This window comes from Pongo pygmaeus, chromosome 20 (genome assembly GCF_028885625.2).
Source record: "Pongo pygmaeus isolate AG05252 chromosome 20, NHGRI_mPonPyg2-v2.0_pri, whole genome shotgun sequence".
In the NCBI taxonomy this organism is placed as follows: domain Eukaryota; kingdom Metazoa; phylum Chordata; class Mammalia; order Primates; family Hominidae; genus Pongo; species Pongo pygmaeus.
In genome coordinates, this window is record NC_072393.2 from 64927844 (window position 1) to 65203460 (window position 275617).

General features: G+C 52.2%; 17 protein-coding genes, 3 long non-coding RNA genes and 1 pseudogene across 47 annotated transcripts in view; 10 read left to right on the top strand and 11 right to left on the bottom strand.

The window, feature by feature from the left end:
• ZNF8 (zinc finger protein 8) overlaps positions 1–20234 on the top strand; it is a 37134-nt gene extending 16900 nt beyond the window's left edge. The window contains exons 5-7 of one of the 3 annotated variants that reach the window (XR_010125035.1): positions 10234–10415; positions 16744–16774; positions 19327–20234. The gene's annotated coding sequence lies outside the window, so the exon portion shown is untranslated. Of the gene's footprint in view, positions 116–10233; positions 10416–16743; positions 16775–19326 lie in introns of those variants that run through there. The other 2 variants (XR_010125034.1, XM_063658611.1) reach the window with 2 other exon arrangements.
• On the top strand, positions 10287–20234 carry ERVK3-1 (endogenous retrovirus group K3 member 1). The gene is made up of 3 exons (XM_054464978.2): positions 10287–10415; positions 16744–17040; positions 19327–20234. Exons 2-3 carry the CDS (start codon positions 16747–16749, stop codon positions 19360–19362), a joined length of 330 nt encoding a protein of 109 aa, XP_054320953.1. The 5' UTR covers positions 10287–10415; positions 16744–16746; the 3' UTR covers positions 19363–20234.
• Positions 19359–33042, bottom strand: LOC134738863 (uncharacterized). The gene is made up of 2 exons (XR_010125036.1): positions 32813–33042; positions 19359–19614 (listed from the first exon to the last, which is right to left on the bottom strand). It is a non-coding gene; the product is annotated as an uncharacterized LOC134738863 (long non-coding RNA).
• On the top strand, positions 33008–47884 carry ZSCAN22 (zinc finger and SCAN domain containing 22). 7 transcript variants are annotated; one of them, XM_063658613.1, is made up of 3 exons: positions 33008–33248; positions 40784–41237; positions 43744–47884. In XM_063658613.1, the coding sequence occupies exons 2-3, from the start codon at positions 40835–40837 to the stop codon at positions 44817–44819; spliced, it is 1479 nt and encodes a 492-aa protein (XP_063514683.1). In that variant the 5' UTR covers positions 33008–33248; positions 40784–40834; the 3' UTR covers positions 44820–47884. The 7 variants fall into 7 exon arrangements, with proteins under 7 accessions (XP_063514683.1, XP_054320946.1, XP_063514684.1 ...); XM_054464971.2 differs by having other exon boundaries at positions 33008–33128; XM_063658614.1 differs by having other exon boundaries at positions 33023–33128; positions 40699–41237.
• A 4393-nt stretch (positions 47885–52277) lies between these two features.
• A1BG (alpha-1-B glycoprotein) lies at positions 52278–58921 on the bottom strand. The gene is made up of 8 exons (XM_054464970.2): positions 58832–58921; positions 58720–58755; positions 58340–58609; positions 57654–57926; positions 56773–57069; positions 55758–56039; positions 52781–53068; positions 52278–52453 (listed from the first exon to the last, which is right to left on the bottom strand). Exons 1-8 carry the CDS (start codon positions 58863–58865, stop codon positions 52446–52448), a joined length of 1488 nt encoding a protein of 495 aa, XP_054320945.1. The 5' UTR covers positions 58866–58921; the 3' UTR covers positions 52278–52445.
• A 2149-nt stretch (positions 58922–61070) lies between these two features.
• Positions 61071–68471, bottom strand: ZNF497 (zinc finger protein 497). The gene is given in 6 exon segments (XM_063658612.1): positions 61071–61791; positions 61794–62537; positions 62540–63052; positions 64146–64242; positions 64860–64986; positions 68339–68471. Coding segments are annotated over 5 exon segments (1647 nt in total). The 5' UTR covers positions 64929–64986; positions 68339–68471; the 3' UTR covers positions 61071–61567.
• LOC129020519 (uncharacterized) lies at positions 67033–73283 on the top strand. Of its 2 annotated transcripts, none has more exons than XR_008495822.2 (2): positions 67033–68414; positions 70201–73283. It is a non-coding gene; the product is annotated as an uncharacterized LOC129020519 (long non-coding RNA). The 2 variants fall into 2 exon arrangements; XR_008495823.2 differs by lacking the exon at positions 67033–68414 and adding an exon at positions 68465–68919.
• Positions 73284–73290: 7 nt separating this feature from the next.
• ZNF837 (zinc finger protein 837) lies at positions 73291–87356 on the bottom strand. 3 transcript variants are annotated; one of them, XM_054464963.2, is made up of 3 exons: positions 87225–87356; positions 75485–75594; positions 73291–75028 (listed from the first exon to the last, which is right to left on the bottom strand). In XM_054464963.2, the coding sequence occupies exon 3, from the start codon at positions 74997–74999 to the stop codon at positions 73404–73406; it is 1596 nt and encodes a 531-aa protein (XP_054320938.1). In that variant the 5' UTR covers positions 75000–75028; positions 75485–75594; positions 87225–87356; the 3' UTR covers positions 73291–73403. The 3 variants fall into 3 exon arrangements, with proteins under 3 accessions (XP_054320938.1, XP_054320939.1, XP_054320937.1); XM_054464964.2 differs by having other exon boundaries at positions 75383–75594; XM_054464962.2 differs by having other exon boundaries at positions 73291–75594; positions 87225–87342.
• A 3693-nt stretch (positions 87357–91049) lies between these two features.
• On the top strand, positions 91050–101223 carry RPS5 (ribosomal protein S5). 4 transcript variants are annotated; one of them, XM_063658617.1, is made up of 7 exons: positions 91050–92899; positions 93536–93634; positions 94440–94548; positions 99370–99579; positions 99753–99881; positions 100913–101011; positions 101103–101223. In XM_063658617.1, the coding sequence occupies exons 3-7, from the start codon at positions 94441–94443 to the stop codon at positions 101169–101171; spliced, it is 615 nt and encodes a 204-aa protein (XP_063514687.1). In that variant the 5' UTR covers positions 91050–92899; positions 93536–93634; position 94440; the 3' UTR covers positions 101172–101223. The 4 variants fall into 4 exon arrangements, with proteins under 4 accessions (XP_063514687.1, XP_054320951.1, XP_054320952.1 ...); XM_054464976.2 differs by lacking the exons at positions 91050–92899; positions 93536–93634 and adding an exon at positions 93043–93219; XM_054464977.2 differs by lacking the exons at positions 91050–92899; positions 93536–93634 and adding an exon at positions 93070–93231.
• Positions 101224–102083: 860 nt separating this feature from the next.
• Positions 102084–104990, top strand: RNF225 (ring finger protein 225). Its single transcript, XM_054464979.1, has 2 exons — positions 102084–102135; positions 102646–104990. The coding sequence occupies exon 2, from the start codon at positions 102656–102658 to the stop codon at positions 103634–103636; it is 981 nt and encodes a 326-aa protein (XP_054320954.1). The 5' UTR covers positions 102084–102135; positions 102646–102655; the 3' UTR covers positions 103637–104990.
• A 4846-nt stretch (positions 104991–109836) lies between these two features.
• On the top strand, positions 109837–123293 carry ZNF584 (zinc finger protein 584). Of its 4 annotated transcripts, none has more exons than XM_054465504.2 (4): positions 109837–113603; positions 114402–114552; positions 120482–120604; positions 121772–123293. In XM_054465504.2, exons 1-4 carry the CDS (start codon positions 113586–113588, stop codon positions 122746–122748), a joined length of 1269 nt encoding a protein of 422 aa, XP_054321479.1. In that variant the 5' UTR covers positions 109837–113585; the 3' UTR covers positions 122749–123293. The 4 variants fall into 4 exon arrangements, with proteins under 4 accessions (XP_054321479.1, XP_063514089.1, XP_054321480.1 ...); XM_063658019.1 differs by having other exon boundaries at positions 114408–114552; XM_054465505.2 differs by having other exon boundaries at positions 114426–114552.
• Positions 123294–137529: 14236 nt separating this feature from the next.
• ZNF132 (zinc finger protein 132) lies at positions 137530–157368 on the bottom strand. The gene is made up of 4 exons (XM_054462953.2): positions 157085–157368; positions 144509–144757; positions 141798–141966; positions 137530–139979 (listed from the first exon to the last, which is right to left on the bottom strand). Exons 2-4 carry the CDS (start codon positions 144569–144571, stop codon positions 138091–138093), a joined length of 2121 nt encoding a protein of 706 aa, XP_054318928.1. The 5' UTR covers positions 144572–144757; positions 157085–157368; the 3' UTR covers positions 137530–138090.
• Positions 157369–157432: 64 nt separating this feature from the next.
• Positions 157433–179046, top strand: ZNF324 (zinc finger protein 324). Of its 6 annotated transcripts, XM_054462957.2 has the most exons (8): positions 157478–157564; positions 157761–157945; positions 159500–159626; positions 160032–160148; positions 160989–162379; positions 174644–174770; positions 175188–175304; positions 176197–179046. In XM_054462957.2, exons 3-8 carry the CDS (start codon positions 159506–159508, stop codon positions 177618–177620), a joined length of 3297 nt encoding a protein of 1098 aa, XP_054318932.2. In that variant the 5' UTR covers positions 157478–157564; positions 157761–157945; positions 159500–159505; the 3' UTR covers positions 177621–179046. The 6 variants fall into 6 exon arrangements, with proteins under 6 accessions (XP_054318935.2, XP_054318932.2, XP_054318933.2 ...); XM_054462960.2 differs by lacking the exon at positions 157761–157945 and having other exon boundaries at positions 157433–157515; XM_054462958.2 differs by lacking the exons at positions 157478–157564; positions 157761–157945; positions 159500–159626; positions 160032–160148; positions 160989–162379 and adding an exon at positions 171316–172640.
• Positions 171999–181458, bottom strand: LOC134738835 (uncharacterized). The gene is made up of 2 exons (XR_010124972.1): positions 181315–181458; positions 171999–173558 (listed from the first exon to the last, which is right to left on the bottom strand). It is a non-coding gene; the product is annotated as an uncharacterized LOC134738835 (long non-coding RNA).
• On the top strand, positions 180839–186722 carry ZNF446 (zinc finger protein 446). Of its 2 annotated transcripts, none has more exons than XM_054462961.2 (7): positions 180839–181662; positions 182672–183053; positions 183130–183319; positions 183580–183674; positions 185138–185222; positions 185425–185514; positions 185671–186722. In XM_054462961.2, the coding sequence occupies exons 2-7, from the start codon at positions 182712–182714 to the stop codon at positions 186219–186221; spliced, it is 1353 nt and encodes a 450-aa protein (XP_054318936.1). In that variant the 5' UTR covers positions 180839–181662; positions 182672–182711; the 3' UTR covers positions 186222–186722. The 2 variants fall into 2 exon arrangements, with proteins under 2 accessions (XP_054318936.1, XP_054318937.1); XM_054462962.2 differs by having other exon boundaries at positions 181660–181970.
• A 2516-nt stretch (positions 186723–189238) lies between these two features.
• On the bottom strand, positions 189239–189337 carry LOC129021281 (U6 spliceosomal RNA; annotated as a pseudogene).
• A 19812-nt stretch (positions 189338–209149) lies between these two features.
• On the bottom strand, positions 209150–227219 carry SLC27A5 (solute carrier family 27 member 5). The gene is made up of 10 exons (XM_054465279.1): positions 226497–227219; positions 225951–226160; positions 225064–225222; positions 212126–212250; positions 211335–211529; positions 211158–211248; positions 210310–210508; positions 209944–210041; positions 209606–209736; positions 209150–209508 (listed from the first exon to the last, which is right to left on the bottom strand). Exons 1-10 carry the CDS (start codon positions 227182–227184, stop codon positions 209332–209334), a joined length of 2073 nt encoding a protein of 690 aa, XP_054321254.1. The 5' UTR covers positions 227185–227219; the 3' UTR covers positions 209150–209331.
• A 1538-nt stretch (positions 227220–228757) lies between these two features.
• On the bottom strand, positions 228758–236687 carry ZBTB45 (zinc finger and BTB domain containing 45). 4 transcript variants are annotated; one of them, XM_054463010.2, is made up of 3 exons: positions 234956–236687; positions 231617–232895; positions 228758–229551 (listed from the first exon to the last, which is right to left on the bottom strand). In XM_054463010.2, exons 2-3 carry the CDS (start codon positions 232893–232895, stop codon positions 229295–229297), a joined length of 1536 nt encoding a protein of 511 aa, XP_054318985.1. In that variant the 5' UTR covers positions 234956–236687; the 3' UTR covers positions 228758–229294. The 4 variants fall into 4 exon arrangements, with proteins under 4 accessions (XP_054318985.1, XP_054318987.1, XP_063514242.1 ...); XM_054463012.2 differs by having other exon boundaries at positions 234831–235153; XM_063658172.1 differs by lacking the exon at positions 234956–236687 and adding an exon at positions 234785–234840.
• Positions 236688–257351: 20664 nt separating this feature from the next.
• TRIM28 (tripartite motif containing 28) lies at positions 257352–264334 on the top strand. The gene is made up of 18 exons (XM_054463009.2): positions 257352–257443; positions 257559–258710; positions 259039–259151; positions 259374–259506; positions 260993–261128; positions 261214–261330; positions 261410–261524; positions 261650–261796; positions 261910–262024; positions 262102–262208; positions 262305–262341; positions 262427–262475; positions 262554–262806; positions 262897–263216; positions 263303–263426; positions 263515–263601; positions 263711–263848; positions 263941–264334. The coding sequence occupies exons 2-18, from the start codon at positions 258368–258370 to the stop codon at positions 264115–264117; spliced, it is 2511 nt and encodes an 836-aa protein (XP_054318984.1). The 5' UTR covers positions 257352–257443; positions 257559–258367; the 3' UTR covers positions 264118–264334.
• A 789-nt stretch (positions 264335–265123) lies between these two features.
• Positions 265124–268786, bottom strand: CHMP2A (charged multivesicular body protein 2A). 2 transcript variants are annotated; one of them, XM_054463211.2, is made up of 6 exons: positions 268513–268786; positions 267583–267774; positions 265830–266009; positions 265627–265757; positions 265478–265539; positions 265124–265335 (listed from the first exon to the last, which is right to left on the bottom strand). In XM_054463211.2, the coding sequence occupies exons 2-6, from the start codon at positions 267748–267750 to the stop codon at positions 265208–265210; spliced, it is 669 nt and encodes a 222-aa protein (XP_054319186.1). In that variant the 5' UTR covers positions 267751–267774; positions 268513–268786; the 3' UTR covers positions 265124–265207. The 2 variants fall into 2 exon arrangements, with proteins under 2 accessions (XP_054319186.1, XP_054319187.1); XM_054463212.2 differs by having other exon boundaries at positions 268390–268645.
• Positions 268787–269234: 448 nt separating this feature from the next.
• Positions 269235–271937, bottom strand: UBE2M (ubiquitin conjugating enzyme E2 M). Its single transcript, XM_054463213.2, has 6 exons — positions 271802–271937; positions 270584–270678; positions 270418–270456; positions 270213–270316; positions 269842–269905; positions 269235–269756 (listed from the first exon to the last, which is right to left on the bottom strand). Exons 1-6 carry the CDS (start codon positions 271908–271910, stop codon positions 269616–269618), a joined length of 552 nt encoding a protein of 183 aa, XP_054319188.1. The 5' UTR covers positions 271911–271937; the 3' UTR covers positions 269235–269615.
• Between the last annotated feature and the right edge of the window lie 3680 nt (positions 271938–275617).

Consider the following 275617-nt stretch of genomic DNA (forward strand, 5'->3'; position numbering starts at 1 on the left):
CACAGTGAGTTTGCAGGTAATATAACCTACCCACGTGTGTAATGTCAAAAAAATCAATATGCGGCCCCATTTTGTAAAGGATCATTAAAATGAAAGTAATTTATGGTAGAGTCAATTGTAGAGTAACGTGTACTGACTTGGTGCAGTATTTCTCCTTGTCACTGTGGGCCCAATTTTGCCAGGAGACCTAGGGCAATAGCCTGTTGCTTGTGGACTGGTGGAGGGTATGATGTTGACCATGGCAATACTGTGAGGGGCCTTCCCATGTGGAACGTGACCTTCCAAAGTAGTGACTAACTCTTGGAAAAGTTTTTAACAACATAATATGCTATTGCATTTCTGGGAAATTCTGGGTAAATTCCAAGCATGCAGCAATTAGCTTGTGCTTATGTATGAAGTCAGGTTAGGTTCTCAGTTCATACCCTGAAAACTGCTTATTCCACATCTGTTGATGTGGTCCACTGGGGGCAGTTCTGTTCCTCACCATCTTTGCAGCATGCACGGCTCCTGCCCACGTTTCAACCACACCCCCAACCCAATTACATGACTAGCCCCCATGAAATTTCACAGCATTCCCTGCAGGGGAGTGTCACAGCTCCTCTTGAAAAACATCTGGTGTTGCTATGAGCCAGAGGTTCTTTTTTTTGTTTTTTGTTTGAGATGGAGTCTCGCTCTGTCACCCAGGCTGGAGTGCAATGGCGCAATCTGCTCACCACAACCTCCGCCTCCCAGGTTAAAGCAATTCTCCTGCCGTAGTCCCCCGAGTAGCTGGGATTACACGCACCTGCCACCACGCCCAGCTAATTTTTGTATTTTTGGTAGAGATGGGGTGTTGCCCAGGCTGATCTCAAACTGCTGACCTTGTGATCCACCCACCTCGGCCTCCCAAAGTGCTGGGTTTACAGGCATGAGCCACCACGCCCAGCTGAGCCAGAGGTTCTTAACTGGTGGTGCTTTTGTCTCCAGGGCACATTTGGTGACATCTAGGGACATTTTTGGTTGCAGTGCCTGGAGGAAGGGTGCCGCTGCCATGTAGTGGGTAGAGGCCTGGGATGCTGCTCACCATCCTACAGTGCCCGGGACAGCTCCTCAACAAAGGATTCTCTAGCTCAAATGTCAACAGTGCCAAGGTGGGGAAGCCACCCGGGTAGAAACCCAGCCCAGAAATGTAGCTGACATTTTTAAAACTTGAAGCCAGGTGTGGTGGCTCACGCTTGTAATCCCAGCATTGTGGGAGGCTGAGGAGGGCGGATCCCTTGAGGTCAGGAGTTTGAGACTAGCCTGGGCCCATGCTGAAACCCCATCTCTACTAAAAATACAAAAATTAGCCAAGTGTGGTGACATGCGCCTGTAATTCTAGCTACCTGGGGGAGGCTGAGGCACGAGAGTCGCTTGAACTTGGGAGGCAGAGGTTTCAGTGAACCGAGATTGCACCACTGCACTCCAGCCTGGGTGACAGAGCAAGACTCTGTCTCAAAAAAAAAAAGAAAGGAAAAAAAACCTTCAAATTGATTGATCAGGGCTAGACTAGACTAGAAATCATATAAGCTTGATTTTAACAAATGGTGTCATTAGCTAGTTTATACATGATGTACTTTTTAGTACATCCTTTACTGTTTCGCAGCATTCATAATTGATGTGAAATAAGGAAGATAATCCTTTTTTTTTTTTTTTTTTTTTTTTGAGACAGGGTCTCACTCTTTTGCCCAGGCTGGAGTCAGTGGTGTAATCACTGCTCACTTGCAGCCTTGACCTCCTGGGCTCAAGTGATCCTCCCACCCCAGCCTCCCAAGTAGCTGGGACCACAGGCATGTGCCACCATTCCTAATTTTTTTTATTTTTTGCAGAGACAGGGTCTCACTGTGTTGCCTAGGCTGGTCTCAAACCTTGGCGTCCCGAAGTGTTGAGATTATAGGCATGAGCCACTGTGCCCAGCCACTTATTTTTCTGAGTAACCTTTAAGGATTTATTGTGGACATTTTCAAACATGAGTCATATATTTTTGCTGGTACTCCCATCTACCTCCCCACCACTCTCCTGCCCTGGATATATATATAAAACCATGTTCATCCACTGGGACAAAACCGTTTTCACAATCATACTAAGCTGTCATTTCGCATTTTTGCTGTGCACTGATAGTGTGAAAGCAATGGCAGGTAAAACTACCGAGCCTGAGTTCAAAGCAGGGCAGTAGCCCTGAGGTTGGTTGTTCATATTCTTCTCCACTGGGCAATGCAGTAAAGAAAAAGAAAAGCTAATTTCACGTAATTTCTTTCTTTTTTTTTTTTTTTTTTTTGAGATGGAGTCTCGCTCTGTTGCCCAGGCTGGAGTGCAGTGGCGCGATCTCGGCTCACTGCAACCTCCACCTCCTGGGTTCACGCCATTCTCCTGCCTCAGCCTCCCAAGTAGCTGGGACTACAGGTGTGCGCCATCTCGCCCAGCTACTTTTTTGTATTTTTAGTAGAGACGGGGTTTCACCATGTTAGACAGGATGGTGTTGATCTTCTGACCTCATAATCCGCCCACCTCAGCCTCCCAAAGTGCTGGGATTACAGGCATGAGCCACCACACCTGGCCCTCTGTTTCTTTTTGAGACAGAGTATTGCTCTGTCGCCCAGGCTGGAGTGTGGTGGCGCAATCTTGGCTCACTGCAACCTCCGCCTCCTGGGTTCAAGCAGTTCTCATGCTTCAGCCCTCTGAGTAGCTGGGATTACAGGTGTGCGCTACCACGCCTGGCTAATTTTTGTATTTTTAGTAGAGATGGGGTTTTACCATGTTGGCCAAGCTGGTCTCAAACTCCTGACCTCAAGTAATCTGCCTGCCTCAGTCTCCCAAAATGCTGGCATTACAGGCATGAGCCACCGTGCCTGGCCTACTTTCACTGAATTTCTGTGATGAAACAGGAAAAACTAATTTTGTTAAATCTCAAGTAGAACCATATTGTCATTATCACATGTAAACAGATATCATCAAATACCTAGTGTTCAGATGTTCTGGGTTGCCTCATACATTTTGTTTTCTATTTGTTTCATAGTAATCATAATCTAAACAAGATCCACACAGTGCATTTGGTTGGAATTTTTCTTCTTTCTTTTTCTTTTTTTCTTTTTTCGTGATGGAGACTTGCTCTGTCACGCGGTTCACTGCAACCTCCCAGGTTCAAGCAATTCTCCTGCCTCAGCCGCCCCTGTCGCTGGGACTGCAGGCATGCACCACCACACTCAGCAGATTTCTTAATTGTTTGTAGAGATGGGGTTTTACTACATTGCCTAGGCCAGTTTCAAACTGGGCTCAAGCAATCCTCCCACCTTGGCCATCGAAAGTGCAAGGATTACGAGTGTGAGCCACTGCACCCTGCCAAACAGCAATTTTTTTTTTTTTTTTTTGTGATGGAGTCTCGCTCTGTTGCTCAGGCTGGAGTGCAGTGGTGCGATCTCGGCTCACTGCAAGCTCCGCCTCCCAGGTTCACGCCATTCTCCTGCCTCAGCCTCCTGAGTAGCTGGGACTACAGGCGCCCGCCACCACGCCCGGCAGATTTTTTGCATTTTTAGTAGAGATGGGGTTTCACCATGTTAGCCAGGATGGTCTCAATCTCCTGACCTCGTGATCCACCTGCCTTGGCCTCCCAAAGTGCTGGGATTACAGGCATGAGCCACCACGCCCGGCCCCAAAACAGCAATTTGAATAACCATGTTGGAATGGTTGAGCATTGGAACTCATTAGCATCAGAACTTCCCATGTCAGGCTGGGCACGGTGGCTCACTCCTGTAATCCCAGCACTTTGGGAGGCCGAGATGGGCGGATCACAAAGTCAGGAGATCGAGACCATCTTGGCTAACACGGTGAAACCCCGTCTCTACTAAAAATACAAAAAATTAGCCTGGCATGGTGGCAGGCACCCGTAGTCCCAGCTACTCGGGAGGCTGAGGCAGGAGAATGGCATGAACCCGGGAGGCAGAGCTTGCAGTGAGCCGAGATTGTGCCACTGCACTCCAGCCTGGGGAACAGAGCTAGACTCCGTCTCGGAAAAAAAAGAACTTCCCGTGTCCATTTTTGCTTTTTGGATGCTGGGAGTGTCACAACTCAGCGATCCAATCAAGGCAGAGCTGGCCTCCAGGATGCCAGAGCCAGAGCTTTGTGGTTCATCTCTAGAGGTTCAACAGGACCCTGTGGATTGCCCAAGTTGGTTTCTCTGTACTTACCTTTTCGGGGTTGTCCTCAAAACGTTGCCCATGTCAACTCTGACTTTTCACAGCAACTCCGGCCTCCTACCTGGGACTGCGCCACTTCTGTCTCCTTAGATAACCTCCATTCGCATAGCTAAATGCTGCATCCTCAGACACTGCCACAATAATAGTTCTGTGAATTAGTACCATTTTATAGATAGGCAAAATTCAGAACAGGACAAAAGTTAGTGGTAACTAGAACAAAAGTAACCAGCCCAAGCTAGGAAGTGGTGGAGTTAGAATTTGATGTCAGCACCCAGCTGACCATGGCTTAAACAGATGAGGCTTTGTTCAAAGGCTGTCTTTTCAGTGGCTCAGCTGTGTCATAGTCAATGTTTTCTGCAATCTCTCAACCTTTCCATTGTGGTCATTAGGAGACTACTATGGATCCAGCCATTGCATCCACAGTGAAGACTGAAAGGAGGAGGAATGGGCAGGCCAACACTTATCTCTAATGATGTTTTAAGGAAAAACATTCCCGGAAGCCTGCAGCACATGCCCCCCTTAGTCTCACTGGCCACAGATGGGTCAGGGGGCCACCCCTAATAACAACGGGGCTTAGAAACCTTGTATTTACCTTTCTAACCTCTGTGGTGGAGACAGGTAGGAGAGAAAAGTCTTGGGAAGTAGATGATGGAGGCAGCTAGCCGTATCTGCTGCTTTTCTCCTTCAAGCTCTTGGGAGAATTGTTTATGCTCCCTATTCCCTTGGTGGCAGCTCACACCTCAGACCCGCTGTCCGCCCCTACTGCTTCACAGAACCCACTGCGACCACTGTCCAAGGTACCACCTCTGGTGTCGTCTCTCTTCATCCCCAGGACTGTGAAGCCTGCTAACCTCTTTGCAGAGCTCCATCTCCTTGCATTGTGGGGTTCCTTCTAACTCTTCAGGGACTTCTCAACCTCCCGTCACCCCTCCTAAATGTTGGGGTCCCTGGGGTCCTAGAGTCCACCTTGTGCTCTACACCCTCCCCAGGTGTCATCTACATCCCTAGCTTTATGCTGCTCACCACCAGATCAGTCTGGTGCTTCTGAGATTTGGGCTTCAGACCCAAACAACTGCTGTGTGCTACTGTGCAACTCACTGAGGTGTGCTGAAAGCTCCCCAAACCCAGCCTACCCCAAACAAAACTCATTTTCCACCCAGACTAGTCTCTGCTTCCCTGATCCCTTTCCTGGAGGCTGTTTCCACTTGCCATCCCATCATGGAAGCCAGAAAATCAGTCTTCTTGACCTCTCCCCTTCTTTACTCCATGGAGTTAGAGGTCCTGTTGATTTTGCCATGTGAACATTTCGGATTTGCTTACTTCATCCCCACTGCCACCAACAGTGCAGGATGGCCCTAAGAGGAGAAGCAATGTGCTACCAAGTGGCCCAGTCAGAGTGTGAACCAAACAGTCTGGTACCAAAACCCTATTCTGGATCATTCCTCCTTTCTGCTCCACCAGCAGTTTGGGGCACAGGCTTGGGAATCCAGACAGGAAAGCTCCTCCCCTCTGAAGCAGTGGGACCAACAGTGACAGCATGGTTCTAGACAGCTCTAGAAGTCAGGCCTGTGATTGCCTCATTCCCTCCACCTTGGCCCCCAAAATGGCCAGTCCTGAAGGGGTCACAGTTGATACTTCTCTGAGGGGGCATGGGGTTGGCTGAGGTTATAGAAGCCCCACTGGGTGGTAAGCTGGGATTAAGCAATCAACTGGAACTCAATGAGCCTTGAGTTCTCAAAGGGGGTGTGGGAAGGTTCTTATACATCTTCTGTGGAGGGCAGTTTATCAGTCACTAAATTACAACTACATAAACCCTTTGTCTCACCAAACCTGCTGGGAATGAATCCTACATATATATTTATATGTGTGCAGGCTACATGGTTTTCATTATGCTATTGATTTTAAAAGTAAAAATTTGGAAAGAACCTCCATGTCCACCATGGGGAACTGGCTAAGTCATTTATGGTGGAATGGTGATCATAAAAATTCATTAAAAATGAAGACTCTTTATATACAGCTTGAATATTCCTTATTGAAATGCTTGGGACCAGAAGTGTTTCAGATCTTTGCATATTTTCTGTTTCTCATTTCAGTTCACATTTTCTAAGCATGATATTCCTACTGATTTCCTTGTAGATATTTTGAAACAGATAAGAAACTCCTCCGTGGAAATTACTGTTAACTAGGGAAAAGACATGGTTTTTTCTGTTCATAAAAGTAATGTGAGTTCTTTGTAGCAAAACTTGGAAAATGCATAAAAGTAAAAAAAAAAAAAAAAAAAAACTTGTGTAAAATTCCTCATACTTTAGCCATCCATAGATGGTCCTTACCATTAGGATTTTACTAATTTTCCTTGCAATTTTTTCTTAAAATATACACGTGTGTCTACACATACATATAGTGTACACTAAATTTTACATACACACAGAGGAATATATATGTGTATAGTTATCTTGTGTTTAGAAATGTGGAATCCCTTCTAGTTGTCTTGTAACGTGCTTACTCTATTTTGAGGATTTTCTCTATGAATTTCATGTAGCTTTTTAAATTAACTTTCAGGAGGATTGTAACAATGTGCTCTCCACCCAGTATTTTACCAGCCTTGAGTTTTCTCAAAGGGGGCATTGGAGGGGTTCTTATACATTTCCAGTGGGAATGTGAATTGATACAACTTCTGTGGAGGGCAGTTTATGAGCCACTATCTAAATTACACATACATAAACCCTTTGTCTAAGCAAACCTGCTGGGAATAAATCCTACACATATATTTGTATGTGTGCAGACTGTTTGTACACGGTTTTCATTATGCTATTGATTTTAAAAGTCAGAATTTGGAAACAACCCTCCATGTCCACCATGGGGAACTGGCTAAGTCATTTACGGTGGAATGGAGATCATAGCCTTAAAAATGAAGACTCTTTATATACAGGTTGAGTATCCCTTATCCAAAATGCTCGGGACCAGAAGTGTTTCAGATTTCAGATTTTTGAATTAGGGATCCTCAAACTATACTAATGTGAGAAAGAGCTCCAAGATAGTTAAGTAGATAAAAGCAAGGTGTCAAACTGTAGAGTATGTTTCCATTTATGTAAAGAAGAAACAGGCTAGGCAAGGTGGCTCACACCTGTAATCCCAGCACTTTGGGAGGCCGAGGCGGGTGGATCACCTGAGGTCCAGAGTCCAAGACCAGCCTGACCAACACGGTGAAACCCCATCTCTACTAAAAATACAAAAGCTGGGTGTGGTGGTGCACACTTGTAATCCCAGCTACTTGGTAGGCTAAGGCAGGAGAATCGCTTGAACCCAGGAAGTGGAGGTTGCAGTGAGCCAATATTGTGCCATTGCACTCGAGCTTGGGCAACGAGCGAAACTCCATCTCAAAAATAAAGAAATAAATAAGAAACATTTGTTTATATGTACACACATAATCTCTGAAAGGGTAAAAGTGGCAAGCATACTGGTTGGCCAGAAGAATTGGTAGGACAGTGAGGAGGAATAATTTTCACTCTTTATCATTTTATATTTTTGGAATTTTGAAACATGTAAAATTATTACCAGTTCAAAAAATAAATTTAAATTAAACAAAAATCTTAACTGTTTCAAATTAAAGTAAGTTTGATAATTTCTTTCATTGTTCACTGTCTGTGTCCCCCATACAATGTTCACATGAGCAGAGAGTGTGTGTCTTTGTCATATTCATACTTGTTCTATATATATTCGTGTGTGTCTGTTTGTGTGTTCAGTTGACAGAAACAGTTGAGTGTAAAACAGCTTTAACTCGATGATACCAAAGATGTAAGATAAAGGTCCCTGGAAGGTGGCTGTAGCACACACATACATTTCCAAGTTACTTTGTTAAATTTCCTGTATCAATGAGCCCCAATTATGAAAGCCCCCTACATACAAGTTTTAGCCAATAGCCAAGTCCCCCATTTCCAGTGTTATCTTCATGTCCTCCAAGGTATTCAAGTTGTTTCTGCAGTGGGTAACTGGGAAGAAATCAGCATCCAGTCTGAAAAGCAGTCTCCCATAGGTCTTTTATAAGGAGATCCAACATGGACATCTTCCAGAATGCACTGTACAACATGGTAGCCACTAGTCATGTATAGCTATTTAGAGGTAAATTTTTTTTATTTAAATAATTTTTCATTTATAGCAACAGGGACTCACTGTGTTGCCCAGGTTGGTCTCGAATTCCTGGGCTTTAGTGGTTCTCCCACTGTGGCCTCCCAAAGTGCTGGGATTACAGGCGTGAGCCACGGTGCTCGGCCGATAGCTGATAGAATTTTTAAAGTCCCCCGTGATGATCTGACTGTGGTAGGGGTAGGGAGGTGTAACCCGAGTCAGTTTGCACATTGGGAGTCTCCTCCACTAGGTCATACAGGCCTTCTGCGTGTAGATGGAATTATCATGTCCCACACTGTACTCGGGCACCTCCCTCGATTAAGGTGATTTGCATCATGCAGGGCCTGCCTATTATTAGGGAGTCTCCTGGACATACAGCAATAGGAATGTACAGGGACTGCATACACCTATTGCTCAATTTCTAGCTAATGGCTGGAGGTGGGGGATAAAGAAATGGCATTCATACGGTGTAATACTAGCCATGTTTCAGAAAGTTTTCAAAAAATGTTCAGCGGAGAAATGTGCAGGGTCAGTGGAAGAAAAATTAGATTATGATTGTTTTATACTCTATACGGACAAGCCTAAATTGGAGGGCATTTTGGAAAACTCGCTTGGATACATGAAAACTGCCAAGATCATTATAAAGAACGGGATCCATTCTAGATTGAAAGCAACTTGAAATGAGACAGTAGAGTGTAATGCGTATTGTTTGTGCTTGAATAAAAGACGAAAACTACGTAAGACATTGGGACAACTGGAGAAATCAGCATATGGACTGGGGATTGGGTACAGGCTTCAATGTCGTTACTTGGGTGAGTTGAAGAATGTACGTGTTCTTAGGGGACATCTGCTTAAGGATATGCAAGGTTCAGGGGGGAAAAACATCTCCAAACGATATACTTTTATATCTATGTGTGTACATGTGTGCGCGTAGAGAAAGAAAAAAGTACATACGCTGTATATTTCAAAGAACATATAAAACCATGGATGTCAATATACTTCCCTTCCGGTGCGCTGTCTGCGCAGAACCGACAGGTTCTGAGGATCCGCAGCTCCCACGCTCCCCTTCTGGTCCCGCAGCGCTGTGAACTCCATTTCCCAGAAGGCCTTGTATCCCGTGCATGGCCGTTTCCAGGCAGGAAGGCGAAGGGCCTTCTGGGAGGTGAGGTCCTGGGCGGCCGCTGGCCACCAGGCGGAAGTGCGTACCGGAAGTGCCGGCTGAAGTGTGTAAGACGCGGCCGGGCGCGCGAAATATCGGGCGGCCAGGCTCTCTGAGGAGGCTGCCACAGTGGTGAGTGGTGTGTGGAGGAGCGGCGAGGGTGATTGTGAGGGATGAAGAGGCGCCCGTGGCCTAAGTGTACTGACGGTGGGAGTGGACGGGTGGGACCTGTGAGGGGAAGGCGACCCCGGGTCGGCGCGGGCAGAGAGGCGCGCGCACGGTCCGTGGAGAGAGGCGCCCGGTGCGTGAGGGCGCGACCTGCCAGGTCCTGCCGGGTGTCACCGCTTATGCGCCAGTGGGAGGGGAGCATCCTGTGTTGGAGGCGGAAGGAATGAGGGTCGTGACCAACTCAGTATACCACTGGAGGCTCTATGAGCAAACCGCAAACTGTTCTCATGAAAGCAGGATGTTGGTAAACTGACAAACTGCGTCTGCCGCCAGAAGGAATGCTGGGGGCAATCACGCCCCAGGTCCCCTGCTCCTTGAGGTTATCTACAGGAACATCTGGAACCTGTTGAACAAAGAAGGCAGTCATGTGGGCCTGTGTTAAATCAAATAGCTGACCGTCAGTTACCCTTTCCTCCCTATTCACTCTACCTAATAAATATGAAGGGCTGTAAAAGCTCAGGGCCCTGTTCTGTAGAATCAAGGAGCCCCCTGACCCCTTCTTTCAAACAGATCCTTTTGTCTTTGACTTCATTTCTGCCTTCGTCCTCCTTCGTTTGATCCAGAAGCAACCGTGACAAGTGGTGCCCGACCAGGGACCTGAACGAGGAAGGTCTGCCAGAGCAGAGAAAGTGAAACTGATCAGACGAACTACGAACCCCTGGACGGGAGAGTCCGCCGGCGGAGAATATAAGGTCAGTTCCCTGAGAAGGTATTGGGAGCGGGAGGTTTCTGAATCAGGGTAACATGGGGCAGAATTTGTCTGTTGAGGAGCAACATTATGTGCAGCTGCTTAAAGTTTTACTTAAACAATCTGGTGCTCAGGTTAGTTCTCAAACATTAAGCTTCTACAGGAGGTTATTACACATAACCCATGGTTTCTGCAGACAGGTACCCTTGCTGTGGAAAATTGCAACTGAGTAGGAGAAGGATTGAAACGAGCTCATCAGAAAACTCTTAAAGTGGATCCTTCTGTTTTCTCTGCTTGGGGTTTGGTCTGTACTGTCCTGCTGCCGTTGTCCTCTTCTTATTCTGCCGGACAGCAGGTGCTATGTTCTGAATCTCAAAAATTGAAAGAATCTTTTGTCTCACCAGCAGCACCCATTGAAAATGATAAACAGGAGAGGGAGGATGAGAACTGGCCTGTACTGTCCCCTCCAGTAGCAGAAATAGAGACCCCAATACAAAAAATTCTGCACGCTGTGGCTATAGCTGGCGAGCCACTAGGCCCTTGCACTTTTCCTATTACCTTAAGGCCCGATCCAAATAATCCACAGCAGTTTATTCATGAACACACTCCAGTAAAATTTAAATTATTGAAAGAATTAAAAGCTAGTGTGGTTAATAATGGAATACAGAGCCCATTTACTTTAGGATTGTTAGAATCTGTATTCAGCGCTATGCGCCTCCCACCCTTGGATATAAAGCATTTAGCTTGCACTTGTTTGTCTGCTAGTACATATTTGACATGGAATTTAAATTGGCAAGAAATGTGTTGCAGACCAGGCTAGACAGAATCTCACCGCTGGACATGGGAACATTACAGAGGAAATGTTATTGGGTAGTGACCCTTATTCAGATCTGGTGCAACAATCGACACTTCCAGATGCTGCTTACCATCAGTGTGCCTGGCCGCTAAGCACTCCTGGGCCACCATTCCTGAGAAAGGGGTCTCAATAAAATCTTTTCCGCATATCATGCAAAAATCACAGGAGCCCTTTGCACAATTTATTGCACGGTTACAACAGGCAGTGAGGCGTCAAATTCCTCATACTGCTCCTGCAAAAATGCTTACTTTGACCCTAGCTTTTGAAAATGCAAATGCAGATTGTAAATGTGCATTGGCACCCATGAGATTTACAAAGAGCTTGGGAAATTTACTCAAAGCCTGTCAGGATGTGGGAACTGAACTCCATCGTTCAACTGTGTTAGCTCAAGTAATGGCTAATTTAGTAGTGAACAAATCTGAAAAGGGCCAAGGGTTGAGCCCTAAAGTGGGAAAATGTTGCAATTGTGGAAAAATTGGACATTTCAAAAAAGAATGCCATCAGATCTCTGGGCAGAAGGGATCTCACAATGCAATACCGCCCCCCCCCGCCCCCCCCCCACAGAAGGGATCTTACAATGCAATACCGCCCCCCCGCCACACACACACACACACACACACACACACACACACACACAGAAGGGATCTTACAATGCAATACCGCCCCCCCGCCACACACACACACACACACACACACACACACACACACACACACACACACACACACACACACACACACACACACACACACACACACACACACACACACACACACACACACCCCGCCAGGACTTTGCCCTCACCGTAATAAAGGAAATCATTGGGCAAAGGGATCTTACAATGCAATACCGCCCCCCCGACACACACACACACACACACACACACACACACACACACACACACACACACACACACACACACACACACCCCCGCCAGGACTTTGCCCTCACCGTAATAAAGGAAATCATTGGGCATTGGGCTAATCAGTGTTGCTCAAAATTTCATCAGAATGGCACCTCACTCTTGGGAAATGAGAATGGGGCCTGGACCTGGGCCCCTCAAACAATGAGGGCATTCCCCATCCAGGCCACAACCCTGCTACAGGGGTGGGTTCCTGGAGAAACATTGACTCCCTCTCCTCTGGAACACCGGGGAGTGCAGGATTAGATCGCCCAGTCAGAGAACGGGTCACGTTAGTTGGAGGAGACAAACCCACCAGAATTCCCGCAGGCATTTGGGAACCTTTGCCAACAGGATATATGGGATTAATTTTAGGCCAAAGCCATCTTAACTTACAGGGCATTACTGTGGGCCCTGGATTGTTGACTCTGATTATGAAGGAGAACTTTAAGTAATTGTAATGTCACAAGATCTTTGGGTTTTTAAACCTGGGGAGTCTATTGCTCAGCTATTGCTTCTTCTTATTATTCTCTGCAAATTACACCCTTCTTCACGAAAGGAGAAAAGAGGAAATCAAGAATTTAGGAGTACAACTACACAGGAAATTTACCTATCCCAACCCATAGCTTCTAATTGACCCACCTGTGCAGTGCAAATTAAAGGAAAGAAGTGTTGTGGGTGTATGGACATGGGAGCAGATGTTTCAGTAATATCCAAAAACAATTGGCCCCTGCTATTAACCTCTACATCCTTAGTGGGAGTAGGAACAGCTCAAAGTGTTCAACATGGTGCTGAAATTTTACTTTGTGTCGGTCCAGATGGACAGCCATGTACTTTTCAACCTTATGTTGCAAATATACCTGTTAATCTCTGGGGCTGAGATTTACTTACAGCATGGGATGTGAGACTTACAAATGAAAAGGTTGATAATCCAGGATTTAAAATATTGAAGGAAATGGGATATCAGAGTGGGAAAGGCTTGGGAAAGTTCCTACAGGGAAACCCCAATCCAGTATTGGTAACTGGGCAAACAGATAGGAAAGGGCTAGGTCATCAGGATTTCTCATAGGGGTCACTGATACTTATCCTCCACCCACTTCCTTGCTGCTAGAGTGGCTGACTGATAAACCTGTGTGGGTGGATCAATGGCCCCTATCACAGGAGAAACTGACTCAACTCCATCAGCTGGTACGAAAGCAGTTGGATGCAGGACGTATAAAAGTATCAGTTAGTGCTTGGAATTCACCAGTATTTGTGACCCCCAAAAAGTCAGGAAAATGGCAACTGCTGCATAATTTGAGAGCTATTAATGCACAAATTAAACCAGTGGGTGCATTACAGCAAGGTCTGCCATCCCCGGCAACCATTCCAAAAGATTAGCCTCTTGTAGTAATAGATCTTAAAGACTGTTTTTTTACTATACTGTTACACAAGGAGGACAAGCCTCAATTTGCCTTGTCTGTGCCTTCTATTAATCAGAGAGAGCCTGTCTGTCGTGATCAATGAAAAGTTTTATTACCCCAGGGCATGCTCAACAGTCCTACGTTATGTCAGCATTTTGTAGGAAAAGCATTGAAGGAGCCTCGGAATATGTTTTCCACCACCTACATCATTCATTATATGGATAATATTGTTTTGGCCGCTCCTACAGATCAAGTATTATACCAATTATTCCGAGAAATAAAATGGGCTTTAACTAAATGGAATCTCAAAATAGCTCCTGAAAAGGTACAAACAACCTCCCCATACCAATACTTAGGTACTACTGTTACTGAAAAAAGTATTCAGCCTCAGAAAGTAGCTCTTCATAAGAACAAATTACAAACTCTGAATAACTTCCAACAGTTATTAGGGGATATTAATTGGCTGTGCCCAATGCTAGGTATTGCTTCTCATCAACTCACTCATCTTTATCAAACCCTCCAAGGAGATTCTTCATTAGATTCCCCTCGGCAACTTACTAAGGAGGCAGAAGCTGAATTACAGCTTGTAGAAAGATGCTTCAGCAACGACATGCCTCCTGGCTACAACCACAAAAGTCTTTGCTTTTGTTTATTCTTCCTACCCCCCATTCTCCACCAGGACTTTTAGGTCAATTCATAGACAAAACTATAATGGTAATAGAATGGCTTTTCTAATCCAGGCAAACAGTAAAATCTTTGCAAGTTTATCTTTCTTTAATCACACAACTTATAACAATAGGCAGGCATAGATCAAAAATGCTTATAGGATATGATCCTGATAAAATTATTGTTACCTTGGATTCCCAACAACAGGCTGCGGCCTGGGAGATGTCAACTGCATGGCAAATCACTTTCGCAGATTTTGTAGAAATAATAGATAACCATTATCCATCAGACAAAATTTTGCAATTTTATAAAATTCACCCTTTTATTCCCCCTGTGATTGCTCATCACAAACCCATTTCAGGTGGACAGACCTATTTTACTGATGGTTCTTCCAAAAGCCACACAGCCATTTATGGACCTAAACATACTTAAATAATAAAGACCCCTACAGTTTCAGTTCAACACTCTGAATTAATGGCAGTTATTCAAGTTTTAAAGCTCACAGCTTTATTTCCTATTAATATTGTCTGTAATTCAGCCTATGTTGTAAATGTAGCTAGTTGCATTAAAACTGCCACTATCAAGAGTGTAGGGACCAGCCCCACAGGGTTGGTGGGTCTCCCTGTGTGCGGCAATGAGAGAGTGTAGAAATAAAGACACAAGACAAAGAGATAAAAAAAAAAAAGGCAGCTGGGCCAGGGGGACCACTACCACCAATGCACGGAGACAGGTAGTGGCCCCGAATGTCTGGCTGCGCTGTTATTTATTGGATACAAAGCAAAAGGGGCAGGGTAAAAAGTGTGAGTCATCTCCAACGATAGGTAAGGTCACGTGGGTCACGTGTCCACTGGTCAGGGGGCCCTTCCCTGCCTGGCAGCCGAGGCAGGGAGAGGAGACAGAGAGAAAGACAGCTTACACCATTATTTCTGCATATCAGGGACTATTAGTACTTTCACTAATTTACTACTGCTATCTAGAAGGCAGAGCCAGGTATACAGGATGGAACATGAAGGTGGACTAGGAGCGTGACCACTGAAGCACAGCATCACAGGGACACGGTTAGGCTTCCGGATAACTGCAGGCAAGCCTGACTGATGTCAGGCTCTCCACAAGAGATGGAGGAGCAGTCTTCTCTAAACTCCCCCGGGGAAAGGGAGACTCCCTTTCCCGGTCTGCTAAGTAGCGGGTGTTGTTTCTTGACACTTTTCGCTACCGCTAGACCACGGCCTGCCTGGCAACGGGCGTCTTCCCAGATGCTGGCGTCACCGCTAGACCAAGGAGCCCTCTGGTGGCCCTGTCTGGGCATAACAGAAGGCTTGCACTCTTGTCTTCTGGTCACACCTCACTATGTCCCCTCAGCTCCTATCTCTGTATGGCCTGGTTTTTCCTAGGCTATGATTATACAGCGAGGATTATTATAATATTGGAATAAAAAGTAATTGCTACAAACTAATGATTAATGATATTCATATATAATCATATCTAAGATCTATATCTGGTATAACTATTGTTGTTTTATATTTTATTATACTGGAACAGCTCGTGTCCTCTGTCTCTTGCCTCGGCGCCTGAGTGGCTTGCTGCCCACACAAGAGCACCTTAAAACCAGAACTGCTTAACCTATTTCTGAGACTCCAAAAAGCTGTTCGCTCTCATGCTGCCCCTTTTCATATTTCTCATATCCGATCTCATACACAACTTCCTGGGGCTGCTCTCTCTAGGTAATGATAGAGCAGATAAATTCATCAGTTCTATATTTCAACAAGCCCAAGCTTCCCATGCTTTACTGCGTCAAAACAACTCTGCCCTTACTCATATGTTTCATCTGCCTCGCAGCCAGGCTTGAGCTATTGTGCAAGCCTGCCCCACTTGCCAGCATGTCCCTGGTGTTGCACCTGTGGAAGGATGCAACCCACAAGGCTTGGCTCCAAATGAAATCTGGCAGATGGATGTTACATATATATAGCAGCCTTTGGCAAACTCCGCTATGTTCATGTAACTATAGACACTTACTCCCATATGTTACATGTCACATGCCAAACTGGGGAAACAGCTGGTCATGTCTGACGATACTGTCTGTCGTCATTCGCCCATATGGGGGTCCCTAAACAATTTAAAACTGACAGTGGACTCGCTTATGTTTGTCATGCTTTCCAAATTTTTTACAATTGTGGGCAATCAATCATAAAACAGGAATTCCATACAATCCCTGAGGGCAAGGCATTATTGAGCGGGCACATCAAACACTACAACGTATGTTGAAAAAACAAAAAGGGAGAATAGGAGACCAATTACCACCTCAAACAAAATTACATTTAGCCTTGTTTACTTTAAATTGTTTGACTCCTGGTACGGATGGCAAGACTCCAGCAGAACGACACTGGCAAGTGCTAGAGGAAAAGAGGCAAGTTTATCCAAAAGTGTTATGGAAATCCCCAGAAGAAGGACAATGGAAAGGTCCGGTGGATTTGCTGATGTGGGGACGAGGGTATGCTTGTGTTTTTACAGGAGATGGACAAACCGTGTGGATGCCCTCCAGGTGTGTGTGACCATGGAACGGGAGACCGGAGGGATCCATGGTATTCAACCGTGGGCCTGTTACCTCCAGTACGAGCCATGAGCCAGCGGAATCTGAATGCAAAGACAGAACAAGGGCCGACCGGAGTCACAATGACATCCAACCCCATAACATGGGGACAGATCAAGAAAACCACACAGGAAGCTGAGAAACTACTGGAGCGCCAGGGTCAGGCAAAAACCCCTGACTCCATGTTCTTGGCCATGCTAGCTGTAGTGTCCTGTGCGGTATGTTTCCCCTGTGTAGAGGCAAAAACATATTGGGCATATGTTCCTAACCCACCGGTAGTATGACTGGTACTCTGGAGTGACACTCCTCCTGAGATATATTATGATCAGGGAGTGTGGGCACCAGGACCCCTAACTCCCTCTGACACAGAGCAATAGCATCAATTACACCGGCCCATTGGAAGGACTCCCTTTATGTGTCACCACGGATATGTCACTCAACTGCAGCTGTCTTGCACTCCAATCTCAGGCATGGTTAAGTCACCATGGAAAAATTGTGTATTTATTAGGCCTCAGCTCCATTAATGTTACTGGTGTGTTCACCAATCACTCCCGGCCCCATCACTCAAATTGTATTGATTATATGGAATGGGCTCCCTTTGATATTTCTCATCCCCCTCCTTGGACCCAGTGTCTTGGCCCCTTGGCCAGACAACAGTCTATGTTAATGGGAAACATTGACTGGGGTCCCCGTGGCCATTTAGAGGGGAGAGACGAAAATCAGACCTCTTGGCACAAATGTCACTGGCACTGGTGGTGGACCTTCAACACCTCTTTGTCACATCACACTGGGATTCAGTCCCCCAGTTGGCTGCACAACTTGCTTGGTACAGGACAGGCTTTAGCCCGCCCTTACCTCAGTGACATCATCTAGGAAAAAGAGGCCCAATTCAGGAATCAATATGGAAGGCAACACTCCCATTTATGAATAACAGCATCTGGGTCAGAACATTATCCAACAATAGTAATATTACTCAACACAGTTTTAATATCACCTTTGTAAAAAATATTACCACTCAATTTACGGTTTGTGGGGTTTTTTTGTTGTTACTGTTTGAGATGGAGTCTCGCTCTGTTGCCCAGGCTGGAGTGCAGTGGCGCAATCTCAGGTCACTGCAACCTCTGCCTCCTGGGTTCAAGCAATTGTCTGCCTCAGCCTCCGGAGTAGCTGGGATGACAGGCGCCTGCCACCATGCCAGGCTATTTTTTTGTTTTGTGTATTTTTAGTAGAAATGGGATTTCACCATCTTGGCCAGGCTGCTCTTGAACTCCTGACCTCATGATCCACCTGCCTTGGCTTCCCAAAGTGCTGGAATTACAGGCGTTAGCCACCACGCCCGGCCGGTTTGTGTTTTTAATCCCTATGTTTTTCTAGCATCTAAGAAGTACCAACTCCATGTAAACATCACCCAATTGACTTGTGACTCTTGTCAACTGTATCACTGCCTCAATCATAGCACAATACAAACACACAACATATCCACTCTAATAATTCTGGGTCGTATCCCTGGATTATGGATCCTTGTCAATTTGTGCAAACCTTGGGCTGCCACCCCTGCTTTACATTTTGTAAAGCTCCTTTTTACCCAGCTCACTCATCGTGCACGTAAAGCCTTAAACATAGTAATTTTTACTGTAATCTCCTTAGTCACACTAATAACCTCGGTTGTAGTGTCCTCAGTAGCACTACATAGTTCTATTCAAACAGCCTAATATGTAGAAAATTGGACATGTACAGCCAACCAGGCATGGATGCTTCAAAATAAAATTAATACCGAATTACAAACAAAGGTAGCAATGTTAAAGACTACTGTTCTGTGGCTGGGAAAGCAGGTACAAAGTTTGCAATTGCAGCAGCAATTGCACTGTCATTTCAATCATACTCATGTATGATTGAACTGTGTGACCAGTTTGGAATAGAACCAAAGTGAATATCCATGGAACCTTGTAAAAGCTCATTTGCAGGGAGCTTTTACATCCAATATTACTTTTGATATCAGTACCTTAACAGAGTAAAATTCTTAACTTGAATAAGCAAACTCAAAAATAAAAGCCCTTTTTAGAAGCTTAAACAGAATTCCAGCAGGGCTTAGAAAGCCTCAACCCTGGCCGGGCACGGTGGCTCACGCCTATAATCCCAGCACTTTGGGAGGCCGAGGCAGGTGGATCACGAGGTCAGGAGATCGAGACCATCCTGGCTAACACGATGAAACCCCATCTCTACTAAAAATACAAAAAAATTAGCCGGGTGTGGTGGCGGGCGCCTGTAGTCCCAGCTAATTGGGAGGCTGAGGTGGGAGAATGACGTGAACTCGGGAGGCGGAGCTTGCAGTGAGCCAAGATGGTGCCACTGCACTCCAGTCTGGGCGACAGAGCGAGACTCTGTCTCAAAAAAAAAAAAAAAAAAGGCCTCAACCCTTGGACCTATCTTAAACATAACTTCTATGTCTCTTTTATAATAATTAAAAGAATAATGTTGTTATATCTCTGTTTTTTTGTTCATAGTCTATAGGATCAGGTGAACCACCAACCGGCAATTGAAAGCTGCACAGCCTGAAATTACCTTTATTCAATTAATGCAAAAACAAAAGGGAGATGTTGGAGGCCGAAGGAATGAGGGTCGTGACCAACTCAGTATACCACTGGAGGCTCTATGAGCAAACAGCAAACTGTTCTCATGAAAGCAGGATGTTGGCAAACTGACAAACTGTGTCTGCCGCCAGAAGGAATGCTGGGGGCAGTCATGTCCCAGGTCCCGTGCTCCTTGAGGTTATCCACAGGAACATCCAGAACCTGTTGAACAAAGAAAGGAATCATGTGGGCCTGTGTTAAATCAAATAGCTGACCGACAGTTATACCTTCCTCCCTATTCACTCTACCTAATAAATACGAAGGGCTGTAAAAGCTCAGGCCTGTTCCCTAGAATCAAGGAGCCCCCTGACCCCTTCTTTCAAATAGATCCTTTTGTCTTTGTCTCATTTCTGCATTCGTCCTCCTTCGTTCTGTCCAGAAGTAACCGTGACAGTCCTGCATGTGTTGATGCCACCTGTATGTGCAGGTGTGACCTCAGGTGTGTGAATATCCGTTATACTCCTTATCATCACTGCCTATTCGCTCTTCCTCCAGCCTCTGGCAACCACTAATCCACGTTATGTGTCTAGATTTACCTCTTCTGGACACTTCATATAAATGGAGTCATATGATATGTGGTTTCTTGTGTCTGGCTTTTTACCACTGAACATGTTTTCAGAGTTCATCCGTGTTGTAGCATGTATCAGTTTTTCATTCCTCTTTATGGCTGAATAATATTGCATTGTATGGATATACCACAGTTTGTTTACTCAATAGTTCATAGACATTGGGGTTGTTTCCAACTCTTCTGATATTATAAATGCTACTGCTGTGAAAATTCATGTACAGGTGTTTGTGTGGATGTATATTTTTAATTTGGGAAGGGGCGGCCATGGGTGGGACCTAGGCTTGTGAAGAGCCTGGCCTGGGTGTTATCTGTCTGTCCGAGGAGCGCCTGTGTGCATGGCCATGACCACACCCGCTCCTTGCTGCCTGTGCTCATTAGCCATACTTCATTTTCCAGAATCCCAGGCCTGGGTCCCTGAAGTCAAAGCCCAGAGCCTAGAGCCACACTGGTGTGTAGGATCAAAGAGAAGGCGGCAGTGGCCCTGGAAACAAACCTGTCTCTGCAAGAGTCACTAACAACCTGGGACCTCTGCCCAGGACTGAGACCTCAGGTGCCTCCTACCCTGTAGCTGCTGAGGCCAAGCAATGTGGAGACAGAGCAGAGGGTGAGGTGATGGAGCCTGAGGTGCCAAGTGAGGTAGATGGTGGGGTGGCAGTCACAATGGTACAGGAGGCAGGTACAGGGCTAGATGTTTTCAGAAACCAGATATCCCTCTAAAACACCCTGCTTCTGCTGCCTTTATTCCACTGCCCTGCCTTCCTCAGCCTGCTCTACGCCACTACCTCCTCATGGTTCTCCTGCCTCCTATTGCCCCCTTCATCACTCTCCACTCAGCATTGGGTAGAGAGGGTCTTTTACCCCTGACTGGTGAGGCCACCCCTCTCTTTAAACCCTCCATCACTGCCCAGGCCATCAGAGTATGGTTGGCAAACTCTTGTAAAACCTGTAATCCCAGCATTTTGGGAGGCTGAGGCAGGCCTGAGGTCAGGAGTATGAGACCAGCCTGGCCAACATGGGGAAACCCTGTCTCTACTAAAAATACAAAAAATTAGCTGGGCGTGGTGGTGCATGCCTGTAATCCCAGCTACTCGGGAGGCTGAGGCAGGTGAATCGCTTGTTCCCAAGAGGTGGAGATTGTGGTGAGCCAAGATCGTGCCATTGCACTCCAGCCTGGGCAACGAGCAAAACTCTGTCTCAAAAACCAAACAACACACAAGCAGCAAATGTCAGCTTTGTAGGCTCAGAGGGAAAACCAAGGATGTTACAAAGGTACCTATCTAACAAGAGAAAAAGACATGTCCATACGTTTTATTAATAAAATCCAAAACTTTGTTAAATGTAATTCATTCCTTAAATTAATGAATGAGCAAAAAGCTTTTTACAGGAGGTTCCATTTTGTAGATAGGAAACAGACCCCAAGGGAGGTGAGCAGCCCAGAATCACAGCAGAGAGTGGTGAATATTTGATCCTAGATCTGACAGCCTGTACCATCATACTTGCCATTCTCAGCTTAGGAATAAGATGGGGAGGAAGGTGTGGGTAATGGGCAAATCAGGGCCCAAATAGTCTGTTCAGTACTCTTGCCTCATGGGAAGGAACAAAAGGCCCCACATCTGCCCTTCTTCCTGGGAGTCTCTGTTAGGACCTGAATTCAGTACAGCAGGAATGATCAATTTTTCTCTCTTTAGAGCACTCACCCACTTGACATCTCCCTTTGTTCTCACATAGTCCTTCTAGAGTTATCCTGTGGCTGCTGTCCTTGAAGCCTGATAGCATGGAGCTGAGGCCTCAGACTATAACAGGGCACGTAATTTTGCATGAAGTTCAAGAAGAGGCTAGGCTGGGCGCGGTGGCTCATGCCTGTAGTCCTAGCACTTTGGGAGGCCAAGGAGGGTAGATCACCTGAGCTCAGGAATTTGAGACCAGCCTGGCCGACATGGCAAAACTCTGTCTCTACTAAAAATACAAAAATTATCCTGGCATGGCAGCAGGTGCCTATAATCCCAGCTACTCGGGAGGCTGAGGCAGGAGAAGCGCTTGAATCCGGGGGGCAGAGCTTCCAATGAGCCAAGATTGCACTATTTCACCCCAGCCTGGACAAAAGAGGGAAACTTCATCTTAAAAAAAAAAAAAAAAAAAAAAAAATTAGGCTGGGACACCTTTCCTGGAAGGGCTACTTACTACGGGGGAGCTGTCTAAGGTGCTGAAATGTCCTAGCCCTGCGCTGTCCAATATGCCAATATGGTAGTTATGATTAAATTTAAATAAAATTACAAGTTCCATTTCCCAATCACACCAGCTATGTTTCTAGTACTCAGGAGCTACATGGGACTGATGGTGCCATATTGGACAGCACAACTCCAGAACTTTTCCATCCTCACAGAACATTCTAGAATTTAATTTGAATGCTAGTTACACAGGGCTATGCATTTACCAAATTCACTAAGCTGAGCACTTGTACTTCTGTAAAACATGTATATGTATTTTTGAAAGCACAAAGTTTCACGTCTCCGCCTGCCAGTCACTTTACCAAACAACCTTTGGTTTAACTTCTCTGTGCCCCAGTTTCCCAACCTGTAAAAGAGGGTAATAATGATACCTCCCCTTTGATTGGTTGAGAGTACCACCAAAGGTGTTTGCTGGGTGGCCTGACCTGCAGGAGGTGCTCAGGAAAGGGGAGCTGCTGCTGTCATTTGGTGGAAGGGGGTCCCCTTATCTGGCTAGCAGATGCCATGAGGTATGATGAGTATGATGGGGACAGACGCCCAGGAGGATGGAATGGCATCACTCTGTGGAAAGACTGTGAAACAGAACACGGACACCTCATGGCATCTTTGCTGCTTAAAGCCATGCCACTTGCACACCTTGCTTCTGATCCTGACTCCAGGAAGGGCAAGGGGGTCACTGGGCTTGGGGCTCCACAGAAAGAGGCTTCCTGATTTGATGCTTAAGAGCTATGCCTCAGACTCCTGCCTCTAAAACAGGAGCCGTCCACACAGACACCCCACCTCATCTGGGTACCTCATCTGGACCTAGGCTAGGTCCCCATAGGCAGCCACAGCCATCTATGCTGCTGCCCCCACACTGCCTCTGGCTGTGGGCTTCTCGAGGGCTTGCTGTGTGATGCTGAGTTCCTTAACGTGGGGACAATGTGTTGGAGTGTGGCAGTGTTCAGGCCCTGCTAGCCAAATAAGGGGACCCACTTCCACCAAATGACAGCAGCAGCTCCCCTTTCCTGAGCACCTCCTGCAGGTCAGGCTGCTCAGCAAACACCTTTGATGGTACTCTCAACCAATCAAAGGGGAACTATCATCATTACCCTCTTTTACAGGTTCGGAAACTGGGGCACAGAAAAGTTAAACCAAAGGTTGTTTGGTAAGTGACTGGCAGGCAGAGATGTGAAACTTTGTGCTTTCAAAAATACATGTATATTTTTTACAGACGTACACATGCTCAGCTTAGTGAGGAAACTAGGAAACAGGCCCAGAGCTGGGATATGGTCAGTCAGTGGCATGCAGTGCAGCCACAGGCCCAGGGCCTTTTGCTCCCAGGTTGCATCCTCCCTGGGTCACCCCTGAGGCTGTCTCAGCCCCTGTCTACTTCTTCAACTGCAGGAGCCCCATCTCAAGACTGCAGATCCATGGCCAGCAGCTCACAGGTGCGCCTTCCCCTGAGGTTCTGTCCATCCCCCGTCATAGGGCAGTGCACATTCAGATTGGGCCTTGAGTATGTTTCTTTGCTGCTTTTTCAGACTCAGAGCCTGGAACCCAAGCTGCACAGCCATCTCCAGGCAAAGGCGCTCTGCCTTGGGGGCAGGTGACAGTGAGACTCCGGAGGCAGGGTTTCTGGCCCAGCAGCTTGAGAGAAGTCTTGGAGCATGGAGGCCAGTCAACAGAAAGATGTTGCCAAGCAGTGACACTCAGCCAGGGGGAGAAGAGCCGAGAGTGGAGCCTGGCAGGAATTTCCAGCTGGCATCCATTTGCTACTGAGTATCAGGGCACTCCCCCAGAGACACAAGCCACCCCTAACCACGTTCTGGAAAACGGTCTCACGTGTGTTTCAGTCCTAGATCGGGGTGCTCCTGCCAAGGAGAGGGTGTATGTGGGGAGGCCTGCAGCTGTTTCCCAGACCTTAATCACCACAGGGAGTCCACGCTGGGGAGGGTGTACTGCCATGTAGTGGGCGGGAAGATACCTTTGGCAAGAACACGTGCCTTGTGAGCTATCAGCAGATTCCAACAAAAAGAGACCCTGTACGTGCAAAGAGTGTGGCAAGGCTTTTGGACAGAGCAGTCACCTTGTTCAGCACACCGGTGAGAAGCCACATGCATGCCAGGAATGTGGGTGTACCTTCAGCAAGAATTCATCTCTAGTCAAGCACTGGCGCGCCCACACGGGCGAGAAGCCCTACATGTGTGGCCACTGTGGCAAGTGCTTCCGAGAGAGCTCCTCCCTTGCCAAGCACCAGCGTGTGCACACAGGCGAGAAGCCATACGTGTGTGGTGAGTGTGGACGCACCTTCAGCCAGAGCACACACCTTATACAGCACCGGTGATTCCACACCGGGGAAAAGCCATTTGCCTGCCAAGAGCAGCAAAGCCTTCACTGGCTTCTCGGCCCTCCTTGCGCGCCACAGAACCCACACAGGTGAGAGGCCCTACGAGTGCCGGGTGTGCTGCAAGGCATTCAGCCCCAGCTTGTCCCTGGCTGAGTACATATGCTGCCACACGGGAGAGAAGCTGTATGCATGTCAGGAATGTGGGAAAGCTTTCAGCCACAGCTCATCCCTCAGCAAGCACCAGCAGGTACACACAGGTGAGTGGCCCTATGTATGTGCAGAATGTGGAAAGGCCTTCAGCCAGGGGTCCTACCTGACCCAGCACCTCAAGATCCACAGCAGTGAGAAGCTGTACATATGTGGTGAGTAAAGGAAGCCATTCGGTGACTCCTCAGCCCTGGTCCTACACCAGCGGGTACACACGGGTGAGCATCCTTATGCATGTGGAAAATGTGGGAAGACTTTCAGCCAGAGCAAGTTTCTCACCCAGCATGAGCAAGTCCACATGGGAGAGAAGCCCTTCGTGTGTGGTGACTGTGGAAGAGCCTTCATGCAAACCTCATCCCTCGCCCTCCATCAGAGGACTCACAATGGGGAGAAGCCCTACAAGTGGAACGAGTGTGGCAAGTCCTACATCCAGATGTCACACCTCACCAAGCATTACCAGGTACACACTGGGGAATGACCCTTTATATGTAACGTGTGCAGCAAGGCTTTCAGCCATTGCACACACCTCACACAGCACCAGCATGTGCATGCATGTACCAAACCATTCATATGCCATACATGTCAGAAAACCTTCCAGGAGGCCACAACTCTTGTACTGCATGAGAGGATTCACTGGAGAGAAGCCCTTTGAGTGTTGTGAGTGTGGCAAAGCCTTCAGCCAGAGCAGATTCCTGGCCCAGCACCAGAGAATTCATTCCCAGGGAAAACCATGTGAATACAGTGGATATCAGAAAGCCCTCAGTGACTCTTTGGTTCTTGTATGTCAGTGAACTGGGCATGTGCCAAATGTGGCAGAGATCTTCCCATCTATCCTTGGTGTGTTGTCCTTTGCACTGGGGTGGCAGGTGAAGAGGGACTGTGAGTGTGAGGAACTCAGGGTCAGTGTGAGCAGCCCCTATTATACATTTCTCCCTTCAGGGTCACCGGGGTGGGTGAGGAAGCTGGGAGTGGGCCTAGGATATGTCTTCCAGATGTCACATGGAGATATTTCTCCATAATCATCAAAGGGCACAATGGCCACTTCCACTTTAATTAGGTTCCCATGGATGCTAACCAAGTGGTAGGAGGCACACAGGTATGAACAGGTTTCCTCTCAGCAGTCCTAGAAGACTTTATTTCAGTTTTTGCCAAGACAAAAATGAAATTTAAAAAATGGTTTTGGGTTTTTTTGTTGTGTTTTTTTTTTGAGACAGAGTCTTGCTCTGTCGCCCAGGCTAGAGTGCAGTGGCGCAATCTCGGCTCACTGCCAACCTCCGCCTCCCGGGTTCAAGTGATTTTCCTGGCTCATCCTCCCGAGTAGCTGGGATTACAGGCCCCTGCCACCGAGCCCAGCTTTTTGTATTTTTAGTAGAGATGGGGTTTCACCATCTTGGCCAGGCTGATCTTGAACTCCTGACCTCATGATCCACCCACCTCGTCCTCCCAAAGTGTTGGGATTACAGGCATGAGCCACCGTGCCCGCCCAAAAAAATACATATTTTTAAAAGATGCTTTTGCAGTTGTTTGTGCCTTGTATTAAGGTGGACCATATGGTTTAGGGTTTTATTCCCCAGAACCAAAAAGGTAAAATATATATGCTGAAGTGTGTGTCACAGAGTCTAGCTCTTTAAAAAGAAAATTTTGTGTGTTCCTCAGCTTCAGCATGAGGACGTCACTAAAACTAGTTGAGACAGTGATGATGTTCGTTAAGACTTTACTGAGCACTTTAGAAGCACTTTAAGTACATTGTCCCATTCCATCCTCTTAGCCGGCCTGGGATGTATTTTTATTCCCACTTCATACATCAGGGAGCTGAGACTTTGAGAGGTTAAATCACTTGCCCAGTGCCCCTAGCTAAAAGGCACTCACTTTTCAGGATGAAAATACTTGAGTTAATGGATAAGGCCAAGGTGGCAGAAGTATTTCCTTCCCTTTTACCAATGCCCAGAGGTATTTACTGGAATTCTAGAACTGAGGAGGCAGTTCTAGAATATAAAGTCCTACTGAGCATGGGAGACAATGGAATGATTGGGTTCCACCTGAAGAAGCAAGTCGACCCATTTGGCTGACTTGAGGCAAAGGCAAAGTAGTAACTGGGAGCCACTGCTCAATCCAGATGTTGATTAAATGCTTCCTGGGAGCCCTGCATGTGTTCCCACTCTCCCCTGTAACATTGCTCAGGGGTTCTCTGGCTGTCAGGCTGAGATCTGGCCTCTAGCTGGCCTCTATGTGGGGGTCCCCAAGATCCTCAGGTGTGATGATTCACTAGAGGAATGTAGAAAACTGATATACTCACATTTACCGTTTATAATCAAAGGATACAGATTAAAATCACAAAGATAAAAGGTGCGTAGGGCACCAGAAGAGAGGAGGTACAGCTGTTGTAAAGACTGCTCAATTCTCCCAGCAATGAGTGACAATATAGAGTAGCACCAACCAAGGAAGCTCACCCAAACCTTGGTGTTCAGGACATTTACTAGGTGATGATCATGTGGGCATGGAGTGCCCACCTGACTGACTTTAGTCACTTAGTCTCCCACCCCTCTAGTGGTCAGACTGTTACAGTGTGGCCTAAGATCCTCACCATAAATCACATTGTTGACAAATACTTGGCATGGCCCAAGGTCTTCAGGTAAACAAAGATACTCTTAGGCAGCATGATCACCACATGCCTTGAACTGAAAGAAACCAGGGTCACAAATGATTTTGTTGGCTTTCTACATGGAAAGAAAAGAAACCAAAAGTATTATTGTAGTGGATTGAATTACTAGCTCAATTCTTCACTGCTCCTTGCATATATACACCCATGGCCATATTTATGGTTCTTCCCAGTAAAGGCAAATTCGATGTCCCCACACATTCCTTAAGTTTGGGTGTGGCCATGTGACTTGGTTTGGCCAACAGAATCTGAGTGGAAGTGATAGCATGCTAGTCCTGAGTCCAGGCCTAAAGCCCATTGTGTCTCTGCCATCAGGATGAGAAGAATTTTTCCTGTGAGGCTTGCAAGACAAATACAGCAGACCTGGACCCAAACTGCAGCCTAGAGCCAAGCCCAGCTGAGCCCAGCCCAGATCAGCCAACCCTCAGACACATGACAAAAATAAGCACTTTTTTTGCTGTGGGCCACAGAGGTGTCGTAGCTGTTTGTTACAGAGCAATAGCTGATACAATTGCCAAATTAAAGTGAATACTCCCTGAAAAAGATAAGGTTTGAAATTTGGGGAGAGGATAAGAAAGAGACAAAGGGAGAGAGGAAAGGAGGAGCATCCACTCAGGAGAGTCCAGAGGCCTGAATGCTGATTGAACAGAGCACAAGCACAAAAGGGGTGGCCAAGGGAAAGGGCCTTCCAAGGTCTGCAGTATGGACTACAGGTGCCATGGTGGGTGCAGGAGATGAATGAGGAGAATCCAGCTATGCAGCTCCAGGCAAGGGAACATTGTTGGTCTGCCAGTCATTCAGTCATTCCTCAGCCAACTCTTAGTACCTAGCCCTGTACAAGGCATCAAGGATACCCTGGCCTCAGCTATGAAAAGGGCAGGACCCCTCTCAGGCCTAACAGCACAGACTCACAATCTAGGCAGAAAAGAAGCCAATGAGGAGAGATTCCATTGGCTTTCCAAGTCACCCTATACCCATTAAATGTCAACCAGGGCTCTTCTTCCTCTCCCTGACACCAGAGTCCCCTCCAGCCGCTGCCCTATCTCTCTCGTTTCCTCCTTAGAATCTCCCTGAAAAGGGGTCTAAGTATCCCCACACTGATGCCACTGCCCGTTCACCCATTATGGACTGAATTGTGTCCCCCCAAAATTTATATGTTGAAGTCCTATCTCCCAGTATACCTCAGAATATGACTGTATTTGAAGATAAGACCTTTAAATAAGTAACTAAGGTTAAAGAAGATATGGATGGGTCCTAATCCAACATGAGTGGTGTCCTTGTAAGGAGAGAGAGACAGCAGGGGCATGTGCAAACAGAGGAAATGCCATGTGAGGACACAGTGAGAAGGCAGCCATCTACAAGCCAAGGAGAGAGGCCTCAAGAGAAACCAAACCTGTTGACACCTTGATTTGGGGACTTCCAGATCTGTCAGAAAATAAATTTTTTTTTTTTTTTTGAGACAGAATCTCGCTCTGTCACCCAGGCTGGAGTGCAGTGGTGTGATCTCGGTTCACTGCAAACTCCGCCTCCCGGGTTCACACCATTCTCCTGCCTCAGCCTCCCTAGTAGCTGGGATTACAGGCACCCGCCACCACGCCCGGCTGATTTTTATTATTTTATTTTATTTTTATTTATTTTATTTATTTTATTTTATTTTATTTATTTTTGTATTTTTAGTAGAGATGGGGTTTCACCTTGTTAGCCAGGATGGTATCGATCTCCTGACCTCATGATCCGCCCCCCTCAGCCTCCCAAAGTGCTGGGATTACAGGCATGAGCCACTGCGCCTGGCCCAGAAAATAAACTTTAAACTATCGTTTAAGCCACCAAATCTGTGGTATTTTGTTATGGCAGTACTAGCAAACTAATACACCCTCCTCCCACCCATAATCAGAGGGCACTATCAGGCACCTGGGTCAGCCTTGCTCACCCCTTGGACACTGTAGTTCAACCCATCAACCCTATCATCTACACCAAACTTGTCCAACCCGCAGCCCACGGGCTGTATGTGGCCCAGGACAGCTTTGAATGCAGCCCAACACAAATTCATAAACTTTCTTAAAACATTATGAGATTTTTTTTTGTGATTTTTAATAAACTCATCCGCCATCGTTAGTATATTTTATGTGTGGCCCAAGACAATTCTTCTTCCAATGTGGCCTAGGGAAGCCAAAAGATTGAACACCCCGATACACCTTCAAAACAGATCCAGATCTGACCACTTGTCAACATCTCTACCACACCACCCTGTTTGACCACCCTGATCTGACCTACCTGCCTCAGGTGCCAGTACTCTCAAAGCAATTGCACCTTTGGTCTCCCTGACTCCAGTCTCATCTTGACAGTCTTCTCCTGCAGCAGCCAGAGAATTCCTATGAAGAGCTAAGTCACAGCACAGCCCTCCTCTGCTCAAAGGCCTCCCATAGCTCCCAGTTCTCTCAAGGTGGAAATCAAAGTCTGTATGTGAGCCAAGTGTGGTGGCTCACGCCTGTAATCCCAGCACTTTGACAGGCTGAGGCAGGAGGATTGCTTGAGGCCAGGAGTTCAAAAGCAGCCTAGGCAACATAGTGAGACATTGTCTCTACAAAAAATAAATAAACAAAGTCGTATGTGGCTCACAAGCCCTTCAAGATCTGCCCCCACAGGCCCGCCTTTTCTGTCCTTGTCCCCTCCCATCTCCTTCCCTTAATCCACCCCAGCCAGTCTTCCTCATCCATGCCTCCTCCTGACGTGGGCATTTGTGTTCCATCTACCTTGAACTTACTCTCCCTGAGTTCTTCCCTCTATTCAGGCCTCAGCTTAAATACCAACTTCTCAGAAAAATGACTTCTTTGTTTACCATCTGCCTCCCCACACAATAACATCACCTCCATAAAGGCAGGCCATGCTTATCAACATTGCAGTATCCAATCTGCAATGGTGCTGGCTGCCTATAGTGGGTGCTCAGTATTTATCTGTGGAAGGAAAAGAATATATGCTCATTCCAGCTGCTAGCAGTCTGCAGGGCAAAGTCTGAGAACAATAGGGGATGTGAGCACAGGCTGGGGCCAACAAACACCACCAGCACCACCAAGCAATCATATACGCCCTGCCTCAAAAAGGCCTCACCTGAACATAGGCTGGGCCACCAACCTCAGGCCCCAAGCCAGAGTCTCCTGCTCAATGTATCTTACACATACACACACAGAGAAGATACATTCTCACACACAGTCCAGGCATCGACTGAATCACACAATCACGCTACCATTCAGTCACCGTAACAACATCGCACACAGTCTAGGGCCTTTATACTGTGTCAGGTCCACCCCATTACCTCTAAGTATCTGTCTCAGTCACAATTACACCTGGTGCAGGCAAACACAGCTGCATGATTATCACATTTGACGATTAAATCACAGGTCACACACATGCAGAGTAAGCACACAGAACAACCCACAAACCTGGTCACAGAGTGATTCATGCAGACAGACACGCAGCTCAAATTCAGTAAAAAATGATACACATTTATAAAAATGATTACATGTGTTCACAGAGAGCCACACATAGCTACACTCAATACACACCCTGACATAGGCAACCACACCCCTCACCTCTCACAAAGGCACCTTCAGTACTCACACAGACACTCACACCCACAACCCCTCAGACAGGCACTCTCTCCCCTCACTCCTAACATGGGCACCCTCACCTCTCACCCAGGTACCCTTGTTACTGGTGGAGGGTGTCCAGGTTCTTGGCATCTTGAACAAATAATTGGACAAAACGCACAAAGAAAAGAATGAAGCAACAAAAGCAGAGATGTATTGAAAGTACACTCCACAGTATGGGAGCAGGCCCGAGCATAGGGGCTCAAGAGACCGGTTACAGAATTTTCTGGGGTTTAAATACCCTTTAGAGGTTTCCACTGGTTACTTGGCATATGCCCTATGTAAATGAAGAGGACGAAGTAAAGTTACAAAGTTATTTACTCCATGTACGCCCTGCATAAATGGAGAGGATATTTCCTACCATAGCTGAAGTTTCCATTTGATTTACTTCTAGGAAGTCCTTAGGTTCCCTGCCTCCAGACCCGATTTTCTTGCCTCACCCTTACCCCTCACCCCTCACACAAACACCCTCAGCCCTCCCAAAGCCACCCTCAGCCCTCACACAGGCACCCTCAGCTCTCACACAGGCACCATCACCCTCAGCCCTCAAACAGGCACCCTCAGCCCTCACACAGCCACCCTCACCCTCAGCCCTCATACAGGCACCCTTAGCTCTCACGCAGCACCATCACCCTCAGCCCTCACACAGCCACCCTCACCCTCAGCCCCACACAGTCACCCTCAGTTCTCACACAGGCACCCTCAGCCCTCACAGAGCCACCCTCAACCCTCAGCCCTCACAGAGCCACCCTCAACCCTCAGCCCTCACACAGGCACCCTCAGCCTCACACAGGCACCGTCAGCCCTCACACAGCCACCCTCACCCTCAGCTCTCACACAGGCACCCTCAGCCTCACACAGGCACCCTCAGCCTCACACAGGCACCCTCAGCCTCACACAGGCACCCTCAGCCCCACACAGGCACCCTCAGTTCTCACACAGGCACCCTCAGCCCTCACAGAGCCACCCTCAACCCTCAGCCCTCACACAGCCACCCTCACCCTCAGCCTCACACAGGCACCCTCAACCCTCAGCCTCACACAGGCACCCTCACCCTCAGCCCTCATACAGGCACCCTCAGCCTCACACAGGCACCGTCAGCCCTCACACAGCCACCCTCACCCTCAGCTCTCACACAGGCACCCTCAGCCTCACACAGGCACCCTCAGCCTCACACAGGCACCGTCAGCCCTCACACAGCCACCCTCACCCTCAGCTCTCACACAGGCACCGTCAGCCCTCACACAGGCACCGTCAGCCCTCACACAGCCACCCTCACCCTCAGCTCTCACACAGGCACCGTCAGCCCTCACACAGGCACCCTCAGCCTCACACAGGCACCCTCACCCTCACACAGGCACCCTCAACCCTCAGCCTCACACAGCCACCCTCACCCTCAGCCCTCATACAGGCACCCTTAGCTCTCATGCAGCACCATCACCCTCAGCCTCACACAGCCACCCTCAGCCCTCAGCCCCACACAGGCACCCTCAGCCCTCACAGAGCCACCCTCACCCTCAGCTCTCACACAGCCACCCTCACCCTCAGCCCCACACAGGCACCCTCAGCCCTCACACAGCCACCCTCACCCTCAGCCCCACACAGGCACCCTCAGCCCTCAGCCCTCAGCCCTCACACAGCCACCCTCACCCTCACCCTCACACAGCCACCCTCACCCTCACCCTCATACAGGCACCCTCAGCCTCACATAGGTACTCTCACCCTCAGCCTTCACATTTCCCTCAACTCCACGTCCCGCCTTTCGCGCATCGCCTGCTGCTCTCCCACTCAGCGCCACCTCAGTCCCACGAAGGCCGGGCTAGGATCCCGTGGCCTGCGTGCTGACCAACGTCAACTACAATTCCCAGCAGGCACCGCGCCTGTGTACACTTGAGCTTCCGGAGGACGCCGGGAATTGTAGTCCTGGCGGGCGTGGGCCCGTGAGGTGTGCTGAGAGCCGTAGTCCGGGTCGGCGGGCGCGCAAGTTGGCTAGTCTCTGCGGCCACCTCCGGAAGGGTCCGCCGACTGTGCTGGTGAGGTGGGTTTCAGGGGTGTTCTCCGTCCTGGTCCAGGCTGGAGAGGAGCACAGCAGGTCCAGAAGCCGCGAACCTCTGGGGTGGCCAGAGCAAGATGCGGGGTACCGCCCAGCGGATAGAGAGTGAGAGGCTGACTAGGGGCCGTGAGTAGACGGACTGCGAGTGCCGGACACACGCGCAGAGGATGTGACGGACTGACGGACCAGGTGTGGACGGACCGTGTGTGCACGGACTGACGGACCCGGTGTGGACGGACTCACAGACCGAATGTGGTGCGGACTGACACACTGAGTGCCGGACGGACCGACGGAGAATGTGTCGGACGGACCGACGGAGAATGTGTCGGACTGAAGGAGTGTGTGTCGGATGGACTGATTGACCGGGTGTGGGGCGGACAAAGTGTGGAGTGGGCGGACCGATAACAGATAAAATGTAGGACCAGTGGCCTGGGAGGGTGTGGGGCGGACCAGTTTATGTGTCTGATAGGCGGTTCTGTGTCTGACACCTCTTGGGTATGTGTATCTGACGGGTTAGAGTGTGTGATTCTGATAGGTTGAGTGTAACACTAACCATGGAGTGTGTGACTGACAGAGATGGTTGCCGTTTGAGACTTTCTAGGTGGGTTGTGAGATACTGTGAGAGGGTGAGCATGTGACGATGTTATTTCAAGTGTGACTGATATTCTTTGTGTGTCCTTGAGGTGGTGACTAAGATTATGAATGACTGTGATCAGAATCATAATGTGTAATGGAAATGCTGCGAGGGCCTGTGTTTATTTTTGAGACGAAGTCTTGCTCTGTTGCCCAGGCTGGAGCGCAGTGGTGCAATCTCGGCTCACTGCAACCTCCACCTCCCGGGTTCAAGCGATTATCCTGCCTCAGCCTCCCGAGTAGCTGGGATTACAGGCACCTGCCACCACACTTGGCTAATTTTTGTATTTTTGGTAGAGACGGGGTTTCACCATGTTGATCAGGCTGGTCCGGAACTCCTGACCTTAGGTGATCCACCTGCCTAGGCTTCCCAAAGTGCTGGGATTATAGGCATGAGCCACCATGCCTGGCCAGGCCTGTGTTTATTTGACTGATTATAGGTGACATTGAGATATTTCCTGTGTCTGGGTATTTTGAAGGCTATGGCTGACAGACTGTACCTGAGATAATATGTGTTAATATATGATTGACTGAGATTTTTATCAGGGAGACTAAAACTTGGGTGATCCACAAACAGTTTACCAAGCATATGAGAGAGGATTTGTGCTTTGCCATGTCTGCAGCTGAAACTGGGTGACTAGTGGTCATTCAGCTGGGCTTATGGATATGTCCCCCAGTGTTTGCTTACGTGTAGCAGGGGGCTATGGAATCCATACATCTACTGCATGTTTACTGTGCACCAGGCCTGTGCTGGACACTTATAATAAATCACCTCAGATAATCTCATAGCAACCCTCTGAGGTAGGTACCATTATCAGGCTTGGTATAAGCCATGTGTGAGAAATGAGAAGAATCACCCTCCTTGGTTGGTAAAGCAGCTGTGGATGGGGAACCTACACCTGATAGGAGTTGAGGTTGGCTGAGGAGGCTGAGGAAATTTCACATACATGTATTTCAGAGACTGTCATGAGGGATTTCTCCAGAACAGGTCTTCCAGGGGTGCAAAAGAGAACTTGGAAGCTGTTGCTGCATCTATTGTCATCCCTGCCACGCTTGCTCCTCCTTCCCCTCATGATTCCCTACATTTGTGGGTAACCATGCTCAGCCTTTCCTGGTCATTCCATTTGCTTAATGCCTGTTTATTGTGAACCGGTTATAGGGCAAGTCCTGTGTACTGTGTCTTCAGGACAGCCCAGCCTCTCTGAGGAAACAGTACAGAGCTAGCAAAGAGTTACCCAGGGCACTCTGGGAAGAGGACTTAGACTAGTACCAGGTATCTGGGATGACACCTGAAGAAAGTGGCAGCTAAGATGAGGCCTAGAGAGCCCAGAGGAATCAGTCAGAGAGGGATTTCAGAACTAAAGAACAGCAGGGGCAACAAGGGGTTTAGGAAGGCCACAAGAGACCCAAGAGAACTTTACAGTGCAGTGAAGGGGCTTAAACACAGCTTTACCAGAGGTCACCAGCTGTCACCAAAAGGTTTCAGGATTGGGGTCTTGTTTTAGAGTAACGTTCTCTTCTTCCTGTGCCCAAGGCCATTGCTCTTTCTCAGGCCTCCTGCATCTCTGTCCAGGGTGACTTCCTTGAGCAGAGACTCCAAGCACACTGAGTGTCCTGGCTGACATTGAAGGAAAGGAAAAAGAAGAACTCCAAATACTTAAAACTGTGGGAGTCGTGGATGGGAGAGGGAGAGGCTAAGTCTTTGAGTAAGGAGTAGTATGTGGCCAAAGCAAAGTGTTGAGGTCTCCTAGGAAAGGTTACACTTAATTTAGGGTATTCTTCCTGACTGTAAGAGAAAACAAGTTCACTGTGGGAAGTAGAGAATGTCAAGAAAAGTAATACAGTAGTCACCCCTTGTCTTCAGTTTTGGTGAGTATAGTACAATAAAATATTTTGAGAGAGAAAGACCACATTAATATAGCTTTTATTACAGTGTATTGTTATAATTGTTCTATTTTATTAGTCATTGTTGTTAATTTCTTACTATGCCTAACTTATGAGCTTTATCAAGGGTATATATGTATAAGAAAAAATACAGAATATATAAGGTTCAGTAATATCCATGGTTTCAGGCATCCACTGGAGGGTCTTGGAACACATCCCCTGCAGATAAGGGGGAACTACCATAGTATAAAATACCTTGGTAAGGATGTAGAGAAATTGGAACCCTCATCCACAGCTGGTGGGAATGCAAAATGGTATAGCCAATTTGCAAAACAGCCTGGCAGTTTCTTAAAAAGTTAAGCATTGGCTACACGCGGCCAGGCGCAGTGGCTCATGCCTGTAATCCCAGCAATTTGGGAGGCTGAGGTGGGCGGAACATGAGGTCAGGAGATCGAGACCATCGTGGCTAATACGGTGAAACCCCATCTCTACTAAAAATACAAAAAAAAAAAGCTGGGCGTGGTGGTGGGTGCCTGTAGTCCCAGCTACTCGGGAGGCTGAGGCAGGAGAATGGCATGAACCCAGGAGGCAGAGCTTGCAGTGAGCTGAGATTGCGCCACTGCACTCCAGCCTGGGCGACAAAGCAAGACTCCGTCTGAAAAAAAAATTTTTCAAAAAGAAAGTATTATCTCCCTCTGAATGTCGGTAGCACTCCCATCTAGAAATGGGGCTAGATTCTGAGAAGTAGAATTAATATTGAGGCAGAGAGCACAGTCATTTTAAAGCTCTTACAACATACTGCCAAATTATTTGCCAAAGATATTCTAATTGATTGCCCTCACCAATAGTACATGAAAATAGTTTTTTGCTGGCCCTGACCAGCATTCAGTGCTCACAGTTCTAGAATTTGGAAAGGCTTTGAGTGTGGAGGAAAGACCGCAGATAGCCTGAGCTCAAACACTAGCTTTGTTCCTACTGACCAGATGACTCTAGCAGCTGACTTTCCCCAACTTTGAAAATGGGAGTGGTAATACTGACTCACAGGGTGGTGCCAAGGCTTGAATGGGACAACAGATGCAAAAGGCTAGTGTGGCCTGGTAGCCGGTAGGTTCCCATTGACTGTCTGTTCCCATTTTCTTTTATTCCTGTTTCACACTATACCCATATCCATCATAATGATTATCTTATCATGTGTTGGTCACTGTCCTTCCATTGAGGTCATTGAGCACAGGACCCATGCCTTCCCCATATTTGCATTCCTAGTACAGTGCTGGGCACAGAGTAGGCACCTAATGGGGGTGTGTTGAACAAAAGTATTATTATTGATGTATGTGCCCAGCAATGCTGTAGACACTGGGGATAAAGCAAAGACCTAAACAAAAACCCCTGCCCTTAATGTGCTGACACTCCAACAGGGGCAAGTAAATAATAAACAAGTAATCACATAAGTGTATCACACATCAGGTGGTAAAGAGCAAATAAAGCAGTGTAGAAGCACAGAGACTTACTGATAAGATGTCTTTTGTGTAGAGGCCTGACTTAAATAAGGGAGAGAACACCCAACAATTACCAAATGCACTTTTTGTTGTTTTTTTTTTTGAGACAGAATCTCACTCTGTCGGCCAGGCTGGAGTGCAGTGGCACAATCTCTGCTCACTGCAACCTCCACCTCCCGTGTTCAAGCAATTCTCCTGCCTCAGCCTCCCAAGTAGCTGGGATTACAGGCCCCTGCCAACCACGCCTGGCTAGTTTTCGTATTTTTAGTAGAGATGGGGTTTCGCCATGCTGGCCAGGCTGGTCTCAAATTCCTGACCTTGTGATCCACCTGCCTCAGCCTCCCAAAGTGCTGGGATTGCAGGTGTGAGCCACCGCGTCCAGCTGACATTATTATTATTATTATTATTATTATTATTATTATTATTTTGAGATGGAGTCTCCGTTGCCAGGCTGGAGTGCAGTGGTGTGATCTCAGCTCACTGCAATCTCCGCCTCCCGGGTTCAAGAGATTCTCCTGCCTCAGCCTCCCAAGTGGCTGGGACTACAGGCACACGCCACCACGCCCAGCTAATTTTTTTGTATTTTTAGTAGAGACGGGGTTTAATCATGTTGGCCAGGATGGTCTCGATCTGTTGACCTCGTGATCGGCCCAGCTTGGCCTCCCAAAGTGTTGGGATTACAGGCATGAGCCACCGTGCCTGGCCAACATTATTTTTTTTAAAGCTTTATTTTTATTTTATTTTATTTTTTGAGATGGAGTTTCACTCTTTTTGCCCAGGCTGGAGTGCAATGGCACAATCTCGGCTCACTGCAACCTCCACCTTCCAGGTTAAAGGGATTCTTCTGCCTCAGCCACCCAAGTAGCTGGGATTACAGGCGTGCACCACCATGCCTGGCTGATTTTGTATTTTTAGTAGAGATGGGGTTTCTCCATGTTGGTCAGGCTGGTCTTGAACTCCTGACCTCGTGATCTACTCGCCTCGGTCTCCCAGAGTGCTGGGATTACAGGCGTGAGCCACCGAGCCTGGCCCCAAGAACATTTTTATCATCCCCAAAAGAAATTCCCAAACCCATTAGCAAGCACTCTCATTTTTGTCTCTCTTCAGCCTCTGACAAACACTAATATGCTTTCTTTTTTTTTTTTTTTTTTTTGAGACAGAGACTACCTCTGTCACCAAGGCTGGAGTGCAGTGGTGCACTCTCGGCTCACTGCAACCTCCGCCTCCCAGGTTCAAGAGATTCTCCTGCCTCAGCCTCCCGAGTAGTTGGGATTACAGGTGCCTGCCACCACACCCAGCTAATTTTTGTATTTTTTAGTAGAGACGGGGTTTCACTGTGTTGGCCAGGCTGGTCTTGAACTCCTGACCTCAGGTGATCCACCCACCTCAGCCTCCCAAAGTGCAGGAATCACAGGTGTGAGCCACTGCGCCCTGCCGTTTCTTTCTTCTTTTACTTAGCATCATGTTTTCAAGGTTCATCCATGTTGTAGCATTAATCAGTACTTCATTTCTATTTATGGTGAATAGTGTTCCATTGTATGTATATACAGCATTTTATCCATTCATCAGGTGATGGACATTTGGATTGTTTCTCCTTTTTTGCTGTTATGAGTAATGCTGTTATGCACATTTGCGTATGTTTTGTGAGGACATGTTCTCATTTCTCTTGGGTCTATACGTAGAAGTAGAATTGCTAGGTCATGGGGTAACTCTGCTTAAGCTTCTGAGGAACTCCCAGACTGTATTTCCCACAGTGGCTATCCCATCTTATATTCCCAGCAGCAGCATATGAGGATTACAGTTTCTCCATATCCTTGCCTACACATGTTATCTGATTATAGGCATCCCAGCAGGTGTGAAGTGCTATCTCATTGTGGTTTTCATTTGCAATTCCCTGGTAGCTAGTGATGTTAAACATCTTTTCATGTATTTATTGCCCATTTGTATATCTTCCTTGGAGAAATGTCTAGTCACATTGTTTGCTCATTTTTAAATTGTATTATTCATCTTTTTACTATGGAGTTGTTCTAGATACAGGTCCCTTATCAGATAATATGATTTGCAAATATTTTCTCCCACTCTGTGGGCTGCTTTTTCACTCTCTTGATGTGGTCCTTCAAATCACAAAAGCTTTTAATTTTGATGAAGTCCAGTTTATTTATTTTTTCTTTTGTTACTTATGCTTTTGGTGTCATAGCTAAGAAGGCTTTGCATTATTTTCAAGTATTCATGGAACATTAACCAAAATTAACCATACACTGGGTCACAAACCAAGTTTCAGCAAATTTTAAATGATCTAAATCCATCGTAGCATGTTTTCTGACCACAACAGACTTAATCTAGACATCAGTAATAAAAAGACAACTAGAAAACCCCCAGTTGTTTGGCAATGAAGCAGGAGAGTTTTAAATAACCAATGGGACTGGGCGCGGTGACTCATGCTTGTAATCCCAGCACTCTGCGGGGCCGAGGCAGGCAGATCGCTTGAGGTCAGGAGTTCGAGACCAGCCCCGCCAACATGGCGAAACCCCGTCTCCACTAAAAATACAAAAATTAGTCTCACATGGTGGTGCACACCTGTACTTCCAGCTACTTGGGAGGCTGAGGCAGGAAGATTGCTTGAACCCGGGAGGCGGCGTTGCAGTGAGCCGAGATAGTGCCACTGCCCGCCAGCCTGGGCGACAGAGGGAGACGCCATCTCAAAAAAATAAAATAAATTTTAAAAAATAATTAATGAGTAAGGTAGAAATTGTAACAGAAATTAGAAAATATTTTAACTAAATGATAATGAAGATACAACATATCAAACTTGTGATGTACAGCTAAAGCTGTGTTTAGAGAGAAATTTATAGCCTTAAATATGTGCATTAGAAAAGAGGAAAGGCGAAAGTCAATTATGTATCAGTCTCAAACACTACAAAATAATTAGCAAATAAAATGAGAGAATGACCATGTGGATACCTGGGGAATGTGAGACAGAGGGAGAAAGACTTGGCTCTGTGGGGGAGGAGCACTCCTTAAACAGGCTGGCTGTAGGTTTGCCTGGGTTTATAGCTTAGCTCTCTGTTAACCCTTCACTAGCTGAGAGACTTTGGGCAAATCTTTTCCTCCTGTGTGTCTGTTTTTCCATCCATAAAATAGGTAGAAAGTCCCACCTCCTGAGTTTGTTGTGAGTTGTTTTTGTTTTTTTTTTTTTTGTTTTTTTTTTTTGAGACAGAGTCTTGCTCTGTCGCCCAGGCTGGAGTGCAGTGGCGCGATCTCGGCTCACTGCAAGCACCGCCTCCCGGGTTCATGCCATTCTCCTGCCTCAGCCTCCTGAGTAGCTGGAACCACAGGTGCCCGCCACCACGCCTGGCTAATTTTTTTTGTATTTTTAGTAGAGACGGGGTTTCACCGTGTTAGCCAGGATGGTGTTTGTTGTAAGTTTTAAATGAGTCTACATGCAAGCAGTACTAGCTTAGAACAGTGCTCAGCACCAAGTGGGTGCTGTCCTAATTATTAGGATTGTCTATGTCTTTGTGACAGTCTTTCACATCTCACAGGCCACAAGCCTGTGTTTTCCCTGCTCTGTAGGCATGAGGCAGGGCCCAGGTTCCATGTGATGCTGAAGCGCTGACATTCCTGCAGGCCCAGTTCCAAGGCTCCGGCATCCTGTGTCTCACTGAGCACTGCTGCCCGATGGCCATCCCCAAGCACTCCCTGAGCCCAGTGCCGTGGGAAGAGGACAGCTTCCTTCAAGTGAAGGTGGAGGAGGAAGAGGAAGCCAGCCTCTCCCAGGGCGGAGAATCCAGCCGTGACCACGTTGCTTACCCTGAGGCTGCACGCCTGCGCTTCCGGCACTTCCGCTATGAGGAGGCATCTGGTCCACACCAGGCCCTGGCCCACCTCCGAGCGCTGTGCTGTCAGTGGCTGCAGCCCGAGGCGCGCTCCAAGGAGCAGATACTGGAGCTGCTGGTGCTGGAGCAGTTCCTGGGTGCACTGCCCCCAGAGATCCAAGCCTGGGTGGGAGCCCAGAGTCCCCAGAGCGGAGAGGAAGCCGCTGTGCTGGTGGAGGATCTGACTCAGGTGCTGGACAAGAGAGGTAAAGGGGCGCTGTGGGCAGCTTCACGGCACACCAGGGGTACACCCTGGACAGGAACATGGGAGCACAGGGCTCTGGTTTGGGGTTACTCATGCACCCATTCTCACATTTGCACTTTACCGTAACTCTCACACACTGTTGTAGACAGGTGTGTTTTGGTTGCAGGTGACCAAAAACGAGCTGAAATGGGCTGAAGCAAAGAAGGGTAAGGAGGCAGCAGATACGGCTATATCCAGAAGATCTGTTGACAGCATCAGAACTCTCTTCTTCGTCTCTTGTTCTGTTTCTCAGTTGGTTTTTTCTGTGTTAGCTTCATTCTTATTTTAGGTTCTCTTTCCAAAGGGGTTAAAGATAGCCAGGAACCCCAGGCTTATATCTTACCAATGTAGAAACCCCAGGGTAATAACAATAAGAGGTCCCTGGTCTGAGCCCCCACTGGCCTGGTTGGGATCTTAGGTTTGTGTTTGGCCAACCAAATCCCAGGGACTAACAGTGAGCAACTGGCTGTTTCTCAGAGGAAATCAGACGAGGGCCTGGGTGCTTGGGGTGGCTGTTGGGGGAAACGGAAATACCAGATGTCCCTGTGCACCTTCTCTATGCCCACCCTGGGCTGGCCTCCAGGATTTGGGTGAGTCAGACCTGCCCCAGGCTCAGCTGGGCACTGTTACTCAGAGAGACCCACACAAACATCCCAACCCAGGGAGGTCCAGTGGGATGCAGGGAAGACCCAGCCTTGGGACAGTGCAGAGCAGGGAGTGGTGGCTTGTCTCAGATGGGCTTGGCCTGGCCTATTGGCAACAGATAGGAGGTGGGCGTACCACACACTGGGAGGAAACGTGCAGTGCACAGGAGGAATGTGGAGTCTGGATACAGCTGAATCATCAAGGCTCAGTAGATCCAACCGCTGCTTCTCTTCCTGGCCATGTGACTCCCTTGTGCCTCAGTTTACTCATGGGTAAAATGGGTATTGTAATAAAAACGCCCACCTTAGTGGTGTTGAGAGATACAAGGCAATACCCGTGCAGCACCTGAAATGGTGCCTGGCATAGGTTAAATAAATGGTAACTGCAACTGTTAGGATAATTTGTTCAGCTCTGGGAGAAACAGGCCTCTCTGGAACAGAGGTTGGTCTATGCCCAAGCAGATGTCACAGAGACAGGGAGGGGAAGGAGGGAGTGGCCCCATCCTCCCACAGGGTTGGCCAAAGCTCAGAGAAAGGGCAAAATGCAGAGGGAATGGTGAGGTCAAAGGCCTGGCAGTGTGATTTGCACTGGTGTATTCTGGTAAAAGCAGGTGGTGTGATGTTTCTGGAATACAGGAAGGAAGGGGGAGGCAGGGCCAAGCAGATGGCTGGGGGAGCAGGGGAGACTGCCTGTGGACCTGGAGGAGAAGATTCTGGAGCTGAAATCCCAACTGGGCCACTAGCTAACTGTGAGCCTGTACCAGTTACTCAATACCTTCCCTCAGCTGGATTTCAGTTTCCCCATCTGCAACAGAATCACAGCAATACCTCCTTCTGAGAGCAGGTCGAAGCTGAAATGAGGCAATGGAAGTCACCCACTGTGCTTGGGGCCCAGCACATGACAAGAGCCTGATAATGGTTAGTGGCCCTGGAAGGCCAGCGGCACAGCGTCCATGGCTTACAGATGGGGAGACTGAGTCCCAGATGAGGGCAGGACTGCTTAAGGTGGTAGAGCTGGGGTTTGAGTCCAGTTTCTGCACTGCTGAGCCCCACTGTGGACTTGAGCAGTGGGTATTCCACCTGTCTCTGCCTCCTCCCTGGAATCCATCCAGTAGATGTGCCAGATTATGTGTCCTTTGCACCCACACAGGGCAGGTCAGTGCGAGCATTCCTCTACCTCATGCACACTCTGATCTCCAACAGCACCTCCGCCACACTCTGCCTTCATAGTACTTTATAATGTAGGGGCTTGAGAGGCCAGGTGGGTACCTCACGTACTCACCCCCAGCAGCCATATTCTACCTGGGGTTCTACTTGCAGAAATTTTCACCATCATGGGCTTCTGGATTGATTCCCTCATTCAGCCAGAATTCACTGAGCACCTGTGGACACATCCAGGCCTAGAGGCAAGGTGTTGAGTGTGAGGGACAGAACTGCAACCTCACAGAGATCAGAGCCTGCAGGGGTGCATGTGCTCAGGGTCCTGAAGAGGACAGACCCTCCCTTTCTCTCTGTCTTTCAGATCAGTTCCACATCAGGGTTTCTCCTCTTGACTCTTGAGCCAAAATTGGGAGCCTTGAAAGATGGAGAGTTTGGTGGGAGGAGGAGAAATCAGAACCCATGATGTAGTTTTGGATGGTGTGGGAGGACAGCCCTGCACCCTTTGTCATCCAAGACACCAAATGAGAAACTTCCCCTTGGAACTGGGGCCAGATGTTAGGAACGGGCCACATTTCCCCTTACAAAGTGTGACCGGGGCCCTCAGCAGAGTAGGGGAGGCTTGGTGTGGTAGGAGGAGTGACACTGTGGTTCGGACTGTTTCAGGATGGGATCCAGGAGCCGAGCCCACAGAGGCAAGCTGCAAGCAGAGTGACCTGGGAGAGTCAGAGCCATCAAATGTGGTCACTGAGACCCTCATGGGAGGTGTTTCCCTTGGACCCGCCTTTGTGAAGGCATGTGAACCTGAGGGCAGCTCAGAGAGGTCTGGATTATCAGGGGAGATCTGGACAAAGTCTATCACCCAGCAGATCCATTTCAAGAAAACTTCAGGGCCTTACAAGGATGTCCCCACAGACCAGTGTGGCCGTGAATCTGGTGCCTCAAGGAACAGTTCTAGTGCGTGGCCAAACCTCACCTCCCAAGAGAAGGCTCCTTCAGAAGACAAATTTGATCTGGTGGATGCTTATGGGACAGAGCCTCCATACACCTACTCAGGGAAGAGGTCCTCCAAGTGTCACGAGTGTAGGAAGATGTTCCAGAGTGCTTCGGCGCTCGAGGCACACCAGAAGACCCATTCTCGGAAGACACCATATGCCTGCAGCGAGTGTGGGAAAGCCTTCAGCCGGAGCACTCACCTCGCCCAGCACCAGGTTGTCCACACAGGGGCGAAGCCCCATGAGTGTAAGGAATGTGGGAAGGCCTTCAGCCGAGTCACCCACCTGACTCAGCACCAAAGGATTCATACTGGAGAGAAACCCTACAAATGTGGAGAATGTGGTAAAACCTTCAGCCGCAGCACTCACCTCACCCAGCACCAGCGGGTGCACACAGGGGAGCGGCCCTACGAGTGTGACGAGTGCGGGAAGGCCTTCAGCCAGAGCACGCACCTGACTCAGCACCAGCGCATCCACACAGGGGAGAAGCCCTACAAGTGTGACGCGTGTGGCAGAGCCTTCAGCGACTGCTCAGCCCTGATCCGACATCTGAGAATCCATTCTGGAGAGAAGCCATATCAGTGTAAGGTTTGTCCGAAGGCCTTTGCGCAGAGCTCCTCCCTCATTGAGCACCAGAGGATCCACACAGGAGAGAAGCCTTATAAGTGCAGCGACTGTGGGAAGGCCTTCAGCCGTAGCTCAGCCCTGATGGTTCACTTGCGGATCCACATCACGGTACTGCAGTGACCTGATGGTTCACTTACGGATCCACATCACGGTACTGCAATGATCGGAAATCGCCCCTCGGGGCATAGCACAGCGTCTTCTTGGAGGCTCAACATCTGAGAGAAACCCTGAGTTCCTAAAGAGCCACAAACAGCATGGGTGGTTGATGAGTTGTCAAAATGATAGGTGCCTGAGGGCAGACTCGGGCTGTCTAGGAACAACTCTGCATTTGAGGAACCCTGATGAGCACAAGGTGATTCAGGCCAGCTGGAGAAGCTTCCAGAAGGGCCCTGCACTGCTACCCTCTATTTCCCACTCAGGGCTGTCCCAGAGAGAAGGCAGCTGAGCTGAGGATTTAGACTGATTCTGAGGGCCAGGGCAAATGAAGGCACATGTCTCTCAGAACTCAGCGTCCCAAGATGCTCTGGGCAGACAGACTATATAGCTTGTTCTCATGTGGTTCTTCTTGCCTGCTTTTCTGCTGCTTAACCCAGAAGGGACACCTGCCATGCCCACCTCTGTGCCTTGGCACCTACTATTTCCACTCCAGCCTATTTTGTGCCTAACTGCAAGGCTGACTTTTGAGACTGCCTCTTCCATGATGCCTTTTCCACACTCTGCCTCTCTCATGGTTTCCTGTCGTAATCAGTGGTGCTGCTTGACACCTGCCCAACATGTTCCTGTCTCTCCTTTTCCTTCCACATCCCACCAGTCACCAGCGCTATTGTTTTAACCTAAAGCTTATCTCTAATTCACCTCCTTTTCCACCACTGCTACCTTATGTGAGCCCTCATTGCCTCTTGCCTGGATTATAGCCGAGGTCTCCTTCCTGACCCCTTCTTGCCTTTATTCTCTTCCCCTGTATCACTCTCCAGGGGACTCTTGATATTACTTAGATCTGACTGTATCACTCCAAGGTGGAAAGCTCTCCAACCCATCTCCTTCTACAGCACAGCTTCCTGAACAGGGTATAAGCATGCTGAGATGCAAGCTGCTCTGGGCCCCGAGCAACCTCTCCAGTTATCCTCATATGCGTGTATGAATATCGTCATTTTTCTGTGCATGCAGTGATGTGAAAATGGCCTCATCTCATACCATGGCTCCACCTTCCATACACCAGCCACACGGAACTACTGTGGTTCCCGAAGGAGCCATACATTTTCCCACTTATGTGCCTTTGTACCTGTGCCTGGAACCCTCCTCTCCTTTTTCTTTTTTTTTTTTTTTTTTTGAGACAGAGTCTTGCTCTGTCACCCAGGCTGGAGTGCAGTGGCGCGATCTCGGCTTACTGCAAGCTCTGCCTCCCGGATTCACGCCATTCTCCTGCGTCAGCCTCCCGAGTAGCTGGGACTACAGGCACCTGCCACCACGCCCAGTTAATTTTTTTTTTTTTTTTTTTTTGTATTTTTAGTAGAGATGGGGTTTCACCGTGTTAGCCAGGATGGTCTTGATCTCCTGACCTCACGATCCACCCGCCTCGGCCTCCCAAAGTGTTGGGATTACAGGCGTGAGCCACCGCGCCTGGCGCTCCTTTTTCATCTAAGGTGTTTCAAATGTCACCCAAAGAAGCCTCCCTGCTCTCCAGGAGCAGACTTCAGCTTGCCCTCTCTGCTTCCAGAGCACCTCCTAGATACCTCTCTTACAAATCCTACCACCTTGTTATACTTATTTGCTCCTTGTAGAGCTTATAGTCAGCGTTTTCCAAGGATACTATAAGCTCCTGATAGCAGGGGCCATGTCTTACTCTCAGTATCTACAACACACAAGACTCAGTAGGCCTTGACTGATGTCTCTTACATGAATGTGACTGGTGCCCCCAGGAGGCAGTCACCATGCTGTCTCTGCCCCACATTGTCCTTATGTATGTTTACATGGATGTCTCCCCAGCCGCTTGAACCCTGGAGAGCAAGAACAATCTGATTTTCCTGGGGGCCAGCACCCAGATAAGCCTGGCATGCAGTGGCCTCAATAAAATGTGACTGTATTGAGTCTTTTTTCTAGGGCCCCAGATCCCCTGGTGTCACGGACTTAGTCTTTGCCAGCATTCTGTCCATGTGTTCTCTGGTCTTCTCTCACAATGCTGCATCCCTGTCCCATTTTTAGGGTCCATGTCTATCACTGGATGCTGCAGCTTCTGTTCATTACTGTTAGGGTATCATTCTTCATGCCTCTGTTTCTGTGATGGTCTCATCATATGTGAACCATTGGACCTGGCGTATTGTGTACTAGTCACCGTCACCATCTCTCCGTATGTATCTCCCTGTATTTCGGGCCCATTCCCTCTATGTCAAGAGTAAACAGAGGCACAAAGACTGATGAGAAAGGTTCATAACATGAAGGTAAGACTCAGGGAGACAGAGACTTTGTGGAAGTATCTCTGAGGGAGTCCCAGACACAGGCAGAGAGGGCCACATATCGTGTGGCAGAGGTTGAGAGACAGACAGGGATGACAGGCTTAGGGGAAAACTCAGAGAGGAGAGATGCACATTCCCAGTGAAATGATTGCACAGGCTTCCAGCAGGCTGGAGGGAACAGAAAAGGCATGGGCCTGAATTCAGGCTGCAGAGCCTGACTCCTCCCTGTGGCTACTTTTGGGACCTAAGATAAGTGACTTTCCTGAACCTCCATGACCTCCTCATATGTAAACCAGGGACAGGACCCACCTTGTATAGTGCCTGACCCAAAGCCTGGCCCTGCACACTGTCTCACTCACAGCAATCATCAGCACCTCTCTTTGCCTCCTACTTGCTCAGTCTCTGTCACAAGAACTGGATCTACATCCCCTTGATGCTCTGAGCATCTTCACCCATTTGGTCGTTGAGATGTGTCTGTCCATGTCTGTCTAAAAGGGGAGGAGATGAGGGAGAAAAAAGGGAATCTACTCAGAGCCTGTGTGTGCTGCCCAGTGTACCAAATAATTTATATACATCTCAATCCTCACACAACCATCCCTGTTTTATAGAGGAGGAAGTGGCTTAGAGAATGTAACTGACCAAAGTCACACTGCCAGAAACTGGAAGCACTAGGATTTCACAGCACATCCAAATATGTCAGCAATTTCAATAAACATGACTGTACTCAACAAACCAAGTATAAAGACAAATTCTAACAGATTCAATTTCTTTTTGGACCAGCCATATGTTCTTTAGAAAAGATACACCTAAAACAAGGATATGGGAAGTTGAGGGCAAAGGGACAGAAAAGGATATACAAGGTAGGCATGAAACTGAAGAAAGCTGATGGAGCTGTATTAATTGTGCAAAACAGACATTAAGGTATAAAAGCATTTTAAGAATCACAGGGTCACTATGTTTTCATAAAAGAAACAATCTATTAGGAAGATGTAATAGTTCAAAACCAGGCACATAATATGAGTCTTGTAGAACAGAATCACAGTGAGAAACTGACGAAACCTTAAGTGTACTTCGAAGTGCTAACACGTTCTTTATGATAGAAAAAATATTTGAAGAGGCCGGGTGCGGTGGCTCACGCCTGTAATCCCAGCACTTTGGGAGGCCAAGGCAGGCAGATCACGAGGTCAGGAGTTTGAGACCAGCCTGACCAGCGTGGTGACACCCCGTCTCTACTAAAAATACAAAAAATTAGCTGGGCGCGGTGGCTCACACCTGTAATCCCAGCACTTTGGGAAGCCGAGGTGGGCGGATCACGAGGTCAGGAAATCGAGACCATCCTGGCTAACACGGTGAAACCCCGTCTCCACTAAAAGTACAAAAAATTAGCTGGGCGTGGTGGCGGGGGCCTGTAGTCCCAGCTACTCGGGAGGCTGAGGCAGGAGAATGGCGTGAACCCGGGAGGCAGAGGTTGCAGTGAGCCAAGATCGTGCCATTGCACTCCAGCCTGGGCAACAGAGCGAGACTCTGTCTCAAAAAAAAAAAAAGAAAATTAGCCGGGCATGGTGGCACATGCCTGTAAATCCAGCTAATCAGGAGGCTGAGGCAGGAGAATTGCTTGAACCCGAAAGGCAGAGGTTGCAGTGAGCCAAGATTGGGTGACTACACTCCAGCCTCGATAACAGAGTGAGACTCCATCTCAAAAAAAAAAAAAAAAAGGCTGGGCACAGTGGCTCACACCTGTAATCCCAGCACTTTGGGACGCTGAGGTGGGTGGATCACCTGAGTTCACGAGTTTGCGACCAGCCAGGCCAACATGGTGAAACCCCGTGTCTACTAAAAATACAAAAAATTAGCCGGGCGTGGTGGCGGGCGCCTGTAATCCCAGCTACTCAGGAGGCTGAGGCAGGAGAATTGCTTGAACCTAGGAGGCAGAGGTTGCAGTGAGCTGAGATTGCACCATTGCACTCCAGTCTGGGCAATAAGAGCAAAACTCCATTTCAAAAACAAACAAACAAACAAAAAAAACGACTCAACCCAGAATTCTTTTTTTTTTTTTTTTGAGATGGAGTCTCACTCTGTCGCCCAGGCTGGAGTGCAGTGGTGTGATCTTGGCTCACTGCAAGCTCCGCCTCCCGTCAACCCAGAATTCTATATCCAGTGCAAACACACTTAAAGAACAAAGGCAAAAGACAAACATCCTCAAATGAAGCAAACCTAAGATATATATTTCTTGCCAGCAGACTTGCCTGAAAAGAAATGCCAAAGGAAACTCTTGGTAGAAGGGAAATGATACCAGAGGGAAAGTGGGAACTTTGGGAATTAAATGATAGTAATAGAGATTGCACAAATATTTTATCTTTAAAATATGGCTGGAGGCGGCTGGGTGCGGTGGCTCATGCCTGTAATCCCAGCATTTTGGGAGGCTGAGGTGGGCGGATCCCAAGGGCAGGAGATGGAGACCATCCTGGCTAACACGGTGAAACCCCATCTCTACTAAAAATTAAAAAAATTAGCCGGGCGTGGTGGTGGGCGCCTGTAATCCCAGCTACTTGGGAGGCTGAGGCAGGAGAATGGCATGAACATGGGAGGCAGAGCTTGCAGTGAGCCAAGATCATGCCACTGCACTCCAGCCTGGACGACAGAGCAAGACTCCATCTCAAAAAAAAAAAAAAAAAGAAAAAAAAATATGGCTGGAGGCCAGGTGCGGTGTAATCCTAGCACTTTGGGAGGCTGAGGTGGACAGATCATTTGAGCTCAGGAGTTTGAGACCAACATGGCGAAATACTGTCTCTACTAAAGATACAAAAAATGACGGGACGGTGGCTCACGCCAGCACTTTGGGAGGCTGAGGCGGTTGGGATCACAAGGTCAGGAGTTTGAGACCAGCCTGGCCAGCATGGTGAAACCCCATCTCTACTAAAAATACAAAAAATTAGCCAGGCATGCTGGTGGGTGCCTGTAGTACCAGCTATTCCGGAGGCTGAGGCAGGAGAATTGCTTGAACCTGGCAGGCGGAAGTTGCAGTGAGCCGAGATCACACCACTGCACTCCAGCCTGGGCAACAGAGCGAGATTCTGGAAAAACAAAACAAAAACAAAAAAAACAAAAGCAAACAAAACTCAATAGTAAGAAAACAAACAGGCCGGGCACGGTGGCTCACGCCTGTAATCCCAACACTTTGGAAGGCCAAGGCAGGTGGATCACTTGAGGTCAGGAGTCGAAGACCAGTCTGGCTAACATGGTGAAACCCCCTCTCCACTAAAAATACAAAAATCAGCCAGTGTGGTGGCACATGCCTGTAATCCCAGCTACGCAGGAGGCTGAGGGAGTTGAATCGCTTGAACCTGGGCAGTGGAAGTTGCAGTGAGCTGAAATCATGCCACTGCACCCCAGCCTGGGCAACAGAGCATGACTCCATCTCAAAAAAAAAAAGAAAAGAAAAGAAAAAAGAAAACAACCCAATATTTTAAAGTGTGCAAAATATATAAACAGACATTTCATCAAAGATGCTATATAGATGGCAACTAAGCACATGGGGAAAAAATGCTTAACATCATCAGACATTAAGGAAATGCAAGGAAAACCACTATTAGATATGTCTACACACCTATTAGAATGGCTAAAATAAACTTTTTTAAAAACTAAGCTGGGGCTGGGCGTGGTGGCTCACACCTGTAATCCCAGTACTTTGGGAGGCTGAGGCGGGTGGATCACCTGAGCTCAGGAGTTGGAGACCAGCCTGGCCACCCAACAAGGTGAAACCCCATCTCTACTAAAAATACAAAAATTAGCTGGGTGTGGTGGTGGGTGCCTGTCAGCCCAGCTACTCAGGAGGCTGAGGCACGAGAATCACTTGAACCCGGGAGGTGGAGGTTGCTGTGAGCCAACATCATGCCATTGCACTCCAGCCTGGGCAACAAGATCAAAACTTTGTCTCAAAAACAAATAAACAAGAAAAGGTTTTAAAAATTGATAAACCACTAGCAAGAAAGAGAGAGAGGACACATCAGCCTTGACAGAAGTGATATCATCATAGACTGTGCAGACATTAAAATGCATAGGCATATTAGGAACTAGATATTACAAAGGCAGTAAACCAGACCACTAGAAAATTCGTTGAAAAACACAATTTATCAACTATTGGTTGATAATATGATACGCATCTTCTGTGTGCCAGGACCTTGAGGCCCTGCTCCAGGCAGAAACTCGGCAGGGGTTGGGAAGGCATCAGATGTCAGATGGCACAAGAGGACCCAGAGCTGAGGGATAATGGGATAGAACACAGAGGAATCCAGCCATTTCCACAGCGTCCAGCTCTGCTGTGGGAGGCTGGGAACAGCCCAGCACTACCACCCTGTGACTGGGAGGACAAGACCACAAAATGCAGCTTCCCTGAACCTCCTCTTGGTGATTGGGTTGATGTGGTCAACACAGAGGTGGGTATGTCCAGAGCCTCAAGCAACCTGCCCATACCTGCTGGGACCAGGCCAAGGTGCCCAGGGAGTAAGAGGCAGCATCCTGGAAGAGCACAGATGAAAGAGGCCCTGAGAAGTGTTGGTTAGCCAGGTGCTGTGGCTCACACCTGTAATCCCAACACTTTGGGAGGCTGAGGCGGGAGGATCACTTGAGCCCAAGAGTTCAAGACCAGCCTGGGCAACATAGTGAGACTCATCTCTACAAAAAATAAATAATAGAAAGAAAAATGTGAGTTGGCCAGGCATGGTGGCTCATGCCTGTAGTCCCAGCTACTCAGGAGGCTGAGGTGGGAGGATCACTTAAGGCCAGGAGTTCAAGACAAGCTTGGGCAACATAGTGAGACCCTGTCTCTACAAAAAATAATAATTAGCCAGACGTGGCGATTCATGCCCAGGCTCCCAGCTACTTGGGAGGCTGAGGCAGGAGGATCGCTTGAGCCTGGGAGATCAAAACTGCAGTGAGCCGGACTGCACCACTGCACTCCAGCCTGGGTGACAGTGTGAGACCCTGTCTCAAAAAAGAAAAAAGAAAAGAAAAATGTGCTCTTAAGAGCCAGTTCTCCACTCCTCTACCTCAGGAGCCACCCCAGAACCCATCCACTTTGAGGACACAAGATCCCAGCCCACTCAGCCCTGGGAGTCCAAAGACATTTTAAACAGAGCCTCTCTTCACATTTATTAATTCCTGGGAAGAATGAGGGAGCCTTCTCCAGCCCCCCAGAGACCCCGGCCTTCTGCTGCAACAGGAGGGGAGGGAGCTAGTCCAGAATCCCCGGCACTTCTGAGGACACCAACAGCACCCTGGGCCCGCGGCTGCATCAGCTTTCTAGACAACGGGAGAAAAGAGAAATGGTGGAGGAGGGGAAATCCTATGCCCTCCTCCTCGCGGACATCAAGGCCGACCTCCCTGACGCCCCCCCACCCCGGAAGGAAGCGCGTGATCGGCTGGCAGCCGAGACCCCCATCTGCGCCTCCAGCTGCAGGGCCTTTGCTGGGCGGTTCCTCGCCCGAAATCCCCCCACGAGCCCTGGGGAGACCCAGCGCTAACCACAGAGCCCAAGGCAGGAGCCGGGAGACGCCCTCCTGGAGGTGGGCACAGCCCAGGCAAACGCCAGCAGACGGAACCAGCACCCGGGCCCCAGGGAAACGTCACCTGCCACCCGGAGCTCCACAGGGTCGCTGAGCTCCGATTCGAAGGTGTTGGGCACCCAGGAGCGGTAGCGGCACCTGTAGTTGCCAGCGTGCTGGGGCCCCACGAAGAGCAGCTCGAGGTTCGCCACGGCCCCGGGGGTGCGGACCGTCTTCACGGGCTTCGTCTCGCCCTCGCGCAGCAGCTCGAAGGTGACGTCGGGGATGGGTCCCTCGCAGCGCAGGACGGCGTCTCGGCCCGCCAGGACCGCCCCGCTCCACGTTGCCCGGAGCTGAGGCCTGGGAGGGGGTCCTGGGCGGAGCGGGCGGGTGGTCGGGCCAGGCCACACCCCAGGCCGCGCCCGCGCCCGCGCCTCCGCCCCGGCTTCATCTTCCCTCTGTCTTGTTCCTAAGCGCACAGGGCTCCTCCGGCCCCGCCGAGCTGCGCCCGCTGCCTTCACACCCCGGACATCCGCGCCACACGTGAGTGTCTGGTGTTCCCCGCACCCCTCCCCCAGAACCGTGGAAGTCCCAGATTCGGGCCTGCTCTGGGGCTTCTGGGGTCCCCAGCCTCGGTCACTCTGACGGGTGAAGGGAAGAAGAAATGATGGAGGAAACGGTGCTCCTTCATGGAGGGACCAAAACAGGACATACAGTCTATGTCAATAGATGAGGGTTTTCCCTCCATAACTTTAACTTTAAAAGTGTATTTAAGGTGCCGGGCGCAGTGGCTCACATCTGTAATCCCACCACTTTCAGAGGCCGAGGCAGGCGGATTGCCTGAGCTCAGGAGTTCCAGACCAGCCTGGGTAACATGGTGAAACCCCGTCTCTACTAAAATACAAAAAATTAGCCGAGCGTGGCAGCGTGCGCCTGTAATCCCAGCTACTCGGGAGGCGGAGGCAGGAAAATTGCTTCAACCTGGGAGGCAGAGGTTTCAGTGAGCCAAGATCGCGCCACTGCACTTCAGCCCGGGTGACAGAGTGACACTCCGTCTCAAAAACAAACAAACAAACAAACAATACAAACAAAAAAAACCTGTAAGGAATCAAATGTTACAAAATCCTGGAAGATTTTGGTAATGGTGTTCATAATTTCAGGGAAATTAATGAAGTACATGTAAGTACTTGATCTAAATGTGTATTTTATTCAATAGTTTGAGTATCTTGCCATGGAAGATACTAGCCCAGCCTAGCAGAAAAGTGCAATATGTATAATATACTTTCGCATTTTAAAAGTTATATTCCCTATCCATTTTGAAATGCTGGGCAAACTACATGAAGTTATTTGCAATTAATTGACAGCTAATCAGGAATTTTGAAAGCTTGACTGGATTAACAAACTATAATGTTGAAATTTGGTAAAATCATAATATTGATTTTTACTGTGAAACGTTTTCTTATAAGATAGATATACACATCCTAGTTTAATTTTGTGTCTTAGTGTGGATTTACAAATTTACTACAGTTATTCCGAGCCCAGGAACCCAATCAGATTTCAGGCCAGTTTGATACTGGCTGTTCTTAATTCTAACAGGAGACTAGGACATCATACTAAATGTTATGTCAGTGGGACTGTGTTGTCTGTGGAGCTTAGTAAATTAATCATTTTCTTCAGACTTTAAGGAGAGTGATAAATAAAATTTGGAGTCATAGGATATAGATGTAGAATTTAAAGATTAAACTTTTTTTTTTTTTGAGATGGAGTTTCGCTCTTGTTGCCCAGGCTGGAATGCAGTGGCACGACCTGGACTCACTGCAAACTCCACCTCCCGGGTTAAAGCGATTCTCCTGCCTCAGCCTCCCAAGTCTCGGATTACAGGCATGTGCCACCACAGCTGGCTAATTTTGTATTTTTAGTAGAGACGGGGTTTCTCCATGTTGGCCAGGCTGCTCTTGAACTCCTGACTTTGTGATCCACCTGCCTTGGCCTCCCAAAGTGCTGCGATTACAGGCGTGAGCCACCTTGCCTGGCCAAGATTAAACATTTTTCATCAATAGTGGATGGCGGCTTATAACACTGCAAGAATAGGCTGGGCATGGTGACTCACAACTGTAATCCCAGCACTTTGGGAGGCATAGGCAGGCAGATCACAAGGTCAGGAGTTCAAGACCAGCCCGGCCAACATAGCGAAACCCCGTCTCTACTAAAAATACAAAAATTAGGTGGGCATGGTGGCATGCGCCTCTAATACCAGCTACTCGGGAAGCTGAGGCAGGAGAACTGCTTGAACCCAGAAGGCGAAGGTTGCAGTGAGCTGAGATTGCACCACTGCACTCCGGCCTGCAAGAATAAAAGTAAGTGATCCAAAAAAAAAAAAAAGAAGAAGAAAAGGGAGGAAGGAAGGAGAGAGATAGGGGGGAGACAGAGAAAGAAACAGAAGAAAAAAGAAGAAAGAAAAGAGAGAAAGAAGGAACAAAGAAGGAAAGAAAGAGAAAAGGAAGAAAGAAAGAAAGAAAAAAGAAAAGAAAGAAAAGAGAAAACGGTGCTCCCAGCAAAGGGCACGACCTCAAGGTCTGGAGGTCAGACCTGTGCCCTCAGGCTCTGCTGGGCTCTGAGTCCTGGAAACGTCAATGAGGAAATCAGAGAGACAAACAGAGCTGGGGACGGCGGGGATGGAGAGAAGGACACATCAGCCGTGCGCCTGTGGAACCGGGCCCGGGGCAGGAGGTCCAGTATGACGACTGACATGGCCAGTAAGGAAAACAAGGCAGCCACAGAGCTGCAGGGATCTGACCAAGAAAACCTGGGTCCAGCCTCCCTGCTGCCGACCAGCATGCTACACGTGACCTACCGGCTTGCGTCCGTGGGAAATAAGCCGAAATTCCAGGCGTCCCCAGACCCTCGACCACCGATCGCCTGCTCCCCGCCGGGGTAGGCGATGGGGGCTGAACCAAGGCCCAGAGCGCCGCAGTCGGACGCCCACGGAAAGAGGGGAAAGACAGGAGGCCCCGAGGGGCACTGAACCCGCGCCCGCCCTCGCTGGTGCCCCGCCAGCTCACCGTCCACGCGCAGCTCCAAGCGCTTGCTGGGCGCGGAGCCCCCGAAAGGCGGCTTCAGGTCCACGTAGACGCAGCTGTAGTTGGCAGAGTCAGCCACGGAAATGTTGTGCAGCTCGAAGAGGGCCTCGGTCCCAGCGGGGCTCTGGAAACGGTGCACGCGGCGCCCGCCCCTGTCCTCGCGCACCAGGGCGAAGCGCGCGCCCTCCAGGGGCGCCAGGCACCGCAGCCGCAAGGCCCTGCCGGACTCCTGCTCCGGTGAGAACTCTGGCGCGGGCAGCGTCTCTGCGGAGCAGCACGCGGGCTGACCCGGGTGCCCAGCGGGTGGCTCGGCCCTAACGCGTGGTCTGGCCTCGCGCTCTTTGCTTTGGCTGAGTCTTCTGCCCGCAATGATCTGGCCAGCTTCCTCCCTCGCCTCCTCCGGGCCCGCCCCACCTTTCCATCCCAGTCCTTCTTGGATATCTCACACGCACCCTTTCACTGTTTCTTAATAATTTGTTCGTCTACAGACACAGGCGGGGACGGGGACATGTTTTGTGCATGGCTTGATGCCTGGTGCACGATGCCGCTCAGTAGTGGATTTGCTCCACGAGCATCTTCTGAGCACCGCCCCAGTGCCCGCGCCACGGAGGGGCCCCTGTGGTCCGCTGGGCATGGGGTTCGCTGTCCGGTGCTCAGAGTTTGCTAAATACCATCAGGCCCAAGGCAAGTGAGTGGAGGAGCTGCCTCAGCAGAGGCCCTCAGTGCTCACCCAGACCTGGCAGCTGGGATGGGACCTGCCAGGTGGTGCCCCCTGTGGCCTGGGCCAAACCTGTTCACCCAGTTATTCTCTATGGGGCCTGAAGGTTGTCACGCTCATCGTCCTATTTGCAGTTTAGGACCCTGAATCGGCGGGTGGGCGGGTAAAGTTGAGACTGAACCCTGGCCCAGAGCGCTGCACTTCCCCAGACTACACCTGGTACTGCTTCTGCGCCCCAGGAACCCAGCCGCGTCCCTGTCCCTGCTGGCCCCGGCTCACCATCACTCAGAATCAGCTCGACTGGCGCGCTGTCCCTGGACCAGGCGTTTTGGTTGTCATGCAGCTGGTAGCGGCAGGTGTAGTGACCTCCATCCCCCAGGGCCACCGCGTTCAGGTGAAAGAAGACACGGTCTGGGCTGGTGCTGCTCCTGGGTACCAGCAGCTCTTTCTCCCCACGCCGTAGCTGGAAGTCCACTCCACTCAGGGGAGCCACGCAGGTGAGGGTCACCTTGTTGCCAGGGTGCAGGACCTGGGTGGACTCTCCACCGTGCATCAGCACAGGTGGTGGTGGTGCAGCTGCAATGCAGGCAGCATTACTAGGCTGCCCCATCCCTGGAGCTGCCCTCTGCCCAGTCCCCAGACCTCTGCCCTCTGGGGGGCAACCCCAGGAACACCCTTCCATTCTTTTTTTGAAACGGAGTTTCGCTCTTGTTGCCCAGGCCAGAGTGCAGTGGTGCCATCTCGGCTCACTGCAACCTCTGCCTCCCACGTTCAAGGGATTCTCCTGCCTCAGCCTCCCGAGTAGCTGGTACTACAGGCACCTGCCACCACACCTGGCTAATTTTTGTATTTTTAGTAGAGACAGGGTTTCATCATGTTGGGTAGACTGGTCTCGATCTCTTGACCTCATGATCCGGTGGCCTTAGCCTCCCAAAGTGCTGGGATTATAGGCGTGAGCCACCGGACCCAGCCCACCCTTCCATTCTTTGGGCATCCTCTGCCCAAACTCCTTTGCAACCATCAGACCCAGGCAACTGTGTGGCCAGCTTCCTGGACCTGGTCCTGGGCAAGGGCATTCAGCATGGAGGTCAGGGTGAATGTGGTCATGCCCCCTGTATCCTCCTCCCCCAGCAGCCCCCGGAGATGGTTCCCACAGTCACCGAGCTCCTCAATGGTCACAGTAGTGCTGGGCTCAGAGAGAGCGCCTTCCCCATGGGTCCGGTAGCTGCAGCTATAGTTGCCAGCCTGATGGACTGGAAAGGTGGCCTCCACATCCTCCTGGGCCTCAGGCACCTCCAGAAACTCATGGTCGCCTTCCCGCCTCAGCAGAAAAGTCACACCCCGCAGCCCGCCTCGGCACACTGCTGTTGTGTTCAGGCCGGGAGTGATCCAGGACACTGGCGTCATTGAGAGCCAGGGAGCAGGCAAGGACTCTGTGGGTGGGGTGGAGTTGAAGAGTGGTTCTGCATAACACAGGAGATGTGGGAAGCCCAGCAGAACGTGGGCCCCACACTCATAAGACTGTGAAGGAGACAGGGATGGAGGGCATTGCTGGGAAAAGGCAGGCAGGCACCAGTGGAAACAAGGCATACGGCAAGAGAAAAGAGTGTGGGAACAAGGCATATGGCAAGAGAAAAGAGTGTGTGGGAGCTGTACGGCGTGCCGGGCCTGCTGGGGACACAGCCATGTATTCCTTACAACACTCTGGGGTTAACACAGACATCATCCCCATTTGACAGATGGGAAGATTGGGGCTCAGAGACATCAGGTGACTTGGAGGAAGGGAGACCCCCCAGTCAACAACCTACCCACTGCCTCCTGGCCCCCAATTCATGCCCCGGCTCACTTGGCCCTGTCAGCTCCAGGAGCTTGCTCAGCTGGGTCCATCCTGTGGACAAGCCTGAGCGGCAGCGGTAGCGGCCCTGGGTGTCACCCGTCAGCAGGAACTGGTGCTTGATGGCAGGTAAGTCAAGGTGCACAGGCTTCTGGGCCACCCCATTCTTGAACAGCTGGAAGTCTGGGGTCTCCAGGCGGGCCTGGCACGTCAGCGTCACATTGGCCGAGGGTTTCAGCAGCGATTCGGACTCTGCCCACAGGCTGGGCTGGGTCTCATAAACTGCAAGGGGTGGCTGGGATCAGCTCAGCGCCACAGAGACAGGGCTCACCCACGGCCTGGGCCCACCTCCCCATGCACCTCCTCCCCCTAGACCTCACCCCTGCACTCACATATGGCTGCTTCTGTCACTGGGCCCCAGGGGAGACCTGCGGAGACAGCCCCCGTGAGGCTCCCGTTCCCGCCCCCTCCCGCCCCAGGGACCCAGACCCCAGGAGGCCTCACCCCAGAGCAAGAGAAAGACCACCAACATGGACATGATGGTCGCGCTCACTCCGGTGCAGTGAGTATCTGGGGTGAGCGTCTGCAGCAATGAGGCCCTGAGGGAGGGCGGCGGGGGCGGCTCGGGCACTGACCTCTTCCCGTGTTTGTCCTTCCCGGAAGGCGGGGGGCAGGGCCCCCATGGGGTCAGGGCAAAGGGTGAACTTCTGAGGCCTCAGGATGCCCAGCAACAATTATAATCAATAATCATGTATGATTAATAAACTAAATCAAGAGTGATAAAATGATGCTAAAACCACATCACCCTCATTTCAGTGCTGGATCCTGGATCCTGTTCTAGAAGGAGACGCTGAGTTCTCCGCACTCTACCTGGAGCTGCTGAGGTCAAGTGGAGAGTGCCAGGGCTGCAGCCCAGCGAGCCCCTCCCTGTCACACCACACTGCACATGTGACACCAAAGGCGGGGTTCACCTCTTTTCAGACTTTCTGTGGTTGCCCTCACATGGGCTGTCTGGAGGTGCACCTCACTCTTCTTGAGGACCATGGTTCCTTCTCCATCACTGGTTCATTCTGTATGGTGTGACCCACCATGGCTCTGGAGTCGGATTTCCACCCAGGTCATTCAGCTGAGACCTGCGCTTCCCAGGCCTACCCGTGACATGTGATCAGTTACCTGAGCTGCTGGTGGTCACTCATGTGGCTGTAGCCTGCTGCCTGGAGGCCAGGCCTCCCGCTTCCCCTGCCTCCCCCTCTCCTCACCACAGCCTGTTGGGATGGAACAGGACAGGGGTGAGACCGTGGTGCTTTCACACTCAGCCTCCATGGACATCTTGTCATTCCCACCCCGGGAGGTCTGGTCCCCACCCTGGGTGTCCCAGCCTAGCTCTGCTACGACTGTGAGGGCCCAGGGCAACCGCCTAGCCCTCATCTGCCTCCTGCACTGCATCCTCCCCACTCATTCATTCCACAGGCATTTATTGAGCATCTACTGTGTGCCAGATGCAAAGAAGACAGTGGGATAACTGCGCAAGGAGCATTCCGGGCAGAGGGAGCAGCCAGTGCAAAGATGGGAGATGGGGTTTCAGTGAGAAGGAGCAGAGACCAGGAGTTGAGGCGACTGCAGAGCGATTGCAGAGCTCAGAGACGTGATGAAGACCAGCTGGGCACTGCAGTGGCTCTGGCTTCTGCTGTGAGGGACGGGGAGCTGTGGAGACTCCCTCTGTTTGGTCCCATTTCCATATTGCTGAGCACCTGCTGCATGCTCTCTGTCCTGCTCAGAGCCAGTACTTGGAGGGAGGCTGTGTGTTCTGGGTGGACTGGGGGAGAATGCATTCTTTGCAGAAGAGACAACCAGGTGCTGAGGCTTGAAGTCATAACCAGACCTGGGGCACACAGACAAGGACTGGTGGCCAGGCCAGAGGAGCAGAGCTCAGGGTGTGCACACAACTCAGAAGTCAGCCCATTGAACAGTGGCTGAACCTTTCAGCCCATTGGCAGTGAGGCTGCCCAGGCAGCCAGAGGCCTGGTCAAATCTGAGGTCTGCAGAGATGGAGCTGTCAGTCTGTTTCCTTTGGCAGTCCCAACACCAGCCTCGTTGCACCCTCCTCTTAGCTCCCCTGGGTTCTCCAACCCTAAGGGTGGTAGAAGCTTCCTGCAAGTATCCAGCTCTGAGGTTCTGCAACATCCACTTTTGCTCTCTGAGCCTTGCAAAACCTGCACAATCAGTCCCTAACTTATATCCCCTGTGTTTGAAATACCTAGTGTGGTTTCTATTTCCTGACTTGATTCTGACTGGTGTGGTACTTGGTATAAAGAAGGTTCCCTGGCCAGGTGCAGTGGCTCACGCCTGTAATCCCAACGCTTTGGGAGGCTGAGGCAGGAGGATCACTTGAGCCCAGGAGTTTGAGACCCGCCTAGGCAACATGGTGAGATACTGTCCCTACAAAAAATTTTAAAATTAGCCAGGTGTAGTGACGCAAGTCTGTCATCCCAGCTGCTTGGGAGGCTGAGGTGGGAGGATCACCTGAGCCTAAGAAGTCGCGGCTGCAATAAACCGTGATTGCACCACTGCACTCCAGCCTGGGTGACAGAGTGAAACCCTGCGCCCTCCCCTAAAAAAGAAAAGTCCCATGAAACAGACCTACAAAGGTGAGATTCTGGGATTGATCTGGTTCTGACCTCGGTCAGGAATGCAGTGCTGAGCCTCTTGCCAACAGAATATGAGACACTAGAAAGCCATAGCATGCGGTTTCATCATGTTTAACTGTCACCTGTGGTTGCCTGAGATGAAGTGCTGACTGGAGCGAGCACCTTAGGAGATACAGTGGCCGCCGCACTGAGCAGCTGGTAGCAGCAATGGTGACCATGTGGACTGCGGGGTGGGTTGGCTGCTTTGACAGTGCCAGAGAACTTAAAGAAACAGCCACATCTGTCGGACACCCCAGTTCTTGCCCACCACTGCATGGACGAACCTCTCGCCGAAGTGAAGCTTGCCGCCCTCCCTGGGGTAAGAGCCCATCCCACATGTCCCTAGCCAGGCCTGGGTGGCCGGTGGGCTATCGTCAAAGGGACTGTGCAGCCAGGGTTCTCCACACCCAAGGCCGCCCCTGCACTCCCAGCAGGAGGGCGCCCGCACCCGAGGCCCGAAAAAGGTTGAGCCGGCAGACAGCGCACTCACGCCCTGGATCCCGCAGTGCCCCGTGTCCGCGACCTCCCGCTCAGGGCGTCCTCGGGTCAGGGGTCAGGGCGCAGCGCGGCCCCCGTGCCGCTTCTGGTGCTCGTTGAGGTTGCAACGGTGGCTGAAAGGCTTCCCGCACTCGCCGCAAGCGTAGGGCCTCTCGCCCGTGTGCGTGCGCCGGTGGCTTAAGAGCTCCGACTTGCGCACGAAGGCCTTGCTGCAGTGGGCGCAGACGAACGGCCTCTCTCCAGAGTGCAGGCGCTGGTGCTGGCGCAGCTCGGAGCTGCGCAGGCGAAGGGTCGCTCGCCCGTGTGCGTAAGCCGGTGGTGCGCCAGGCCCGAACTGCCGCGGAAGGCCTTGCCGCAGTCGGCGCAGGCGAAGGGCTTGGCGCCCGAGTGCGTGCGCTGGTGGCTGAGTAAGTTGGAGCGCTGGCTGAAGGCCTTGCCGCACTGGGCGCACGCGTGAGGCTTCTCGCCCGTGTGCACGCGCCGGTGCTCCGCCAGGTAGGAGCCCATGACGAAAGCCTGGCCGCACTCGGCGCACTCGAAGGGCCGCTCATCAGTGTGCGTGCGCTGGTGCTGCAGAAGCTGCGAACTCTCGCGGAAAGCCTTTCCGCACTCGGCGCAGGGGAAGGGCTTCTCGCTGCTGTGCGTGCGTCGGTGCTGCCGCAGCCCCGCCACACGCACGAAGGCCTTGCCGCAGTCGGGACAGGCGTGTGGCCGTGCGCCCGCGTGGATCTTCAGGTGCTCTGCCAGGTTGGAGCTCTGGCTGAAGGCCTTCCCACAGTCCGGGCAGGCGTGCGGCCGCGCGCCCGTGTGCACGCGCCGGTGCTCCAGAAAATTGGAGTTCCAGCTGAAGGCCTTGCCGCAGTCCGGGCACTCGTAGGGCTTCTCGCCCGTGTGCGTGCGTCGGTGCTGCACCAGCGTGGTGCTTCGGCCGAAGGACTTGCCGCAGTCCGGGCAGCGGAAGGGCTTCAGGCCGCTGTGTGTCTCCTGGTGGTGGATGAGCTGCGAGTGCGCGCGGAAGGCCTTGCGCACCCCCGGCAAGCGTAGGGCTTCTCGCCGCTGTGGATGCGCTGGTGCTGGCTGAGGTTGGAGCTCCAGGCGAAGGCCTTGCCGCACTCGGGGCACGTGTACGGCTTCTCGCCTGTGTGCACGCGCCGATGCTGCAGCAAGTAAGAGCCCTGGCTGAACGCCTTGCCGCACTCCCCGCACCGGCAGCCCTGCTCCTCTGGGAGAGGCGAAGGGCGCAACGCCCGGTCTGCAGGCTCGCTCCCGGGCCCAGCCCCGTCCCGCCCACCGTCTGCGGGGCCCACCTCCCTGCTGGGGCCTCCCTGTTCGTCCGCCGCCCCCAGTGTGGCTTGCTGCCGCTGGCCGTCCCCTGCCTCCCTCGGAACCTCCGTGGAGTTTTCCCAGGCCCCCCAGCCTCCAGACACAGCCCCCTCAGTGAGGCCCCTCGTGGCAGTCTTCACATTGCAGAGGCCCTGGCCTTCCTCTGGGGCCACCTGCAGGGTCCACCCTCCTGGGGACTCCATCTCGCGCCTGTGACCTAAAACAGGAGAGAAAAGGCAAGTACCTTAGAGAATACAAAGAACACCAAACAGAGGGCCTCAGGGGGACACGACGGTGGGTGGGCTGTCATCCCCACTCTTCTCCTCCAGGGCCCTGGATGCCCAGTGTCCTCTGGAGCCTGGAGCAGGAAGACCAGCAGGCAGGCTAGACACTCGGGGGACGGGCCAACACTCTGGGCCTGCCTGACAGGGCCACGTGCACATCCCCACACCCGGCCCGGCCCAGCACGGGGGAGGGGGCGCCAGCATCGCAGAAGGACTCAAAGTTGCCCACGAACCTGCAGTGGCCCTACTGTGGCAGCACTCTCTTCCCCTTGCTTGACGGGGTGGGGTCCCAAGTGTCAAGAAGGTGGAGACTCCAGTTTGTGAGGAAGACGATGGACCCGTCTTCATTCCAGGAGGCTGGAGGACACCACCTGAATGAAGGCTGGATCTCCCGGAGATCCAGGCCTACACGCAGGAGCAGTGGCCAGGCAGCCCTGAGGAGGCCACTGCCCTGGTGGAGCGGCTACAGCAGGAGTCAGCTGGGCCAGGACTCCAGATGAGTGGGAGCTGGGGCTGGGGGCTCGGTGTGCTTCCCCTGCTCACGACCCCAGCAGAGCCAGCACTGGGGCCAGTTGTGGGTTGGTGGCTGAGAGGGCCTGGGGGCTGTGGGAAAGTGATGGTGACTGCCTGACCCAAACACAGCTATGTCTGCCTCACCCACTCCACCCTGGCTGGATCCCTGGGTAGTCCCCTCCACACAATATGGGCAGCATGTCCAGGCTGGAGGATCTCAGTGGCTGTTACCCAGGCAGTGTCCACACCAGGCCTCTGTGTAGGTCAGACCAGGTGGTCCAAGGCATGGGGTGGCTGTGCAGCCCAGATCCCTGAGAGAGAGAGAGGCCAAGGGTGGGAGGGCCTCCTTGGTCCTGAGGCCATGCCTGCCTGTCCAGCCCATCCTTCCCACAGCGAAGTCTCTACAGCGAGCAAAACCCATCCCCATTTGCCCTGAGCACCTTATCATCCTTGTGTAGTCTCCAGCCCCGCTGCCAAGGCAGGGCAGGGACAAGTGTGTGGATGGTGCCATACCTGGAGGTGGGGCCTGGAAGGCACCCGGGGGAGCCTCTTGCTCCTCTCCCTCCTCTGTCCTGGGGACCAGCTCCTCTTGGGGCCTGGGGGCTGGCACCTGGGGACAGGAAGGCAGCAGGGCAGGGTGAGGTGTTCAGCCTAGCAGATCTGAGGAGAAAACAAGGAGCATGCGGTGGCATGACCCACCCTTCTCTGCACCTTCAGTTCTCAGGACACAGTGCGGAGCACACAGGTGTGGACTGGAGCTCTCTGACTCTGCCGCCCAAGCCAAGACCACCAAACTCCTACCTGTCACCATCACTTTCCCACAGCCCCCAGGCCCGCTCAGCCACCAACCCACGACTGGCCCCAGTGCTGGCTCTGCTGGGGTCGTGAGCAGGGGAAGCACACCCAGTCCCCAGCCCAGTCCCCACTCATTTGGAGTCCTGGCCCAGCTGACTCCTGCTGTAGCCGCTCCGCCAGGGCAGTGGCCTACTCAGGGCTGCCTGGCCACTGCTCCTGCGTGTAGGCCTGGATCTCTGGGAGCAGTGTGCCCAATAACTGCTCCAGCACCAAGAGCTCCAGCATCTGCTCCTTGGAGCAGGCCTCAGGCATCAGCCACTGGCAACACAGCTCACACAGCTGAGCCAGGGCCCCCCCTCAGGGCCCCTCTGCCTTCTCATAGCAGAACCCCCAGAAGCACTGGCCAGGGCTCTTGGAGCTGGGCTCACCCACCATCAGTTCCAGTGGAGTCTGGAAGACTTGGGGGGCCAGGGCTGATGCCTCACTCATCTGGGCAGCCATCCTGCCCCTTTCCCGGGAGGGGAGGGCAGCTGCATGGCCCAGGGTACTTTCTCTGCAGCTGGAAACACAAAGGTGAGCCTGTGAGCACAGCAAGGCCACGAAGGTCCCCTCCTTGGGACCACCTGAGACTGAGTAAAAATGGAAGAATGGGGGTATTGGCGTTTCTGGCCCCCAGTGTCAGCATCTTTGCCCACCTGTGTGTCCAGGTGGCTGAGGGACACACTGAGGTGCCATGGCTGCTTGTACTGTCCCTTCCCCACCCCCCTGCTTTTCTTGAGGGTCCCTGCCCTGCCCTGTCTCCTTGGCTCCCTTCATCCCACACACAGAACACCTAAGACAGAGACTGTGAACAGGACACCCAGAGTCAGACCAGCAGATGGGTCCTGTTTGTCCCCTCCAGGAAGTGTTTTAAATATTTAAGTTAGGCCAAGCGCGGTGGCTCACGGCTGTAGTCCCAGCACTTTAGGAGGCCGAGGCGGGTGGATCACGAGGTCAGGAATTCCAAGACCAGCCTGGCCAACATGGTGAAACTCTGTCTCTACTAAAAATACAAAAATTAGCCAGGCGTGGTGGCAGGCGCCTGTAATCCCAGCTCCTTGGGAGGAAAAGGCAGCGAACTGCTTGAACCCGGGAGGTGGAGGTTGCAGTGAGCTGAGATCGCGCCACTGCACTCCAGCCTGGGTGACAAAGTGAGACTCTGTCTCAAAAAAAACAGAATAAAGTACTGATACACACTACAAGATGGATGAATCTTGAAAATATTATGCTAAGTGAAAATGAAAAATTCAGACACAAAAGACTTCATATGTGATTCCATTCATATTATGTGATTCCATTTATGTGAAATGTCCAGAACAGATAAGTCTGTAAGAGACAGAAAGTAGATCAGTGGTTGCCAGGATCTGCAGGGAAGAGAGAAATGGGAGATACAGCCGGAGTGATGAAAATACTCTGGAATTAGTGGAGATGACTGTGCAACACTGAATATACTAAAAACCACTGCATTATACACTTTAAAAGGATGAATTGTATGGTATTTATGTTTTTTAAAAAATTACCACCGAATCCCAAAAGCTTAAAAATTGTATGACTCCATTTATTTTTTTTTTTCCTTTTGAGACAGGGTCTGGCTCTGTCACCCAGGCTAGAGTGCAGTGGTGCGATCTCATCTCCCAGGCTCAAGCCATCTTCCCACCTCAGCCTCCCAAGGAGCTGGGACATCAAGTGCGTGCCACTATACCCAGCTAATTTTTTTATTTTTTATTTTTCTATTTTTGAGACCGAGTTTCGCTCTTTCACCCAGGCTGGAATGAAGTGGCGCAATCTCAGCTCACTGCAACCTCTGCCCCCAGGATTCAAGCGATTCTCTTGCCTCAGCCTCCCAAGTAGCTAGGATTACAGGCGCCTGCCACCAGGCCCGGCCTATTTTATTTTATTTTATTTTTTAGTAGAGATGGGGTTTCACCATGTTGGCCAGGCTGGTCTCGAACTCCCTTTTTTTTTTTTTTTTTTTTTTTTGAGACAGAGTCTTGCTCTGTCGCCCAGGCTGGAGTGCAGTGACACCATCTTGGCTCACTGCAAGCTCTGCCTCCCAGGTTCACACCATTCTCCTGCCTCAGCCTCCCAAGTAGCTGGGACTACAGGCGCCCGCCACCACGCCCGGCTAATTTTTTGTATTTTTAGTAGAGACGGGGTTTCACCGTGTTAGCCAGGATGGTCTCGATCTCCTGACCTCGTGATCCGCCCGCCTCGGCCTCCCAAAGTGCTGGGATTACAGGCGTGAGCCACCACGCCCGGCCAGTCAGCCGGTCCTGAACTCTTGACCTCAGATGATCCACCCGCCTCGGCCTCCCAAAGTGCTAGTATTACAGGCGCGAGACACCTCGACCAGCCTATGCAACATTCGTGAAATGACAAAATGGTAGAAATGAGAACAGATTACTAGTTGACAAAAAGACGTTAACGGGGAGCAGAGGTAGGAGGGAAGGGTATGCGGCTCTGAAAGGGCAACACGGGGATCCTGTGGTGATGGAAATGTTCTGCATCTCAGTTGTGATATTGTACTCTAGTTTTTCTTTCTCTTCTCTTTTCTTTTTTTGAGACAGAGTCTCGCTCTGTTGCCCAGGCTGGAGTGCAGTGGCGCGATCTGGGCTCACCGCGACCTCCGCCTCCTGGGTACAAGCGATTCTCCTGCCTGAGGCTCCTGAGGCTGGGATTACAGGCACCAGCCGCCACACCCGGCTAATTTTTGTGTTTTCAGTAGAGATAGGGTTTCACCATGTTGATCAGGCTGGTCTTTAACTCCTGAGCTCAAATGATCCACCCGCCTTGGCCTCCCAAACTGCTGGGATTACAGACATGAGGCACCGCACCTGGCCTCTAGTTTTTCAAGATGCCACCTTTAGGGGAACTGGGTAAAGGGTACATAGGGTATGCATTATTTGTTACTGCATGTGAATTTATAATTACCTCAAATCAAAAGTTAAATTTTTTAAAAAACGACATCTGATTTCAATAAAAATCCATATTTGTGTATTGAAGAAATCAGAAATCCGGGTCCCCCAAGGGCCCATGTTTCTTAAGGCGGAGCCAGGCACCGCTGCCCCGCCTGTGCTGTGCGCCCCCGACCTGCCAGCCCCATCAATCAGGGCTGCCGTCCTGAGTCCGTCCTCGTCGTGGGATAGAGCCCCGTAAGGTCCTTCCTGTCGGCCTCACTGCTCCAGCCTCCCCAACGTCCTCACATCCACGCTGCGTGCCCTTTCTCAGCCTGAACGCCTCCTCTTCACCGCGACATGATCAGAGCCACCTCCTGCGTCAGTCCCAGCGCCCACGCCCCCAACAACGGGCACTTGTCTGACCAGTCACGGGTACTTGTGTCTCCCCCACAACTCCCAAGGCCTAGGCTGGACAAATACGGAGTGGATAAAGGGGAAGAAGCTGCGGCCAGGTGGCGCGAGGCCTGTGCGGGCAGCTCCGCAGGCTCGGAGGCGAGCCCAGCCTGGTGAGCTCCGAAACTACCCGGGCTGGGGGCTGATGAACGAATAAATGAATGTGGGAAGAAATGATGGCGCGGCAGGGCATGAAGGCGGAGCCAACAAGGCTGGAAGAGTGATGAGTGAATGAGTGAAAGAATAAACGCGCAGGAGGCACGATGCTACAGAACTGATCGCCATAAGGCTCGCATTCACCGAGCGGACAGCAAACGGGTGCCGTTTCCGTCCCGACCACGGTCGCCTCTGGCCCGTGCAGGGCCACTTCCGGGCCTCTCTGGACGGCGCGGAGGCCTATCTCTCGGTGGTCCCAGAGGGCCCAGCTCAGGGCCGAGCCCCGCCCTGCCCCGCGCGGCGGGAGTGGTTGGAGCCGGAGGGCGGATCTGTGCCTGGTCGAGGGTGTCCGTCGGCGTCACTCACCGTCCTCGGCCCGCCTCTGCGTCCACTAGGCGCGGCCTGAGAGAGGCCCGCACGCGGGCTCGAGATGCGTGGAATGGTAGGAGGGCGGGCACCGGGTCTCCTGGGAGGCGCGGTTACATTCGGCAGAGCGGCCCAAGGCCTCGCGTTTCTCCCCACTGCGCCTGCGTAACTGTGGCGCGGCTGCGGGCGCGCGCCTTTCTGGTTCCCATGGGGACGGCGCCACAGCCAAGCTACTCGGGCGTCCTGCGTTGCCATGGATGCGCTCCGCCCCTTCCTGCACCCGGGCCGCCTCTGCGGCACACACCCAACAGCTACGCAGGCCCCTGGGGCTGTCCGGGTCGCGGACGCAGGTCGGGCCGAAGTAGCTTCTCCCTGGCAGTCTTCCTCCGGCCCCAGGCCGTCTTAACAACCCTGGAACCTTGCTGAGTTCACGCCACTGAGCTGCGTCTCACACCCACGCGCTGTGGAACACCCACCAAGCTGGAATCCACGCGGTTTTTAAAACAGAGTCGGGGGCCGGGCGCGGTGACTCACGCCTGTAATCCCAGCACTTTGGGAGGCCGAGGCGGGCGGATCACGAGGTCAGGAGATCGAGACCATCCTGGCTAACACGGAGAAACTCCGTCTCTACTAAAAATACAAAAAATTAGCCGGGCGTGGGGGCGGGCGCCTGTAGTCCCAGCTACTCGTGAGGCTGAGGCAAGAGAATCGCTTGAACCTGGGAGGCGGAGGTTGCAGTGAGCCGAGATCGCGACACTGCACTCCAGCCTGGGCGACAGAGGGAGACTCCGTCTCAAAAAAAAAAAAAAAAATTGAGTCGGGATCGCAGAAGCTAAGCAGGGTCGGGCCTGGTTAGTACTTGGGAGACCGCCTGGGAACACCGGGTGCTGTTGGCTAAAATAAATAAATAAACCGGGCGCGGTGGCTCACGCCTGTAATCCCAGCACTTTGGGAGGCCGAGGCAGGCAGATCACGAGGTCAGGAGTTCGAGATCAGCCTGACGAACATGGTGAAACCCCGTCTCTACTGAAAATACAAAAATTCGTCAGGCTTGTTGGCGCCCGCCTGTAATCCCAGCTACTCGGGAGGCTGAGGCAGGAGAATCGCTTGAACCGGGGAGGCAGAAGTTACAGTGAGCTGAGATCATGTCACTGCACACTCCAGCCTGGGTGACAGAGCAAGACTCCGTCTCAAAAAACAACATAGACCAGATGCTGTAAGCTAAAATAAATGAATAGCTAGAGATGGGGTCTCGCTATATGGCCCAGGCTGGTCTTGAACTTCTGGGCTCAAGTGATCCTCCCACCTTGGCCTCCCAAAGTGCTAGGATTACAGACTTGAGCCACTGCACCCGGCCTCCACGAGCTCTTTTTGTACCAATTTTTCCCAATTTGTACTAGGGAGCTCTCGCTTCAGCCCAGGTGGTTTGGGCAAGTGTGGGTACATGGCCCAGGTCCACAGCACGGGGCAGTCCATCCCCCTGGCCCTGGCAGTGGTCACTTTGGACCTGTGAGCATCGTGGGACTTCTCTCTGAACTGTTAGGGCCTCTATCTACTTTGAACCTGAGGCTGTGAGCACCTGTCAGCTGGGGCAGCTGCAGCCTTCTTGCCCCACTGAGGGATGAATCTGTTAGGGAATGGAGTCCATACAGAAAAGCAGAACTGAGGGATGGTGTGTTAGTTTCCTGTGGTTATGCAGCAAATTACCACAAATTTGGTGGCTTAAAACAGCAGAAATATATTCACTCACAGTTCTGGCGACCAGAAGTCTACCATCGATATGACTGAGCTGAAACAAGATGTTGACAGGGCTGAGCTCCTTCTAGAAGCTCTAACATAGAACCTTTCCTTGCCTTTTTCAGCACCTAGAGCTGCATTCCATGTACTCCTTGGATTTTGGTCCTTTCCTCCATCATCAAGTAACTGGTAACATCTTACTATTTCTCTCATTAAGTTAAAATATTTAACATATGTTCATTTTATCTTATTTGCATGAGAGTCAATTTTAGCTTTAAAAAAAATTTTATTGGCCGGGCGGGGTGGCTCAGGCCTGTAATCCTAGCAATTTGGGAGGTGGAGGTGGGCGGATCACCTGAGGTCAGGAGTTCGAGACCAGCCTGACCAACGTGGTGAAACCTCGTCTCTACTAAAAATACAAAAATTAGCTGTGTATGGTGGTACATACCTGTAATCCCAGCTACTTGGGAGCCTGAGGCAGGAGAATCGCATGAACCTGGGAGGCAGAGGTTGCAGTGAGCCGAGATCATGCCACTGCACTCCAGCCTGGGCAACAGAGCGAGACTCCATCTCAAGAAAAAAAAACAAAAAACAAAAAACAGGGCTGGGCGCAGTGGCTCACGCCGGTAATCTCAACACTTGGGAGGCTGAGGTGGGGGGATCACGAGGTCAAGAGATCGAGACCATCTTAGCCAACGTGGTGAAACCCTGTCTCTACTAAAAATACAAAAATTAGCTAGGCGTGGTGGCGTGCGCCTGTAGTCTTGGATCACCCATGCTGGAAGAATTCAGCTGCCCAGCCATGAGGAAACTCAGGTCTGCAGTCCTGTGGAGAGGCAGTGGAGCAGTGCATCCTCCAACCCCAGTGGGGCCTTCAGATGATTGCAGTCTTGGCTGCAATGTTGACTTCAACCTCGTGAGAGGCCTTGAGCCAGAACCACAGGCCAAGCTGGTCACGAATTCCCCACCCCCAGAAAATGTGTGCGATGATAAGTGTTTATTTATTTATTTATTTTTGAGAAAGTCTTGCTCTCTCACCTAGGCTGGAGTGCAGTGGCGCGATCTCAGCTCATTGCAACCTCTGCCTCCCAGGTTCAAGGGAGTCTTGTGCCTCAGCCTCCCAAGTAGCTGGGATTACAGGCGTATGCCACCATGCCTGGCTAATTTTTGTATTTTTAGTAGAAACGGGGTTTTGCCACGTTGCCCAGGCTGGTCTCGAACTCGTGAGCTCAAGCCATCCGCCCAACTCAGCCTCCCAAAGCACTGGGATTACAGGCCTGAGCCACCACGCTTGGCCTGGAGCATGCCCTTGATGTGCAAACTAACCAATTCAGAGCCTCACCCCTCTATCTGGTCCACACACCGCAGGAGACAGTATTCCTCTGTCTTAATCATCCCAGGAACAGGAGCCAAGCAGCTGGGGAACACTCCCACAGCTGAAAGCCCACAGGAATTACTCTAGCTAGCCAGTCCTGTGCTGTGGGCTCTGCTCTGCCTTGCTTTTCCCTTGGAAACCCCAGTAAAGGCTCTGGCTTAGAGCTCCCCCTTGCTCCTGCCGCTGCTGCCTCTGACAGATGCTGGTGCTTTCTCATGTGTCCTTCCTGGTGGGCCGCGCCTCCTGTTTCCAGGATCTGTGAGCATGATGAACTTTGTTTTCCTGAGCTTGTCCTGTGTGTCCTCTTCTGGCCACACCTGACTGAGCAGCACATAAAAGCCACAGAACACCAGGAGGGCTGCTGCTTGGGGAAATTCTGTGAGAAGAGTCCTGGAGGACTAGGGGCAGGGCAAGCACTGCTCTCCCTCTCCTGGAGGCTGGGGAGAGCATCAAGGAGACTACCAGGTAGGAGGAACCATGGGCAGGGCCTCCCTTATGAGGATGCTTTCCCCAGAACAGAGGGATTTAAGCCCCTGGTGGGTGAGTCCTGGATTAACCAAGACCTGAGCCTTCTGGGGGCTGCGGAGGACAGAGGACACTGTGAGGTGAGTTTCTCCTGGGTGGATTCCCCAGGGGCCTCTGAGGCTGGTTTCAGGCCCTGCCCTTTGGCTGCCCCACTGGAAGCTCTGAGCATCCACCCTTCAGAGACACTTTCCCTGGTCTGACCTTGGCAAGGGCAAATAAGGAGGTATTCCATGGAGGGTCACCAATGTCTGGGGTGTAAACGGTGCCCATCTGCACAGTAGCATGAGGGCCACAGAGTGTGGTAAATGTCAGTGACCAGCCCATGCGGTCCCCAGTGTGGCTGCAGGGGCCACCTAGGATTCTTCTGTTTCAGGGTCCCAGGCCACACTTGGGGAACCCTATTGGAAGCAACAAGGTCTAGGCCCTGAGGGCCCAGGGCTCTGCCCTCTCCAGGGCTCTAGCTGAGCCACGTGCAAGCATCCTCCAGGCCCTCCCAGCTGGTGTGAGGAGGAAACCGCAGCCAAAGGGCAAGGTGCTCCACACAGATCTGTCCCTAGTCAGCCTGCCCCATTCAGCCTCTGGAGTGGGAGCCTTGGGTCTGTCTGGAACCAGTGTGGATGAAATGCAGGGAGAAACGAATCATAGCCATGGACAGCCACTCACATAGCTGGGAAGAGGCATGCTGTGGTAGATTCCGGTGGACTCTCACCTCTGCGGTGCTGGGGACGTCGTGCCAACACCTCAGGCACCCACTTCCACTCACACCGCGGAGGCTTGGGGAGATGCGGTTCAGTCTGGAGTCCAGCGGGGGACGACAATACGGCGACCCGCTCGTCAGTCAGACCAGGGCAGGCTTGCCAGGGCATCACACTTCACCAAAGGGAACCCTTTCTGCTGCGACTACCAAGCCGCCAGGTCCCGGACAGGCAGAAGCCTGCCCTGAGGTCTCACCTCTGGAGGGTTACGAGCTGTGCCAGGCCGGCTACGGTAGAGGGTGTGCAAATACCCCGAGGTCCCAAGGCTCCTGAAGCCGCCCAAGGGGCATGAGAGGCCCTAGGTTCGAATCCTGTCTCCACCGTCTTATGGTCGTGCCTCTGGAGAGTCACTTTTCCCCGTTTCCTCGCATACCAGAGAGCCCAGTAACACGCACCGCGGCTCTCCAGAGAAAAAGACCCTAGAGATCGTGGACACAGCGTGTGGGCCGTATCAGCGCCCACTCAAGATTATTACTGCTTATGCTTGCAACCGGATGCTGTGCGCCCGGTTAGAAAAGGTCAAATAAAACTCGAGTCAGTGGAAGCCTGTGGACGCCATGTGTAGAAAGTGAAGTTTAATTAAGGTTACAAACGTTGGTGGGTTTTCCGGGACAAAGGCCCCTCCTCGACGCAGGGTTCGCTTGGGCGACGCGTCGACTCTGGGCTCCTGCAGTCAAGGCGCGGCGCGGCCCGCGTGCCGCTTCTGGTGCTCGTTGAGGTTGGAGCGTTGGCTGAAGGCGCGGCCGCACTCCCCGCACGCGTAGGGCCGCTCGCCCGTGTGCGTGCGCAGGTGGCGCACCAGGCTGCAGTTGCGCACGAAGGCCTTGCCGCAGTCGCGGCAGATGTAGGGCTTCTCGCCCGAGTGCAGACGCTCGTGCTGGCGCAGCTCGGAGCAGCCGCGGAAGGTCTTGCCGCACTCGGGGCAGCCATAGGGCCGCTCGCCGGTGTGAGCGCGCTGGTGTTGCACCAGGCCCGAGCGGCCCTTGAAGGCCTTTTCGCACAGTGGGCACGCGTAGGGCTTGGCGCTGCTGTGCGTGCGCTGGTGCCGGCTCAGGTTCGAGCGCTGGTTGAAGGCCTTGCCGCACTCGGGGCACGCGTAGGGTTTCTCGCCGGTGTGCACGCGCCGGTGCTCCACGAGGTGCGAGAACAGCCCGAAGGCCTTGGCGCAGTCGGCGCACTCGTACGGCTTCTCCCCGGGTCCCGACCCCCGTCGGGGACTCCGCTCGCTGCAGTCCCCGCAGGGCGGGCACCCCAGCCAGAAGGCGCGCCGGGCCAGGACGGGGCCACGCCGGTGGCGCTCGGCCGAGTGCGTCTTCTGGTGGCGGTACAGGCCGGAGCAGCGCACAAAGGCCTTGCCGCACTCGGCGCACTCGTAGGGCCGCTCGCCCGTGTGGATGCGCTGGTGCTGCAGCAGGCTGGAGGTGCGCGTGAAGGCCTTGCCGCACTCGTCGCAAGCGTACAGTCGCTGGGCCGGGGGGCCGGGAACAATCGGGCGAGGTCGCGAGGTTTGGCCGCACTCAGGACACACGGGGGGGCTCTTGCCCGTCTGCTGCTGCTGGTTGGGGCGGAAGCGCTTCCCGCACTGGGCACACGGACGGGGGTCCTCCGTCGCAGGCAGCCTCTCCTGGGGGATCCGCACGGCCCTCCACGCAAAGGCCTCGCCGCAAGCGCAAGCCCGGGGCTGCTCCACCAAGGGGCTTCTCCCGCGGGAGGTCGGCTTTGGGGTCCTCGGGCAGGTCGGAGCGCCAGTCCCCGGTTGGCACGGCCAACAGTCCGTGTGGACCTCACACAGTTGAGTCCAGGAGCGGTTCCGGAGCCGCTCCGGACAGGGGTCACACACAGGTGGCGTCTCCCCAGCGGGCGCCCCGCGATGCCGCGCCAGGCAGGAGTTCCTGCTGCAGTCCCCGCCACGCGCCGGGCTCCTACAGGGGCCCTCCTGGGCCTGCAGCCCCTCGGGGATAACTAGCTCAGGGTCCTGAGAAGAGGTGGGGCCGCACGGCTCCCGCACGAGGGGTCTGGTCCCGGCGCTGTGCCGGGTCCCCGGGCCGGGGCTGACCCCGAGGCTGCAGCCCTGGGAGCCCCCGCCTGGGGGAGTCGTCCTACCGCCCGCCGCTCCACGCAGGTCCCCCTTTTGAGTGGGGCGGCTCCCAGCTCGGTCCTCTTCGAGAGGCCTTGGCTCCTCGGGCCTCTTCTCCTGGGCCCCGGAGGCACCCTGGGCATCGGCCTTGGGGATTCCTCCCTGCCCAGCCTTCTGGGCTGGAGCCTCCATCCTGGGGCGCAGAGTTCTGGTTGTAGGATCTGGAAGAACAGAGAAGAAATGGAGGTTGGCAGTTCCCAGGAGGAGAGAAGGGGAGAACTGGGCCAAAGAGCGATCACCCCACAGCTGGCACCTACTGGCCGGCCCCCAGCTCTCTGCAGATGCGAAAGGGTAAATGGAGTGACATAGGCAGGCCCTCCTGTCCCTCTTCAAATTGTCACCACCCAGACCCCAGAGAACAGCTTCCCAGGCTCTGCCTGCCCCCATCACTGTTCCTCCCCAACACTAGCTCCTAAAACACTGTGCCCCTGGCTAAGGCCCTCCCTGGTCCCCCTTCCCCAAGCAACAGGGACTCCCCCGTTGCTCAGCTGCCAGCTCCCCAAAATCTCACTTACTCCTGGCCTCAGTTTCTCAGTGGCAAGCCCACACTCCGGGTCCTCCTGGCTCCATTCACTGCCATTGTCGATGTCTTCTGGGAGGTGTGAGGTGAGACTCACCTGACAGCTGAGAGCCTGGCCGGGAGATCCACGCTGCAGAGGCCAATGCTGGACTTCCCCTCCCCTCTTCAACCAGGTAACGGTGGTGCTCTCAAGGTTGGCAGCCTCATCTACAAAATGGGTATGATAACGGTAAGTATAAACAGCTGAGTAGGGAGACAGGCAGCCCAGATCATTCAAGCAAGTGTGGACATTATTAGCAAGGCCTGGCGCCTGCTATTACTATTTTAAAATTCCACTGTGGCTATATTAGTTACCTACTGCTGCTTTAACAAACTGCCACCCCCATAGTGGCTTGAGATAATGCAAACTTGTTCTCAGAGTTCTGGAGGTCATAAGTCCTAAGTGAAGGTTTCAGTAGTGTGGGTTCCTTCCAGAAGCTCTTGGGGAGGACGTTTGCTGACCATTTCCAGCTTCTAGATGCCACCTACTTTTCTTTCTTCCATCTTCAAGCCAGCAGTAAGACATGTTCGTCTCTCTTTCTGGGTTTGTCGTCAAATCTCCTTATACTCCTTATAGGATTCTGACCCTTCTGCCTCTTGTGATCACACTAGGCCAACCACACATAATCCAGGAATCCCCCCATCTCAAGATCCAAAACCGCATCACACTCAGTTCTTTTGCCTTGTGAAGTAACATATTCAGAGGTTCTAGGGAACAGGACGTGCAGATCTTTCAGGGGGCCATTATTCTGCTTACAACAGTGGACTTTGCCGAGATACACACACGTGCATATATAAATATTCATCTCCTAAGCAAGCAATTGAATAGCAAGTGAAAACAAAGGACGGCCAGGCACGGTAGCTCACGCCTGTAATCCCAGCACTTTGGGAGGACGAGGCAGATGGATCACCTGAGGTCGGGAGTTTGAGACCAGCCTGACCAACATAGAGAAACCCCGTCTCTACTAAAAATACAAAATTAGCCAGGCATGGTGGTGCATGCCTGTAATCCCAGCTACTCAGGAGGCTAAGGCAAGAGAATCACTTGAACCTGGGAGGTGGAGGTTGCAGTTAGCCGAGATCGCACCATTGCACTCCAGCCTGGGCAACAAAAGTGAAACTCTGTCGAAAAAAGAAAAGGAAGAAAAGAAAAGAGAGAGAGAGAGAGAAGGAGGGAGGGGGGAAGGGAGGAGGGAAGAAGGGAAAGGGGGGGAGGGCCGGGCGTGGGGGCTCACGCCTGTAATCCCAGCACTTTGGGAGGCCTAGGTGGGTGGATCACGAGGTCAGGAGATCGAGACCATCCTGGCTAACACGGTGAAACCCTGTCTCTACTAAAAATGCAAAAAATTAACCGGGTGTGGTGGCCCACGCCTGTAGTTCCAGCTACTCGGGAGGCTGCGGCAGGAGAATGGTGTGAACCTGGGAGGCAGAGCTTGCAGTGAGCCAAGATAGCTCCACTGCACTCCAGCCTGGGCAACAGAACGAGACTCTGTCTCAAAAAAAAAAAAAAAAAAAATTGCCGGGCATGGTGATGCATGCCTGTAGTCCCAGCTACTCAGAAGGGTAAGGCAGGAGAATCACTTGAACCTGTGAGGTGGAGGATGCAGTAAACTGGGATTGGGCCACTGCACTCCAGCCTGGGCGACAGAGCGAGATTCCGTCTCAAAAAAAAAAAAAAAAAGGGCCGGGCACGGTGGCTTACGCCTGTAATCCCAGCACTTTGGGAGGCCGAGGCGGGTGGATCACGAGGTCAGGAGATTGAGACCATCCTGGCTAACACAGTCAAACCCCGTCTCCAGTAAAAGTACAAAAAATTAGCCGGGCGAGGTGGCAGGCGCCTGTAGTCCCAGCTCTTCCGGAGGCTGAGGCAGGAGAATGGCATGAACCCGGGAGGTAGACCTTGCAGTGAGCTGAGATCGCGCCACTGCACTCCAGCCTGGACGACAGAGTAAGACTCCGTCTCAAAAATAAATAAATAAATTAATTAATTAATTAATATTTTCCTCACTGTGTTGTGATGTGAGGTTTCTCAGCCTCACACATGTGATAACTGCACAATCCTCCTGTCCCCTCCCTAGATCTCATTGTTTCCAGAACAAAGATGGATCTGTCCAGCACAGCCTTTAGACTATGAATCCCGGATGGCTAACATCACATGCAGAGCATGAGATGGACGCACTTGTGGCACCCTTGTAAATCACTGCTTCATTGAGCACAGGAGCTCAGATTCTTCTCCTTTTGTCCTGTGTTCCCTTTTCTGTCCAGGCAGATATCCTCTTATTTTATTTATTTATTTTGTTTTTTTTGAGACGGAGGCGCTCTCTGTCACCCAGGCTGCAGTGCAGTGGCACTATCTCAGCTCACTGCAACCTCCGCCTGCCGGGTTCAAGCAATTCTCCTGCCTCAGACTCCTGAGTAGCTGGGATTACAGGTGCCTGCCACCATGTCTGGCTAATTTTTTGTATTTTTAGTAGAGACGGGGTTTCACCATGCTGGCCAGGCTGGTCTTGAACTCCTGACCTTGTGATCTGCCCACCTCGGCCTCCCAAAGTGCTGGGATTACAGGCATGAGCCACCGTGCCTGGCCAGATATCCCTTTATTTATTTGTTTGTTTATTTTTATTTATTTAGAGACAGGGTTTCACTCTTGTTGCCCAGGCTGGAATGAAGTGGCGCGATCTCGGCTCACTGCAACCTCCGCCTCCTGGGTTCGAGCAATTCTCCTGCCTAAGCCTCCCGAGTAGCTGGGATTATAGGCATCCGCCACCAAGCCCGGGTAATTTTGTATTTTTTTTTTAGTAGAGCCGGGGTTTCACCATGTTCACCGGGCTGGTCTCGAACTCCTGACTTCAGGTAATCCACCCGTCTCGGCCTCCCCAAGTGCTGGGATTATAGGCGTGAGCCACCGCACCCAGCCGATATCCATTTATTAAATGTCTCAGAGGGCCAGGTGCGGTGGCTCACGCCTGTAATCCCAGCACTTGGGGAGGCCGAGGGGAGCGGATCACGAGGTCAAGAGATCGAGACCATCCTCGCCAACATGGTGAGACATCCTTCACCTGATGTCACTTTTTCTGTCTGTTTTGCAAATTTCTAACAGGCAGTTGCCCTGGGCCACCTGGTGGCCTGAAATAACTTGACCGGGAACTAAAAGGACTCACGAAGCATTTAACCAAGACTCTACATGTTGACTTTTCAGCCAAGGACACTTCAGAGCGACTGGCCGCAGTTCTCCGAAGGAAGCTGCTGCCAGTTGCCCCTGGGGGGTTATTTCCTTCTTGGACATAACGACCACAATAGCAGAAATGCATTGACGGCCAGCACTCTGGGGATGAATGTTTTTGAGTGGAAATTAAACATACCAAACGGTTAAAAACAAAAATGCAGAGTTGGACAAGTTCTGCAGGTCATGAAGGGCCTTTGAAGCAGCCAGGCCCGGTTCCTGCTCTGCTGTATGGGAGGCTGCTGGCCTGAGCTGGAGAGCAGAAAGGCCCAGTGCCAAGGGTTCAGCAAGTACCAGTCCCAGGCCAGGCCCAGTGCCAAGGGTTCAGCACGTACCGGTCCCAGGCCAAGCCCAGTGCCAAGGGTTCAGCAAGTACCGGTCCCAGGCCAGGCCCAGTGCCAAGGGTTCAGCAAGTACCGGTCCCAGGCCAGGCCCAGTGCCAAGGGTTCAGCAAGTACCGGTCCCAGGCCAGGCCCAGTGCCAAGGGTTCAGCAAGTACCGGTCCCAGGCCAGGCCCAGTGCCAAGGGTTCAGCAAGTACTGGTCCCAGGCCAGGCCCAGTGCCAAGGGTTCAGCAAGTACGGTCCCAGGCCAGGCATTTGCTAATAAGCCAGGGTGACAGTAAGGACAAGGGGACTCTGGTGTGATGTGAGGTTTCTCATCCTCACTTGTCACACGTGATAATTGCACAACCCTCCTGTCCCCTCCAGGCCTGTGTGAGACAGGAAAGGTGAGGCTGTCCCTCCCTCTGCACCTTAAAGCCACTCGGGGTCTGGGTTTTCCTGAGACTTCCCGGAGCCAGATGCAAACTCCCAAAGGTGTTGATCGTTCCTCGATCTCCCTCCCTCAAGAGTGGCACTAATCAGGTCTAATTTAGAGAAAATCCATCACCTCCCCGCACTGTGGGCTCTGCCACTTCATGCCTTGGTCTCTCCACCTATCAGCCAGCTGGAGCTTGGGACTCAAGGAGGCATGCCTGGAAGTAAGGAACTTCTCTGAGGATGAGGACATCTGGGTGGTGCTGAACACCAGCATGCTTTGCCCCGTGGCCTGGACTGTGCACAGGGCACCTAGAGTGACCTGTCATCTCCCACGCAGGTGGAAGGGTGTGAGACAGAATGGACACTCAGTTACAAACATCCCCTTCCCAAACACTTGTGGATCTGAGTCTGAGGCTACTCCTTCCAGGTGAGGGGTTGGCTGGCTGCTGTTGTAGCTTGTTATTCTCTTTCTGTCCCTTCTGCCCTCAGGTCTTGACCACACAGCTTCCCAAGAACAGGATGGGGAATGATATGGGCACATGGGGAGGCAAGCAGCCATGGGCCTCACCTGCTCATGGGCACTGACTGTCCCAACAGCAGGTGGACATGAATCTAACCCACAGCCACCAGAGTAGAGGGAGCTGGGCTCCCTGAGTCTGGATGGGGTTCTCACAGGCCCCCACAGGGAGACAAGGGAAGCTTTCTCCAGAATGTGGAGTATGGACTCACTGTGTGAATAAAGTAAATGAGCTGGGGGCGGGGAGGGGGCAAGATTTCAAAAAGCACCACTCATACACCCAGGACTGGCAAAGCTGCTGGCAGTAAGCTCTATCATGGGGCTCCCCCACTGCAGGTGAGCTGATTGGCCTCAGCTGGCACCATCCATGCTCAGTGTTTGCCCTGAGGACAAGAAGACCTGGCAAAAAAAAAGGAAAGTACAGAACACACTCCCACCTGGCTGGCGGGGATATAGATAGTGCAGCTGCCGTGGAAATCTTCAGCTCCACAGAAAGGTAAAGATGGAGCTACCACACCCCCAGCAATTCCACCCCTAGGTATCCACCCAAGAGAAGTAAACACAGGCATTCAAGCAAACACTGGCTCACAGATGTTCACAGCAGCGCTGTTCACAGTAGCCAAAATGGAGAAACAAGCCGAGTATATAAAATGACAAATGCATAAATAAAATGTGGTATATCCATTGAATGGGATATTATTCAGCCATAAAAATGGATGAGTACTAACACTGCAACATGGACTTCAGAAAACATGGGAAGTAAAAGAAGTGAGTCACAAAAGACCACATATTGCGTAATTCCATTTATACGATATATCCAGAATAGGCAAATCCAGAGGGACAGAAAGTAGATCAGTGGTCGCCAGGGGCTGAGGGGAAAAAGAATGGGGAGTAATTGCTTTATGGGTATCGAGTTTTGTTTTGGGGTAATTAAAATGTTCTGGAAATTATAGTGGTGATGGTTGCACAACATAGTGAATATATTAAAACCTAGAAACTACACTAAAACCTGGCCAGGCAGTGGTTCACACTTGTAATCCCCAAACTTTGGGAGGCGAAGGTGGGAAGATTACTTGAGGCCAGTTCGAGACCAGCCTGGCCAAAATGTCGAAACCCCATCTCTGCTAAAAATACAAAAATTAGCCGGGTGTGGTGGCACATTCCTGTAGTCCCAGCTACTTGGGAGACTGCGGCAGAGAATCACTGGAACCTGGGAGGTGGAGGCTGCAGTGAGCCGAGATCACACCACTGCACTCCAGCCTGGGTGACTGAGCAAGACTCCATCTCAAAAAAATAAATAAATAAATAAAATAAATAAATAAATATATATATATATATATATATATATATATATATATACACACACACACAAAAACATGGCCAGGCACAGTGGCTCACGCCTGTAATCCCAACACTTTAGGAGGCTGAGGCAGACGGATCACTTGAGGTCAGGAGTTCGAGACCACCCTGGCCAACATGGTGAAACCCTGTCTCTACTAAAAATATGAAAATTAGCCAGGTGTGGTGGCAGGCGCCTGTAATCCCAACTACTTGAGAGGCTGAGGCAGAATTGCTTGAACCTGGGAGGAGGAGGTTGCAATGAGCTGAGATCACACCACTGTACTCCAGCCTGGGCAACAGAGCGAGAATCTGTCTCAAAAAATAAAAATAAAAAAATAAATAATATATATGTATAATTACATATATACTTAGAATATATATTTATATAGAATGTAAATATATATATTATATATATATATACTAAAACCCAACCTGAATTGTAAAATGGTTCATTTGTTACATGATTTATATATTTTTGTTTTGTTTTGTTTTTTTGAGACGGAGTCTCCCTCTGTAGCCCAAGCTGGAGTGCAGTGGCGTGATCTTGGCTGACTGCAACCTCCGCCTCCCAGGTTCAAGCAAGTCTCCTGCCTCAGCCTCCTGAGTAGCTGGGATTACAGGCGTGTGCCACCAAGAACAGCTAATTTTTGTATTTTTAGTGGAGACGGGATTTCACCATGTTGATCAGGGTGGTCTCGAACTCCTGACCTCGTGATCCGCCTGCCTCAGCCTCCCAAAGTGCTGGGATTACAGGCGTGAGCCACCATGCCCAGCTGATTTATATCTTTTTCTTTTTTTTTTTTTTTTTTAAAGCAGAATGCACCCATGCCACAGTGCTCCTGCCTGCAGCCTGCCAGGCGTCGGCCCACCCTGCAACATCCAGGATGTCATTTGAGCCCTGGTCACACGAAAGCACTGCATGGGATGAAGGTGGTTTCTTTATTTATTTTTATTTTATTATTTATTTATTTATTTATTTTGACACAGAGTTAACAGCCCAGGCTGGAGTGCAGTGACAATCTTGGCTCACTGCAACCTCTGCCTCCCAGGTTCAAGCAATTATCCTGCCTCAGCCTGGCGAGTAGCTGGGATTACAGGTGCCTGCCCCCACGCCCAGCTAATTTTTGTATTTTCAGTAGAGATGAGGTTTCACCATGTTGGCCTGGCTGGTCTTAAACTCCTGGCCTCAAGTGATCCACCTGCCTCAGCTTCCCAAAGGTGCTGGGATTACAGGCACGAGCCACTGCGCCCGGCCAAAGGTGGTTTCTTTTAAGCAATACATTTGGATCGAGAAAAACAAGTTCTTGGCTGGGTGCGGTGGCTCACGCCTGTAATTCCAGCACTTTGGGAGGCCGAGGTGGGCGGATCACGAGGTCAAGAGATCGAGACCATCCTGGCTAACATGGTGAAACCCCATCTCTACTAAAAAAAATACAAAAAATTAGCCTGGTGTGGTGGCGGGCGCCTGTAGTCCCAGCTACTCCGGAGGCTGAGGCAGGAGAATGGCGTGAACCAGGGAGGCAGAGCTTGCCATAAGTCGAAATCAGGCCACTACACTCCAGCCTGGGTGACAGAGCAAGACTCTGTCTCAAAAAAAAAAAGAAAAAAAAAAAAGGAAAAAGAAAAAGAGAAAAACAAGTTCTTTTAAATCTCTAGGTAAAAATAAAATAATTTCTCACACACAGCCAACTCAACTGCGTACCAGAGTACCAAACATAGTTTCCACATCAGAGGCTTAAGCTCTGGGGTAAAACCATTTTCTTTAACCAGGTGTCTGTTAATTCACTCATATCAAAGAGAAAACTTGGCTGGGTGTGGTGGCTCATGCCTATAATCCCAGCATTTTGTGAAGCCAAGGTGGGTGGATGGCTTGAGCCCAGGAGTTAGAGACCAGCCTGGGCAGTATGGTGAAACCCATTTCTATTTAAAAAAAAAAAAAAAAAATGGCCAGACACCGTGGCTCATGCCTGTAATCCCAACACTTTGGGAGGCCAAGGCGGGTGGATCACGAGGTCAGGAGATTGAGACCAGCCTGGCTAACACGGTGAAACCCCATCTCTACTAAAAATACAAAAAATTAGCCAAGCGAGGTGGTGCGCACCTGTAATCCCAGATACTTGGGAGGCTGAGACAGGAGAATCACTGGAATCCGGGAGGCGGAGGTTGCAGTGAGCCGAGATCGTGCCACTGCACTCCAGCCTGGGCGACAGAGCGAGACTCTGTCTCAAAAAAAAAAAAAAAAAAGGCTGGGCGCAGTGGCTCATGCCTGTAATCCCGGCACTTCGGGAGGCCAAGGTGGGCAGATCATGAGGTCAGGAGATTGAGACCATCCTGGCTAACATGGTGAAACCCCGTCTGTATTAAAAATACAAAAAATTAGCCAGGTGTGGTGGTGGGCGCCTGCAGGAGAATGGTGTGAACCTGGGAGGCGGAGCTTGCAGTGATCTGAGATCTTGCCACTGCACTCCAGCCTGGGTGACAGAGCGAGACTCCGTCTCAAAAAAAAAAAAAAACTATCCGGGTGTGGTGGTGCAAGCCTGTAGCCCCAGCTACCAGGAAGCTAAGGTGGGAGGATCACTTGAGCCTGGGAGATGGAGGCTGCAGTGAGCTACAATTGCACCACTGCACGCCAGCCTGGGCAACACAGTGAGACCACATCTCAAAAAAAGAAAGCAAACTCTTCATTAGAAACTGAACATGCTCACTGGGAATGATATTCAGGGCACAGGGCAATTCCTTACAGGGGCTCACTCCCAAGGGCACTGCTGCCACCTCATGGGAAGTTGTGACTTGGGAGGGAGGAGACTGAGGGCAGGACACAGGACATGGAGACACACATTCTGGTCTGTCTGACCATGGAGCTCTGTCCACACCCAGCCTGCCTGCTGGCTCCCAACCACCACACACGGTATCTGGCGTCTCTCACAGGTGTCGGCTTCTCTCTCTGGAGTCCATCTGCTGGCCATGGACCTGGCTATTTGGGGCAGGCCCATCCTGCCCACCTCCCCACACTCTCTCAAGCCTCTGTCTCTGAGCACTGCAGGTTTTGTAGTGTTCCCTCGTCTCCCTCTGAGAGGCCAGGCTGACTGAAGAGCTCCTGAGAAAGCCACCAGGACCCACTGCTAAGGGGGTCGGTCCAGGGTCATTGCCAGGCTGGGATCTGAGTTCCCCACACATAGGGCCGGGAACTCCCCAGCCATTGACTCTGATGGGGGTACCAGTGTGGATTCCAGCCCCTTACACGGAGGAGGGAGCATGCCACTATGGATGCTGAGCAGCAGGAGGTCAGGGGCCCCACTTTCACAATGTGCCATCCCAGAAGCCCCACAGCCAGGATCTGGACCTCTCTGACACAACTCCAGGTCCCAGAGACCCAGATGTCAGGGATGGAGGGACTTGGGCACCTGCCTTGCTATTAGCCCCAAGGCTGCTGGCTTCATGTCACAGTCTGTACAACAGCTGGTGGCATGAGCAGGGCTAGGACCAGCACTCAGCATGACTTCCTAGAACTCTAGGGACTTACGGGCTGAGGACTTCCCAGGGTGAAAGACCATACCTGGGACAGCCTGGCCAAACAGAGACAATTGATCACCATGGAATCAGTGGACAGGCCCAAGAATGGATGGGCACATGAGGTCACCCAGGACCGGGCAGGTTCCACTGAAGGAGGCTGCAAAAGATATATCCAACGCCCTAACCCCGGAACTCTCAGAATGTGACCTGTGACCTTATTAGGTCTTTGCAGACATAATTAAGGATCTTGTGATGAGATCACCCTGAATAACCTGGGTGTGCCCTAACTCCAATGACAGGTGTCCTTATGAAGGAGGCAAAGGGAGTTCTGACACGGAGAAGAAGAGGCCATGTGAAGATGGAGGCTGATATTGGAGTGATGCAGCCACACTCCAAGGAACACCTGGAGCCACCAGAAGCCGGAAGAGGCAAGGAAAGACCCCCACCCAGAGCCGCCAGAGAGCACAGTACTGCCGACACCTTGATTTCAGACTTCTGCCTTCCAGAACTGTGAGAATAAATTTCTGTTGTTTTAAACTGCCCAGTTTGTGGTAGTGTGTTATAGCAGCCACAGAAACTAATAGAGACTGGTCTAGCACCCTCGACAGAATGTGTGTGTTGTATAGGGCTCTCCTGATCCCTAGTGATGGGGAGTCAGAGGACTGCTTAGTGTCTGAACAGAGAGTTGGGGAAGCTGGGTTGTCCTGAAGAACCAGCAGTCCCCACTTGGCAGAAAGGGACCCTGAACTCATGGGAGGTGGGGGCTGAGGGGTGCCTGCTAGCCATGTGCTAAGAGCATCTTCGGATTGGTCCCCAGATACCCTGCTTCCAGGGGTGGCCCCTCTGCTGCAACAAGAACCTGCCTCCCATCACCAGACACAGCAGGTGGGAGCTGTGGACCATGGCCGAGTCTCTTCGTCTCCTTGATCTGCTCCCAGGATGCACTGTCCAACTATCCCACCTATAGGTAGGTGGCATTCCAGCCATGGACCCATGATCTGAGGCTGAGCACAGAAAACACAATCGAGGCTCTGGGTCCCAGGCCCCAGGAGCCCGTCCTTGATGGTGCATTACAGCTCTCCCAGGCTGTTCTGACAGTGACCTCCCATCTGCCCCAGGTGAGCATGCTTGCACCTGGGTGCTCGCCCAGCCTTTCTAGTTGTCCTTAGGGCTTCTGGTGTTGGAAACAGGATGCAGAGTTACCAATTTAGGGGGACTGAGAGGTTAACGTGGCCAAGGCTGAGCCCTGCAGAATTGCAGAGCAACAGCACACACAGGAAAGCTAGTGAGGTTCCACGTCCTCATGGAGGTTGGACATGGCACAGTGAGGTCTTATTTGCCCAAGAGAATGTGCAGGGAAGTCGCCAGGCACGGTGGTGCATGCCTGTAATCCCAGCTACTCGGGAGGCTGAGGCTGGAGAATCGCTTGAACCTGGGAGGCGGAGGTTGCAGTGAGCCGAGATCGCGCCATTGCACTCCAGCCTGGCCAACGAGAGCGAAACTCCGTCTCAAAACAACAACAAAAATAGAATGTGCAGGGAAGTCAACATTGGTGGCTCTGAGGTGTGGAGGACACAGGCTAGTGCTCAGCTCAGCGTGGCTCCACCTCTCTGAGCCACAGACCAACCTCACCCACACTGACAGTCCCAGGGGACACAGACTCTAGCCCCTATGTCCAATTCTACACTGTGCACGCAATGGGAAGAACAGTGCATCATGCACTGTACAGCAGAAGAAATGTCCTCTGAGTGCAGGCACAGCTCCCTTCTGTGTCTGTCCTCCCCACAGTGCCTCCACCCTCAAGGATTAGCAAGCTTCAACCCTCGCAGGACATCCACTGTGTCAGGGCCAAACGGTGCTGCATGCTGCTCTAACAGTGAGTGAAGGAGGGGACCGCAGACAAGAAGAAATGAACAAGGAGACAGTTTAAGAGAGAAAAAGACGTGAAGAACATCAGACAGGGAGCAGCGCGAGGGCGCCGGGGAGGGAGGCAGCGGATTCTTCGGGCTTCTGTGAGGAGGGGGCATGAAACCGGTCTGCAGACAAGGAAAGGGAATAGCAAGTGCAAAGGCCAGGATGCGGGGGCAGAGACGGTAGGGAGGCCGGCGTTGGCCTCGGCTAGCAGGTGGGCTTGACTCCGAGAGCCGCAGGCCGCCAGGATGGGTCCCGGACCTGGAGCCTCCCCTCGCGGGCTTCAATGACACCCAGCACAGAAACGCGGGGGGCCAGAACTACAGAAGCCCGTCCTGCCCGGAACTCAAGGTCGCGAGTGCTGTGGCCGGTCCGGACCCGGAGCGCGAGGTCCGGAAGTGCGCGGCGTCACGCCTCTGCCCCGGACCCCGCGCGCGGAGGTGGAGAGGGGACAGGGGTGGTGGCCGCGCTATGCGCCGGGAGGTCCCCGCCTCGCAGGCCGAGGTTGCGGGTCCGCGCAGAATGCCACTTACTCTCTGGAGGCGGCCCGCACGGGTCCCCTGGTCCCCGCCCCGCATGCAGCGCGGAGCCGTCCTCCCGCCACCTCCGGGCCGCCGCGGCACTGAGGGACCCGAGCCACAGCAAGCGCAGGCGGGAACCCGCGCGGGGACTGCTGGGAAACGTAGTCCCTTCATGTCCCGCTTTGACGCTGCGGAGAAAGCGGTGTAGGGAGAGGCTTGGGCTTCGGTTGTCACAGAAACAGAGGCTGGCTACACCTAAAAGGCGGGGCGGGGACTTACGTCGTCGCCAAGGAAACGGCGTTCCGGAGCGGGATGTAGAGTCCCGCCCATTCCTTCTTGTGAAAGCGGGTGACTGGTCATGATTATGATTGATAGCCCCCCTCTCCCAATCTGATTTCTAAGAGGTCCCAACCTGGAACCGACTTGCCGTTCGCAGGCTCCCCTTGGGTGGGAGACTTGGGCTGGGAAGCACCTGGGGAGTTCTGAAGTGTCCTGGTGAGCGCGTTGAGAGTCAGACCGATAACATCAGAATCTGGGAGTGGGCCCGAGCATATGCGCGTCAAAACTCCTCAGTTGAGTCTATTTTTTTGTTTTTTTTGGTTGGCTTTTTTGAGACGGGGTCTCGCTCTGTCGCCCAGATGAATGCAGTGACACCATCACGGTTCACTGCAGCCTTGACCTCCTAAGCTCAATCGATCCTCCTACCTCAGCCTCCAGAGTAGCTGTTAACAGGGGCGCGCGCCACCACGCCCGGCTAATTTTCTTTCTTCTCTCCCTCCCCCTCCCTCTCCCCCTCCCTTCCTCCTCCCACTATGTCCTCCAGGCTGGTCTCGAACTCCAGTACTGAAGCGACCCTCCCACCTCACCCTCCCGAATAGCTGGGACTATAGGTGGGAGCCACCATGCCTGGATAGATTTTTTATTTTTATTTATTTATTTATTTTAGAGATAGGGTCTCTGTATGTTGCCCAGACTGGTCTGGAACTCCTGGGCTCAAGCGATCCTCGTGTCTCAGCCTTCCAGAGTGCTGGGAGTACAGGCTTGAGCCACTGTGCCAGGCCCCTAGTCCGACCCCTAGTTGATTCTAACATGTGCGGCCCCACTGGGGAACCACAGCCTCCCCAGCCCCTTTGGGTGTTGCTGACTCTACGGGCCCTCCTAGGTAGGATGAACTCGTCACGCCTCCTACCCATTTGTCACCCCCAGCTCTTGCCCCCATCTATTTTGTGGCTCCTCCCCTCAATAAGGACATCTAATTTTGTTGGCCAGTCCAGCACATATATTGCATGTAACAACCCAGTTTGCCCCACCTTTCTGCCTCCACTGCATCTGCTTCAGGGATGCTGGGACTGTTCCACTCCCTTTCTCCATCCTTTGGGTGTCTGCACGTCGAAAGCCTTGTGAAGAGGTCTATCTCCCTGCCCAAGTACAAAACTCAGGGCTTACCAAGCTCATTGAGGGCGAGCAGGAGGCTGAAGGGCACTTGGAGGGCTGCCTACCTTGTGGGTCCCTTGGTGGCTGAAGGGAGTTGCATAGGAAGGCCTTGACAATTGTCACAGAGAAAGGAGTACAGCTGCTGGCTCTGTGTGGGTGTGCAGATGTCTGACAGGTTCAGCCACTGGCCCCAATTGGTACACAAATGGGATTTCTTTCTTTTTTTTTTTTTTTTTTGAGACAGAGTCTTGCTCTGTTGCCCAGGCTGGAGTGCAGTGGCCGCGATCTCGGCTCATTGCAACTTCCGCCTCCCAGGTTCAAGCAGTTCTCTGCCTCAGCCTCCCAAGTAGCTGGGATTATAGGTGCCCACCACCACGCCCAGTATTTTTAGTAGAGATGGGGTTTCACCATCTTGGCCAGGCTGGTCTTGAATTCCTGACCTCCTGATCCACCCGCCTCAGCCTCGCAAAGTGCTGGGATTACAGGCGTGAGCCACTGCACCCGACCTGACACAAGTAGGATTTCTGACGCCTGTGGATGCACTGCTTGCACTGCTACTGGAGGAGTCTTGAGCCCACGTGGAAGAACTTCCCACTCCCAGGCACAGAAAAGGCCTCCCTCTGGAGTGAAGCATCTGGTGGTACCACAGGCCTGGCCCCCACACAAAGGCCTTGTCCCTGCAGGGCTGGCATGGGGTGACTGGCAGCCCTGGAGTGGAGTTTGAAGCACCAGTGAAAGGCCTTACCACTTGGCAGGCACAGGTGCGGGGGACTTGTCTGGAGGGGACTGGCTATGGGGGCTGTGACAGTCTGTAGGCTTTCTTCACTTCTACACAAGCCTGTTGTCTAAGTGGACCCTGCAGGGTTCATGCAGGGGCAGCACCAGAGAAGCATCTTGTGACAATGGTTACACAGGAGCGATTTCAGGAATGAGACTGAATCAGGCAAGGACCTGGAGAGGAAGCTCCAGTGGGGCTCCCACCCAAGGGGTCCAACTTTACCCATCCCACAGGTCCCCAGTCTGGGGCTCATTCTATGTCTGTAGGCCTGGGATCCTGCACCCTGGAGAGTTGTCCTGCTACCGGCCATCCCTCCGCAGAGGTCCCCCTCTGGCTCTATGCTGTCTTCAGCAAAGGGCCTCTGCTCCATTTCATGCCTCTCCTGAGGGCCTGAGGTAGCTTACTGCGAAGCAGCCTCAGGGGATAGAGGCTTCAGCAGGGCATCTTGGCCCCCAACACAGAATCCTGGTTGTAGGATCTGGAAGAACAGAGGAGAAATGGAAGTTGGCAGTTCCCAGGAGGGGAGAAGGTGCTGGTGAGCCACGAAAGCAAACCCCAGTGGCTGAAGCATCCTGGATGACTCAGCCACATTTCTTTAAGAATCTTTTCGTGTGTGTGTGTGTGTGTGTGTGAGACGGAGTCCCATTCTGTCACCCAGACTGGAGTAAAGTGGTGAGATCTTGGCTCACTGCAACCTCTACCTCCCAGGTTCAAGTGATTCTCTTGCCTCAGCCTCCCGAGTAGCTGAGACTACAAGCGCCTGCCACCACGCCCGGTTAATTTTTTTGTATTTTTAGTAGAGATGGGGTTTCACTGTGTTAGCCAAGATGTCTTGATCTCCTGACCTCGTGATCTGCCCGCCTCGGCCTCCCAAAGTGCTGGGATTACAGGCATGAGCCACCGCGCCCGGCCCTCTTCTGTCTCTTATAAGGACACTTGTCATTGGATTTAGGGTCCACCCCACTAATTCTGGATGCTCTCATCTTGGGATCCTTGACTAAATTACATCTGCAAAGATTTTTTTCCAATAGGTCACATTCGCTGGGTCTGGGTATTAGGGCATGAACTTACCTTTTTGGGGGCCACCATTCAATCCATTACAGGTGGGCATCCCATGGAAGCAGACAATGGCTGGGCCAAAGTTGCCCATGAAGTATCAGCCATGGGCACAAGATCAAGTTTGGGATGTGGCAGGGCCAGGCTTGGCTCTGCCAGGCAACTGGGTGGACTGAATCCAGCACACTCCAAACGAGTTGATAATCAGGCTGGGGACTTCAACAGACAACCAAAGTGCCAGTAAGGGCATTAAGGAGCCATCATGGCCAGGTGCAGTGGCTCACGCCTGTAATCCCAGCACTTTGGGAGGCTGAGGCAGGCGGATCACGAGGTCTGGAGATCAAGACCATCCTGGCTAACACAGTGAAACCCCATATCTACTAAAAATACAAAAAAACTAGCCGGGCATGGTGGCGGGCACCTGTAGTCCCAGCTACCCGAGAGGCTGAGGCAGAATGGCGTGAACCCGGGAGGCGGAGCTTGCAGTGAGCCAAGATTGCGCCACTGCACTCCAGCCTGGGCAACAGGGCGAGATTCCGTCTCAAAAAAAAAAAAAAAGGAGCCATCACAAGGACTTAAGATCAGCTGACAGTAGGACTGTGACTGGTAGGGTGGACAGGCAAAGTGACTGCCTGGAGAGTGGGCAGGTGGCCCAGCAGGGCCCAGAGGGTGCCTTCCCAGAAGTAAGGAGTCCAGTCTGGGGCTGGCCACTCAGGATGGACACAATGTACCAGAAGTGAGGTGGATCTCTGCAGAGTCCCTGGGGTCCTCATCCAGTCTGAAGAACACAGCACCAGCAGCCTTAGATCTATGAGGTCAGACTCTGCATCTTATCCTAGCACCTTGGGGACCTGGGGAGGCTGGACCACCCTGGGCCTGGCGGGGGTGGGGTGCATGAGTCTCGGCTCTGCAGTATTCACCACCCCACACCTGAGGGCACCTGCCCTCTGCAGCACGGTGGGTCATTCTCATGAGGTCTATAAAGATGTCCATTATCAAGTGACCATGGTAGCCAGGCCACAAGGTTCACATTGATGTTGCCTCATTGCATTCTCATTTCCACACTGAAGGGGAAAACAGATTCAGAGGAGTGGGCCCACTGTCCTGATGAGTGCTGCCTGTTTGCTCCCACCCTCCCTACAACCGGCACCCCCCCATGCCCCTCACTCAAGACCAGGGAGAAGCCCACCTAGCCCCTCCTGCAACCACACAGACCCCAGTGGGAGCCCCAAGGCTGCTACTCTGCACAGGATGGAGAGCAGGGGTAAAGGCCATTAGGTGGTGGCAGTCGGCCGTGCCCCTCACCAGAGGCAGAGGTCTGACCCCCTGACCAGGCCAGCTTCAGGGCATGTGTCCTTTCATGAGCTGTGACTGACCACAGTCCAAGGGCCCACTGTGGGGAGTCCTCAGCATATCTGGACAGAAACGCCCCGGAATTGGGGTAAGAAGAGCCTTTACAGTCAGGCAGTGAAGAAACACAGCTGCTGGGCACCTGCTATGTGCATGCCTCAGGGATGGGAGTAGAGGGCAGGCCCAGCCCTGGGACCTGGGTCAGGTGGCTGGGCCCTTGGGATCCCGAGTTGGAGGGATACCCCCTTGGAGGCAGAGATGGGCATCAGAGACAGGGCGGCCCCAGGTGGTCCTGGAGTCGCCTCGTAAAGGTTACGTCTATGCATGCTGCAGGCAGAGACACAGTCACAGTAGTTGCTACCTCTGGAAAGTCCCAGTTCTGCTCATGAGCCTAGATCTAAGAGGCTGGGACAGGCAGAGGGGTATGAAGGGGTCATGGGCAGGCAGACTGTTCACACTGGCTGCCAGGGTGGCCGAGTACAGTGAGCTGGGGCACTCACTACTGTGCCAACCCCACGCACGGATGAGGACCCCGGGTCGAAGGCCCACGTCCTCAATCCCACGCAATAGCTCAGGCCCTGTGAGAGGGTTCGCTGTCTGCTCCCAGCCAGGGCTGAGCTGTTCAGAGGCCCTACCTGTTCAGAGGCAGCTGGGGGAAGGGACAGAAGTTGGGGGGCAGGGGATTGTGTGCTGGCGGGAATCATCTCCTTCATCTCATGGCTTAATCTTCCATCCCTCCTTTCAACCCGGTTTCTGGCCCTCGGAGAGGTCGGCCAGTTCAAGAGGCACCCCTGAGAACCAGGTCTGCAGACACGAGGGCCTCGTGACGTATGCCCTGAGGGCAGGGGGCTGCAACCCCTCGCGCGGGCTCCCCGGCCGTGGAGGACACAAGGACAAACACCAAGGGTCCCCGACCTACCGACCCCCTCCTCCCGGATACCGCGCGTAGCCTGTAGGCTACCTCCGCGCTCCACCCAGAGACGGGTCACGCTGCTCCCGCCGCCGCAACCCCGGGCCCTCGTGCCGGCGGTCTCCCCTCTTCCGCGGGCGAGATTACTGCATAGCAGAGGTGAAGGGCGCGGAGGTTGCGGGGGAACCCAGCGTGGTATGGCAGGAAGGGTAGAGCAGGGAAACAGGCCCAGCCAGAGGCTCGGGATCCGGTACTCGAGCGCGGTGCTCCTGGGCCGGGCGGTGGGGGAGGGGCCGTGTGGTGGGGGAGGGGCCGCGTGTGGGCAGGCGCATGCGCACGGCAACCGGGACCTGCGGAGGGCGGCGGTGACCACTGGGCCCCACCCCGCCAACCCAGGACCCCATCACGCGCGTGCCTGTGAGGCGGCTGTGTCCGCGGCGAGGAGTCAGAGGGAACTGAACTGGCTACTGCCGCGGCAGGTGAGATTTAAGGTCAGCAGCTGAACAAAGAAGCGAGCGCGGGCCGGACTTTTTTCTTTATTAGACATGGCGGCGTTGGTCTTACGGAAATGTCTGCGCTTTTGCAGGCGCCCACAAGACAGGGCAACTACGGGGTAGCGGACATCCGCCAGGCACGCTTCTAGGGCCGCTTCTAGAACTGCGCATGCGCTTGGGCTGCACCCATTCCGTCTAGCCCAAAAGGTTCCTCTACATCCTTCCTCCGGATTGGTCTATAGGGACACGATGGCTTTTTACGCAAGCGCCTTCCGTGTTGACCCGGAAGTTTTCTTCCCAGTTAAAAGTGTTGGCCCGCTGCGCGCGGCCTCTTCCTGTCTGTGCCAGGGCGGCGCGTGGTCTACGCCGAGCGACAGAGACGCTCAGGCTGTGTTCTCAGGTGAGACCGCCGCGGGGCCGGGGATCCTAGCGACGCTTCATGGTCTTTCGGGGATAGTGCCCCGCGGCCTGGGCCTTTTCTCGTTAGGTCTCATTTCTGTCTCTGGAAAAGAAAATGTAGAAGAACGGGCGGGGGACGAGTTACTCTTGACTTCTTCCTGGTGCTCCGCCGCTTCTAGCTTTTTCCCATAGCGGGGCTTGGGGAACTTGGTTTGAACTATGCAGTTGTACTCTGAGATAGGAAGTCTCCATTTCTTAGGCACACGATGCCCTCTTTTGCTCTGTGGAACTTTCCACCCGTAATAGCAGCCCCTAGACCCTTCATACTGTCGGTCAAGAATCGAAACCTTTGGGTTGATTGTGCCACACAGTACAAGGACCACCTACCGTGGTCCTTGATGTCATATAACGGTCCCGCCTCACGGCCAAAGAAACAGTCCGAGACAGAATGTTGACTTGGGTCAAAGACCATGTAAATGGCGAGGTTGTGGTTTGAATTACAGCCCATGCAATGTAAGGACGTATGGCATCTGCTGAGCCATTATACCTCGGTCCCAATGCAGCAGCTGTTGACTGGTGGCTGCCAAGTCTTGGGCCCAGGGGTTCTAGGTGAAAGACAGATGCTTCTTGCTGACAGCTGAGTAATTTTTCTAGTGCTTGAAAACACGTTCACAGCCCCTCTTGGTCCTTTGCGACCCCCCAGTTCATCACTAGATGGCGGCTAGCCTCAGAGTTGGGAATGAGTGCGCCTCTGCTCTATGCTAGCTGGGCTCTGACGTTTTTATCCTGTCATCACCCTGTCCCAGGATGACCGAGTGGGAGACAGCAGCACCAGCGGTGGCAGAGACCCCAGACATCAAGCTTTTTGGGAAGTGGAGCACCGATGATGTGCAGATCAATGATATTTCCCTGCAGGTGAGGGGAACTTGGTGATTGGCCTTCCTGGCTGGGGGCGGACATTATTCCAGGAAGGAACACATCAAACTTGTTGCTGTGCCATTAAGTCAAGAATAGAGATCATAACAGGTAAAGAAGGGATTCCTTGACCACCACATCTACCACATCTGCTCTTACGTCCTGTTCAAAGATGACTAAAACTTCTGTCATGAGAGGAGGACTTCACCAGAAGAAGCATCACATCTCACATATGGTATTTTTGTTACTGTTTTTGTAGTAAAATACAGAACATCCAGTGTCATTCTTTTGCATGTGAATATCCGGTACCATCTCCTAAAGAGATGTTTTTTTTTCCCCAATTGAATGGCCTTGGCCACTTGTCATAAATCAGCTGGCCGCAGATGTATGGGTTTTTTTTTGTTTTTTTGTTTTTTTGTTTTTTTTTTTTTTGAGACGGAGTCTTGCTCTGTCGCCCAGGCTGGAGTGCAGTGGCGCGATCTTGGCTCACTGCAAGCTCTGCCTCCCGGGTTCACACCATTCTCCTGCCTCAGCCTCCCGATTAGCTGGGACTACAGGTGCCTGCCACTGCGCCCGGCTAATTTTTTTTTTTTTTTTTTTTTTGTATTTTTAGTAGAGACGGGGTTTCACCGTGTTAGCCAGGATGGTCTCGATCTCCTGACCTCGTGATCCGCCCGTCTTGGCCTCCCAAAGTGCTGGGATTACAGGCGTGAGCCACCGCGCCCGGCCCAGATGTATGAGTTGCATTACAGACTTTCAGTTATATTCCATTGGTCTATATGTTTGTCCTTAAGCCACTACCACACTTTCTTGCTTTGTATTAAGTTTTGCAACTGGGAAGTGTGAGTTGTCCTACTTTGTTCCTACTCTGTACAGTTTTACACATACCCTTTTTTTCCCCTCCCCACGAAGGCATCATTAAGAATTTTGTGGGCCTTAAGAACTTTAGCTTTTGTGAGCCCTTCCTCCATTAAAAGAAAGTGTTTGAAATTATGTTTTGTGACGGCATTGATATAAAGATGAATATAACTTGGGTTGCACTTTATTCACTTTCCTTCTCTTTTTTTTTAATCATTAAAGTTTTATCTTTGAGATAGGAGTGCTCTCTGTCACCCAGGCTGGAGTGCAGTGGTGTGATCACAGTTCACTGCAGCCTCAATACACCTGCCTGGGCTCAGGTGATCCTCCTGTCTTAGACTCCAACTAGCTGGGACCACAGGTGCATGCCACCAAACCTGCTACCTTTTGTTTTATAAAGAAGGAAGACTTTTTTGTTGTCTGTAAAGATGTCAGGGGACTTAGGCACTATGCCTAATGGATAATTCAGCCTTGTTTTTCACTCTGAATATCTTGTAGATCTTGGCTTTTCTTTCCTTCGGGGGTTTATTTCGGGGGTCCAAAAACATTATTATTATTATTATTATTATTATTATTATTATTGTATATTTTTTGAGACGGAGTTTCGCTCTTATTGCCCAGGCTGGAGTGCAATGGCACGATCTCAGCTCACCACAACCTCCGCCTCCCGGGTTCAAGCAATGCTCCCGCCTCAGCCTCCCAAGTAGCTGAGATTACAGGTGCACACCACCACGCCCGGCTAATTTTTGTATTTTTAATAGAGACGGGGTTTCACTATGTTGGTTAGGCTGGTCTCGAACTCCTGACCTCGTGATCCGCCCGCCTCGGCCTCCCAAAGTGCTGGGATTATAGACATGAGCCACCATGCCCGGCCACATTTTAATTATTTGTTTATTTTTTGAGACAGAGTTTCGTTCTTGTCGCCCAGTCTGGAGTGCAATGGTGCGATCTCGGCTCACTGCAACCTCTGCCTCCTGGGTTCAAGCTATTCTCCTGTCTCAGCCTCCCAAGTAGCTAGGATTACAGGCACACGCCACCACACCCAGCCTTTATTTTTAGTAGAGACAGGGTTTCATCATATTGATCAGGCTGGTCTCTAACTCCTGACCTCAGGTGATCCGCCCGCCTCAGCCTCCCAAAGTGCTGGGATTACAGGCATGAGCCACCACGCCTGGCGTTATTTATTTATTTGTGAGACAGAGTCTCTGCCTCCCAGGCTGGAGTGCAGTGATGCGATCTCAGCTCACTGCAACCTCTGCCTCCCCGGGGTCATGTGACTTTCCTGCCTCAGCCTCCCAAAGTGCTGGGGTTACAGGCATGAGCCACTGTGCCCAGCCCACAAACATTTTCATTATAGGCCCAGATAATGTTTTAGACTTTGTGGGCCACGTTGGCCACTGTTACTTTTTTTTTTTTTTTTTTTTTTTTTTTTTTTTGAGATGGAGTCGCTCTGTCACCCAGGCTGGACTGCAGTGGCACGATCTCGGCTCACTGCAACCTCCACCTCCTAGGTTCAGGTGATTTTCCTGCCTCAGTCTCCCTAGTAGCTGGAACTACAGGTGCATGCCACCACACCTGGCTAATTTTTGTTTTTTTAGTAGAGACAGGGTTTCACCATGTTGTCCAGGCTGGCCTCAAACTCCTTGATCTACTAAACGTTTGTTAAGTGCCTGTTCCCCTAGGGAAATAAACATCAATGGGCGTTCACTGTATTTTAAACACCTGTGCAGGGCTCCACTGTTGGCCCAAACTCTTGCTGGGGAATTTGGTGTTTGCAATTTTTTTGCTGCATGGTGAAAGCCCTGCGTGAATGCCCTTCACGAGACTGTGAGTTTTTTTTTTTCTTGCAGCCAGACTATGAAATAGTACTGAGAGTTTCAGTGTCCTGTATTCTTTTGCCATCATTCCTTGTATTTGTAGAAACAGGTATTTTGTGTATATTCTCAGAGGCAAGTGATAGAATGGCCTTGGGTACATTTTGTAATGGAACTATCAACAGCAGTCTCCTTCGAATACACATAGCTCCTCTCTTCTCCTTCACATACTCAAGGTTAACTTTTTGGCATTTGTTTAGATTTTTGTGTGGGGATGGCTATGTAAGTATAAGACGACTTGTTAAATGATTGTTTTAAAACTGTGGTTCTGGGCCGGGCGCAGTAATCCCAGCATTTTGGGAGGCCGAGGTGGGCAGATCATCTGAGGTCAGGGGTTTGAGACCAGCCTGGCCAACATGGTGAAGCCCCGTCTCTACTAAAAATACAAAAATTAGCTGTGCATGGTGGCGTGCACCTGTTGTCCCAGCTACTTAGGAGGCTGATGCAGGAGAATCGCTTGAACCTGGGAGGTGGAGGTTGGGATGAGTTGAAATCATGCCATTGCACTCCAGTCTGGCCAACAAGAGCGAAACTCCATCTCAAAAAAAAAAAAGAAAAAAACTGGGCTGGGCATGGTGGCGCGTGTCTGTATAATCCCAGCAACTTGGGAGGCTGAGGCAGGAGAATTGCTTCAACCCAGGAGGCGGAGGTTGCAGTGAGCCAAGATTGTGACGTTGCACTCCAGCCTGGGTGATAGAGTGAGACTCCATCTCAAAAACAAACAAACAAAAAACCCAAAAACAAAAAAGTTCTCAGCCAGGTGCAGTGGCTTATGCCTGTAATCCCATCACTTTGGGAGGCTGAGGCGGGTGGATCACCTGAGGTCAAGAGTTGAAGACAAACCTGGCCAACATGTCCAAACCCCATCTCTACTAAAAATACAAAAATTAGCCTGGCATGGTGGCATGCACCTGTAGTCCCAGCTACTCAGGAAGCTGAGGCAGGAGAATCCCTTGAACCTGGGAGGCGGAGGTTTCAGTGAGCCAAGATTGCACCACTGCACTCCAGCCTGGAAGGCAGTGAGACTCCATCTCAAAAAACAAACAACCAAAAAACTGTGGTTCTTACTCTGGGGTGGTTGGTCCCCTGTCTTAGGGGACACTTAGCAATGTCTGGATACATTTTTAGGTGTGAAAACTGACCAAGGTGGTGCCAGGCACTGTGGCTCACGCCTGTTAATTTCAGCACTTTGGGAGCACAAGGCGGGCAGGTCACTTGAGGTCAAGAGTTCGAGACCAGCTTGCTCGAAACAGTGAAACCCCTTCTTTATTAAAAGTACAAAAAATTTAGCTGGGTTGGTGGCGTGTGCCTGTAATTCCAGCTACTCAGGAGGCTGAGGCAGGAGAATCGCTTGAACCCAGAAGGCATAAGTTGCGGTGAGCCGAGGTTGTGCCACTGCACTCCAGCCTGGGTGACAGCAAGACTCAGTCTCAAGGGGGAAAAAAAAAAACTAGGCCAGGCACAGTGGCTCACGCCTGTAATCCCAACACTTTGGGAGGCCGAGACGGGCGGATCACAAGGCCAGGAGTTCAAGACCAGCCTGGCCAACATTGTGAAACCTGTCTCTACTAAAAATACAAAAAAACTAGCTAGGCGTGGTGGCAGGCCCCTATAATCCTAGCGACTCGGGGGGTTAAGGCAGGAGAACCATTTGAACCTCAGTCATAGGTTGCAGTGAGCTAAGATGGCACCACTGCACACCAGCCTGGGTGACAGCGAGAGACTCAAAAAAAAAAACAAAAAACTGAAGGGGTTGCCAGTGGCATACCAGATGGCTGTTAAACATCCTATAGTGTGCAGGACAGCCCCCCAGACAATTATCTGGTCCATAATCTAGTGTCCTTAGATTCCCCCTCTTTCATTATAAAGGAAGTGTACTTTTTAGCGACTTGGTAAAGTCACCTGTTCAGAGTTATTTTCCTCATAGTGGGTGGGGCTTATATCCAAATCCCCTGGGGAGGCATACCAGGATCCCAGACAGCTGTTGGGACTACCCCGAATGGGTACTTGATTTCTCCTCTGGTGTCTGGCCAACGCCCATGCTGCTCCTGACCATTTTCCCTTCATTTTCTGCTCCCTGCTGCCCCAGGATTACATTGCAGTGAAGGAGAAGTATGCCAAGTACCTGCCTCACAGTGCAGGGCGGTATGCCGCCAAACGCTTCCGCAAAGCTCAGTGTCCCATTGTGGAGCGCCTGACTAACTCCATGATGATGCACGGCCGCAACAACGGCAAGAAGCTCATGACTGTGCGCATCGTCAAGCATGCCTTCGAGATCATACACCTGCTCACAGGCGAGGTAGGGCTCTGTGGCCTGGTGAGGGTAGGCTGTGCCCTCAGTACACCCCAAAGCCCCACGGAGTGTATGCCAGGCTTATCCCCTGTGTGGTGTGGCCACTCTTGTTTTAGGTGTGAGAAAAGGGGAGGAATGCATGGGGCTGGATGTCAGGCTCATATCCCCCTTCTCTCTAGAACCCTCTGCAGGTCCTGGTGAATGCCATCATCAACAGTGGTCCCCGGGAGGACTCCACACGCATTGGGCGCGCCGGGACTGTGAGACGACAGGCTGTGGATGTGTCCCCACTGCGCCGTGTGAACCAGGTGAGCCTGGGGCTTATGCACGTGGCAGGGTGGACACAACCACAGGAGTGGGTGGGGTCTTGCCTGGGGCAGGAAGGCTCGTCTCTGTCTGCATGTTTTACCTGCAGCATCACTTCCTCTAGGAAGCCTTCCTGGATTCCCACCCTGCATAGGGGCTGATCCAGGCTCTGGGTCCTCTTCTGGATCACATTTGGCAGAGGTCTTCTTTCTTTCCTTTGGGTGTATTATTTTTACACTGTGTGTGTATATGTACTTTTTTCTTTTTTTTTTCTTGGACATTTTGAGAATCAGTTGCAGACATTTTGATTGTGTTTCCCCTGAACACAACAGGTGTCTTAAGAACAAAGATGACCTACCCGCATCGTCACCCCCAGGAAGGAATTTAACAGCAATAGTCGTCGTTCCATGTAGCATCTGTGCCCAGAATGCCAGAATGCACTTTATAGTGGCTCATTGTCAATTGGGTCCAAGTTAAAAGCAAATATATTGCCTTTTTTTTTTTTTTTAAATTTTTTTAAAGAAATAATTGAGATGGAATCTCAGGGTGTTCTTGAACTCCTGGTCTCAAATGATCCTGTCCCTTCAGCCTCCCAAAGTGCTAGGATTACAGGCATGAGCCACCACACCTGGCCGCCTTTTTTGTTGTCGTTGGTTTTTTTGTTGTTTGTAGAGGTGGGGTTTCACCAAGTTGCTCAGGCTGGTCTCAAACTCCCTGCCGAAGTGTTCCTCCTGCCTCAGCATCCCGAAGTGTTACAGGCGCAAGCCACCGCGCCCGGCCGTCTAGCAGTTTGCTGTTGAGGCAGGTCTCAATCTCCTGTCATTGGGGACGCAACTTCAGCCTGTGTGTGTGTGTGTCTGGACACTTGCTCTTGTGACCCTCTATCTGATTGCAAATCAGGCATGATGCCACCTCCTCTTGTCTCAGTGGGCCTATGGGTGACAACATGGCTGGCAGCATCAGTTGGGGGTGGGCCCAGGGTGCTGGAGGACCGCAGTCTGTCCTTTTAGCCTGACCCCTGCTCTCTTCCTAGGCCATCTGGCTGCTGTGCACAGGCGCTCGTGAGGCTGCCTTCCGGAACATTAAGACCATTGCTGAGTGCCTGGCAGATGAGCTCATCAATGCTGCCAAGGTGGGTGAGGGCACTCTGGTTGGGGGGGTCTTAAGTTGGGCATTTGTGGGGGTCCTTCAGAATTCAGAGCTAACTGTCTGTCTCCTTGCAGGGCTCCTCCAACTCTTATGCCATTAAGAAGAAGGACGAGCTGGAGCGTGTGGCCAAGTCCAACCGCTGATTTTCCCAGCTGCTGCCCAATAAACCTGTCTGCCCTTTGGGGCAGCCCCACCCACCTGTGCCGTTGTCTGTCTTCGGTGGGGGGATGTGGGTGACATAGCCCTGGTGGCCTTGGGAGCTGCTCACCTTCCTGACCTTGTTGGCCTGTGGGGACCTGGAAGCATTGCTGACTCAGAACCATGGCACCCCAGGGCTAGCAGGTGGGGCACTGGATGCAGGCCAGGCTGCCTGGAGTGTCCCAGCAGGTACTGGAAATGAGACGGGGTTATCCATAACTTCTGAGGGTGTGGCACATGAGATGTTGCTGTGGTCTGGGTGGATGGGTGGCTTGGGTGCCTGTGAGGTCTGGGTAGTCACAAGACCATCCTGAGAGGCTTGTCACCTTGAAGTAGCACTGGGGAGAGGAGAGCTCAGCTGTTGAGGGCACACGATTTCAGACCCCTAGCTTCACCCCCCTGTTGGAGTGTGGGCTGGTTTCACACTGGCTAGGTTGCGCTCCTGGTTACTTCCCTGGCTACACTGGTTGTGCTGCACCCTGGGCCTGCACGCCCAGTTTCTGTAGGCTGTACAGGTTCTCTTCTGCCAGTGTCCATGCAGTGTCATCAGGCTGCTGGGGACAGGTTGGGACCCACCCAGGGCCACAGGCTGGTGACTCTGGTAGAAGACTCATCAGGTTCTGAAGGATGGGGTGCGCCCAAGCCCACCCACCGTGTGCCATCACCCTTCCACTGCCCCCAACGTCTGGCCAAGGCAGGCTTGGTGTTCATCATGGTGGGGCTGGCCCAGGGGGCAGGGCAGGCAGTCAAACGGGTCCAGCAGGTACCTGGGACCTGGAGGGGTGGCCCCGGTTGAGCACCCTCCCCCTGGGAGGGTACTTTCAAGCCCAGCTGCAGGCAGGCCCGAAACAGGGACAGGCCAGAACAGACAGGGACACGCCACTGGCCAGAGGGAGGAGGCTTCCACAGGTAGGAAGGGGCCCACAGGCTGGCTGGGGTCTGTCATTGCTCTGTGAGTGGCCCCTGGCCCCTGTGCTTGGCTCCTCTCTCAACGGCTGAATTCTTTTCCCTGCCTAGGTGTCAATGTCTCTGTTCCACTGGGGTCTTGTATGGTCCCCCAGGTTCTCTCTGCCAAGCTCCTGAGGGGTGCCTATCTCTGCTCCTCTGTGGGTCAGGTCCTTTCCATCCCTGTCTGGGGTCCTCCCCATCTAAGTGTTCAACTCCAGTCTGTCTCTCCGTTTCCAGTTCAGGAACTGGTCCCCCGTGGGTCCGTCCATTCCTATCCCCAGCCTCCGCCTCGGGCCTCCCCATCTCCCCTGCTCCTCGACGCTAGCTACACCCTTCTCGGGAGGGGGCTGCTCTGTACTGGGGGATCCTCTCTAAAGTACAGTCCCCGGTCTTCCCTGGATTCCCTGCTGGTCTCAGAACCCGCTCCAGGCTCCACCGCCTCCTTCCCTGCCTGACCTCCTCTCCTCGCAGGTCCATCCGGATGCCCTGTCCTCGGCCGTTCTGGCTCCGCCATTTCCGGGCCCCTCAGGGCTCGGGTCCCAGCTCCCCAGGCTCGCTCTCTGCGCCCTGCTCCCCAAGCAGAGGGGAAGACCAGGAGGAGGAGGAGGGGGACGGCAGCCCAGGCTCCGGCCCTATCCTGTCCCCCGCCTCCCCGGTGGAGTGCCTTATCTGCGTGTCGTCCTTCGACGGCGTGTTCAAGCTGCCCAAGCGCCTGGACTGCGGCCACGTCTTCTGTCTCGAGTGCCTGGCGCGCCTATCGTTGGCCACGGCGGGCGGCGGCAACGCGGTGGCCTGTCCGGTGTGCCGCGCGCCCACGCGCCTGGCCCCACGCCGCGGACTCCCCGCGTTGCCCACGCAGTCCGGTCTCCTGCCCCGCGACGCGCGCGCACCGCCCTCTCGCCAGGGCTCCGTGCGCTTCGACCGGCGCCGCGGCCTTCTCTACCTGCGGCCGCCGCCGCCCCCGCCCGGGCCGCGCAAGGCCCGCGCCCCGCCGCCCCCGCCGCCTCTGCGCCTGGGCCGCCCGCTGTCGCGCCGCCTGTCGCTGGCCAGCCCGGCCTGGGTCTTCAACGCGGCCGTGGCGCTGGCAGTGCTGGTGGCCGCGGGCCTCGTGGTCTCGGGCGTCTACATCTTCTTCCTCATCCCGCACGCCACCTCCTCCGGCCCCGCGCGGCCCCAGCTCGTGGCGCTCGCTCCAGCGCCCGGCTTCTCTTGGTTTCCGCCGAGGCCCCCGCCGGGGTCGCCCTGGACCCCCGCCTGGACGCCGCGCCCCACGGGCCCTGACCTGGACACGGCCCTGCCAGGAACTGCAGAAGATGCGCTGGAGCCCGAGGCGGGCCCCGAGGACGCGGCGGAGGCCGAGGGGACGCTGGACAGGCGATCGGATGGCACGTGGGGCACAGAGGCTGGCCCCGGCTGGGCCCCGTGGCCACAGGGCGCGAGGAGGCTGTGGGGCTCACAATAAGTGCGCCAGTACTGCAGTCCTGCCTCCAGGCCTGGCACCTCCGTGTTATCTGGGGCCCTTAGTAGGGCGCACAGCACTTACCCGTTTCTCCAGACTGGGGCCTAGGGCAAGCATCCTTGGCATTGTCACCATGGGGCTGGACCCTCTCAAGGAGCGGCACCGCAGTCGTCCCACAAGGATCCTCTGGGAACACCCCTGACCCCCATTCTTGTGGCTGTCCAGCGGAGGGTGCCCTGACCGTGACTCTATAAGGGTTCTGCTGGGGCTTGCTCCTGCTCCGCAACCCCTACTCCGTGGGGGTGCAGTTGGAAGCATCCCTGATCCTCAGCCCTTGTAGGAGTCCAGCTGTGGACGCCCCCAACTGACATCCATGCAGGTGCCCAGCCAGGGGCAGCCCCACACGGATCCTTGAACAGGTCCTGCTGGGAGTGCCACCAGTCATCCTCACCACAGATTCCAGGGGGAGCGTCCTTGCCAGCACTGGAGGCCAAAGCACTCATCCTTTGGATTGGCCATAGGTGGCAGGGGCCCGCCTATCTTTGGAGGGCAGAGCTGCTGCTGCTGCTATTATTCCCTGGTCACCTCCTCCCCAGCTGGTTCATTGCAGGGGACGTTCCACCACTCCACCCATCTGTGGAGTTTGTTTTCTACTGCCTGCAGGCTGGGCCTGGGTGGGCTCCAGCTGTCTACATGCTGATCCCGGGTGTAGAGTTGCCATCCTGCACACCTGGTTGGGGCTGCGGCTCAGGCTTGAAGTAACAGGGTGTCCTGGCCAGGGCTGGGGAGGAACTTGAGCCTTAAAGACTGGCTCCCACCCCAATCCTAAGTCCCAAACTGCTCTGGGAGCCTCCACTTCCCCCTGGGTCGTGGCTTCTAGGATCCTCCCAATATGCTGTGATGCAGCTGTGCTCATCATGGCTCAGAGAGGCCAACATCACCCCAGGGGTCAGACAGAGGCAGACAATGGTGGGGGTGGGAGTCCTGGACCTCCTTGGTTAGCCAGAGGGATCCTAGTCCCTTTCCCTGGCCACCAGAGTCCCCATCACCCCCGATTAATATCTTGGTGCCAGTTACTGCACTTCTTCCTCCAGGGCTCCATCTGTCCCACCCAGCCTCCTTTCTTGTGCCTCAAGGTGAACCCTGAGCCTTCCTGATAGACAGCAGCCTCCAGGGAAGGTGGCGTATGGGCTCCTGTCCTCTTCCTCCCAGAAGTCTTCCTGGGTTAGTTATGGGGGTAGATGGCAGCTATTCTCTGTGCAGACTGAACCAGGGGCTTCTGTTTCCTCCCAGGCCCTGCACCCCACCCCCTCCATCCTGCCTCACCTCACTCTGGGATGGAGTGCTGTGTTTTGGGAATGGGCACCCAGCGTGTTCCAAAGAGAAACGTGACTTCTATGTGGCTGGAGGCTCCTGTTTGATTTGTTTACGTGTGTCCTCAGCACCAGCATACAGTAGGTGCCAAACAAGGGAGTGACAGAATTGCAGGTGACCCAGGCAGCCTGGGAATGCACCCTGGGCCCAGGACTGTCTAGAGCTAGCTCTGGTGTGAGCTGCTGCTTCCAGGTGGGAGCCAGAGGAGGAACACTAGGGAGTCCATAGTGTGTCTTCCCAGACCAGTTCTTGCCCACACCCACATGCCGATGTTACCCACAGGGGCTGGGACCAGTGTACTGGGTCACTGGGCAGCCACAGCCCAGCCTCATAGGGAAGAAACCTGGTCAGACAGCAGCAGAATTGGTGGTCTATTCATTTTCTGTGGCTGCTTTGACAAAATACCCCCAACTTAATTATTTAGAACACGCGTTTATTTTTATTTATTTATTTTTGAAATGGAGTCTCACTCTGTCGCCCGAGCTGGAGTGGAGTGGTGCAATCTCAGCTTACTGCAACCTCTGCTTCCCGGGTTCAAGTGATTCTCCTGCCTTAGCCTCCCAAGTAGCTGGTATTACAGGCGCCTGCCACCATGCCTGGCTAATTTTTGTATTTTTAGTAGAGACGGGATTTCACCATGTTGGCCAGGCTGATCTCAAACTCTCAGCCTCGTGATTTGCCTGCCTTGCCCTCCCAAAGTGCTGGGATTACAGGCCCGAGCCACCACAGTCGGCCTTATTTCATTTATTTATTTATTTATTTGAGACAGAGTCTTGCTCTGTAGCCCAGGCTAGAGTGCAGTGGCGCAACCTCGGTTCACTGCAACCTCTGCCTCCTGGGTTCAAACCATTCTCCTGCCTCAGTCTCCCAAGTAGCTGATACTACAGGCACCCACCACCACGCCCAGCTTTTTGTATTTGTAATAGAGACGGGGTTTCACCACGTTGGCCAGGCTGGTCTTGAACTCTTGGTCTCAAGTAATCTACCCACCTCAGCCTCCCAAAGTGCTGGGATTACAGGCACGGGCCACCATGCCTGGCTAAACACACACTTATTATCTTGCAGTTCTGCAGTCCAGAAGTCAACGATCAGTTTCACTGAGCTAAAGTTGAGGTGCCCACAGGGCTAGTTATTTCTAGAGGCTCTAAGAGAGAATTCACTTCATTAGTTTTTCCAGCTTCTACGGCTGCATTCCTTGGTTCCTGGCTCCTTCAAAGCCAGCAGTGCAGCATCTTCAGATCTCTCTGACCCTCCTGCCTCCCTCTTTCACTTATAAGGACACTACAAGTACATAGCGCCCACCCGGATAATCCAAGATAGTCTCCCCATCTCATGATCATTAATTTAATCACACCTGCAAAGTCCATTTTGTGGTGTCAGGTAAAAGATTCACAAGTTCCAGGGATTCGGACCAGGATATCTTTGGAGGCCATCATTCTGCCTACCATAGGGTCTCAGAGATCCTCCTCATTGCTTCCCTCTCCCACCCAACCTAGGGGAGGGGGAGTGGGGGTGTGCAATAGTAGATCTGACCCAGACAGGCCAAGCAGTGGGGTCAGAAAGGGGCCCTTGCCTGGTGTCGCACAGAAGAGGGAGAGGATGTTCTGTGCCTGAGGGTGGACCAGGAAGGCTGCCTGGAGGAGGGAGCTGCATCCTAAAAGATGCTCAGGAGCTGGCATTGAGGCCAGTGGCATAGCCTGCACAAATACAGGAGGACCTGGGGAGGCCAGGGGTGGGGCTGGGGGTATTGGGTGGGGCTGGCCCCATTCTCTGTCTTAACCAGCTTGCTCCTAGGTGCTTTTGTGGCTTCTGCACTCTACCAGCTTGGAGCCAGGGGCCTCATTCTCTGTTGCAGTAAAATGAGGCTGATGACTGAGCCTAGGAGTTGCTGAGCCTCTGGTCTGCTGATTACCACCTTGGTGCCCAGTGTCTGCCTGCCTACCCACTGCCTTCAAACAAAGGGGCTGCCTGAAACCACCCAGGGGGACGCCTCCCACCCTTGCCCAGCCTCAGCCAATCTCCTCTTTCTCTTCTTCAGAGCTGGAGTTGTGCCCTCCTATCCTCTCTCTGCCCACCCCATCACTGCTGTACACCCTACCCCTTGGCACTTCGGCCCCAGACTTGTTCCTGCTGGTAGGCCTGGGTGCTTGTGAAGCCGGGTGCCAGAGGGCCCAGCACGGCACAGCCTTTGATTCTCTTTTCTGTAAATGGACGACAATAAGTTCTCTTTTTCCTTCATCCACAAGTGTTTACTGAGCGCCTTCTGTGTACCAGGCCGCACCAGGGTGCGGAGCAAAGACCAACCTCAGGGAGCAGATGAGGTCCAGGCGGCTGAGCCAACCGAACCATGGTTCTGGTAGCACTGCCTCTCCCGCCACGCTCAGGGGGCCCTGCTCCCCAAGCCCTTCCCAAATCCTGCCGTCCAGCTCTCCTCCCCACCTTGCAGGAGGGACGCCAGGGCCCGGTTTTCGGGTTCCGCCATTCTTTCCTCAATGAGGGTCGGAGAGGTCCCTGCCCACGCCAGACCCGTCCCCGGCCGTCGCGGCACCCTCTTGTGATCAGGCGGAGGGACCAAGGGCCAAGAGCGGGGCTTCGCCGGACGCTGGGGGCGTCACTGTCCAGACTGACAGATGGGGAAACTGAGGCTGACCAGCTGGGCAGGGCGTGCATTCGAATCTGGGTCCTGGAAGCGTTCTGCAAGATCACTTCTCACCTCAACCGCACGTGCTGGCATCCTTGGGTTTCCCTCCTTCCAGATCACAGCCGCAGTTCTCTCCTCCGCCCTCACAGTCACAGCCCTGCCTTCTCCCTCCTCATGCCCCGGGCGGGCCCCGCCCAGAATGCGGAGAGGCCTTCGGGGAAGCGCGGACCAATCGGAGGCCCTAGGTAGGGCTGAAGAGGCGGGACTCTGGTCGCCATAACAACTCATCCAGCCTGTGCTGCGCTCGCGCGCCTCCGCGCCGCAGCCCTATTAAGTGAGGCAGTGAAGGCGCGCCAGACTCGACGGCCAATCAGGGACCCGAGGGCGGCATTGCCATGACGACCACGTTGCGCCGGAGAATGCGTCGGGCGCTGGAACCGCGGGGAACTCGGGGAGCGAGTGGTGAGAATAGTGAGCACCAGCACTCCGATGGCGCTGGCGAGAGGAAAGGCTGCGGCGCGCAGAGCGAGGCTGTAGGGCCCAAGGTTGTGACTCGAGGCTGCGGGACCCCAGGATGGGGGACAGGAGGCTGCGGGGCCCTAGGTGAGCAGCAAGCGAGAGACGAGTCCCTTCGAGCGCCCTCACGCGTTTTGTCCCCACGCCACGCCGGGGAGAGTCTGTGGCACAGACTCGTCCCCGGCCCCGCGGGCTTAAGTTGTCTGGGGGCGGTGGCTGTGAGTACAGATCATATAGTTATGAATACATTTTAACGCAGATCCAAACACATAGTATAACGTGAGGATCCTATATAAAGTGAGACTCCTTCTCAAAAAAAAAAAAAATATATATATATATACACACACGTATTTTTTTTTAGCCGGACGTGGTGGCGGGCGCCTGTAGTCCCAACCACTCGGGAGGCTGAGGCAGGAGAATCGCTTGAAGCCGGGAGGCGGAGGCTTCAGTGAACCTAAATCGCGCCACTGCACTCCAGCCCGGGCGACAGAGCGAGAGACTCCGTTTGGGGGGGGGGGGGGGAAGTGTTTTTTTAAATGCAGTCAAATTCGAACATAGGTTGATAGGATCACATAGTTGACCCGCTCTAACCCCACACCCACCTGCAGACCTGGTTAGTGCTGAGGTCCTCTCATCCCAGGGAGGAGACTAGGGTTCGCACTGGCTCCCCTGGGGCCCGACTTGGCGTGGCAAAGCTGGGAGTCTCGCCCTAGGTTGGGATTTCCTCTGTTCTGTAAGCCTCTGCAGAAGGAGCAGAGGGTGGTGGGAGAAGAAGTTCCCAAGAGGGGCCACAAGCTACCTGTGATCTGTGTCCCCCCACCAGGGGGATGGGTGCTTTCATTTTTATCGTTGTGGAAAACTTCATATTAAGTACCGGACTTCTCCAAAGAATCTCCCAGACATCTACTTGTTCTTTCAAAATATCACAGATTTAAAAAAAAATAATTTACATACCATATAATTTGTCCATTTTGAGTGTACAATTCAAGGCTGGGCGCGGTGGCTCATGCCTGTAATCCCACCACTTTGGGAGGCTGAGGTGGGCGGATCACCTGAGGTCAGGAGTTTGAGACCAGCCTGACCAACATGGAGAAACCCCATCTGTACTAAAAATACAAAATTAGCTGGGCGTGGTGGCACATGCCTGTAATCCCAGCTCCTCGGGAGGCTGACAGGCAGGAGAATCGCTTGAACTCGGGAGGCGGAGGTTGCGGCGAGCCGAGATTGCACCATTGCACTCCAGCCTGGGCAACAAGAGCGAAACTGCGTCTCAAAAAAAAAAAAAAAAAAAAAAGGCCATAGGTCTGAATAGACCCCTCACCTAAGAAAAATAGATACATAGCTGGCAAATAAGACACATGAAAATATGGTCCACATCATATGCCATTAGGGAACTGCAAATTGAAACAATAGTGAGATACTACTATACATCTATTTGAATGGCTAAAATGCAAAACACTGATAGCACCATATGCTAGCAAGGTTGTGAGGCAATGGGAACTCTCGTTTACTGCTGGTAGAAAGGCAAAATGGTATAGCCACTTTGGAAGACAGTTTGGCAGTTTCTTACAAAAAGTTAAATATAGTCTTACCATATGATACAGCAATCACACTCCTGGGTATTTGCACAAATGAGTTGAGAACTTATGTCCATGCGAAAACCACACAAATTATTATAGCAGCTTTATTCATAATTGCTCAAAACTTGAATCAACCCAGATGTCCTTCAATAAATGGCTAATCTGTGTTACATCCACACAATGGAATATCATTCAGCAATAAAATTAACTGTGCTACCAAGTTATGAAAGGCATGGAGGAGTCTGAAATGCATATTGGTAAGTGACAGAAGCCAGACTGAAAAAGCTACATACTATATGATTACAAGTTTATGACATTCTGGAAAAGGTAAAGCTATAGAGACAGTAAAGCAGTGACTGCCAGGGGCTCAGTGGGAGGGAGGGAGGGAGGGAGGAATGAATAGTAGCACAAGTAATTTTGGGGGGCAGTAAAAGTATTTTGTACTATATTGTAATGGTGGATACATGAGTTTATGCATTTGTGAAAACCCATATAATGTACAATATGGGTTTAGTTAATAATAATGTACTAATATTCATTTTAAAATGCTAACAAATAGGCTGGGTGCGGTAGCTCATGCCTGTAATCCCAGCACTTTGGGAGGCTGAGGTGGGCGGATCACGAGGTCAAGAGATGGAGACCATCCTGGCCAAAATGGTGAAACCCCAACTCTACTAAAAATACAAAAATTAACCAGGTGTGGTGGCACGCGCTTGTCGTCCCAGCTACTCGTGAGGCTGAGGCAGGAGAACTGCTTGAACCCGGGAGGTGGAGGTTGCTGTGAGATCGTGCCACTGCACTCCAGCCTGGGTGACAGAGCAAGCCTCCGTCTCAAAAAAAAAAAAAAGAAGAAACTAAAATGAGGTCCAATGAAGCAGTGCCAGGAAAAAACATAAATGAGCTATTAAGCCCAGGAAAGGTAAGTGGTTAAGAGAGAACTTTGGTATGAGACTTCCTGGAATCAAACTGTAGCACTGCCTCCCACCAGCTTTATGACTCAGGGCAAATACTTAGCCTATGGGAGACTCAGTCCCTGGACCCTCTACTCCTCCGCTCCACCCATGGGAGAGATCAGGCCCATCTCACCGAGGAACAGATTTTCAAGAACGATTTGAGGATATGTATTAGCCCAGGACATGTTATGGGATGACCAGTGTCTTCAAACTAGGCAGAAAGAGGGGACAGGGTACAGGAGTCAGGGGAAGTAGGCAAAAAGGTGGACTGTTTAGTAGGGGATCAGGAACATAGAAAAGTGGCAAGGCTAGTGACCTTGGTACCCAGCACCAGGGGTATAACTCAGGTACCAGGTGTGAGAACAGCTCAACTCCAGGGATACTTCCATCCCCAGCTTGCAATCTCCATGGCTGAGCCTCTTTGATAACTTTTGTGCTATTCCTGGTTTCAAGTCTACCTGGTCCATCAATCAGTGCTCTAGTGTGCACTCCAGTGGGGGAACTCATGAACTGTAAAGGGCAATCCTGTGGGGAATGAACAGGTTGGTCAGTCTAGCCTAGGGCAGACTGACCCACCATGACAGTGCAGGGGTACTGATGACAGGCATGTACCATGAGCTTGGGGGTGTCCCACCTGTGTCTCCACTGGAGAGAATACACAGGTGTCACTGAGGAACAGGGTTGCAAGGACTATCTGAGGATATGGGGTCAGCTGAGGACATGTTAAGGAGAGGCAAACATTGCACAGCTAGGCACTAAGGAGAGAGAAAGGGACACAGCGGGGCAAGGCCAGGAGACTGGAATTGGGGAGCTGAGTGGAGGCACCAAGACCTGCGAGGGCACAGGCTGGGCACCACGTGAGCCCACTCCTGGGGGCATTCACCAGGAGTGGATCTCTTCAGGGTCCCTCTGCCGCAACTAGTTTTGAGTTCATGTGGTCCACCTACTGGTGGGAATGTAGAAGCCTTCAGACCTATGAAGGATTATGAGTTTTTGAGAGTCCAGCCCAGGAAAGGCCAAAACACCAGCAAGCGAGAATAATCCTTACTCCAAGACAAACACAGACCCGCACAAAATGAACATCCAGGGAAGGCTCCCAGGCAGGACCCAGTGGCCCCACACGCACCCATGTCAGTGCATGCAGTGCGTCGAATCTTACAGGAAGTGACCGAGCTGAACGTGACCAGCTGTGAAGATTCAGAGACTTCTGAGCCCCGATCTTGGCCACTCACGGCCCTTGGGTAGAATGTGTGGGGTGTCCACTCAGCCACTTGTTAGAGGAGGTGGCATGATCTGGGCCTCAGTGCTACGACCAACAGCGACTTCCAAGGGGACCATGGAAAGAGCAGAGGAAAAAAACCAGAGTTCAGGCTGGGGAGAGTTATGGTGCCAGTGGTCTGACCCAGCACTGAGTGCAAAGTTCTCCAGCATCACTCTCAGGTAGAAGCTCCTCTGGACCTCGCCTAAGAACTCCGTTCGTCCGGGAGGACGCAGGCCCACCTGCTCTAACATGAACTCGTCTGAATTCAGCGCAGGACACCAAGGAGCCCGGTTATTCTCCTGCCAGCATCCTCCCCTGATGTGTCCCTGACCCCGTGCTCTGACGTACTCAGCCATGTACTCACTCTCCTCTCCCAGGCCCCCATACCTGAGATCACCATGGCCTGATATGGGGTAGACTACAAGCCTACCATGCCTCGGCCATGTGTAGGGCGACCTGTCCCTGGCATCCACACCTGTGGCCCATACGTCGCCCGCATTCTGGGACGCCGAAAACCCAACACAACCGAAACACAACTGCTGACCTTCCCCCTAAGCCGCCTCTAAACGAGGTCCCTCGGCTCCTGGACCCAGCCGCTCTTTGAAGACTTGCCTGATGACAGGCATGTACCATGTTTTTGGCTGGGACATTTTTATGAGCCTTGCTCCGGGCTCCGTAAAGTGGACACGGTGCCAGGGAGAGGATTTCGGGGCGGCTGCGGGCACAGGCGGGCTTCTGCGGAGGCCCTGGCGAACGCCCCCGCGCAGCGCGGTCCGATGGCCCCATGGGGCCGCCCCTCCACTGTGAAGTTACCGGGGTTCAGCAACATTCACTGCGGCTAAGACGCGAACAGGTCCCTGAGGCAGAACTTTCCGACTCTCGCGCCTTCGCTCCTTTTTGCGGACCAGCGGAGCCTCATCCACACAGCCCACCGCCCAACGATCCCATTGCCGCAAACCGCCCCAAAGCCAGCGCCGAAAGCCGACGCCGGAAGCCCACGCAGGGCCCACCCGAACGTTTCCGTTCCTGGGCCACCATTGGCCAAGTCTGAACGGCCGCACGTCGAGGCTCCTTATGGGAAATGTAGTTCACGCCCCGCTTCAGGAGCTAGCGGCGCCCTCCCTTATCGCCTTGGCAACGACCCAGCCGTGCCGCAAGGAGAGCCGGGAATGGAGGTCGTGGCGTGAGGGGCGCCGAACTAGGGGAGGCGCGGGCCACGGGAGTTCCGGGAGTTCCGGCGTTGCCCGGCAGTCCGCAGTCCTCGGCGGGAAGGCTGTCCCAGCGCCCCAGGCAGCTCTGCGTGGGCCGGGGTGACTTCCTCGCGATCCCCTGGGCGAGGTGAAGGGCAGGGACCCTTGCCGCGCCTTCCACGCGCCGTGCCCCACCGGCGAGTGTCTCCATCTTCCTCAGACTTGTCGCTCGCGGACAGGCGCCGTGGGTCTCCCAGGCCTCCGTACCGTCCTCCTTCCCCGCGGCTCCGGGAAGCGGTTCCCTGTCTTCGGACGCATTTCACCCGCGCGGGGAGAGCTTCCCGGGAAGGTTCCACGGCGGCCGAGGGTTTCCGCGCCCGGGACGCGTTTCGGCTGAGGCCGTGGGTTCAGGCCACGGGTTCTGCCCTCACGGTCCAATGGCCGGGGAGGCGGAGGTGAGCAGAGGATGCCTCCGAGGAATGAGGGGGGCCGCCAGCTGGGGGGCGGCGTGTACCAGGGCAGAGTTGGAGGAGGGCAGGAGATCTGCGTATGGAGATCTCTGAGGTCTGCGTATGATTCCAGGCGGAGGTCTTTGATGCAGGGCTGGGGCATGCCCTTGGCAGTGGGAGCCATTGGAGATGTGCCGCAGGACTGGGACGGGATGGGGTCGTAGTTGCTGTGCCAGGCACTCTGGAGACGCATGTGCAGAACGGCGTGTGGAAGGCCAGGCAATTGCCTATAGGGTAAACTGGGGAGGTTGTGCTGAGGGTGTACAGTTTTAGACATTCTGTTGTCCAGTTTTGTGCCTGTTGAGCAGGAGGCAAACTGGACCCTGGGACCAGGTACTTGAGACCTAAGGGAGAAGGATGAGCATAGGTTTGGTTGCGTCTGAGAGGTGTGATTTGTGGGACTGGAATTGGCAGGCAGGAGATAGAGTGCAGCCTGTGCGCTTGGCCCTGCACATAGATGGCATCAGTCTGGTCACCAACCTGATGTCGCTTTGGGCTGGACACAGTTTCCAGTAGTAACACCAGAAGCATCAATAACACCAGCAGCTCTGATACTCTTCTGGGATAGGAGAAGGAAGGTATAAGGGTATGTGTAGGCAGTAAGGTGGGGAAGGGTTTGGGGCTCATAGGGAAAGATAATGTCAGGGGGAGATGTGATAGGACCCTGAGATACAGGTCAAGGGCCTGAATGTGTCCATCTGTCCATATTTTGGTTGTTTTTTTCTGCCTATCATTGACCCCAAGGCTCAGTTGGACCCATCATTGCAGGGCTTGGTGATGTTTGAGGATGTGACGGTATATTTCTCCAGGGACGAGTGGGGGCTCCTTAATGTGACCCAGAAGGGCCTATACCGGGATGTGATGCTGGAGAACTTTGCACTCGTTAGCTCACTGGGTAAGTCTCTTACACTGTCCCCCAGCACACTGACTACCCCCTCATTTTCCCCATGCGAAGTTCTGTCCATAACGAAGCCAGACCATGGGGGCTCTTTCCTTCCCAGATTCCCTGTTGTAGGTGTTGTGGGTGGTGGGACTCGGTGGTGGGACTCGGCGGTGTGATCTTTTCCTGCCTTTCTCTGAGCAATGCTGTTGGCAGCCTCAACACCTTTTGCCCTAGGAGCTAGTGGAGCAGGTTTTGGGGGTCAGATGTTTCATAGTTTGCCCACCAAATCCCACCAAGCTCTACCTTTTCCTGGCCATGTGACTCTCTTGAAGACATGGCTTCTCTGTGCTCCGGGTTTTGCCTTCCTACAAAAGAAATTTTACAGGGACCTCCCTGGGCCAGCCTTGACCCGTGAATTTTAATCAGAACGGTTTAGGGAATATATATATATATATATTTTTTTGAGACAGAGCCTTGCTCTGTTGCCCAGGCTGGAGTGCAGTGGCGCAATCTCGGCTCACCACAACCTCCGCCTCCAGGGTTCAAGCGATTCTCCTGCCTCAGCCTCCCGAGTAGCTGGGACTACAGGCTCGTGCCACCATGCCTGGCTAATTTTTGTATTTTTAGTAGAGACGGGGTTTCACTATGTCGGCCAGGCTGGTCTTGAACTCCTGACCTTGTGATCTGCCTGCCTTGGCCTCTCAAAGTGCTGGGATTACAGGCGTGAGCCACTGCGCCCAGCCAATATTGCCATCTTAATATTAGTGTTAAATCTTCAGGTTAATTAACATGGGATATGTTTTCATTTATTTAGCTCTTTTATTTTCATTGTTTGTATTATCAGTGCACAAAAGTACTTCTTTTTTTTTTTTTTTTAGACGGATTTTCGCTCTGTCGCCCAGGCTGGAGTGCAGTGGTGCGATCTCGGCTCACTGCAAGCTCCACCTCCTGGGTTCACACCATTCTCCTGCCTCAGCCTCCCAAGTAGCTGGGACTACAGGCACCCACCACTGCACCCGGCTAATTTTTTGTATTTTTAGTAGAGATGGGGTTTCACCATGGTCTCGATCTCCTGACCTTGTGATCCACCCGCCTCAGCCTCCCCAAGTGCTGGGATTACAGGCGTGAGCCACTGCGCCCAGCCACAAAGGTACTTCTTTCGTTAAATTTATTCCTAAGTACTTTATTCTTTTTGATGCTTTTTTTTTTTTTTTTTTTTTGAGACGGAGTCTCGCTCTGTTACCCAGGCTGGAGTGCAGTGGCCCGATCTCGGCTCACTACAACCTCCGCCTCCTGGGTTCAAGTGAATCTCCTGCCTCAGCCTCCCAAGTAGCTGGGACTACAGGCGCGTGCCACCACATCTGGCTAATTTTTGTATTTTTAGTAGAGACGGGGTTTCTCCATGTTGGCCAGGCTGGTCTTGAACTCCTGACCTCAGATAATCCACCCGCCTTGGCCTCCCAAAGTGCTGGGATTACAGGCATGAGCCACCGTACCTGGCTTGATGCTATTTTAAATGGAATTGTTTTCTTAATTTAATTTTGGATTGTTCATTGCTAGTTGTAGAAATATAATCGGTTTTGTATACTAATCTTGTATCCTGTAGTGTTACTACATCTGTTTATTAGTTAAAATAGTTTTTTAGTGGATTCATTCCTATTTTCCATATATAAGATCATGCTGTCTATGAAGAGAGATAGTTTTAGTTCTTCCTTTGCCTCGCTGACCTAGCTAGACCCTCCAGTAGTTTATTCAGTAGAAATGGGGAGAGGAGACATCCTTGTTCCCTGTCTTCAGGGTGTTCAGTCCTTCACTGTTAAGTATGGTGTTAGCTGTTGGTTTTTTGCAGATGCCCATTTCAGGTGAGGAAGTTCCCTTCTCTTTCTAGTTCGTTTAATGTGTTTATTAAGAAAAGTCATGGCCAGGTGCAGTGGCTCATGTCTGTAATTTCAGCCTTTTGGGAGGGCGAGGCAGGTGGATTACCTGAGGTCAGGAGTTCAAGACCAGCGTGGTCAACATGGTGAAACCCCATCTCTACTAAAAATACAAAACTAGCCAGGTGCAGTGGCACATGCCTGTAATCCCAGCTACTAGGGAAGCTGAGGCAGGAGAATCGCTTGAACCTGGGAGGTGGAGGTTGCAGTGAGCTGAGATTGCACCATTGCACTCCAGCCTGGGCAACAAGAGCGAAACTGTCTCAAAAAAAAAAAAAAAAAAAAAGAAAAGAAAGGTCACTAGATTTTGTCAAATGCTTTTCCAATATCTAATAAAATGAGCATGTGATTTTTGTCCTCTCTTCTGTTAATGTAGTGTATTAGAATAATTGATTGCCTTTTTTTTTTTGAGATGGAGTCTTGTTCTGTCGCCAGGCTGGAGTGCAGTGGCGCGATCTCGGCTCACTGCAACCTCCACCTCCCGGGTTCAAGTGATTTTCCTGCCTCAGCCTTCCAAGTAGCTGGGACTATAGGCGCACACCACCACGCCCAGCTAATTTTTGTATATTTCGTAGAGATGGGGTTTCACCATGTTGGCAAGGATGTCTTGATCTCTTGACCTCGTGACCTACCCCCGTCGGCCTCCCAACAGTAATTGTTGATTTTCATATGTTCAATCTTGCATTACTGGGATAAATTCCCTGTCATGGCTTATAATACTTGTTTTTTGTTTTTTGTCTTTTTTTAGACAGAGTCTTACTCTGTCACCCAGGCTGGAGTTCAGTGGCACGATCTCGGCTCATTGCAACCTCCACCTCTTGAGTTCAAGTGATTCTCCTGCCTCCGCCTCCTGAGTAGCTAGGTTACAGGCATGCACCACTATACCCGGCTAATTTTTTTATTTTTAGTAGAGACAGGGGTTTCACCATGTTGGCCAGGGTGGTCTTGAACTCCCGACCTCAGGTGATCCGCCCACCTCGGCCTCCAAAGTGCTGAGATTACAGGTGTGAGCCACCACACCTGGCCAGTGGTGTAGTTTTCTTATAATGTCTCTGTATTGAGTATGAGGGTAATTTTGGCCTCAATGGATGAGTTGGGAATGTTTCCTTCTCTTCTGTTTTCTGGAAGAGTTTGTTAAGTATTGATGTTAATTCTTATTTCAGTATTGTTAGTATTCACCTTTGAAGCCTTCAGGGCTTGGGGTTGTGTGCGTGTTGGGGGGAATGTTTTTTAATAACAACAAGAAAACCCTCTTTGTTACATTTGTATTTAGATTTTCTATTTCTTCTTGACTCAGTTAGTTTTGATAGTTTGTATCTACTTGGGAATTTGTCCATTTGATCTAAGTTATCCAATTTGTTGGCATACATTTGTACATAGTATTTCATTATTTTTAAATTTTTATAAGGTTACTAGTGATGTCCTTTTTCCATTCCTGTTCGAAGTAGTGTTGAGTCTTCTCTCTGTTTTTTGTCACTCTAGGTAAACGTTTGCCAATTTTGTTGATTTTTTCAAAGAACAAAATTTTGGTTTGTTGATTCTCTTTTTCTAATCTGTTTCACTTGTTTCTGCTCTAATTTTTATTATTTCCCTTTTGCTATCTTTGGGTTTGTTTTTCTTTTTCTTGTTCCTTGAGGTATAAAGTTAGGTTATTGGTTTGAGATCTTTTAAAATATGGGTATTTATAGCCATAATGTTCCTGCTAAGCTCTGCATTTTCTGCATCCCATAATTTTTTGTTTGTTGTGGTATTTTTTTCTTTTTCTTTTTCTTTTTTCTTTTTTAAATTTTTCTTTTTCAGATGGAGTCTTGTTGCCCTGGCTGGAATGCAATGGCACGATCTTGGCTCAATGCAATCTCCACCTCCTGGGTTCAAGCAATTCTCCTGCCTCAGCCTCCTGAGTCGCTGTGATTACAGGCATGTGCCACCATGCCCGGCTAATTTTTTTTTTTTTTTTTGAGGTGGAGTCTGATGCCGCCCAGGCTGGAGTGCAGTGGTGCGATCTTGGCTCACTGCAACCTCCGCCCCCCAAGTTCAAGCGATTCTCCTGCCTCAGCCTCCCGAGTGGCATAGTGCACCACGCCTGGCTAATTTTTGTATTTTTTTTTTTTTGGTAGAGACAGGGTTTCGCCATGTTGGCCAGGCTGGTCTTGAACTCCTAACCACAGGTCATCCACCCACCTCAGCCTACCAAAGTGCTAGGATTACAGGTGTGAGCCACCGCCCGGCCTGTTGTGTTTTTCTTTTCTTTTTTTCTTTTTTTGAGATGGAGTCTTGCTGTGTCACCCAGGCTGGAGTGCAGTGGCACAATCTTGGCTCACTGCCAGCTCCGCCTCCTGGGTTCACGTCATTCTCCTGCCTCAGCCTCCCAAGTAACTGGGACTACAGGCGCCCGCCACCACGCCCGGCTAATTTTTTTTTGTATTTTTAGTAGAGACAGTGCTTCACTGTGTTCGGCAGGATGGTCTCAAACTCCTGACCTTGTGATCCACCCGCCTCGGCCTCCCAAAGTGCTGGGATTACAGGCTTGAGCTACCACACCCGGCCCTGTGTTTTTATTTTCATTCCTGTCAAAATACTTTGTAATTGTCATGTGATTTATTTTTTCTTTGACTCTGGATTTTTAGGAATGTTTTGTTTAAATTGCTTAAATTTGTGACTTTCCTAAATTTCTCTCTGTTGTTGATTTCTGTTTTAATTCATTTGTGGACAGAGAACATACTTGACATTATTTCAATCCTTTGAAATCTACTGAGGCTTTATTTATTTATTTATTTATTTATTTATTTATTTATTTATTTTGAGACAGAGTCTTGCTCTGTCGCCCAGGCTGGAGTGCAGTGGCGCGATCTCAGCTCACTGCAAGCTCTGCCTCCTGGGTTCACGCCATTCTCCTGCCTCAGCCTCCTGAGTAGCTGGGACTACAGGCACCCGCCACCATGCCCGGGTAATTTTTTTTTTGTATTTTTAGTAGAGATGGGGTTTCACTGTGTTAGCCAGGATGGTCTCGATCTCCTGACCTCATGATCTGCCCGTCTCGGCCTCCCAAAGTGCTGGGATTACAGGCATGAGCCACTGCGCCCAGCCGAGGCTTATTTTATATCCTAGCAAATGGTATGTTCTGAAGACCGTTCCATGTGCACGTGACAATGTATATCCTGCTGTTGTTGGGTGGCAAGCTCTATAGATGTCTGTTAGGACTAGTTGGTTTTCATTGTTGTTCAAGTCTGCTACGTCCTTGTTCATTTTCTTCTTAGTGGTTCTATTCATTATTGATGGTGGGAAATTACAATCTTTATTATTGCTAAACAGTCTGTTTCTTCAGTTATGTCAGTTTTGCTTCATAGAAAGGCTTTTTTTTTTTTCTTTTTGTTTGTTTGTTTGTTTGTGTTTTTGAGATAGAGTCTTGCATTGTCACCCAGGCTGGAGTGCAGTGGTGCGATCTCAGCTCACTGCAAGCTCCGCCTCCCAGGTTCATGCCATTCCCCTGCCTAAGCCTCCCGAGTAGCTGGGACTACAGGTGCCCGTCACCACACCTGGCTAATTTTTTGTATTTTTAGTAGAAGGGGGGTTTCACCGTGTTGGCCAGGATAGTCTTGATCTCCTGACCTCGTGATCCGCCCACCTTGGCCTCCCAAAGTGCTGGGATTACAGGCGTGAGCCACTGCGCCCGGCCTGTTTGTTTGTTTTTGAGACAAGGTCTCACTCTGTTGCCCAGGCTGGAGTGCAATGGTGTGATCGTGACTCACTGATGCTTTGACCTCCTAGGCTCAAGTGATCCTCTCACTATGGCCTCCCTAGTAACTGGGACTACAGGTGGTGCATGCCATCATGCCTGGCTAATTAAAATAATATATTTTTTGTAGAGCTGGGGTCTTACTGTATTGCCCAGGCTGGTTGCGAACATCTGGGTTTAAGCGATCTCCTACCTCACTTTCCAAAGTGCTGGGATTACAGGCATGAGCCACCATGCCCAGCCTGTTTCTTTTACTACCTGTCACCTGCAGGACTTGCATCTTCGAGATCCCCTGTATTTACCCAGCTGGAGGATGATGAACAGTCCTGGGTGCCCAGCTGGGTGGATGTGACTCCAGTTAGCAGAGCAGAAGCCAGGAGAGGTTTTGGTCTTGGTAAGTGGAGTGGAGGGGAATACCTTGGTTTCAGCAGTGGGCTCACAGAATGCTGAGTACCTGCATACACTGATACCTTGGTGTTGAGGGCAGTGACCATACCTTATTTCCTTCCACCTTTCCTGTCTTATCTGGACACTGTGCAGTCTGCCATCTCTACCATGATTTTCGGGCCCTGCATGTTCCTGCCTCTCTGGCCTGTGTCTCCTCATTGCCCTTCTCTGTATCTGTGCAGAGCTGTCTACTGTTGGTGACTCACTGCGTGTCTCGAAATGTGCACATATCCTTAAACAGGTATTTGAACTTCAGCCAATCCTTAATTAATACTTAAACACCAGCTACTATTTTGGAATCACATTTTGCTGGGACTAGACACATGCCTTCTCATAGTGCTTGGCTGTCACCAGCAGCCAAGGCCCTGCTGAAACCCTTTGCAGAGGAGTGACTTGGAGACCCCACCTCTCTTCCCTGCACTGCATCCTATCTTGCGCCCTCATCTCGGTTGAGGTTTTCCTTAGTCTGGAGTCTGGTGGAGCCATATTCAGTTGCGCCAGGCTTTCCCAACCCAGACCTTTCCTAGCAACCTTTCAGCAATTCTTTTTTTTTTTTTTAAGATGGAGTTTTGCTCTTATTGCCCAGGCTGGAGTGCAGTGGCGCAATCTCGGCTCACTGCAACCTCCGCCTCCTGGGTTCATGCCATTCTCCTGCCTCAGCCTCTTGAGTAGCTGGGACTACAGGCGCATGCCACCATGCCCGGCTAATTTTTTGTTTGTTTGTTTTTTGAGACGGAGTTTTGCTCTTACTGCCCAGGCTGGAGAGCAGTGGCGCGATCTCAGCTCACTGCAACCTCCGCCTCCAGATTCAAGTGATCCTCCTGCCTCAGCCTCCCAAGTAGCTGGGATTACAGGCATGCACCACCACACCCGGCTAATTTTGTATTTTTAGAAGAGATGGGGTTTCGTTGTGTTGATCAGGCTGGTCTCGAACTCCTGACCTCACGTGATCTGCCCACCTCCCAAAGCACTGGGATTATAGGCGTGAGCCACCATGCCTGGCCCTTTCAGCAGTTCTATGGAGTCCTTTTGGGTGTGTCTGACATGCACTGGTGATGAAGGTACCTCCTCCCTCTAGTTCAACTCTTAGTAATAGATTCATCTCTGCTTTCAGATGGTTTGTGTAGAGTGGAGGATGAGAGAGCCCGTCCTGAGCATCTGAAGAGCTACAGAGTCATCCAGCACCAGGACACTCATAGTGAGGGGAAACCAAGAAGGCACACTGAGCATGGGACAGCCTTCCCACCTGGTTCCAGTTGTGGGCAACAGCAAGAAGTCCATGTGGCAGAGAAGCTGTTCAAATGCAGTGACTGTGGGAAGGTGTTCTTAAAGGCCTTTGCCCTCCTTGACCATCTGATAACACATTCTGAAGAGAGACCCTTCAGATGCCCAACAGGCAGAAGTGCTTTCAAGGAGAAGTCAGCTCATATTAACCCCCGAAAAATTCACACTGGAGAAACAGCCCATGTGTGTAATGAATGTGGGAAGGCCTTCAGTTACCCGTCTAAGCTGAGGAAACACCAGAAGGTTCACACAGGCATAAAACCTTTTAAGTGTAGTGACTGTGGTAAAACCTTCAACCGCAAAGATGCACTTGTTCTACACCAGAGGATTCACACTGGAGAAAGGCCTTATGAGTGCAGCAAATGTGGGAAAACCTTCAGTGTTCTGTCTACCCTCATTCGGCACCGGAAAGTGCACATTGGAGAAAGGCCCTATGAGTGTACAGAATGTGGGAAGTTCTTTAAATACAATAATAGCTTCATTCTTCACCAGAGAGTTCACACTGGAGAAAGGCCTTTTGAATGCAAGCAATGTGGGAAAGGCTATGTGACCCGTTCAGGCCTCTATCAGCACTGGAAAGTCCACACTGGGGAACGGCCCTATGAATGTAGCCTGTGTGGGAAAACCTTCACTACCAGATCCTACCGCAATCGGCACCAGCAGTTCCACACTGAAGAGAGGTCTTATGAATGTACAGAGTGTGGGAAAGCCTTCAAACATAGTTCCACCCTCCTTCAGCACAAGAAAGTCCATACTCCAGAAAGGCCTCAGGAGGACAGGTCACATGGGAAAGTTGTTAGCTGCTAGCACCGTGTTCATCAGGAAAAGTCTTATTCCAGAAAGGAGGTTGAGGAGAGTGGCCGTGAGAGTGCCATCTGAAAGAAGCTAAACCTTGTACATCCCAACACCCACCCCGGGGAGAGTTCCCGTGTGTGCCTGGTGTGTGGGAAGCTTTCAGGAGCCACATTGCACTCTGACTTGCCTGGGGCTGTTGGCAATGTCACATCACTGTCAGTTTATCCACCGCCATCCACCTCTATCCACCCCATAAGGTCCCTACAGCAAGTGGGACAGCAGACCTTGTGCTCCTTGCTCTAAACAGTAGAGAATCATTAATGGCGGAGCCCAAAACAGGCCTCATTCCCTACCCTTGACTGGTTTAGCTGTGGACATGACCCATCTCTGGCCAGAGGAGCTGAGCTGGTATCTGCTGGGGGCTTCCTGGGAAGGTTTACCATTTTCATGGACATGGTTGACATTACACATGGTATTTGTCATGCCCTAGCATGGACTGTCTCATACTGCTATGGACTGTGTGGTAATAAAGGCTTTATTGTTTAAGCCGCTTAAAATTTTTTTTTAATTTTTTTTTTGAGATGGTCTTATTCTGTTGCCCAGGCTGGAATGCAGTGGTGCCATCATAGCTCACCACAGCCTTGAACTGCTGGTCTCAAGGGATCTTCCTGCTTCAGCCTCCTGAGTAGCTGGCACTACAGGTGTGTGCCATCACACCTGGCTAATTTTTTTTTTATTTGTAGACAGGGTCTTGCTATATTGCCCAAGCTGGTCTCGAACTCTGAGCCTCAAGCTATCCTCCTGCCTTGGCCTCCCAAAGTGCTGGGAGCCACTGTGCCTGGCCTAGTTTTTTTAGAGGCGGGGTCTCACAGTCTTGCCCAGGCTGGAGTGCCGTAGTGTGAACCTAGCTCATTGCAGACTTGAACTACTGGACTCAAGTGATCCTCCTGCTTCAGTGTATTGAATAGCTAGGATTGTACTTGTGTAGCACTACATCTGACTAATTTTAAAAATTTTTTATAGAGACAGGATCTTGCTACATTGCCCAAGCTGGTCATGAACTCTTCTCCTCAAGCATTCCTCTTGCCTCAGCCTTCCAAAGTGCTGGTATTATAGTTGTGAGCCACTGTGCCCTGCCAAGTCTCTTTTAATATTGAGGTTCTGATCCCTGTGTGTGGAGAGATTGAGAATAGAATCCGGCACTATCACCGTAAGTTGAGGGAATGGCTTTTGTGGAGGTGGTCTCTTGAGTTTTTTCTGCCTCAGTGGGGATGGCAGGATGACAGAAAATAGCTCTAGTCAAGGTTGGCCTAATTTATATTGGCCCCTGAGTCCTCCAGGGAAAGACTTGTAGCCTGGATGTCAGGCTTTTTTGTGGGTCCAGAGCTCACCTTGCAGAAGGGAATAGTTGGTGAGAGATCTTCTATATGTTTATGGACAGAAAAAGTTGGGTTCCTTGTTCCCAGGGAATGTTGCAGAACTTCCAGCATTGGTCAGAAGGAGCTGTTTCCAGATTCAGCTCAAAAGTCATATTCTCCAAAATCTGGAACATGGAGGTAAGTTATAGACTGACTGTAAGACCTATAGGGGCCTGTTGGGTAAAGTAATTTGAGTAGAGTAAGTGGGCATAGAAATAGTGAGTGAAGTAGTATGGAATGAAGTGTCTGATAAACAAGAGGACTTCAGCCAGTTCTAAAGAGGCATCCACAAATGTTCCAGCCACTGAGGTTTCCTGGGGTGAGGGCACCAGAACTTCTCAGCAATTGCAGACCTGTTATTTGTGTCAAGGTCACTGTCAGCAGATAATCTACAGACTTTCTGGATTCTCATATCCTCTCTGGGCTGTTCACCTCTCATGGCCATTATCCTGAGACTGAAAGATTCTATAGTCCTGGGATGTGCCTTTTGTGACCCAGCCAGTACTCCTGGTGTCTTTGGATGCTGTGGCCTTTGCGATTGTCAAGTTTTTGCTGTCATAGTGTTAGGGCTTTCCCTCTGGGGCTCAAGGGAGACAGGTAGGGTAACCAAAGTATGGATCCAGATCTTGCGGTTTATGGGACCTTTTCAGAGTCTTGCTCTGTCACGCAGCCTGGAGTGTAGTGGTGTAATCACGGCTCAGTGCACCCTTGACTCCAGGGATTCAAGTGATCCTTCTGCCTCAGCCTCCTGAGTAGCAGAGACTACAGTTGCACGCCACCACACTCAGCTAATTAAAAAAAAAAAATTGTTTTAGGCTGGGCGTGGTGGCCCATGCATGTAATCCTAGCACTTTGGGAGGCCAAGGTGGGCAGATCACTTTAGGTCAGGAGTTTGAAACCAGCCTGGCCAACATGGTGAAACCCCACCTCTACTAAAAATACAAAAAAATTGGCTGGGTGCAGTGGCTCACGCCTGTAATCCCAGCACTTTGGGAGGCCGAGGCAGGTGGATCATGAGGTCAGGAGATCGAGACCATCCTGGCTAACATGGTGAAACCCCGTCTCTACTAAAAATACAAAAAAATTAGCTGGGCGTGATGGCGGGTGCCTGTAGTCCCAGCTACTTGGGAGGCTGAGGCAGGAGAATTGCTTGAAATGGGGAGGCAGAGGTTGCAGTGAGCCAAGATCGTACCACTACACTCCAGCCTGGGTGACAGAGCAAGACTCTGTCTCAAAAAAAAAAAAAAAAAATTTGAGGGTGTGTCAGGATTGGTGGCTCATGCCTGTAATGCCAGCACTCTGGGAGACTGAGGTGGGAGGATCACTTGAGCCGAGAAGTTCATGACCAGCCTGGGCAACACGGCAGACCCCATCTCTTTCCATTTTTTTTTTTTTTTTAAGAGACAAGGTTTTGCCATGTGCCCAGGCTGATCTTGAACTCTTGGGCTCAAGTGATCTTCCAGCCTCAGACTCCCAATGTGCTGGGGTTACACGTGTGACACTGTTCCCGGCTTATACCCACTTTTATTTTATTTTATTTTTTTTGAGATGGAGGCTCGCTCTGTTGCCCAGGCTGGAGTGCAGTGGCGTGATCTCAGCACACTGCAACCTCCGCCTCCTAGGGTCAAGTGATTCTCCTACCTCAGTCTCCTGAGTAGCTGGGATTATAGGCACCCGCCAGCATGCCCGGCTAATTTGTATTTTTAGTAGAGACGGGGTTTCACCATGCTGGCCAGGCTGGTCTCGAACTCCTGACCTTGTGATCTCCCCACCTCAGCCTTTCAAAGTCCTGGGATTACCGGCGTGAGCCACCGCATCCAGCCTATATACCCACTTTTAAAGACATACGAGATGCTAAATGTTATTCAGAATGAGCTAGAAAATGGGTGGTAACTTCCAGCTGTTGCCATGCTAAGGGGCAGTAACTTCCAAGTGTTGCCAAGGCAGTGGCAAACTGCTATGGCAATGGCGTGCCTGTCTTATGGGGAAGTGCTTTCAGTGCCTCTTCCTGATTTCAGCGTCTTCAGCCTGCTCTGGAGTAGAGTCCCATCTGCCTCCTACCTCAGCTTCACAAAAATCCCTTGAAGGAGGAATTATCTTCATTTTCCATTGCTCCCCCACTTCCCCAGACTGGCTGCTGGATAGGATATTGATCACCTTGCTGCCTATAGAAATCTCAGTGCTGCTTTTTTAGGGGGAATGGAAGCCAATCCAAATTGTAATTTTTTTTTTCTTTTGAGACGGAGTCTCCCCATCACCCAGGCTGGAGTGCAGTGGTACAGTCTTGGCTCCCAGGTTCAAGTGATTCTCCTGCCTCAGCCTCCTGAGTAGCTGGGATTACAGGTGCGCCGCACCATGCCCAGCTAATTTTTGTATTTTTAGTAGAGATGGCGTTTCACCATGTTGGTCAGGCTGGTCTCGAACCCCTGACCTCGTGATCTGCCCGCCTCGGCCTCCCAACGTGCTGGGATTACAGGCGTGAGCCACCGTGCCCAGCCATGTAATTTTAAAAATGTAATTTATAAGAGCATAAAATTATGAAATACTTAGAAATAAATTTGACAAAATTATGCAAGACTTGTACACTGAAAACTGCAAAATGTTGCTGAGAGACTGATTGAAGAACATCTAAGTAAATGAGGACATTTACCATGTTCATGAACTGGAAGCCTCAATATTAGTATGTTAATCCTCCCCAAGTTGATTTGCAGATTCAATGCAGTCCCAATAAAAATGTCACTAGGTTTTGTTGTTGTTGTTGTTGTTTTTGACTCGCTCTGTAACCTAGGCCGGAGTGCAGTGGTGCAATCTTTTCTCACTGCAACCTCTGCGTCCCGGGTTCAAGCGATTCTCCTGCCTCAGCCCCCCAAGTAGCTGGGACTACAGGTGCATGCCACCACGCCTGGCTAATTTTTGTATTTTTAGTAGAGACAGGGTTTGCTGTGTTGGCTAGGCTGGTCTCAAACTCCTCCTCAAGTAATCTGCCCCTCTCACCCTCCTAACGTGCTGGGATTACAGGCATGAGCAGTTGATCAAATTCAACATCCCGTCATGGCAGAAACTCTCAACTAGGCGTAGAAGGAACATACCTCAACATAATAATGGCCATATATGACAGACCCACAGCTAACATCATACTGAATGGGGAAAGGCTGAAAGCTTTTTCTCTCAGAACTGGAACAAGACAAAGATGCCCACTTTCACCACTCCTATTCAACATAGTACTAGATGTCCTAGCCAGGCAAGAGAAAAGAAAAGGTATCCAAATGGAGGAGACAAAGTAAATTGTTCCTCTTTGCAGATGACATGATCTTACATTTAGAAAAACCTAGACCCCACCAAAAAAACTCTTAGGTCTGATAAAGAGATTCGGCAAGGTTTCAGGTTACAATCAATGTACAAAAATCAGTAATGTTTCTATACACCAGTAATGATCTAGCTGAAAAAGAAATCAAGAAGGCAATCCCATTTATGATAGTTACCAAAATATACCTGGGAATAAATTTAACCAAGGAGGTGAAACACCTCTACAAGGAAAATTACAGAACATTGATAATAGAATTGAAGAGACCTTTTGATTCATCTTCACATTCTTCCTCTTCTGCCCACAAATAACCCCCTTCCAAAAAAAAAAAAAAAAATGAAGAGATACAAACAAATGAAAAACGTATGCTCATGGATTAGGAGAATTAATATATTTTGTTTTGTTTTGTTTTTGTTTGAGACAGAGTCTCGCTCTGTGGCCCAGGCTGGAGTGCAATGGCAGGATCTCGGCTCACTACAAGCTCCGCCTCCCGGCTTCACGCCATTCTTCTGCCTCAGCCTTCCCAGCAGCTGGGACTACAGGCACATGCCACTATGCCCAGCTAATTTTTTGTATTTTTAGTAGAGACAGGGTTTCACCGTGTTAGCCAGGATGGTCTCGATCTCCTGACCTTGTGATCCACCCGCCTCGGCCTCCCAAAGTGCTGGGATTACAAGCGTGAGCCACCGCACCCGGCTGTGTTTTTTTTTTTGAGACGGAGTCTTGCTCTGTCGCCCAGGCTGGAGTGCAGTGGCGCGATCTTGGCTCACTGCAAGCGCTGCCTCCTGGGGTTCTCGCCATTCTCCTGCCTCAGCCTCCAGAGTAGCTGGGACTGTTGGCATGCGCCACCATGCCTGGCTAATTTTTTGTATCTTTAGTAGAGACAGGTTTTCACCATGTTGGCCAGGCTGGTCTCAAACTCCTGACCTCGTGATCTGCCTGGCTTGGCCTTCCAAAGTGCTGGGATTGCAGGCATGAGCCACTGTGCCTGGCAGAAGAATTAATATTGTTAAAATGACCATACTGCCCAAAGCAAGCTACAGATTCAATGCAATTCCTATGAAGATATCAAATGCATTTTTTCCCCACAGAATTAGAAAAATTTCTCAGAGCTTTGTATAATCAAAAAGCCCAAGTAGCCAAAGCAATCCTGAGCACAAAGAGCAAAGCTGGAAGCATCACACTACCTGACTTGAAAATATATTACAAGGCTATAGTGACCAAAAGAGTGTGGTATTGGTATAATAGTCACATAGACTACGGAAACATAATGGAGACCCAGAAATAAATCCAGGTATTTACAGCCAACTGATTTTCAACAAAGATGCCAATAACATACATTGGGAAAGGATACCCTCTTCAATAAATCCAAAAACTAGATATCCATATGAATGAAACTAGACCCCCATCTCTCACCATATACAAAAACATCTCTAAATAAAGACTTAAACATATGACTCAAAACTGTAAAACTACTAGATAAAAACAAGGAGGCGGGGACAGTGGCTCACACCTGTAATCCCAGCACTTTGGGAGGCCGAGGCGGATGGATCACCAGAGGTCAGGAGTTTGAGACCAGCTTGACCGACATGGTGAAACCCTGTCTCTACTAAAAATACAAAAAAAAATTAGCCGGGTGTGGTGGCACATGGCTGTAATCTCAGCTACTTGGGAGGCTAAGGCAGGAGAATAGCTTGAACCCAGGAGGCGGAGGTTGCAGTAAGCTGAGATGGCACCATTGCACTCCAGCCTGGGCAACAAGAGTGAAACTCAGTCTCAAAAGAACAAAATAAAACAAAAAACAACAAAAAAAAAGGAAAAGGAAAAGCACATGTTGGGAGAAAATATTTGCTAAATATATTCGACATCTTTTATCTCAAATATATAAATAACACTTACAACTCGATTATAAGTTAATAATCATCGGAAGTTAAAAATGGGCACAAGATCTGAACAAACATGCTTTGAAAGAAGATATATGGTTATCAAATACACACTTGAAAAGTTGTTCAACATCACTAGTCATTCAGGAAATGCAAATTTAAACTATGATGAGATACAACTACACATTTATTAGAATAGTTAAAATGAAAAAGAGAAACATACAAATATATGGCAAGAATGTGGAGCAACTAGAACTCTCAGTGAGTTCTAATATAAGTGTTATAAATTTTTTTGAAAACAGTTTTGACAGTTCTTAAAATGTTAAACATAAAAGCCGAGTATGGTGGAGTGTACCTGTAGTCCCAGCTGCATTGGGCGGGAGGATCTTTTGAGCCCAGGAGTCCAAGTCCAGCCTGGGCAACATAGCCAGACCCTGTCTCAAAACAAAAACAAAAACAAAACAAAACAATTAAACATACACTTACCATATACCCCCAAAATTCCACTTCTAAGTATCTACCCGAGAATTCACAGGATATATCCACACAAGGACTTGTACATAAATGTTTATAGCAGCTTCATTTGAGATAGTCAAAAGTTAGAAACAATTTGGCCAGGCACTGTGGCTCATGGCTGTAATCCCACCACTTTGGGAGGCCGAGGTGGGTGGATCACGAGGTCAGGAGTTTGAAACCAGCATTGCCAATGTGATGAAACCTGTCTCTACTAAAAATACAAAAAAGACAGCCAGGCGTTGTGGTGTGCACCTGTAGTCCCAGCTACTCAGGAGGCTGAGGCAGGGGAATTGCTTGAACCCGGGAGGTGGAGCTTACCGCGAGCTGAGATTGCGCCACTGCACTCCAGCCTGGGCGACAGAGCCAGACTCCATCTCAAAAAAAAAAAAAAAAAAAAAAGATGGGTCTTGCTCTATTGCCCAGGCTGGTCTTAAACTCCTGGTCTCAAGTGATCCTCCTGCCTTGGCCTACCAAAGTGCTGGGATTACAGGCGTGAGCCATCATGCCCGACTGAACCTCTTTTCTTTATAAACTATCTAGACTTAGATTTTTCCTTCCTTCCTTCCTTCCTTCTTTCCTTCTTTTTTTTTTTTTTGAGACAGAATTCTGCTCTTGTGGCCCGGGCTGGAGTGCATTGCCATGATCTTGGCTCACTGCAACCTCTGCCTGCTGGGTTCAAGCAACTCTCCTACCTCAGCCTCCCGAGTAACTGGGATTACAGCCGCCACCACCACACTTGGCTAATTTTTTGTATTTTTAGTAGAAACGCTGTTTCACCATGTTGGCCAGGCTGGTCTTGAACTCCCAACCTCAGGTGATCTGCCTGCCTGGGCCTCCCAAAGTGCTGGGATTACAGGCATGAGCCACCGTGCCCAGGCTGAGATATTTCTTCATAGTAACACAAAAATGGCCTAATACAAAGGTCACATAGTGGGTAGGATTTAGTAAGAAAGAGAGCTGGAATTTCAAGGCAGGTGAACTGGGTCTAATGTTTCCACTGCTTTACTCACCTCTCCCTACCTCTAGATTTCCACCCTCCCATGTTGAAATCTCTTGGTTATAAATTTTCACCTGAGCTTCTTTCTGGGATCACCTTCTTGAATCACAGTGGTGTCTATTTTCATATCCATTGAGGGTATAGTGATTCCTTGAGGGTTACAAGGTCTGCAGATCGATGAGTTCTTGGCATTTCGGAGAGGCCAGAGACTGGTAGCTCTGAGTCATTAGTTGTCAGGCCATGCCTCCCCATCACACAATCGAAGCTTGGCTGACTGAGTGCCAGAAGAAGGCTGGGGCTATGGGTAGAGGATCTGGGTTTCACAAGAGGTGAGTCTGGAAATGTCAAAATTGGGGTCCAAGGTGAGAGGATGGCGTGGTAGGACAACATTGTCTGCCATCTGGGTATAATGGCTGAAGCTCTGGTTAGTGGGTGTGGCCTAAGGGGAATGTAGTGATTCCCACTGTAGGTGTAAAGGGCTTCATATTGAGGGAGAGTTTTCTGTGTTGTCAGAAATTCTGGTGGACACTGTGAGACAGATTTCATGGATTTATAGATGAGACAGCTGAAGCTTGGGAGTCTGTGCCCCAGATCACACAATTTATTAGCAGTAGGAGTCAAAGTTGAGCCAAGCCAGAGAAGGTTACTGAGTGTTTTGGCACTCTTGGCCTTAATCTGCTACTCTTCAGATTTCACAGCCCCCATGTTCCAGATAGTTCACTCAAAGCTGGGGAGTTGGAGATGAGGGAATCAACAGATGCTGACACTAGCATGAAGGAGAGGTATAGCTGATCTGGAGGTATGATTGGGAGAGGTTGAGAAGCCTTTCAAGGGTGTCCCTGATGTGGGAGGGCACAAGCAAAGGCCCAGGGGCAAGGAACTGCCTAGTAGATTCCAGAAGAAAACTACCATTGCATACAGCAGAGTGTACAATAATAGGGTAGTCAGTACACTGCATCAAGGGGCTGAAGGCAACTGCCTTTTGGTTTGAGCATAGTCTGAAAGCAGTGGAGCCGCTGAATCCCACAAAAGCTGGTAACCTGGACAGCTCAAAGGTCAGAGCCATCAGGACTTTGCCTGGAATATTCTGGCATTATTGGCAAACATCTCTCTTCTCCTAACAGGTTGGCTGCTGTATACTAAGACCCAGTCGGAGATCAGAAGGAAGGTTCAGTAGAAACACATAGGACTCTACTCATGTATTAGGAACCTTTTTTTTTCCTTTTTTATTTTTATTTTATTATTTTTTTTTTGAGACGGAGTTTCACTCTTGTTGCCCAGGCTGGAGTGCAATGGCGCGATCTCAGCTCACTGCAACCTCTGCCTCCCAGGCTCAAGCAATTCTCCTGCCTCCTGAGTAGCTCGGATTACAGGCATGCGCCACCATGCCTGGCTTTTTTCTTTCTTTCTTTCTTTTTTTTAAAGTAGAGATGGGATTTCTCCATGTTGGTCAGGCTGGCCTCAAACTCCCAACCTCAGGTGATCCACCTGCAATGGCCTCCCAAAGTGCTGGGATTACATGAGTGAGCTACCGCGCCCAGCCTTTTTTTTCCTGTTTTAGAGACAAGGTCTCATTCTGTTGCCCAGGCTGGAGTGCAGTGGTGCAAACATAGCTCACTGCAGTCTTGAACTCCTGGGATCCAGTGATCCTCCTGCCTCAAGTAGCTGGAAACAGGCATGCCATGATCATGCCCAGCACCATCTTATGAGATCTAATCTTGGCCACTCACACAGAGGATTGCGCTCTGATGATGTGTCTACCCTAACTTTATTTGCTTAGACGGCTGAGCCCCATATGGCTCAGCTAACCTTTAATTCTGATCCCACATGCGTCTTCCATATTGGAGACATTACACCCAGAAGGCAGGCCTGAGTAGGGTAGGGATCCCCCAGACACCTCACTGTGCTGGGAAGTATTTGAGAAGACCTGCTGTAAACTTTGCTGATGGCAAAACTGTTGTGGCTTCTGCTCACAATGTGGTTATCATTGTCCATCCCCTCAGGGGCTTCCAGGAGACGTGGCAGCTGCAGTGGCCTCTGATCCATCATACAGTATGGATGGACACCACAGGCCAAAGATTCTCATGTCAGAGGATTTCTGGTCTTTTCTCCCCTAGGCCTCAGGAGGACCCAGGGAAATATCTAAAGCCAACCTATAGTTTTGGTGAACTGAGTTTGCATTGAAATGTTTTTGGAAATGATTTTCAACATTTATAAAATCACATGCCACATAAAAATGTGAATATTTGGCTCTTCTTGGAAAACCAGGAGATATGGGAAATCTGTACTGACTCCACCATATCATCTCCCCACCCCTTAAGAGGGACAGACCTGCTTGGTGGCCACAACAAGTGGAATTATGAAGGCCACGGCCATATGACTCTCAAGAAACCCTGGCTACTAACATAAGCCACTCCAGACCATGATTTCCGTCTTCTCTGTCTTGAGGTGCCTACCTGTTCAGTGATGGCCATGAGATGAACAGCCCAGGGAGTCCACAGGAAATCCACAAAACATTTGAATTTCAGTTATGAGTGACACATAGGTCTGCATGTCCTGAGAAGTTCTATACACCCTCATCTCACTTGGCCATAGTCATTGGAAGTTTCTGATGTGCCTTTAGAACAGACATGTCCCCTCTTGTCTACCAGTCTTCTCCACACCTAGAGTTTTTGTACCATTGATAGTTTCCACATAGCCCTGGCAGGTCTGAACCAGTTATACCTGCCTACCGAGTTCTATATTTCATGAGTCATGAGCCATGGGCAGGTACTGGGGGATATAGCTAGTAAAGTGGGACATGCACTGGGAACAGAGGACCAAGCTTTTGCTGTGGAGGTTCTCAAAGAAACTACCCCATTCTTCAGAGCTAGCTCTGGGCCCACAGGTGACCCTTGGTGTCCAGATCACAAGATTCAGTCCAAGCCTGTCAGTCTTTCACAGGAGGCCTTAGGGCAACAAGGCAAATTCAACCAAAACTGGACTGAGCACTCTTCCTGCCCATGTGGCTGTTTGAGACACTCAGTGCTCCCCTAAAAAAGCTGTTCTTTTTATATTAGGATGAATTGTTTCAAACCACCTCACCACCTCTGACGCAAGTGGCTAAACATTAAGGCCTTTATTATCTCAGAGAGAGACAGGCAGATCCAGGACTGGGTGATTGAGACTAAACAAATCATTCCTAAGTGTCACATGTAGATGCAAACAATGTCCATGAAGAGAAACCTTTTTTTTTTTTTTTTTAATTTTAGACAGAGTCTCACACTGTCGCCCAGGCTGGAATGCAGTGGTGCAATCTCGGCTCACTGCACACCCTGCCTCCCAGATTCACACCATTCTCCTGCCTCAGCCTCCCAAGTAGCTGGGACCACAGGCACCCACCACCACACCTGGCTAATTTTCTGTATTTTTAGTAGAGGCGGGATTTCACCATGTTAGCCAGGATGGTCTCGATCTCCTGACCTCATGATCTGCCTGCCTCAGCTTCCCAAAGTGCTGGGATTATAGGCGTGAGCCACTGTGCCCGGCCAAGAAAACTTTTCTGGAAAGCTCCAGAAGACACCAGCTCAGATCTTAGCAAGAATTGTCATACCAAAATCTAAAGCCATCAGTGAGAAAGAAAATGAGGGTACTCAAAGGCTCAGACTATATGTAATTCTCTCTAGAGAATGGAAAAGGGAGTATAGTCTGCTTTCCCTTAGCACAGTGAGGGAGACTGATACACATCATGAGATCTTGCCAGGTGGCAGAGAGGGGACAGTATGGCAGGCAGCTTTGGACATGGCTTCCAATGATCTCTGCCCTCTGGTATTCATGCTCTTGTGTAATGCTCTCCCCTTGACTGTGGGCTGGACCAAGTGACTTGCTTCTAACAAAATATAGCAAAGATGATGGGATCTCACTTCTGTTATTAGGTTACAAATGACTGACTTGTTGGTATTCTCCATTGCATGATCAGCTTGCAAGCTTTGATTGACAAGCTGCCATTTTGGAGAGGCCCATGTGTCAGAGAACTGGAGGAGGTCTCAGACCAACAGACAGGCCCTCAGTCCAGCAGCCCACAAAAAACTGAATGCTGCCAATTACGTGAGTTTGCTTGGAAGCAGAGCCTTCCCCAGTCAAGCCTTCAGATGACCACACCCCCAGCTGATATCTTGATGTTAGCCTTGTGAGAAACTCTGAAGAAGAGTCAGCTAGCTGCACCAAAGTTCCTGACCTATAGAGACTGTGAAATAGTGACTATTGTTTTAAGCCACTAGGTTTTGAGTAATTTGTTATACAGCAATAGGTAACTAATACAGATGGCTTCTGCAATAGCAGTAATACAGTGCCGCCTAAGATTCTGGGAGCTGTGGCTTTCCCACATTTGTTGCCCATAACTCTCTTGTGAATTCTCTGGTGATTTTTCTTAAAAGGGGGTGTCTATAGTTGAAGGCTTTCCCATTTTCACTGCACTTGTAATGCCTTTTTCCCATAGGTACTTTATATTGCTTTCTCACATAGGAGAGGTGACTGAAGACCATCCCACATACCTTACATGCAGGGGTTTTCTCTACTGTGAATTTTTTGGTTATAGATAAGAATTGATTTTTCTTGAGGGTCTTTCTTCATACCAAGTATTTAAAGATCTCTCTTCAGTGTGGGTTCTTAGGTGGTTGAAGAGGGCAAAAGTCTTCATGTCTTCCCATAGCCACTGCTCTTGAAGGGCTTCTCCCTAACATGGCCTGCCTGATGTTATCTGATGTTAGAGCTGTGTGGCAGCATCTTCTCACTCAGCTCTTCTTCATGGCTTCCCTATGCCATGAGTACTCTGGTGATGGAGAAAGGAAGGCCTTTCCACATTCTCTTTTGAGCTTCTCATTATTGTGGTGCTCCAGTGCCAGAAGGGGGTAGTTACCCTGGAAAGCCTTCACAAATGCTTGGCCCTCGAGTCCTCTCACTTATGAATTCTGCTGTGCATGAACTGAAAAGTGCTCTTACTGTGAGCCATAGTCACATCTGAAAAGGTGGTCTTCACCATAAATGGTCTATTGTTGGTGAAGGTTTGATCCACTCCCCTGTGTGGGGTTTCTACCTGGAGTACACTGCCTAACATTCAGCCAGGAGTACAATCTTTGGCAGGGCAAGGATGCCATGGTCAGGGTGAGGAACGACCAGTCATGGAGTACTGGTCCTGTCACATATCCCACTGCTGAGCCTGTTAGGTGACATTCACATAGACAGGGAGAACAGAGAGGGATCTGGGACAGATGTGGAAGCAGCAGTGGCTACTGAAACTGCTGTTCAGTGATGTGAGCCCAGGCCACTCTTCTTTTTTAGAGATGGGGCCTTGCTATGTTGCCCAGGATGGACTCAACCTCCTGGGCTCAAGAGATCCTCCTGCCTCAGACTCTCAAGCAGCTAGGACTATAGGTGTGCACCACTGCACCTGGCCAGGCCTTTCCTTTATGGGGACTCCCGTTCACATCCCAGCCAATGCTCTCATGAGTACTTCCTTGTATGGGGGAGGTCAAAAAGACAGCAACAGCTCACATGTGATGATGCTGAAATTACATGGTAAATAAGCTTTTTAAAATAGGTGCCGGCCAGGTGCAGCAGCTCATGCATGTAACCCCAGCACTTTGGGAGGCCAAGGCAGGCAGATCAGGAGGTCAGGAGATCGAGACCATCCTGGCTAACACGGTGAAAACCCGTCTATACTAAAAATACAAAAAAATTAGCCGGGTGTGGTGGCGGGCGCCTGCAGTACCAGCTACTCAGGAGGCTGAGGCAGGAGAATGGCGTGAGCCATTTAGGAGGTGGAGCTTGCCATGAGCCAAAATTGCGCCACTGCACTCCAGCCTGGGTGACAGAGCAACACTCTGTATCAAAAAAAAAAAAAGGTGCCAAACACCATATTCTACAAGGTTCCGGATCTCTACCTCCTTCTAAAATACCAGCTCTGTCAACTGTGTTAAATGCCCCCATCTGCCTGTGCGCACTCTGTTGGCCAGCAAGACTGTGAAGGCATGAAGTGTGTGTTAGTGACCAGAAACCCTGGCCAGACTACAAAAACCACTTTCCTGGACGTCAGGCTATTGCTTCTCTCAGCTCCCAGTTCCTACCTGGGGAGTGACGGATGCCAAGATACAGTTTGAGAGAGGTGAAGTGAATGTACATGACATTGCATTTATCTGCTTTAACTGTGGCAAGAACTTTAACATGGCAAATACAAAGGTCTGCAGCTCTGGAGTTGTTCTGCACACCCTCACCCTGCACAGTCCCAGTTGATGGGGAACTATGGCTATTCCTTTGTGCATGATGGCATGTGCCCTAGTTCACCAGTCTACCCAAATCCCTGGTTATTACCTCACATCCAGGGTTTCTCTATGCACATAGAGTCCTCCATGGACTCCTCTAGGTCTTTGCCTTGGTGACCCTGTGACTATTTTAGTGTTGTAGACGAATTTATTTTTCCTCTGGGTAAGCTCTGGGCCCTACGGTAACTGAAACATAGGCCACTATGTTCAATCCAGAGCCTTTCAGTCTTTCCCAGTCTTTCACATAGCAATGCAAAGTAGGCTACAACAGGACAGAGCAACTACCCACTCTTCTACTGTGCCCTTAGGCAGATTTTGTGCCCCCAAAAGGCACTCCCCACTCTATCCACCCCAACAGAACCCCTAAGATTAAAGGTGACCTGATCAATAAGGTCTTTATTATCACCAGTTAGTGCAGGCAAGGTAGGTGATTCCAGTGGAGGGTGATTTGTGGTCTCAATGGACACATCTTAGGGGTTAAACACAGACTTGACCACATCCACAAGGAATGTGCATCTTCCTGAGCTCAAATTAGATTTCCCTCAAGGCCCCTCAACCAGCATCGGTTCAGTTCACTGCCTAACCCTCTCAGAGGCAATGGGAATTAAACCATTCCATTGAGCTGAGGACAGTCCTGAATCCCTAGAGGACACAGGAAGGAAGGCTCAGGGTACAGTTTTCCCCATGCATGAGGACAGGACTGCTGCAAACCTTTTGGATCCAGGCAAGATGGAAAGTGACTATGGCTTTTGCCTTATGCTGCATGGGTGAGATGGCCCTGCAAAGGTTCCTGGGCTGGTCAGAAACAGAGTAGCTTCTGAAGGCTTTTCCACATTAGCAGTACATGTAGGTAATTTTTCTGGTATGGGGATTCTGCTGCATGAAGTTTGACTTGGCTGAAGATTTTCTCACAAAGACCACTTCCATAAGGCTCTACTCAGGTATGAATCTTTTTATGCTGTGCAAGGTTACAAAGATGGCTGAAGAGTTTCCCACACTGGCTACACTCATAAGTCCTTTCTCTGGTGTGAACTTTCTGGTGCCGAACAAGTGTAGATCTTTCACTAAAGGCTTTTCCACACTGGATGCACTCATAGGGCCTTTCTTGTGTGTGAACTCTCTGATGACGAACCAGGTGGGAGTTACTGCTAAAGGCTCTCCCACATTCACTGCATTCATAAGGCCTTTCTCCAGTGTGAACTCTCCAGTGACAAATAAGACTAGATTTTCGGCTAAAGAATTTCCCACATTCACTGCATTTATAAGGCTTTTCTCCAGTATGAACTTTCTGATGCTTAATGAGAATGGAGTTTTGGCTAAAGAATTTCCCACATTCATTGCACTCATAAGGCCTTTCTTTTGTGTGAACTCTCCAGTGTTCAATGAGAGTGGAGCTGTGAGCAAAGGCTTTCCCACACTCACTACACTCATAAGGCTTTTCTCCAGTGTGAATTCTCCAGTGCTGAATCAGGCTGGAGCTGCGGCTGAAGGATTTCCTACATTCGCTGCACTCATAAGGCCTTTGCCCAGTATGTACTTTCTGGTGCTGGATGAGGGTGGAGCTATTACCGAAGGCTTTACCACAATCACTGCATTCAAAAGGCCGTTCTCCAGTGTGAACTTTCTGATGTCGAAGGAGATGGGAGCTTTGGCTGAAGTCTCTTCCACATTCACTGCACTCAAAAGGCCGTTCTCCAGTGTGAACTTTCTGGTGCTGAGCAAGGTTGGAGTTATTGTTAAAAGCTCTTCCACACTCACTGCATTCATACGGTCTTTCTCCAGTGTGAACTCTCCAGTGCTGAATGAGAGCAGAGCTTCGGCTGAAGGATTTACCACATTGACTGCACCCATAAGGTCTTACCTGTGTGTGAACTTTCTGATGCCGAAGGAAATTGGAGCTTTGGCTGAAGGCTCTTCCACATTTCAGGCACTCAAAAGGCCTTTCTCCAGTGTGAACTTTCTCATGCCGAATGAGGTGTGATCTGTTACTGAATGCTTTCCCACATTCACTGCACTCATAAGGTCTTTCTCCTGAGTGAATTCTCTGATGATGAACAAATGTGAGTTTGTGGTTGAAGGTTTTCCCACATGCAATGCACTCATAATATTTTACTTCAGTGTGAAATTTCTGGTGCTTCCTCAGCTTAGATGAGTGACTAAAGGCCTTCCCACACTCCTTACACACATGGGGTATTTCCCCAGTGTGAAATTTTTGATTACCAAGGATTGATTTCTCCTCTAAGAAATTTCCATCTGTTGGGCATGTAAATGGTATCTCTTCAGAGTGAGTTCTCAGATGGTTGAGGAGAGTGGAGCTCTTCAGGAAGGCTTTTCCACAGTTGCTGCACTCGAAGAGTTTCTGTGTGGTACAGACTTCTGGAAGCTGCCCAAGATTGGAATATGGCTTCTGCCCGCTGTCAACAGCTTGAAGCTGGAGGAGGTCACAGCTGCCCAGGATGACCTTCCCACCTTCCCTGCAAGTGAAGGGGTTCTCTGACAGGTGGACTTTAGAGCTCTTCAAAAGTGCGTCCCTGTCCTTGTACCATCTAAAGGGCTTCCCTCCACTATGCTCCTTCTGGTGCTGGTGAAGGTTTGCATTCAACCAAAAGTCTCTCCCACATGCTCCACATGTGTAGGGTTTCTCCTCAGAGTGTGTTCCCTGATGCTCAGCCAGGTGCAAAATGTCTTTCAAGAATGGCCCACACATGTCACAGGAGTTAGCTTTCTTGGTGGAAGGATCTGCATTAGGGATCCTGACCTGTAACACTTCTACAGAAACATTCTGCTTGGGATGGGCCTCCTCACCCTCTACTCCATGCCAACAACCTGAAAGTAGAGAAATGCCAGTTAACTAAGTATTCCACTTGGTGGGAATGGATGACTTCATTAGAAATGTTACCCAGGAATTCACACCCAAGAAGAGGTCCCAGGGATTGCCGACAGGCCAACAGGGCCATCATCAGGGTGAAGAAGGGCCCATTACTATTGGCAGGATAGGGACCAGCCAAGCAACAGAATAAGAGAGACCTCACCAGGGGCAAGGACACATAAATGGGTCAAAGGACTTAAATAGACATTTCTCTAAAAGAAGATATATACACAAATGGCCAATAAGCATATGAAAAGAAGTTCAGCATCCTTAATCATGAGGAGTATGCAAGCCAAAACCACAATGAGATACCACTTCACATCCACTAGCATAGCTATAATAAAAAAAAAAAATGACAACAAATGAAGTAGAAAAACTGGAGCACTTATACACTGCAGACAGGGATGTAAAATGGTGCAGCCAATTTGGAAAACAGTTTGGCAAGTCTGCTCCTACAGAGCTACACAAGAGAACTAAAAACATCCACACAAAAATGTGTACAAGACTGTTCATAGCAGAATTTTTTAAAATTTGAGATGGGGTCTTGCTATGTTGCCCACGTTGGTCTCAAATTCCTAGGCTTAAGTGATCCTCCTGCCTCAGCCTCCTGAGTTAGCCGGATTATAGGCACCTCGCCCAGCTTCTATAGCAGCATTTTTTTCTAACACCTAAAAAATGGAAACAAGTCAAATGCTCATCAACTGACAAATGGATAAACAAACTGTAGTCTTTCTATACACTGGAGTATTTGGCTATAAAAAAGAATGAAATACTGATACATGCTACAACATTGATAAACTTCAAAAACATGCTAAGAGAAAGCCAGTCACAGAAAAACACACAGTATTCTATAAAATGTCTAGGAAACATAAATCTAAATAGTCAGAAAGTAGATTAGTGGTTGCCTAGGACCGGGGGGGAAAGGATAAGGGAAGATGGGGAGTGACAGCTAATGGGACTGCTAATGGGACCTACAGTTTCTCTTTAGGTGATGAAAATATGCCAAAATTACATTATAGCAATGATTATACCATGTGAAAACATAGAAATCACTAAACTGTGTACTTTAAAAGATGAATTGTATGGTTTATCTTAATAAAGCTGTTTTTAAAAAATATCTCACTGGGTGCTGGGCGTGGTGGCTCACGCCTGTAATCCCAGCACTTTGGGAGGCTGAGGTGGGTGGATCACGAGGTCAGGAGATTGAGACCATCCTGGCTAACACAGTGAAACCCCATCTCTACTGAAAATACAAAAAAATTAGCCGGGTGTGGTGGCAGGCACCTGTAGTCCCAGCTACTCGGGAGGCTGAGGCAGGAGAATGGCGTGAACCTGGGAGGCAGAGCTTGCAGTGAGCCAAGATCGCGCCACTGCACTCCAGCCTGGGAGACAGAGCGAGACTCCATCTCAAAAAAAAAAAAAAAAAAAAAAATCTCATTGGGGAAAGAGACAGAATCTGGGCATGGCCTCATACTGGGTAACCCGACCAGGGATTGGTGAAGCTCAGTGGGATCTGTTAGGTAGACTCGAGGTGTCTGATCCCCAACCTTTGCCTCCACAGGGATCCTGGGCAACAGCTATTAGGAAAGCTCATGAGGCTGCTCAGAGAGACACGGGGAAGTACACACAGCAGAATCTCAGCACCCCAGCACCTACAACAGGAAACCTGAGAAGGAAGCAGTACCCATGATCTGGCTTTGGGATGAACAGAGTTTTCTATGGGGAAAAGACACAAGGCGTAAGGTGGTCATCACCATGCTGAGACAGGGCATTACCAAGTGAGGTCACAAGCTCAAGGTTTTCCAGCATCACTCTGTGGTACAGGTGCCTCTGGGCTGCATCAAGGAGCTCCCACTCCTCCTGGGAGAAATATACAGCCACATCTTCAAAGGTTACCAGGCTCTTCAATGTCGGGACAGCTGAGCCACAGGGCCAACAGGTATGCTGACAAAGAAACAAACAATTGGTCAAATGGAAATATGCAGGACCTTGCTGTGTGACTCAGAATCCTGATACATCTACCACTAACATCTCTTTTTCTTATGATCCTCTCAGTCCATCCACTACTCACCCATCCACAGCTTATCTTCTTCCTCAGGGCCCCTACCTAACATGCCCTGGAATTAATGGTGCCCCTCTCTCCTAGTATTCCCACTGGTCACTGTATCCAGGCCAACCCAACCTAGAGGAACAACAGGCAGGTGGGCAGATGGATGCTGCCTCCTCCCTCCTGCTGGCCACTTTTCTTTGTGTCTTCTGGCTCATACCTCCCAAACATAAGAAAATTTGGGCTTCCCTTTCTTAAGCCTCTTGTACCAGGGCCATGGGCCCAATGGTTCACATTCCCTCACCTTTACATGTCACTCCTCAGACCATACGGTGCTTATATTTCCACCCCCTCCCTGTTCACACTGTAGGCATTCTCCCTAGCATCTCACCATGCACATGGCATACCTGACAGATGCAACCAGGATCCATTCCTGGACCAAGCCAGCTACAGAGCTCCAAAAACCCCACTGCCAGAGGCAGTCATAGCCCCTCAAGTCAATGCCTCCCCTGCCTGCCCTGTTCCTTCAACCATCAGCTGCCCAGAACCATAAGCAGATCTCAAATATCTTTTCCCTCTTATATCTTTGCCTTTGTATGTGTTGTCTCCTCCCAGTCATAGCTGTCCTTGCTCTTCCTAACACTCAAATCCAAGACCCACTGGCCCCCACCTTAGCTTGGGGACTCAGCTTAGGCTGACCCTTTCTGATCTTGCCACTCCACCAACCTGACAAAAACCCCAGGACCCTACTTAAGAAGAGATAACATGCCCTGACCACAAGAAGGATGGCCGCAACAATGTAGTGAGCCGTAGAGAGGTAAATCAACCTAAACCAAAGCCTGACTCTCATCCTACTTTTGCTGCTATGCTTCACTGTTGTCCTAGACCTACTCTCTGCTCAGGAGGCTCAGCCACTATCTTCAACCCAACCCACAACTGCATGCAGTGTCCACACACAAGCATCCATCCCTTGAATGTTTCCAGCCTAAACCCGACATAATTTCATAATCACATGTTTAGTGGTCTACTTGGCACCTCAATTTGGTAGTGTCTGGGACATCTCAAATACAACATGGCCAAAATCCAACTCTTTATCTTCCCCCTGAAATCTACTCCTCCCACCAACTTCCACATCTGAAAGATCTAAGGTCAATTTTTTTTTTTTTTTTTTTTTTTTTTTTTGAGACAGAGTCTCGCTCTGTCACCCAGGCTGGAGTGCAGTGGCGCGATCTTGGCTCACTGCAAGCTCCGCCTCCCGGGTTCAAGCCATTCTCCTGCCTCAGCCTCCCGAGTAGCTGGGACTACAGTCACCCACCACCACGTCTGACTAATTTTTTGTATTTTTAGTAGGGATGGGGTTTCACCGTGTTAGCCAGGATGGTCTCAATCTCCTGACCTAGTGATCCACCTGCCTCGGCCTCCCAAAGTGCTGGGATTACAGGCGTGAGCCACCACGCCTGGCAATTTTTTTTTTTTAAGAGTCTCGCTCTGTCACTCAGGCTGGAGCGCAGTGGCACGATCTCAGCTCAATGCAACCTCCATCTCCCAGATTCAAACGATTCTTTTGTCTCAGTCTCCCAAGTTGCTGGGATTACAGGTGCACACTACCATGCCCTGGCTAATTTTTCTGTATTTTTAGTAGAGATGGGGTTTTGCCACGTTGGCCAGGCTGGTCTTGAACTCCTGACCTCAAGTGATCCGGCCATCTCGGCCTCCCAAAGTGCTGGGATTACAGGTGTGAGCCACTGCGCTCAGCCTTAGGTCAATCTTAACATTTCACTTTCTTTCACTGTCCCACATCAGGTAATCCATGGTGGGCAGATTCAGAAGCCAACCATCTGTCCTACCTCCACAGGCACCCCTCTGTCCAGCTACCCAAAGCATACATCTGGACCACGTCTGTCAGCTCCTCACTGGCCTTCCTGCTCCACCATCACCATCCCTCCAGTCTGATGACCACGAGGCATCCATAGGGAGTCTGTTAAGACTGGAGTCAGAGCACCTACTTCCTCTGCTCCAAACCCTCCATGGCTCCCACCACCATCAGAATAGAGGTCCAGCTCCTCAGGCTGCCATTCCAGGCCTAACTCTTGGTTTCCCTGCTCTGTTTCCACCATACTAAATGGAGACCTAAATGGAGTACCCAGAATGCTTCCATTTCATCACCACTAAGCAAGGTACACATGCTGGTCACTGTGCCTGGGACAGCCTTCCAGATGTCATTCCACAGGATTCCAGAAATGGGAATCCCTCGATATAACCCCTGGCCTGGATTCAGGATGGTAAGGGTAAGTGACTCCCAGGGCAGGGCCCAAGACCCACGTGTGAGGACAGGACACGATCAAGAGTCCCAGGACACCAACATCCCCTCTATCTGAGCTTCAGGATCCTGAGGGCCAGAATCCCAGCGGGTGAGTGCCTGGGGCACACTCCACTCACCTGCGCCGGGCCCATCAGCGACGCTGGCAACCCCATTGGAACCTGTGGGCTGGGCAGGGCCATAACAGGAGGCGCCAGGGCTAGCCCTGCCGCTGGGCCGAACCCTCACACTTCCGCTGGGTGACGGTCGCACTCAGGACCTGTCTTCCCGAATGCAAAATGCGCGCAAAGCCTCCGGGCACCGCAGGGACGAAGGCTGGGTATGGAGACCCTGCAGACGCGTGGCGCTGGCTCCACTTTCGGGAACACCTTGGGTCATAAAAGCAGAGTAATTAGCCGGGGACTATGGTGCGTGTGAAGGCGCGGTGACGGTCCCTGAACCCACTCCCATGCCCTAGTCTGGCTCCAGAAGCCTGCTGTAGCCCAACCCACCAGCCGCAAAATGAGGACCACAATGGCGGCACCGGAAGTCCCGCCTCTCAATGACAGCTCGGACTTGCCGCTGGTCCGAGCTTTCATTGGCTCAAGGATCCCCGCCGTCTCTGACGCTATTTCCCTATGTCCGTCCCGCTACCGCTAGGTCGTTGCCCAGGTGATTGAGGAATGGCGTTTATTGCGTCCCCGCTCACGCAACGCAAACTACATTATCCAGAAGGACCCTCGCGGTGCCTTAGGGCTGGCCATTGGCAGCCCGGGAGACGGGCACTTCCGGGCCAATCACAGCCTGGAAGCAGGACTTCTGCGGTCCTCTTCGGACCATCACTTTGTCATTTCTCGATTTTGTCTTTTTTTGAAGGGACCGCGTTGTCAGGCGAGGGACGGAATCTTGGAGGCTCCCTGGGCCCAGTGAAACAGGAGCGAGAAAGGCACGAGAGTCGGGGAAGTTCCGCCTTCGTGACATACAAGCGCCCCCACCGCGGCGAATATCGCCCCCGAGCCCCAGTGTTCGCCCCCCGCCTTAGATGAAGCCGGCCCAGTGGGACACTCAGGTTGCACCGCGCGGAGGTGTCTGGGGCTCCCGGGAGTCGTGGCCCTTGGCGTTGTGTCGGCTTTATGGAGCGCGAGGCCGAGGCCAAGAAAAGCTACGCGTTGGGAGGTCTTGACCCAGCGTGCCCCCGGCTGTAGGCATGGACCGTGCGCCAAAGGTCTCCTGGCACCCACTCCGCTGGACTCAGCACCATTGTCCTAAGTCTCCCATTGAGAAGTATCTGCCCCAGGTCCTCTGGGGGCCCCACTGAATAGTGTGGAGCGTTCACAGGTTGGGGGTCACCATTTCAGAAATCAGTTTGTTGAGATGTGGAGGGTACAGGAGGAGGGATCTGCATATGCGAAGACTTGGACTTGACACTGACCTAAGCGTTCAGGAAGGCTCTCGTGCCCCCTTGGCAGCGAGTGGAGAGCGTAAAAGGAGTCCTGCCTCTCCTGGCACACTGAGGGCGCCTGGGAGTCATGAAAGGTGTTGAACAGAAAAGGGATGGACATGACCTGAGTTAGAATTTGGAAAGTATTTCAGTGGCTGCTGAATGAACACACTACTGTAGAAGGTGGTTGTAGCGGGGCTGGAAGCAGGGAGACTGGGGGAGGTTATTGCAGTATTGTTCCAGACAGTTATGATAGTGGCCTGTCCAGAACGGAAGCAAGAAGGATGGGAGAAGTGATCAGATTCCCAATGGATCTTCAAGATAGAGCTAATGGAATTTTTTGCTACCTTAGATAAGTGGAATAAGCATGAGTAGGGGTGAAGGATCATCCCAAGTAGTTAGGAAGAATTAGGATGCCTCCTGTGGAGAATAGAGGTTGGCGGTTGGCAGGAGGAGGGTGTTTCATGGAAGATTCGCAATGGATTTTGTAGGTATAGAGTCTGAATTGTCTGGAGACCTGTGAGTGGAGGTATCAAATGCGCCTCTGGATATATAGAATTCTGGTGTGGCTTCAGGACGTCCAGACTGCATTATGTTGGTGGCCTGGACCAGTGAAGGGCCTGAAGATAGGATTTGGGAAGGAGGGTTTTAGGATGGAGTTACAGATGGGCCCGCAAGGTGAAGTGTTGAGACTAAGGACCAGTGGCTAGGGCTCATGCTCAGTGCTTAGATCACATCTGTCTGCCCATTGGCTTGGTGTTGCAGGGCTTAGTGACCTTTGAGGACAGGGTCAGTACATCTTCCAAAAATGTGGGGCTCCTTAGTGAGGTCCAAGGGGGCTTCTACAGTGACATGATACTACACAGCTTTGTACTCCTGTTCTCACTAGGTAAGGCTACTGTGTCTCCTCTTTCCCCTACACATGAAATCTAGGTTTTCCTCTGCCTTTCCATTGTTCCCTGTGGGAGGTGCTGCTGGCCCTGGCACTGGCCAGTGTCCTGCTGAGTCCGGAATTGTTTCCTTCCGGTGGGTTCTTGGTCTCGCTGACTTCAAGAATAAAGCTGCGGACCCTCGTGGTGAGTGTTACAGTCTTAAAGATAGTGTGTCTGGAGTTTGTTCCTTCAGATGTTCAGATGTGTCTGGAGTTTTTTCCTTCTGGTGGGTTCATGGTCTTGCTGACTTCAGGACTGAAACCACAGGAGTGAAGCCGCAGTGAGTGTTACAGCTCTTAAAGGTGGCACATCCAGAGTTGTTCATTCCTCCTGGTGGGTTCGTGGTCTTGCTGACTTCAGGAGTGAAGCTGCAGACCTTCACAGTGAGTGTTACAGCTCTTAAAGGTGGCGTGTCCGGTGTTGTTTGTTCCTCCCAGTGGGTTTGTGGTCTCGCTGGCTTCAGGAGTGAAACTGCAGACCTTTGTGGTGAGTGTTACAGCTCATAAAGGTAGTGTGGACCCAAAGAGTGAGCAGCAGCAAGATTTATTGTGAAGAGCAAAAGAACAAAGCTTCTACAGCATGGAAGAGGACCTGCAGGTTGCAGCTGCTGGCTTGGGTGGCCAGCTTTTATTCTATTTGGCCCTGCCCACATCCTGCTGATTGGTCCATTTTACAGAGCACTGATTGGTCCATTTTTACAGAGTGCTGATTGGTGAGTTTACAAACCTTTAGCTAGACACAGAGCACTGATTGGTGTATTTACAATCCTTTAGCTAGACAGAAAAGTTTTTCAAGTCCCCAGCCGATTAGCTAGACACAGAGCACTGATTGGTGCGTTTACAAACCTTTAGGGAGACACAGAGCACTGATTGGTGCATTTTTACAGAGTGCTGATTGGTGCGTTTACAAACCTTTAGCTAGACACAGAGTGCTGATTGGTGCGTTTACAGTCCTTTAGCTAGACAGAAAAGTTCCCCAAGTCCCCACCGGACCCAGAAGCCCAGCTGGCATCACCTTTCACTGCTACTTATCCCTGGCTGCAGCACAAACCCCCACACCTTCTGCCCTGGGATCTTGACAACCTTGTGAAGCCACAGTGATGGTCCCTGCACCCACTCCTACACCATTCTCCAGCTCTAGAGGCCTCCTGTAGCCCAATCCACCAGCCACAAAATGAGGACCACTATGGCGGTGCCGGAAATCTCACCCCTCAATGCCCACCTGGAATCGGAAGTCTCAAAACCTGTGTAGCATATCACATGCAGCTGGGTCGTTTCCTGACTAGGTTACCCTGTCAGGATCTGTGACTTTTCTGTGCTTTCTGCCACATTCCCTCACTCTAGTAGGAGTTTTCTGCCAGCTGTCCCTTGTGAGTCCCAGTGGGCACTGACATGGTCATTGATTGTGGGGTCACTGAGCATTGACTTTGTGAGGTTCAGTTCTTACCAACTATATACCTGCACAGGTGATCTTCACCAATGGTGGTTTGTCATGGGGTGGATCACCTTGACGTGGGCTGCCTTCTCACAAACCACTTGATGAGAGCGCTATAGGATCACTGCTGCCACCCCTGCCATGTGATCACCTAACTAGAACAAATGAAGAGACCTGGCTGGTGGTCAAGGTGGCTTGAATTAGGCCATGGACAGAGAGGCCCCATGGTGCACCAGTTCTGTTGAGTGGAAGACAGCTGTGGGAGAGCTGTTGGCAGTGCCCTGGTGGCTCACCTGGTACCTGAGTTGTGCCCTCCGTTGTCCTGGCACCAGGATGTATAGCCATGCCTTTTTAAAAAATTTTTCCTGACCTTCTTCTGACACTCTATCGTACTTTCCCCTGACTCCTGTTTCCTGGATGGCTTCCTCTCTGTCTTCCAAGATTCATTCTTTCCCCTTCTCCCCTCCTCCCCTCCAGTGGCCAGGTCCTCTACCATTGGCCTCCCTTTAATGTGTCTTGAACTGATAATGTATCTTTAAATAGTTGTTATTTGCACGTGGTGGCTCATACCTACAGTCCCACCTACTTGGGATGCTGAGGCAGGAGGAGTGCTTGAGCCCAGGAGTTTGAGTCCAGCTTGGGCAACATAACGAGATCCTATCTCTAAAATAAATAAATACATAAATACCTAAATAGTTTTTGAAAACCTCTTCTTCCATGAGACTGGCTTGTTCCATTTGAGGAGTATGGGCATAAGTGTCAATGGTTCAAGACCTGGACTTCACTCACTGCATGGTACTGGCCTATCACCAGACACTAGGGCCCTGCAGCTCCACATTTTGCAGAACCTACAGAGAACTGACACTGAAGAGATATCTGATAAATACACAGCATATGGAAATGTGTTTGAGGAGAAGCAAACCTTTTCTCCTACCAAAAAACCTCACACTGGAAAAAATTGCAAGTGTATTATAAGCATGGGAAGGCCTTCACTTTTGTCTTCATCCTGAGAAAGCAGGAGTACATGCACATCTTCAAAGGGCCTTACGAGTGTAGTAACATGGGGAATCCTCCAGCCAGAACTCCACCTCCTTTGAGCACCAAAATGTTCACCCCAGAGAAAGTCCCCATAAGTGCAAGGAGTGTGGCCCAGCCATGAGCAAAATTTTGCAAAACTCTATTCTGTATCAAAATGGTCATACCCTATGAAGGACTCCTAAGTTCAGAGAATGTGGGGCACTGCCAGCTGTCCTGGTGGCTTCCCTGGTACCTGACTTGAGGTTCATACATGTTATATTCAGAGTTCTGCTTTCATTAGCAAAAACAAATTAACACCGGAGAATGGTTGTACAAATGCAATAACTACATGAAAGCTTTCAGTGAAATATGAAACCTCATCCTGCAGAATTCTCATCAGAGACAGGCCCACTGCAACGCAGCTAATGTTGGAAAGCCTATTCTCAATTTTAATCCTATTTAGCACCAGCAATTTACAACATTGTGAGTGTAGCATGTCGGAGAGCAAAAAATTGCAGCTCCTGCCTTGATGTGCACAAAGTGATTCACACTGGAAAACCCTCTATGAGTGCAGCCAGCATGGGAGAGCATCAGCCACAGCTCCTGCCTTGCTTGGCACCAGAAACTTCACCCTCGAGAAAAGCCTTTGATTATAGTAAATGTAGGAAAGTCTTCAGCTCCTCTATTTAGTATAAAAGAATTCACACTCGCCGGGTGTGGTGCCTCATGCCGGTAATCCCAGCACTTTGGGAGGCTGAGGCAGGGGGATCACCTGAGGTCAGGAGTTTGAGACCAACCTGGCTAACATGGCAAAACCCCCTCTTTACAAAAAATACAAAAATCAGCTGGGCATGGTGACGCGCATCTGTAATCCCAGCTACACCAGAGGCTGAGGCAGGAGGATTGCTTGACCTCAGGAGGCGGAGGTTGCAGTGAGCTGAGTTAGAGCCACTGTACCCCAGCCTGGGTGACAGAGCAAGACCCTGTCTCCCTCACCAGAAACAAACAAACAAAAAACACAGCTGGGCGTGGTGGCTCACGCCTGTAATCCCCGCACTTTGGGAGGCCGAGGCAGGCAGATCATTTGAGGTCAGGAGTTTGAGACCAGCCTGGCCAACATGATGAAACACTGTCTCTACTAAAAACAGAAAAATTAGCCGGGTGTGGTGGCAGGCACCTGTAATCCCAGTTACTCAGGAGGCTGAGGCAGGAGAATCACTTGATTCTGGAAGGTGGAGATTGCAGTGAGCCAAGATCATGCCACTGCACTCCAACCTGGGCAACAGAGCGAGACTCCATCTCAAAAAACAAAACAAAAGAAACAAACAAAAAAACCCCGGCCCTACATGAGTAGCCTTCAGCCACAGCTAAACCTTGTGTAGAAGGAGTCCTCCCTGAGGAGACACTCCATGATGGCCCTGCATGTGGAGAAGCTGACAGAACCCATGTTGTACTATGATGGCCCTGCATGTGGAGAAACCAACAGAACCCATGTTGTACTTTGCAACCCGCTGAGGGACCTTGGCAGAGCTATCACACCACTGGGTTCTGTGGTGGAAGCCCATCTCTGTTTTATGGTGACTTCCCAGTTGCTCAATGTAAGTCACTCCCTGTTTCCTGTTTATACTACCTTGGAGGGATGGTAGGGGCCTGGCACACATTGGGGTGGTATCATGCTCACTCATGATGGGGTTTGACATGGACATGACTCCATTCCAAGCAAGGAGCCTGACTGGATAATTTCTTTCTCTCTCTTTTTTTTTTTTTTTTTGAGACGGAGTCCTTCTCTGTCGCCGGCTGGAGTGCAGTGGTGCGATCTCAGCTCACTGCAACCTCCGCCTCCTGGGTTCAAGAGATTCCCCTGCCTCAGCCTCCCAAGTAGCTGGAATTACAGTCACACGCCACCTCGCCCAGCTAATTTTTTGTATTTTAGTAGAGACAGGGTTTCACCATGTTGGCCAAGATGGTCTCTATCTCCTGACCTCGTGATCCACCCACCTCAGCCTCCCAAAGTGCTGGGATTACAGGCATGAGCCACTGCACCTGACCTCTCTCCTTTTTTCTTTTCTTCTCTTCTTTTCTTTCCTTTGCTTTCCTTTCCTTTTCTTTCTTTTCTTGTCCTTTCTTTTCTTTTCTCTCTTTTTTTTGAGGCAGAGTCTCACTCTGGTGCTCAGGCTGGAGTGCAGTGGCATGATCTCAGCTCACTGCAACCTCTGCCTCCCGGTTTCAAGCAATTCTCCTGCCTCAGCCTCCAAAGTAGCTGGACTTACAGGCGTGTGCCACCAGGCCTGGCTAATTGTTGTATTTTTACTAGAGACGGAGTTTCACCATATATTCGCCAGGCTGGTCTCAAACTCCTCACCTCAAGTGATATGCCTGCCTCGGCCTCCCAAAGTGCTGGGATTACTGGCGTGAGCCACCGTGCCTGGCCAACAATGCAGGAGCTTAACCAAAGGACCACGTTGGCTAGGTTCAATCAGCTGCCCCAGGTGACCACCCTTAGTGCTAATCCTGTGCAGGGTAGGGGTCTGAGCCAAAAAGAGGAGGCTCTTGTGTGTACAGAAGGCAATTTGTTGCTATTTTTATTTCATGCCCAATTCATTAAGAATGTTTCCCTCTCCCTCTCCCTCCTTCTTTCTTCGGTCTCCCTCTGTTGCCGAGGCTGGACTGTACTGCCGTGATCTCAGCTCGCTGCAACCTCCCTGCCTCGGGCTCCTGTGATTCTCCTGCCTCTGCCTGCCGAGTGCCTGGGATTGCAGGCGTGCGCCGCCATGCCTGACTGGTTTTTGTATTTTTGGTGGAGACGGGGTTTCGCCGTGTTGACCGGGCTGGTCTCCAGCTCCTGGCCTCGAGTGATCTGCCCGCCTCGGCCTCCCGAGGTGCTAGGATTGCAGAGGGAGTCTCGCTCACTCAATGCTCAATATTGCCTGGGCTGGAGTGCAGTGGCGTGATCTCGGCTCGCTACAACCTCCACCTCCCGGCCGCCTGCCTTGGCCTCCCAAAGTGCTGGGATTACAGCCTCTGCCCGGCCGCCACCCCGTCTGGGAAGTGAGGAGCGTCTCTGCCTGGCCACCCTTCGTCTGGGATGTGAGGAGCCCCTCTGCCCGGCCGCCCCGTCTGGGAATTGAGGAGCGCCTCTGCCCGGCCGCCCATCTTCTGGGATGTGAGGAGCGCCTCTGCCCGGCCGCCCCGTCTGGGAGGTGAGGAGTGTCTCTGCCCGGCCGCCCTGTCTGGGAAGTGAGGAGCGCCTCTGCCCGGCCGCCCATCATCTGGGAAGTGAGGAGCGCCTCTGCCCAGCCACCCCGTCTGGGAGGTGAGGAGCGCCTCTGCCTGGCCACCCTGTCTGGGAAGTGAGGAGCACCTCTGCCCGGCCGCCCCGTCTGGGAGGTGAGGAGCACCTCTGCCCGGCCACCCGGTCTGGGAGGTGAGGAGCGCCTCTGCCCAGCCGCCACCCCATCTGGGAGGAAGTGAGGAGCGCCTCTGCCCGGCCGCCCCATCTGGGAAGTGAGGAGCGCCTCTGCCCGGCCGCCCCGTCTGGGAGGTATACCCAACAGCTCCGAAGAGACAGCGACCATCGAGAACGGGCCATGATGACGGTGGCGGTTTTGTGGAAAAGAAAAGGGGGAAATTTGGGGAAACTAAAGAGAGATCAGATTGTTACTGTGTCTGTGTAGAAAGAAGTAGGCATAGGAGACTCCATTTTGTTCTGTACTAGGAGAAATTCCTCTGCCTTGGGATGCTGTTGATCTATGGCCTTGCCCCCAGCCCCCTGCTCTCTGAAACATGTGCTGTGTCAACTCAGGGTTAAATGGATTAAGGGCGGTACAAGATGTGCTTTGTTAAACAGATGCTTGAAGGCAGCATGCTTGTTAAGAGTCATCACCACTCCCTAATCTCAAGTACCCAGGGACATAAACACTGCCGAAGGCTGCAGGGACCTCTGCCTAGGAAAACCAGAGACTTTTGTTCATGTGTTTATCTGCTGACCTTCTCTCCACTATTATCCCATGACCCTGCCACATCCCCCTCTCTGAGAAACACCCAAGAATGATCAATAAATACTTAAAAAAAAAAGAATGTTTCAAACAATTAGCATTTTTCTAAGTATTAAGTGATTAACATTTGCCTAAAGAATTACACATTAGATGGATAATGTAAAAATAAAGTGTTTAAGAAGTTAAATGTCTCCAAACATTAAACATTACTTAAGATTGGACATGATGGGTCATGACTGTAATCCTAGCAGTTTGGGAGGCTGAGGCAGGTGGATTGCTTGAGTACAGGAGTTCGAGACCAGTCTGAGAAACATGGTGAAGCCCTGTTTCTACAAAAAAAGTACATAAAATTAGCCAGTTGATATGGTTTGGCTGTGTCCCCCCCCAAATCTCATCTTGAATTGTAACTCCCATAATTCCCACATGTTGTGGGAGGGACCCGGCAGAAGATAAGTGAGTCATGGGGGCAGTTTCCCCACACTGTTCTCATGGTAGTGAATAAGTCTCAAGAGACCTGACGGTTTTATAATGGGTTTCCTCTTTTGCTTGGCTCTCATTTGCTCTTACCTGCCACCATGTAAGACACGGCTTTCACCTCCTGCCATGATTGTGAGGCCTCCCAGCCACATGGAACTGTGAGTTCATTAAACCTCTTTGTCTTCATAAATTACCCAGTCTGGACTATGTCCTTATCAGCAATGTGAAAACAGATGAATACAGTAAATTGGTAGAGTGGGGTACTGCTATAAAGATACCCGAAAATGTGGAGGCAACTTTGGAATTGGGTAACAGGCAGAGGTTGGAACAGTTTGGAAGCCTCAGAAGAGGACAGGAAAATGTGGGAATGTTTGGAACTTCCTAGAGACTTGTTGAATGGCTTTGACCAAAATGCTGATAATGATATGGGCAATGAACTCCAGGTTGAGGTAGTCTCAAATGGAGATGAGGAAGTTGTTGGGAACTGGAGTAAAGGTGATGCTTGCTATGTTTTAGCAAAGAGACTGGTGGCATTTTGCCCCTGCCGTAGAGATTTGTGGAACTTTGGATTTGAGGGAGATGACAAAGTATCTGGTCCGGGTGCAGTGGCTCACGCCTGTAATCCCAGCACTTTGGGAGGCCGAGGCAGGCGGATCACGAGGTCAGGAGATCAAGACCATCCTGGCTAACACGGTGAAACCCCGTCTGTACTAAAAAAATACAAAGAAATTAGCCGGGCATGATGGCGGGCGCCTGTAGTCCCAGCTACTCAGGAAGCTGAGGCAGGAGACTGGCATGAACCTAACAGGTGGAGCTTGCAGTGAGCCAAGATTGCAACACTGCACTCCAGCCTGGGTGACAGAGCGAGACTCCAACTCAAAAAAATAAAAATAAATAAAAATAAAGTATCTGGTGGAAGAAATTTTTAAGCAGCAAAGCATTCAAGAGGTGACTTTGATACTGTTAAAAGCATTCAGTTTTAAAAGGGAAACAGAGCATAAAAGTTCAGAAAATTTGCAGCCTGACCATGCAACAGAAAAGAAAAACACATTTTCTGTGGAGAAATTCAAGAAATTTACATAAGTAACCAGGAGTCAAATGTTAATTGCCCAGACAATGGGGAAAATGTCTCCAGGACATGTCAGAGACCTTTGTGGCAGCCCTTCCCATCACAGGCCCAGAGGCCTAGGAGGAAAAAATGGTTTCATGGGCTCCCCCTGCTGTGTGCAGCCTACAGACTTGGTGCCCTGCATCCCAGCTGCTTGATCCATGGCTAAAAGGAGCCAAGGTACAGCTTAGGCTGTGGCTTCAGAGGGTGCAAGCCTCAACCCTTGGCAGCTCCCACATGGTGTTGAGCCTGTGGGTGCACAGAATTCAAGAACTGAGGTTTGGGAACCTCCACCTAGATTTCAGAAGATGTATGGAAATGCCCGGATTTGGACCAGGCAAAAGTTTGCTGCAGGGGCAGGGCCCTCATGGAGAACCTCTGGTAGGGCAGTGCTGAAGGGAAATGTGGGGTTGAAGACCCCACACTGAGTCCCCACTGGGGTACTGCCTAGTGGAACTGTGAGAAGGGGGCCACCATCCTCCAGACTCCAGAATGGTAGATACAACCAACAGCTTGGACCACGCACCTGGAAAAGCCACAGACACTCAACACCAGCCCATGAAAGCACTGGGAGGGAGGCTGTACCCTGCAAAGCCACAGAGCCGCAGCTGCCCAAGACCATGGTAACCCACTGCTTGTATCAGCGTGACCTGGATGTGAGACATGGAGTCAAAGGAGATTATTTTGGAACTTTAAGATTTGACTGTCCTGCTGGATTTCAGACTTTCATGGGGCCTTTAGCCCCTTTGTTTTGGCCAATTTTTCCCATTTGGAATGGGTGTATTTATCCAATGGCTGTACCCCAATTGTATCTAGGAAGTGACTAACTTGCTTTTGATTTTACAGGCTCATAGGAAGAAGGGAATTGCCTTGTCTCAGATGAAATTCTGGACTGTGGACTTTTGAGTTAATGCTGAAATAAGTAGACTTTGGGGGACTGTTGGGAAGGCATGATTGGTTCTGAAATGTGAGCACGAGGTTTGGGAGGGGCGAGGAGCAGAATGATATGGTTTGGCAGTGTCCCCAACCAAATCTCATTTTGAATTGTAGCTTTCATAATTCCTACATGTTGTGGAAGGGGCCCCAGTTAGAGGTAACTGAATCATGGGGACAGTTTCCCACATACTGTTCTTGTGGTAGTGAGTAAGTCTCACGAGATCTGACGGTTTCATAAGGTGTTTCCTTTTTTGCTTGACTCTCATTTGCTCTTGCCTGCTGCCATGTAAGACATGCCTTTCACCTTCTGCCATGATTGTGAGGCCTCTCCAGCCACGTGGAACTGTGAGTCCACTAAACCTCTTTTTCTTTACAAATTACCCAGTCTCAGATATGTCTTTATCAGCAACGTGAAAACAGACTAATACACCAGGCATCGTGGCTCCTGCCTGTAGTTCCAGCTACTTGGGAGGCTGAGGTTGGAGGATTGTTTGAGCATGGGAGGCGGAGGTTGCAGTGACCCGAGTATGCACCACTGCACTCCATCCTGGGTAACAGAGTGAGACCCTGTCTCAAAAAAAAAAAAAAAAAGTAAAAAAAAAATTGCTTGAAACGTTAATAATGTCTCTAAGGATTTGATTAAATCACAGTAGTACTTAAGTGTTCTTAAATTCTTTCAAAGCAGGAAAATTTTAAATAAAAACATTCAAAAATTGTGGAGCTATCTTACACTACAGGGATCTACAAATAGAATCAATTCTGTGGACAGTTATAGCTGACAGTAGACAGATATTTATAGATGGAGGTGGGTATAGAGGAAGACAAAATGAATTAACGTACTTGACATCTGAGAACTATCTAAGGGTCCTAAAAACAAGACCCTCACAAGGAAGCAACAAAGAGAGAATCGTTTATTCTCTGCCAACATGGTCAGTCTACATTGAGACTGCCCTGCCTTTTGTTGTTATGTGTCAAAGACAGATTGGTCCAGAGAAAAAAGGAACAAAGCATCCATGTTGTGATGTGTGGGGCAAAGCAAGAACTAGATGGTCTAAGGACAAGCAAGGCTGGGCAATTACCTTCTGCTCGTCCAAGTTACAAGGAAAACAAGTTTTGGGCGAGCGTCCAAGAACAATCACAGACTCAAGACAAATGACAAGCGGGTAGCGTCATTACAGGCTGAGAATTCTTGGTGTAGAGGTTGAAAAACGGACCTTAAACCTTTACGGGACACTGACACACAGAGAGATCAAATCCTCGCCCAGGATGCACAGTCAGTGACAGGCTGAGCTGGGAAGGGAACCCGGAGCTCCAGGCATCAGCTCCTCCACCTCCACCTGCCCTACCCGGTGCGTTTTCTCCTCCGTGCTACCTACTGGTGTTGCCTTCTGGAACCTCCGCAGTTTCTGCTTTCACACCTGCAGGGTTTAGTCTCCAGGGCTGCTTAGGTGGGCGCCAGGAACTGGGAATCCCCAACGCGGGACAACCTGCCGGGCGACTCAACCAGTGCCGTGGAGCTCTTGGAAACCCGCGGCAGCTGCCCTACTCCATTTCCAGGCGTCCAGCGGGGCGGTGCTTAGCCGTTGCCATGGAGACCGGTAATGGCCCCGCCTCCACGCGGAAAAACAGGCAGGAACCACATAACCCAGAAGGCTGTGCGCAAGCGTCTGCGCGCTTATTGGGCCAATGTGAGCTATGGGGGCTGGACTTCCGGCTCTGGGACTGTCACTTGGCTGCTCGCGTCAGGCCACAACGGTGGTCTGGGCTGTGGCGCGCGGGTCGGGGCCCGAGGCGGGCGGCCAGGAAGGTACGGACCACGAGCAGCCGGCCGCGCCCCCAAGCCTCGGTATCTTCGAGTATGACGTGGTCGGCCCGGGGGCGGTCGGGCCCCGGCGGGAACCACGCGTTCTCCAGCCCCGCGGAAGCCCAGGCGGCAGCGCACTGGGCATTCTGCACCCATGACTGCTGGGCAGGCTAAGGCGCGGGGCAGCCGCGGGACGCTGCGGGCGGGGATGGCGGTGCCGGGTGGTCCATGCCTTTCTTCCCTCCCAGTTGCGGGTTCCGCTGGCGGCGGTGGCGCTGACAAGCTCGCGCCGGGGAAGCAGGGGAGTCTCTGCTCACACAGACCGCGCCCCCACGGAGGGAGGCCGCTTCCTAGACCTCACCTAGTCGTCCTTCCTCTCCCTGCCCTGGGGAGGTTGCGGGGGTCAGTGCAAACTCCTGTGTCCAGGGCACTGGTGAGTTCCCGACTTCCGGCAGCCAGGGGGCTGAGGTCCTGAAGGAGGCTCCGAGGGGAGAGTCCTGCGTGTGCAAAACCTGGGAGGGGAGCCGAAGCCCAGGTGCTTCTGGGACTGAGCGCTGTCGATGTGGAGCTGGAGGAGAGGGGATGTGTGCGGCTGCAGTATCAGGCGATGGGGTGGGCTTTTTATCTCGAGGGCGTCGGGCGACATAGAAGTTTTGAACAGAATCAGGACATCCTCTGAGTTGGGACTTTAAAACGGTTCCACCGTTTGTTGCGTGGAGAACAGACATGCAGGGGTGTCGGCATGAAGGGAAGAACCGATTGCCACAGTCTGGGCAGCAGTGGAGGTGGGCGACCAGGTGAATTCTGGTGGATCTGCGGATGCATCAGGTGTGGGCTGTTTGAAGAACTAAGTACCCCATGTTGTTCAGCCTTAGCGCCTGGAAGAAGAGAGCTGCTGTAGATAGAAAGGAGAATTGAAAGGAAAGTAGGTTTCCTTCAGGGGAAAGATCAAGAATCTGGGATGTCCCAGGTTGGTCATATCACTGGACCTGACATTGTTGGTGTCCTGGGCTGAGGACATGGCCTATAAACTGGACTGAGGAAGGCGATGAGCAGTCAGGCGTGTGGAGTTACAGCTTGAGGGTAAAGAAAACCGGCTGGGGTGCCTGAGGCTATCAAGGGAGGAGTTCGGCAGGTGGCTGAGTAGGAGAGGGTGGCAGCAATGTGGGAAAGAAATTGAGGGGGCGCCGAGATCGAGACCATCCTGGCTCACACAGTGAAACCCGGTCTCTACTAAAAATCCAAAAAAATTAGCCAGGCGTGGTGGCGGGAGCCTGAGCTACTCGGGAGGCTGAGGCAGGAGAATGACGTGAACCCGGGAGGCGGAGCTTGCAGTGAGCCGAGATTGCGCCACTGCACTCCAGCCTGGGTAACAGAGCGAGACTCCGTCTCCAAAAAAAAAAAAAAAAGAAAGAAAGAAATTGAGGAGGGGGCGCCATGTGGAGGGAGGAAGGGATTGAGTTCCTCTGTGTTCACAGGTTCTTGGGGCTGCTCCCCTATGACGACTGGTGGGGATCATCCAGTCCCTCAGGCTGGATGAGCAGCCTGGAAATGTCAGGCAAGAGCAGCAGGGGAATGTCTCAGTGATGGGCATGCCTGGGGGGTCCGCAGCTGGGACTTACACCATTGCTTATTACAAAAGCAAGAAGGGCAAATCTGGGGAGGGTCATGAATGGTCATGCTGAGTCATGAGTGGATATTTGGGGCTGCCCTTGGTGTGGCAGCTAAGGGCCCAGCCAGGGCTTGCTCTAGCCTGCTTGTGTGGGGGTAGCCAGTGGGGAAGTCAAGAAGCCATCTGGGGCCTGGACCAGGAGGGCAGAGGGGAGGGGTCCCAGACAGGTGAGGGAAGTGCCGCCTGAAGATAATCCCGGGGTGAAACCCAGGGAAGGAGGGACACCAGGGGAGGTGACTGTTGGGATGGGGAGCTTGGTCCTGGCTCACAGCCATACCTTAGACCATGCCTACCTCCATCTCCCTGCTATTTTAGGACCTGATGACCTTTGAGGATGTGGCCGTGTACTTCTCCCAGGAGGAGTGGGGGCTCCTGGACACAGCACAGAGGGCCCTGTACCGCCACGTGATGCTGGAAAACTTCACACTTGTGACCTCACTTGGTAAGGCCCTGGGTGCTCCATGAAAAGTGCACTTGGTGACAATCAGGACTGCCTCTTCACTTCCCTCCTGGTTGATGACCAGGATCAAATCTGGCCGGGGCCATGTGGAACAGGGATCTGGTCCTGTAGACATGCAGTTTGGTTGGGTCAACCACTCCCTGCTGCCCTGTCCAGCTGTGGCCTCTCTCATGCTTGGGCTCAGTCCCGTTGCTTTGGTGCTCTGGGCACAGTTGCTGCTCTGGGGATGCATGAGCTATTCCTATGAGCCCCTTGCCCTGTGCTATCTTTAGATTTTCCCAGTTGCACAGATAACTGTCTATTTCCATGAAGCCCTGACTCCTGCTCTCTGTTGGGAGGTGGGTTGTCTTGACCTGGGGCTGGGCTCTCACCTGCTCCTCCTCACAGGACTCTCCACCTCCCGACCTCGTGTGGTCATTCAACTTGAGCGTGGCGAGGAGCCCTGGGTTCCCAGTGGAAAGGACATGACCCTGGCCAGGAACACCTACGGGAGGCTCAACTCTGGTGAGTGGGAGCTCAGGTGGGGTGAACTCAGGACCAACCTGTGGCCAAGCCCATGTCCCTGCTTTTATGACTCTGGAAACACATCCTCCTCTCCTGCCTCCCACCTGACTGCTTTCTCTTCCATCATCAGCCTCTCTTGGAGGCTGCTGCCTTAATAAGTGCCCTTGAAGGGAGAGCTCCAAGGGCACAGCAGCTGGGTTCACACAGAAGGGCCTACTTTCAGCTGGGCTGTGTGGCCTTGAACCCTCCACAACTAGCAGCCATTATTGATAGATATTTATTTCTCCTATCATTTATCTTTGTATTCATCAAATGTTTCTTGAGGGCTTGCGGGCATTGTAGACACGGCCTTGACCAGGACACTCATGGTCCTGCCTTTGTGGGGCTGATGGTGCTAGGGGAGACGCAGTGAGTAAGTAGGATTCAGGAGTGCAGTCTTGAGCATTGGATGGAGGTCTTTGCAAGAGCAGATTTGGGAGTGGGTGCCCGAGACGGGGCACCAGGGGAGAAGGGAGTGAGCTATGGAAAGGGAGGGGGTGGAACAGCCAGTGTGGAGACCTGGGTGGCACGCAGCAGCTGCTCAGTTTTTCTCAGTTTCACATCCTGGGTGTCTGGGGGCTGCCGCCTTGATCATGGGAGTCCCCACTGCAGTCAGTGCCACACCTGTCAGGGCAGATGCTTCCTCCAAACCCCAGTCCCTCCTGCAGAGCTGGCCTCACCTCTTCTTTTTCCCTAAGCTTTTCTCCCAGCTCCTGGGTTCCCCTTTGCCTGTCCACTCAGCCTGCCCTGGTCCTCTCCTAACCAGGATGCCCCAGGCAACCACCGTTTCTCTGCCTTTAGGTTCCTGGAGTTTGACAGAGGATGGAGATGTTCCTGGAGAATGGCCAGGAGCTTTCCCAGATACCCCACCTGGGATGACTACTAGCGTCTTCCCCGTTGCCGGTGCCTGCCACAGTGTAAAAAGCCTGCAAAGACAACGGGGTGCCTCCCCATCTCGGGAGAGGAAACCCACGGGGGTGTCGGTGATCTACTGGGAGAGGCTCCTGCTAGGCTCGGGCAGTGACCAGGCCAGCATCAGCCTGCGACTGACCTCCCCACTCAGGCCCCCCAAGAGCAGCCGGCCCAGGGAAAAGACCTTCACAGAGTACCGGGTGCCTGGCAGGCAGCCCAGGACGCCTGAGCGGCAGAAGCCATGTGCACAGGAGGTCCCTGGGAGAGCCTTCGGGAATGCCCCGGACCTGAAGGCCGCCAGTGGTGGCAGGGATCGCAGAATGGGTGCAGCTTGGCAGGAGCCTCATAGACTCCTCGGTGGCCAGAGGCCCTCGACCTGGGACGAGCTGGGCGAGGCTCTCCCCGCTGGGGAGAAGTCCTTCGAATGCAGGGCGTGCAGCAAAGTGTTCGTGAAGAGCTCCGACCTCCTCAAGCACCTACGCACCCACACCGGGGAGCGGCCCTACGAGTGCGCCCAGTGCGGCAAGGCCTTCAGCCAGACGTCGCACTTGACGCAGCACCAGCGCATCCACAGCGGCGAGACGCCCTACGCGTGCCCCGTGTGCGGCAAAGCCTTCCGGCATAGCTCCTCGCTGGTGCGGCACCAGCGCATCCACACGGCCGAGAAGTCCTTCCGCTGCTCCGAGTGCGGCAAGGCCTTCAGCCACGGCTCCAACCTCAGCCAGCACCGCAAGATCCACGCGGGCGGGCGTCCCTATGCCTGCGCACAGTGTGGCCGCCGCTTCTGCCGCAACTCGCACCTGATCCAGCACGAGCGTACGCACACGGGCGAGAAGCCCTTTGTGTGCGCGCTCTGCGGTGCCGCCTTCAGCCAGGGCTCCTCGCTCTTTTTGCACCAGCGCGTGCACACAGGCGAGAAGCCCTTCGCCTGCACCCAGTGCGGCCGCTCCTTTAGCCGCAGCTCCAACCTCACTCAGCACCAGCTCCTGCACACGGGCGAGCGGCCCTTCCGCTGTGGGGACTGTGGGAAGGGTTTTGCCAAGGGCGCCGTGCTGCTCAGCCACCGGCGCATTCACACAGGCGAGAAGCCCTTCGTGTGCACGCAGTGTGGCCGCGCCTTCCGTGAGCGCCCGGCCCTCTTGCACCACCAGAGGATCCACACCACAGAGAAGACCAATGCCGCAGCACCAGACTGCACCCCGGGGCCGGGTTTCCTTCAGGGACATCATCGGAAGGTGCGCCGGGGAGGGAAGCCAAGCCCAGTCCTGAAGCCAGCGAAGGTCTGAGGTCACAGGTTGCAGCCCCACCCTTTCTTGGCCTTCTGTGAATCCCTTCCACAGCTAAAGGGTCCGAGTGCTCTTCAGATCCACGATGGGGAAAAGCTCTGTGCCTGACAGTCAGGGACGAGGGAGACCCTTTGGCTGTTGTTCCATTTGCAGGTGGGGACAGGATTTGCCAGTTTAGCCATAGCTCACACCTCCATCCTCAAAGAGGTAACGCTGCAGAAACATCAGAGGGAGGACATGTCAGCTGGAACTCTGGTGGGGCTGAGGCTGTAGTTGGGGGCCATAGGAGGCCGACAAACGCAGCACTGCATGGTGGTGAAAGGCAGCACTTTCATGTGTTATGAAAGTGGATGCTGAGGTGAGGGGGATGCGGACATGGGGTAGGGGTGGCCTAGAGAAACTTATGACGTCTGCATACAAACTGGCCGCTAGACGGTCGCTGAGGACATTTTCCCCCTGAGGCCTCTATTCAAGGCTTCCTGGGGGCCATCTCAGCAGACAGGAGGCTACAGGGGACTGGGGATCAGGGTGTGGCCTGTGAGTGTCAGCCTCCTTCTCTGGGAAAAAGAAAAGCTTTGGGTCAACTCAGCATCATGTTTGCAGATGCTGACAGACGGGATCCAAATGAGAGTCAATGTGTGCTCACTGCCAGCTCCTGGGCTGTGCTCTGGTCAGCCAGGTGTGAGGGCCTGGCCTGGGGTCACACAGCCGACTCAGGAGAGGGATGCCTGTGGTTCTCAGCACTGGAAGGACAAATCTAGGATGATGGCTTTCCAGTGGCACTCGTTCAGGTTTTCGTCCAAGTCTCAGCTTGGCCAAGGCCTGTCACTGACTCATCTACCAAAGTCGATGTGAGGAGGAGCCTTTACACCTGTGGGGACAGTGATAGCTTCAGAGCAGATAAGGTGGAGCTGCTCATTTTTGCTGGATTTGGTAGCCACTCCCTGCCCCCACCCCCACCCCCTCCGTGTCACCTTTCCCTTGTTATGCCTCCTCAATTGGAGGCTGGACAGACAGCTGAATTCCTATTACTTGCCATTACCTAAGGCCATGTGTGACACCCTCCTGAGGACCTCCCCACCCCAGTGTGATGGGCCTGCATGGCAGAGACAAAAGGGTAGACTGGGGGTCATTTGCTTCCTGTGGCCTTAAGCCTACTAGGCCCCATCCCTACCTGAGACCTCACCTCCAAGGAAATTAATGGTCTTTTCAATGGGGGGGAAAAAAAAGATTAGCATTTGCAACTTAAAATAGATGTAGTTTCCTTTACAGCCGTGTGGACCTCCACAGCACAGCCTCCTGTCTCTATTCCAGGGTATGGTTCAGTTGTTTGTTTTTGAGATGGAGTCTCAAGGCATCTCTTCTTGCCCAGGCTGGAGTGTGATAGCGCAATCTCGGCTCACTGCAACCTCCGTCTCCCAGGTTCAAGCAATTCTCCTGCTTCAGCCTCCTGAGTAGCTGGGATTACAGGCGCCCACCACCATGCCCGGCTAATTTTGTATTTTCAGTAGAGACAGGGTTTCTCCATGTTGGTCAGGCTGGTCTCGAACTCCCGACCTCAGGTGATCCGCCCACCTTGGCCTCCCAAAGTGCTGGGATTACAGGCGTGAGCCACCGTGTTTGTTTTTAGATGAAGCGTCTCAGTCTGTCGCCCAGGCTGGAGTGCGGTGGAGCAACCTCGGCTCTGCCTCTTGGGTTCAAGCCATTCTCCTGCCTCAGCCCCTCCAGTAGCTGGGATTACAGGCTTACGCCACCATACCAGGCTAATTTTTGTATTTTTAATAGAGACGGGGTTTCACCACGTTGGCTGGGCTGGTCTCAAACTCCTGATCTCAAGTGATCAGCCCACCTTGGCCTCCCAAAGTGCTGAGATTACAGGCGTGAGCCACTGCGCCTGCCTACATACCATGATTTTAAAGTTGCAGCTGTTTCCTATTGCTTGTAACTCAGTCTTGTCTTTTCAATGGTAACTAATTTCTGTTTCAAACTGAAAGGTGCATGAGGGTGAGTACTTCTATTAGTCTGTTTTGTGTCACTATAAAGGAACACCTAAGGCTGGGTAATTTATAAAGAAAAGAGGATTAATTGGCTCATGGTTCTGCAGGATGTACAGCCATGGCACCAGCATCTGCATGGCTTCTGGTGGGACCTCAGGAAGCTTGCAATCATGATGAAACATGAAGGAAGAGCTGGCATATCACATGGCAACACAGGAAGCAAGGTGGGGAGTGTCACACACTTTTTTTTTTTTTTTTTTTTGAGAAGGAGTCTCGCTCTGTCATCCAGGCTGGAGTGCAGTGGCACAATCTCGGCTCATTGCAACCTCTGCCTCCCGGGTTCATGCCATTCTCCTGCCTCAGTCTCCCGAGTAGCTGGGACTACAGGCGCCCGCCACCACGCCCAGCTAATTTTTAATATTTTTAGTAGAGACGGGGTTTCACCGTGTTAGCCAGGATGGTCTCTATCTCCTGACCTTGTGATCCGCCTGCCTTGGCCTCGCAGCAGAGTGGTGGGATTACAGGCGTGAGCCACCGCACCCGGCCCACTTTTTTTTTTTTTCTGAAATTGGAGTTTCACTCTTGTTGCCCAGGCTGGGGTGCAATGGCACGATCTCAGCTCACTGCAACCTCTGCCTCTCGGATTCAAGTGATTCTCCTGCCTCAGCCTCCTGTGTAGCTGGGATTACAGGTGTGCACCACCACGTCAGCTAATTTTTGTATAATATTTTTAACAGAGACAGGGTTTTGCCATGTTGGCCAGGCTAGTCTCAAATTCCTGGCCTGAAGTGATCCACCCGCCTCAGCTTCCCAAAGTGTTGGGATTACAGGCGTCAGCCACTGCGGCAAGCTATTCATGAGGGATCTGCCCCCAGACTATAGTTTGGATGTTTGTCCCCTCCAAATCTCATGTTGAAATGTAATCCCCAATGTTGGAGATGGGGTCTGGTGAGAGGTATTTGGGTCATGGGGGTGGATCACTCATGAATCTCTTGGTGCTGTCCTCAAGATAGTGAGTTCTCACAAGATTTGGTTATTTAAAAGTCTGTGGCACTTCCTTCCTTTCTCTCTTGCTCCTGCTCTCACCAAGTGAGATGCCTCCTCCCCCTTTACCTTCTGCCATGATTGTAAGCTTCTTGAGAACCTAGCAAGGAGCAGATTCTGAAGCCATGCTCGTACAGCCCTCAGAACAGTGATCCAATTAAACCTCTTTTCTTTATAAATTACACAGCCTCAGGTATTTCTTTATAGTAATGCAGGAATGGCCTAATACACCTCATGATCCAACACCTCCCACTAGGCCCCACGTCCAACATTGAAGATCACATTTCAACATGAGATTTGGAGGAGACACACAACCAAACCATATCAGTTCTCTTGTCCCTAAGTGAAGAGGCACTTGCTCCCTCTAAACCCAATTCTAGGTGACTAGAGATTTATGAAGGTGTCGGGATGTTTGTTCATGATGCATAGTGGCCTCATAGGGTTTCCCTGCTTCTTCTGCAAGAAGAACACCTTCAGGGGCTTTCAGCTCAGCCAGAAGATTCACATAAAGGTTGGTCATCTGGTACCTTGAGCACTCTGCCAACACAGGTGATCATAGATTCCAAGACACATAAAAGAGTGAATCACGACTCACTGGTGACTCATTGAGGAGTGATGCTCACAAAGCAACTCACTTCGTCTAAATATACTGTACTAACCTTGGTCACTTTTGAAAAGGTATTTCTACAGTTATGGGAAACTGCTCATCAAAACTGAGCTTTCCCTTAAGGAGCAAACCCCCCACCCTTCGAAACCTATGGAGATCCTATTTCCAAAAACTTAGGTAAATGGACCCAGGTCACTCGAGATGACCCTAAAATGCAATGGCCAAAACGGAGATCTTTTGAAATTCCTAAATTAATATATTTGTGTGCACAATAGGAAACTTAATGTTTGTTCTAAAACCAGACAAATTGGATGGGAGGCCTACTTTCTGTTTGTGCAGGCTATACTCTGATAAGATATTTGAAAGGTTTTTTAAAAAGAGCTCTATAGGCCAGGCACAGTGGCTCATGCCTGTAATCCCAGCACTTTGGGAGGCCAAGGTGGGCAGATCACCTGAGGTTGGGAGTTCAAGACCAGCCTGACCAACATGGCGAAACCCCATCTCTACTGAAAATACAAAAATTAGCCAGGCATGGTGGTGCATGCCTGTAGTCCCAGCTACTTGGGAGGCTGAGGCAGGAGAATCACTTGAACCTGGGAGGCGGAGGTTGCAGTGAGCTATGAAACTACAGCAAACTCCAGCCTGGGCGACAGAGTGAGATTCCGTCACAAAAGTAAGTAAATAAAATAAAGTGAATTCTATGGTCAGATGTTAGCTTAATTAAAAGCTGATATTCAGGCTTTTTTTTTTTTTTTTTTTTTTTTAAGAAAAATACCTTTCTGCTTTTTCTCATTTGGAGCCTGTTTCTGGGAATTTTTTTTTTCTGTTGACTGAAACTCCTTTTTACATATGTTTAGTCCCTTTGTTTGCTTCTTTTCTTGTTGGTATGATGTAAAGTTTTATTGGCCTTCTGAAAAACTTATAATCTCTCCAAATTGGCTTAGAGTTGTTCTCCTATTTTCTTCTACTTTTTCTTCCTTTAGCTATCTTTGATACCACATAAAGAAATCTAGAGGAGTCTTCTAATGTCTCTGAGACCCTTTGAGGAACACAGTAAAGTGTCACATACATCTTTTTTTTTTTTTTTTATGGAGTCTTCTGTCTTCCTCATGGAGTCCTAAGAGTAGCAGGCAGTTATCTTATGTCTAAAGCTCTGATCTCTTTTACACTGAGTTCTCTGACCTTTTGGCTTGGCGGGTACCAAGGGTTACTTTCTTCTATGAAAGAACATGATCTTAGGGTGTGCAGTGGCTGGCAAGTTACTGGCAAGGGCTGCAGTTTTGGTGGTGGCTGATAGCAGTTGTTTTCAGTGAGTGGTTATTACTGCAGGGTGTACTAATTCCTTTGCATGTTTAAATAAGAAAAGCATGGTTTGAACACTTGGAGACTTATGGAAACACTCATCACCAAGGGGTAAGAATCCTTTGGGAGATGGGCCGATCACAGATCACAGAGTGGGCTAATTGGTGCTGGGTCTCCCACCAGCCTCAGGGAATGTCCATGCAGTGAGGTGCACTGTGGAAACGCAGCCCTGTCCTGTGGTATTTCCATCTTGTGGGGGCCTCAGGATTCCATTTTAAAGTGGAATCCTTCATTTTATTTATTTATTTTTATTTTTTGAGACGGAGTCTCGCTCTGTTGCCCAGGCTGGAGTGCAGTGGCGCGATCTCAGCTCACTGCAAGCTCCACCTCCCGGGTTCACGCCATTCTCCTGCCTCAGTCTCCCAAGTAGCTGGGACTACAGGCGCCCGCCACCACCCCTGGCTAATTTTTTTGTATTTTTAGTAGAGACGGGGTTTCACCATGTTAGCCAGGATGGTCTCGATCTCCTGACCTCGTGATCCGCCCGCCTCGGCCTCCCAAAGTGCTGGGATTACAGGTATGAGCCACCGCGCCCAGCCTGGAATTCTTGATTTTTAAAGCTCTAGATGTTCTGCCTTTCAACTGTGCCAGTTTTTTACATAGATGGGGTTTCTCTACGTTGGTCAGGCTGGTCTCAAACTCCTGACCTCGTGATCTGCCTGCCTCGGCCTCCCAAAGTGCTGGGATTACAGGCGTGAGCCACTGCACCTGGCCTATGTTGAGTTTTAGGCCACAAAAAATTGACCAAAAATTTTTTGACAATTGCATATTTAACCATGGACATTTTAAGTTTTGTCCTCAGCTAGGCGCGGTGGCTTATGCCTGTAATCTCAGCACTTTGAGAGGCTGAGGCCGGCAGATCATTTGAGGTCGGGAGTCCGAGACCAGCCTGACCAACATGGAGAAACCCCGTCTCTACTAAAAATACAAAATTAGCCGGGTGTGGTGGCCCATGCCTGTAATCTCAGCTACTCAGGAGGCTGAAGCAGAAGAATCGCTTGAACCCAGGAGGCGGAGGTTGCAGTGAGCCGAGATCGAGCCACTGCACTCCAGCCTGGGCAATAAGAGCAAAACTCCATCTCAAAAAAAAAAAAAAAAGGTTTGTCCTCTTCCTTCTTGGGAAGTTCCTTTGAAGCTTCACAGCAACCAAGGAATCTATTTCACTGATGAAACAATTCAATCTACTTTAACATATGGCTGGTTATTTAGAATTTCCATTTTGCATACTACTCTCAGTCTTCCAGACTGCTGGAATGTACAAATAAGGCAATAGAAAATCAATTTACAAAGCTTACAGAAACTTTTAACCTTCCGTGGCCTAAGGCTTTTCCAATGGTCCTGAATGAAGGAACCTACAAACCAGCTCTCCTTAATGTGAGCTCCTGGGAGACAAAAATATCAAAGATCAAGGGCTCCAACCTGGAGATTTTGTTTATGAGAAATGCCATCTAATAAAGGACTCCCTACAACCATGTTGAAGAGAACTCCAGCCTGGGCAACATGATGAAACCCCATCTCAACAACAAGAACAAAAAAAGCAAAAATTAGCTGGCATGCACCTATAGTCCCAGCTACTTGAGAGGCTGAGGTGGGAGGATGGCTTGGGCCCAGGAGGCAGAGGCTGCGGTGAGGTGGGTTGTGCCACTGTACTCCAGCCTGGGCAAAAGAGCCAGACCCTGTCTCAAAAGAAGTTGAGGGAGGCATATCAGATATTCTTAACCAATCCTTGTGCAAGCTAAATTCAAAGGCATTGACTCGCAGATTCACATTTTTCATTTTTAAAAAATGCAGCCCATGCTGGGCGCAGTGGCTCATGCCTGTAATCCCAGCACTTTGGGAGGCCGAGGTGGGTGGATCACGAGGTCAGGAGATCAAGACCATCCTGGCTAACACGGTGAAACCCTGTCTCTACTAAAAATACAAAAAATTAGCTGGGCGTCGTGGCGGGAGCCTGTAGTCCCAGCTACTTGGGAGGCTGAGGCAGGAGAATGGCGTGAACCCGGGAGGCGGAGCTTGCAGTGAGCCGAGATCATGCCACTGCACTCCAGCCTGAGCAACAGAGCGAGACTCTGTGTCAAAAAAAAAAAAAAAAAAAAAAAAAAAATGCAATCCTGCTTGAGTAGACATCTTCGATCATTCCAGATCTCCAACTGAGGCAGTCCCATTCCCCAAGAAGTAAGAGGGCAAAACTTAAAATGGCATGGTTAAAGATGTGATTGTCAAAAAAAAAAAAAAAAAATTGGTCATTTTATTTTTTGTGGCCAAAAACTCAATAATCATAATTATGACTGATAGCATACCATATACCAGTCATCTTATAGCTCACACCAGGATGAGAAGTAGAAAATTTGTTAGAAAATATCACTCAGGCAGTCGGGCGCAGTGGCTCATGCCTGTAATCCCAGCACTTTGGGAGGCCGAGGCGGGTGGATCACCTGAGGTCAGGAGTTCAAGACCAGGCTGGTCAACATGGTGAAACCCCGTCTCTAGTAAAAATACAAAAATTAGTCGGGCGTGGTTGCAGGCACCTGTAATCCCAGCTACTCAGGAGGCTGAGACAGGAGAATCACTTGAACCTGGGAGGCAGAGATTGCAGTGAGCAGAGATCACGCCATTGCACTCCAGTCTGGGCCACAGAGCAAGACTCCATCTCAAAAAAAAAAAAAAAAAAAACACTAAAAAAGAAAATATCACTCAGGCCAGGTGCAGTGGCTCACACTTATAATCCCAGCACTTTGGGAGGCCAAGGCAGGCAGGCGGATCACTTGAGGTCAGGAGTTTGAGACCAGCCCAACATGGCAAAACCTTGTCTCTACTAAAAATACAAAAATTAGGTGGGTGTGGTGGCATGCACCTGTAATTCCAACTAAACTATTCGGGAGGCTGAGGCATGAGAATCTCTTGAACCCATGAGGTAGAGATTGCAGTGAGCCGAGATTGTGTCACTGCGCTCCAGCCTGGGTGACAGAGCGAGACGCTGTCTCAAATAATTAAATAAAAAATTTAAAAAAGTTTAAAGAGTTAAAATGCCTCCAAATATTCATACATTGCTTAAAATGGTAATAATGCCTCTAAGCATTTGATCAAATCACAACTTTAATACTACTTTTTTTTTTTTTTTTGAGACAGAGTCGCTCTGTCACCCAGGCTGGAATGCCGTGGTGCCATCTCGGCTCACTGCAAGCTCTGCCTCCCGGGTTCACACCGTTCTCCTGCCTTAGCCTCCTGAGTAGCTGGGACTACATGCACCCGCCACCACACCTGGCTACTTTTATTTTTGTATTTTTTAGCAGAGATGGAGTTTCACCGTGTTAGCCAGGATGGTCTCGATCTCCTGACCTCATGATCCGCCCACCTCGGCCTCCCAAAGTGCTCGCATTACAGGCATGAGCCACAGTGCCCAGCCACAACTTAAATACTTCTAAGTGTTAGGGTTTTTTTTTTCTTCAGGGTTTTTGAACTTTAATACTTCTAAGTGTTGGGTTTTTTGTTTTTTTTTTTCCCCTCAGGGTTTTTGTTTGTTTTTTCCTGAGACAGGGTCTCTCTCTTACCCAGGCTGGAGTGCAGGGGCTCCATCATAGCTCACTGCACACTCCAACTCCTGAACTCAATCCTCCCACCTCAGCCTCCCATGTAGCTGGTATTATAGGAATGCAAGACCATGCTCAGCTAATTTTTCTATTTTTTTATACAGATGGGGTCACATTTTGTTGCTCAGGCTGGTCTCAAACTCCTAGGCTCAAGTGATCGCTCACCTTGGCCACCCAAAGTGCTCAGATTCCAGGTGTGAGCCACTGAGCCCAGTCCTGAAATGTTCTTAAATTCTTTCAAAGTAGCAAAATTTATATTAAAACATTCCAAACATGATGAGCTCCCTTGCTCTACAAGGATTTACAAGTAGAATCAATTAGGTGGACGGTTATAGCTGACAGTTGACAGAGAGATAGTTATAGATGGAGGTGGGTATAGAGGGAGGGAGGCAAAAAGAGTTAAGGAACTGGACACCTGAGAACTGTCTACGGGTTCCAAAAACAAGACAAAGAGAGAACCTTTTATTCTCTGCCAAACGGGACAGTCTACATTGAGACTGCTCTGCCTTTCCTTTTTATGTGACAAAGACACTTAAATTGGCCTATAATCCCAGCACTTTGAGAGGCCAAGGCGGGCGGATCACCTGCGGTCAGGAGTTCAAGACCAGCCTGGCCAAAATGGTGAAACTCCGTCTCTACTAAAAAATACAAAAATTAGCCAGGCGTGGTCGCGCGCACCTGTGGTCCCAGCTACTACGGAGGCTGAGGCGGGAGGATCACTTGAACCTGGAGGCAGAGGTTGCAGTGAGCCGAGATCGTGCCACTGCACTCCAGCACAGGCAACAGAACAAAGACCCTGTTAAAAAAAAAAAAAAAAAAAAAAACACTTAAATGGGTCCCAAGAAAAAAGGAAAAAAAATATTGTGATGTGTGGGGCAAGACAAGATCTAGATGGTCTAAGGACAAGCAAGGCTGGGGAATTAACTTCTGCTCATCCAAATTACAAGGAAAACAGATGCTTTGGGCAAGCGTCGAGGAACAGTCTCATACTTAAGACAAATGTAGGCTTACGGGCTGAGAATTCTTGGTGTAAAGGTTGAAAACCTGACCTTAAACCTTTACGGGACACTGACACAGAGAGGTCAAACCCGCGCCCAGGACGCACAGTCAGTGAGAGGCAGAGCTGGGAAGGGAACCCGGAGCTTCAGGCATCGGCTCCACCTCCACTTGCGCTACCCGGTGCATTTTCTCCTCCGTGCTCCCTGCTAGTGTTGCCTCCTGGAACCTCGGCAGTTTCTGCTTTCGCACCTGCAGGGTTTAGTCTCCGGGACTGCTTGGGAGGACACCTGGAATGCCGAAGGTAGGACTACACACCGGGCGAATCCACCGGCGCCACCAAGCCCTTGAAAACCCGAGGCCGCCGCGTGACTCCATTTCCCAGCGCCCCGCGCGGCAGGGGCTTGGACGTTGCCAAGGAGACCGGTAGTGGCCCCGCCTCCACGCAGGGAAACAGGCGGGAACCACATGACCCGGAAGGCTGTACGCAAGCGTCCGCGGCGCGCACTGGGCCAATGAGAACCGAAGGGCTGGACTTCCGGCGGTGGGACTGTCACTTCGCCGCCAGCGTCAGGCCACACCGGTGGTCTGGGCTGGGGCCCGCGGGTCGGATCCGGTTTCCAGGAGGTTCCCGGGGACCGAGGCTGGCGGCGAGGAAGGTACTGGCTGAGGGCCCGCGTCGGGCCCGCCCTGCGCACGCGTCGTGATCAAGGGCGCCGGCCGCCGGCCGCGCCCCCAAGCCTCTGTTTCTCAGAGTGCGTCGTGGGCGTCCAGGGGACTGTCGGGCCGCGGCGGGAGCCATGCGCTCTCCCACCGTGCGGCAGCCCAGGAGGCTGCGCGCTGGGCGTTCCATGTCCATGATGGCCGGGGAGACTGAGGCGCGGGGCGGCCCCGGGACGCTGCGCGGGGGGGATGGCGGTGCTGGGTGGTCCGCGCCTTTCTTCCCTCCCAGCTGCGGGTTCCGCTGCCGGCAGTGGTGCTGACAAGCTCGCGCCGGGGAAGCAGGGGAGTCTCTGCTCACACAGACCGCGCCCCCACGGAGGGAGGCCGCTTCCTAGACCTCGCCTAGTCGTCCTTCCTCTCCCTGCCCTGGGGGGGTTGCGGGGGTCAATGCAAACTCCTGTGTCCAGGGCACTGGTGAGCTCCCGACTTCCGGCAGCCAGGGGGCTGAGGTCCTGAAGGAGGCTCCGAGGGGAGAGTCCTGCGTGTGCCAAACCTGGGAGGGGAGCCGAAGCCCAGGTGCTTCCGGGACTGAGCGCTGTCGATGTGGAGCTGGAGGAGAGGGGATGTGTGCGGCTGCAGTATCAGGCGATGGGGTGGGCTTTATCTCGAGGGCGTCGGGCGACATAGAAGTTTTGAACAGAATCAGGACATCCGAGTTGGGACTTTAAAACGGTTCCACCGTTTGTTGCGTGGAGAACAGACATGCAGGGGTGTCGGCATGAAGGGAAGAACGGATTGCCACAGTCTGGGCAGTAGTGGAGGTGGGCGACCAGGTGAATTCTGGTGGATCTGCGGATGCATCAGGTGTGGGCTGTTTGAAGAACTAAGTACCCCATGTTGTTCAGCCTGAGCGCCTGGAAGAAGAGAGCTGCTGTAGATAGGAGAATTGAAAGGAAAGCAGGTTTCCTTCAGGGGAAAGATCAAGAGTCTGGGATGTCCCAGGTTGGTCAAGTCACTGGACCTGACGTTGTTGGTGTCCTGGGCTGTGGACAGGGCCTATGAATTGGACTGAGGAATGGGCAGGGACTCAGCCAGGTGTGGGCAGTTATGGCTTGAGGTTAAAGAAGACCAGCTGGGATGCCTGGGGCTATTGGGAAGAGCCTAACACCTAGCTGAGGAAGGGAGGGTGGCAACAGAGAGGGGAAGAAAGAGAGGGGACACCATATAGAAGGAGGAAGGGATTGAGTTCCTCTGTGTTCACAGGTTGTTGAGGCTGCTCCCCTGTGGCAACTGGTGAGAATCATTCAGTCCCTCAGGCTGGATGAGCAGCCTGGAAATGTCAGGCAAGCAGGCTCAGCAGGGGAGGGTCCCAGTGATGGGTATGCCTGGAAAGCCCCAGCTGGGACTCATAGTTTCTTGCTACAAGAGCAGGAAGGGTGTATCTGGGGAGGGTCATGAGTGGTCATGCTGAGTCATGAGTGGACACCTGGGGCTGCTCTTGGTGTGGCAGCTGAGGGCCCAGCCAGGACTTGTTCTAGCTTGCTTGTGTATGGCGTTGCCAGTGGGGAGGCCAAGAAGGCATCTGGAGTCTGGTCAGGGAGGGCAGAGGGGAGGGGTCCCAGACATGTGAGGGAAGTGCCATCTGAAGATGGTTGGGGCAGAACCCAGGGAAGGAGGGTGAGTGTCTGAGGGACATCATGGGAGGTGGCTGTTGGGATGGGGAGCTTGGTCCTGGCTCACAGCCATACCTTAAACCAAACTTGTCCAACCCACTGCCCAGGATGGCTTTGAATGCAGCCCAGAACAAGTTTGTAAACTTTCTTAAAACATGAGATGTTTATGCAATTTTTATTTTTTTTTAGCTCATCAGCTGTTATTAGTGTTAATGTATTTTATGTGTTGCCCAAGACAATTCTTCTTCCAGTGTGGCCCAGGGAAGCCAAAAGATTGGATAACCCAGCCTTAGACCATGGCTGTCTCTTCCTCCCCGCTCTTTTAGGACCAGATGGCCTTTGAGGATGTGGCTGTGTACTTCTCCCAGGAGGAGTGGGGGCTCCTGGACACAGCCCAGAGGGCCCTGTACCGCCGCGTGATGCTAGACAACTTTGCACTTGTGGCCTCACTGGGTAAGGTCCTGGATACTCCATGAAATGGGCAACTGATAACAAGCTGACTGGCCAGGACTGCCCCCTCACCTCCCTGGTGGCTGACGAGCAGGCCCATACCTTGCAGCCAGGGGCCATGTGGAATAGGGGTCTGGTCCTATAGACATGCAGTCTGGCTCAACCACTCCCTGTGGCCCTGTCCAGCTGTGGCCTCTCCGAGCCTGGGCTCAGTCCCCTTCCTTTGGTGCTCTGGGCACAGTTGCTGCCCTGGGGATGAATGAGCTATTCCTGTGAGCCCCTTGCCCTGTGCCATCTTTAGATTCTGCAGTTGCACAGATGACATTTTCTGTTTCCATGAAGCCCTGACTCCTGCCCTCTGTTTGGAAGTGGGTTATCTTGAGCTGGGGCTGGACTCTAACCAGCACCTCCTCCTCACAGGACTCTCCACCTCTCGACCTCGTGTGGTCATCCAACTGGAACGTGGCGAGGAGCCCTGGGTTCCCAGTGGAACAGACACAACCCTGTCCAGGACCACCTACAGGAGGCGCAACCCTGGTGAGTGGGAGCTCAGGGTGGGGTGAATTCGGGACCAACCTGTGGCCATGCCTCTGTCTCTGCTTCCCAGACTCCCCAGAAGCGCCCTCCTCCCCTCCCTCTCACCCGATTCCCTTCCCTTCCATCATCAGCCCCTCCCGGAGGCTGCAGCCTTAGCTGCCCTTGAAGGTGGAGCTCCAAGGGCACAGGAGCTGGGTTGACACAGAAAGGCACTCAGGCTATGGTGAGACCATCTCAGAGCCCTGCTCTCAGCTGGGCTGGCCTCAAACCCTCCATGGCTAGTCACTGCCTTAATTGATGGGTCATTTCTTTCACCCATCATTCATCTTTGTGTTCAGCAAACGTTTCCTGAGTGCTCACAGTGGTCAGGCCCATTCTAGGCAACGTAGACACAGCCTCAATCAGGATGACCCTGGTCCTGCTTTTCTGGGGCTCATGGTGTGGTGGGAGAAGCAGTCGGTAAGCAGGATTCAGGAGTATACTCTAGAGCACTGGATGGAGGTCATTGCAAGAGCAGGTTGGCGAGTGGGTGCCTGAGAGGGGGCACGGAGGCGCGGGGGGAAGGGGTGAGCAATGGAAGGAGTGTGGGCGGAATAGCCAGTGTGGAGATGTATGTGGCATTCAGCAGCCGCTCAGTTTTCCTCAGCTTCATATCCTGGGTGTCTGGGGGCTGCCACCTTGATCATGAGAGTCCCCAGTGTAGTTAGTGCCACACCTATCAGGGCAGATTGTTCCTCCAAACCCCAGCCCCTCCTGCAGGGCCAGCCTCACCTCTACTTTTCCCCTGAGCTTTTGTGCCAGCTCCCGGGTTCCTTCTTGCCTGTCCACTCAGCCTGCCCTGGTCCTCTCCTAACCAGGATGCCCCAGGCAACCACTGTTTCTCTGCCTTTAGGTTCCTGGAGTTTGACAGAGGATAGAGATGTTTCTGGAGAATGGCCAGGAGCTTTCCCAGATACCCCACCTGGGATGACTACTAGCGTCTTCCCCGTTGCCGGTGCCTGCCACAGTGTAAAAAGCCTGCAAAGACAACGGGGTGCCTCCCCATCTCGGGAGAGAAAACCCACGGGGGTGTCGGTGATCTACTGGGAGAGGCTCCTGCTAGGCTCAGGCAGTGGGCAAGCCAGTGTCAGCCTGCGACTGACCTCCCCGCTTAGGCCTCCCGAGGGCGGCCGGCTTAGGGAAAAGACACTCACAGAGCATGCGTTGCTTGGGAGGCAGCCCAGGACGCCTGAGCGGCAGAAACCATGTGCACAGGAGGTCCCCGGGAGAGCCTTTGGGAGCGCCCAGGACCTGGAGGCCGCCAGCGGTCGGGGGCATCACCGAATGGGTGCGGCTTGGCAGGAGCCTCATAGACTCCTTGGTGGCCAGGAGCCCTCGACCTGGGACGAGCTGGGGGAGGCTCTTCACGCTGGGGAGAAGTCCTTCGAATGCAGGGCGTGCAGCAAAGTGTTCGTGAAGAGCTCCGACCTCCTCAAGCACCTACGCACCCACACCGGGGAGCGGCCCTACGAGTGCGCCCAGTGCGGCAAGGCCTTCAGCCAGACGTCGCACTTGACGCAGCACCAGCGCATCCACAGCGGCGAGACGCCCTACGCGTGCCCCGTGTGCGGCAAGGCCTTCCGGCATAGCTCCTCGCTGGTGCGGCACCAGCGCATCCACACGGCCGAGAAGTCCTTCCGCTGCTCCGAGTGCGGCAAGGCCTTCAGCCACGGCTCCAACCTCAGCCAGCACCGCAAGATCCACGCGGGCGGGCGTCCTTATGCCTGCGCACAGTGTGGCCGCCGCTTCTGCCGCAACTCGCACCTGATCCAGCACGAGCGTACGCACACGGGCGAGAAGCCCTTTGTGTGCGCGCTCTGCGGTGCTGCCTTCAGCCAGGGCTCCTCGCTCTTTAAGCACCAGCGCGTGCACACAGGCGAGAAGCCCTTCGCCTGCCCACAGTGTGGCCGCGCCTTTAGCCACAGCTCCAACCTCACCCAGCACCAGCTCCTGCACACGGGCGAGCGGCCCTTCCGCTGCGTGGACTGTGGCAAGGCCTTCGCCAAGGGCGCCGTGCTGCTCAGCCACCGGCGCATTCACACGGGCGAGAAGCCCTTCGTGTGCACGCAGTGTGGCCGTGCCTTCCGTGAGCGCCCGGCCCTCTTTCACCACCAGAGGATCCATACCGGCGAGAAGACCGTCCGGCGATCCAGGGCCAGCCTGCACCCCCAGGCCAGGTCTGTTTCCGGGGCATCATCAGAAGGTGCGCCAGTGAAGGAAACCGAGCCCACTCCCGCCTCGGGCCCAGCCGCCGTCTCGCAGCCAGCGGAGGTCTGAGGTCACAGGTTGCAGCCCTGGCCTTCTGTGAATCCCTTCCACAGCTAAAGGGCATATGTCCTCTGCAGATCCACAGCAGAGAAAAAGTCCCGTGCTTGCTAGTCAGGGACAAGGGAGGACCTTTGGCTGTGATTTCATTTGCACGTGGGGACAGGATTTGCCAGTTCACCCATAGACCACACCTCCATCCCCAAAGAGGTAGCACTGCAGAAACATCAGGGGGAGGACGTGGTGGCTGAACTCTCGTGGGGCTGAGACTATTCAGAGCCAGTAGGAGGCCGACAGTCACAGCACTGCACCGTGGTGCTGCTTCATGTGATATAACAGTGGCTGCTAAGGTGAGAGGGATGCGAGCATGGGCTGAGGGTGGCCCAGAGAAACTTATGACAGCTGTACACAAACTGGCCGCTGGATAGATGCCCGCTGAGGGTATTCTCCTCCCCTCAACCCACTGCCTCTGTTCATCCAAGGCTTCCTAGGGGCCAGCCTAGCAGACAAGAGACCACAAGGGACTGGGGATCAGGGTCTGGGTTCTGTCAGCCACCACCTCTGGGAAAAAGAAAAGGTTTGGGTCCGCTGAACAGCATGTTTGTAGATGCTGACAGGTGGAGTCCTAATGAGACCCAACATGTGCTCACTGCCAGCTCCCATCCTGAGTACTGGGAAACTTCTGAAGCCCTGTGAGATGGCTCTGTGGCTGGTACCCCGACTTGGAAGATGAGGAAACTGAGGCACACAGCCTGGCCTGGCCTGGCTTCACACACACAGCTGACTCAGGAGAGGGATGCCCATGGGGGAACATGTGACTCTCAGCATTGGAAGGACAGAGCTAGAATGATGGCTTTCCAGTGGCACTCGTTCAGGTTTTTGCCCAAGTCTCAGCTTGGCCAAGGCCTGTCACTGACTGGTTTACCAAAGTCGATGTGAGGAGGAGCCTTTATACCTGAGGGGGATGATGTTAACTTCAGACAAGATGGAGCTTCTCATTTTTGCCGGGTTGGGTGGCCACTCCCCCCCACAGCCCTGTCTCACCCCTATTATCCCTGCTCAATTGGAGGCTGGACAGAGCTGAATAGGAAGGACTTGCTATTGCCTAAGGCTATGTGTGACACCCTTCTGAGGACCTCCCCACCCTAATGGCCCTTCATGGCAGGGACAGAAGGGTGGACTGGGGGCCATTTGCTTCCTGTGGCCTTCAGCAGACCAGGCCCTGTCCCTACCTGGAGCCTCACCTCCAAGGAAATTCATGTTCTCCTTAATGGGAAAAAAAAAAAAAAAAGACTACCATCTGCAACTCAGAGTAGGTGTTGCAGTTTCCTGTACAGCAGTTTGGACCTCCAGAGCACAGCCTCTTGTCCCTACTCCAGAGCATGGTTCAGTCTTAATAACAGTTCAAGAGCTTCTCTGATAAAGGTTTCTTTTTAAACATTTGTGTGAACGGTAGCAACCTGACACCTATTTCACCCTCATACAATGCAGATGGTATTGAACATACCCTGACATGCCATCAGTGTTTGTCATCATCACAGAAGTTCCTGGACTTGGCTTCAACCTGGGTACCCTCAAGAGGCCACAGAGTAGAGATACAGCCTGTCTGCAGCCCAGGGAGGGAGTGGGATACCTGTATCCTTTTCAGGGCCAGAGGTGGGTTGGGGTAACCAGGAGCTGGATGAAATGGGATAGAGTGGGGCTGTCTGGAGCAGCAGCCCTGCTAGATGAGTCCTGGTGGATCCTGGCAATGGGAGGATGGTAGGTGGAGAAACCAAGGCAGGGCTGTGTTCCTTCTGCTGCTGAGATAGAGGGTGTGGCCATGTGTGATGACCCTGCAAGGTTGACTCCAACCACTGGGCGCTCCATCCCATGGCTTCCAAAATCCTGCAGCTATCCTGCCCTATACACGAAGAGCCCAGACCCAGGCCCCACACACTTAATATTGGGGCCAGACTCTTCCACCTGTGAAACCTCACAGGTTCCTGCAGGGAGTGGAGACACACAGAACCCAGCTCCCCTGGAGCCTGCAAGACTTGGGCCACCAGAATCCCAGTAGGTCCCTGAAACACTGTCCCCCACTAAGTCTGCAGAGCTGTGAAATGCAGACAATAACCCTTCCCTGCCTGAAAGAGCACTTTTCTGGGGAGCCCATGGGAGTCAGGAGCAAAAGCATCTGTCAAACAAGTAGATACCCAGAGAGTCACATGAAATCATTTCTGTGCCTTTGACAGACGCTTCTTGAGCGAAGTTTCTGCCCTGAGCCCGCCTGACCCCTTAGGCTGAGCTCAATACCCTACCTTCTCTTCCCACCAGCCGCCTCCCTCCATCAGGCTACTTTCCACGTCTGCTTGTGCCCCTGTTGTCCCTCAGTTTGTCCACCCTCCTCCAATCTCCCCCTCCCCAAACCCATGACTGATCAGTGGCCCCCAACCTAGTCTCCCGCCTCCACGCAGGTCTTGGCCCCTCAGCTGACCTCCCTCCAACCTCCCCCTCTGCTCTTAATGTTGAATAGGTAGTGACTGTAGAAGTATCCCTGGGCTTCTATGTCAAAAGGTGAGACTGAACACATGCATCTCACTGGGCTCAGAAATCCACTGAAACCACAGAGGGAAGTATTTAAAACACATAAACCCACAAGTATGAGGATGGTGACAGAGGAGTCAGGAGCAATGGCATTCCTAAGCTAGAAGTGGATGAGAGCTGTCACTAAGTTAGAGAAGGCCAAATACTGCGTGGCGACTTGGGGAAGAGGAGAGAGTTCCCACCAGGCTGACTCCAGAACCGCAGAAGGCTGAGAACCAGCAGCCCAGAGACGGGAGATCTATAACAAAGCTGCCTGGGGAACAACTACTGAAGAAACCATTAACGCCCCAATGCTCTCCCCACATGGTGGAGGGTGAAAGTTTTGTTTTTTTTTTTTCTGGGACTCTGCATAGTCCCAGAGAAAAGGCCTAAGCACCTCATCCCCAAAAACAACCTGAGGAGGCCTCTGGAAAGCTCCGAGTTGGCAAGTCTCATCCACGCACATGCTCGGTGCTTCCAATCGGTGATTAAGACCATTGCTCTTCATCCAGAGCAGGCAGCAGGGATTCCCAGGTATCCAAAGAAACCAAAACAGGCGGTATAATTTAGGACTGAATAAGTCATGGCTCGGCCACTTTAAGTGTGGAAGCAAAACTGACCCCACAGATTTAGAAAACTGTAACACTGCTTATTGGGAGAAACTAGTGTCACCCTGGCTAGTTCTGCTCCCCAAATTAAAAGGTAAATAAACGGTTGAGCACGTCCCGTCAGCCTGAAGGAAAACCTCCACCCCCGACTTTGTAGGACTGACATCTGAAGACGTCAGAGACTGCGGTCACAACCGTCGGTACCTCCTCAGGGCGCTTAACAGAGGTCAAAGAAGGCCCTCGTACCCTCCTGGCGGGTGAAAGCCCAGGCTCAGGGTGGTCTTCTACACCACCGCCTCTCCCGGGACCACTTGGAAGCGAGTCCCAGCGAACTACTCGACCCAGGAAACCACCGGGCCGCCACTTCCAGCCTCTTCGGAAGTCAAGGCAACGCTCCTGAACGTTGCCACGGGAACAGCTGGAGGCGGGCGGATATGCCCTAGCGTTATCTGGGGGCTGGCCCGGGGAATGGCGTGGGGGCGGCGGGGCCAAGCAAGCGCCACCTCTGATTGGGCAAAACCTCCTCTCCTCACCTGCCAATAGGAACCGGTCCACTGTACAGACGCGCAGGTTTATATTCTGGGAAGAGCTGCTCTCAGAGCGGAGGGAGCCCATATAACTCTGGGACTCTGCCGTACCTCCTAGAGGAACAGAGCGCCTCTCAGGCGTCAGAGGCTGCTGCAAATGCGGGTCCGCGAGTCACGGTCGCGCGTCTTGCTGATGCTCACGGGAAATGTAGTTCAAAGGGCGTGGGCGGTGCCTTCGGTGCAGGCGAGAGATTGGTCAGCGCGGCGTCGCCGGGGCAACACCCGGCTGAGGCGCGCCGCGATGTGCGGCGCCACATCCGGGAAGCGGCCGCCAAGCAACGGCTCCGGGTTGAGGTGAGCGCAGGCTGCCAGAGTGGGCGCAGCCTTTCCACCCCGTGGGAGGGCTTGGGGCCGCCCTCTGGGGCCTGAACGGCTCCTGCTGTCGGCGCCCTGGAGGGCCCGCCCACTTCCCGACAGGCCGCGCGCGTCACCTCAGCCTTCGCTCAGGCCTTTCCTACTCTCAACGCCGTTCCGGGGGGCCGGGCCCGGCACGTCCTCTTGGAACGCCTCCCTCTTGCCTTTCCCTTTTGGGGACAGATCCCTAAGTTCGAGCATCCCTTGGATAGGCCGGGTGTCAGGCCTGGTCTCTCAGGCCCGTCCAGGTGGGCGTGTTTCACTGCAGACCCTCAGGGCCGGGATGCTGTGGCCATCCCTCGACTCCGCGCAACGTGGAGCTTTGGCCCTGTTTTTCTTGGCCTTTGCTTTTCATTTTTACATGCACGAGCCCCGGCACCGTGAGTCGTCCACGGTTCGCTGTGGTCAGCGAGCACGATGTCCACGTGCCCCCTCCCCAGAGCCAGTTCTAAAGGAGGTCCCACCCACTCAACATCCCCGAGATTGTGGAGACTCGTCCCCGTACATTACAGCCTGGCCCCACCTTCTACCCGCTGCCTCCTCCACCCTCAGGGAACCCGCCCACCCTGGCCCACTCTCCTCGCATCTCGGCGGGGCACTGTCTGTGGCTGCTCAGCCTGGCGCTGGAACTCTGTGATGACTGTTCTTCTCCACCTCTTTAGCGTCATCTCCTAGCAGTCCCCTGTTGGACCCAACTGTTTGCAATTTCCAGGAAGCTCCCTGGACACCTTGCGTCCAAGCATTTGTCCCTGAGGCTTCCTCCTGCTCTCATTTGCCGTCATTGTTTAGGTCCCGTGACCCTCCTCCTTCCATGGAGCTTTCTTGGCCTTACCTCCTCTGGCCTCAGAGTCCACTTGGTCCTGGTCTCAGCCCCCTGAGCTGAGCCTGGTGTCTGCCTTCCCCTGGCCAGATTCTCTTGGCTGACATTCTGACCTTTCCTTTTCTGTAGGCCCATCTTGACGATTCCAAGACCACCCCCTTGAGCAAGAATGCCATCCCCTCTGGGTCCCCCATGCCTGCCCCTCATGGACCCAGAGACCACCCTTGAGGAGCCTGAGACTGCCCGCCTCCGCTTCCGAGGGTTCTGCTACCAGGAGGTGGCAGGTCCCCGAGAAGCCCTGGCCCGGCTGCGTGAACTGTGTCGCCAGTGGCTGCAGCCTGAGGCACACTCCAAGGAGCAAATGCTGGAGATGCTGGTGCTGGAGCAGTTCCTGGGCACACTGCCTCCCGAGATCCAGGCCTGGGTGCGCAGTCAGCGGCCAGGCAGTCCTGAGGAGGCCGCTGCCCTAGTCGAAGGACTGCAGGATGACCCTGGGCAACTGTTGGGCTGGGTGAGTGTGGCTGGCATCAGCTTCTTGGAGGGATAGACCCTGGCTAGAGCCGTTGTGACCTACCTCTTCTCCTCAGATCACAGCCCATGTCCTGAAGCAGGAGGTGCTCCCTGCAGCCCAGAAGACAGAGGAACCACTGGGGAGCCCCCACCCCTCAGGGACAGTGGAGTCCCCTGGGGAGGGTCCCCAGGTCACCAGAATAGAGAGGTCTGTCCAGCTCAGCTGCAGTGTGAAGGAGGAGCCCAATGTCGATGGACAGGAAGTGGGTGAGGCTGGGGTCCCACCAGAGATGAGGGACTCCTGGAGGAATTGTGGACATTCCTGGCTAGGGTGGGAGTCCCAGGAAAGGTGTGTCAAGGCTGGGACTCCTGAAGTGAATGTGGATGTCCCTGTCTGGGATGGGGACCTGGGAGGCAGGAGCCAAGGGCTGGCTACGTACCATGTCACACAGCAGAGGAGCTCCTCATCTGCCATGGCTCATGTGGGCAGCCCCTGACACCATCCTTCCATCTGCCCCACTTTTCAGCACCCTCCAGCCCTCCACTTGCAGCGCAGTCCGCTGAGGGGCACCATGGACACCAAGAACCAGCCTCCACATCCTTCCACCCACCGAGGATTCAGGTGAGCAGCCCCAAGTGGGAACTGTAGGCCCCAGCTGTGGGAAGGGACTGTCCCCATGGCTGCCCTCTGCCTGGTGGTTTTCCAGGCTCCTTGACTAGTGGCTCTTTGCTTCCCAGAAGTGGAGTCTATAACAGCTGTACCCCTCCACAGGACCTGGGGCAGAGGGACAGACTGGTGATCTATTATTGAAAAGGATTTGGGGCTGGACATGGTGGCTTACACCTGTAATCCTAGCACTTTGGGAGGCCGAGGTGAGCGGATCACCTGAGGTCAGGAGCTCGAGACCAGCCTGGCCAATGTGGTGAAACCCCGTCTCTACTAAAGATACAAAAATTAGCCAGAAGTGGTGGCAGGCACCTGTAATCCCAGCTACTAGGGAGGGTGAGGCAGGACAGTCGCTTGAACCCGGGAGGCAGAGGTTGCAGTGAGCCGAGACTGTGCCACTGCGCTCCAGCCTGGTCAACAAGAGCAAAATTCTGTGTCAAAAACAGAAAAAAAAGGATTTGGGCCTCAAGCCATGGAAACCCAGTTTAGAGTGGCTGGAACTAGTGGGCTGGGCTTCCTCATCTCCAGAGAAGTCAGTTGGGAGGTTTGCTGCTCCCAGAGGTCCTGAGCCAGACCTGGGGATTTGAACTTTTGTGTGTAGCTGGGGAGGGGACAAGATGACCAGCTGTGGCAGGACTCCCCCCACACCTGAGACCAGATGGAGACACTCTCCCTGGGAAATGCCCGAAGTCCCTTCTCTCCCAGGGGTTTCCTCAGAGGCCACCTGTTGGGCCTGGAAGCTCAGCTTGAGGCCTCTTCTACCTGGATCACTTGGTTCCCAAGTGTGGGTAGCGAGGTCTTTTCGTCTCCTGGCTCCTCTGCTTCTAACAACTCCACTGGGGAGTTTCAGCAGCAACATTGCTGGTTGAGGTGTGTTTTGAGGCTAAGAAGTCCTTCCAGGCTCCCTCCACAGCCCCATGGCACAGTCAGAAAGTGAGGCAGGGTGGGTAGGCTGCACTTTCCAGTGTCCTCACCTCCAGCCAGCACCATCTCTAGCTGTGGCTCCTCACAGCTGCCGCCTTCCTGCCCCTGGGCTTGCCACAGCTTGTCCCTCAGGATTATTTTTCCCAACCCAGCAAAGCCCCAGATGATGGGACTCAGGCAGCAAGGAGGGCTGACCCCCAATCAGGGAGTTCATTCCTCGATAAAGTCACTCAGGTCCCTGTGATGCTGCCAAGCCTGCCCTCTGAGCGGGATGGGGTAGTGGAGGGGGATGAGTGCTGGCAGAAGCACTGGTCAGGTGATCTGAAGGAGAACCCCTGCACTTAACAAACACACACCTCGAGATCATTCTCAGCAGGAGGGGCAGATGAGGCATAGGTAACTTGCTGACTCTTCTGGGTAATAGGTAAGAATGTGAACCAGACAGGGCAGGGGAGGGGTGGAAAGACGCCTACAGTGATGGGCCACATCCGCAGGAGGAGTGGGGGCTGCTGGACCGGTCACAGAAGGAACTGTACTGGGATGCGATGCTGGAGAAGTACGGCACGGTGGTCTCCTTGGGTGAGGACCAGCCAGCCCCAACCCGCCCCTCTCCCTGGGGCCTGCACCCACCCTGCAGCAGGCCTAGCTGGGCAGGGCCTCTGTGCTACCAGCCCTACCCAGCTCTCCCACCTTCCAGAGGAACACCCTGTCACCTACCAGAACCAACCCCACCCCTCCTTCATGCAAACCCCACGCCTAACTGTGCCCCCCACCCGGGCAGGGTTACCGCCCCACCAGCCAGAGGCACAGGCCCAGTCAGAGCTGGGGATGCTGCTCACGGGGACAGGCGTCTGCAGAAGCCTGCGCTCGGGTGAGTGCCCCACACCATCCAGCCTGAATCACCCCTCCTGTATCGGTGGGACCTGAGCCACCCACTCATGGGGGGACGGGAGCTTGTGCCACAGCCACAAGCCTGAGGGAGGGGGTGCCGAGTGCTGGGACTCACCTGGTTTGCCCCTGCCCCCAGGAAATGAGAGTGAGGGTCTACCCGGCTGCCCAGAGGCCCAGCCGCCCCAGGGCCCAGGGCCTGCAGCCTGGGAGGGCTTGTCTGGGGCTGCCACTGCTGCCCCCACTGTGCGCCCAAGGACACCGCCAGTGCCCACTCAGCCCAAACCTGCAGAGACGAGACTGGAGCCGGCTGCCACCCCCAGGAAGCCCTACACGTGCGAGCAGTGTGGCCGCGGCTTCGATTGGAAGTCAGTGTTCGTCATCCACCACCGGACACACACGAGTGGGCCAGGTGCGCAGTCCCCGGGGCTAGCCACCGGGGAAAGCACAGAGAAGCCACCACAAAGGGAGCTGGCCTTTCCGCACCACCCCCGACGTTCACTCACAGGCCCCCGGAGCTACCCATGCGAGGAGTGCGGGTGCAGCTTCAGCTGGAAGTCGCAGCTGGTCATCCACCGCAAGAGCCACACAGGCCAGCGGCGCCACTTCTGCAGTGACTGTGGCCGCGCCTTCGACTGGAAGTCTCAGCTGGTCATCCACCGCAAGGGCCACCGGCCGGAGGCTCCATGAGCAGCCAGACAGCACAGTCCCTCGGGGCCTCGGTGTTCTCAAGGCCTGGATACAGCCTCTGGGGCACCAGCAGAAGACTCTGGAGGCAGCAGGGGATGCCAGAGTGAACAAGGGGTCCCAAGCCAGTTCCCTGCCCCTGGTCTGGTCTCCCCCAAAAGACCTGGGTGCAAGGAAAAGGAGCTGCTCCCTCTCTTCTTGCCCCTGCCTCCTAGAGGGAGGTCTGGGTTCCCTTCTATGGCTGACCAGTGCCTGTGGGGTGACTGCCAAGCACCAGGCGCCCTCCCTCCCCGTGACATGGCCTGGGCTGACAACACTCCCTCTCCTGGGACCTCCTTGCCTCAGGTGGGTGTTCAAAAACTGTGCCTTCCCACCCGTCTGTGCAGAGGCTGGGCCTGAGGTCTCAGTGTGGAGAGCAGCAGAAGACCCAGGAAGCACAGTTGGCTTCCGTTTCTCCTGCTCCGTGTGTGTTAGAATTTTAACATAAATTCCACTTTCATAATATGGAGTTTCTGAATAAGAATCCTGATTTCTGGCTTCTGCTGGTCGGGAAATAGGCAGTTTGCTGTCTCTGCCCAGTAGCTGGAGCCACAGGGCAGTTGAGCCCAGAACAGCCAAACCTCTGTTGCCACAGAACCCAGGTCCCAGGTCCCCAGCCTCCCTTGCTCCTTGCCGCCCACATCACTCACCAGCCTCGCTGGCCTTGGAACTCATCAGTCCCGGCTTGGGAGACACAAAGGGGATTTCCTTTCCAAGTACAGCTGGACAAGGGGGACCTCTGAGAAGAGGGGCTGCAAGCAGGGGTTGCCAAGGCCATGGGTACTTCTAGGTCAGGCTGCACCCTCCATAGTTAGCTGGTCATGCAGCAGGAGGGCAAAAGGTCAGCTCCCTGGGAAGCACCGGATCTCTGGGCAGTCACTGGGGACTCGCCAGTGCACTGTATTAGTTTCCTGTTGCTGCTTTAACAAACTTGGCAGCTTGAAACAACAGATTTATTCTCTTACAGCTCTGAAGGTCAGAACTCTGACATGGGTCCCACTGGGCTAAAATCAAGGTTTTGTTTTGTTTTGTTTTGTTTGAGACGGAGTCTCGCTCTATTGCCCAGGCTGCAGTGCGGTGGCACAATCTCGGCTCACTGCAAGCTCTGCCTCCCAGGTTCACGCCATTCTCCTGCCTCAACCTCCTGAGTAGCTGGGACTACAGACACCCTCCACCACGCCTGCTTAATTTTTTTGCATTTTTAGTAGAGATGGGGTTTTACCGTGTTAGCCAGGATGGTCTTGATCTCCTGACCTCGTGATCCGCCCACCTCGGCCTCCCAAAGTGCTGGGATTACAGGCATGAGCCACCGCGCCCAGCCATAATCAAGGTTTTAACAGGACTGGTTCCTCCTGAAGGCTCTAGGAGGGAATCATCCATTTTGTTGCCTTTTCCAGCTTCTAGAGTCAGCCCACGTTCCCCCTTTTTTTTTTCTTGGTCCCTTCCTCCATCTTCAAAGCCAGCCATAGATGGTCATGTCTTCCTTAGGCTGCCAGCTCTCTGAAACCAATCGATCCTTTGGCCTCCTTCTCTTAAGGACCCTCATCATATCTTGTCCCCTACCTGCACACTTAGTCACACCGCAGAGTCCCTTTTGCCGTATGAGATGTTGACAGCTTCTGGGGATTGGAATGGGGAATCCTTGGGGGCCTTGATTCAGCACTCTTCTCCTTCCTACTCTGAAAACAAGGGGCATTTTCACAGGGGATGGTTTCAGGAAATGGGTGCCCTCTCGGAAGGAGCCCTCGCCAGCTGCTGGTATGTGCAGCATGTGCACAAGTTGCAGGTGGATGTTGAGGGTAGCTGTGACTGTGGTTACCCCAGGAGGGGCTCCCTGGGACAGGGGGCAGGAACCCTGCTGCAGCCTGAAGCTGGGAGAGGGAGGCTCTCCTCAGAGGCCCATCTTCCCCATCCCCTTTTCTGAGGACCTTCTAACCCGTTGCTCCCATGTGCAGGGCTCCGGAAGCAGGGCCAGTTTGGAGATGGAGCTGGGGGTGGGTGATCTGTGAGCAAGCAGGAGGCGAGAGCTGTGCTGGGGACAGAGAGGAAGAAGACAGAGCAGTACCCAGGGGCTCCAGCTAGGCCCCAGCCCAGAAGGGAGAGTCAGGGTATAGAAGACTGTGAAAGGGCCAGATCATGAAAGAAAAGCTGCAGGGGGTGAGGGCAGTTTTTAAATAAACTTTTTCACATTTAGAAGCAATTTATGCTCACTTAGAAAAATTTGAAATATACAAGATGGCAAAGAAGATCATGAAAATGGTCCCTAATTCAACTGTCTCGTGGCAATGCTTACTCCAGAAGTTTACATATAGAAGTGTTTGAATGTAAAGTTTCTTGTAAGGCAACTTATGTTGTTTCACTTTGGGAGACCAGGAGTTCAAGACCAATCTGGGCAAATAGTGAGACCCTGTCTCCAAAAAAAAAAAAATTAAAAATAATAGTAGGCTGGGCGTGGCAGGCTCATGCCTATATTCCCAGCACTTTGGGAGACCAAGGCAGGTGGACCACTTGGAGTTCGACACCAGCCTACCCAACATGGTGAAACCTCGACTGTACTAAAAAAAAATACAAAAATTAGCCAGGTATGGTGACATGCACCTGTAGTCCCAGTTACTTGGGAGGCTGAGGAACAAGAATCACTTGAACCCGTGAGGCAGAGCTGCAGTGAGCCAAGATGGCGCCACTGCACTGCAGCCTGGGTGACAGAGTGAGACCCTGTCTCAAAAATAATGATAATAATTAGCCAGGCATAGTGGCACATACCTGTAGTCCCAGGGAGGCTGAGGTGGGAGAATCACTTGAGCCCAGGAGGTTAAGGCTGCAGTGAGCTCTGTTAACACCATTGCACTCCAGCCTGGGCAACAGGATGAGACCCTGTGTGGAAAAAAAAAAATACGGAAATGGGAGACGGGAGGGTAGGTCAGAGAGAGGGATGATGGATGAAATAACTGCAAATATTCAAAATAGGAGAGGGATGACCCCACCATATGGAATGCTTCACAAATTTGTGTTTACCCTTGCACAGGGGCCATGCTAATCATTCCAATTTTAGTGTATGTGCTATAGAAGTGAGCGAGCACTTAACTTTTTTTTTTTTCATGCCTGGATGCATCTTCCATTTTCTGGCTGGCACCATCATTTCTACCAAGACCAAAGAATTTCTTGTTCCCCGCGATACCCAGTGCTATGATTAATTCTCTTGAGTAAACACTTGGATACTACTGTGGCTATTTCTGTAGGATAAATTTCTCAAAATGGGATTGGTGAGTTGCAGGGAACATGAGATTTATTTTTGCCTTAAAACAGCAAAAACTTATTGTACAATTCTGGAGACCGGAAGTTAGACACCATCTCACCAAGCTAATACTAAGGTGTTGGCAATGGCTGAGCACAGTGGTTCACTCCTGTAATCCCAGCACTTTGAGAGGCTGAGGCAGGAGGATCACTTGAGGCCAAGAGTTTGAGACCAGCCTGGGCAACAGAGTGAGACTCCATCTCTACAAAAAAAAAAAAACACAATTAAAAAAAATGTTTTTAGCTGGGTGTGGTGGTGCACATCTGTAGTCACAGCTACTTGGGAGGCTGAGGCAGGAGGATCACTTGAGTCCAGGAGGTTGAGGCTACAGTGAGCCAAGATCTCATGACTGCACTCCAGCCTGGGCAACAGGGCAAGACTCCATCTCAAAAAAAAAAAAAATGTTGGCAGGATTGCATTCCTTCTGTGAACACTAGGGGGAAAATTGTTCTGTAGCTCATGGCCCCTTCCCCCATGTGGTGGCGCACACCTGTAATCCTAGCACTTTGGGAGGCCAAGGCGGGCAGACTGCTTGAGCCCAAGAGTTCAAGACCAGCCTGGGCAACATAGCAAGACCATGTCTCTACTTTTTTTTTGATAAAAATTTTTAAAAAAAATTTTAAAAACCAATCAGCCAATTTTCCCCAAGTTAATCTATAAAGTAAATGAAATGCAAATAAAATATACCACATTTCAGCCGGGTGCAGTGGTTCACTCCTGTAATTCCAGCACTTTGGGAGGCCAAGGCAGGGAGATTGCTTGAGCCCAGGAATTCAAGACCAGCTTGGGCAACATGGTGAAACTCCATCTCTAGTAAAAATACAAAAATTAGCTAGGTGTGGTGGTGCACGCCTGTTGTCCCAACTACCCGGGAGGCTGAGGCAGGAGGATCACCTGAGCCTTGGGAGGCAGAGGCTGCAGTGAGCCATGATCGTGCCAGCCTGAGCAACAGAGTGAGACCCTGTCTCAGAAAAATAAAAAGAAGCCCATTTTATATGATCCAACAAAAAGATTCTAAAATGCATGTGGAAAAGTCCAAGAATTGCTAAGACAATTTGGAAAAAACGACAAGTAGGGAAGAATTGTCATATTGTAAATAAAAATACTGTTAAGTTATATAATATTAAAATAGTGTGATAGCTGGACACGGTGGCTCATGTGTGTAATCCCAGCACTTTGGGAGGCCGAGGCGGGTGGATCACCTGAGGTCGGAGTTCAAGACTAGCCTGGCCAACATGGTGAAACCCTGTCTGTACTAAAAATACAAAAAAAAATTAGCTGGGTATGGTGGCACACGCCTGTAATCCCAGCTACTCGGGAGGCTGAGACAAGAGAAGCACTTGAACCCGGGAGGCAGAGATTGCAGTAAGCTGAGATCGTGCCACTGCACTCCAGCCTGGGTGACAGAGTGAGACTCCATCTCCAAAAAAAAAAAAAATATTGTGGTATTGGCACAGGAGTGGACAACTAGGTCAATCTGGGAACAGACCTTTTGGAACTTGATATACATGAAGTGACTCAACCAATCAGTGAAGACAGGGTGGATGTACACTGAATATTGGAGAAAACTGAACTCCCCCATACAAAAGAAAACGGATTTCCACTTTACACACACTCAAAATTAAATTCCAGATTAAATAGTAGGATATTTTTAATGATTTATTAAATTTTTTTTTGGTAGAGACAGGGTCTCAATATGTTGCTCAGTCTAGTGTCAAACTCCTAGCCTCAAGCAATCCTCCCTTCTCTACTTCTCAAAGTGCTGGGATTACAGGCTGAGCCACCACACCCAGCCTGATATTTATTTTTAAATATCAGGAAAATGTAAAACTTTGTTTTGTTTTTGTTTGTTTGTTTTGAGACAGAGTCTTGCTCTGTCACCCGGGGTGAAGTGTAGTGGTGCGAACATGGCTCACTGCAGCCTTGACCTCCTGGGCACAAGCAATCCTCTCACCTCAGCCTCCTGAGTAGCTGGGACCACAGGCACATGCCACCACACTCAGCTAACTTTCTTTCTTTCTTTCTTTCTTTTTTTTTTTTTTGAGATGGAGTCTTACTCTGTCACCCAGGCTGGAGTGCAGTGGTGCGATCTCGGCTCACTGCAACCTCCGACTCATGGGTTCAAGTGATTCTCCTGCGTCAGCCTCCCGAGTAGCTGAGACTACAGGCACATGCCACCACGCCTGGCTACTTTTTGTATTTTTAGTAGATGGGGTTTCACCGTGTTAGCCAGGATGGTCTCAATCTCCTGACCTCGTGATCCACCCACCTCGGCCTCCCAAAGTGCTGGGATTGCAGGCGTGACCCACCATGCCTGGCCCACACTCAGCTAACTTTCGGTTTTTTGTTTGTTTTTTGAGACGAAGTCTTGCTGTTGTTCCCCAGGCTGGAGTGCAATGGGGTAATCTCGGCTCACTGCAACCTCCGCCTCCCGGATTCAAGGGATTCTCCTGCCTCAGCCTCCCGAATAGCTGGGATTACAGGCACCTGCCACCGCACCCGGCTAATTTTTGTATTTTTAGTAGAGACAGGGTTTCACCATGTTGGGGCCAGGCTGGTCTCAAACTCCTGACCTCAGGTGATCTGCCCGCCTCGGCCTCCCCAAAGTGCTGGGATTACAGGCGTGAGCCACCGCGCCCAGCTTTTTTCTTCTTTTTTTTTTTTTTTTTTTTTGGGGGGGGAGAGAGAAGGTCTCGCCATGTTGCCCAGGCTGAAAGTAAAAATTTTATGACCTCAAGAGTTGAAAATGATTTCTTCTTCTTCTTTTTTTTTTTTTTTTGAGACGGAGTCTCACTCTGTCACCCAGGCTGGAGTGCAGCAGTGCAATCTTGGCTTACTGCAACCTCCGCCTCCTGGATTCACGCCATTCTCCTGCCTCAGCCTCCCGAGTAGCTGGGACTACAGGTGCCCGCCGCCACACCCGGCTAATTTTTGTATTTCTAGTAGAGATGGGGTTTCACCGTGTTAGCCAGGATGGTCTCGATCTCCTGACCTTGTGATCTGTCCACCTCGGCCTCCCAAAGCGCTGCGATTACAGGCGTGAGCCACCGCACCCGGCCGAAAATGATTTCTTAAATAATAACACAAAAAGTATACAGACCCCTAAAACCCTGCCAATAACAATATTGGTTAGGCAGTACAGGACCTGTGAATTTGATGAGTTATCACTCCTGTGATTTGATGATGTCATATGGCATAGTTGCCCTTGTTTTGTTTTGTTTTGTTGAGACAGGGTCTCATTTCGTTGTCCAGGCGGGAGTGCAGTGGTGAAACCATAGGTCACTGCAACCCAGAACTCCTAGTCTAAAGCAATCTGTCCATCTCTGCCTCACGACTAAAGAAACAACTGGCAAGTTTAATAAATCGAACTTAAATCTCTGAAAAGACAATGTAAACATAAATAAAAGATAAGCAAAATATTGGAGGAAAACATAAACCAAAAAAAATCTCAACAAACCCAGAAGGTACTTTTAAACTCGAAATAAGTCCAGGTGCGGTGGCTCACGCCTGTAATCCCAGCACTTTGGGAGGCTGAGGCAGGGGGATCACTTGAGGTCAGGAGTTCAAGACCAGCCTGGCCAACTTGGTAAAACCCCGTCTCTACTAAAAATACAAAAATTAGCCAGCCGTGGTGGTGGGCGCCTGTAATCCCAGCTACTCAGGTGGCTGAGGCAGGAGAATCTCTTCAACCCAGGAGGTCGAGGTTGCAGTGAGCCGAGATCATGCCACTGTACTCCAGCCTGGGCAACAGAGCAAGACTCCATCTCAAAAAACAAATTAACTACAAATAAATATGAATAGGACTAAAATATGATAGAAACATGGAGAAAGGCCATAAGGCAGGAATACACATCAGAAGAAACTAGGCTGATAGACCAGAAAGAAAACATGCTTAGTATTACATGCCTAGCAGTAATCAGAGAAACCCCAGCACTGTGAGGGCAGGGCCTCACCTGCCTTGCTCGTGGCCACACACCCTGTTCATAGCACCGTGAGGGCAGGGCCTCACCTGCCTTGCTCATGGCCATACACCCTGTTCATAGCACCGTGAGGGCAGGGCCTCACCTGCCTTGCTCGTGGCCACACACCCTGTTCATAGCACCGTGAGGGCAGGGCCTCACCTGCCTTGCTCGTGGCCACACACCCTGTTCATAGCACCGTGAGGGCAGGGCCTCACCTGCCTTGCTCGTGGCCACACACCGTGTTCATAGCACCGTGAGGGCAGGGCCTCACCTGCCTTGCTCGTGGCCACACACCCTGTTCATAGCACCGTGAGGGCAGGGCCTCACCTGCCTTGCTCGTGGCCACACACCCTGTTCATAGCACCGTGAGGGCAGGGCCTCACCTGCCTTGCTCGTGGCCACACACCCTGTTCATAGCACCGTGAGGGCAGGGCCTCACCTGCCTTGCTCGTGGCCACACACCCTGTTCATAGCACCGTGAGGGCAGGGCCTCACCTGCCTTGCTCGTGGCCACACACCCTGTTCATAGCACTGTGAGGGCAGGGCTTCACCTGCCTTGCTCGTGGCCACACACCCTGTTCATAGCACCGTGAGGGCAGGGCTTCACCTGCCTTGCTCGTGGCCACACACCCTGTTCATAGCACTGGCTGGTATTCGTAGCATTGTCAACAAACAAGATACACATCAATATAATGTGATGGATTTCTCAGCCTTCAAAACAGCGAGTTGAAAACCCTGCCAATAAAAAAAAGAAGGCATAAACATGACTATGATTAAAAAAAAAAAAGGCTGGGTGCGGTGGCTCATGCCTGTAATCCCAGCACTTTAGGAGGCTGAGGCAGGTGGATCACGAGGTCAGGAGATCGAGACCATCCTGGCTAACATGGTGAAACCCCGTCTCTACTAAAAATACGAAAAATTAGCCGAGCATGGTGGCGGGCACCTGTAGTCCCAGCTACTTGGGAAGCTGAAGCAGGAGAATGGCGTGAACCCAGGAGGCGGAGCTTGCAGTGAGCCAAGATCACGCCACTGCAATCCAGCCTGGGTGACAGAGCAAGACTCTGTCAAAAAAACAAAGTGCCAATAACAGGTATTGGTGAGGAAGTGAATACCAGGACCTGTGCATATGATGAGCTACTGAAACTGCCTTTGCAAAATTATGACTAAGACAGTGAAAGAGATCTGACTAAATCGATTCCATCTTGCTTCTAACCTCTAAGCTGTCCTAGTTCATTCTTGGGCATAGGCTGAACTAACTTTGAGAGAAACTTATAGTTCATAACCTTATGGTTTATAGTTTAAAACAAAGAGTATAACAGCCCTTTGCCAAAGCAGACCTCCTTCTTGCCTGGGGACCAGATGGCCTTTGTAGGACTAACATTAGCCACAAGATTAGAAACTATGGTTTAGGAGTCATGCAGCTGGAGGCTAGAAGATTCTGATCCTCCCTGAACTGCTCCTAAGATCAGTACTTGGGATATTTTGCAGCCCCTGCACTTGATGGATCAGCTGGCACCACCCAGATCCATAAAATGGCTCATCTGATCTTGTGGCCCCCAGGAACTGACTCCACGCAAGACGACAGCTTCGACTCCCTATGATTTCATCCCTGACCAATCAGCACTCCTGGCTCACTGGCTTCCCCCAACCCACCAAGTTGTCCTTAAAAACTCTGCTCCCTGAATGCTCGGGGAGACTGATCTGAGTGATAACAAAACCCTTGTCCTGCACAGCTGGCTCTGCGTGAATTACCCTTTCTCTACTGTAATTCCCCCGTCTTGAGAAATCAGCTGTGTCCAGGCACAGGAAAGGTGAACCCACTGGGCAGTTACACTACTGCTCCTGTGATATGATTATGTCACGTGGCATGGTTGCCCTTTTTTCTTTTTGACAGTCTTGCTGTCACTCAAACTGGAGTGTGGTGGCGGGATCTCGGCTGACTGCAACCTCCAGCTCCCAGGTTCAAGCAATTCTCGTGCCTCAGCCTCCCAAGAAGCTGGAGTACAGGCCCGCGCCACCACACCTGGCTAATTGTTGTATTTTTAGCAGAGGTGGGGTTTCACCATGTTGGCCAGGCTGGTCTTGAACTCCTGGCCTTGGCCTCTCAAAGTGCTGGGATTACAGGCATGAGCCAGCGCACCAGCTGTAGTTTTGTTTTCTTGAGACAGTCTCACTCTGTCACCCAGGCTGGAGCAAAGTGGTAGAGTCATAGCTCCCTGCAACCTAGAACTCCCGGGCTCAAGTGATCCTCCCACTTCAGCCTCCCCAGTAGCTAGGACTACAGGCACGTGCCACCACACCTCGCCTTTTTTTTTTTTTTTTTTGAGACAGAGTCTTGCTGTGCTGTCCAGGATGGTCTCAAATTTCTGGCCTCAAGTCATCCTCCTGCCTCAGCCTTCCAAAGCTTTCAGATTATAGGCATGAGCCACCATACCCGGCCCCATAGTTGACCTTAAAATAGATTATATGATTATCTGGGGGTGTGTTGGGGGGGGGCTGATCTAGCTACATGATCCCTTTTAAAGCATGGAGCTCTTGGCGGGCACAGTGGCTCACACCTGTAATCCCAGCACTTTGAAAGGCCAAGGCGATCGGATCACCCAAGGTGGTCGGATCACCCGAGATCTGTAATTTGAGACCAGCCTGGCCAACAGGGCGAAAACTCATTTCCGCTAAAAATACAAAAATTAGCCAGGCATGGTGGCATGTGCCTGTAATCCCAGCTACTTGGGAGGCTGAGGCAGGAGAATTGCTTGAACCCGGGAGGCGGAAGTTGCAGTGAGCCGAGATCATGCCACTGCACCCTAGCCTGGGTGACAGAACAAGACTCCGTCTTGGAAAAAAAAAAATACAAAAATTAGGCCAAGCGCGGTGGCTCATGCTTGTAATCCCAGCACTTTGGGAGGTCGAGGCGGGCAGATCACGAGGTCAGGAGATCGAGACCATCCTGGCCAACATGGTGAAACCCCATCTCTACTAAAAATACAAAAATTAGCCAGGCATGGTGGCGGATGCCTGCAATCCCAGCTACTCAGGAGGCTGAGGCAGGAGAATCGCTTGAACCCGGGAGGTGGAGGCTGCAGTGAGCTGAGATCATGCCATTACACTCCAGCCTGGCAACAGAGCACGACTCTGTCTTGAAAAAAGGAAAAAGAGGCTGGGCGCGGTGGCTCACGCCTGTAATCTCAGCACTTTGGGAGGCCAAGGCAGGCAGATCATTTGAGATCAGGAGTTCAAGACGAGCCTGGCCAACATGGTGAAACCCTGTCTCTACTAGAAATACAAAAAATTAGCCAGGCGTGGTGGCATGTGCCTGTAATCCCAGCTACTCAGAAGGCTGAGGCAGGAGAATCGCTTGAACCTGGGAGGTGGAGGTTGCAGTGAGCTGAGATCGCGCCACTGCACTCCATCCTGGGCAACAGAGCAAGACTCTGTCTCAAAAAAAGAGAAATGCCTAGAACTAAATATGAAAAGACTAAGTGGAGAAACCAAAACCCTACTGAGGGTCATAAAACAGACCAGACTGAAGGCAGGGACAGTCATCCAAAGCAGAAGCCACTAATCATTCAAGCCTGATTCCATTTGCCCCTTCTTGCTTGTCCCCCTGAATGCTACTAAGGGGGATCCAGACAGGAAGACCTGGGCAGGTTCGGAACCTGAAACATCTGTGAATGAAGTGTGAAGACAGAGCATGTGAAGAGAAACTCGGTTGGGTCTCTCAGTGGCCAACTACTTCCACACCTTTTTCCCACTTCCTCTGCCCAGCCCAGGAAACCAAGGGACCACAGACAGGCCACGGTGGGGAGACACAGAAGGCAGGAGGCATAACAGGGCCTCCACTGTGCTTAACCTCATGAGTGGTGGCCCCCTACATCAGTGCAATGTTGAATCAAGCAACCTTCTCTATATCAGACTCCGAACCCAGAACCAGGACACACAGTCCGTATGAGTTTCCTCTGGCTGCTGTAACAAATTACCACAAACATAGTGGCTTAAAACAACATACATTTATCTTACAGTTCCAGAGGCCAGACGTCCAAAGTGGGTCTCACTGGGCTAAAATAAAGATGACAGCAGGGCTACATGCCTTCTGGAGGCTCTAGGGAAGAATCTGTTTCCTTGACTTTCCCAGCTTCTAGAGGCTGTCTGCAACCATTGGCTCCTGGTCTTCTACTTGATCTTAGCCTAAAGGCCAAGAAGCATGCTCACTCTACTATCCTCAAAGCCAGCAACAGGCCAGGTGTGGTGGCTCATACCTGTAATCTCAGCACTTTGGGAGGCCAAGGCAGGAGCATTGCTTGAAGCCATGAGTTCAAGACCAGCCTGGGTAACATGGTGAGACCTTGACTCTACAAGAATATTAAAATATTACCCAGGTATTGTGGCACATGCCTGCAGTCCCAGCTACTCAGGAGGCTGAGGTGGGAGGATCACTTGAGCCCAGGAGGTCAAGCTGCAGTGAGCTATGATCATACCACTGTACTTCAGCCTGGGTGAGACCTTGTCTCAAAAAAAAAAAAAAAAAAAAAGCCAGCAATGCCAGGCCAAGTCCTTTCTCGTGCTGTCATCTCTCTGGTTCTTCCTCCTCTGCCTCCCTCTTCCACTTGTAAGGCCTGTTGTGATGATGTTGGATCCATCAAGGCAGCTTCCCCATCTAAGGGTCAGCTGATTAGCCGCCTTAATTCTTCTTTGCCATGTAACCTAAAATATTCACAGGTTCCAGGGATTAGGACGTGGACATATCTGGGGTCGTTATTCTGTTAAGCACACAACTCAACTGGCTTTCTGCCCAGCTCTGGGAGAAAGGACATTGAAGAGTCTGGGGCATGGGATTCAGACCAGCAAATGTCCAGTTTCCAGCATCTCAGTACATTGGAGGCAGTCCCATTATTTGACTAGAAAGCAGACCCCCCAGCAATGGCACTCAATGCAAATGAAATCCCAGCATTTGGCCAAGCTGGAGGTTCTTTACACTTACGGTGAGAGTTAAGAGGTCTTTACATATGTAATTAACTTAAGGATCTCAAAATGAGTTCATCCTGGCCCATCACACCTGTGTGGGCCCTAAATCCAAAAACAAATCCATAACTAAGAGCAAGGGAGGGAACTTAGAAGAGGAGGCAGCAGAGATTGGAGTGTTGTGCTTTGAAATGGCAGAAGGGACCAAAGAATGGAGCCTCTGTAAGCTGAAAAAGGAGGAAACAGATTCTCCCATAGAGCCCCCAGGACAAACCAGCCCTGCCAACATTTTGATTTTAACCCAGTGAGACCCACATTTGACTTCTGACCTCCGGAACTGTGAGATAATAAATGTGTATTGTTTTAAGCCACCATCCTCTTGCACCACCAGGAACATGAGGAGACTCATACACACTGCTTCACCAACACAAAGGAGAAAGGAGAATGGAGGGATGGAAGGCCTCACTTGACAGGATGATTGTGGCATAAAAAGCTGCAGAAACCAGGGCCAGGCACGGTGGCTCACGCCTGTAATCCCTGCACTTTGGGAGGCCGAGGCTGGTGGATCACGAGGTCAGGAGATCGAGACCATCCTGGCTAACGCGGTGAAACCCCGTCTCTACTAAAAATACAAAAAATTAGCCGGGCGTGGTGGCGGGCACCTGTGGTCCCAGCTATTTGGGAGGCTGAGGCCGGACGTGGTGGTGGGCACCTGTGGTCCCAGCTATTTGGGAGGCTGAGGCAGGAGAATGGCGTGAACCCAGGAGGTGGAGCTTGCAGTGAGCCGATTGCGCCACTGCACTCCAGCCTGAGTGACAGCGAGATTCTGTCTCAAAAAAAAAAAAAAGGCTGCAGAAACTATGTGGGGAGGGATGACTGGCAGAGAGTCAGGATGCAGCAGGCAAGGGGCCCCTGAACTAGAACTTGGGGTATGGGGTAGTTTTGGTAGTAGGGGACAGGATGGGTACAAGGCAAAGACAGCAGAATAAGTGAGGTGGCCCAAGGGCAGCACCAGAGGAGATGGGATAGGCAGAGCATGGAGCCCTGGAACTCAGCCCAGGAGCAGGAGCTACTGAGGAGACAGAAGGCCAGAGTGTCACAGATCCTGTTTTCATAGCTAGCCTCGAGGTGGGGCCTCACAAATGAGGGATTTCAGCTTTACACCCTTACCTGGGCCGGCAATCCCAAACCTCTGTCTCTACCATGTCACCACTACAGGCAGCCAAATGACACCAGAGCCGTGCCACTAGAGCACTGCTCACATGCCAGGCCTGCTGTGAACACTAGTTTCTCCCCTCCTTGACTCCTCACCACTCTCCCACAACAGGATCACAACCAACCCCTTGACAGATGCGGAGATAAAGCCCAGGAAAGACCAGGTCTCATGCACAAGGACAGGGGCCAAACACACCTAGAGCACTGAGCCCACTCCCTCCTCCTCAAGCCATCTGCTTCACTTTGACATACTTCTCTTTCAATGAATTCATACTTTTTTTTTTTTTTTTGAGACAGAGTCTTGCTCTGTTGCCCAGGCTGGAGTGCAGTGGCGCAATCGTGGCTCACTGTAAGCTCCGCCTCCCAGATTCACGCCGTTCTCCTGCCTCAGCCTCCTGAGTAGCTGGGACTACAGGCGCCCGCCATCACGCCCAGCTAATTTTTTGTATTTTTAGTAGAGACGGGGTTTCACCGTGTTAGCCAGGATGGTCTCAATCTCCTGACCTCGTGATCCGCCCGCCTTGGCCTCCCAAAGTGCAGGGATTACAGGCTTGAGCCACCGCGCCCGGCCTATTTTTATTGTTTTTGAGACAGAGTCTTGCTGTGTCACCCAGGCTTGAGTGTAGTGGCATGATCTTGGCTCACCGCAACTTCCACCTCCCGGGTTCAAGCAATTCTCCTGCCTCAGACTCCCACGTAGCTGGCATTACAAGCAGAGGCCACCATGCCCGGCTAATTTTTGTATTTTTAGTAAAGATGGGGTTTTGCCCTGTTGGCCAGGCTGGTCTCAAACTCCTGGCCTCAAGGGATCTGTATGCCTTACCTTACCAAATTGTTGGGATTACAGGCGTGAGCCACCACTCCCGGCCCCATACATTTATTTTAAATTTCCACATCATGCAATAATAAAATAAACAGTATTTCAAGTCACCTTAAAATAGATAATGTCTACAATAATAGATGTTCATCCACACAGCCCCGTTTATCACCTGGAACCACACTTGAGAAGTCCTGCCTACCAGCGTCCATCACCAGCTCCATTCCTCTGTAGTTGGTGCCGTCTCCAAGAATCGAGCCCCTTCCAGGGGTTTGCACAGGCTGCAGCCTCCTCCTACTACAGCAGATGCCAAAGGGCACTGGGCATGGTGTGGGGGGTCAGTTCACTTTCACACAGGGCTTGTGTTTTCCATGGTCTCGGCAACACCAACAGTGTCTGAACATGACTGCACAGACATTGGTGCCCGCCGCTGCTTATGAGCTCCAAGACCATCTCTCCTTCTATGGGTGCCCCACTTATCTCACTTTTTGACCCCTCCCCAGGTCTCTGGGACCTTCTCTTCACAGTCTTGACTTCCTGTCTGGACCAGGTCTGTCAGTCCTACTCCCCAGCACCAGATGGGCCCTGAGAACCCCCCTCCTGCCACACCTGCTATTTCCTCATATCCAGCCTCTCAGGCTATAATCACCATGCCACCCTTCCAGAAGGTTCCTTCCAACCGCTCTTCCGAAAAGGCCCTCTCCATGGCCCTCTTGTCAATGACTCACTCCCAGCATGGACAGCAGAGACCCGACCCACACCTCTAACCCATGAGGCTCTGCCCAGCCCTCCCTGGACATGTCAGAAAACAGAGAGACCCTAGTCACCGTAGGTCCAGAGGCAGGACCAGCAGCCACGTCCATGCCTTTTCAGAGCACCGTCACCAGGGTAAGGCAAGTTCTAGAGAAGAGATCTCAGAAAGGCAGAGGGGGATCTGTGTGAGGAGGTACCTCATTACCACCATTGTTAATCATCATTGACTTGTTCATTCATAGAGAAAAAGTCATCTTGAACTACCAAACCTGAGAGCATAATGTCGGATACGGAAAGTCAGTGGGAGAAGTCATCTGTCATTAGGGGTGGGAGTGGGGAACTTAACACAGGCATCCAGGAAAAGGCAGGATGAGAAGAAACCGTGGACTTGGTAAAGTCTGTAAGAAACGTCACCATCTCAGCCATCACTACAGCATCTGCCTGTATTTCTCACATGCTTACATGAAAGGCATTATTTATTCACTTGGACAACAAAGGCTGCTTTTCGTGAGATTCACTGGTCCTCTCACGAGGGCATCCACCGATACTTCAAGAATCCTTCCTGGGGCCGGGCGCAGTGGCTCACGCCTGTAATCCCAGCACTCTGGGAGGCTGAGGGGGGCGGATCACGAGGTCAGGAGATCGAGACCATCCTGAGTAACACGGTGAAACCCCATCTCTACTAAAAAAAAAAAAAAAAAAAAAAAAAAAAAAAGCCAGGTGTGGTGGCGGGCGCCTGTAGTCCCAGCTACTCAGGAGGCTGAGGCAGGAGAATGGCGTGAACCTGGAAGGCAGAGCTTGCAGTGAGCCGAGATTGCGCCACTGCACTCCAGCCTGGGAGACAGAGAGAGACTCCATCTCAAAAAAAAAAAAAAAAAAAGGAAGAAAGAAAGAAAGAAACAATCCTGCCTAGGATGGTGAATCACTCCTATAATCCCAGCACTTTGGGAAGCTGAAGCAAGACGATCACTTAAGCCCAGGAGTTCGAGACCAGCCTGGGTAACACAGCAACATCCCAACTCTACCAAAAAAAAATGTTTTTTTTTAATTAGCGAGGCATGATGGTGCACGCCTGCAGCCCCAGCTACTGGGGGGGATCACTTGAGCCTAGGAGGTCAAGGGTGCAGTGAGCGATGATGGTGCCACTGCACCTCAGCCTGGGTGACAGAGCAAGACCCTATCTCAAAAAAAAACAAAAAAAACAAAAAACAGTCCCCACACTAGCAGCCACCTATAAGAATATAAAGAAAGCATGGTGCCCTCCACCACCTTTTACTTCTATACCTAACCAGCAATTTTGGGGGGAAAAGACATAAATGGGGAAGAGTTCTGACACATGACTAGCTAAGAAGGTTTTGAAATAAAAATAAAGAGTAGGAATTCCACCAGGTACAGTGGCTCACACCTGTAATCCCAGCACTTTGGGAGGCCGAGGCAGGTGGATCACCTGAGGTCAGGAGTTCGAGACCAGCCCGGCCAACATGGTGAAACTCCATCTCTACTAAAAATACAAAAATTAGCCAGGAGTGGTTGCATACACCTATAATCCCAGCTACTCAGGATGCTGAGGTGGGGGAATCGCTTCAACTTGCGAGGCGGAGGTTGCGGTGAACCGAGATCGAGCCACTGCACTCCAACCTGGACAACAGAGAGAGACTCCTTCTCAAAAAAAAAAAAGAAAAGAAAAAAGAAAAAAAAAAAATATATATATATATATTACAAGCCTATGCTAATTACAGCAGCGTGGGACAGGAGAAACAGAAAGACTTATAGGATGAAATTAAGAATAGGCTGGGCGTGGTGGCTCACGCCTGTAATCCCAGCACTTTGGGAGGCCAAGGTGGGCAGATCACCTGAGGTCAGGAGTTCGAGACCAGCCTGGCCAACATAGTGAAACCCCATCTCTACCAAAAAAATACAAAAATTAGCTGGGCCTGGTGGCACACGCCTGTAATCCCACCTACTCGGGAGGCTGAGACAGGAGCATCACTTGAGCCTGGGAGGCAGAGGTTGCAGTGAGCCCAGATTGTTCAACTGTACTCCAGCCTGGGCAACAGAGTGACTCCATGTCAAAAAAAAAAAAAAAAAAAAAAAAGGGGGCGCAGTGGCTCACACCTGTAATCCCAGCATTTTGGGAGGCCGACGTGGGTGGATCACGAGGTCAAGAGTTCAAGACCAGCCTGGCCAAGATGGTGAAACCCCGTCTCTACTAAAAATACAAAAATTAGCCAGGTGTGGTGGTGTGTGCCTGTAATCCCAGCTACTCAGGAGGCTGAGGCAGGAGAATTGTTTGGATCTGGGAGGCAGAGGTTGCAATGAGCCAAGATCGTGCCACTGCACTCCAGCCTGGGCAACAAGAGCGAGACTCCATCTCAAAAAAAAAAGAAGAAGAATAAAATATGTGTCACCAGCCCCCAGCACATCCACTCCACAATAGTAGAGTGTAGGGTAGGGCTCTGCCTGCTCATTTCGCCCCAGGAGGCCAACCCTCCCTGATAGCCCAGGATATTTTTGAAAAAAAAAAAAAAGGTGCTTTTCCGTCTCCCCAAGATCCTCTTGAATTCAACTAGACATTTCCTATATAAATGTTTTGTTCTGCCTGTTCATTTTGGTGGGTGCCCTTTTCTCCCTTCCCCACCACCCGTGCTCCTTCCCAGTCTGCCCCTGGCCTCCAGCCATGGGGATCAGTTGAGGTAGGGTCCCTGGTATTCCGTACCCTCCTCCCTTTGTTTCTGTTGGTTGTCACTCCTGCTGAATGTATTGCTTTTTAATACTGTACTGCAGGGTTTTTTTAAATAAAATTGTTTGGAAAGTAAAAGAGAAAAGGAATAACGTGTGTGATACATTGAATAAATAACACTTCACAGATCTGTAGTCTAGTGGGGGAATAAGAAAAAGTTTCAAAATTTTTATTTATTTTAGAGACAGGGTCCTACCTCTGTTGCCGAGGCCGGATGGAGTGCAGCAGCACAATAATAGCTCACTGTTACCTCAAACTCCTGGGCTTAAGCCATCCTCCTGCCTCAGCCTGCCCAGTAGCTAGGACTAAAGGTGCACAATACCACTCCTGGCTAATTTTTTTACTTTTAATTTTTTTTCTAGAGACGTGGTCTCACTATGTTGCCCAGGCTGATCTTGACCTCCTAGGGTAAAGTGGTCCTCCCACCCTGGCCTCCCAAAGTGCTAGGATTATAAGTATAAGCCACTGCACCCAGCCAAATATTATTATTATTTAAATTTATTTATTTATTTTTATTTATTTTTTGAGACGGAGTCTTGCTGTGTCGCCAGGCTGGAGTGTAGTGGTGCAATCTCAGCTCACTGCAACCTCTGCCTCCCGGTCTCAAGAGATTCTCCTGCCTCAGCCTCCCGAGTAGCTGGGACTACAGGCATCCGCCACCACGCCCAGCTAATTTTTTGTATTTTTAGTAGAGACGGGGTTTCACCATGTTGGCCAGGATGGTCTCGATCTCTTGACCTCGTGATCCACCCACCTGGTCCTCCCAAAGTGCTGGGATTTCAGGCCTGAGCCACCGCGCCCGCCTATTTATTTTATTTGAGACGGAGTCTTGCCCTGTCGCCCAGGCTGCAGTGCAATGGTGCCATCTTGGCTCACTGCAACTTTTACCTTCTGAGTTCAAGTGATTCTCCTGCCTCAGCCTTCTGAGTAGCTGGGATTACAGGCATGCGCCACCACACCTGGCTAATTTTTTGTATCTTTAGCAGAGATGGGGTTTCACTATGTTGGCCAGGCTGGTCTCAAATTCCTCACCTCATGATCCACTCGCCTCGGCTTCCCAAAGTGCTGGGATTACAGGCGTGAGCCACCGCACCCAGCCTCAAAAATTATTATTATTATTTTGAGACAGACTCTCGGCTCTGTTGCCTAAACTGGAGTGCAGTGGTGCAATCTTAGCTCACTGCAACCTCCACCTCCCAAGTTCAAGCGATTCTCCTGCTTCAGCCTCCTGAGTAGCTGGGATTACAGGTGCATACCACCACACCCAGCTAATCAAATATTATTTTTTAATCCTTGCAAATGTAATAGCAAAAACTGTGAATGCTCCAAGCTAGCTAGGGCTTAGGGAGGCATGGATTTGTATAAAGTGCTGGTGAACTTGTAAAGCTGAAGATCCACAGTGAGATATTTTTATAACATCCACACCCTCTGATCCAACACCTGCAACAATGGGCTTGGCAAGTAACTCATGGGGAAAGCACTTCTCTTGGCTGGGGCTTCCTCGACCATAGTGGGAGCAACACGACACAACTCATCCCATGAAATGTGGTGAAGATGTCAGCTCTAGGCCAGGCACGGTGGCTCACGCCTGTAATCCCAGCACTTTGGGAGGCCGAGGTGGGAGGATCACGAGGTCAGGAGATCGAGACTATCCTGGCTAACACGGTGAAACCCCGTCTCTACTAAAAATACAAAAAGAAAGCCGGGCGTGGTGGCGGGCACCTGTAGTCCCAGCTACTCGGGAGGCTGAGGCAGGAGAATGGTGTGAACCCGGGAGGCGGAGCTTGCAGTGAACCGAGATCGCGCCACTGCACTCCAGCCTCAGTGACAGAGCGAGACTCTGTCTCAAAAAAAAAAAAAAAAAAAAAGTATCAGCTCTAGCCTGGCCCCAGAGGAGTCCACGGGGGTTATTCTTCTTTTTTTCCCACTATACTAACAAGGACGTGAGGGTTCTTTTTTTTTTTTTTTTTTTTTTTTTTTTTTTTTTTTTTTTTTTGAGACGGAGTCTCCCTCTGTCGCCCAGGCTGGAGTGCATTGGTGCGATCTCAGCTCACTGCAAGCTCCACCTCCCAGGTTCACGCCATTCTTCTGCCTCAGCCTCCCGAGTAGCTGGGACTACAGGCACCCACCACCACGCCCGGCTAATTTTTTTGTATTTTTAGTAGAGACGGGGTTTCACCGTGATCTCGATCTCCTGACCTCGTGATCCATCCGCCTCGGCCTCGCAAAGTGGTGGGATTACAGGCATGAGCCTACATGCCCGGCCAGACGTGAGGGTTCTTAGACACAACTTTCTTTCTGTTGTTGCTAATAATCCCCTCCAATGACACTGCAAAGTGGGGTCAACATGCCCACTCTGCAGATGAAGAAACTGAGGCTCTGACTGATGGCCAGAGCCAAGATGCCAATAGCAAGGACAACAGGGAACCTTTGTGAGGAACTTTACCTTTACTTTTCTGCACAAACATCCTCGAGGTAGGCATTGCCATTGGAGAAAACTGAGGCATGAGAAGCAGGTAGATCTAAGATCTCTAGCTTGTGTCTGCCTCACTCTCCACACTGCAAGCTCTGGGATCTACACGCCCACATTCAAATCTTGCACATGTGCTCACCCTCCCCTGCATTCCCAGCACATCAAGCATTTGATAATCTGTTGACTAAGTGGATTTCTTCAGCCTACCTTCCAGACGCTGGCTTTGTCTGATAGGAAATGCACGAGACAGCCCCATTGGCCAGGGCCCCTTGAACTGGCACCAGAGGAATGCAGCGTTCCTCATGGGGACATAGTCAAAACTTACCGTCGACCCACAACATGGCATACACAAGAGAAATGGAGATACCGGGGCTCAGGCTGGCACCGGGCCATGGGCACAGTGGTATGGGAAAGCCTGAAGAACAGGGCCCAGCGTGTCTCAACGGATGGTCACAAGACACAGTAGACCATGGGGCCACAGTAGGGGTGGCCAGCGCCAACCTCTGCTGCTTTGTCTGTGTACTCCAAGCTCCCTTCTAGGCTGGTCTCTGGTCCCAAAGGGTATAAGGGCCTTAACATAACAAGAACCTACTGTGTTCAGGGCAGGAGGGATGGGCCATGAAGAGAGCCCAGGCTCCAGCTGCCACATGATATTGAACCTACTGTGCATCTGGGAAGGCAAAGCTGGAGGAACAGCAAGGGTGACCAGCCTGACCTCTGCTGCTATGTTCATATAACCTCAGGCTCACTTCTTGGTCAGGGTCCTTCCTGAAGGAAATAGGAATGCTACCGAACTTGAAAACCTAATTTGCGACAGGAGGAGGAAGCCCAGATGGATAGCTGAGGTCCCTGGTGGGAAGGCAGGAAGGACCCCAAAGTAAGGTGTTTGGGGCACTAGCCCCTGCAGTCCTCCAGCGTTCCTTCATCCACGGAGACACAGAGACTTCTGTGAACACATGTGTTACCAAGGCCTTGGTATCCACTTGTCCCTGCCTACTGTTTCCTTAATGCCCCGAGAGGTGGCAATGCCTGGGCCTCTGCCGCTATGTTCACACAGCTCTAGCTCCCTTCCTGACCAGGGTCTCTCCTGGAGCACACAGGAGTATGAAGGAATTGGACAACCTACTGTGTGCGGGGGAGGATCCAAGTCCAGTTGTATGAAAGGGCCAGGGCTCTTCAGGGAACACATGGGGCTCCACTGGCCACACAGGGCACAGAAATAGCAAGTCACAACAACTATCACTTTGCAGAAGACAATTACAGTGCATGGCCACCACCAATGACAAACAGATGCTCATAGTGGGACCCCAACTGAAAAGGATACTGTCTCAGCTCCAGGCTGCAGGGCTGACAGGAAGCGCCTCGAATGCTACCAGGAACTCTGTGAAGCCCAGCTGCCTCACAGCCCACGTGGGGTGCTGCCTGCACTGCTCCCTTCCAAGGCTGGTTCTGTCCTCGAAGTGGCCCATAGCCTGATGAGGAGGCTGAGGCACAGGAGATCACAGTATTGTGCCAAACCCCTACTGACTCCAATAGGGATGGCACCAGGTTCAAGAGGCAGAAGAGACTGAGAGCCAGCAAACAAGATGTAGGGTTTTACTGGGGGCTTACATACCGGGGAGAGTCCAGGGGTGGTGGGCTGGGCAGGAGAACCACTTGCAAAAAGCATGCAGTTTATATGGCATTTTCACTTAACATCCTCCCCCTGGCAACCTTCATCTAACTGAAAGCAAAAGGCCAGGATCCTTTGTACCACCAGCATTCCATGGGACAGGGCTAAGGACCCAGATGTTCCTCAAAAATAAGGAACGAATCTTTGAGATTCCTTAGCCAGGAACTCTGAACCACACTCAGGTGCGTCTGCCGCACAGGGCCATTCTCAGGTATGCTTAAGCCATTGCTATGGGGTGTGTTTACTATGCACACGAGAAGGGATGGGCAGGGTTGCAGCCTGCAGCACTGCCCACAGACAGGCCTCTGCATACGGCAGTTACTGCTTGGGGTTTCTTTTCTCACCATCATCACCCCAGCTGTGCTCCCAAAGTTAATCCATGGACCACCGGCCTGGCACCACAACTGTTCCAGTGTCTGTAGCCTCACCTTCAGTTCCTACTGTGCCCTGAGAAGCACTTACGGCCTTTGAGCCAGAGGCTCAGCACCCACACACACCCACCTACATCTCCACTAGGCTTCGGGTAGCAGGTCCAACTCCTGAGACTGTGCAGACTCCCATTTTCCAGAGGCCTCTGTTCCCGCTGCTCCCCACCTACAAAGCTTGCCCCAGGGCCACTACACGTGCCGTTCACACTGCCAGGGACACTCCTCCCCCAGTTACTTCCTGCTTGCCCTTCTAGCCTCAGTCCAGCAACCTCCAGACTTTGTCAGATCGTGTATCCACAGCACTTCACAGGGGAGTTATCCACATCCACTGGCCCAGCCACCGCCTCAGTGGCCCACCAAAGACCCACAGATGGAATCAGGGTTCTCATCTCTCTACCTTAGAGCAGCTGCAAGGCTGGCCGGCTCCTCCCACACCCTTGGCCTTACATAGACAGGGTCATCCCACAGGGATGGCTGAGGTTCTTTGCTGGGAGACAGGGAAGACCCTAAAGTAAGGTCTTCAGGGCACTAGCCCCTGCACTCCTCCATTGCTCCTTCATCCACGCAGACATACAGACTTCTGTGAACATATTTGAGTTTATTCTGCCACTGCTACAGGGCCGACTGTCATTTCCAGCCCACTGAGGTTCAGGGTATGGCCAGGCTGGGATTCGCGCAGGCCCAGGATGAAAGGGACACCGAGTGTGTTGGGGTGGGGGTGGCTGGCTTTGATCCCTGCCCCAGTGGGTTGGCCAGGTGGTCAGAGCCTCCAGGTTCCCTCACACACAGCCTGGTACATTTCTGCCGTCAGGGGCCGGAAGGACTGGGCCCGGCTGTCCAGTACAAACAGAGGGTCAACCACGATCCCCACATTGAAGCCCTCACGCACCAACCGGGTCTTCATCAGTTTGAACGTGCTGGTGACCTCCATGGCGTCCTGCAGGGCAGTGACCATGGTCCCCTCACTGTGACATCCACCCGCCCCCCGGCTATGATCTTCCACCCACCCCCCCACCCGGCCACCCTGGGCTCACCTGGATGCGGATGAAATGGGGGGTAGCGTAGGCAGGGAGCCAAGCGCGAACGTGCTGGTACAACTTCTGCCCGTCGAAAGTCTGGCCGGGGGCTAGCTGCACAGCAGCCATGCCCACCTTACCCTCACACCCTAGAGAGCAGTCTGGTCACTCTCGGCTGACCCATCTCGAGGGCCCATAGCTGACCCTCCAGCCTCGCCCAGCTCTGCTCACTGGCTGTGAGATCCAGCAAGTCTCTAAACCTCTCCGGGCTCTAGCACTTCCCCACCTGTAAAATCAGAATAACGACCCCTCCACCCACAAAGCTGTTGGAAGTTTAAAATGAGAACCCTCCGCACCTGGCACACACACGCCATACACGTTAACCTGTTGCAGGAAGTCCACCTGCGACAGCACGCCCTCCACCTCGTGCGTGGACACGTTCTCGCCTTTCCATCTGCAGGGTTGGAGCCGGCGCTTGTGACCACGCCCCGGAGGAGAGGCCCCGCCTCCTGCCCCCGCCCCGCCCCTTTTGGGGAGCAGGAGGCCCGGTCAGCCCCGCCCCTTCTAAAATTGAGAAGCCCCGCCTTCGCGTGGGAAGTCCTGACTCCAAGTTCCTCCCTCTTACGATAGGAAAGTCCCGCCACTTCAGCCTGACTCCCTCTAGGATCTGAAAGCGTCCGTGGCCCCGCCCCAGCCCCGCCCCGAGAAACCCTGCCTCGGACCGGAAGGTGTCCCCGAGGCGGTCGCGGAAGTAGAGGAAGCCTTCGCGGTCCATGGCCAGTACGTCCCCGGTGTTGTAGTAAACGTCGCCCGATTGCCGCACGTTGCGCACCAGCTTCCGTTCCGACAGCTCTCGGGGGCCGCGGTAGCCCACGAAGGGTTGCTGGCTTACCACCTTGGTCAGCAGCAGCCCCGGCTCCCCTGGGGTAGGAGCAGGAACAAGAACTCCTGGAGCCCACCAGCCCAGCCCCCTGCTGGAGGTTTTCAACAACGGTGGACTCTTCATCACCCAGCCCCCTGCCAAGGACAGACCCAAAGACACAGACAGGGAGATCCAGAGATGAGAGAGAGATTCAGAGACCCTGAGAGACTGCGACGAGCGACACAGAAAATGAGAGAGAAGTATAGAGAAGGCGGTATCGGGGAGCCCATGAGAAACAGGAAAAGGATAACAAGGGATGGAAGACGGACAGACAAATGGCAGTGAGAAGAGATATGACCAGGACCTTGCAAGGCCCTGGGAGAAGACACTAACAGAAGGTACAGGACAAGGGACCAATGGCTGGAATGCCGTCTTCCACAGAAAGCTCAAGAGAATAAATCAGATGGACACCCAGAGACCCAGTAAATCAGAGCAAGAGATCAAGGCAGGGGAGCTGGACAGAGCCGAGAAGCTGAGGCGGAGGCCCCAGATGGTGGTAAGACAGGCCACTGGCTCAGGGTCCAGATGAAGACTGCATACCCCTCTAGTGAGCACCAACGTCAAGGTTTTGGGCAGCTCGTTCCAGCCAAGGAGAAGACTGAGGGTCGCCACCCCCACCACCCAGGAAAGGCTCCTCAACCCCCATACCTAGCCCTACAGGGATGCAGAAGCCCTGATTGTCCCTCACAGGCTCCGCCGCCTCCATGTCGAACTGCACCAGCTCAAAGGGGGACAGCATCTGGGGTAGAGGGTGAGGTGTTGACATAGGTCCTGTGGGCTCAGCCTCAGTCAGGGCAGCTGCACACCAGGCACCCGCACACTCACTCGAAGGAGGCAGCTCATCTTGCCCAGGGCCCCGCAGCGCCCCACATAGTTGACTAAGCCCATGTTGCCTTCTGTGGAGCCGTAGACTTCCCAGATCCGAATAGGACCGAAGCGCTGCTGGAAGGTCTCCCACACATCAGCCCGGAGTCCATTGCCCATTGCCAGGCGGACTGTATGTGTCCGGTCCTCTGGTTTCTACAGGAATGTCCCCAGAAGGGTGAGGAGGAGGTGCTCTTGGGGCATGCCTTGGAACCTTTACCTAGAGGGGGTGTTATCCTGGGTCCTTACCTTGGGAGTTACCTGGAAGGTGATGGGGGACCTCTAACCTAAGGGATCTACCTGGGTTACTTATACATGAGATTAGTTACTGGAGTCTTTTAAATAGAGGGTTACCTGCAGGGATGACCTGGGAGCTTTGCCTGGGGGACGTTACCAGAGGTGACTGGAGGCCTCATCTGGGGTCTCACCTAAGAGTAGTTACCTAGAACTTTAATTTAATGGAAATTTAATTTTAATTAATTAATTTTTAATGGAAATTCTCACGATAGGGGTAAGGGATATTATCCCTGTTTTCCAAATGAGGACACTGAGGCTCAAGGTAGCACAGCTATCAAAGAAACCACTATTGGAAGCCTTGTATGGAATTCATTATCTGGGGTTCTTGCATGAGGTGTATTATCTGAGGGACTTGAGTTCAGTACCTGAATCTTTACCTGAGACCTTTACCTGGGATATCATCTGGGATTTCATACTTGAGTATTCACCATGGAGCCCTAAACTTAGAGCCTCACCTGGGGAATGTTACACAAGTACCGCAGGAGCTCGCCCACATACAGGATCACTGTCACCCCATGCTGCCGACAGTCATCCCAGAAGCAGGAAGTAGAGAACTTGGGGGCCAGAACACAGGTGGCTCCTGGGAGATGACAGGAGAGGGGGTTTCAGGTCATGCTTCCAAATTGTTGTAAGAAGCTGCTTTTAGCACCTGTGTTCACCCACCCCCACACCCTGAAATACAGGACAATACTGAGTTCATCTTTGTGTCCTTGGCCCAGCCAGGACTGCTCTCACTAGAAAAGCATAGGCAGGCCTGGGTTCAAATCCTGTCTCCAGGATACCTCGAAAGCTCCGTGCCTGTTATAAAGTGACCAATGCTAAATAAGGGCTGTAAATATTAATTTTTTTATTTTTATTTTTGAGACGGAGTCTCGCTCTGTTGCCCAGGCTGGAGTGCAGTGGTGCAATCTCCGCTCACTGCAACCTCTGCCTCCCGGGTTCAAGTGATTCTCCTGCCTCAGCCTTCTGAGTAGCTGGGATTATGGGCACCCACCACCGCGGCTGGCTAATTTTTGTACTTTTTTTAGTACAACATGGTTTCACCATGTTGGCCAGGCTGGTCTTGAACTCCTGACCTTTCAGGTGATCCACCCGCCTCGGCCTCCAAAGTGCTGGGATTACAGGCATGAGCCACCGCACCCAGCCACATTTTTAATTTGTATTTTTACTTGTCACTGATTCGAAGTTCAGATCACTCTTGATTACGATAAATGAATGCCCACCTAAGCAGATGGGTGGGCAGGTGGATGGATACGGTGGATGGATGGAAAAATGAATGGATGGACAGTTAGAGTAGTGAGTGAGTAGATGGATGGGTGGACAGTTAGAGTAGTCAGTGAGTGGATGGATGGATGGACTGTTAAGATTAGTGAGTGAGTAGATGGATGGGTGGACATTTAGAGTAGTGAGTGAGGAGATGGATTGGTGGACAGAGTAGTGAGTGAGTAGATGGATGGGTGGACAGTTAGAGTAGTGAGTGAGTAGATGGATGGGTAGACAGTTAGAAAAGTGAGTGAGTAGATGGATGGGTGGGCAGTTAGAGTAGTGAGTAAGTAGATGGATGGGTGGACAGAGTAGTGAGTGAGTAGATGGATGGATGGACAGTTAGAGTAGTGAGTGAGTAGATGGATGGGTGGGCAGTTAGAGTAGTGAGTGAGTAGATGGATGGTGGGCAGTTAGAGTAGTGAGTGAGTAGATGGATGGGTGGACAGTTAGAATAGTGAGTAGATGGATGGGTGGGTGGACAGTGAGAGTAGTGAGTGAGTAGATGGATGGGTGGACATTTAGAGTAGTGAGTGAGTAGATGGATGGATGGACAGTTATAGGAGTGAGTGAGTAGATGGATGGGTGGACATTTAGAGTAGTGAGTGAGTGGATGGATGGGTGGGCAGTTAGAGTAGTGAGTGAGTAGATGGATGGGTGGACAGTTAGAATAGTGAGTAGATGGATGGGTGGGTGGACAGTTAGAGTAGTGAGTGAGTAGATGGATGGGTGGGCAGTTAGAGTAGTGAGTGAGTAGATGGATGGGTGGGGAGTTAGAGTAGTGAGTAGATGGATGGGTGGGTGGACAGTTAGAGTAGTGAGTGAGTAGATGGATGGGTGGACATTTAGAGTAGTGAGTGAGTAGATGGATGGGTGGGCAGTTAGAGTAGTGAGTGAGTAGATGGATAGGTGGACAGAGTAGTGAGTGAGTAGATGAATGGGTGGACATTTAGAGTAGTGAGTGACTAGATGGATGGGTGGACATTTAGAGTAGTGAGTGAGTAGATGGATGGGTGGGCAGTTAGAGTAGTGAGTGAGTAGATGGATGGGTGGACAGTTAGAGTAGTGAGTGAGAAGATGGATGGGTGAACAGAGTAGTGAGTGAGTAGATAGATGGGTGGACAGAGTAGTGAGTGAGTAGATAGATGGGTGGACAGAGTAGTGAGTGAGTAGATGGATGGGTGGATAGTTAGAGTAGTGAGTGAGTAGATGGATGGGTGGACAGAGTAGTGAGTGAGTAGATGGATGGATGGACAGTTAGAGTAGTGAGTGAGTAGATGGATGGGTGGACATTTAGAGTAGTGAGTGAGTAGATGGATGGGTGGACATTTAGAGTAGTGAGTGAGTAGATGAATGGGTGGGCAGTTAGAGTAGTGAGTGAGTAGATGGATGGGTGGACAGTTAGAATAGTGAGTAGATGGATGGGTGGGTGGACAGTTAGAGTAGTGAGTGAGTAGATGGATGGGTGGGCAGTTAGAGTAGTGAGTGAGTAGATGGATGGGTGGGCAGTTAGAGTAGTGAGTGAGTAGATGGATGGGTGGACAGTTAGAGTAGTGAGTGAGAAGATGGATGGGTGGACAGTTAGAGTAATGAGTGAGTGGATGGAAAGGTGGACAGTTAGAATAGTTAGTAGATGGATGGGTGGACAGTTAGAATAGTGAGTAGATGGATGTGTCGACAGTTAGAATAGTGAGTAGATAGATGGGTGGACAGAGTAGTGAGTGAGTGGATGGATGGGTGGACAGTTAGAGTAGTGAGTGAGTAGATGGATGGGTGGGCCGTTAGAGTAGTGAGTGAGTAGATGGATGGGTGGATACTTAGAGTAGTGAGTGAGTAGATAGATGGGTGGACAGAGTAGTGAGTGAGTAGATGGATGGATGGACATTTGGCGTAGTGAGTGAGTAGATGGATGGGTGGACATTTAGAGTAGTGAGTGAGTAGATGGATGGGTGGACAGTTAGAGTAGTGAGTGAGTAGATGGATGGGTGGACAGAGTAGTGAGTGAGTAGATGGATGGGGGGACATTTAGAGTAGTGAGTGAGTAGATGGATGGGTGGACATTTAGAGTAGTGAGTGAGTAGATGGATGGGTGGGCAGTTAGAGTAGTGAGTGAGTAGGTGGATGAGTGGACAGTTAGAGTAGTGAGTGAGAAGATGGATGGGTGAACAGAGTAGTGAGTGAGTAGATGGGTGGACAGAGTAGTGAGTGAGTAGATAGATGGGTGGACAGAGTAGTGAGTGAGTAGATGGATGGGTGGATAGTTAGAGTAGTGAGTGAGTAGATGGATGGGTGGACAGAGTAGTGAGTGTGTAGTTGGATGGGTGCATAGTTAGAGTAGTGAGTGAGTAGATGGATGGGTGGATAGAGTAGTGAGTGAGTAGATGGATGGGTGGACAGTTAGAATAGTGAGTAGATGGATGGGTGGGTGGACAGTTAGAGTAGTGAGTGAGTAGATGGATGGGTGGACAGTTAGAGTAGTGAGTGAGAACATGGATGGGTGGACAGTTAGAGTATTGAGTGAGTAGATGCATGGGTGGGCAGTTAGAGTAGTGAGTGAGTAGATGGATGGGTGGGCAGTTAGAGTAGTGAGTGAGTAGATGGATGGGTGGACAGAATAGTGAGTAGATGGATGAGTGGACAGTTAGAGTAGTGAGTAGGTGGATGGGTGGACAGTTAGAGTAGTGAGTGAGTAGATGCATGGGTGGGCAGTTAGAGTAGTGAGTGAGTAGATGCATGGGTGGGCAGTTAGAGTAGTGAGTGAGTAGATGCATGGGTGGGCAGTTAGAGTAGTGAGTGAGTAGATGGATGGGTGGGCAGTTAGAGTAGTGAATGAGTAGATGGATGGGTGGACAGAATAGTGAGTAGATGGATGGATGGGTGGACAGTTAGAGTAGTGAGTAAGTAGATGGATGCGTGGACAGTTAGAGTAGTGAGTGAGAAGATGGATGGGTAGACAGTGTAGTGAGTGAGTGGATGGATGGGTGGACAGTTAGAGTAGTGAGTGAGTGGATGGATGGGTGGACATTTAGAGTAGTGAGTGAGTAGATGGATGGGTGGACAGTTAGAATAGTGAGTAGATGGATGGGTGGGTGGACAGTTAGAGTAGTGAGTGAGTAGATGGATGGGTGGACAGTTAGAGTAGTGAGTGAGAACATGGATGGGTGGACAGTTAGAGTAGTGAGTGAGTAGATGCATGGGTGGGCAGTTAGAGTAGTGAGTGAGTAGATGGATGGGTGGGCAGTTAGAGTAGTGAGTGAGTAGATGGATGGGTGGACAGAATAGTGAGTAGATGGATGGGTGGACAGTTAGAGTAGTGAGTAGGTGGATGGGTGGACAGTTAGAGTAGTGAGTGAGTAGATGCATGGGTGGGCAGTTAGAGTAGTGAATGAGTAGATGGATGGGTGGACAGAATAGTGAGTAGATGGATGGATGGGTGGACAGTTAGAGTAGTGAGTGAGAAGATGGATGGGTAGACAGTGTAGTGAGTGAGTGGATGGATGGGTGGACAGTTAGAGTAGTGAGTGAGTGGATGGATGGGTGGACATTTAGAGTAGTGAGTGCGTAGATGGATGGGTGGACAGTTAGAATAGTGAGTAGATGGATGGGTGGGTGGACAGAGTAGTGAGTGAGTAGATGGATGGGTGGACAGTTAGAGTAGTGAGTGAGAACATGGATGGGTGGACAGTTAGAGTAGTGAGTGAGTAGATGCATGGGTGGGCAGTTAGAGTAGTGAGTGAGTAGATGGATGGGTGGGCAGTTAGAGTAGTGAGTGAGTAGATGGATGGGTGGACAGAATAGTGAGTAGATGGATGGGTGGACAGTTAGAGTAGTGAGTGAGTAGATGCATGGGTGGGCAGTTAGAGTAGTGAGTAGATGGATGGATGGGTGGACAGTTAGAGTAGTGAGTGAGTAGATGGATGGGTGGACAGAATAGTGAGTAGATGGATGGGTGGACAGTTAGAGTAGTGAGTAGGTGGATGAGTGGACAGTTAGAGTAGTGAGTGAGTAGATGCATGGGTGGGCAGTTAGAGTAGTGAGTGAGTAGATGCATGGGTGGGCAGTTAGAGTAGTGAGTGAGTAGATGCATGGGTGGGCAGTTAGAGTAGTGAATGAGTAGATGGATGGGTGGACAGAATAGTGAGTAGATGGATGGATGGGTGGACAGTTAGAGTAGTGAATGAGTAGATGGATGCGTGGACAGTTAGAGTAGTGAGTGAGAAGATGGATGGGTAGACAGTGTAGTGAGTGAGTGGATGGATGGGTGGACATTTAGAGTAGTGAGTGAGTGGATGGATGGGTGGACAGTTAGAATAGTGAGTAGATGGATGGGTGGGTGGACAGTTAGAGTAGTGAGTGAGTAGATGGATGGGTGGGTGGACAGAGTAGTGAGTGAGTAGATGGATGGGTAGACAGAGTAGTGAGTGAGTAGATGGATGGGTGGACAGTTAGTGTAGTGAGTGAGTAGATGGATGGGTGGACAGTTAGAGTAGTGAGTGAGTGGATGGATGGGTGGACAGTTAGAATAGTGAGTAGATGGATGGGTGGACAGAATAGTGAGTAGATGGATGGATGGGTGGACAGTTAGAGTAGTGAGTGAGGAGATGGATGGGTGGACAGTTAGAGTAGTGAGTGAGTAGATGGATGGGTGGACAGTTAGAGTAGTGAGTGAGTGGATGGAGGGTGGACAGTTAGAGTAGTGAGTGAGTAGATGAATGGGTGGACATTTAGAGTAGTGAGTGAGTAGATGGATGGGTGGACAGTTAGAGTAGTGAGTGAGTAGATGGATGGGTGGACAGTTAGTGTAGTGAGTGAGTAGATGGATGGGTGGACAGTTAGAGTAGTGAGTGAGTAGATGGATGGGTGGGCCGTTAGAGTAGTGAGTGAGTAGATGGATGGGTGGACAGAGTAGTGAGTGAGTAGATGGATGGGTGGGCAGTTAGAGTAGTGAGTGAGTGGATGGATGGGTGGGCAGTTAGAATAGTGAGTAGATGGATGGGTGGGTAGACAGTTAGTGTAGTGAGTGAGTAGATGGATGGGTGGACAGTTAGTGTAGTGAGTTAGTGGATGGATGGGTGGGCAGTTAGAGTAGTGAGTGAGTAGATGGATGGGTGGGCAGTTAGAGTAGTGAATGAGTAGATGGATGGGTGGGCTGTTAGAGTAGTGAGTGAGTGGATGGATGGGTGGACAGTTAGAATAGTAAGTAGATGGATGGGTGGGTGGTGACATGCAGAGGCAGGGGGGTAGAAAGATGGATAGGTGGCTGGGCGAGGTGGCTCACGCCTGTAATCCCAGCACTTTGGGAGGCCCAGGTGGGCAGATCACGAGGTCAGGAGATCAAGACCATCCTGGCTAACACGGTGAAACCCCATCTCTACTAAAAATGCAAAAAAAAAAAAAAAAAAATTAACTGGGCGTGGTGGCAGGTGCCTGTAGTCCCAGCTACTCGGGAGGCTGACGCAGGAGAATGGCGTGAACCCGGGAGGCAGAGCTTGCAGTGAGCCGAGATCGCGCCACTGCACTCCAGCCTGGGTGACAGAGTCAGACTGCGTCTCAAAAAAAAAAAAAAAAAAACGGAAGACGGATAGGTGTAAGGATGGAGGATAGATGGGTGGGGTGGATGAATGGATGAGTGAGGAAGTAGGTGAGTACGTAGATGGGTGGGTTGGTGAATTTGTATGGATGTATTGATGTATGGACACATGGATTAATAAGATATAGGGGGCTGGGCGTGGTGGCTCACGCCTGTTATCCCAACACTTTGGGAGGCTAAGGGGGGTGGATCACCTGAAAGATCAGGAGTTTGCGACCAGCCTAGCCAACATGGTGAAACCCCATCTGTACCAAAAAATGCAAAAATTAGCCAGGCGTGGTGGCGCACACCTGTAGTCCCAGCTACTCGGGAGGCTGAGGTGGAAGAATCGCTTGAACCCAGGAGGGGGAGGCTGTAGTGAGCCAAGCTTACACCACTGCACTCCAGCCTGGGTGACAGAGTGAGACCCTGTCTCAAAAAAAAAAAAAGAAGAAAACTGAATCTAACAATACCTCGTTAAAGTTTCCAATTTAACAAGAAATGCAGATGAAAGGGGAACAGAGACCTACAAGAAATACAATGGGGAGACTGTTTAATTGTTAAAAAACAAAAAACAAAAAAACAGCCAATTGGCTGGGCACAGTAGCTCACACCTGTAATCTCAGCACTTTGGGAGGCCAACGTGGTCAGATCACTTGAGGCCAGAAGTTCAAGACCAGACTGGCCAACAGGGTGAAACCCTGTCTTTACTAAAAATACAAAAAAATTAGCTGGGCATGGTGGTCCACACCTGTAATCACAGCTACTCAGAAGGATGAGGCATGAGAATCATTTGAACCCAGGAGGCAGAGGTTGCAGTGAGCCAACATCACACAACTGTACTCCAGCCTGGGTGACAAAGCAAGACTGTCTCTAAAAACAAAACAAAACAAAAACAGCCCACTGGAGAAATCTGAACATAGACTGGACATCATATGATATTAAGGGATTACATCATATGATATTAAGGACATCATATGATATTAATGTTGTTAGGTGTAATAATCACTTTGGTTACAGTTTCTTAAGTGCTTATATGTTAGAGATATGTACTGCAGTATTTACAAGCATAAAGATACAGTGTCTAGGATTTGCTCTGATATATTCTAGAAAGAAATAGGGAAGTGGCTGGGCATGGTGGCTCACGCCTGTAATCCCAGCACTTTGGGAGGCTGAGGCAGGTGGATCACCTGAGGTCAGGAGTTCGAGACCAGCCTGGCCAACATGGCGAAACCCTGTCTCTACTAAAAATACAAAAATTAGCCGGGTGTGGTAGCACGTGCCTGTAATCCCAGCTATTCAGGAGGCTGAGGCAGAAAACTGATTGAACCCTGGAGGGGGCGGAGGTTGCGGTGAGCCAAGATGGTGCCATTGCACTCCAGCCTGGGCGACAGAGCGAGACTCTGTCTCAAAAACAAACAAACAAGAAAGAAACAGGGAAGTACATGTGAAATTAAACTGGCCCCGGGCGCAGTGGCTCACGCCTTTAATCCCAGCACTTTGGGAGGCTGAGGCGGGCGGATCACGAGGTCAGGAGATTGAGACCATCCTGGCGAACACCGTGAAACCCTGTCTCTACCAAAAATACAAAAAAAAAGCCAGGCGTGGTGGCGGGCGCCTGTAGTCCCAGCTACTCCGGAGACTGAGGCAGCAGAATGGCATGAACCCAGGAGGTGGAGCTTGCAGTGAGCAGAGATTGCACCACTGCACTCCAGCCTGGGCGACAGAGCGAGACTCCGTCTCAAAGAAAAAAAAAAAGAAATTAACCTGGCAGCACGTTAACAATTATTGAAGCAGGGCAAAGATACATGAGATGTCATCAAACTATTTTCACTTTTTTTTTTTTTTTTTGAGACGGAGTCTCGCTTTTTGCACAGGCTGGAGTGCAATGGCGAGATCTCGGCTCACTGCAACCCCTGCCTCCCGGGTTCAAGCGATTCTCCCGCCTCAGCCTCCCCAGTAGCTGGAAATACAGGCGCCCACCACCATGCCCAGCTAATTTTGTATTTTCAGTAGAGACAGGGTTTTACCATGTTGGCCAGGCTAGTCTCAAATTCCTGACTTCAGGATCCGCCAGCCTCAGTCTCCCAAAGTGCTGGGATTACAGGCGTGAGCCACCATACCCCGGTAATTTTTGTATTTTAGGTAGACACGGATTTCGCCATGTTAGCCAGGCTGATCTTGAACTCCTGACCTCAGGTGATCCACCAGCCTCATCCTCCCAAAGTGCTGGGATTACAGGCGTAAGCCACTGGGCATGGCCTAAACTTTTCATAATTAAAAAAAAAAACTTGGCTGGGCACAGTGGCTCACGCCTGTAATCCCAGCACTTTGGGAGGCCGAGGCGGGCAGATCACCTGAGGTCGGGAGTTTGAGACAAGCCTGACCAACATGGAGAAACCCCGTCTCTACTAAAAACATAAAAAAAAATTAGCTGGTCGTGAGGGCACATGCCTGTAATCCCAGCTACTCGGGAGGCTGAGGCAGGAGAATCACTTGAACCCACGAGGCAGAGGTTGCAGTGAGCCGACATCGCGCCATTGCACTCCATCCTGGGCAACAATAGTGAAACCCCGACTCAAAAAAAAAAAAAAAAAAAATTTTGGCCGGGCCCAATAGTTCACGCCTGTAATCCCAGCACTTTGGGAGGCCGAAGCAGGCAGATCACGAGGTCAGGAGTTTGAGACCAGCCTGGCCAACATGGTTAAACCCCGTGTCTACTAAAAATACAAAAGTTAGCCAGGCACGGTGGTGGGAGCCTGTAATAACAGCTACTAGGGAGGCTGAGGCAGGAGAATCGCTCACAAGTGCTCACCACCATGCCTGGCTTTTTTTTTTTTTTAACAGATGGACTCTCACTATGTTGTCCAGGCTGGTGTTGAACTCCTGGGCTCAAGTGATCCTCCTGCCTTGGTACCCCAAAGTGCAGGGATTACAGGCATGAGGAACCACACCTGGCCATGATAAAAGTTTGAAAACAAAAAGAGGCCGGGTGCGGTGGTTCACGCCTGTAATCCCAGCACTTTGGGAGGCCGAGGTGGGTGGATCACCTGAGGTCAGGAGTTCGAGACCAGCCTGGCCAACATGGCAAAACCCCGTCTCTACTAAGAATACAAACATTAGCCAGGTGTAGTGGCGCATGCCTGTAATCCCAGCTACTCAGGAGGCTCAGCCTCAGCAGAGAATTGCTTGAACCCAGGAGGCGGAGGTTGTGGTGATCTGAGATGGTGCCACTGCACTCCAGCCTGGGCGACAGAGCAAGACTCTGTCTCAAAAACAAACAAAAAAGAAACAGAGAAGTACATGCGAAATTAAACTGGCAACATGTTAACAATTATTGATGCTGGGCGAAGATACATGAGATGTCATGAAACTATTTTCACTTTTTTTTTTTTTTGCAAGGAAGTTTCACTCTTTTTGCAACCCCCGCCTCCCAGGTTCAAGCGATTTTCCTGCCTCAGCCTCCCGAGTAGCTGGAAATACAGGCTCGCATCACCGCGCCCAGCTAATTTTGTATTTTCAGTACAGACAGGGTTTTACCATGTTGGCCAGGCTGGTCTCAAACTCCTGATTTCAGGTGATCCACTGGCCTCAGCTTCCCAAAGTGCTGGGATTACAGGCGTGAGCCACCATGACTGGCTAACTTTTCTATTTTAAGTAGAGACAGATTTCACTATGTTGACCAGGCTTGTCTCGAACTCCTGACCTCAGGTGATCCACCCACCTCATCCTGCCAAAGTGCTGGGATTACAGGCATGAACCACCGGGCACGGCCTAAACTTTTCATAATTTAAAAAAAAAAAAAAACTTGACCAGGCGCGGTGGCTCACGCCTGTAATCCCAGCACTTTGGGAGGCTGAGGTGGGTGGATCACGAGGTCAGGTGTTGGAGACCAGCCTGGCCAACATGGTGAGACCCCATCTATACTAAAAATTCAAAAATTAGCCGGGCATGGTGGTGGGCACCTGTAATAACAGCTACTCGGGATGCTGAGGCAGGAGAAGAGAATGGCTCACAAGTGCTTACCACTGTTGCGGGAAGTCAGGGACCCCTAACAGAGGAACCAGCTGGAGCCACGGCAGAGGGACATAAATTGTGACGATAACATGGACATTTATCACTTCCCAAATAATACTCTTATAATTTCTTACGCCTGTCTTACTTTAATCTCTTAATCCTGTTATCTTCATAAGCTAAGGATGTACACCACCTCAGGACTCTGTGATAATTGTGTTAACTGTATAAATTGATTGTAAAACGTGTGTTTGAACAATGTGAAATCAGCGCACCTTGAAAAAGAACAGAATAAGAGCGATTTTAGGGAACAAGGGAAGACAACCCTAAGGTCTGACTGCCTGCGGGGTTGGGCAAAAACCGCCATATTTTTCTTCTTGCAGAGAGCCTATAAATGGACATGCAAGTAGGAGAGATATTGCTAAATTCTTTTCCTAGCAAGGAATATTAACATTAAGACCCTGGCAAAGGAATTCATTCCTGGGGGGAGGTCTATAAACAGCCGCTCTGGGAATGTCTGTCCTATGCAGTTGAGATAAGGACTGAGATGCGCCCTGGTCTCCTGCAGTACCCTCAGGCTTACTAGGGTGGGGAAAAACCCTGCCCTGGTAAATTTGAGGTCAGACTGGTTCTCTGCTCTTGAACCCTGTTTTTTGTTGTTTAAGATGTTTATCAAGACAATACGTGCACCACTGAACATAGACCCTTATCAGTTCTGCTTTTGCCCTTTGCCTTGTGGTCTTTGTTGGACTCTGATCAGTAGTTCTGTTTTTTGCCCTTTGAAGCATGTGATCTTTGTACCTACTCCCTGTTCTTGCACCCCTTCCCCTTTTGAAATCCTTAATAAAACTTGCTGGCTTTGAGGCTCAGGTGGGCATCACGGTCCTACCGATACGTGATGTCACCCCGGAGGTCCAGCTGTAAAATTCCTCTCTTTGTACTCTTTCTCTTTATTTCTCAGCCGGCCAACACTTATGGAAAATAGAAAGAACCTACGTCGAGGCTGGGCACAGTGGCTCACGCCTGTAATCCCAGCACTTTGTGAGGCCGAGGCAGGGGGATCATGAGGTCAGGAGATTGAGACCATCCTGGCTAAATGTGAAAACCCATCTCTACTAAAAATACAAAAAATTAGCCGGGCATGGTGGCGGGCACCTGTAGTCCCAGCTACTTGGGAGGCTGAGGCAGAAGAATGGCATGAACCCGGGAGGCGGAGCTTGCAGTGAGCTGAGATCGCACCACTGCACTCCAGCCTGGGTGACAGAGCGAGACTACGTCTCAAAAAAAAAAAAAGGAACCTACGTTGAAATATTAGGGGCAGGTTCCCCCGATACCATCATGCCTGGCTTTTTAAAAAATTTTTTTAACAGATGGCCTCTCACTATGTTGCCCACGCTGGTGTTGAACTCCTGGGCTCAAGTGATCCTCCTGCCTTGGCACCCAAAGTGCAGGGATTATCGGCATGAGCAACCACACCTGGCCATGATAAAAGTTGGAAAACACAAAAAGGCCAGGCGTGGTGGCTCACACCTGTAATCCCAGCGCTTTGGGAGGCAAAGGCGGGCAGATCACAAGGTCAGGAGTTTGAGACCAGCCTGACCAACATGGTGAAACCTAGTCTCTAGTAAAAATACAAAAATTAGCTGGGCGTGGTGGTGCGTGCCTGTAATCCCAGCTACTCAGGAGGCTGAGGCAGGAGAATCGCTTGAACCCGGAAGGCGGAGGTTGCAGTGAGCCGAGATCGTGCCACCGCACTCCAGCCTCGGTGACAGAGCGAGGCTCTGTCTCAAAAAAAAGAGAGAGAGAGAAAATAGCCAGGCGCGGTGGCTCACACCTGTAATCTCAGCATTTGGGAGGCCGAGGCAGGTGAATCACGAGGTCAGGAGTTCAAGACCAGCCTAGCCAAGATGGTGAAATCCCATCTCTACTAAAAGTACAAAAATTAGCCGGGTGTGGTGGTGGGTGCCTGTAATCCCAGTTACACGGGAGGATGAGGCAGGAGAATTGCTTGAACCCAGGAGGCAGAGGTAGCAGTGAGCCAAGATCATGCCACTGCACTCCAGCCTGGGCGACAAAGCAAGACTCCATCTCGAAAAAAAAAATAAATAAGAATTAAAATAAAAAAAGAGATAAAACAAAAAGAACAAGCAATGGAGAGGCCCCCGTCTAGATTCTGAATCAAGAGTCCAGAGAGACAGCCCAATGGAGTGCTTGGGAGCATTCCTACTCCAGCTGCCCTTGGGGCCATGTCACAAATCTGGGCCAGCATCCCCATCATTTCCTGAGCACCACACTTTCCTTGGATGCCTGTGACCATCACTCATATCAGGTCTTGTCACCTCCTGACCAAAGCACTGCCATTAGGGACTGTGTGGGTGTCCAAGCTTCTGTCCATGTGGTCCTGGTACTCATTGGTGGGTGTCCCTTCTCAAAAGTGAGAACACAGGGTGCTGGGTAACCTATGGTGTCTTTTTGCCTTGACCGCCCCACCCTGACACTTACTCCAGTGGTCCTGTAGATTGGAGGGATCCTCAGAAGTGGGCTTACCGAGATCTAAGCAGCCGAGGATCCCAACGACAAGTCCCATCACGTGGTACAGAGGCAGGACCGTGTAAACCACATCATCAGCTGTGGCCCCAGATAAGGACAGCATCTTGCTCATCTGCAGTACCCGCTCATGCGTGAGGATGGCTGGCTTCGGGAGGCCTTGGGATGAAGGCATGGCAAGGGCAGGGTGGTGACATGACAGCACAGAGAGGGGCCTGACCAGAGGGATAGATCTCCAACAGCCAGGCCTACATTGGGGTTTGAGGCTCTCAGAGAACAGTCAAGTATAGGGATTTGTGGTTGGGTTCACAGGCTGAATTGGGACTGAGAGTAATATGTCAAGATCAAAGGTTTCAGTGGCTGTTTACTGGACACAGGAAGAATTCTGGCATTGACCTCTCAAATTACATTGGGGGTCAGAGTTCAGGCCAAATGTCAAAATCAAGTCTGGGAGCAGTGGCTCACGCCTGTAATCCCAGTATTTGGGGAGGCTGAGTTGGGCAGATCACCTGAGGTCAGGGGTTAGAGACCAGCCTGGCCAACTTGGGGGAAACCCTGTCTCTACCAAAAATACAAAAATTAGCCGGGCATGCTGGTGTGTGCCTATAATCCCAGCTACTCAGGAGGCTGAGGCAAGAGTATTGCTTGAACCCAGGAGATGGAGGTTGCAGTGAGCTGAGATTGTACCACTGCACTCCAGCCTAGGTGACAGAAGAAGACTCTGTCTCAAAAAAAAAAAAAAAAAAACAGCAAAACAAACAAAAAACAAATGTCAAAATCAGAGGGTAAAGTGGTTTCAGAGGTCAACACTGAGGCACAAGTCAAGTGTGGGGTCAGGTCAGCCTGAGAGTTCAGAGGCTGGTGCTAGGGCTAATGAGCACCCTCACCAGTGGTCCCCGAGGTATAGATGAAGAGGGCAGGGCTTCTCCATGTGATCCCAGCACGCAGATCAGCAGGCACTGGGTGGGAGGGCGCCGCATCCAGGGCAGCCCCCAGAGCCCCCACCCCTGGTGTAGGGGAGGTATGGCTGAGGTAGAAGCAGCGGATGTTCTCAGCCTGCAGCTTGGGAAGGATCTCCTCCAGGCTCTCCCGGAGGTCTGCAGAGATGGGTCAGAGGAGAAACAGAGGCAAGGCTCACCTTTGAGGTTGCGAGGCGGGATCTGAGACCCATAGATGCAGGCAGAGGAGCAGCTAGTAGAGAAAAGCGTCCATGTTGTTTGGTAAAGAATCCCATCGTTAGTATTTTTGGTCAAATTGTGGGAAAATTAAACTCTAGCGACCTGAGAACTACTTTCTGCTCATAAGTCTTGATTATAATTGCCTGTGAAAGTAGGCAGGTGGGGACCAAGGGCCTCTGCCAGTCCCACCAGGACCCCTGTCCTACAGTCCCTGCCCTTGCCCCCTCCATTCTCCACTGGCTCCAAGGCCCTCACCTGGGTCCACGACCAGCACCCGGGCCCCAGAACTCAGCACAGAGTGCACCAGGGGCATCCCCCGGCCATGCGGGTTGATCCAGGCTGTTGGGCAGCCCAGCTTGGCCAGCCCCAGCCACATACACAGGGCTGGAACAGCCTGGGAAGCCAGCACCAGGAGGGCAGTAGGCTCCCCGGCACACAGGCTCGCACAGCCACCCAGCTCAGCCTTCAGGGCCCATGCCGCCTGGCAGGCCCGGGCATCCAGCTCACCAAAGGTGACTGAGCCGGCCCCAGGCCCCGTCCACACCAAGAGTGCCCTGCCAGGCTGCGCTCGTGCTCGCCGCTCGAAGGCATCTACAAAGGTGTCAGGCGGCTGCCGGCTCAAGCATCTCCTGATCTTCAGGCCCAGGTGGAGGATCTTGGCCAAGAAGATCACATCAGCCGGCAGCCAGCGTAGTCCTGGGGGCAGCCGTGCTGGCAGGAGGGTTAGTGCCAGGGCCGCAGCTGCCAGGCTCAGCCCATGGGGCACCCAGGGGCTGAACCAGGGCTGTGCTAACATGGCCAGCCCAAGTAGCATGCAACATATGGGATCCCCCAGGAGCCAGCGCAGGGTCAAGGCCACAGCCACTGGCCACACTGGCTGCCCCAGGCCCCAGAGCAGGAGAAGCAGCAGCAGCAGCAAGGCCAACTGTCGCCTGACACCCATGGTACCAGCTCCTCCCTAGGAGCAGCAGGTGTGGAATGTTCAGGCTCACCTCTCGCCCCTCAGAGTAGCCCAATGGCTCCTCCCCAGGGGTGGTGGCCCTGGCACTGCTGACAGTGGCTGGTCCTCTCCCCAGGACTTTGCCCCCAGCCCTTCTCCTTTACATGTTTGTTTGCTCTGCCTGGTCTTGTGTGTGGGTTCAGCCCCTCTCTGCCTGGCACTAACCCTTTCCATCACTGGCCTCTGGGTTCCCAGGTCTCTGCCCCTTGGGCACCACCACTAGCCTCCTTCCTGCTGTCCTGCTTGCCCCATACACCCTCCAGGGCTGGCATCTAACTCCCTTGCCTCCCCTCCCGTCCCTGCTGCGTACCAGACACTCAGAGCACAGAAATCCCTGCCCTTGGGAACACTCCAATCAGGCCAAACAGAAAAGCAACAGGACAGCAAGGTGGACCTCACTGGGAGGTCCTCCTGTGACACCCACTTAAACCCTGGGGAGAGGGGCTCAGCCAGGCTAAGCCCCTTGTCCCATGATCCAAGGAATCGTAGCCTCCTGCCAGGCATACAGCAAGTGCTCAGTAGACACAGGAACCCTTGCATCGCCTGGATTCAAACCCAGCTCTGCCCCCCACCCATGTGCTTGCTCTGACTCTCTGCTCCACCTCTGGCTTTGACGACGATGGAGTCCTGGGGTTCAGGAGACTGAAGTCAGCCCATGATGCACACAGTTGGATCATCAAAGCCCTGGCCTCTCACCTTGAGGAGGCAGTCTCAGGAGGTGAATCCAGAGGAGCTGCCATTGGCCTAGGAGCCTGGCAGGTCAGGCTGGGGTATGGCCCTCCAGGCCACTCTACCAGCTCCAAATCCTTACAGCAGGGCACCTAGGCTAGGAGCCACTATTGTGCTGAAGAGGAGAGGCACAAAGAGTGGCTGCTGTCTCCACTGGATGCAGGGGCCTGGGACACTGGCTGGCCACTAGGGGTGGTGTCTCCAACCGCCCAGCAGTCAGCCCCAGGATCCCACCCCTCACTGTTTCCTGCCCCCAACACGGCCATCGGAGCCCTCCCTGAACTTTGCCCCCAGCACCAAGGGCAGATATATGGCAGCTTATATACCCTCAGTGCAACCTGGCCCCAAAGATCCCCCTGGGCTCCCCACAAGTAAGGTGCTCAGCCATGTCCATCAGGGTCGGGGAGGGGAAGTCTTAAGTCCAAAAGGCCCTTAGAGCCTGGCTGGAAGATCTATGGGAGGGGCCTCAAAGGTCGTGGACAGCAGCAACCAGGAGTATGATGGGGCTTTCATGTGGCCTCCCTCTCGGAGACCCACCTCAGATGTGGCCTGCCTATCCTACTCCCCACAGGACTGAGGGATCCAAGAGAACCAAGTGCCGGTTATACATGCAGCCCTCCTTAGCCCCTACAGCATAGAGGTCCTAGATGGCAAAGGGGACCATCCTGTTCCTGCCCAGGACAGCCTGTGGGCCGCATGGATGCCACCCAAGAACAGGGACGCTGAGTCCTGACACCCACATCTTGTCTTTGGGGGCAAGGCACGCACTGATCCAGGTGCTCACAGCTTCGTGGTTTAGGCCCCATGGCCTACAGTCCTTTATTAGAGTAAGAGTCCCGAGGCCCAGCCCCTATATATATGATGGGTCCACTTGAGTGTCCTTAGGCGCCCCATGAGGGAGTAATAGCTTGGGTAGGGAGCTAGGAACCTTGCCCAGCCTGACCCTGGGGCAGGCGAGCGGCCCCCCAGCCCCCACCCCCACCCCAGGAGAGGGCGGGGTGAGAACCAGAGTCAAATCTTGGGCCGGGTCCAAGCGCCTGAGCACCCGGTTTACGCAGGAAATGGTCTAGTTCTCAGAAGTGGTCTAACCAGCCCCAGCCCCAGCCCCAGCCCGGCACCACCTAGAGGGTTCAAGTACATGGAGGAGAGGAGTAAGGCGGACTTAGGCCCTGGTACAGAGAAAGGGTGAAGGGAGAGAGAGGACCTGCGCTCAGGAGGGAGCGTGGTCTAGTGGCGGGAACCACGGGTCCCGCAGCGGGCGTGGTGGACTGTGCCGGAGGCCCCGGATCCACCCTGGGCGAGGCGAGGCCAGGCCCCAGCCCCATCAGGGCGCAGGGTGCGCAGCCAGGTGGCGCTCCAGCAGCGCGCGGTGCGAGAAGACCTTGCCGCAGGCGGGGCAGGGCGCGCGCTCGGGCCGGTGAGTGCGCATGTGCACGTTGAGCGAGCTCTTCTGCGTGAAGCGCTTGGCGCAGACGGCGCACTGGAAGGCGCGCACGCCGGTGTGCGTGACCATGTGTTTGAGCAGGTAGTCGCGTAGAGAGAAGGATCGCCAGCACACGGCGCACTGGTGCGGCTTCTCCCCTGCGGACGACAGGGCGGGCCGCGAAAGCAAGTCAGACTCTACAGCTCCCCGCCTCCACCCCACCCCACTCCACCCCCACCCTGGACGTCTGGACCTAGCAGGAGCTCCCCTCCCCTCCCGAACCACCACCCCGGGATCCCTTGCCTATCAGAGAACCCTCCCCTCACTATGGGATCTTCCCGCCCAACAGGGACACCCCCTCATCTCCAGGACCTCCCTTCACGTTGGGATTTTCCTGCCCAACAGGTATCCTCATACACTGAGGTACCTCTCTCCCATCCCTTCCTGGCAGGGACCCCCTTTCTGTTATCCTGGGATATCACTGTCTGACAGGGCACCCCTAAATCTAGCAAGCATCTGTCTGCAAGGAACCCAGCCTGTCTGGAACATCAGTTGCCCATCCGGACTGCCCACTGGGATCTCCCTCTACCCTCAGGGACCCTCCCCCTCAACCCCTACCCACCTGGCACAGGGAGACACTCCAACCTGGCCCCCCTCGCCCATGCCCATAGAGTCCCCTAAACTCAGTCTGACAAGGCCAGTGCCCTTTCATAAGGAGGGACCTGGACACATCTGCCACCTTCCTGCAGGAACCCCCAATTGTCCAGAACCCCTGCCCGCTGGCCACTATAATGTCCTTGGTATGATAGAGAGAGCTCCTCATTCTGGGTTAGGGGAGGGGAGGCAGGCTGAGTCCACCTCTAGATTCATCAGGTGTTAACAAAATGCCTATCTCAGCTAGGCGTGGTGGCTCACAACTGTAATCCCAGCACTTTGGGAGGCCAAGGCAGGCAGATCACTTGAGGCCAGGAGTTGGAGACCAACATGGCGAAACCCCATCTCTTTTGTATTTTTGTAAAAATACAAAAAATAGCCAGGTGTGGTGGTGCACGCCTGTAATCCCAGCTACTTGGGAGGCTGAGGCACAAGAATCACTTGAACCCAGGAGGCAGAGGTTGCAGTGAGCCGAGATCACACCACTGCACTCCAGCCTGGGCAACAGAGGGAGACTCGGTATCAAAAAAAAAAAAGAACTATCTCAGTGGCAGGGGACTGAAAGGCAGTGCCTACCAGAGGGTACCCCAGACTAACCAGGCCCAGGCACCTGGCTCAGATCACACACTTCACACAGCCAGCACTACCTTGGGGCCTCTGGCAGTTCCCTGGAGACTAATCACCCAACTCCCTTATTCCCAGGCCCCTGGCTTCTCCCAGGGCAGCCAGAGGTGATTTTAAACTGACATTTCAGTCACTCCCCAGCTTAGAACACCATGGCTTCCCCACCACTCACAGTCAAATCCCAAGTTCCAGCCCCTGCAGAAACCCCCCTCACTATCACTGTGGCCTTCTAGCCAAATCTTTGCTTTTTCTGACAATGCTCAGCAGGCTTCTGCTTTCCATTCCTTTGTCCTCCATCTCAGCCCCCAGGGAGCATCCTCCCACTCTTTACCTCTCCTGCAGCACTGCAGAGCCACCTCCCTGACACGGCCAAGGTCCGAGGGAACCTCCCCACAGCTTTTCGGGGTCCTCTGCAGCTGTGGAGTCCCCACACTGTACCTATGTTTTCCTACTCCTGCCCCAGTCTCAGGAGTTCCTGGGGCCTTCATCCCACCACCTCTGAGGGCTTTCTACCCCTGGGCCTGTAAACCCATCCTCCCTTGCTGCCAGCCCATAACGGGGACAGCTGGAAACCAGACACACAGGAGGCTCCCTGGAGCATAGTTTCCCAACCTGCCAGGACCCCCTGCCAAGGCTCCATCCCCATGATGTGCATCCTAGGCTGCTCAAGATTCCACCACCACCCTTCCAAAGGCCAGGACAGGCTCCTGCTTCCCAACCCAGCCTCAGGATCCCCCTCCACAGAAGCCGGTGCCTGCTGCTCCACAGAGTGGGGCTTTCCCCTCCCCCACATACCTTGCACATGGGGGAAGGCTCAATTTCCAGGCCCACTGCTTCCCAAAAGTGACAGAACAGTGCCAGTGCCCTGTAACTAGTGCTCAATTCCCCCTCAGGTTTAACTCTCCAATGAGAGATTGCTCCCTCTCCTCTCCCGCCCTGGCTCACCCGAGTGGATGAACATGTGCTTGGTGTAGTTTTTCCGGGAGCTGAACGTCTTGCGACAGTGGCTGCACTCATAGGTAGGTGGCTCAGCACCTGGGGTGCGAGCAGGGGTGCCTGAGGGGGCCGTGGTGGGAGCAGCAGAGGGAGCCGGGGCCTCCCCCAGCTGAGTACTGGGGGCTGCCTCGGGCTGGAGTGTGGGATAGAAGGCGGGTGGGGGCACAGGGGCTGGCCCCGATGGTGCTGAAGGGGGTGGTGCGGGTGGCCCGGGGGCACCCAAGTGAAAGGGGAAGAGTGCAACGGGCGGCCCTGGGGTCTTCACACCAGGCGGGCGGGGTCCAGACAGTATGCAGTCGGGCTGGACAGGGTTCTCAGTGGGACAGCCTTCGGGGACAGCGCCATCCTCGTCGTGCCAAGTGGATACATAGCTGTCTGGAAATACGTCCTCAGCTGCCCCAGCTCCCCTAAGAAAATCCCTCCCGGCACCACTGTAGTCAGCGAGGCCAGTGGGTGCAGGGGGCTCCTCACACGCGCTGTCAGCAGCAGCAGTGAGGAAGCCGGCAGCACAGTCTGGGAAAGAAGGAGGTGCCTGGCCCTCGCCTGGGCCGCCACCTTCGCCGTCCTCGCCATCGGTCTCATCGTCACTTTCCTCGTCATCCTCGTCACCTCGGTCGTCAGGGGCCGCGGACAGTGAGGGGTCAGCATCAGGCCCCTCAGCCTTGGCAGGTGTTGGGGGCGCAGGCAGCTGCAAACGTGCGGGCTGGCGCTGCTTACGGCTGTGTGCAGCACCGGGGTGCCCCGGCGGACGCGCAGCCAGCAGGTGGCGCAGGCGGTGACGCAGCTGCGCAGGCGCGAGTGGGGGGGGCACAGGGGTGGGCAGGGGTGTGGGCGCAGAGGTGCCCGGGGCTCGAGCGCGGGCGATAATCTGCGTGCATTCGTCGATAACTGTCTGTATGCGAAGCACCGACGCGGCCGTGAGCACCTGCAGGGCTTCACCCTGCGCCACAACGAGCGAACCGCTGTACAGGAACTCTACCAGCTGTCGCACCGTCTGCGCGGGCACCACCGGAGGCACACGGATCTCAGAGTGGCCGAGCAGCAGCTTGTCTTGGAAGAAGGGTGAGCCAGCCGCCAGCACGCAGCGGTGAGCACGCAGCGAAGCTTCACGAATGCGCACAGTCACGTCACAGAAGTGCCCCCCCAGCCTCTGCCCATTGAGGGTCTCAAGCAGAGAGCGTGAGAAGTTCTGCAGGTGTATGTGGTGCACAGCCTCTGCAGCCGCCATCTGCACAGAACAAGAGGAGGGCAGGGAGAGGTCAACTGAGGACCCCCATCTGTCCCAACGTCCCTGTCCCCTCACCCCTTGTTGCAGGACAGGGCTCAAGAGTGCACCACACTCCAAGGTGCGCTAACGCATCCCTCCCCAGCTGCCCTTCACAGTCCCCATTCCCAACACATGACCCTCCAGCACTCCCTCCTCCCCCCACCTCAGACCCGGCCAGGCCGTCTACAGCCCCCCATTAACGCTGCAAACCCTAGCACACCCCTAGGAGAGGGTGTTGGCCTCGCTCACTGCCCCTAAAAAGGTTCAGGCCTTGGCCTACTCTATGTTGACTCACCCACCCACCCCACCCCAACTCCAGTAACCCTAAGCCTCCCCAGGTGCCCCTCCAAGAGGGCAGCCCTGTGTGTAGAAGAGGCCAGGGACCCCCATCCCAACTGGCTAACCTGCCTCACCGAGAGCAGACCTTGCTCTCCACCCAGCTAGCTTCCACTCTTCCTCCACCTCTGCTGGCAGCTCCTTTTGGTTTCCTTTAGCCACATCCCCCAAGTATGAGACCCTGTGCACAGGCAGGATTGCTGCCTCAGAACCAGGTCACCTTAACTAGTATATACAGAGGCTTTCGCAGGAGTGGGATGGCATGACCTGCTTCCTGGGCAGGGTGGTTCTGGGTGTGCCTAGTCACTAAGGGCTGAGGGTAAAAGGTTGGGCATTACCTTGGGAGATGCCCCAGGGAAACCAGTACATAGTCCCTGGCAGCCCCTAGCATAGCAAGCAGGGAGGTGGCTCCTGCAGCCCCAGCTTCTTGCCATCTCGATGGGGCCTAGGGTATGGGTGTGGCACAGAGAGGGGAAGTGTAGAATGAGCAGGGGTGTGCGACTGGATAGCTGCCCATGGAGCAATCGGGGACACGGCCCAACATCAGGCATCAGAAAGGGGAGGGGGCAGTCCCCAGAGGACTCTGGAATCTGAGGAGTTCTGCTACTCCATCCATCAAGCAGGTAAACCGTGATCCTTCGGCCTGTTTCCCCTTCTATCAAACAAGGGATGAGATACTGGGCTGATCCCGCACCCAGACTGCACACACCTCCAGTCTAAGGGAGGAGGGAAGGAGCTCTGGACTCTGACATCCGTATAGGCTCCACCAGCCTGTCTCTCCCTTGGAGTCCCAAAGCCCCAGAGTGGGCTGGGCTTGATGCTGCCCCTACACCCTCGGGCTCTACTGGGGTCTCAAGATTCAACTCCTCCGACTCCTTATGCCCAATCCGCCGTCGCTTTGCTCAGCCAGACGCCTCCCTTTTTTGCATGCCCCACATTTGACCCTCAGACCACTTCGAGCACCTCCACTGCCCCGTTCCCGCTGTCCTAGACGGATGAAGAAACCTGGCTGGTGTCTCCGCGCCCTTCGCCTCCCCTTCTGTTCCCCACACGGCAGCCAGAGGGAGCTTTTCCAGACTACAGATCCGGATACACCACCCCGCTCCCCAGCCCCGTTCTGAGCCTTCTGTGCAATGCCTCAAAAAAGCCAGGCCTGTGCCCGCGCAAAGGCTAACTCAGCAAGCAGCACCCGCCCCATCTGTATTCATCTAGCACCTGAAAGGCTTCTAATCTGTCCGGCCGATGGGGACGGAAACGCGCATCAACCCAAGAGACTTGAACCTTCCTTTCCCGCCCCGCCCCGCGGCGGGCTCCATTCCTCAGTCCCGACGCCGCAAGGCCGGCCTGGACACTTCAGAACAAAGGCCTGCCCTCGAGACCCGGCGCCCAGGCCAGCTTCCCGGGTCCGGCGCCGCACACTCCCGCCACGCCTTCGCCGCGCGGTGTGCTTTACTCCGAGCGCGTTCTCCTATACTCTGCTCCATTGCCCGCGCCCCACCCTACGCCCAAAGCACCTCTCTGACCCGCCGCAGCCACCCCGCACTCTGGCTCGCGCCGTACCCCGGTCCTGCAGCGCCCCCTCGCGTTCGCAGCGTGCGCTTCTAGCGGAGCGCAGGTGCCCCTCCCCTGGCACGCCCCAGCCTCCTCGCCCGCCCTGCGGCAGGGGGATGCCCATTCGACCCCACCTCCGACTCCTCTTCAGGCACCAGGCTCTGCCGTGGCCGCCTCCTCCTCACCGACTACAAGGCCGCACTTCCGGGCCGTTACGCCGGCGGAACGGAAGCCTGCGGTCGCGGCGGCGCAGGGGAAACCCTAGGCCGAGGCACGTTTCCGGTATTTTTACGGCGATCAGCTCCCGCCACTCTGCACTCCGGCTCTCCTCTTAGTCGGAACCAAAGTCGAAGAGGCTAGGGCTGCCGCGTCGCGAGGAATCTGTGGACCAGAGCACTCTTCCGGCGTCGCCCAGGAGATCAGGGGTGTGGCGGGCCTGCGCGATCAATCCGCAGGCTCCCTGTGATGCAGAATGGGAAGGCAGTTCCCGGCCCAAGTCCCCAACCTGTTCTGGCCAGTTTAAACCCTACTGCGAACCGGGGAAGTGGCCTTATTCCTGTGACACGGGTGAGAGCTGAAGTAGGTCTCGGTCCTTGGCCGCCAGGAGGCGCAGGCAATCTACCACTACTGCAGACGCTCCAGGCCCGCCCGCTGTGGGTGGGATTGGGGAGAGGACCGCATCTCGGCCTTGGCACCTTCTACTACAACGCAGACAGGAACAGACAACTGCCTCACCCTGATCTGGGCCTCCCCTGAGCTAGACCCTGTGAGATTCTGGGACATTGCAAGTCAATCTGGTATGGGGGACAGAATTCTGAAAATGGCCCCCTCCAAGATTCCGTGCCCAAATCCCCAGAACCTGTAAATATGATTATCTCACCTATGAATAGTTACACTACATGGTGAAAGGGTTTTTGCAGACATAATTAAGGTTACTCATTAGCTGATCTTAAAATAGGATATGATTCTGGATTATTTTGGTAGGTCCAAGGTATCATAAGGGTCCTTAAAGGGAGAAGAGGAAGGTGGAGAAACTTGAAGTAGGAGAAGGGTTCCAGAGGCTTTGAAGGTAGAGAGGTCCATGAGAGGGAATGCAACAGGACAGGTGTCATGCTGAGTATCTGAGAAGAGCTGCAACAACAGCCAGCAAGGAAACAGACCTCATGGCCCGGCGCAGTGGCTCACGCCTGTATTCCCAGCACTTTGGGAGGGCGAGGCGGGTGGATCATGAGGTCAGGAGATCGAGACCATCCTGGTTAACACAGTGAAACCCCATCTCTACTAAAAATACAGAAAATTAGCCGGGCGTGGTGGCAGGCGCCTGTAGTCCCAGCTACTCGGGAGGCTGAGGCAGGAGACTGGCATGAATCCGGGAGGCGGAGCTTGAAGTGAGCTGAGATCGCGCCAGTGCACTCCAGCCTAGGCGACAGAACGAGACTCCATCTCAAAAAAAAAAAAAAAAAAAAAAAAGGCCGGGCGCGGTGGCTCACGCCTATAATCCCAGCACTTTGGGAGGCCGAGGCGGGCAGATCACGAGGTCAGGAGATCGAGAGCATCCTGGCTAACACGGTGAAACCCCGTCTCAACTAAAAATACAAAACAAAATTAGCCGAGCACGGTGGCGGGCGCCTGTAGTCCCAGCTACTCAGGAGGCTGAGGCAGGAGAATGGCGTGAACCCGGGAGGCGGAGCTTGCAGTGAGCCAAGATAGCGCCACTGCAGTCCAGCCTGGGCGAAAGAACGACACTCCGTCTCAAAAAAAAAAAAAAAGAAAGAAAGAAAAGAAAACAGACCTCAGCCCTAGAAGTGCGTGGAGCTAGATTCTGCCCACAACCTGAATGAGCTTGGAAGCAAATTCTTCCCCAGAGCCTCCAGATAGCAGCTCAGTCCATACCACACCTTGATTTCAGCCTTTATGAGACCCACAGAAGACCTACTTGGGCTTCTGACCTATGGAATGGTGAGCTAATAAATGGATATTGTTTTAACCTATGGAGTTTCTGGTAATTTGTTATAGTAACGATAGAAAACAAATACATCTGGTGAGACCCAGGGCCTCCACACAGTGACAGTCCAATAAATGCCACTATTTGTTTCCCATCTGATGAACACATTCCTCACATTTCCCTCACTGAAAGCTTTATTTCTGTGCCTTCCCAGCTTTTACCAGGCCCCTTCGTGATCTCATTCCTCAGGGAGCAGTTCTCACTTCCCCTATCCCAGAGGACAGAGGGACTCGGGAGTGAAAGAGGGAACCAACTGTCCAAACGCATGACTAGAACAAAGCCTCCAGAAGACAGACAAGGTCAGGATGGCTGTCCTTCACCCAGGACAGCTACTGGGTGATTGTGTTGTAGATGTGGTATTTGGAGGTCAGGGGGAGGAAAATATGTGCCAGGTGGGAAACCTCATTAAAACACAAGTCTAGGCTGGGCACAGTAGCTCACACCTGTAATCCCAGCACTTTGGGAGGCCGAGGCGGGTGGATCACCTGATGTCAGGAGTTTGAGACCAGCCTGGCCAACATGGTGAAACCCTGTCTCTACTTTTTTTTTTTTTTTGTCTGAGACAAAGTCTCGCTCTTGTCCCCCAGGCTGGAGTGCAATGGCGCGATCTTGGTTCACTGCAACCTCCGCCTCACAGGTTCAAGCGATTCTCCTGCCTCAGCCTCCTGAGTAGCTGGGATTACAGGCGCCTACCCATGCCCTGCTAATTTTTGTATTTTTAGTAGAGACGGGGTTTCGCCATGTTCGCCAGGCTGGTCTCAAACTCCTGACCTCAGGTGATCTGCCCGCCTCGGCCTCCTAAAGTGCTGGGATTACAGGCATGAGCCACTGTGCCCGGCCCGTCTCTACTAAAAATACAAAAAATTAGCTGGGCGTGGTGGCGGGCGCCCATAATCCCAGCTACTTGGGAGGCAGAGGCAGGAGAATCGCTTGAACCCAGGAGGCGGAGGTTATAGTGAGCTGAGATCGTACCATTGCACTCCAGCCTGGGCAACAAGTGTGAAAATCCATCTCAAAACAAAACAACAACAAAAAACACACAAGTCTAATAACCTGCCATCATCATTGTCTTTGTTCAGACTCAAACCATGGCCTGCTGGACCCACTGGGTCTGCTTTCACTGGGCTGAGTTTTGGGAAGAGCATAAGGGTAGGTGGGAAGGCATGCATGAGGCCTCTGAGGAGGGAGGACGGCCCTCCCTTGGGCAAGACAAATGAGTGAACCTTGGGCTGAGTGGCAGGATTGCAGTGCATTGAGGGGGGGAAGCCATGTCCCATTAGCCCCATTAGCATGTTTAAAGGGCTGTAGGGAAGACAGTGCACCTAGTAGGGTGGCAAATGCAGGAGTCCTAGCAGGAAACAGTAGCTGCCCCGACAGCAGTGAAGGGCAGAAAGGGACAGATTCAGGGTAGGAAGGAGAGGGCATGAGTGGCTTTAGAGAAAGTCTCAGCCCCAAGGGATGGGGCCTGGAGGATTAGGGCAAGATAGGGGTGGAAGAACCTGCCCAAGGGCTAGGATGAACACAGGAAGGAGAAAACCAAACCCTGACCTCTCTCAAGCAGCCAAGGGAGGTGAGAGCTGCAGCCTCAAGGGTTATTTTCCTTTTCTCTCTAAAGATCTTTTCACAAGGCTGGGCGTGGTGGCGTCTGTAATCTCATAATTCCAGCACTTTGGGAGGCTTAGGCAGGTGGATCACCTGAGGTTAGGAGTTCGAGACCACCCTGGCCAACATGGTGAAACCCTGTCTCTACTAAAAATACAAAAATTGGCCGAGCACGGTGGCTCATGCCTGTAATCCCAGCACTCTGGGAGGCCGAGACAGGTGGATCACCTGAGATCAGGAGTTGGAGACCAACCTGGCCAATATGGTGAAAACCCCATCTCTAGCTGGGCGTGGTGGTGGGCACCTGTAATCCCAACTACTCTGGAGGCTGAGGCAGGAGAATAGCTTGAACCCGGGAGGTGGAGGTTGCAGTGAGCCGAAATCGTGTCATTGCACTCCAGCCTGGGCGACAAGAGCAAGACTCCATCTTTTTTTTTTTTTTCTTTTTTTTGAGACGGAGTCTCGCTCTGTCGCCCAGGCTGGAGTGCAGTGGCGCAATCTCGGCTCACTGCAAGTTCTGCCTCCCGGGTTCAAGGGATTCTCCTGCCTCAGCCTCCCGAGTAGCTGGGACTACAGGCACCCGCCACCACGCCCTGCTAATTTTTTTGTATTTTTAGTAGAAGTGGGGTTTCACCGTGTTAGCCAGGATATGGACTCCATCTTTAAAAATATATATATATATATATACAAAAATTAGCTGGGTGTGGTGGCAGGTGCCTGTAGTCCCAGCTACTTGGGAGGCTGAAGCAGGAGAATCCCTTGAACCCAGGAGGTGGAGGTTGCAGTGAGCCGAGATCACGCCACTGCACTCCAGCCTGGGAGACTGTCTCAAAAAAAAAAAAAAAAAAAAAAGGGCTCGGTGCAGTGGCTCATGCCTGTAATCTCAGGACTGTGGGAGGCTGAGGTGGGCAGATCACCTGAGATCAGGAGTTCCAGCCTAGCCAACATGGCAAAACCCCGTCTCCACTAAAAGTACAAAAATTAGCCAGGCGTGGTGGTGGGCACCTGTAATCCCAGCTACTTGGGAGGCTGAGGCAGGAGAATACCTTGAACACGGGAGGCGGATGTTGCAGTGAGCCGAGATTGCACCACTGCACTTCAGCCTGGGCGACAAGAGCAAGACTCCATCTCAAAATAATAATAATAATAATAAAAAGAATGTGTATATATTTGTGTGTGTGTGTGTGTGTGTGTGTGTGTGTGTGTGTATGTGTATGAACCCAAAGACCTTATCACTGGTTGTGGGGGCATTTCAAGGAATAAATGTGTACCTGAGAACACAGGTTTGACAAGCTAGGGAGGAGGGCAATGTGGCCTGCAAATATTAAAAACTCCAGGCTAGGCCAGATGCGGTGGCTCACGCCTGTAATCCCAGCACTTTGGGAGGCCGAGGTGGGCGGATCACGAGGTCAGGAGATCAAAACCATCCTGGCTAACACGGTGAAACCCCGTCTCTACTAAAAATACAAAAAATTAGCCGGGCATGGTGGCAGGCGCCTGTAGTCCCAGCTACTCAGGAGGCTGAGGCAGGAGAATGGCGTGAACCTGGGAGGTGGAGCTTGCAGTGAGCCAAGATGGTGCCACTGCACTCCAGCACTCCAGCCTGGGCAACAGAGCGAGACTCCGTCTCAAAAAAGAAGAAAAAACAACTCCAGGCTAAGCCCAAGGCCTGAGATGGGAAATGGTGGCCATTGAGGGAAGAGTCTGTGAGAGCACAATGACCACAGATGTGAAAGGAGCAGAAGAAATTGAGCTCCAGGGTGACTGGGCCTCCTCAGCTGGCTAAGGCAGGGCGCCTCTGACAGCATGCGTCAGAGAACAGACAGCTCCCACCAAGGAGTCTTCCAGAACCTCTCAGCTGTTCCTGATTCCATCTCAGTCAGGATCCCAACCTCCCTCCACCCTCCATCACTTCCCGGCTAGCGTTTCATCCAGGCTCCCCCTCTTTGGCTGTCACACTCAAGTCCTTGTGTCCAGAAACCCGGTCCCATCCTAGTGGGTTTGGGTTGTGCCAGGTGTGGAATATAGATTCCATGATCCATGCACAGTGGTTGTGGGGGCATTTCAAGTACTAAATGAGTATACCCAAGAGCAGGCACTAAGCATATACCTGCAGAAATGCTTCCTGGTTTCAGGCAGATCGGAGTGGAGGCTGAGGGGTGGTCCCTGGCAAGGCAAATAGCAGCAGTGAAGACTTGAGCCCTTCTGATGGGACAGAGAAGACATGGGAGCCGTGTGAGGTGGGAAGGGACCATGGCAGGATCCCCTGTATACTCCAGAAAGTCCTCTGAGGCTGCAGCTTAGAGAGAGGCTGGAGGGAGGCCCAGCCCAGGCCCTGGTGGAGCCAGGGAAGCGGCAGAAGCAATGAGTGGGACCAGGCAAGTTGCCGTTGGGATTTACCAGAAAAGTAGCAGCATCCATACAGGTATTGAGGGCTGTCAACAAAGGCGGGTGGGGGTAAGGAATATTTACAACAGAGAAAAGATTTAATGTGCTTTCATATGTAAAATACAAAGAAGAAGGTACTACCAGCCCTGTGGACAGAGGCCTGAGAACTCTGGAAGAAGGAGACCTAAGCTGAGACAATACTGAAAACAACACAACAACCACGGGCGCTTTGCCAGGGTCCCAGCACCTTGACCTGTACTGTGCCCTTGGATTAATTTTGAAGAGTTTAAAAAACCCAAAGGCTGGGCACAGTGGCTCACGCCTGTAATCCTAGCACTTTGGGAGGCCGAGGTGGGCAGATCACCTGAGGTCAAGAGTTCCAGACCAGCCTGACCAACATAGTGAAACCCTGTCTCTACTAAAAATACAAAAATTAGCTGGGCATGGTGGCATGTGCCTATAATCCCAGCTACTTGGCAGATCACCTGAGGTCAAGAGTTCCAGACCAGCCTGACTTCCCAAAGTGCTGGGATTATAAGCATGAGCCATGGCGCCTGGTCTTTATTATTATTATTATTATTATTATTATTATTGAGATGCAGTTTGGCTCTTGTCATCCAGGCTGGAGTGCAATGGCACAATCACAGCTCACTGCAACCTCCACCTCCCGGGTTCAAGTGATTCTCCTGCTTCAGCCTCCTGAGTAGCTGGGATTACAGGTGCCTGCCACCATGTCCAGTTAATTTTTGTATTTTTAGTGGAGATGGGGTTTCACCATGTTGGCCAGGCTAATCCCAAACTCCTGACCTCAGGTGATTCACCTGCCTCAGCCTCCCAAAATGCTGGGATTACAGGCGTGAGCCACCACGCCTGGCTATTATTTTTTTGAGACAGGGTTTCACTCTGTCACCCAGCCTGAAGTGCAGCAGCATGATCACGGCTCACTGCAGCCTCATCCTCCCAGGCTCAAGGGATCCTTCCACCTCAGTCTCCTAAGAAGCTGGGACTACAGTTGTGGGCCACCACACCTGGCCACAAAATGTGTTTTGAGTAAAGCTCTAAGGTGAAGGGGAAAGCCCCAGCCCCCTGTTGTGGGACACCTGGCTGGTTCCATCCCGAAAAGCCACTGTGAAGCTCTAGCTCCATCACCAGAAGATAACACATCCACTGAAGCCAGGTTAAAATCATTCTCCATTCAATCAGTTTTCCTCTATTGCACCCACTGCTCCTCGATGCCCTGGAGTGAGGAATTCCACCACCCACAGTAGGTGTAAGCTTGGCAGCTCCAGTTTTACAGCCCCAGGGGACAGCCTTTCACACCTCTAGACACAAACTCTGTCATATAATTTCCCATGTGCACAATTCAGTCATTTTTAGTCAGTTTATTGTGTTGTGTAACCTTCACCACTCTCCTGTTTTAGAACATTTCCATCACTTCCATGAGATTGCTCAGCCCATTTCCTGAGCGTCCCCACCGCTGTCCCCATGAATCTGTCCATGGATGTGTCTGCTCGACATTTCCTATCAGTGGAATCACACAACATGAAGTCTTGGTCCCTGCCCTCTCCAGCCCTATCACTTTGTCTCAGGCTCCTGTGCCACCCAGGTCTTGTGAATTTTGTCTGGTCAGATTGTTCAGTGTTTTCCACTCAGGAGTGGCTAGTCTGAGAAGTGCTTCCCTACTAAGGTGGGCAACTAAGGCAGAACAGCCACCCAGCCCTGTTCTCCCAGCCGTCTTCCTGCTGGACCCATGGTGGCCAAGGCCATAGTCCAGGAGGGATCAGCCCAGACTTGCCACACCCTGACTTTGTCCCCTCCCTCTTTACAAGGGCTGCTCTCCACCCTGCCTGCTTTGTGTTTAAGACTTTGGGCCATGGCTCACGCCTGTAATCCCAGCATTTTGGGAGGCTGAGGTGGGTGGATCACCTGAGGTCAGGAGTTTGAGACCAGGCTGGCCAACATGGCAAAACCCTGTCTCTACTAAAATATAAAAATTATCTGGGTGTGGCAGTACATTCCTGTAATCTCAGCTACTCAGAGGCTGAGACAGGAGAATCCCTTGTGAAAGATTCTCCCTGGGGCCTGAAAGCTTGGGGGGATAAATAACTCCTCCCTTCTCAGGCCCAGTCCCAAGACGCAAGGCCATTTGTGCCAGCAACGTGTGTCAGCAAGATAGCAGAAGCAGGAAGAGAGCTGGCGGGAAGACACATACCCCTGAAGATGGAGGGGGAGAGGCACTGGGTACCACATAGCAGTTACATCAGACTAGGACATTTCCTGTTTACAGGAGACTATAAAACTCCTGCCCTGTCCTTACTTGGGACACCCAGGCGCTCATTAAAATAGCATGTTGCTCCACACTGCCTCATGTTGTTTGTGCGCTCTCGGGGTTTGAACCGATACTAGAGCCTTGCAGCTTGAACCCAGGAGGCAGAGGTTGCAGTGAGCCGAGATCGCGCCACTGCACTCCAGCCTGGATGACAGAGCAAGACTCTGTCTCAAAAAAAAAAAAAAAGAAGTCCAGGTGCGGTGGCTCACGCCTATAATCCCAGCACTTTGGGAGGCTGAGGTGGGCGGATCACCTGAGGTCAGGAGTTCAAGACCAGCCTGACCAACATGGAGAAACCCCATCTCTACTAAAAATACAAAATTAGGCTGGGCGCAGTGGCTCACGCCTGTAATCCCAGCACTTTGGGAGGCCGAGGTGGGCTAATCACAAGGTCAGGAGATCGAGACCATCCTGGCTAATATGGTGAAACACTGTCTCTACTAAAATTACAAAAAATTAGCGGGGTGTGGTGGCATGCACCTGTAGTTCCAGCTACTCAGGAGGCTGAGGCAGGAGAATCGCTTGAACTCGAGAGGCAGAGGTTGCAGTGAGCCGAGATCGCCCACTGCACTCCAGCCTGGGCGACAGAGCGAGACTCTGTCTCAAAAAAAAATAATAATAATAATTTAAAAATTTATAAAAGAAAAATTAGCCAAGTGTGGTGGCGCATGCCTGTAATGCCAGCTACCTGGGAGGCTGAGGCAGGAGAATTGCTTGAACCTGGGAGGCAGAGGTTGCAGTGAGCCGAGATCACGCTGTTGCACTCCAGCCTGGGCAATGAGAGCAAAACTCCATCTCAAAAAAGAAAAAAAAAGACATTGATGAACTCATCTTTTAACCTCATGAAGCATCTTTTGAAAACAAGGATGGGGCCGGATGTGGTGGCTCACATCTGTAAGCCCAGCACTTTGGGAGGCCAAGGCAGGGGGATCTCTTGATCCCAGGAATATGAGAGCAGCCTGAGCAACATGGCAAACCCTGTATCAAAAAAATACAAAAAAAATTTAGCCAGGCATGATGGCATGTACCTGTAGTCCCAGCTGTGCTGGAGGCTGAGATGGGAGCCTGAGGAAGTTGAGGCTGCAGTGAGGCAAGATTGTACCACCACACTCAGAGCAAGACCCTATCTCAATAAATACACAGATAACCATTTTAAAGTGAACAACACGGTGCCTTCTAGTATAGTCACAATGCTGTACAACCACCTCCTCCATCTAGGTCTAAAACAATTTCCTCACTACAAAATAAAAACTTTTCTCCCCTCTCCTCAGTCTCTGGAAACCATTAACCTAACCTTCTATCTAAATAAATGTGCTAATTCTGGATTTTTTTAAATTATACTTTAAGTTCTATGATACATGTGCAGAACGTGCAGTTTTGTCACATAGGTATACACATGCCATGGTGGTTTGCTGCACCCATCAACCCGTCATCTACATTAGGTATTTCTCCTAATGCTATCCCTCCCCTAGACCCCCACCCCAGATTCTGCATATTTTACATAAATGGAACCATACGATATGTGAGTTTTGTATCTGACTTCTTTCACTTAGCATAAGGTTTTCAAGGTTCAACCGTGTTGTAGCACATATTAGTACTTCCTTTTTATGGCGGAATGAGACCCCATTATGGCTGGGTGTGGTGGCTCATGATGCCTGTAAGACCAGCACTTTGGGAAGCCAAGGCAGGTGGATCACTTGAGCCCAGGAGTTTGAGACCAGCCTGGGCAACATTACAAAACCCTGTCTCTACAAAAAATACAAAAATTAGCCAAGCATAATGGTGCATGCCTGCAGTCCCAGCTACTTGGGTAGGCTGAGGCAGGAGGATCGCTTGAGCCTGGGAGGTCGAGGCTGCAGTGAGCCATGATGGCACCACTACACTCCAGTCTGATGACAGAGACCTTGCCATGAGAGCGCGTGCACACACACACACACAACTCCATTGTATGGATACACCACATTTATTTATCCATTAATTAATTACGTAATGGACATTTGGGTTATTTCTACTTTTAGTGTTTTTTTTTTTTTGAGACGGAATTTTGCTCTTGTTGCCCAGGCTGGAGTGCAATGGCGTGATCTCGGCTCACTGCAACCTCTGCCTCCAGGGTTCAAGCGATTCTCCTGCCTCGCCTCCCGAGTAGCTGGGATTACAGGCACGTGCCAACGCGCCTGGCTAACTTTGTATTTTTAGTAGAGATGGGGTTTCTCCATGTTGGTCAGGCTGGTCTCAAACTCCCGACCTCAGGTGATCTGCCCGCCTCGGCCTCCCAAAGTGTGGGGATTACAGGCGTGAGCCACCGTGCCTGGCCCTACTTTTAGTTATTATCTATAGTGCTGCTATGAACATTCCTGCACAAGGATTTGTTTGAACACCTGTTTTCTTTCTTTTTTTTTTTTTTTTGAGACGGAGTCTCTCTCTGTCACCCAGGCTAGAGTGCAGTGGTGTGATCTTGGCTCTCTGCAAGCTCCGCCTCCCGGGTTCACGCCATTCTCCTGCCTCAGCCTCCCGAGTAGCTGGGACTACAGGCGCCAGCCACCATGCCCGGCTAATTTTTTGTATTTTTAGTAGAGATGGGGTTTCACTGTGTTAGCCAGGATGGTCTCGATCTCCCGACCTCATGATCCACCTGCCTTGGCCTCCCAAAGTGCTGGGATTACAGGCGTGAGCCACCGCTCCTGGCCTGAACACGTGTTTACAATTCATGTAGGTATATACCTTGGAGGTGAATTGCTGGATCGTGTTTAACTGTTTGAGGGACTGCCAGGCTGTTTCCCATGGTGGCTACACCATTTTGCATTCCCCCAGCAAAGTATGAAGGTTCTAATTTCTCCACATCCTCACTCTCACTTGTCATTTTCAGTTATTTTTATAGCCATCCTAGTGGGCGTGAAGCAGTATTTCATTGCGGTTTGATTTGCATTTCCCTGATGAACACTGATGTGGAGCATTTATTGGCCATTTGTATATGTTCTTTGAACCTCGTCTCCTTCTCCTTTTTAAATAGTTGTATTGATGTCTAATCTATAAGCCATAAAATACATACAGCATTTATAGGGTAGGATCGTGTCATCAACCCTAATGTGGGGCACTGACAGCCTGACTGTCCCCTGTACACTTACGGGTTCCCCCTACGCAGCCATGTTGACACCACACCCTCCATGTACCTCATAACATAAGCAGATAATCCTGGCCAGTGCAGGGATTTCATTATGGGTTGGCAAATTAGGCTTTTTCAAATTCTAGCATCTAATTATCAGTGGGCATTCTTTGGTAAGCAAGCAAGAACTGGGGCCATGTGTTCCCCTGAAATACGGTTCCCCTTGGGAAGGCAAGATTGATGCCAAGTTCTCAGAGTGAGGGGCTGGCTTAAAATCAGCATCATATGGTGACAGATGGGTTTATTTTTCTGGATCTCTTTTTTTTGAGAACACTTAAGGACTCATGGGTAGTGTGGATTTATTGTGCATCAGCCGATGATGGTCACTGTTCTTTCTGATGCTCCAGCTGTTTGATCAGGTTTGGCATCTATGTCCTTTTAACATATTTCCACCATTCTTTGGGAACCTCTTACTTTGTAATACAACAAGGTGTTTCAGGCTTAGCTAGGACTTTCCCTGTATAGTCTGTCCCTGTACAGTCCTTGAATCAGCCATTTTTCCCAGGAGCCCTTGTTCCTATTAGCAGGGAAAGGGATGAGACTCTGGGCTCTGAGTGTCTCCTGTCCTCCCCCCTCCTTCCTTTCCCTGGAAGCTACAGGATGCTTTGGGAAGGCAGCAAACAGAAGGGGCGAGGGCACCCACCAAGTCCAGGAGTGGGTTGAATTTGTACAGGTCACAATGTGGAGCTCTGAACAGTCCCTTCTACTCTCTGGGAATGGTTTTCCCATCTGTGAAATTGGGACTGAAGTAACTGAAAATGGCCCCCAATGATATATACATCCTAACTCTGAAACCTGGAAGTGTTACCTTATTAGGAAAAAGTGTATTTGTAATTGTGATTTAGGTTCTTGAAATGGGGAGATTACCTGGAATTATTTGGTGCGCCCTACATGCAAATTAACATGAACCGTAAGACAGAGGCAGAGGAGAAAATAACGTAAGGCTACATGGTGCAAACAACAGAAGATTTTTTCTCACAGTTTTGGAAGGGAAAGTCTAAAATCAAGGTGCAGGCAAAGTAGGTTTCATTCTGAGGACTCTCCTCTTGCTGTGTTGGGGGAAGCTGGGGTGGAGCTCTTCCACATTTTTTTCTTTTCTTTTTTTTTGAGATGGAGTTTCGCGCTTATCACCAAGGCCGGAGTGCAGTGGCGCAATCTCAGCTCACTGCAACCTCCGCCTGCCGGGTTCAACAATTCTCCTGCCTCAGCCTCCCGAGTAGTTGGGATTACAGGTGTGTGCCACCATGCCCAGCTCATTTTTTGTATTTTTAGTAGAGACAAGGTTTCACTATGTTCGGCAGTCTGGTCTCGGACTCCTGACTCAGGTGATCCGCCCACCTCGGCCTCCCAAACTGTTTGGATTACAGGCGTGAGCCACCACCCCCTGTCATGTTTAAGTGTTGGGATTACAGGCGTGAGCCACCACCCCTGGCCATGTTTTTGAGAAAAAGTCTCGCTCTGTTGCCCAGGCTGGAGTGCAGTAGCGTGATCTCGACTCATTGCAACCTCTGCCTCCCGGGTTCAAGTGATTCTCCTGCCTCAGCCTCCCGAGTAGCTGGGATTACAGGCATGTGCCACCATGCCTGGCTAATTTTGTATGTTTTTAGTAGAGACGGGGTTTCTTCATGTTGGTTAGGCTGGTCTAAAACTCCCGACCTCAGGTGATCTGCCTGCCTCGGCCTCCCAAAGTGCTGGGATTACAGGCATGAGCCACCACGTCTGGCCTAATTTTTATATTTTTAGTAGAGACAGGGTTTCACCATGTTCGCCAGTCTGGTCTTGAACTCCTGATCTCAGGCAAGCCTCCCGCCTTAGCCTCCCAAAGGCATTTTTTCTTATGGGGCATTAGTCCCATTATGGGGCCCCACTATCAGGACATCATCTAACCCTAATTATTTCCCATAGGCCCCATTTCCAAATATCATCACAATGAAGATTAGGGCTTCAACATATGAATTTTAGAGGACACAATTCAGTCCACAGCAACGATGCATAGAAGACAAGGCAATATGAAGTGAGAACAGAGGTATTTGAAGCTGTCAGCCTTCAAGACTGGAGTGATGCAGTGACAAGCCCAGGCCACCAGAAACTGGAAGAAGCAAGGAAGGATCCTCTCCTGGCCTTCAGAACTTTGACAGAATAAAGTTTTTTTTTTAAGCGGCCATGTTTGTGGTAACATGCTACAAAATCCACAGGAAACTAACAGGAATCATAGTGATTCCAAAGAGCAGTTGAGAAGATCTAGTTGAACACTCATCTTTTGTTCTCCATTCTGCTCCCACCCATTCCCCAACTGGAACCCTTGAAATGGGAATCAGATCATGCCACCTTCTGCTAAAACCTTCTGTTAGCTCCTCATTACAGTTAAAGAAACACCCAGCCAAAAGCCACATACGGTATTGCCCACTGTAGCAGCTGTGTTAATAACAGCCCGAGCAGGAGGGAGAATGCAGTCAAGAGAACATGTAAGCAAACTGAAGGACATTCATACAATCGACCCTACACAACAAGGGCCGGGGAGGAACTAAGGTCATATATGGCTGTACAAATGTGCACTGAGAAGCCAGACAGAGAAGTAAAGCCCCATGTGTTTTATGGGTAGGCAAAGCTTGTCTGTGAAGTTAGGGCATCAGCTACAAGGGACATGGGCTTCTGGGAGCCAGAGATGTTCTGTTCCTTACTATCACAGCTGGTTATCTGAGGTGCTCCCTGCCTGCATCTCTACATATCATAAGCCTCCACCAAAAAGTTAAAAAGTCCATAGAGACAGAAAGTAGATTAGTGATTGTTAGGGGCTGGTTGGAGGGGGACTGTGGAGTAAGTATTAAGGGTACAGGGATTCCTTTTGGAGTAATGAAAATGACTTGGAAATAGATACAGGTGGTGGCTGCACAACATTGTGAATGCATGACATGCCACCGAATGTACACTTTTAAACTGGCTAAAATGATAAATTTGATGTTATGTGAATTTTATTATTATTATTTTTTTTTTGAGACAGAATTTCTCTCTATCTCCAGGCTGGAGTGCAGTGGCATGATCTCAGCTCACTGCAACCTCTGATTCCTTGGTTCAAGCAATTCTCCTGCCTCAGCCTCCCAAGTAGCTGGGAATATAGGCACGTGCCACCACGCCCAGCTAATTTTTTTTTTTTTTTTGAGGCAGAGTCTCACTCTGTTGCCCAGGCTGGAGTGCAGTGGCACAATTTTGGCTCACTGCAAGCTCCGCCTCCCAGGTTCACACCATTCTCCTGCCTCAGCCTCCCGAGTACCTGGGACTACAGGCGCCCGCCACCACGCCTGGCTAATTTTTTGTATTTTTAGTAGAGACAGGGTTTCACCATGTTAGCCACGATGGTCTCGATCTCCTGAGCTCGTGATTCACCCACCTCGGCCTGCCAAAGTGTTGAGATTACAGGCGTGAGCCACTGCGCCCGACCTAATTTTTTTTTTTCAAGTTGGAGTCTCGCTCTGTCACCCAGGCTGGAGTTCAATGGCATGATCTTCGGCTCACTACAACCTCCGCCTCCTGGGTTCAAGCAATTCTCGTGCCTCAGCCTCCCAAGTAGCTGGGATTACAGGCACCCACTACCACACCCAGCTAATTTTTGTATTTTTAGTAGAGAAGGGGTTTCATCATATTGGTCAGGCTGGTCTCTTGGCCAGGCTGGTCTCGAACTCCTGACCTCATGATCCGCCCGCCTTGGCCTTCCAAAGTGTTGGGATTACAGGCGTGGGCCACCGTGCCCAGCCTTAATTTTTGTATTTGTAGTAGAGACAGGGTTTCACCATGTTGGCCAGGATGGTCTTGATCTCCTGATCCCGTGATCCACCTGCTTCAGCCTCCCAAAGTGCTGTGATTACAGGCATGAGCCACTGTACCCGGTCTGTTTGATTTTTTTAAATTTTAAAAAATATACTTTAATAATAGAGATGGGGCTGGGCACAGTGGCTCACGCTGGTAATCCCAGCACTTTGGGAGGCTGAGGCAGGTGGATCACCTGAGATCAGGAGTTTGAGACCAGCCTGGCCAACATGGTGAAACCTCGTCTCTACTAAAAATACAAAAATTATCTGGGCATGGTGGTTTGTGCCTGTAATCCCAGCTACTCAGGAGGCTGAGGCAGGAGAATCACTTGAACCCAGGAGGCAGAGGTTGCAGTGAGCAGAGATCGCACCTGGGCTCAAGCTATCCTCCTGCCTTAGCCTCTCAAAGTGCTAGGATACAGGCAAGAGCCATCATGCCTGGCCATACATTTTAACTCAATTACCAAAAACAAAAAAAAAATTTTTACAATAATAGGAACCAAACCTCATGTTATGGTCTACAAAACTGGCTCAAGATGGTCATCATCTTCATCCATTTGCTTGTCCTTTCACATATTTGCTGATGACTGATCCACCGTGAAGTGGGCTCTGGGCTAAGCACAGTGGATGCAGCAGTGAGTACAATTTGGAGCTCATGTCCTTGTGATTCTCTCTAGCTGAAATGGGAAAGAAGAGAGCCAAGAAGAGAGCCCAGAGAATAACATTCTGAGTAGAGGCAACAGCAAGTACAAAGGCCCTGAGTTGAGGACAACAGGTCTCCTGTGTGGCTGGAAGAGTGATAAGGTCAAAAGTCAGAGGTCAGCAGGGCCATACCCTAGAGTTGTCACCAGAATCGGATTTTTTTTTTTTGAGACGGAGTTTTGCTCTTGTTGCCCAGGCTGGAGTGCAGTGCCTGGCCAACATGGCACTAAGAATACAGAAATTGGCCGGGTATGATGGTGCACGCCTGTAATCCCAGCACTTTGGGAGGCCAAGACGGGTGGATCATGAGGTCAGGAGATTGAGACCATCCTGGCTAACATGGTGAAACCCCGTCTCTACTAAAAATACAAAAAAATTAGCTGGGGATGGTGGTGGGCGCCTGCAGTCCTAGCTACTCAGGAGGCTGAGGCAGGAGAATGGCGTGAACCTGGGAGGCAGAACTTGCAGTGAGCCGAGATCACGCCACTGCACTCCAGCCTGGGAGACAGAGCGAGACTCTGTCTCAAAAAACAAAAACAAAAATTATCCGGGCGTGGTAGTGGGCGCCTGTAATCCCAGCTACTCAGGAGGCTGAGGCAAGAGAATCGCTTGAACTCAGGAGGCAGAGGTTGCAGTGAGCCAAGATTGCGCCACTGCACTCCAGCCTGGGTGACAGAGCGAGACTCCATCTCAAAAAAAAGAAAAAAGAAAAAAAAAGAAATTTGAGTGATGTAGCCATAATGCCTCCTCAGAAAGTGGCTTTGAGGGTGACACCTGAGGGTGGGAAGGAAAGCATGCACAGTTGTGGGGTTTGGGGAAGAAAGAGAGGGTGAGGATGGCCATCTTCAGGTAGGCGCACAACCAGGCAGTAGGCAGTCCTCAGGTGGCCTGGGTGCAGTCTGAGTGACAACTGCATATTGCTACACCTGTCTTATGCCCTGCCTGCAAAGCCAAAATATTGACAGGTCCCAATGGTCCAGGACTGGGAAGGGAGAGATGTGGTAAAGTGCTGGCAAGGAGCACGGAGGACAGAAGTATAAGGCGATACTGACTGCTCTGCGGGGCCAACTGGGGAACAGAGCCAACCAAGGTGCACTAGTGTCCTGCCATATACTACTTATGGACCTCTGAGTGAGGTCCCTAGTCTTACTCGCGTATGTACCCACCCTGGCTTGGCCAATCCTAGGAAGCCCCACTCTGCTGTCCCTGAGTCAGCTTGAACCTGTTTTCTAGTTAATCTCCCTTCCCCCACTGGTGTCCTGGCACTTGCTGAAGCCTCAGATTCTCCATGTAGACAATGGGGCCCCGCAGTGGTGTGGCACCTGGTGGAGAGGTGATGCTCCAAGGTCTGCTGCTGGCATTGGGTAACACCTGCTGCTTGTGTGGCTGCCTCATACTGGGGATGAAGGTCTTGGGCCTAGGAGGAGGAGAAGGGGTACTCTTACAATACCTCTCTATTGTGCAGAGAGAAGAGCATGGACCTTGATGGGCCACTGAAACCCCAAGGCGTGTTGCCAGGGCCTAGGGGAGGGCCTGTTATGAGGGGCAGCCGATGATAGGGTGGCAGGGAATCTAACATACCCCAGACCCTGCTAGCTGTAGAGTAACCACTCTGAGCACCTCCCACCACTCCTCACTATTGCCTCCCTATTGCCTCAGGGACCTTGGGCTTGTTTCTGCTCAACTGCTTTCCCGCAAGTGTTTGGGGTAGCCCCTAGGAGAGCCATTTCCACACTTTGTACCATAGTATTAATATTTTGACCTTCTGGCCCTGGTACCCTTGTCTGCCCTAGAGGCCAGAGGCAGGTGTGGGTCACACGTCCCCCTCTCCCATGATTTTGGGGACCAGTGCAGGATAGGGCTGTGGAAAGTGCTCATCAAATATTCCTTTTTTTTTTTTTGAGACAGAGTTTCGTTCTTGTTGCCCAGGCTGGAGTGCAATGGCGCGATCTCAGCTCACTGCAACTTCTGCCTCCCAGGTTCAAGCGATTCTCCTGTCCCAGCCTCCCGAGTAGCTGGGATTACAGGCGCGTGCCACCGTGCCTGGCTAATTTTTGTATTTTTAGCAGAGACGGGGTTTCATCATATTGGTCAGGCTGGTGGCGAACTCCCGACCTCAGGTGATTCGCCCACCTCCGCCTCCCAAAGTGCTGGGATTACAGACGTGAGCCACCGTGCCTGGCCACAGCAAATATTCCTAAAGGACGCCCACACCTCGCCCTGTGCACTGCCAGCACCAACTTTTTTTTTTCTTTCTTTTCTTTCTTTCTTTCTTTTTTTTTTAAAGACAGGGCCTCGTTCTGCCGTCCCAGGTAGGAGAGCAAGGGCGCGATCATAGCTTGCTGCAGCCAACTCCTGGGCTCAAGCGATCTCAACGCGTCAGCCTCTGGCATCAACTTTCCCTATTATCAGAGGAAGGAAGCCAGGGGCCAGGGCCTCTTCAGGGTGGTGGGCTGGAGGGGGCGGGCCGGCTTGCGAGGCGTGGCTCTATGAAGGGGCAGGCTGGGCGTGGAGGCGGTGACTATGCCGCGGAGGGGGCGGGCCCAGATTTGGGGGGCCGCGCGCCCGGGCTGGAACAAAGGCAGAGGCGGGGACAAAGCCCCGCGGACCCCAGTCCCCATCAGGAACAAAGGCCACACCCGGCCCAGCGGTCGACGCGCCCGTGCTGTATCCACGTGCGGACACCTGGGAGCGGGGCCTGGGGAGGCTGTGCCCCGTTACCCTCACGCCCCGCCCGGCTGGCCACCTTTACCTGTGCGCGCCTTGGGAGTGGCGAATGGGTTTCATGGTTGTTCGCGCCAGTCCTCGCGGCCTCCAAACATCCTCCGGAAGCTGCCACCTACCCCGCCCCCAGCCGTTGTCACCTGGACCGGAGACCTCAGGACCCCAGGGGCACTGCACAGGGGGCTGAGGCCCACCGCCCCGGGGCCAGCCTCAATGCACCCACCCGTCAGGTTTTCAACGCACTGATAGTCCCTAGGCGGGTTCGCCTCTACCTACAGACCCTGCTTCTCCCCTTAGACATGATTCCTCTCCCCCAGATCCTGCGTCCCTCAGACAGAGTTCTCTCACACACCCTGCTTCCCTCCTCAGACAGGGTTCTCCCCACACACACCCTGCTTCCCTCCTCAGACAGGATTCTCCCCCCACACACCCTGCTTCCCTCCTCAGACAGGATTCTCCCCCCACACACCCTGCTTCCCTCCTCAGACAGGATTCTCCCCCCACACACCCTGCTTCCCTCCTCAGACAGGATTCTCCCCCCACACACCCTGCTTCCCTCCTCAGACAGGATTCTCCCCCCACACACCCTGCTTCCCTCCTCAGACAGGATTCTCCCCACACACACTCTCCTTCTCTCCTCAGACAGGATTCTCCCCCCACACACCCTGCTTCCCTACTCAGACAGGATTCTCCCCCCACACACCCTGCTTCCCTCCTCAGACAGGATTCTCCCCACACACATTCTCCTTCTCTCCTCAGACAGGATTCCCCCACACACACACCCTGCTTCCCTCCTCAGACAGGATTCTCCCCCCACACACCCTGCTTCCCTCCTCAGACAGGATTCTCCCCCCACACACCCTGCTTCCCTCCTCAGACAGGATTCTCCCCCCACACACCCTGCTTCCCTCCTCAGACAGGATTCCCCCCCAACACACCCTGCTTCCCTCCTCAGACAGGATTCGCCCACACACACTCTCCTTCTCTCCTCAGACAGGATTCTCCCCACACACACACCCTGCTTCCCTCCTCAGACAGGATTCTCCCCACACACACCCTGCTTCCCTCCTCAGACAGGATTCTCCCCCCACACACCCTGCTTCCCTCCTCAGACAGGATTCCCCCACACACACACCCTGCTTCCCTCCTCAGACAGGATTCTCCCCCCACACACCCTGCTTCCCTCCTCAGACAGGATTCTCCCCCCACACACCCTGCTTCCCTCCTCAGACAGGATTCCCCCACACACACACCCTGCTTCCCTCCTCAGACAGGATTCTCCCCCCACACACCCTGCTTCCCTCCTCAGACAGGATTCTCCCCCCACACACCCTGCTTCCCTCCTCAGACAGGATTCTCCCCCCACACACCCTGCTTCCCTCCTCAGACAGGATTCCCCCCCAACACACCCTGCTTCCCTCCTCAGACAGGATTCGCCCACACACACTCTCCTTCTCTCCTCAGACAGGATTCTCCCCACACACACACCCTGCTTCCCTCCTCAGACAGGATTCTCCCCACACACACCCTGCTTCCCTCCTCAGACAGGATTCTCCCCCCACACACCCTGCTTCCCTCCTCAGACAGGATTCTCCCCACACACACTCTCCTTCTCTCCTCAGACAGGATTCTCCCCACACACACTCTCCTTCTCTCCTCAGACAGGATTCCCCCACACACACACCCTGCTTCCTTCCTCAGACAGGATTCCCCCCCCACACACCCTGCTTCCCTCCTCAGACAGGATTCCCCCCACACACACCCTGCTTCCCTCCTCAGACAGGATTCCCCCCACACACACCCTGCTTCCCTCCTCAGACAGGATTCCCCCCCCACACACCCTGCTTCCCTCCTCAGACAGGATTCTCCCCCCACACACCCTGCTTCCCTCCTCAGACAGGATTCTCCCCACACACACCCTGCTTCCCTCCTCAGACAGGATTCTCCTCACACAGACCCTGCTTCCCTCCTCAAGATTCTCCCCCCACACACCCTGCTTCCCTCAGACAGGATTCTCCCCACACAGACCCTGCTACCCTCTTCAGACAGGATTCTCCCCCCACACACCCTGCTTCCCTCCTCAGACACGATTCTACCCACACAGAACCCGCTTCCCTCCTCAGACACGATTCTACCCACACAGAACCCGCTTCCCTCCTCAGACAGGGTTCCCCTCCCCACACAGACCCTCTTTCCCTCAGACAGAATTTTCCCCACACAAACCCTACTTTCCTCCTCAGACAGGATTTTCCCCACACAAACCCTACGTTCCACCTCAGACAGGATTCTCCCCACACAGATCCTGCTTCCATCAGACGGGATTCTCTCCACACAGACCCTGTTTCCCTCCTCACTCAGACAGGGTTCCTCTCCCCACACAGACCCTGCTGACAGGATTCTCCCCACACAGACCCTGCTTCCCTCCTCAGGCAGGATTCTCCCCACACAGACCCTGCTTCCCTCCTCAGACAGGATTCTCCCCACACAGACCCTGCTTCCCTCCTCAGACAGGATTCTCCCCACACAGACCCTGCTTCCCTCCTCAGACAGGATTCTCCCCACACAGACCCTGCTTCCCTCCTCAGACAGGATTCTCCCCACACAGACCCTGCTTCCCTCCTCAGACAGGATTCTCCCCACACAGACCCTGCTTCCCTCCTCAGACAGGATTCTCCCCACACAGACCCTGCTTCCCTCCTCAGACAGGATTCTCCCCACACAGACCCTGCTGACAGGATTCTCCCCACACAGACCCTGCTTCCCTCCTCAGGCAGGATTCTCCCCACACAGACCCTGCTTCCCTCCTCAGACAGGATTCTCCCCACACAGACCCTGCTTCCCTCCTCAGACAGGATTCTCCCCACACAGACCCTCTTTCCCTCAGACAGGATTTTCCTCACACAAACCCTATTTTCCTCCTCAGACAGGATTTTCCCCACAGAAACCCTACATTCCACCTCAGACGGGATTCTCCCCACACGGACCTGCTTCCTTCCCTCCTTGGGATTCCCCACTGTTGAGGTTCAGTTTCCCCATCTGGAAAAGCATCAAAGTCAGGGTAGCCGCTGACTAAAACATGGGGAGGGGATGCCTGGGGGGCTGGGTGGGATTTCATTGCTGTGTAGCCTCTTGTGATTTACATATATGTGTATATATATATATAATTTTTTGGGGGGGGTTGGGGGGCCCGGCGTGGTGGCTCACACCTGTAATTCCAGCACTTTGGGAGGCCAAAGTGGGTCAATCACCGGAGGTCGGGAGTTCGAGACCAGCCTGGCCAACGTGGTGAAACCCTGTCTCTACTAAAAATACAAAAATTAGCCGGGCGTGGTGGCGGGCCCCTGTAATCCCAGCTACTCAGGAGGCTGAGGCAGGAGAATGGCTTGAACCCGGGAGGCAGAGGTTGCAGTGAGCCGAGATCGTGCCACTGCACTCCAGCCTGGGCAACAGAGCAAAACTTTGTCTCAAAACAAACACAAAAACATTTCTCTCTTCTTTTGCGATGGAGTTTCACTCTTTTCTCCCAGATTGTAGTGCAATGGCACGATCTCGGCTCACTGCAACCTCCGCCTCCCGGGTTCAAGCGATTCTCCTGCCTCAGCCTCCCGAGTAGCTGGGATTACAGGCGCCTGCCACCACGCCCGGCTAAATTTGTACTTTTAGTAGAGACGGGGTTTCACCACGTTGGCCAGGCTGGTCTCGAACTCCTGACTTCAGATGATCCACCCGCTTCGACCTCCCAAAGTGCTGGAATTACAGGCGTGAGCTGCCGCGCCCGGTCACATTTTCCTCCATCTGTGGTCTAGGCTGGCGTGCAGTGGCACAATCCCGGCTCACGGCTGCCTCGGCCTCCTGGGCTAAACGGAGCCTCCCGACTCGCCTAACAAAGTGGTGGGATTACAGGTATGAGCCACGGCGCCCGGCAGTGATCTACATTTGATTTAGTCAAGTTTCTGTGTTTCTCAAGTTTAACTATAACGTGGTTAAAATCTAAAAGTCAGCACCTGCGCTCACACAGGAGATTCCTCCCTCCTGGGATGGAGACTCTCCTCCCCTCTCCCTGGACACAGCCCTTCACTCGGTCTTGGCCCCGCCTACTTCTCCATCGGCCCTGCCCCCTATCCCGAACGCTTAGTGACGCAGAGGCTGGAGACGACTCTACGCGGGCGAAGAGACGCGGGTTGAGGAAGAGGGACGGACTGCCCATGCGCTTGGGCGCATAGCGGCTCGCTTCGCTGTGGTCTGGAGGTGGAGCTGAGAGGGGACTCACACTCTATAAAGGTGCGCACACCCCACTGGCGGATTAAATTGCGGCAGTGACGTCACAGAGACCCCGCCCCGCCCCCACAGGAGCCCCACCGACGTGGGGTTGGCAGTGGTGGAAGGACCCGGAATTGGCGCGTGCGTACTGGCGGCCTCTCCCGCACCGACCGGCCTGGGCCCCGCCCCCGGGCGTGCGGCGCCCAATGCGCGTGCGCGGCGGCGTCGGCGCCAGTTATTTCTGTCCCGCCCCCCGGCCTCGGCTCTTTCTGCGAGCGGGCGCGCGGGCGAGCGGTTGTGCTTCTGCTTGTGGCGCGTGGTGCGGGTTTCGGCGGCGGCTGAGGAAGAAGCGCGGGCGGCGCCTTCGGGAGGCGAGCAGGCAGCAGTTGGCCGTGCCGTAGGAGCGTCCCGCGCGCGGCGGGCAGCGGCCCAGGAGGCGCGTGGCGGCGCTCGGCCTCGCGGCGGCGGCGGCGGCAGCGGCCCAGCAGTTGGCGGCGAGCGCGTCTGCGCCTGCGCGGTGGGCCCCGCGCCCCTCCTCCCCCCCTGGGCGCCCCCGGCGGCGTGTGAATGGCGGCCTCGGCGGCGGCAGCCTCGGCAGCAGCGGCCTCGGCCGCCTCTGGCAGCCCGGGCCCGGGCGAGGGCTCCGCTGGCGGCGAAAAGCGCTCCACCGCCTCTTCGGCCGCAGCCTCGGCCTCTGCCTCAGCCGCGGCGTCGTCGCCCGCGGGGGGCGGCGCCGAGGCGCTGGAGCTGCTGGAGCACTGCGGCGTGTGCAGAGAGCGCCTGCGACCCGAGAGGGAGCCCCGCCTGCTGCCCTGTTTGCACTCGGCCTGTAGTGCCTGCTTAGGGCCCGCGGCGCCCGCCGCCGCCGCCAACAGCTCGGGGGACGGCGGGGCGGCGGGCGACGGCGCCGGTAAGTGCGAAGTGATCGGGGCCAGCCCTCCCCTTACTTTATGCCTTTGATTCCGACTGGGTGCAGAGATGAGGATGCCACCTGGGCAAGAGGATGGGGGCCCGGACAGGGCACGGGGAATACTTTCTGGGTCCTGCATAGGAACGTGGGTTTGGGCTGGCCGCTGAGATGGGACGTCTGACTAAAGTTGGAGAAAAGAAGGCTCGGGGAGGGGAGGGGCTGGCTTGCTGCGGGGTAATGGTCGGGGGCCCACCCAGCAGGGGGATGGAGGGGGGCCATAACCTGGGTGGGAACTTGTAACAGTCTCCCACATCCCTGCTTCTCGAAGTGGTGGACTGTCCCGTGTGCAAGCAACAGTGCTTCTCCAAAGACATCGTGGAGAATTATTTCATGCGTGATAGTGGCAGCAAGGCTGCCACCGACGCCCAGGATGCGAACCAGGTGCGTCCTGTCTCAGCAACCACGAGGTTTCTGGGGAGGGGGCATCTGCGTAGGAGGAGCTTGGCACCAGCTCCAGGCTGTTACTTCACTTTCCCAAGGTTCTGGGTGGGCTGCCTAGGTTGGGTCAAGGGACCAGTCTTAATCTCCGGTTGTATTTTCTGGGATGTAAATGTGGATCTATCAAGTTGTCTTGCCTTCTCTGACTCTGCCTTTGTCTGGCAGTGCTGCACTAGCTGTGAGGATAATGCCCCAGCCACCAGCTACTGTGTGGAGTGCTCGGAGCCTCTGTGTGAGACCTGTGTAGAGGCGCACCAGCGGGTGAAGTACACCAAGGACCATACTGTGCGCTCTACTGGTACATGAGGCTGAGGGGGGCCGTTCGAGTTGTTCTCCCGTGTGTACTCTCAGTTGCTTTTATAATGTTGGTTGTATCTGGTGGATGGGTCCTAGAGTTCCCTAGGGCGTGCCGCCCGAAGGGCCCGAGGGCAGAACTCCAAAAGCGGGAAAACTGGGGTTGTGGTGTGTAGTCTCTAGGGCCTAGGTGGGAGAGGGTGGGAAGGGGAGATAGGGGAGACCTTAATGTGCTGCAGGGGAGGTACAAAGGGTTTGAGGAGGCTTATCAGGGAGTTGTCAGTCCTGGTGGTGAAGGGCTCAGCATATGCAAACAGGGAAAGGCGTGGTGTGAAGGGCTTACTGGGTTTGTGGTTCCCTGGCACACATCTGGTATAAGATGCTGCTAGGGAAAGTAGACTTTGTGGGTCCATGGATTATAAGTGATGATGATTTCTGGAAGTGTTTTAGCTTTTGAGTTGGCAGAGACTTACCCAAAGTTTGGTTTGGCATTTCCAGCTTTTCACAGACACGCTAGCTTTGATTTGGAAAGGAGCTTGAGAATCTTTTGAGGCTAGCCAAGTTTTGGGGCCAGAATCCTCCCATGAGTGGCCTTTTGGTAGCCATACTGTGATTCTTCCCATCCCAGAGGACAGCATTGGTGGAAGATAGTGGGAAGGTGGTGGCTGTGGGGCCTGAGGAGCCAGGAGGGATAGGTAGGGGCTGCAGGGTGTCCTACATTCCATACGTCCCAGGCAAAGGTCAGGGTGCAGGAATGAGTGGCATTGGGGAAGTCAGTTTCCCCAATGAGCCCTGATGCTACATATTTTGGATTTGGTTGGTATGTTGGATCAGTGTGTTTGATCAGTTTTCTAATGGGGAAACAGGCTTTGGAGGTTATTAATGTGTTGGTCTTTGAGTGGGATTATTCTGAGCACCAAGATTCTGCTCTGGAGGGGGTGTGACCACCATTCTGAGGGTCCTGGTTTGACATTTCATCTCTCCCAGTATGAGAACCTCTACAAGGTTTCCTCTGGGCCCTTGGATTGTAAGAGACCCTGGTGTTCTCTTGGCAGGGAAGAGGGAGGAAGTTAACCATGAAAGGAAAAGAAAAGGAATCCAGGGTGGTTTGTAGGCAGAATTCTGAGTATGTCCACTTGGAGAAGTTTTCAGTAAAGGGAACAGTGTGGGGAAGGGTTGGCGGGGGGTGGGGGGTGGTGTTGGGGGGTGGTCCTTTTTTCCCAGACGCTGTTATCTTTATCCTTACGTTGTTGTCACCTCTAGAAGCTAGAAGAAAGGGATGTGTTTCTCAGCTATGTTAGGGCAGAGGATTCTGGGAGCAAGGAGTTGGGCTTGCAGGCCTGTGTTCTTCCCTGGCCACACTCTCTACATCTTCCCAATAAATGGCCCAGTGTCACAGAACAGGCAGGAAATGAGGCCCCAACTCAGTCTGCTTCCTGAGTTGGGGGTGGTGAAGGGCAAGGTCCAGCCTTATGATTCCCACTCCCCAGGGCCAGCCAAGTCTCGGGATGGTGAACGTACCGTCTATTGCAACGTACACAAGCATGAACCCCTTGTGCTGTTTTGTGAGAGCTGTGATACTCTCACCTGCCGAGACTGCCAGCTCAATGCCCACAAGGACCACCAGTGAGTCCCAAGGCATAGTGGTTGGGTGGGTGAGTGCCACCCCTTCCCTAGTTTAGTGCTCGGGAACACATCTGTCTGCTCTTAGGTACCAGTTCTTAGAGGATGCAGTGAGGAACCAGCGCAAGCTCCTGGCCTCACTGGTGAAGCGCCTTGGGGACAAACATGCAACATTGCAGAAGAGCACCAAGGAGGTTCGCAGCTCGTAAGTGTGGGTTCTGGGGGCCATGGGAGTGGCCCAGGGCAGCAAGACCCTACCTAGCCTGACCTGATCTGTCCCCTAGGATCCGCCAGGTGTCCGACGTACAGAAGCGTGTGCAAGTGGATGTCAAGATGGCCATCCTGCAGATCATGAAGGAGCTGAATAAGCGGGGCCGTGTGCTGGTCAACGATGCCCAGGTAAGCCTTGTGCCGGTGAGAGGGTCCCTGAGCCCCCTCTGCTGATTGATGATGCTGTCTGGGGTGAGGAGCGATCCTAGTGTTCTTTGCCTTCTCTGCTTACCTCATACACCTTCCATCTGCAGAAGGTGACTGAGGGGCAGCAGGAGCGCCTGGAGCGGCAGCACTGGACCATGACCAAGATCCAGAAGCACCAGGAGCACATTCTGCGCTTTGCCTCTTGGGCTTTGGAGAGTGACAACAACACAGCCCTTCTGCTTTCTAAGAAGTTGGTGTGTACTGGTGGGCTCCCGGCTGGTGGGTTCCAGGCAGGTGGTTCCCAATACCTCAAATCCCTATTTGTTGTTGGTGTGCTCATTCTTTCCTCTCTTTCACTCCCAACCAGATCTACTTCCAGCTACACCGGGCCCTCAAGATGATTGTGGATCCCGTGGAGCCACATGGCGAGATGAAGTTTCAGTGGGACCTCAATGCCTGGACCAAGAGTGCCGAGGCCTTCGGTGGGTCCCCAGCTCTACCTTGCTCTGTTATTACCCCACGTGCTGCACCTACTTATGTTTCTCTCTTCTTTGTGCAGGCAAGATTGTGGCAGAGCGTCCTGGCACTAACTCAACAGGCCCTGCACCCATGGCCCCTCCAAGAGCCCCAGGGCCCCTGAGCAAGCAGGGCTCTGGCAGCAGCCAGGTGAGCGAGAGAGAGGACCCAGGCAGGGGTGGGCAGGGAATGGGGTCCAGTAGGGTTTCTGTCCCACTGAGGCAGAGGGTTCTGCTTTGTTCACAGCCCATGGAAGTGCAGGAAGGCTATGGCTTTGGGTCAGGTGAGTGGGTCTGCCTAGTGGGTGGGGAAGGGCCCCAGTGCTGTTTCTACCCCAACCTGCCAGTCGTCTTTCTCCATTTTCTAAGGAGATGATCCCTACTCAAGTGCAGAGCCCCATGTGTCAGGTGTGAAACGGTAAGTATGGCACCTCCCCTGGGGGTGGAGGTGGATGGAGGGTGGGGGTGTACTCATGCCAGGTTGGTGCATCTACAGGTCCCGCTCAGGTGAGGGCGAGGTGAGCGGCCTTATGCGCAAGGTGCCACGAGTGAGCCTTGAACGCCTGGACCTGGACCTCACAGCTGACAGCCAGCCACCCGTCTTCAAGGTCTTCCCAGGCAGTACCACTGAGGACTACAACCTTATTGTTATTGAACGTGGCGCTGCCGCTGCAGCTACCGGCCAGCCAGGGACTGCACCTGCAGGAACCCCTGGTGCCCCACCCCTGGCTGGCATGGCCATTGTCAAGGTAAGCCTGTTCCAAGGAACTATAGCTGTAGGATGAAGCCTGTAGTCCAGGTCTGGACCCTGTTGAACACCCCTCATCACCACCTTGCAGGAGGAGGAGACGGAGGCTGCCATTGGAGCCCCTCCTACTGCCACTGAGGGCCCCGAGACCAAACCTGTGCTTATGGCTCTTGCGGAGGGTCCTGGTGCTGAGGGTCCCCGCCTGGCCTCACCTAGTGGCAGCACCAGCTCAGGGCTGGAGGTGGTGGCTCCTGAGGGTACCTCAGCCCCAGGTGGTGGCCCGGGAACCCTGGATGACAGTGCCACCATTTGCCGTGTCTGCCAGAAGCCAGGCGATCTGGTCATGTGCAACCAGTGTGAGTTTTGTTTCCACCTGGACTGTCACTTGCCGGCCCTGCAGGATGTACCAGGGTGAGTGTGAGGCTGGTGGGGGTCTAGTCTGGGTGTTGGGCTGTCTGGACAGGATCATGTGCAGACCCTTATTTTCTTCACCCTAGGGAGGAGTGGAGCTGCTCACTCTGCCATGTGCTCCCTGACCTGAAGGAGGAGGATGGCAGCCTCAGCCTGGATGGTGCAGACAGCACTGGCGTGGTGGCCAAGCTCTCACCAGCCAACCAGCGGGTGAGGGCTGGGGTTACTTAGGTGGGGTTGCCCAGAGAGGCTTTACAGGTGCTGCCCAGAGCTGTGACATCCCTTACAATGTTTGTAGAAATGTGAGCGTGTACTGCTGGCCCTATTCTGCCATGAACCCTGCCGCCCCCTGCATCAGCTGGCTACCGACTCCACCTTCTCCCTGGTGAGTCCTAGGATGGGAAAGGGGAAGAGGGGGTGGTGGCTGCCGGGTCTTGCCCTCAACCTGTGCATGTATATGTGTGTCTTCGTGTATGTGTGATCTCTGCCTGCAGGACCAGCCCGGTGGTACCCTGGATCTGACCCTGATCCGTGCTCGCCTCCAGGAGAAGTTGTCACCTCCCTACAGCTCCCCACAGGAGTTTGCCCAGGATGTGGGCCGCATGTTCAAGCAATTCAACAAGTTAACTGAGGTGAGCCAGTGGAATGGAGAGGCTGTGGGCAGGGGGAGATGTGAAGGAAAGCACTAGGATCCATTCATCCACTGCATTCCTGCTTGGCCCAGGACAAGGCAGACGTGCAGTCCATCATCGGCCTGCAGCGCTTCTTCGAGACGCGCATGAACGAGGCCTTCGGTGACACCAAGTTCTCTGCTGTGCTGGTGGAGCCCCCGCCGATGAGCCTGCCTGGTGCTGGCCTGAGTTCCCAGGAGCTGTCTGGTGGCCCTGGTGATGGCCCCTGAGGCTGGAGCCCCCATGGCCAGCCCAGCCTGGCTGTTCTCTGTCCTGTCACCCCATCCCCACTCCCCTGGTGGCCTGACTCCCACTCCCTGGTGGCCCCATCCCCCAGTTCCTCACGATATGGTTTTTACTTCTGTGGATTTAATAAAAACTTCACCAGTTCCTCAGGCCTTGGCTGGTTGGGGGGCTGTGGTCCTGGGGCCTGGTTTATTGACTGTATCTACTAGTCAGCCTTTTCAAGCACTGGTGGCACAAGGGAGGGGGGTCTTGTCCCCCACCTATCCAAGCCCATGTGTATGGATGCCTAGGGAGTGGGGAAGACTGCCTCCTTGCCCTTTCTGGGTATGGGGAGGGTCACCCAGGGCAAAGGATGTACACACTAGAGGCTTGTTGGGTACCCTGTGGGATACCGGGTAGGTGTGACCTGCAGCCCTGTGTAGGCAGGGTTAGCCCCAGGTGTAGCACAGCCACTCTACTGAATGCTTCTGAATTTTAGTGCTGTAGCTGTTTCTCATCTTCAGAAGGTCCCACAGTGAACTGAGACCTTCCAGATGTGGTTTTTTTTCCGTCTCCCTTTGCTGAATCCACTTAACATTATCATTCATCTCTGTGTTATGATTTAGTTACTCTACAGTCGAGCCTGTGTGAATCCCAAGGCCACCCCCTTGTCTCTATTGGTTGATCTGGACTGTCCGAGTGTTGTCATTAAACCATCACTGGACCAAACAGTGTTGGGCACTACAGCCTGGCAGATGAGGCCTGGACTCTCAAGATCCTACCAGGGTGTTTGGGTAGTCCAGTATTTTGGGAGAGGTGATGGAGAAGGGCCCACAGCTCACCTGAAGCTCCCAACTCCTGAAAATCCCAGGTGGACTTTGCTTGTCCACCCCTGCCCCAAACCCCCACCCTTAGCTTTGTACCAAGTGCCTCTTGCCTTAGTGATACCTATCCTCCCAGGGACCCCAGCCTGGTCCCACATCAGGCCAAAAGTCACATGGGCCTAGAGACTAGTGTCAAATCTCTTTTATTACAGAGGGGTTATGGTAAAAGATCCTGGGCATCCACTGGTTATCTTGGAGTGGCAGGGGGCACTCAGTCCCTCCGCAGGTTCTTAAGCCGTTCCTCCAGGTCTGCATCAGCATCAGCTAGGGCTGAGGCTGTGGCCTCTGCTTTTTTCCCACCAGCAGCCACACTAAGCGAGCCCCCAGTTGAGGGGAGATCTGCAGAGAAAGTGGGGGTTTGAGCAGGTGGGGTCAGGCTGAGTGGGAAACGAGTGGAGGCGAGTAATGCAGGGAAAGGGAGGGCTTGGGGCTGTGGCTGGGCCTTGGGTGGGAAATGGGGTCCAGGATTTGGAGCACTCACTTGACAGCTCATCTGTTAGGCTAAGTCCCAGCTCATCCAGGACCTGGGACACAACAGCATCACTAGGGAAGAGATACAACTCAATGAGGGCTATGCACTCCATGAGGGCCAGGCAAACATCTCTACCCTCCCATCCAGTTTCCCCATACCTCTCCTCTTCATCTTCCTCATCACCCATGGCATCATCAATGGCATCATTCATCATCTCCTCCTTCATATCCATGATCTCTGCCTGCCGCTCAAACTCCATCATGATCTTCTGGATCTGGGGCAACTTCAGCTGGAAGTGACAGAGTGTGAGTGTGGTCCCCATGGGTCGTGGGAGTGGGAAGGGAGATTGGGAAAAGCGCACCTGTCTGTTCATGGTGCCCATGGCCTTGGTGACACCCTTCATGGCTTGTGCCATTGAGTTGTTGGACTTGAGTGTCTGGATCTTGAGGGACACAGCCTGGATGTTGGCCCGCATCAATACAAACTTGCGCACATAGCGCCGGGTGCGCACCAAGTCTTTTGCCATGATGCGAACAGCATCCTGCAGAGTAGACAAGAGTATCAAGGACACAGGAATGAGATTATCCTACACTTCTTGACACCCCATTAGTTGGCTGTCCCTCCCCACCACCCCAATTTGCAATTCCACTTGAAGTTTCCAGAGACTCTGTGGCTAACCCAATGGTCACTGGTCCCTCCCTCCTCCTGACCTAACCCTCTTCTGCCTCTTGGGCCACCAACTCCCTGGGCTCCTTTGTAAGGTCCTCCTCACTTCTCTTGATCTGTAAATGGTAAAAGAAAGGCCCCAGGCTCACTCCTTAGGGTTCCTTTTCCCTCCATGTTTTCAGCCATTCCTCAATTTTTATTTCCAGCCTAGACAAAGAATCTGTCTCTTCCTCCACCTGATACAAACCCATACCTCAAACTATCCAGAATCACATACAGACCTATCTGAGGCTCAGCTTTTGATTTGCTCTCCAAACATCTTTCTTGCCCATCCCAAGAAATGGTATCTTCTCTGCCTACCTGTTCAGGCCAAAACCCTCTCACCCATCAAAGGCTGTGCTCCTTCTTCATGCTTTCCCTGCTGGTTCCGGCTGTCTCTTACCAGCCTCTTGGCCATAGCTTATACCTTATCCTTATCTGTTTTTTTTTGAGTTGGAATCTTGCTTTGTTGCCTAGGCTGGAGTGCAGTGGCACAATCTTGGCTCACTGCAACCTGTGCCTCCCGGGCTCAAGTGATTCTTCTGCCTCAGCCTCTCGAATAGCTGGGATAACAAGCATGCACCACCATGCCCGGCTAATTTTTGGTAGAACGGGGTTTTGCCATGTTGGCCAGGCTGGTATCGAAATCCTGACCTCAGGTGATTCACCCACCTCAGCCTCCCAAAGTGCTGGGATTACAGGCATGAGCCACCATGCCGGGCCAGGTTATCCTTATAGTTAACTTTTTTTTTTTTGAGACAGTCTCGTTCTGTCGCCCAGGCTGGAGTGCAGTGGCATGATCTTGGCTCACTGTAACCTCCGCCTCCTGGGTTCAAGAGATTGTCCTGCCTCAGCCCTGCTTAGTAGCTGGGATTACAGGCATGCGCCACCATGCCTGGCTAGTTTTTTGTATTTTCAGTAGAGACGGGGTTACACCATGTTGGTCAGGCTAGTCTCGAAGTCCTGACCGCAGGTGATCCAACCACCTCAGACTCCCAAAGTGCTGGGATTACAGGTCTCTGAGCTACTGCGCCCGGCCCTGTAATCCCTAACGTTTCCATTTAGCTCCCACTTTGGCCCGGAGTTCTGCATTGTCTGGTCCATGCCCAACTCTTGAAGCTCACCTGTCATCTCCCATTTTGTCGAGGCTCTTTTGACATTTGCTGCTCTGTCTGCTTGACACATTCCCTGCCCAGATCTGTAGGCTCACTCCCATCACTCAAGCCTTGGATCTCATACCAGTTCCTTGGGGGCAGCCTTCCAGACCCTCAAACTAGGGATGCCCTGCTGACCTTTCACTCCACTCGTTTTGCTGAAAGCACCTGTGTTTGGTGTCTGGTCTCTCTTGTTCACTGCTGTTACCGCCGTGCCTGATTGACAGCAACCTGCCCCTCACCACCCACACTCACCATCTGGCCTTGCTTGGCCATCTTCTTGATGTCTGCAATGATTTTCTTCTCCTGGGTCTCTAGTTTCTGCCGCTCGCGGTCCAGCTCCCGCATGGCACGGTTCAGGGCCCTCTGGTTCTGCCGCAGTAGCTCCTCTGGCGTCTTCCGGCGCCCGAACAACAGGTCCATGGCGGTAGAAGCTCACTGGCAGGCCTGAGACAGATGTGAGGCCCAGTTGTAGGGCATGGGGCCCAGAAGGAGGGCAAGAAGCAGAACAGGGTCACGGGAGCCTTGCCAAATGGGAAGGGGCTAACGGAGACGAGGCAGGAATGAGGGGCCAAAAGGGAGCAGCTGAGAATGCTGGGATTGTTCCGGGGACAGGTAGACCTGAAAATTATCCAAGTGCTGGCTCGAGCCCCTCCTTCATCGCCATGCCCCAACAGAAGTTAGGGCTTGCAAGTTCAGCTTCCCTCTCCAGACCCATGGGTGAGGCCCTGGAGTCCTTGATACGACTGAGAGCGGGGGGTGACGCGAGTCGGCGCACTGGTGTTTTGGGGACCGTGGGCACCGAGGACAGGGCAATTGTGGGGGTTCTGATAGAGGACGACAGGATGGGCGGAAACCCTGGGTACCAAGAACAGGTGAATGTGGGGCTGTGAAGCTCAGGACAAGGCATTAAGATTTGGGGACCCTGAATGCTGAGGGAGACGGTTGGGGGCGCTGGGGCATCCTGTACACTGAGGACAGGATGATGGAGATTGGGTCGCACTATACACCGAGGACAGACAGTCAGTGGGCCCGGCACGAAAGCAAGGTGGTGTCGGAAACCTCGATATTGACGACAGGGTCCCAGGGAGAAGCGAGGCACCGGACACCCGGGCGAGTAGAAGGCCGCGTACGCTGCCGCCCGCACGCCCGCCCGGGATCCACGGTCCAGCAGAGGCCACTCACCGGAGCTGGGACGGACACCCGCTTCCGCTTCCGGGTCACGCTTCTCTTTCTGGGCTCCCCGACTTGCCCACCAACTAAAGCCCCTCGGTCCTGTCGCCTCCGCCGCCGTTTCCGGATTAAACGACGTGACGTAACATGCCCCGCCCGCACCCGGAAGGTTGGGAAGCTCCAGGAGCGCGCGTGCGCACATGCCCTGGAATGGGCCAGCGTCTGAGCGCATGCGCAACAGCTCCCGTTTCCTCTGCGCGTCGGAGTGTTTCAGGTTTGAGTCCCGCCCGAGTGACCCAAGCCAGTACCGGGGTGGGCGCTTTCCACCCAACCTCCACTTAGGACCCAGCTTATTCGTGAGACCTTGACTTCTGCCTGAGGCCTCAGATAGAAGGAGCGTCAGAAGGCTCCTCCTCCTCGGTGGGCCCACCCACACAAGAAAGGGGCAAAGCTAGAGTTGGCTTGTTTCTTCCACTGTGCTGGCCTCTTGGCCAGGAAGCCAGAGGTCACTGGATCCTACCTACGCTTCTCATCCTAGAGTAGGCTTCATCCCAACCAACCCCAGGCCCAGGCCTGGTATCCCCACCAACTTGAGAGCTGCCCCAGGCACTAGGCAGCCTGTTGTAGGGTGCTCCAATGCCAACTGTGACCACACCTTCCACCACCCCAGCTTTGCAGGCCCTAATGGACCTCAGCTGCCCCTCCCACCCCATAGAAGTAAGAAGCAGAGGCCATGCAGTAACATTCCCCTTTAATAGCCTGGTGGGACCTCCAGAGGTGGAGGGGTGGGTTGCCTGGGCCCAGCTACCCAGGCCCCTTGCCTACCCACTCCACAGCCCAGAGTGGGGGCTGAACAAGCACCCAGCAGGGGGGCTAGACAAGCCAATTCATTTCCCATCGCTGAGTGGGTCGGGGGAGGCAGCGCCGACCTTAATCACATGGTGGTAAAAAAAAAAAAATAATAACTAGGGGCACGTGGCAGGAAGGGGATGCAAGGCCAAGGCAGGGGATTCCCCCACCGGCCTCCCCCCCAAACCCCTACCGATGGCCCCCAATAAATATTTGCAGGGGATGCCAGGGCTTGTGGCCGTGGCGGGGGTGGGTATGCGCCAACCCTATTTCAGGCAGCGCTCGAAGTAGGTGGAGCCGATGTAGCCACCCCGCATGGAGCGCTGCACGTTCTGCTCAAACAGCCGCCGGTTGTTCTGCAGGACCTCTGCGGCCTCCTTGTTCAGTGGGTCCTCGGGGTTGGGCTCCTGTGGCCAGTACAGGTAGGTGGGTCAACAGGCCAGAGGGACAGAAGGCCAATCTCCCCAGACCCAACCACCTATTACTACTCACCAAGAAGAGATACTGCAGGCCATAAATTATGGAGTTTATCGTAAGGACTGGCTTCCAGTCCTCTCTGTGGACAGAGAGCATCAGGGTGAGGGCTTGGTGAGTGGGAGACTGCCACAGGCCCCTCTGGTATTGGGCAGGTCAGATCCAGAGCATAGGAGAGTGAGCATGTGAGAGGCTGGGAGGGAGGGTGTGGAGCAGGACAGGCCAGGGAGAAAACCAAGGTCAGGCCATAAGGAAGATGACTGTGAAATCAAGAAACCACAGACAACAAAGGGGTGGGAAGGGACAGAGTCTGATGTAGTGCCCACAAGACCATGAGGGAGGCCTGGCAGGCAGGGCTGGGGAGGGCAGTAGAGGGCCAGTGCCCTCACCTGAGGATGTTGAGGCAGACGTTGCCCTCGAGGTCAATGTTGGGGTGATAGACCATTGTCTCACACTTCACCTTGGGGGGATCATGCGGGTAACCCTGGCCCACCTGGCTCCAGGAAAAGAAAGGAGAGATGGGTAGGTGCCTGGAAGGGCCTCAGCTGCTGCCTCCTCAGACCAGGGAGCCATCCCTGCCCGCCTGGAACTCACCTTAAAACTGAACACAAACTTCCCACTCTTGTAGAAGCCCTGGGAGGGGGGAGAAGAAAATTTTAGGGTTCCATCCTGTGGGGCCCGATGGGCAGAACATGTCTCCCTCCTCTCAGTGGGGACACCCTTGGTTTGCTCCTGGGAATTCAGCCATATGCACCCTCACCTCATCAGGACAGATGACCAGCTTGAAGTTGAGGAGGTCGTCTGGATCTGAGAAGCTGATATCACAAGTCTTGGGCAGGTTCAGCTCGTTTATGTCTGGGTTTGGGCAGCAGAGAGTGGGGGACAGAAAGAGGGAGGGAGGGAGAGAGAGAGAGAAAGAGGGAGCCAGCAGGACACTTAGGGCAGGTGTTTGTTAGCAGAGCCCCCATGGTCTCCTCCTGGACCCCCAGGCCTCTCTCCTGGGCTGTGCTCCACACCTCCAGCCCTCTCCCTGCTCCCCAGCTTGGCTCTTGTGGATACACAGCATACCCCAAACATGCATGTTCAGTTGTGTATGCGTGTCCCAACTCCTGGCCCAGGATAACCCCCAACTTTTCTGTATCCACAGCTCCCAAATGCCCCCACTCCCAAACATCCTCTGACTGCCCTAAACCCCAGGCTCCCCATCCATGACCTCCACTCTACAGTCTACCTGTTCACCCAAACTCAAAGATCCTGCCCACCCCCACCAACCCTCAGTCCTCACTGTCCTTCCTCTTCTCTGTCTCTCAGACCCAGCTTTCCATCTGACCCCCACACTCTCAAGTCCCCAACCCCTGCCACCCTACCCCACCCCTCTGACTCTGAGGTTTACAGCACAATAGCCTAAATTTCCTCTCACCCCTGTCTCCAATCCCTGGTACTCATTAACCTTCCTTCCTCCACCTGTCACCCCAAACCCCAAATTGCTGTGACTCTCAGGCAGGCCCATGAGTCCCTGGTCCTCCAACCTACTTCACCCGTTTGACTCTCAAGATTCCCAGAGACCCCACCATAATACACTAAGTTCTCTTCCACTCATATCCCCAACCCCTGGCCTCTACTATCCCTCTCTTCTCCGCCTGTCACCCCAAACCCAAGTTCCCGTCTAACCCCCAGACTCTCGAGTCCCCAGCTCCTCCACTCCACTGCCTGACTCTGAGATTCCGAGTCCCGAGTAGCAGACACCAGGCCTTCCTAATATCCTAAACCACCACATACCGGGCCCCTATCTCTGACCCCCTCCCCCTGACTGCATGATCCCAACCCTCAAGACTTGACCTCCGACCCCCCCACTACGCTCGGGGCCCTTCACCTCTGACCCTCAGTAACCGCATTACCCCTTCCTGACTCCCACATCACCCTGCCTCAGGCCCTGACCTCCGACCTCCGGCTCCAACCCCATCCCCTGACCCCCTACCCTTCTGGATCCGCAGCTGCGCCGCCGACGCCTTCTTGCTGCTGCCCTTGGTGCCGCCCGCCGACTCCTCCTCCTTCTTCTGCTGCTTCAGCGAGAACAGCTTGATCATCCTGCCGCCGCCGCCGCCGCTGCCGCCGCCGCGGGGCCCGGGACCCCGGCCACCCGGCCCCCCGCCGCCGCCCGCGTCGCCTCCGCTCCTCGGACCCGCAGCTGCGGCCTCCTCCGCTGCTGCCGCCACCCGCCCGGCCTGCCGCGCCGCTCCGCTCCTCTCCGCGCCCACCGCGCGGCCCGCCTCGGCTCCCGTAGTCCGGCTCCGGCCTGGCCCAGCGCCTCGGGCTCGCTCGGCAGCGCTCGGCCAAATTCGGCTGTTCTCGGGCCCGCCCGGCCCCGCCCCCACTGCCCCGGGCCGCTCCTTCCTTTCCCTCGCCAACTCTGGTCTCAGGCCCCGCTGCAGCTGCGGACTCGGGGCTCCCCGGACCGTGCCGTTTGGCTGCTCAGCTGATCCCTTCGCGAGGGGGTGCGGCTAGGGGTTGGAGGAGGATACGGCAGCCGCGGTGACGGCGGGTGGGTACTGGAGGATCGTCTTCCGCGGCAGCAGCAGCTTTAGCGCGGAGGTCGGCGACGGCCTCGGGCGCCCCGCCGCTTCGGATATTTCCGCCGCCTGCCCGCTTTGGCTCTTCCCGCCCGGCCTGCGTTGTGCGCCTGCGCAGCCGCCGCAAACCCGCGTTGCTCAGCGATGAAGTTTGGGGTTCGGCCTCCTTCGGCTGGACTCGGGTATTTCCGTTCATGGAGATGACGCTTCGGCGGTCCTTCAGGTCACTTCCGGCGACTTTCGCGGGGCCGGGCAGGAAGCGGGGTTAGTCGCCATCTTTGAGTGGGGCAGACGTGGGCCGCCTTGCTCGCGGTCACTTCATCCTAAGTTGTATATGTGCAGAGCGCCGCGCGGGTGGTCGCCTCCGCTGCTGCCGCCACCCGCCCGTCCTGCCTTTGACCGCATAGGTCACAGACAAGACAGGGTGATCGCGGCAAGACCCTGAGTGAGACTAGTGGCGTTACCCAGAGGGTGCGAGGTCGAGCACCCTCACTGCCCCATCGCAAACCCAAAGATCCCCCGTTCCTGGAGATTCTGATTGAGGTAAACTAACAAAACATGTATTGTGCCAGAGAGTGGTAAGCACTGTGGAGGGTTACGGTGGTGTAGGGGAAGACCTGTCGGGGTGGAAACTTGGGGCACGCGACGTGGGGGCGGAGTCGGGCCGCTATTGGCGTGGGCCCCAAGTTCCAGCGGACACGCACTGCAGCCTCTGCGCTTCCCCCACTATCTGGAAAAGGGGATGGAGGCGGGGGTCAGCTTCCCATCCAATCACAGCTCAGCGTGCCTCGGAGGGCGGGAGAAAACGGAACTCTGCGGGTCAGCGACTTCCGGCCGTCACCACGGAAACTACCAGCCCCGTGAGCGCATGGTGTGGTGGCACTTGCCTGCGGAGGGGCCCAGGCGCCACTCCTCTGATTCTGCAGATCCTCCCCCAGGAGTGGCTTCTGGCGAAGCCTTGCTTGTCTGCTTCCCCTGAGGCCAGGCCCCCAGTCTTGGGGATTAGGGTGACTTGAAACAGCAGGGGAAAGTCCGGCTACACCCCGGAAGAAGCCTGGACACACAAACCTCAAGTCTCTGTTCCTAGAAATGCCCAGGCCAAGGCTAGCCTGACACCTGCCCAGAACGAGACCTTGAGTGGGGTTTAAGACACAAGCTGTACTCTCCTGCACACAGACCCCTTCTTTAAAACTGCCTTTCAGCCTGTGTTCCTGCACCCAAGTCACCCACTGGAGGGTTGGGCGAGAGGGGCTGTGTGAAGGACCTGGACAATGGGATGGAAGGGGAAGATGGCTAGGGCAAAATAGGCAATGGCACTGGGTCCTGGAGATGCTGCCCTGAAGCCTGCAGTATGCTGAACTTAGGCTCTCAGCATCTGTCCACTTTCACCTAAGCTGCGTTTCCGGTGGTTTGCTGCTGAATCTACTCCTGACTGAAACCTTCCAATGTGCATGGGGCCAGGGTGGGAGAAGCCTTCAGCTCTAGTGATGGGAATGATCACCACAGGGCAGGGAAGCTGGCCCAGGGCCTGCAGCCTTTGCTTCTCAGACTGGCTGGGGTTCCATCTGCAGGGTCCTACACCCTCATCACCTGCTGCTTGTAAACACAAGAACAGGAAAGTCCTGAAAAATCTGAATTTCCAGGTAAAATCTTCTAGTTTTAAAACTAGGAAATGGTTTCCTAGGTGTAAAGGAGTTTTACAAAGACATCCTGAGGCAGAATCTGGATCACCAGGTGTCAGTTTGCTCCTGCTGGATCGCATGAGCTTGGTTGGCTAGGGAGAATCTGGCCTGTCTGGGTCCTTTCCTGGGGTTTGGCTTGGCTCATGGCCCAGGGGACAGACGTGACAGGGTGTTTAGGCACAGTACCACCCACAAACCTGGGGGTTGGCAGATCCAAGTTGGATCCTTGGCTCCCAGCTGTAAGAAGTGCTGTGACCCCACTGCTTCCCTTTGTTCCTCTAGTACTAAGGGTGAGATGCTGAATGTCTCCATGAGTACAGCTCTTCAGTGGGTACTCCTACTGATAGGTAGATAAAGGTAGAAAGCCTTGGCCGCTCATGACCACTTCAGGGAGTAGGGTGCTGTTAGGGTAAGGGTAGCTGGACAGCTGAGTTGGGGTGGGAGAGTTAGTATCATGGGAATCATCAACGCTGACTTGGAGCAAGGAGGACTGGGGCTCAGGAGGCTGGTAACCTCCCTGAGGATTGAGTGTTCTCCCAACCCTTGGAGGCCCTGGTCTCAGTGTCAAGGGAAAATCCCATGGGATTTCATCACCAGACAAGGCTGGGCTCCAGGCCCACCCACCTAGGCATCACTGTGCAGGGCAGAGACTACAAACACCCCTCTTCACTTGCAGATCTGTTAGGGGCAGGCTGAACAGGGGTTGGAAAGGGAGAAGAGACTAGGGCAGCAGCACCTCTTCCTCTTGGCAACAGCAGGTCCTTCCAGGAGCAACAGTTTTTACATACCTCCCAAAATCAGGCTCATTGGGTCCCTTGGAGACACCCACACCAGTGCCCGCTCCTCAAGAGTCTCCTAGGCCTATGGGGCACCTTCCTGAAAACAGAGACCTTCAGACCAGCTGAGCAGTACCCCCTCAGGCCCACAGAGCTTCCCTGCCAGCTAAGAGACCCCAGGACTGGCTCAGTAGTGCCCCCTTCTCAGGGGCCTGAGTTCCAGCTCCGTGGGGAACTGATTGGAGCTTGTAAGTTGCAGTGCTTCCCTTTGTGCCTCTAGTCCTAAGGGTCTAGCTGCTTCCTGCAGGAACTTTCCCATTTCTAAGACAGATTGACTTAAACTTCTCACTCTCCCATCAATCACCTAACACCTAGTTAGCTGTGCTCTGTCTCTTGACTGCACCCTGATTGATCAGGCATGGCACCATGCTACGCACATATGGTATCCACATCTTGGTGGATGCTCACAGAGAACATTTCTTCCTCTCTGGGTTTGGGAAACCGAGGTCCATTGCCCGGGGAGAGCTGAGGCTGGACTGCCCAGGGCAGTTCTGCCCCACCTGCTGCTGGTCCAGTCCCTCAGTGTAAACCAGAAGCTTGGTATAACGGCCATCCCACAAGCGGGGTAGGTGATGCTAGGAGCCACCTCTCTCAGGGTGAAGAGGGGTGTTGTGGAGGTGAACCCTCACAGGAACCACGTGGTTGCAGAGGGAGCACACCAGCCCAGCACTGTGGGGGTTGGAGGGTGGGGAGTGAAGGACGCACA

Coding starts and splice junctions, on each gene's coding strand:
- ZNF324 (XM_054462960.2), top strand. CDS start 159,506: ATGACCTTTGAGGATGTGGCCGTGTACTTCTCCCAGGAGGAGTGGGGG. Junction 160,149..160,988: donor CTACGGGAGGCTCAACTCTG/GTGAGTGGGAGC, acceptor CTCTGCCTTTAG/GTTCCTGGAGTTTGACAGAG. Junction 175,305..176,196: donor CTACAGGAGGCGCAACCCTG/GTGAGTGGGAGC, acceptor CTCTGCCTTTAG/GTTCCTGGAGTTTGACAGAG.
- RPS5 (XM_063658617.1), top strand. CDS start 94,441: ATGACCGAGTGGGAGACAGCAGCACCAGCGGTGGCAGAGACCCCAGAC. Junction 94,549..99,369: donor TCAATGATATTTCCCTGCAG/GTGAGGGGAACT, acceptor CTGCTGCCCCAG/GATTACATTGCAGTGAAGGA. Junction 101,012..101,102: donor AGCTCATCAATGCTGCCAAG/GTGGGTGAGGGC, acceptor GTCTCCTTGCAG/GGCTCCTCCAACTCTTATGC.
- ZNF837 (XM_054464962.2), bottom strand. CDS start 75,254: ATGGGGGCAGGCAGAGCCTGGGAAGCTGTTCTCTGGGGTCTGGGTGGT.
- ZBTB45 (XM_054463010.2), bottom strand. CDS start 232,895: ATGGCGGCTGCAGAGGCTGTGCACCACATACACCTGCAGAACTTCTCA. Junction 229,552..231,616: donor GCACATGTTCATCCACTCGG/GTGAGCCAGGGC, acceptor TGTCGTCCGCAG/GGGAGAAGCCGCACCAGTGC.
- TRIM28 (XM_054463009.2), top strand. CDS start 258,368: ATGGCGGCCTCGGCGGCGGCAGCCTCGGCAGCAGCGGCCTCGGCCGCC. Junction 261,797..261,909: donor TTCTGCTTTCTAAGAAGTTG/GTGTGTACTGGT, acceptor ACTCCCAACCAG/ATCTACTTCCAGCTACACCG. Junction 263,849..263,940: donor AATTCAACAAGTTAACTGAG/GTGAGCCAGTGG, acceptor TGCTTGGCCCAG/GACAAGGCAGACGTGCAGTC.
- ZNF446 (XM_054462961.2), top strand. CDS start 182,712: ATGCCATCCCCTCTGGGTCCCCCATGCCTGCCCCTCATGGACCCAGAG. Junction 183,320..183,579: donor TGTCGATGGACAGGAAGTGG/GTGAGGCTGGGG, acceptor CCCACTTTTCAG/CACCCTCCAGCCCTCCACTT. Junction 183,675..185,137: donor TCCACCCACCGAGGATTCAG/GTGAGCAGCCCC, acceptor CCACATCCGCAG/GAGGAGTGGGGGCTGCTGGA.
- ZNF132 (XM_054462953.2), bottom strand. CDS start 144,571: ATGGCCCTGCCCAGCCCACAGGTTCCAATGGGGTTGCCAGCGTCGCTG. Junction 141,967..144,508: donor CGCTGATGGGCCCGGCGCAG/GTGAGTGGAGTG, acceptor TTTCTTTGTCAG/CATACCTGTTGGCCCTGTGG. Junction 139,980..141,797: donor TGAGCTTGTGACCTCACTTG/GTAATGCCCTGT, acceptor CTCTACTTTCAG/GTTGTTGGCATGGAGTAGAG.
- A1BG (XM_054464970.2), bottom strand. CDS start 58,865: ATGTCCATGTTGGTGGTCTTTCTCTTGCTCTGGG. Junction 58,610..58,719: donor AGTGACAGAAGCAGCCATAT/GTGAGTGCAGGG, acceptor CACCCCTTGCAG/TTTATGAGACCCAGCCCAGC. Junction 56,040..56,772: donor CGAGCTGATTCTGAGTGATG/GTGAGCCGGGGC, acceptor GCTGCTCCGCAG/AGACGCTGCCCGCGCCAGAG.
- ERVK3-1 (XM_054464978.2), top strand. CDS start 16,747: ATGGACAAACCGTGTGGATGCCCTCCAGGTGTGTGTGACCATGGAACG. Junction 17,041..19,326: donor TAGCTGTAGTGTCCTGTGCG/GTATGTTTCCCC, acceptor TTTTGTTCATAG/TCTATAGGATCAGGTGAACC.
- CHMP2A (XM_054463211.2), bottom strand. CDS start 267,750: ATGGACCTGTTGTTCGGGCGCCGGAAGACGCCAGAGGAGCTACTGCGG. Junction 266,010..267,582: donor TGGCCAAGCAAGGCCAGATG/GTGAGTGTGGGT, acceptor TCTACTCTGCAG/GATGCTGTTCGCATCATGGC. Junction 265,540..265,626: donor GAGGAAGATGAAGAGGAGAG/GTATGGGGAAAC, acceptor TCTCTTCCCTAG/TGATGCTGTTGTGTCCCAGG.
- SLC27A5 (XM_054465279.1), bottom strand. CDS start 227,184: ATGGGTGTCAGGCGACAGTTGGCCTTGCTGCTGCTGCTGCTTCTCCTG. Junction 211,530..212,125: donor ACTTGTGTAACATTCCCCAG/GTGAGGCTCTAA, acceptor ACATTCCTGTAG/AAACCAGAGGACCGGACACA. Junction 211,249..211,334: donor AGATGAGCTGCCTCCTTCGA/GTGAGTGTGCGG, acceptor CCTCTACCCCAG/ATGCTGTCCCCCTTTGAGCT.
- ZNF584 (XM_054465504.2), top strand. Junction 114,553..120,481: donor TGCACTCGTTAGCTCACTGG/GTAAGTCTCTTA, acceptor TGTCACCTGCAG/GACTTGCATCTTCGAGATCC. Junction 120,605..121,771: donor CAGGAGAGGTTTTGGTCTTG/GTAAGTGGAGTG, acceptor CTCTGCTTTCAG/ATGGTTTGTGTAGAGTGGAG.
- UBE2M (XM_054463213.2), bottom strand. CDS start 271,910: ATGATCAAGCTGTTCTCGCTGAAGCAGCAGAAGAAGGAGGAGGAGTCG. Junction 270,679..271,801: donor GCAGCTGCGGATCCAGAAGG/GTAGGGGGTCAG, acceptor GCCCAAACCCAG/ACATAAACGAGCTGAACCTG. Junction 270,317..270,417: donor AGTTTGTGTTCAGTTTTAAG/GTGAGTTCCAGG, acceptor TCCTGGAGCCAG/GTGGGCCAGGGTTACCCGCA.
- RNF225 (XM_054464979.1), top strand. CDS start 102,656: ATGCCCTGTCCTCGGCCGTTCTGGCTCCGCCATTTCCGGGCCCCTCAG.
- ZSCAN22 (XM_063658613.1), top strand. CDS start 40,835: ATGGCCATCCCCAAGCACTCCCTGAGCCCAGTGCCGTGGGAAGAGGAC. Junction 41,238..43,743: donor TCAGGTGCTGGACAAGAGAG/GTAAAGGGGCGC, acceptor GGACTGTTTCAG/GATGGGATCCAGGAGCCGAG.